The following is a 288,358-nucleotide window of genomic DNA, read 5'->3' on the forward strand; positions in this document are numbered from 1 at the left end:
ACATGGGTAATTTATTTCATCTTCACAGCATGACTATGAGGAAGGCACTATTACAATGATTACCCCTACATTACAGATGAGGAAACTGAGGCTCAGCGAGGGGAGTGGCCTGCCCAAGGCCACATGGCTTGCCCATGGCTGCGCCAGCTAGGATCCCATCTTAGATCGGTCAAGTTCACTTCCTCTGCTTTTCCCCGCCTTCCTCCCACGAGGAAACTGATTACGCAGAGGGCACTGGACGGGTGTCCAGCTCATAGTCACAGACTGAGCCTTCCCGGTGCTGGGTTCTGTGTCTCATCACCTGGGCAGGTGATGAGGTAGTCATAGTTTCCCAGTTTCCCAAGAAACTGCCTTGACCTTGGCAGGTCCCTCTGTCCATGCATTCCCTCTCTGCCTTGGAAGGCTTGCTCGTTCTATGATTTTTCAGCTGCCTGCTATGACTTTGCTGTATGACCTTGGGCAAGCCACTTCACCCTTGGAGCCCCTTTCCTCAGTCGTGGATGACAACACAAGAAGTTGTGAAGATTTACAAAAAGGCCTGTCTGTTTCAGTCACACGAATGTTGCCTGTAACCGGCACATAGCATTCTCCTGAGTGGATGAATGAAGCATCTGATGCAGAGTAAATGCTCAAACAGTGGAGCTTTTAATGTGATCTAACATTTTAGGTTATACCTGCTCTGACCCACATTTCTTAATGCTGTAGGTGGGTCAGGAGCAAAGGACTTTCTCTTTTAACCGTCTCCTCGAGTTTTAGGAGATGGGACAGCATGCATTGGAGAGACAGTTTTCAAGAGGACGTCTTCTCCCCAAGTGCTTTATACATGGCTGTCCCCTTTTGTCTTCAGCAAGACTGCCCTCTCCGGCACCTAAGAGGGAGGCACAGTCTGGGAGGAATGAAAGATCCCTAGGTGGCACCGGCCTGGGCCTTCTGGCCAGAACATTTGAGTCATGGGGATGGAGCCCCTTGGCAGGTATCCATGCAGGTGACATCCACCTGATGGGGCTCATCTTCCAGGATCTCCTCTTGGAATAAGTCCCAAGCCAGGAGACAGGGAACGTGGGTTTGACTCTGCCCACTTCCTGCTATGTATATTTGGGCAGGCCTCTGTCCCTCTCTGGGCCTACAATGGAGGGACAGAGGTAGGACTTGATGGGTTCTGAGGGCTCTGACATGCTGGGAGAGAACAGAGACCTTTCCCTTCTGTTCCTTGATGCCAGAAACAGACATCTGCTGGCAAAAACCACTGGGCGTTTGTCCAAGGCAGAGGAAAGGATGCCTGGGGGTCTGGTGTTTGTAGTTGGAGCTGCCCTGCTTTGGGGATGAGGGAGGCAGGCATGTCAAAATGAAGCTTGACTCATACACCTGGCTTTTTGCCTATCCCAGGTCCTATCATGGTACCAAGGACCAACCTTCTGTTTTCCCAATAAAGAAAAGCACTATTCTCGGTGTCCACATCTCTGGCTGTTTCTTTGCTGACCTTCTGTGGTCCCCTCATGGGGGGGGGGGGGCGGCTAGCATGGGGAGGTGGTGTGTGTGTGTGTGTGTATGTGTGTGTGTGTGACACAGACCTGGTTGCTCACAATGAGTGAATAGTCCTATGCTCAGGACTATCTCAGAGGGAGCTGCAATACTGTCCCTAAGAACCCCATCTGGGGGCCTGGCTGGCTGTTGGTAGAGCATGCAACTCTTGTTCTCAGGCTGTAAGTTCAAGCCTCGCGTTGGGTATAGAGGTTGCTTAAAAATAAAATCTAAAAAACAAAACAAAACAAAACCATCTGATGGGAGAGAGACATACACAAGGTAGCTGTAGCTACTTCCTAGAGCATGCCCCAAACCAAAGCAGGCTTCCAGGAGCCCCCTCTCCCCCAACCCTCCAGATTGGCTCCTCCTTCTTCTCTGTGGCCCACCCCCTAATCTAAGTCCCTTGTCCTCCAGAGTCCTGCCCACCTCACGTGCCTCTTGGGGTTCCCACTGACTCCCCCTCCTTTTCTCTCCACCCTACTCCCACCTCCGTTCCATTCTCTTGTCCTGTTGGCCCTCCTTTTGGCCATAGAAGCCCCAAACCTCCTCTGGGTGCATTCAGGGCAGCCCTGGGCATGGGGCTTGATGTCCCAGGAGACCTCTACCTCCTCAATGTTCCTCGCCTCAAATGGTTGCTGATGGTTAATAAGTAATTCTCTGGAAGGGAAATTCCTGCTCCGATCCGTCTCCCCACCAGGTGTGATCAGGTCCTCAAGAGGGCGCCAGAACCCGGACTCCCCCCTTCCCCTGCTGAGGCAACCTCCCTTCAGAGAACCATAGCCTCAGCCGGGGCTGCCCACCCCGGAGCCTGCTGTGTCAAGGTGATGAGCACCAATGCAGGTGGGCGGCCTTGACCCAGACTGGGATCTCACCCCCGCACAGCTGCAGGCCGTTTGGGCAGGGGCACGGGCAGGGCTGCGGACTGCCCAGCATGGGGAAGGGGCTCACAGAGAGGGACTCAGGTGAGGAAGACTTCACAGAGGTCTGGCACCTCTGCCCAGAGCTAACTCCCACTGAGGCCAGGAAGAACTGCTCTGAAGGGTGTGTGTGTGTGTGTGAGAGAGAGAGAGAGAGGGAGATTGCACAGCATGTGTGAGAGCACCTTAGTGTTTAAGTGCACGGTGGAGATTTTTTAAAAAACTGTTTATTTTTGAGAGAGACAGAGTGCAAGCAGGGGAGGGGCAGAGAGGGAGACACAGAATCCAAAGCAGGCTCCAGGCTCCGAGCTGTCAGCACAGAGCCCAATGCGGGGCTCGAACTCATGAACCTCTAGCTCATGACCTGAGCCGAAGTCAGACACTTAACCGACTGAGCCACCCAGGTGCCCCAGTACGTGGTGTGGAGGTTTTTATACACCTTTGTGTATGGCCTGAGGAGAAGCACATCTGCATGACCACTCTGAGCATCACTTTCTCTTTTGTAAAATAGCATAATTATTATAGCTAATGTACCAGGACTCTCCGGAAGACCCAGTGACCCAACAGCTGTACGTGGTAAGCGGGGCACAGAATTATTGATGGGGGGGGGGGGGCACAGTCTGCCTTTAACCTTCAATAGCTCCCAGTTGCCTGAAAAACCCAGATGACCTCTCATGCCCCTTCCCAATGGGGGATTCTAGGAATCTAACTTCAGTCTTGCCTGCCTGCAACCTCAAACTCCCTCAGAGGGAGATGAGGACGCACTTCGGGAAGAGAACGGCCGAGGCCCAGCCCAAGGGCAGGCAGTTCTGAGAAAGTGCAGCAGGCAGGGCAGACTACTGTCATGTGCCAGCTTCATCACCCTTCCAGATCCGCTCCACTTCCCTCTGCTTCCAGGAAGCCTTCTCTGATTGCTCTGTACCGATCCTTTGCCCTGGTTAGATCCCCCACAGCTGCTATCAGGGCCCCCTCGTGCAAGCCGCTGGCCTGCATTGCCAGACATATGCGAACCTGCCACCCCCTAAGGGGAAAGGAAAGACCCATGAAAAGGTACACAGGTGGGTTTTCTCCCCCCCCAGTGTTTATGGTTATTACAGGATGCTCGTTAGAAAAACTGAGAAACCTGATAAGAAAAAGAAGAGGTAAAAAACATCACTCATGGTTCCGCATCCTATTAATTAACATATGAGTGTTCTTCCTTCCCCAGGGGAAACCCCAGCGGCTCCCAGGTGATCCCAGAGCCCTCTGCAAGGGGGTGTGCGGTGTGAGCCAAACAGCTGGTCTTCGAAGAAATTGAGGAAAGGAGGCAGGACAAGCTCATTTCACAGACGCTGCTGCCACCTACTGGCCATGTCTGGCATCGGCACCCTTATTTAGTTTACCCCTTTCTTTGCTTTCTTTCCTTTTCCTTTCTCTATTTTTTAATGTTTATTTATTTTTGAGGAAAAGAGACACAGAGCGTGAGCGAGGGGGAGGGGCAGAGAGAGAGAGACACACACACGGAATCCGAAACAGGCTCCAGGCTCTGAGCTGTCAGCACAGAGCCGGACGTGGGGCTCAAACCCACGAACCACGAGATCATGAATGACCTGAGCTGAAGTCAGAGGCTTAACGACTGAGCCACCCAGGCGCCCCAATGTAAGTTTTTTTTTTAATGTTTTACTTATTTTTGAGCGAGAAAGTGTGAGAGTGGGGGAGGGGCAGAGAGAGACAGGGGACAGAAGATTTGAAGCAGGCTCTGCACTGAGAGCAGCGAGCCCGATGAGGGGCTTGAACTCACAAACTGTGAGATCATGACCTGAGCCGACGTCAGATGCTCAACCGACTGAGCCACCCAGGTGCCCCTAATGCAGGGTATTTTTAACAAATGAGGAGATGGGGGTTCAGACAGGGCAAATGCCCAAAGTCACACAACAGCTCCCTCTGACAGTCAAGGTGTTGCTCTGAAGAGAAAGAAAAGGAAGATGCAGCAAAGCTGAAAATCTTTACTAAGCTGTGGAGACCCAGCTCAGATCCCACCCGCAGAGGAGAAGTGCCCAGAGGTGGATGAGGCACTGGCGGGATAGTTTCTCCTCCCAGCAATGTTCCCCTGCCCTGAGTTATGGCTTCAAATTCATTCATTCAAGTGATATTTATGTACAGTGTAGCAGGCTCTGTGCTCAGACTGAGGATGAGCAGTGAACAAGCAGAGGGAAGTCTAGTCTCTGCCCTCATTCCAGCACAGCAGCTCCCCTCTGTTTCCCTCTGTTTCCCACGTTGGGCTTCTGTGGCTAAATGAGTTAGACAATCACTTGGGTTAGTTGATCTCTAAGTTATTCTCAGGTCTAAAAGTTTTAAGACTCAGTCCATGCCTTACTTGGTCACCAGACTATGAGCTGGAGGAGGGCTGGCACTGGGTCTGAGTCCTCTCTCTGTCTCTCAACCCCAATCCTGTAGGCGTGGCTACAAGAGGAGGGGCTCAGGATGTGTCCATGCAGACTGCCCACATGTGGGTGACATTAGACTGATAGCCCTGCAGGAACTCAGCCAACAGCTCTGTACTGACCACAGACCTCCATGCCACACACGGTGCTGGCCCTACCAGAGGAGGCAAGGGCGGGCAGAGAAGGCTTCCCGGGGCTTATGCGGTTGGACCTCCATGCCTAGAAAGCAAAGGAGGGTTCAACCGGATGGAACAGAGGATCCCTGAGCAGTCCTGGCTGGAGAAATCCGACTGTTAGGATGTGGCCACACAGAAGGTGGGGTGAGAGTGGACTCACTTCCAGGTAAAAGCTCTGGAAAATCTAGGTGAAAGCCTGCCTGGAGGGGGTAGGAGGTGGGAGACATGAATCTGGATCCTGCTCTGGCTTCAGAATCCCCAAATCTCCCATGGGGGACCTCATGCTTGGCTCACTGTGAGGCTTATGTATCAGTCAAGACTTCATACTAGCATCGGCCCTAAAGGAACCCTGGTCTTGTGTTCACAAAGTCATATATTTCTGTAAAATTTGCAAAAGTAAAATATATTAATTTGAATTGGCTAAGGTCTTTCCACTCTGACTTCCCTTCTCTCCAATTTGTGTTCTATAGTCTTGAGTGCCTACAGGTATTTTGTATTCTTTTCTTTAAAAATGTTTATTTATTTATTTTGAGAGAGAGAGAGAGAAAGAGAGAGAAGGAGGGAGAGAGAGAGAGAGAGATCAAGGGCACGTGCATGAGGGGGAGGGGCAGAAGGAGAAGGAGAAAGAATTCCAAGCAGGCTCTATGCTCAGTCCTTGGGATGACAGCGAGATCATAACCTGAGCTGATATCATCAATCGAGAGTCAGAAGCTTAGCCCTTAACCGGCTGAGCCACCCAGGTGCCCCAGGCATTTCTAGCTTTGTCTTTTTCCTTTTAAATAGGTTTTGTGCTCGACCTGGGGCTTGAATTCACAACACTGAGATCAAGAGTTGCTTGCTCTAATGGGGGCACCTGGGTGGCTCAATTGGTTAAGCATCCGACTTCGGCTCAGGTCATGATCTTGCGGTTCGTGAGTTCGAGCCCCACGTCCGGCTCTGTGCTGGCAGCTCAGGACCTGGAGCCTGCTTCAGATTCTGTGACTTCCTCTCTCTCTCTGCCTCTCCCCGCTCACACTCTGTCTCTCACAAATTAAAAACGTTATAAAAAATTAAAAAAAAAAAAAGGAGCTGCTTGATCTACTGAGTCAGCCAGGCATCCCTTCATTCTTTTTTAATGGGGGCCCCCCAGGTAAGCTTTAGGTCCCACAATCCTGGATCCACCGGGTCCCCAGTTTTCCCAGCTGCAAAGACAGAGCAAAGGCTGTGAAAGATCTTCCCAGGGGTAAAGATGATCTCTTTGAGTCCTCTTGAAGGAACTGAGACCTGAGGAGCAAGGAAAAGAGGCCTGCCTGGGGTCTCACAATCCAGGACGCAGTCCCACCTGCGTGCCCTCCCTTTCACTACCCTTGCTGACACCTTGCACCCAAAGCAGCCACCCTCTTAGAAGCCTGGTGAGCTCAGCTCTGCGCCTCTGCCCCAAGTGGCTCTGTGACCACGAGGTGGCAGCAGACACCATGTTTCCTTCTCCCGGCGAGGGTTCCTCCGGTTTCCCGCCCCACAGAATCTCAGCCGTTCACAAACACCCCCATCAGCTCTTTCCTGTCATCTCAGGAAACGGGGAGTCCTGGCCTCGCCACTTATTGGCTGTGTGATGGAGAACAGAACAGTTCGCCTCTCTCAGCCCCCTTTTACTCATCCGTATACCAGGGGTACCTCATGGGAACAGGTTAGCGAAGTACCTGGCAGATACATAGTAGGCTAATCAATCATTACCAACCATTGCTGTTTCAACAGGGGCTTCTGGAGAGGCTGCCTTCCCTGGGAAGGAGTGCTCCCGGTGGGAATGACTCCCTCCCCACACTGGAGCAAACCCAGAGGAACTCCTTGGCAGCGGGGCCTTCCAGACCCCTTAAATGTTCATTCGTGGGCACCCTCTGTGCCCATGTCTGGATCGTTCCCTGGACCAGGGCATCTGACTTGTCTTTTTCTCCATCCTTCTTTTGGAGGGAGCTCCGCAGCCTTGTGCCCACCTCGATGTCATCCTGGGGATCTGCCCCAGGCTGCAAATGGATTGTTCTGGGGAGGGGGGGGTCCTTGAACCGATGCCTGCCCATTCTCCCTCTCCTCTCTGCCCTCCCCAAAGGACTGCCACACCCCAGCCAGACAGGACCAAAGACCTCCTGGCTGTCCCCACATCTGCTTCCCTCCGGCCCCTCACCTGCTCCAGTCTAAACCTGGCATTCACTCTGTGCCAAATATACCAAACCAGTTTTTGTTCCCAACATACAACTTCACTGTTCTACTTCCAGGCCTTTATGTAGGCTGAAACACCCTCTTCTATTTCTTTATGTACTGGGACACCCTCTTCTATTTCCATATACTAAATTCATCCTTAAAAATCTAGCTAGTAGGTCACCTCCTCCAGGCAGCCTTCCCTAGTCCCTCCATTGGGACCCTTTCCCCTCTCTGGGCTCTGGGTATACAGTTTCCTTAAGGCCTTTCTCATAGGAGGCCATGAGTCACAACAGGACCGCCCATTATGTTTGGAGAACAACTGTTTATAAATGTATTTCCCTCCTAGCATCTTGGAGCGCGGGAAGGCAGGCAGGGTTAGCGCCATTACCTCATTTGACTGACAGGGAGACAGGCTAACAGAGAAATATGACTGGCCAGGTCTCAGGGCCTCCCTTAAATGGTGGAGTCAGGACTGAAACCAGCAACAGATCCCAGCCACACCCCCTGCCTCAGGCCTGAGCTTGCCTGCTCCACCGTTCCTTGTGGCTTGGTCTTGTGACTCTCTTCCCTTCCTAGACAGAGCAGGGTATTGGCCAGTTTTTAATAACGTGCTCAATAAAGTCTTTTTGAAGTAACAGATGCTTCTACATTGGCCCTGGCCCCTCTCCCTAGCCCCCAGCTTGTGCCCTGTTTTTTTTTTTTTTTTTTTTTTTTTTTTTTTTTTTTTTATCACTCAGCTCAAGACCCAATCACCCAATCCAAGTTGGTGGCAGTGCTCAGGCTCTGGCAGGATAAGGAGTTGGCTGGAGGCCCAGGAAACTCAGAGGAGGAGGGGGGACACAAACAGGTTCTTTCCCTTGCCTCACAAGCTTATCAGCGCCCCACAGGCTCCAGGCAAACTGGGTGCTCAGCTTAGGAGGAGATCTGCCCTCTGTTACCTTGACGGCCTCCATTGCTCTTAAACTGCACGACCTTGGGTTGTCATTTCCACTCTCTCAAGTCTCAGACCCTCTTTAGAACACTTTTGGCTGTAAGGACTCAGACAGATCAAATGAGAAAATGCATGTAAAATAACAGAGATCACTAAATGTGAGCTATCTCCTCTGGAGGTCTCCCCAAATTGCTCTCTACAGTCTGGGAAGGGAGGTGGAGGCTTTATAGGCAGAGGTACTGGGGCAGGAGGGCCTGAAGTCCAGGCAGTGACAGCACCCCAACCCTCCTCCCCCTCCCAGTGATCGACAAGCCCACGTTCACCCACACAAGTTCATAAATCATCTCAACAAAAAACGCACAGAGGCTGCCTAGGTAGAGAGACCCCCACCCGGCAGTGGCTCTCTAGGTCCCCAGGGCCTGGGAGCGGAGTAAGGGGGGCACACACGTTTATAAGACACAGGGAGGGAAACACAAACAGAGTCACACCCTTTATGCAAACTCACAACAGGGACACACCGTCACACAGATGCACCCCTCCACACACACCTAAGTGCACAGAGAGCCACACACAAGATCAAGATCACAAACACAGCCCCACATGTACTCTCCACGCACAAACTCGTTAACACAGAGCCCTCCCCGGCCACCCCAACACACACATTCACCGCACACACACTTATCAGGCCGGGGCAGGCGCGGGCGCTGCTGAGTCACCCACGCACAGCTCGGCCCCAGAAGCCGGAGCCGCGAGCCCGCCCCAATCGGGGAGGAGCGGGGGGGCGGGGCCTGCGGCAGATCCTCGGAATAGCTCCTGCGGCCCTGAGGGGATCCTCCTCGCCCCGCCCCCTCGACTGAGGCGGAGCGTCAGAATGCGGGGAGGGAGAGAGGAAACCCCTTTTGCAGTGGCTGAACCTAGGCGTTCACAGCCTGCTCTCTCCTGGGTCGTCTGAATACATGTGGGATCAATTAAAAAACAATACTGGATGCATTATTGGGTATTTGCATATGTACTTTCACATTCTCTTTTTTAATTTTCGCAACAGCTCTATACAAAGTTTGGGCTATTATTTATCTCATTTTATCCCTGAGGGAAAGTGACTTGCCCAAAGGCACAAAAGTGGTGAATCGCTGAGCCCAGACTCAAATGCTTCCAAAGCCCGAGCTCTTAACCGTTGGGCATTACTACTACCTAGTGGGCAGGTGAAAATGTGGGCAAGTGAAAGGTTTGTCAACACGCTTGGGAGCCTGCATGTGCATGTCACCTTTCCCCATGCAGTCTACAGGGCCAGGGACTGAAAAGGTCTCAAGTGTCCAGATTTCTGGTTAAAGTAACTAAAGCTTCTCTGGTGCTTTGGAGCCTACCCACCGATTTCAGAAAGCATCCCCTAGATCTAGGGGCTCAGTCAGACCCCCTGCTAGACTGTGAGCTTCTTGAAGGCAGGGACCAGGGCCCTGATGCCTAAAACAAGACCGGACTCGGAAGCTGCAGTGAATTTGGCCAGGGCAATACATTAATTTATGACCTTGATATAATATTAACATCAGTAATCATAATAAATGCTAACACTTTTTGGATGCTAATGAGACTGGCAATACTTTACATGGATCATTTCATTTAATTCTCACAACAACCCTTGAGGAAAATACTTTTATTTTACAGAGGAGGAAACTGGCGTGGAGAGGGTTAGTAGCTTGCCCAAAGTAAGGGCAGCGCTGTGGGTTGAGACAAGGCAGTTTGCTTCCAGCGCTCATCTAATACGAGGACTACTTAACTCCCAGGAAGCCACTTAGCCTCAGTGGGCCTCAGTTTTGCCCATTTGCCCAAAAATGAGGTAGCGAGGGGACAGGGGACGTGGACCAGTGACCACGTAAGCCCCTCCCAGTGCTGATGGGATGGACCATAAGGAGGGCGAAAGTCTCTGACAAGAGTGGAAAGATGAAAGGATGAAAGGAACAGGAAACCCCATATATATATGGCACCTATTCTGTGCCAAACGTGTGCTTGGCACTTAACGTATACCGCCAATACTCAGAAAAGTATTGTATGATTTATAGTTGAGGAAACTCAGATTCAGAGAAGTGACTTGCTCAAGGTTACACAGGGCTAAATGGTGAGACAGGTGATCCAGGTGAGACTCCCCAGGGTCACTTCCCTAGGTTTCCTACCACCAACTCCCTTCCTACCACCCTTCCAGCCCTTAGGTTAGGAGCAGCATCACGTGACAAATTGCATCATACTTCTGCCGTATGACATCAGACACCACACCACCCAATCCAGGAGCTCCCTACTCAGTCCTCCCCTGAGCCTTCGGATCAACCCGGGGCCGCTCAAGAGCTCGGCGTCCGGGTCAGGCCGCACCTGCAGCCCCAGCCCTTTCCCGGTTGCGACGACGCTCCTACTTCTCGGCACCGTCCTCTCCGCCGCCCCGCCGATTGGCAGTTGCTTGAGCCAATCAGAAGGTCTCCCGGGTCGGGGGCGGGGCCTCACTCCAGAGTTGCCCTGTCAGTGCAGGTGGAGGCCCCCGGCGGGGCAAAGTGGCAGGAACCTCTTAAAGGGCGAGAGCGGCGGAGAGCGAGAACGCGGCCCGGCCTGGCCCGGCCAGGTCCCCGCCCCGTCCGGCCCAGGTGAGCCTGGACCGTCTGGGGACGATCCTGGGTCCCGGGAGGGACGGGGTGACGGACAGATGAACCCACTCCCAAGGGCCCGAGACGCCCCGGTAGGGGCGAGACTAGGGTCTAAGGGTCAGGGGAGAGGGTCTCTAGGAGTCCTGGCTTACAAGGTCCGAACTGGGGGTCCACAGGGGTCTGGAAGTCTCCAAGTTCAGGGTGCGGGGAGGGGCGCGGGCGAGAGGAGAGGGGGGTCCGGGGGTGGACGCTTGCCGCTGGCGGTCCCAGGCAGTGCCGGCCTCTCTGGCGCGGGGGTCCCGGCTTAGGTCCGCGCGGGCGGGTGTCTGCAGACTGCTGAGGCCCCAGGTGCCCCCCCCAGCCCCGCCCTGTCCGGCCCGCATGCTCCTGCCGGGCCCGCCGCAGCGCTGGCCGGAGCGGGAGGGCGGGCGGCGCGCAGCGGGAGGGGGCCCCCAGGGCCTGGAACCCCGCGCCCGGCCCCTTACGTAACTGACTTCGGGTTTCCGGACTGAGGGACCCGAGAGCTGGGGCGCCAGCTCTGCCTACCAGGGTGGCCCTCCCGTCACCGCCCCGGCCCACACGCTCCCTTCCAGGCTTGGTCTCGGGGACTTTCCTCTGTCTCTGGTCTCCCCAGTCTCTCTATCGCTCTCAGATTCCTGCTTGGTCTCATCCCCCGATTCATTGTGTCCCTCATCTCTCCTCTGTCTGTGTTCCTGTCCCTGTTCTCAAGTCTTTCCCCGGGAGTTTTCTCGTCCTAACCTATACTTTCCGGCAGACCCCACTTCTTTGGGGGTAAAACAAGAGTTCTCCCCTCTGGCAAATTGGAGGCGGGGACTTGTCCAGACCGACCTCAGCCCTAGCTTGCCCCAGAAGGGGGGAAGGGTAGGACTATTCCGGTAGGGTTGGGGGGGGGGGTTATTTCAAGGCCCACAGTGTCCCCTGACGTGGGAGTGGCTGAATGTGACCCCTCAAGTTCCCGGACTAGGGCTGAAGGCAGCCCTTTCTCTGCTTCTAGAGCCTTTTTCTCCAGAAGGAGAAGGTTTGGGGAATGTCTGGCCGGGTTTGGTGCTGAGGGCAGCTGGGAGTCCCTGTGAGAACCGGCTGGTGTCAGGTCTGGGTCACACCTTCAGCTACTGAAGGGGAGAGGGAGGGGCCAGAGCACTGGCACAGAGACCCTGAGGTTTTAGCAAGCTCCCTACCTTCACCCCAGTTACAGACTTGGGCAGGAGGCTAGGGGTGGGGAGGGGATCAACAGGAGGAGGTCAGAGGACTTTTGCATGGGGGTAGGGAGAGGGTGGAGTTTGGGGTGACAGACTCTCAGGTGTGAGGAGCATGTACTGGGTTCACCCCCTGCCTTCAAGGCCCTTCTGAGTGCCAGTGAGGCAGACACCTCAGAAATAACTCCTGTACCCTGCTGCTGTTGTGTAAACAAGGTGCTAGAGCAGCCATGAGGTGGGAAATGATTAATTCTGACTAGCACTGTGGAGGGAGAGACTTTGCAGAGAGAGGTGGAAGGTTTGGGAAGACGGGGATCCAGAAGCTTTAGGGAGCAGAGAGGTGGAAGGAAAGGTGACATCTGGTGCCCTGTAGGCTTTGCATGCAGCAGAACTGCGTTTAAATCTTGGCCCTGCCACGTTGCTGTGTGACTTTGCATGAATCACTTCACTTCTCTGAGTCCCAGGTTCTTCCTTCTCCAATAATCCAGACCTTACAGGCATTAGCAGCAGAATCAACTGAGGTAATAAGTGTGCAGTGACCAGAACGATAGCTGGTCTGGGAGTCGGCCAGTGGGGTGTTTTAAGAGTGGAGTGGGGAGGTCCTGAGGTTTCCTCTGTGTATTAGGAGGCAGGGCCTGCCCAGGCCCAGCAATGTGAGGTGCAGGTGGAACACCTGCTTGTGGGGTGAAGAGGCACCACACCCATCTGTCTCTTGATCAGCCCATCCTTGCACTGCCGAGACTAGGCTGGCCTCCCTCTTGTAGGTTGCAGGTGCCAAGAGAAGCTCCCAGGGCTCCCAGGCTGCCCCACCTGCTAGGCCAGTGGGGGTGGGGCCCCTGGCAGGCCAGGGCCAGCACCCCCTCTGCAGAGTGGACCCTGGCCAGGAGGAGCCTGGCTGGCTGTGCTGGGCAGGAACATCCCAGTCTGGCTGGGAAGATGCTGACGCTGTACAGGCCTCTGGAGGCCGAGAGCTCTGCTGGCTGGGGTTGCACCCAGCTGATGGGACCCCAGCTGCAGGGTGAGACAGAGGCCAGGGTGGGAGTGAGGAAGGGAGATGCAAGGAGACACCTCTGGAGGGGGAGCCTGAGCAGAATTTCTCTGTGGAACCGAAGAGGAACTGCGTGGGTTTGTCCCTAAGCCCTTCCTGAGCACCACATATGGGTCTGCTAGCCACAGAGCTAAACAGGATACCCACAAAGGGCTCGCCACAAAGGTCATGGTGGCCTGAGATTTGTTGGGGGCTTGCAGAATGGGTCTTTATGATTGTTCCCTGGTGAGGGTGGGGCTTTCAGATTTTTCTTGGGTCCCGGGATTCTGATGTTTATTAGAGGGGGCAGGATTCTATTCCTGTATAGTCTGTGGGCCCATTTTTTCTCCCTGGGTCTCAGTTTCTCTTTGTGTGACATGAGAAGGGGAGATGAGCTTAGAGCCTCAAAGGGTCTTGCAGCACCCATTATTATAGCCTCCAGGACATGCTTTGGGGCTTAGTCCACCCCACAGGAGGGGGAGGCGAAAGAATGGGGCAAGGGCAAGGTAGAGTGTGATGGGCCTTCATGTCCTGTTCTTGGCCTGTGTTCTCTAATCATAATTAGAGCCACATTTACTATCCACAGCGCTCTGTGCTAAGCCTTTAATATGCAGCATTAGCTAATATCCTTACAACCCCATGAGGGAATAGGTATTATTCCTATTTCTTAGGAGTTTAAGGAGGTGAATCTACTTAACCAGAGTCACACAGCTGGGAAGTGGCTGGCCTGGGATTTAAATCTAGGTTTGTCTGACTCCAAAGCCCAGACTCAACTGAAAGGGGAGGCCACCACCTGGAAGGTACCAAGGCTCACATGATGCCTAGACTTTACCTCTGGAACCTGTCTGACTCTTTCTGGGTGTGCTCAGAGCTCTGGGATATTTAGGCTGGGGAACTGGGGGCCAGGCTGTGCAGGTGCCCACCAGGCCCAGTGTGGGGGGGAGAAGAGCGGAGGGTGCAACCTGCAGGTCAGGACCCTACCCAAGGTTTCCTCAGAGGGCCAGCCGCACCCGACTACTGCCAAGGTATAAGAGCTGGGCACCAAAAGGCTACCTTGGATATGTGGCCCACCTTTGGACTTCCGTTTCTCCATCTGTAAAACATGGATTTTAGTAGTTGCGTGCAGACATTCCTTGGCCCATGGGTTTGTGGCTGGAGTTGGTGATGGGGTAAAAGGTTAGAGGCAGGGTCAGAGTAGCAGCGGCTGAGCCTGTGGAAGAAGAGTTGGGGTCAGGAACAGCTTGGATCCTGGGCTATTTGTAAGTATTTCAGATGAAGGGACTGATGCAGGAGAGGTTCCAAGTCTTGTGTGGGGCTGTGCACTGGGGGGGAAACACAAGGGGAGACCTGGAGAACAAAATCCAGGCAGATGCCTGTTGGGATCCTGGCTTGACCACTTACCTAGGTTTGGAGATATGAAGTGACACACCCAAGAGAGAGGAGTACCTTCCCTTCATTGTCCTCATCTGTAAAATGGGAATAGGAATAATTTTGCCTTGGTCCACTTCCTGGGTCATTGTGAAGGTCAAGGGAGATGAGGTATTTGTAGCATCAGGTGAGAATGCTGGTTATTTTTCAGTCCAGAGTTGCAGTTCTGGGTTGCGTTTGTGGGGAGAGGGCACTTCTGACAGCCTCTGCTGAGATGCTGTACCCTGGGGATGTGCTAGAGAACAGCCCTAAGAATACCACCACCATTTATCGTCTGGTTACCATGTGCCAGGCACTGGGCCCAGAGCTTCACCTCTATTGTCTCTTTTAATCTGTATGTTGTCAGGTAGGTGGTGGTCTGGCCCACACTAGGTCCCTCCAAAACCCATGCCTCCAGCTCCCTGTAATGACAGTAGCTAACAGTTATGAACAGTGTACTGTGTGCCAAGCATTGTGCAAAGTGTTTTTTATATATTAAGTCATTTAATCCTTACAACTGCCCTGGAGGTGGGCACTAATGCAATCCCCATTTTACAGAGAAAAAATTGAGGCACAGAGAAGCTGAACCCTCATGTCACAAAGTTAGTGAGTGAGGGCCAGGGTTTGAACCCGCGGTTCTTTTTTAAGTTTATTTATTTACTGTGAGGGAGACAGAGCAAGTGGGGAAGGGGTAGAGAGAGAGAGGGAGAGAAAGGGAGACAGAGGATCCAGAGAGCCTGGTGTGGGGCTTGAACTCACAAACCGTGAGATCATGACCTGAAATCAGATGCTTAACTGACTGAGCCACCCAGGTGCCCCCCGGCCTGGGTTCTTAAATTTCCTCCTTGAAGCACTCACACAGTTGTAATCCATTCGTAAATTACATGATCTCCTTCTCACTGCACCATAGGCTCCATGAGGGCAGCGGCCATGTCTGTTTTCATCCTGTATCCCCAACACCTAGGTGCTGAGTTAATATTTGTCTAGAGGGATCTTGCTGCCTCCAGTGGGCTGGGTCCTAGGAGGAGCTCTGGGTGCAATATCAGATTATCAGATTGCTGACTAACAGGGTACCTGCCCTAGCAGAACCCCAGAGGCAGATACAGAGGCAGAGGCAGGATCTCCCCCTGCTCAGGATGAAGAGGGGCCCCAAAGAGCTTATTGGGTGGTTGTGCCTGTGTCTCATTTCTGTCCTTTGCTTCCATGTGCCCCTGCGGTGATGGCTCCACGACTTCTCCCTGACGGGCTGTATGACCCCGACCGGCTGCTGCTGGGTGAGTACTAGTTTGGCTAAATGACTGCCTCTGGGGCTTGATTCTAATGCATGTCCTGTAGCTCAGAGGCCACTGGGAGGTGTAAAGGGAGCCCAGCAGTAGGGGTAGAGGAACTGAGGGAGGGCATTCTGTGAAGTTTGGGTCCTACCACAACCAGCTGACTTCTCTCCAGATGCTTAACACACCAGCTGATTTTTGAGACACGTAACACAATGCAAAGGTCTTAGGGGCCAGACTGGTCAGGAATAGAATCCTCATTCTGCACCTGGTAGCTGGGTGGCTCTTTGCATGTCAGTTTCATGTCTGTAAAATGGGAATCTCAGTGTCTACCTGACACAGTATGTTTGTTCTTTTCTTTATGTAAGACCCCTGAGAGCAGGGATTTTTGTTTATCTATTCACTGTTATATCTCCAGCATCCAGGGTATAATGGTATGTAGTATGTACTCAATGAGTATTTCTGAACGAATGAGCATATTTATTCAATCACTGTCACTCTGCCCCATCAATGTGCTTTGTATTGGGTTAAATGGCTAATGGATATAAAGTGACCAACATCAAAGGGGCTCAGTGAAATGTGTTGTCTTTGCTCACTAGACTGTGAGTTCCTTCAGGGCCAGGGCTCGGTTAAGTGAGCTCTGGGTCCTCTGAATTGAGGGTGGGGCCTTCAATCAGCAGAGAGAGGGCCTTCGCAGGGCCTCTGCTTAGAACTGGGGAGAGAGGGACAGAACCTCTAGGTGTCATCAGAAGACAGGGGCAGCTGGGAAGGTCTGGGGCTGAAGGAGGGAGGGGTGAGGAGGGACTCTGCCCCCCAGTACTGCCACTAACCTTGCTGTGTGACAGTGGACAAGCCATTGACTTCTTTGTCTTGGAGACCTCGTCTGCAACATGCATATCATAACACTTCCCCCACATGGGTGTGGGAAGGAGCCAGTGAGAAGTGCCCAGTACAGGGCCCTGTTTGGTAATTATTGGTTTCCACCCAGTCCTGAGCTCTTTCTGGGAGGGGGCTAAGTAAAGTATACCTTTATTTACCTCCATTCTACTATTTTAACTTCCCACCCAGCCGGGACTAGAATCTAGGAGTCAGGAGCCCCAGACTCTCAAGCAGTCTGGCCAGGGCCTGGGCTAAGGGCTGGGCTCTACCCACTGTGAAAGTAGGTCCCATTCTTTTGCTGTGTGACTTGATTCAGTAACCTACCTTCTCTGGGCCTTGGTTGCCTCACCTACAAAAGAGGGTTAATAAAGAACACTTCCCTGGAAGAATTATTTAATGAGCGAATGGGTGGACCAGGCATTATTATCACTATTACTTTTGGGTCGGGCTGAGGAGGCTCCAAGGGAGGGCCCTGGAGAATTACATCCCATCTTGGCCTTGGGATCCTGGGAGTCTCTAGTCATCATATGTATTATTGCCTTCAGATGTTTCTCATATGCTAGGTGGGTTGTTATATGCTATTTCAGATGCATTATCTCATCTGGTCCTCCTGGCAATCCAGGCATTATGGTCCCTGCTTTGCAGATGTGGGAACTGGTACTGAGTAAATCAAGTGAGTTACCCAGACTCACATAGTTATTTAGGGGTAAACCTGGAGCTCAGACCCAAGTCTGCTCAACCCAAGACCCAAATTCTTAAGGGGGCAGGGACTATGCCTGATTCTTCTCTATCTCCAGTGCTCAGCACAGGGCTGGTGAGGGCTATAGGACTGTTTGCTGAACACACAAGCACATGCACACACAGTGTACCCCACCCAGGCCGGTGCTGTAAGAGTTTTGAAGAGAGGAGACACCAGAAAGCAGGAGAAGGCCAGATAGCATAGTGGTTGAGAGTCAAACAGATCTGGCTTTGCATTCCACATCTATTGCTTACCAGTGTGACCTTGAGCAAGACATTTAACCTCTTGGAATCTCAGTTTCCTTATCTATAAAATGGGGATAATAAAAGAACCTGTGTACCTCCTAGAGTCCTTGTGAGGATTAAATAATGCAATGAGGTACATGCTGAGCAATGTAATTATTATTATAGTTATAGCTTTGGGTGTTATTTTAGGATTACAAAGATATCCCTCTTGGGATAGTGGAGATGAGGTCTGGGAGGGGCCTGCTGGGGACAGGCAGGTAGCAACCTAGTCTGACAGGTTCTGAAAGACACCAGTGGGTGAAGGGAGGGAAGAGGCCTCTTGGAAGTAAGGACACACCTCTCTTTCCTACCCATCTGCTTTCATTCTTCCGCACTTTGTGCCAGGCCCTGTGCCGGGCATGGGGCACAGAGATCAATCTGTGTGGTCTCTGCCTCCTCGCCCTGTCCTAGCTCAGAGTCTAGCTGGGGAGAAAGACACAGAACTACCAACTCCACCTTTGACTGATGCACCGAAATGTGAACCGTGAATATCTTTTCAGGCAAAGACCAGGAGAAAGGGCATTCCTAGTGGAAGGAACTGTTTTGCCAAGGTACAGAGTCATGACCTGCCCTTGTGGGAATGCAGCTAGATGGACAGGCTCAGGAGAGTTAGGGGGATTTGTCCCAGAGGCAGTGGGGAGCCATCAGATATGAAGCCGGGGAAGAACATGATCAGGCTCATATTTGGGGAGGGTCGCTTGATTCGGAGGACTAGTGGGAGAGGAGAGGCAGGGGCAACTCTCCAGATGAGGGACGCTGAAATGGGGCCTGGGACTGAGCTATGGGATGGGGAGCACGTCTGTTTAGGAGGCCGAGCCAGCAGGATGTGATAACGGACTGCAGTGGGCAGGCAGGAGAGGAAGGAGGTGGGGTCTGTGGGGCGGATGGGGCCTGCTGGGGTCTCTGGCTAAGGGACATACCCAGGAAGATGAGTCCAAGAGGGGTTGGGGGATAAAGCCACTTGTCTGCTTTTTGTCACCCTCTGCGTCGGTTCCTGCAGGCAGCAGTTATGTCTTAGCTGGACACTCGGGCAAGACTTCTGGCCACCAGGGCCCATGTCCCCCACTCCTGCCTTGGGGCCCCTTGTGGTGACCCTGGCTGGTCTGGCAGGGATGAGGGAGCTCTTTGGGGTGGGGACCAGGCAGGGACCTGTGTGGTGCAGAGAAGGCCTGGCTTCCGGCTCTACCAGTGTCAAGTCACTGAATGTCTGCGTGACCTCTGGAAGTCACTCCCTCTCTCTTGCCCTCCTTTTCTGAGCCTTGAGAGAGAGGACAAGAAAACCTGTTTTGCCTGCCTCAAAGATTCAGTGATAAAACGCACTTAGAGACAACAAACACTTACTGAGCACTGACTGTGTGCAGGGTTCTTAGGGGCACAAAGATGACTCAGGTGGGGTTCCTGCCACTCTGGGTGCTTGAAGCACTTCTGCGTGAGCTCAGGTGAGTGGGTGGTTAACTCCTTCTAGGCATTGGGTAGTTGAGCTGGGATTTGAAGGGTAAGCAAGAGCTCTCTAGGCGGGCAGTGGAGAGAACAATTTTGTAAGCATAGGGAACATCATGTGTGAGGGCTTAAAGCCATGTAATGTGCTCAGGGCACATTTGTACAGTAGTTTGGTATGGCCGGAACAGAAAGGGAGAGGCGTTGCTGTGACAGGAGTTGAGGCTGGGCAGGGGAGCAGGGCCCAGATCATACAGGGCTTTGGGGACAGTCACTTTGGAGGTGATCACCCTCATAACTTCCGGCTCTCCTGAGACTGCTAGGGCCCTTTCCACCCTGCTCCCCCTATTCCCCCACCTCACCCCCACCCCATTCAATCCCAGTGGCTGCCTCTCATGGGAGTCAACAACCTGGGTTCCCTGCCAGCTCTGCCGCTTATGAGCTGTATGGCCGACCTTCAGTCACCTGCCCTCTCTGCACCTCAGTTTTCACCTCAGTAAAAGGGACAGCAGGCCCTCCTCACGTGGAGGGGCAGTGGTTTCAATGAGATAATCCTCACCAATGGCCTTGCACAATGTCTCCCTGTACTGGGCACCCATGAAAAGGAGCTCCAGTTCAGCCATCATTATTTGGATTCCTCAATCTCCTTGGTCCTGCCCACTTGCTTCCCTCCCCACCCCCCCACCCCACCCCCCCACTTTCCTGGCAGCTGGCTGTGGCCAACAAAGGGAGGAAAGGATTAAGAAACAAGCCCAAATCTCTTGAGGGGTCCTGGCCCACTGCCGAGCTCGCCCCCTCCTGCCCCTCGCCCCCCTTGGCCCCAGGCCCAAGGACTCTCAGTCTTGAGGCCTGGGCTCCCCCCAACTCCCCATCTCAGGGGCCCCTTCCTGGCTGGAGGCCAAAGCCAGCAGTAGCCTTGAAACAGGGACAAATATTTTGAAAATCTGTGGCTTTATTTTTTCCCCCTGGAAGATGATCCCCAGGCCATTTTTTTTGGGGTGATGGGAAGGAGAGTAAGTATGATGTCCTGTATCTGTGGGAGGCCCCATAGTCTGGGCAGAACTGGATCCCTGAGCCTCCTGCATTTTATAATAAAGGCTTCTGAGCAAGTCCTTTTTGGTATACATGCAAGAGCCTCAAATCAGAGAGGGTGGTAGATGGTGCAGGGTCACACAGCAGGAACCCAGGTCTCCGGGCCCTTGTGGCACTACCCTATGAATGAGTGTGATGAGGTGACCTTGGCTGTCACTTCCCCTTTCTGAGCCTCAGTTTCCTCTGCTGTAAAATGGGGCTGATTTTACTGTGAGGATTAACAACAATGTAGATAAAGCACTCAGTTCAGTCCTGAGCACTAGGAGGCTTCAGTGGTCGGTACGAAGTATTAATGCTGTTATAAATGCTGTCCAGAACCTTCTTCTGTCCTGTTTCTTCCCAGTCTAGGGACTTGAAGTATTTGATACAGTTTCTGGTTGAACAAATGACACCCAGTAAATTGGTTTCAAAGCCAGAGGCTCAGGATCTTTTACCCTCCTCCCCCGTTCCCCCCTCTTCGGGTTGGCTGGAACACTCTAGCCTCACCCTCGGCCTGGTTTTGGCCCCTGCCCCCAGCCCACCTCTGCCCTCTTGGCGCCAAGCCTGCACTGTCTCTCTTCCAGGAGCCGCACGGGGACAGTTTCCTTTCTGCAGCCGCCACTGGTTAATGCCACTGCAAGCACTTTGGGAAGGCAGAGTAGGAAGGGTCCTGCATTACCCAGGCCAAGGCTGAGGGGGCAGAGGTGGAGTGTAAGCTCCCTGCAACCGTCCTCAAGGAGCTAGGACAACAAGACTTCTGCAGAGGCAGGGAAACAGGCAGGCACAGGAAAGAAAACCTGGTCCACAGACCCCATGTGGTGGAGTAGGAGGGAGGCCAGACTGGGGGTGGGGGGGTGGGGGGGGCGGAGGGGGGGCTGGAGGGCTGCCCCCCTCCCTAGCTCTTCACCTGCCCTTGCTGAGCCTCTGTTTTCTGGTTTATAAAAGGAAGGGGATGGATTGATGTCAGAGGTTTCTACTAATATTATAGGATTAAAAGAAGGGATTTGGGAGCAGACAGACCTCGGTTTAAATCCCAGCTTCACCACTTACCAGCTGTGGGACCTCTAGTGAGTTCTACCTCACTGAGCTTTAGTTTTCTTACTAATAAAATGAGAAAAATATTAGCACCTTCTCTTAAGATTACCTAAGGGGGGCTGAATTAGGTAATTCAGGTAAAATACTCAGTCCACAGCTAGCACATTGGAATTATTGTTGTTGTTATTCTATGATTAGTAGAGACAAGAAGGCCAGTCAGCAAGCAGTTCATTGGAAGGGCATGACTTCAGAAATTAATTTGTTCATTCTTTAATTAACTCAACAAATACTTAGGATTTGCATGGGCAAGACATAGAGAAGAGAAGCAGGGAGGCGCCAACAGGCTGGGGCCAAACAAACCTGCCTATTCTAGCTGTGGGATGTGGATCAGTTACTTCTCTTCTTTGGGTCTCACTCCCTCATCTGTGAGATGGTGATCTTTACCTCCAGAGTTTCCTAAGGCTTAAGAGAGTTCAGGTACACAGTGGGTGATTAGTCTGTGTATGGTTCCTTTCTTCTCCCAGCCCTGTTAATGACTGGATCTATGATCTCAGGCAAGTCCTTGAATATATCAGGCACACTTCCACCCCAGGGCCTTTGCACTTGCTATTCACTCAGTCTGGAACTCTCTACCTCCAAATACTTTCATGACTTGCTCTCTCATGTCCTTAATTTTTTTGTTTATTTTTATCTTTTTAAATGTTTATTTATTTTTGAGAAAGCATGAGTGGGAGAGGGGCAAAGAGAGAGGGAAGAGAGGATCCGAAGTGGGCTCCATGCTGTCAGCAGCAAGCTGGATGTGGGGCTTGACCTCAACGAACTGTGAGATCATGATCTGAGCTGAAGTTGGCGCTCAACCGACTGAGCCACCCAGGTGCCCCTTTAATTTTTTTGCCCCTTTAAGAAGGTTTAAATGTCACCTTCTTAGAAAGGACCTTCCTATCGTATTTAAAATGGTAACACCCTTTCCTACCACAACACGAACATTCTCTATCTTCCCTCCAGGCCTACTTTTTTCTCTCCATAGCACTTATCATCCTTTGACATACTATATTTTATGGAATATTTGTTTATTGTTTGTCCCCCACCCCCACCCCCCGTCCCCTGCATTGGAATGGTAAGCTCAGTGATGACAGTGATTTTTGTCTGTCTTGTTCAGTGTTATTCCCGTGTACCTAGAAAAGTGTTTGGCTCATAGTAGGTGCTAAATAAATATTTGTGGAGTGAATTAATGAAAACATGAAGCCTCTTCTCTCTGGGTCTGGCACCATGCTGTGCAGATAAATAATTCCCAGTAAATAATTGTATTCAGTGGCCATCATCCTCTCCATTGGCCAGATAATACTTTGTCTGGGTCAACCCTAAAGCCCTTTGCTTCTGACATTTTCTGCCAGGGCATCAGTTTCATTTGGAGTACCCAAATCTTTTGTTCAGGAGCCTGAGCTATGCAGAATTTCTAGTTGGGGCTGTTTGGCTGTTGGGCCCACAATGGTTATTATGTCATTATTGGTAATTAGCACATAGGCCCAGAGGATTGAGCTTTTTGTTTTTCAGCAGAAATCACAGCAGAAAGCTATGCCAGTCAGGGAAGCCCAGGCCTCAGGCAGCTTCCTCTGTAACTCCCCCCTTCCCAGCTGTGGGTCCATCCCTTAGGCAGACCAAGACTGAGGTGTCCAAAGCTAGGGGCATCTGGGCTACCAGCTCAACCGCTGTCTTCGGCAGGTAGTATCCTGAAAGTTTCTCCTCCACACCCTTAGCTCTCTATGCCTGGCCTGGTATAGCAGGGGTTCCCTGTTGCCCCTGGGGAAGCTGGGTATAAGCTTTCTAAATATCCAGTGGACAGGGGCATTTTCTGATGGTCAGGATACAGTATTATGGGTGGAGGAAATAATCCTGGGTTTAACACTCCGGAGCCTGCGTTCAAGTCCCTGCTTAGCTGCTTGATTGTTGGGTCACTACAGTCACGTCACTACCTCTTGCTAGGCCTCAGCTTTCTCATCTGTCAGAGATAAAGACATCTACCTGGCCTCACTGGAAAGAGAGGCAGGATAGTATGGTGGGCAAAGGATAGGGTTCTGGAGTCAGACAAACTTGGCTTCCCAACTATAGCCCTCCCTAACTACATGACATTGGGCAAAGTGCCTCATCGCTCTGACTTCAGTTTCCAAAGCTGGAAATTCTCAACTAAGAGAATGCGGGTAAGGTACATAGGCACCTGGTGAGTGAGCCGTATATCTTTGCTGGCATTACTACAATGACCACTGTGGAAATGCAGGCAATCTGTAAACTGTAAGAAGCGTACTAGCAGTAAAGCCAGGCAGAGGTGGATCTGAATCTCAACTTGGACACTTATTAGCTGGGTAATCATGGGTAAGTTTTTTGCTTTCTCACCTGTAAAATGGGAATTACAGTCATGCTTTCTTCAAGGAACTGTTGTGACAGTTCAGTGACATATTGCAATAAAAAGTACTTAGTACACAGCGTTTGGCACACGTTTCCCCCATATTATAGATGAGGAAGAGGGCAGAAGTGACTTGCTTAGACTCATGTAGCATCTCAGTGGTGGAACTCTGCTTTGAACGCAGGTCTGCCTGCCTTCTAACTTCTTACCATCACCCATTTATGGGATGATGATAATGACGATTGTTCTTATTGTCAGGGGACCCATCTCATTTATTCCGTGATCCCCAGTGACTACACGAAGGGGGTGCTCAGTCCTGCCTGCTTCCCTGTAACTCCTCCTTTGCCCTCTCCTAGGTGAGGGTTGCACCAGGCTGACTTTAACAGGTTTAGAAGGGGCCAGGCTAGCTGGTGGCACGGAGTCTTTCCCCATGTTTCTTGGGAAACCCTCTAGACCTAGAAGATACCTGGTCCCGGGGAGAGAGAATTAGTGTGTTAAACTTGAGTGAGCTGGAGGCTTTGCTGGATCAGGGCCATTAGACTCATTCCAGCTGGCAAGAGAAGGGGTTTGGGGAGGGTCACTGGAGGCCAGATCCTTGAGTCCCTCCTTGAATGTCCCAGGGCTGTAGTCAGAAGTAGTCACAACAGCCTTTTCTTGGAGTCCTGGGACAGATGTTGGTATTGCTCGTTCATATCATTTCCAAACTGCTCTTCTGAGAGTGATATGAAAGCAGCGCACAGCAGAGGACAGTGGCATCAGACGGGCCTAGTTTAAGCTGTGTGAGGTTGTGAAAATCACCTCACATTTCTAGGCTGTAGTTTTTTTCAACTGCAATTGAGGGTAATATTACTTTGTAGGATTGCGGTGAGTCTTAATGCAATAAATGCATATAAAGTACTTACTATGTGCCTGGCGCATGGTAAATACCTAATAAATGCTGTTATTATTAGTTCTATTAATAAATGATTTCTAGGGGCGCCTGGGTGGCTCAGTTGGTTAAGCGTCCAACTTCAGCTCAGGTCGTGATCTCACGGTTCCTGGGTTCCAGCCCTGCATTGGGCTCTGTGCTGACATTTCAGAGCCTGGAGCCTGCTTCAGATTCTGTGTCTCCCTCTCTCTCTGACCCTCCCTGGCTCGCTCCATCTCTCTCTCTCTCAAAAATAAATAAACATTTAAAAAAATTTATTTTTAATAAAAAAATAAATGATCTCTAAGGGCCCTTCCAGCTTAGACATTCCTAGGTTTTTATGGCTGTAGAATTGAGCCTGGATTGCAGCTTTGGAAGGGAAAAGTAGGCGGGCTCAGAAGAAGGCAGGGAACCACAGAATCCAGGGTCAGAAGCCTTGCATTCAAGTTTGGGCTCTGCCACTCTTTGCTTTGTGACCTTGGACAAGTGCTTCCCAGTTTCTGTACCCATTTCCCAATCTGTTTAAAAGTTAGCAGCTTGGGCTTGATGGTCTCTAAGGGCCTATCCAGTTCTAAGATTCTGTGAATCTAGAGGCCTAGAGGAGTATCTTAGCTGCCGTCTACTGAGTCCTCTTTTACCTTTTCAACTTCCTTTCCTTCTGCTCGTGTCTTGGAGTGTCTCCACAGCAAAAAGGACATAACTTGCCAACTCCAATGTAGGTCTTTAAATCACATTTTTTGTTCTTATTGTGTTAGGACTGAGCTTAATGCAATTATTGTAAGCAAAGTGGTTGTGTCAAAGAGGTCAAAGCCTGCTCAAATACAAAAGATAAGATATTGTATAAAATTACTGCATATGCTGATTTCCTTTGCCTTTATCTCAAAAAATGACCAGAACAGGCAGACCTGTGTGCTACAGTTAAAAAAAAAAAAAAAAATGTTGCAGTCAATGTATCCTAAAAAAAAATAGTCATGAGTATGGTTAGATAAAAGGATGTTTATTGAGTATAAAAGATTAAAATGGGAAATAACCTAAATGCCCAACATTTAGATTTAACTAAATTATGGTATATCCACTTGAGAGCACTGTTAAATGTCACAATACAGTATATTATGAGGTGAAAAAGTCAGTTCCAAAACAGTATGATCTAAAACAAACAAACAAAAAACCAAAAAAAAAAACCAAAAAAAAAAAAACAACCCCACAAAAAACCACATTAGGTTGAACTATACGCTATGGCTGCTATTTGATCATTTTTAACTTATAAAATCAGCAATTTCATATGATTTAATTTAATACACATAAAAAAGTATATGTATAACAAAAGGTACTAGAAGGGAAGTCCCCCACCAAAATATTGATGGTGTTCTTTCTTTTTTTTTTTAAGTAAAAAAATTTTTTTAAATGTTTATTTTTGAGAGAGCGAGAGAGTGTGTGCTCACGAGTATGCTAATGGGGGAGGGGCAGAGAGAGAGGGAGACACAGAACCCAAAGCAGGCTCCAGGCTCTGAGCTGCCAGCACGGAGCCTGACACAGGGCTCAAACTCACAGACGTGAGATCATGATCTGAGCTGAAGTCAGATGTTAACCAACTGAGCCACCCAGGTGCCCTTCTTCTTTTTTTTTTTTTTTCTTCTTTTTTTTTTTTAATGTTTATTTATTTATATTTGAGAGAGAGTGTGTGTGCGCAGAAGTGGAGGTAGGTGCAGAGAGAGAGGAGAGAATCCCGAGCAGTCTCCAGGCTTCAGTGTAGAGCCTGCGGTAGGGCTCAAATCCACAAACTGTGAGATCCTGACCTGAACTGAAATCAAGATTCAGATGCTTAACCAGCTGGGCCACCCAGGCATCCCGATGGTGGTTATTTCTGATTGATGGTTTATGATGATTTGATTTTTTCTTTTTATTGAACTATATTTTTTTCCTTTTTTTTTTTTTGAAGATTTTATTTTTACTAAATCTCTACATCCACCATGGGACTCGAACTCACAACCCTAAGATTGAGAGTCTCACACTCCACTGACTGAGCCAGCCAGGTGCCCCTTATTTAACTATATTTTCTACGACTAATTCATATACTACTACTAAAAATAATTGCCTACAAAGTCATACCATTGTATGAATAGTAATTTTCCTGCCTTATCATAGCTTGTTTACCATTTGTATTTAAAAGGTCTAAATAACTGCAATGTTATGACCATGGGCAGAATGGAAAGACAACTATTCTTCATGTACTTTTGTTACAAGGATTGGTTTTTATTCAATAGTGACTGATGAGAACACTTTCCTGGTGGGCCCAGCTTTTCAAAAAGCCCTCTTCATCTTAAGCCACCCCCCACAACAGACACATATTTTCCATGAGCCCTATCACTGGGGCGTAAGGCCAGCTGTGTCCCTAATCCGCCCACGTCCCAGATTTGGGAATGGTTCGGACTCCAACTGTTCCCCCACGCTACCCCCACTCTCTCCCAATCTCATCTCTTCCAGGTCATCGGAGGCCCCATATAACCCTCCCTGGCCTTCCCCGCTGGTCACCACCTAATTTCACCATCTAATTTCACCCTTTCCCGTGCAGCTGGTGTTTGAGCCCAGTTTGCAGTGGGAAAGGATTAAGACCCTTTCATGCCGTCTTTTTTCTCTTTTTTCTTAGTGCCCTTGACCGCTCCAGGGGCTGACAGGCAGCTAGCAGGGCCTGTATTCCCTAGGAAGGAACAGGAGGGGTGGTGGAGGAGGCAGTGGCGGGCTCAGCTGGCAGGCGGGATAGAGATGGCCCCTGGAGACCCCAACCTGGGGCTTGGAGCATGGCACAGCCGCCATCCAGATGTGAGCATGGAGCGGGCAGGGAGGGAGGTGAGTTTCTGCCTAGAAAATTAGACTCAGGGATGGTGCTTGGGACCTTTACCCTTGGAACCCAGGGGTTGCCTCTGCAGGGTGAACTAGAACTAGATGTCTGGTTTGTGGAGGAGTCTTTTTAGAGGGCAGATGGGCATATGGGTATGGGTAGTTTCTCTGCCTTCAGATTGGGCATTACTTAGCCCCCCACTACCTACTATGTGGGGGGCCCAGCTACACTCAGGGATTGAGCACCTTGCCTAATAGGTGATGGTGTATAACCTAATTAATAACAAAACCAGTCATGCATGCATAGTACTTTACAAAGTCCTTTCATGTCCAGGCTGAGAATTAAAAAGGAAGACTGGAATTCAGGTCTCTGATACTCTTTTTTTTTTTTTTTTTCCAGACATTTATTTTTGAGATGGCGGGGGTGGGGGGGGTTGGGGGGGTGGGGGAGTGTGGGTGGGGGAGGGAGAGGGAAGGAGAAGGGAAAGGGCAGAGAGAGAGGGAGACAGAGAATCCCAAGCAGGCTCAGCCATGTGGGGCTCGAATTCATGAACTGTGAGATCGTGACCTGAGCTGAAATTAACCCACTGAGCCACTCAGGCGCTCCTGGTCTTTGATATTCTAAAGCCTGTGCCAACACTCTTTTTGGGGTTTTGCACAGCACTCTGAATATAAGAGTGGTTTACACCTGCCTTAGTGTAGCTGTTTTTTCCTAGCCTGAAACTCCTACTTTTTTTTTTCAGGGTGACGATTACTAAATACTACACACTCCATTCACCCAAACAAGCTTCCTTAAATATGATGTTATCATTGGCTAGCACTTCATGGCATAGAGAATATTGGTTTTGATGAATCTGAATTTGCTGGATAACATAGTGGTCATGGCGAGCCATCTGGTGATTGATCTTCAGGTACCAGATTTCCAGGTCCATATGAAGGAAGCCTCTGAGGCACAGACATGGTAGGGCTAGAGCTCCTTGAATCAAAAGTATGGCTTAACCTGAGAACCTGAGGCAGGGGACCAGAATATTCAAAAATAGGTGCTTCACCTCTTGTCCACAGAATGAACTTGGCCAATTCACTTGACCTTACTAAGCTTCAGCTTCCTTATATATAAAACGGGGATAATCTGTTCACTTGTTCATCAAATATTGAGTATGCACTGTTCTGGGAGATGAATAAGAGGGACAAAATCCCTGTCCTCTTGGAGCTTGCCGTTTAGTGGATCTAAACTGCAACCATTTATTGAGAGGAGCAATAAATAATTAAATATATAGAAAGTCAGGAAGAAGTAAAGGCTATGAAGCAAATTAAAGCAGGGCAAGGTGAAAAATAAAATCTTAAAAAAAAAGCGGGGGGCGCCTGGCTGGCTCCGTTGGTGGAGCATGTGACTCTTGATCTTGGGGTTGTGAGTTTGAACCCCATGTTGGGTGTAGAGATTACTTAAAAAGAAACTCTTTTTAAAAATCAGGGCAAGGGTGTGTGGGTGGAGGCTGGTTTAGATAGGGTAGTCAGGTAGTCCTCAAGTGGTTCACTTAGGATGTTTAAGACAGATAATTCATGTAATGTGCTCAGCTCAGTCTTGACAACAATTGAGAGCTTAACAAACATAGTATTATGTCAGCCCGCTCTACACCTCTCAGTCCATATTTTGGTCTCCAAATAGCAGCAATAATTAACGCTTATGTAGATCTTACAATGAGCTGGGCATTATTCTAAGCCCTTTACATATTTTAACTGATTTAATTCTTATAATAACTCTTATGAGGTAGGAACTATGATTATCCCCTTTTATGGGGTTAGAAACTGACACATAGAAGTCCAAACAATGAGGGAGGGCTGGAGGCTGAGAATTGAACCCAGCAGGTGTCTGTTTCTAGAGGCTGAGCTGGGATGGGAGGGGCCTGTGATCAGATACCAGGAGACAGTGAAGCTGGCATAGGAAGGTTCTGATGTCGGATTGCCCAGCTTCTTATCCTGGCAGGTCTAAGCCTCTCTACATCAGTTTCTTCATCTCTAAAATGGGAATACCAAAACCTATCTTACCATCTAGGGACTGTGCTTAAAACATGAGCCTTCATTCTACTCTGTGGGGTCCCAGCCTGTTCAGAGACCAGCCTGGCAGGGAGTGTGAAGGGTCAAGCGGCCTCTGAAACTTCCGAAGGGAAATAAAGGCACATCAGGCAATTGTCAGAGCAACCCTAAGTTCAGCTGGAGCCCAGATCTCGGAAGCTAGGTTTTTATGATTTTGAGGGTGCCAGGGTGGAGTTAGGAGACCCTTAAATGCAAAAGACAGGTGAAATCTTGGCATGGCCACAACATTCGGCGTCCGTTTCAGGCCTTTCACAGCTGTCAGGAGAGGTGAAGCTTCCACGAATGTCAGGTTTGGAATGGCGCCTAGAGATCATCGAATTAGTAGATGGGTAAACTGAGCCCCAGAAAAGCTGAGTGACTTACCCAAGGTCATGAGGTGCGTTAGTAGGCAGTTAGCTGCTGCAGCCTGACGGCAGCCTCGGCTTTTCCTTGAGGCTTTCAAATCTCGGACTCTTACCTGTGCCTCCTCCGGGCGGAAAGGTCCTCACCTCGGTCCCGTTCACTACCTACCTCATTCCCCACGTGGGTGCTGCAGGAGCCAGGAACACCGGGACTCCAGAGCGAGTTCGATTTGCGCTTGCGCACACGCGGCCAGCTCCTTGCCTTTCCCCCCCTCTTTTTCTTCCCCTCCCCTGCCCTTACCGGCCTTGAGGAGGGGGGAAACTAGAGGAGCCAAGAACTTGGCCTCAGCCAATGGGCTGACGGGCCGCGGGCCCGGCCCCCTCCCTCCCTTAGTTGCCGACCAATAGAAATTTACTACAATGTTGTGGCGAACAGAGGGGGAGGGGCGCGCGCGGGCTGGCTGGCTGCGGGCCGGGCGGCCTCGCCTCACGGAGGGAAGGCGGGAGGGCGCGCGCCGGGGCCGCCTGCTCGTTCACTCGCTCGCTCGCTCCCTCCCTCCGCCGGTGGGTTAGTCAGTCAGTCAGTCCGCCAGCAGCCGGCGGGCCCGCGAGCCGCAGAGGGCCCGAGTCTCGGCGCCGGCGCCTTCTCCTGCTATTGTTCGTCGGGCGGCTGCAGCGGCGGGCTCGGGAGCCCGGGCCCCCGGGCCACCGGTGAGGCGAGGCGGCGGCGGCGCGAGAGCGGGGTTGGGGGGCGCGGAGCCGTCCCCGAGGGGACGGTCCGGGCGGCCGCGGCAGCGCCGCAGCCTCTTTGTCTGCAGCCCCCCGCAGGCCCCGGGCCGGGGGCGCGGGCTCCGGGGCCTCCGCGCGCCAGAGGCTGAGGGGCTGGAGCCCAGACGCGGCCGGCCTGAGGAGAAGGAGGCGGGGGCTGCGCGGAGGGAGCGTTGCAAAGTTGGGCTTGGGGTCCGTTTTTGACGAGGTCTGCCAATCACTGTCCGCGGGCAGGAGCCTTGGAAGGAAACCAAATGGGGGAGGATTGCGGGTTCCGGGTGGTGAAGGTGTTGGGTGCAGCCGCAGAGCAGTTTCTTCGTGACGGGGTGGCTGGCCTGTCTGGAGAAGTCTGGCACGATCTGAGGGCTGGAGGGAGCCCTGCGAGGACTGGGAGACCTTCCCGCCGGAGACACCCGCCTCGTTCAAAGAATCCCCCGACCCCGGGGGGCTCTGCCGCGCTCGCTCCCCGTGGTCTTCGCGGTTCCCAGGGAACCAAAGGGTTAAATCTATTCTCTCAGCATCGTGACCTCCTTTTTCAGTTCCTGCATCTGTCGACTTGGAAATATTTCCTCCCGCTTGCTGGGCTGCTTCTACCTGTGGGGAGGCTGGATGTAGGCTCGCCCTCCGAGCTGCACCACCCGGCGATTGTTCCGGGCGGGGGGCCTGCCCGACCGGGTTCCTCGTCCCCAGGAACCGGCGTTCTCTGGAGAGAAAGTGATCTCACGTGCAGCAAATTGCTGACGGATTCGTTTCTGGCCACATGATAGCCACTGTCATCCTGTTGTTCCCCTAACTGTGCCCTACCAGAAATGTCTAGTCTGTGGGGACTTGTCGTTTTTGGCATGTACTGCTGATTAGGAGATAGGGGTGTGTGTGTGTGTGTGTGTGTGTGTGTGTGTGCGTGTCTGTGTGTGTTTTAAGAGATGCTGAGCCTTTTTTTAGTAGTCCGGGTGATTTCACAGCTGCTATTTTGTTCTTGCTGTTTTTAGGGAAAATTGCAAGAAATGGTTATGTCTTGTGTCTTGGATTTTATTATAGAGAGATTTATGCTCCTCTTGAGGATATACTATACATGCTGTTACTCACTACTGTTTTCTGTATTCTCAATCCTGGCAAAAAATTCAGTTTGCTTATGCTTTTAATCAAGCAGATTATTATAGTCCCCCTTACTTTTCATGGAAACTTGATGTACTCTTCATTTCCCTTTTCTGTAAATTGGAAACATCGTAAGTTCTTTGCCAGCTGTACAATTTTTGGCTTTGTAAAATAGTTTCTTGGGGTGTTATAATCCACGTAGAGTACATAGCGGTGCTGGCAGTCAGCACTCAATAAATGACAGATAAAAAAGTGGATACAACTGAACATCTGATTGCTTGGCATCAAGGTACAAATTCAGAGTGCTTTCTACAAGAAAGTTATAATTAAAGTAAAGAACAGGAGTTATTCATATCTCTGGGGAAGCCAAAGGAGGGTGTATCTTTGCCACTGTTAAAAGTGAACTCACCGACAGACCCAAGCTCAGTGTGCTAACCTTCTGATTTCTCTCTCTTCTGCACTTTCTTCCCTTATATAATTGAATTCAGGCTTAGAAATAATGTTTTTAAGTTTTAGGCCTTGCCAAAATTCTCCCAACATTTATACCAGTGTTTTATAGCAAATATCTCATCGGTAAGTCCCCAGTCTACCTTTCCACCTTTATTCTCCTTATTACTTGTATTTTTCAACCAAGAAGAACTGTTCAGTAATAACTCGTGCTTTCCCTTTGGCCATGCGGTTCCATCTATGCTTGTCATATATATTCTTCCTGACTGTTTTCAAAGTCTTTTACCTTAAAAATGCTCCATATCTTAGTAATTTGAAGTATGGGGGGAAAGTTCCATATATGGAAGGAACTTGATGGAGTTTTCTTTAACTGGTGTTTGTTAAAAGGATTTAGGTCCTAAGTGTCCCATTGATATGTGCGGCCCTTACTAGTAAATAGATGATGGCCGATGATGGATTGGGAAAACTACTTAGGCTTCCATAAGTTTAAGTTTAATGCTTGGAAATTCTGGCTGTCAGCAAATAGACTAAGCTACTATAAATAGACTAAGCTAATCTAAGCTAATAGACCCATCTTTTAGGTAGGTCTCTGCTTGCTTTATGCATCTCTCTCTTCTCTTTCTTGGTGGTCTAAGGGTCAGCATTTCCTTAATGTTTGTTAAGCACTTAAATCATAATTGTGGTGGTCAAGTAGCAGATACGTTGAACAAACCTATTTTTTAAAGTAGGCTTATCCTCAAGATAAAATATGAAATAACATAACAATTTATATGATATTAGGAAAATAATACACAAATTTTCTTCTTTGCATATTTAAAAGTGCTTTCATCTTATCCCTTTTTTTCCTTATGAAACACTTCTAAGCTAATATCTAAATTAACAAATGATTTTAAATGATTCCTGTCTCCTCTGAAAAAAATGGTTGTGGTATTTCTTGAGGTATGACCTATATATTTTTTCCTGTTATTCTCTTTTGTCAGGTGTGTGCCCTACACTTAAAGTTCACCAGTGTGATGTTTTCTCGTGTGCAGCTTGAATTTAACATTTTTGGAAATTACAGAGCTAGCCTTCTATCCCATTATTCAGTTTTTATGCTCTTAATTTTAAACAAATTCATAATAATATGGGACATGGTGTGCTTATAGTGGTTACTGCCTACTTTTGCTAAGAAAGCTTCACAGTTAAGTCCGTCAGAAGTGTTGCCTAAAAGTCACAAGATTCTTGAATTCTCTGCAGGTACTTTGATATGTGTACTCATAGATTGTAATTTAAAATATATGGTCTAGGGGCACCTGGGTGGCTCAGTTGGTTAGGCTCAGGTCACGATCTCATGGTTCATGGGTTTGAGCCCCGCGTCGGGCTCTGTGTTGACAGCTCAGAGCCTGGAGCCTGCTTCAGATTCTGTGTCTCCCTCTCTCTCTCTGGCCCTCCCCTGCTGGTGCACGTACTTTGTCTCTCTGCTCAAAAATAAATGAATAAACATTAAAAAATGTATCTAAATAAGACATAGGTCTATAATTTGTGATGTGAGTGATAGGGCTTGCATATATTGTTTTCTGAATGTCCAAATCCAATTTAATATTGGTGATCTGATTTTATAACTTTGGTGTATCAGTGGCCATGGCCGTCGAATTTTGTTCTGAAATCAAGAGGAGCATACGGTTAGGCCACAATCTGTTTCCCTGTTATCTAAGAAGCTGTCCAGCCCAAGTGCTGCCAGTGTATTTTTCCAAGAGCCTTATCAAATTTGTGATTGGTCACATGGCAGATTCAGATTCAGATTCATCTCTACTTCTAAAGAACTTATTTTTTCCTCTATTGCTTGAGAATGGAATCACCTTATTTTGTGAGCTAAGCAATAATTTTAAGAGCTTTTTTCTAATGACATCTTTGCTTTTTTCTCAAGCACTCCCAATGATGAAACTTAAAAACATTTAAAAGAGGCCTCTGAATTTATCAGGTTTGGGCCTTATTTATGTGGAGAATCCAGAATTATTAGAAGGTAATTGATTCATAATATTTAAAATAGCATGTAGTTGGTGAAAAGCCAGATTCCAAATATATTTGTTAATTTTTGCTTTTTATTTAAGTTTGTTGAAAGTCTGTCATTATGTCCTTTTTATGAGTGGATTTATGGTATGTTCAGTAAAATGCAGTATAACAAATAATCTGTTGTACACACTGGGTTAAATTAGTATTTTGATTTACTCTGCGGCCAAAAAATGAATACACAGTGAGAAAGATTAAAGAAGCTATAGCAATGAACAGTATTTAGAAACTGGAGGCGTTAGAAAGGAGAACTTTGATATTTTATTTTGAGTGCTGATCTTATTTAGAATTAGCTGCCTCACTGATGCTACTTCACATGTTGGTTTTAGGAAAGTTTAATGAGAGAATCTGACTATGATGAAAGTCTGTTTGTACTTATTTTTGTTAATTATTTTTGTTAAATGGGATTGTATTCACCTTGAAGTATTTGAAAATAAACTGGGTAGCTCTTTGGACTTTAAAGAAAAGCAAAATCCCAATATAGTGTGTGGCCAGTACAATTCAATGAATGACTTGGAGACACTTTAATATACCCTACCCCCTAATCTTTATCAGCATCCTTCAAAGTTGCCCTAAGTAAATATGCTATCCCTAAAAGTCCCCTATATATGAAAATTCCAGAGCCATTCTGGCATCATGTTTATTTTATTATTTATTATTTTGTTATTGCACTTATTAAGACCAGTTCTCATATTGCAGTTATCTCTTAATTATCTCCAGAATAAATCCATATGGATTAAACTGTGATTGTTTATGACTCTCTCCCTTTCATGGCCGAGGGTTCTTTGGGTCACTGCCACCAAATTAATCTAGGCCCTCTTCTATCATTCTCAACTCTTGGGGAAATCTCTGTAGAAATTAAAATTGTTTCTGAGCTATGTGGAGTGGAGCCTTGGGTAGGGTTAAAGTAATCTTGGCAGAGTGGGTAGGAAAAGGCAAGATTATCTGATGGAATAGATAGGAACAGTGACTATTTATATTGGTAAATAAGATTGGAAGAAGCAGTAGAAGCAGCAGCTCTATTAATATTATCTAATTCTATTCTATATCTGTAAAATTCTATTATCTAATAATACTACCTATTAATAGGGACAGGAACACCTGTTTCTTTTTGGAAGTAGTTGGAAATACTAGGATAAAATAGCGTATAATGTATACTCTTGAAGTTGAAGTTAATTTTGATTTATAAATGCAGACTGCCTGTTTCTTGCACCTTCCATCGTCTACAAAAAGTGTCCTTATCCAGGGGTGCCTGGGTGGCTCAGTCAGTTGGGCGTCCAACTTCAGCTCAAGTCATGATCTCATAGTTGGTGAGTTTGAGCCCCGTGTCGGGCTCTGTGCTGACAGCTCAGACACTGGAGCCTGCTTCGGATTCTGTGTCTCCCTCTCTGCCCCTCTCCTGCTCACAATCTGTCTATCTCTAAAAAATAAATACACATTAAAAAAAAAATTAAAATATAAAAAGTGTCCTTATCTAAACCGACTTTTGGTAGGCTCTCTATACATCTGAATTGTGGACTGGATACAACATAGAGGTTGAGATACTTTCTACATTAATATTCATACAGAAAACGTTTATATTCTATTTTATAATATCTGCATTAAGTCATAAAATTATAAAAGTTTTGAATAATTCTCAGTGATTTAACAGCATTAAAACATAGAGTTATTTTGGGGTGCCCAGGTGGCTCATTTGGTTGAATGTTGGACTCTTGGTTTCCGCTAGGGTCGTTATCTCATAGTTTTGTGGGTTCGAGCCCCACGTCAGACTCTGGGCTGCTGGTGCAGAGTCTGCTTGGGATTCTCTTTCTCTGTGCCCCTCTCCCGCTAGTGCTCTCTCCATCTCTCTTAAAATAAATAAATAAAAGAAAGAAAGCATAGGGTTATTTTGAATTGGTTAAATTTAAGCCTGTGACCCACAAGTGAAATAGAAATGCATACTTTGGGTAATTTATGAATATATATAGTACTATGTCAAGGTTGAGTTGTGATTGCTATTCAGCTATTACTTAATGCTGATATAAATTAAAAAACTCTATTAGAATCATTTTATTTTTTTATTTTTTATTTTTCTAAAAAAATTTAAAGTTTATTTATTATTCTTGAGAGATAGAGACAGAGCATGAGCAGGGGAGGGGCAGAGAGAGGAGGAGACACAGAATCTGAAGCAAGCTCCAGGCTCTGAGCTGTCAGCACAGAGCCAGATGCGGGGCTTGAACTCACCAACCGCGAGATCATGACCTGAGACAAAGCCGGATGCTTAACTGAGCCACCCAGGCGCCCCTATTAGAATCATTTTAACTCAATGAGAGCTTAACAGTAATCTTTGAGTATATTATCTTATAAAGAATTGCCATTAAATTTTTTTTTTAATGTTGATTTACTTTTGAGGGAGAGAGAGAGAGAGACAGAGTGTGAGTAGCGGAGGGGCAGAGAGAGAGGGAGGCGCAAAATCTGAAGCAGGCTCCAGGCTCTGAGCTGTCAGCCTAGAGCCCCACGTGGAGCTCAGATTCCGATGGCCAGATCATGACCTGAGCCAAAGTGGGACACTAAACCATCTGAGCTACCCAGGTGCCCCAAGAATTGCCATTTTAATTTGTATGTCGAGTTTTGTTTTTTTTTTAATTTTTTTTAAATTAACGTTTATTTATCTTTGAGACAGAGAGAGACAGAGCATGAACAGGGGAGGGGTAGAGAGAGAGGGAGACACAGAATCTGAAACGGGCTCCAGGCTCTGAGCTGTCAGCACAGAGCCTGACGCGGGGCTCGAACTCACGGACTGTGAGATCATGACCTGAGCCGAAGTCGGACGCTTAACCGACTGAGCCACCCAGGCGCCCCTGTCGAGTATTTTTTTTTAATGTTTGTTTATTTATTTTGAGAGAGAGAGAATCCTAAGCAGGCTCTAAACGCAGCGTTAGAACTTGACAGGGGCTGGACTTGATCGGAAGACGGAGAGATCCTGACCTGAGCCAATATCGAGTTGGATGCTTAACTGGCTGAGCCACCCAGGTGCCCTTATCAAGTATTTTAATTTACCAATTTGAACTTCTATGTATATTCAAGTGAGAAGTTTTTTACTTTAATAATACACTTGGCACAGGTTGTTGAATTTCATGTTTCCCTCTAATTTTGACCATATAGACACAGGCAGAACTGTCAAGAGCTCCAACAATTTAAGCCCTCAAATTTTACCTGCCAACTATTTCAGTATGCAATAGGGACTCATGGAAGGGATCTTAAAAGTGAAGGCACTTCCCCCCCCCCCCCACCACTTGCCATTTCTTGCCCTTTTATCAATTTTTTTAATGATTCAGAGAATTGACAGTGTTGCTAACTTACTACCTGTGAGTCCTGATAATCTTGATGGTATTATGTAATTATATAAACCTTTTGCATGGTGTCATATGATGTTGTATATATGCCCTCCCACATGTGTGTCTTTAGAGTAATTTCTTTCCATCTGCTGTTGGAAATGAGCTCTTTGTGAGGTTATTTTTAAATCTTCAAGCTTTCTGGCATCCTCAACTCTTGAAATAACATAGTTGCTTTTGAAGGCAAGAAAATCCACATAGTGTAGTTAGTGTTTTTTTCCAGTGAAAATGTAAATAGCATTTTATTTTAAAAATCATGTCCTGTGTTCTAAACAGGCAAACATGTATTTTATTTTTAGATGGTCTCCAGATAATTTTGTTAAAATGTAGGAAATAATCAGTTGGTTGTTGCCAAGTAGATAAAATAAAGGAGAAGTACTTAACGGAAGGGATGCCAAGAATAAGAAACCTGTTAGAAGAAAGAGGTTTCAAAGATATCTTATTCTCTGAAGGCTTATTGGTATCCTTTTCTAAACTTGTGCAGCGTTTATTTGTTATGTATCAGATTTGTTGTGTTTTGTTTTATACTGTGTATAGAACTGCTATTCCCCAATGAGATTGCCAGCTTCTGAGGGACAGAGTGTCAGTATCCTGTCATTTCATCCTCATCACCTCAAACACAGATATTGCATAGTACAGTAGCTAGAGACATAACATAGGGGACACACTAGACGTATAGAGGTGTAGTGAGAATGTGAATTCCCAGGGTAATTAAGATTTAAGACTTGGGTTGTAATTCTGACTGCTTCTGATTGCCTTTCTGTGTGTGTGTGTGTGTGTGTGTGTGTGTGTGTGTGTGTGTGTGTGTGTGATATTTTCTTGGAAAGTAAGTTACAGATATCATGACCCTTTACTCCTAAACACTTTGGTATGCATAGCCTAGGAATAAAGATATTATCCTACATAATTATAATGCTATTATTATACCTAAGAAAATTAACAATCTTTCTATAATATCAACCAATATCAAATCCAATGTCATCTTCTTAGCAAGATTCATCCAATGATTCCTTTTTTCCAGGTGCTATTTTTGTTGACTTATTCTTGCTAGTTGTATTGTCTCTAATATGACCATAATGAACACTGCTTAACAAGAAATATTCAGTAATTAAGTACTCCCTTTGATGTTTTATGTAATTGAAAAGACTAGCATTGGGGTGAATGATTGCAATAATCATAACATCATCTATAAATAAATATACTATAGAATATATCAGGTGGCCAAAGGGCAAGGTGTTTCTGTTTTGTTTGGTTTTTAGACTTTTCTTATGCCTACGGTGGTAGGCAGGCTCGAAGATGGTGTCCAGTGATTTCTGCCTCCTGGTATTCATGCCCTTGTGTAATCTCTTCCTCTTGAATGTGGCCTGGACCTGGTGACTTAACTTCTAATGAATAGAATATAGCACAAGTGGTGGGATGTCACCTCCAAAATTAGGTTGAGAAAGGCTTTGGCTTTTGTCTTGGGACCTCTCATCTTGGGCACTTTCTGGCTCTCTTCCTGTCATTTGGATCACCAGCTGCCATATCCTAAGATGTACAGGCAGCCTGTAGAGAAGCCCACATGGTAAGAAACCAAGTCTGTCAGCAACAATGTAAGTGAGCTTGGAAGCAGATCTTCCTTTTTTTTTTTTTTTTTTTAAAGGGAACTTTAAAAAAAAAATGTTTATTTATTTATTTTGAGAGACTGAGAGTAAGAGAGCCAGGGAGGGGCAGAAAAAAGGAGAGAGAATCCAAGCAGGCTCCTGAGCTGAAATCAAGAGTCGGATGCTTAACAGGATGGTTAACTGATTGAGCCACCCAGGCGCCCCTGGAGGCAGATCTTCTGAGGCCTGATAACAGCCATGTGAGTGAGCTTGGAAGCAGATTCTTCAGGCGGGAGTTGAGCCTTGAGAGGAATGCAAACATGGTTGACACTTGACTGCAGTGTCGTGAGAGACCCTGAGCCAAAGGCACCTAGCTAAGCCGTGCTTGGATTCTTGATCCATATAAACTAAAATAATAAATGTTTGTTGTTTTGGGGCAACTGGATGGCTCTCTCTCTCTCTCTCTCTCTCTCTGTTAAGTGTCCACCTTCAGCTCAGGCCATGATCTCATGGTTCATGAGTTCGAGCCCTGAGTCAGTTTCTTCTGCTGTCAGCACAGAGCACCCTTCAGATCCTCTGTTCCCCTCTCTCTCTGCCCCTCCCCCACTTTTGTGTGTGTGCTCGCGCTTTCTTAAAAATACACATTTAAAAATAAACAAACAAAAGTTTGTTGTTTTAAGCCACCAAGTTTTGGGGGTAATTTTTTTTTAAGATTTTATTTTTAAGTAATCTTTACAACCAATGTGGAGCTTGAACTCATAATCCCAAGATCAAGAGCCACATGTTCCATTGATGGAGCCTGCCAGGTGCCCGGTTTTGGGGGTAATTTGTTGTACAATAGATACTAATACATCTACCATTTATTAATTTAATACGTTTTTATTGGTCATCTGCTATTTACCAGGCACTGTCCTAATTGCACTGGGACATGCAGTGAATAAAGTAGAAATGTCTTTTCTTTTGGAGCTTACCTTTTAGTGGGAGAGAACAAATAATAAGTATACAAATCAGGGGTAAAGTATAAGACTTTCGTGAGGATCAGGGAAAGCAGGATAAAGGGTTAAAGAGTGAGGGAGATGGGGTGGATATTTTATTTTATTTTATATTTTTAAGTAGGCTCCACGCTGGGTGTGGGGTCACAAGTTCAACGTGGGGTTCGAACTCACGACCCTGAGATCAAGAGTCAGATGCTTAACTGACCGAGCCACCTAGGCATCCCTGGGGTGGCTATTTTAGATAGTAGAGAGAGTGGTCAGAGGTGACCTGTCTGGTAAGGTGACTTTTAAGCAGTAGAATGATATCTAGAGAAGAGCATTCCAGGCAGAAGAACAATAGGTACAAAGGTTAAGCATGTTTGGTGTGTTTGAGAAATGTTAAGTAAGCCAGTGGGGCAGGATCAAAATGATCTAGGAGAAAATAGTAGGAATTTAGTTCAGAAAGGTTGTAGGTAAGAGAAGGGATGTGCATGTAGTACCTTGTTGGCTATGCTATAGGCTTTGCGTTTTTTTCTGAGATGGGAATTCGTGGGAGGATTTTGAGCAGAGAAATGGCATGATCATTTAATGCATATTAATTGATTATGCACAATGAGCAGGACCCTGTGGGTGTAATGTAATCACAAAAATGTAGAAGACGTGACTCTTGTCTTAAGGAAGTTTAATGATCTAGTGTTAGTAGAAATGACTGGACATGTACAAAAAACTTAAGAATAGAGGCACTGTGTCATGGAAAGACATGTAGTTATGGGAAAAGCACAGAGGAAAACCTGGATTAAAATTCTCGCTCTTCTACTTGATTTCATACATTTCAAGCAACTATTTACTAAGTGGTATTATATGTGAGATAAAATAATGCTAGTGTTTGTTGATGACCTATATGAACTGAGTGAGCTCTGTGTTGTGTGCTTTATAGATATGACATAGGTGTTGAAGAGTGAGCTCCAGCACTTGGATGCCTGGGTTTTAAATTCTAGTTGTGTCACTCTTTGCTTGGTGACCGTGGGCAAGTTACTTAATTTTGGTACCTCAATACTCATTAAATTTTTTTTTTAATGTTTATTTATTTTTGAGAGAGACCCAGACAGAATGCCAGTGGGTTAGGGGTAGAGAGGGAGACAGAATTGGAAGCAGGCTCCAGGCTCTGAGCTATCAGCACAGAGCCCGACGCAGGGCTTGAACTCATGAGCCATGAGATCATGACCTGAGTGAAGTCGGACACTCAACCGACTGAGCCACCCAGGCACCCCACCTCAATACTCATTATATAACATGGGGATGATAAAAATCTCTGTACCTTTTACAGATTATGATTAAATGAGTTAATATATGTAGTTAGAACATTGGCACCAGATAAATGCTAGCCATTATTTTTTCATTTAAATCTCACCACATCCCCTATGCAGCAGGTATGATTATAATCCCATTTTACATTTCAAGGAGCAGGTTAAAAAGTTAAGTAGCTTGTACAAAGTTAGACGATTAGCAAGTGAAAATGGTCTTCAAAGCCACATTCTTTACTGCTGCACCTTTGCTTACTCAGTATATGCATGAGCAAGCAGGGAAAGAGATCTGGATACAGGCCTTCTATCAAAGGTAATGATTTAATGATTATGCTCTTGTGAAAGTACTTTTCCATGCCTTAGATTCCTCTTCTGTAAAGTGAGGATGATACCCACATTACATAGTAATAACAAAGAAAAACAAACATTATTGTGTGCCTACAGATACTCAGTGTTAGTTCCTTTTCCCCTCGATAAAATATGGCCTCATAGAGATGGGAAATGATCTATAGTTAAGGAGAATAATTTTTGCTTCTTGATCCATATCTTTTTTCTACTTAAATTGGGTATCTACATGTATCTATGATTATTATATAAAAATAAATGTAATTTAGCTCTACAGGATTTTATGTGTGTCTAGTGGTGATCTTTGCATTTGATTCAGACTTCTATAAAATTTTTAAGCCTAAGTGTGAGTTTTCTAAAGACCCATTTCACAGCAACCCTGGCTTCATAGCTTCATTTCCGGGTTGGTAGGACGTGATCATGTGGTTGATGTCCCCATTGTTGCTTTTATCTTTTGCAGCAGATGTGAAAGTAAACATACAAGGTTGAAAAACAGGAAGGGGTTTGGCTGATTTTCGTTGAGAGGGTATTTTTGCAGGGGAGCTTGCACACAAGCCACCTGAAATCTGAACTGCCTTGAATCTTTGCGACTTTTAGCAGATACAATAAGATATACATTAATGGGTTAAAGTAAATAAAAAAGCAAATGATTGTGAAGTTTAACCAACTCATTAATTTGCATATATTTTTGCATTTAAACATATTGGAGAAGTGAGAGAGTGTGTTCCTCTTTTCGTTTGAACAGCAAACTGATGTCTAACTTTATAGTCACTCCAATTCAATTCTGGGTTCTTTTTACCTGGAATAATTTTTCAGTGAGAAAGTACAGACTTCTTTGTTATTGTTATTGTTATTGATATCTGTTCTAATATCATTATACTTGAACTTATTCAAAAGTCAAAACTTAAGACAGTACTTTTCTAGTTGGCTCTTGTCTTTGTTCCTAAGGAAGGGAATTAACACATATCAAACGCTAGCTATATATCAGGTAATACTCTCCATATATGCTAACTCGGTGCATATATTAATTATAAATCCATCTTTGACATTCAATTCATAATGAGTTTTTATTGCTTTGGTGAAATCCCTTCCTCTTTCCCGTTTTCTTCTTCCTTATTATACCCTCCCTTTCTTCCTTCCTCTTCCTTTCTTAAATGATTCTCTCTCATACTCTTGCTGAACAGTTTTGTATTAATAGCGTTTCAGAGGCAGTGTGATGTAGCAGTCAATAAAGAGAGGGGTTTTGGAATCAGATAGACCTGAGTTTACAGTAAGATTGTTTCTGATAGGAAAAAACCTTTCTTTTATAATGAATAAAAGCCCAGAACCTCCAGAGTTGGCTTTAGAAGGACATTCTGCACATGTGGTGGAATAATTGGAGCTCACAGTAGGGACTTTTGTTCCCAAAGATTCAAGATTTATCTTGAGAAATGCCTTGCTGACCTCAGGGACTGTTCCTTTCTCTTTAATTTTCTGTCCCAAAGGTGAAGTCTTCTCTTAATACTCCTGTAGTACACAGCTGAGACCAGGCTGGAACATTTAGTACTTTACTAGAGGCGAGGAGATACCAAAAGGAAATAAACACAGAGGTACACTTTGATATAATCTGGTTCACAAGATAAAACTCCTTTTCAATTTGTGCTCTTCTATCGGAATACCTCCCTTCTTGACCCTAACACATATACCTGCCTTTCAGTGGCAGAAGCCGTCTCTAACTCTTCTACCTGGAGTGCCTCCAGCAGCATATCCAGATTGCTCTCAACCCATGGGAGGAGGCTCAGAGGACATAGGGATTCTTTATCTTGCCAGCATATGGCTATATATGAGAGAAGACCTATTCCTTGCTGGTGATCAATACCACGTCTCTACAACTCTTAGGGGAGACCACGGTTACTCATAGACTATCAAATTACTATTCACTGAAGAGAAACACAAACAGTAGAGGGGATTTGGGGTAGAGGTGGGAGGGGAGTTTCATTTTAACCATTTACCCCAGATCATAATATCTCTGATCATAGTTTAGTAATTTGGCACAAAATACATCTGAATAAATATTCCCTTCCCATTCTTTGATTCTTAACACCATGTGATACCTGAGGAGCTACCTTTTAGTTTATTGTAATTTTGATCTCAGAGTTTTGGTTGAGGAGATTCTAGTACTTAATTAGGTCCAAAGTTTGGCTGAGAACAGTGGTGATGAACATAGCTGGTGTGATCAGAATGGAACACCTGGTGCCCTGAGCAGGCTTGAGTTTAAATGTTAAAGGAGGTGTCCTTTGTATCACAGACTATTAATTGTGCAAGAGGATATGGAACTAGGTTATTGATACAAGGTTCATGGGCTTATTTCTAAGATAGCCAAAGAGTATTAGGGTCAAAGACCTTTGGAGTCACAGGCCTGGTTTGGTATCCTGGCTCTGGTACTGATTAGCTGTGTGTAATTGGGCATGTTATCCTTCCTGTTTCTCAGTTCCTTCGTCTGTTTAATTTATACAACATTTAACATTATAAGTTACCTTTTAGAACTACTGAAAAGATTAGAAATAATTGACTCTTAAACAAACTTCGGGGTTAGGGACACTGACCCCTGCGCAGTAAAAAATCCATATGTAACTTTTGACTCCCCCAAACTTAACTGCTACTAACCTACTGTTGACCAAAAAAGCCTTACTGATAAATAGTCGATTAACATATATTTTGTATGGCATATATATTACAGATGAATTCTTATAATAAAGTAAGCTAGAGAAAAGAAAATGTTATCAAGAAAATCATAAGGAAGGGAAAATACTTATAGTACTGTGTTTATACAAAAAAAATCCACATATAAGTGGATCTGTGCAGTTCAAACTCGTGTTGCTCAAGAGTCAATGGTAAAATGTAATATGCTTAACATAGTGCCTCACACGTAGTGGACAATTAACAAGTAGAAACTAATTATTATTATTATTATTTTAAGTGACATTCCCTTAAAATCTAGCTTGTACTTTGACTTATATATGTTCTGACCTTGGCTTTTTTTTTTTTTTTTTGACAGCTTTATTGAGATATAATGAACATACCATACAATTTACCCATTTACACTATACAATTCAGTGTTTTCTAGTATGTTCACAAGGTTTTGTAGCCATCATCTCAATCTAATTTTAGAACGCTTTTGTCAGCCCATAAAGAAACTCCAAACCCATTAGCAGTCAATTCCCATTCCCTACTCTGCAACTCCAGTGCTAGGCAACCACTGACTGCTTTATGTTTCTATTGATTGACTTATTCTGGACATTTCAAATAAATACAGTCATACAATATACGGTCTTTTGTGACTGGCTTCTTTCACTTAGTCTAGAATATTCAGGATTTATCCACATGGTAGTGTGTATGAATAGCTCATTCCTCTTTATTGCTGAATAATATTCCATTGTATGAATATGAATATACTACATTCTATTATTTATTTTTATTGATTTATCCAATTTAAAACAGTTTAAGTATAATTAACATAGTTATATTAATTTCAGGCATGCAATGTATTTATTCAACAGTTCTATACAGTATTGCTCACGATGATGAGTGTAATCATCATTTGTCATCATACATCATTATTACAGTATTATTGCTTCCTTGTACTGTACTTTTTGTGACTATTTTATAACTGAAAGTTTATATCTCTTAATCTTTATCTGTTGCACCTCCCCACCACCCCCCCCACACCTTTTATTTATCCATTCATCAACTGATAGACATTTGGGTGGCTTTCATTTTTTGACAATTACGAATAATGCTATGTGAACATGTGTCTTCATTTTTCCTGGATATATACCTAGGGGTGAAATTGCTGGTTATATGGTACTTACTTCTATGTTAACATTTTGAAGAATTGCTTTTGGCTGTTTTTTAACCATTTCTCTCTCTCTCTTTTAATGTTTATTTATTTATTTTTGAGAGAGAGTGAGAGAGCATGTATGTGGTGGAAGGGCAGAGAGGAGGGAGAGAGAGAATCCCAAGCAGGCTCCACACTATCAGTGCAGAGCCCGACGCGGGGCTCGAACTCACAAAATGTGAGTTCATGACCTGAGCCGAAATCAAGCGTCAGATGCTTAATCGACTGAGCCACCTAGGTGCCCTATTTTCTTCTCTTTGATTTCATGTTCTCCTGTTTTCTATCAACCATCTTCACCAGTAGTTCTTGGGGAACTATTTTTGATTACATTCTTACTGTTTACCTGTACCCCATCTTGCTTAAACAGATAATGTCATTGCAAATGAATCTCTATTTTTCTATATATGTAACACCTATCCATGCAACGTTCTTTTCCATTTCATCAGTTTTTTTTACCGTTTTTTTTCCCTCTGGGTAAAAAAGGTTTTAAGAAATAAATGTTCTAAGTAAAATTCCACTGAAATTTGACCCATGCCTTGTTATGGTATACCTGGTGGTGAAAACTCAAAATCTGTGATGAGAGGAGAGTTATTTATTTATTTATTTGTTTGTTTACTGATTTATTTAGAGAGAATGAGTGGAGGAGGGGCAGAAAGAGAGGGAGAGAGAGAATTCCAAGCAGGCTTTGCACTGTCAGATGGGGCTCCATCCCACAAACTGTGAGATCATGACCTGAGCCAAAATCGAGTTGGAACCTCAACTGACTGAGCCACCGAGGTGCCCTGAGAAGAGAGATCTTTAAATAGATCTTTAGTACAGTGATACTAAAAGTATGAGGCAGGCTAAATTATTCCATCAGTACTTGAGATGCTTAACAACAGCGGCTTTTTAAAGAAAAAGAATATAGGGGCACCTGGGTGGCTCAGTCGGTTAAGCAGCCGACTTTGGCTCAGGTCATGATCTCACGGTCCGTGAGTTCGAGCCCCGCGTCGGGCTTTGTGCTGACAGCTCAGAGCCTGGAGCCTGTTTCAGATTCTGTGTCTCCCTCTCTCTGACCCTCCCCTGTTCATGCTCTGCCTCTCTCTGTCTCAAGAATAAATAAACATTAAAAAAAATTAAAAAAATAGAAGTACAGAAAGTTCCACAAGGTTGAACTAAGTCAGGCTTACTTAAAAAAAAAAAAAGATAAAGAATATAAGATTATGGGTACATAATTAGAGGTGAAAATAAATATTTGGAATGAGAAGATAAATCCACTAATTATGTTTGTTAAAAATTTTATTCTATATATATATAGAGAGAGTAGGGGAGAGAGGCAGAGGAGGGGAGGGAGAGAGAGAGAATCTTAAGCAGGTTCCATGTTCAGGCAGAGCTGGATGGGGGGCTTGATTCCACAACCCTGGGATCATGACCTGAGCTGAAATCGAGTTGGTTGCTCAAACAACTGAGCTACCCAGGTGCCCCAACAAATTACTTTTTTTTTTTTTTTTTTTTTTAGAGAGAGAGAGAGAGAGGGCACAAGGCAAGTGAGTGAGGGACAGAGAGAGAGAGAGAGTGTGTGTCCTGTGAGGGGCAGAAAGAGAGAGGCAGAGAGAGAAGCAGGGCTCATGTGAAGTGAGGCTCCTGTTTTTGCCCAAAGCGGGGCTCGAGCTCACCTGATGTGGGACTCATGAATCATGAGATCAGGACCTGAGCCAAAGTCAGATGCTTAATGACTGAGCCACCCAGGTGCCTCAAATAACATATTTTTAAAAGCTGAAAAATAGCACAACCATCATGAAATTCAGAAAATAGCATAAAAATTTTAAATTAAATTTTTTCCTATAATTTCTGGGTTTATATTCTTCTAGAGATTTTCATATTATGGCTTTGTAGTATCACTTGGTCTTGGTAGGGACCAGTTTAAATGAGGGCCCTGAAACTTAAGCTTCTTTAGTTTTATAGTAAATGTCTCTCTGTGTACTAAGTAATCTTAAGATATTAACCAAAAGGTTGAAATATGCCTTTTTCTGTGTTCTAGTCAGTGATTGCAATTGTTTAGTATAAATTACTTCCTGTGAATAATTATTTTTTGGACTTAATATTCAATTATACATTTATTTGTATACATTTCTTTATCTTTCTATCAGGAATGTGCAGTATTAATTACCCTTAATTGCAAAAGCCTTTTTTTTTTTTTTTTAACACCTTCCCCTTACTTCAACTGCAGGTATCTTTCTTTCCCAAATAGTTTGTAGTATTAGTGTGGGGATAAAAAACAGTCCAAGCCAGAGTTTGATATAGCCATATAATTTTCAGCCTGAGATGTCTCTTCTGTTTAGTTTCAGACTAAATAGTCTATTTGTTCAGGCTCTCAGTACATTTATTCTTTCATGTCAGTTTTAATCCTGTTTATCTCTTTTTTTGCTATTAGTGTAGATCAAGTACAGTATTAAAAGACTATATACTCTGCAAGTCATTTAGAAGTAAACTTGCTTCATGATAGTATGACTTTCTGGAGGTCAGTGGTTTATAAATAGGACAGAAGAAAAATATGAGAAGCTAGTACAGTAGAAGAACTAACGCTTTTTTTCCAAGGCACATACTTTGTTTTGTACATAAAAGTCTAAACATTTTGTTAGATTTTTAAATATCTCAGTTGACAATTTAAATAGGGAGAGCACATAGTCAATATTATTGTAATAACTTTGTATGGTGATAGATGGTAACTAGGCTTATTGTGGAGATCATTTTATAATGTATAAAGATATCAAATCATTGTGTTGCACACCTGAAACTAATAAGATATTGTATGTCAATTATAATTCAATAAAAAATAAATATTAAGAGCACAGGGGCGCCTGGGTGGCTCAGTCGGTTAAGCATCTGATTTCGGCTCAGGTCATGATCTCACAGTTTGTGAGTTTGAGCCCTGTGTCAGGATCTGTGCTGACTGTTCAGAGTCTTGAGCCTGCTTCGGATACTGTGTCTCCATCTCTCTCTCCTTCCCTCCCCAGCTTGTCTCGCTCTCTCAGAAATAAATAAACATTTAAAAATAAATAAATACATATTGAGAGACCAATACAGTTAGATTTTGAGCTCAGTATATTTTGTATAGTTTGTATATAGTTGTGTATTTATTTTAGTTTTGAAGCGCCATTACATTTTTTTTTAAGTTTATTGATTTTGAGAGAGAGAGGTGGAGAGTAAGAGAGCACAAGCTGGAGGGGCAGAGAAAGAGGGAGAGAGAATCCCCACGCAGGCTCTGTACTGTCAGCATAGAGCCCAGTGCAGGGCTCACTCTTGTGAACTGTGAGATCATGACTTGAGGTGAAGTCAGGAGTTGGACACTTAACCAACTGAGCCGCCCTGCACCATTACGTATTCTAATCCAAATTTAATTTTACGTCAGGTAATTTACTTCTTAGTGCATTATTTTACATAATATATCGTATTTAAAACATTCACTTAAATATTTCAAAGAAGAAAATGATTTCCAAATCCCATTGAAAAGTGTCTGATAGGGAAATACAAATCAAAACCACACTCAGATATCACCTCACGCCAGTCAGAGTGGCCAAAATGAACAAATCAGGAGACTATGGAGAAACGGGAACCCTCTTGCACTGTTGGTGGGAATGCAAATTGGTGCAGCCGCTCTGGAAAGCAGTGTGGAGGTTCCTCAGAAAATTAAAAATAGACCTACCCTATGACCCAGCAATAGCACTGCTAGGAATTTACCCAAGGGATACAGGAGTACTGATGCATAGGGGCACTTGTACCCCAATGTTTATAGCAGCACTCTCAACAATAGCCAAATTATGGAAAGAGCCTAAATGTCCATCAACTGATGAATGGATAAAGAAATTGTGGTTTATATACACAATGGAATACTACGTGGCAATGAGAAAGAATGAAACATGGCCCTTTGTAGCAACGTGGATGGAACTGGAGAGTGTGATGCTAAGTGAAATAAGCCATACAGAGAAAGACAAATACCATATAGTTTCACTCTTACGTGGATCCTGAGAAACTTAACCCATGGGGGAGGGGAAGGGAAAAAAAAAAAAGAGGTTAGAGTGGGAGAGAGCCAAAGCATAAGAGACCGTTAAAAACTGAGAACAAACTGAGGGTTGATGGGGGGTGGGAGGGTGGGTGATGGGTATTGAGGAGGGCACCTTTTGGGATGAGCACTGGGTGTTGTATGGAAACCAATTTGACAATAAACTTCATATATTGAAAAGATAAATAAATAAATAGAATCCTACAGTAAAAAAAAAAAAAAAAGAAAAGTGTCTGATAATGTGTCCCCGTGAATATTTGAATTTTTGTCTTTCATTGATATATTTTTTATATTTGAACTTGAATTAATAAAAAGCAACATCAGAAAAGCATTTGGGATCAAAACATATTTGCTATATTCATTGTATTTTGATGTTGAATAGATGGTAACATTTGTCTTTGAGTCTATCTTACTCTGCTCAAAAAAACAGGAAAGGGGGGAAGAAGGAAAGAAGTAAGATTTATTGGGTATCCTTGTGCTGAGTACTTCACTTAGTATTCTTACAGCAGTCTCATGAGTCAGGTAGTGGTATTTTCCTTTTATAAGTAAGTAAACTGAGGCTAGGGGAGGTGAAGAAACTTGTCTGAAGTTCATGCAACTAATAACCAAATGCTAAAACAAATCCAGGTTTAGCTGATCCAAAAGTGTTCTATAACGTGGTGATTAGATTTGGTAGTTCCTTCTACTATGGATGGGCAGTGGCCAACTTTCATTTCATTCTATTCAGATTTTCAGAAATCATAATTTATTGTAATCTATATTGAAATTTTACAATGGTGTTCTTAGGCAAAATATTTTGGGTGAAATCATACTAAATTAATTATGCCCTATTTCAATATTTCTTAAAGCTTAATGTGCATGTAAATCACCTGAGGATCTTGTTAAAATGTAGATTTTGATGCAGTAGATACCTGGGATTGGTCCTGGGATTCTGCCATCTAATGTGTTCTAGAAGATGCCTATTCTGCTGGTCTGGGCCATACTTTGAGTCTTAAGGCCCTGCTAAATGAGAGAACAGTTGTCTCCATTTTAAGATGATAGAGAGGGAAGGGTGAGAGTCCAGGTGTAGAACAGACAGATAAGACATCTCTTTTTTTCATAATGTTTGGTAAGGATGACACAGAAAGTCTGTTGATAACTTTGCTCTGATATTGCCAGGCATTGGTACTTTGTGTTATGTACACTAGAGAAGTAGATGCAATCTTACAGTTAAGGAAGAGCCAAGAGCCGAAGTAATATCTACTATGTGCCAGACTGTGCTTTGAATACTTTTCATTGAGCTTTTCATTATTGGTTTACTTTTGAGGATGAATAGAATTTTCATAGTCAATCTTATCCTAATTATGAAATACTTAATATAGAGCTGCCTCCTACATGAATTAGTATGTTTTGCTTAGTAAAATACTTGACTCATTTAAGTGTCTATGTGCATTCCTTTGCCTGTTTTGCATTCTTTTACCTGTTTTGATTATTATGTAGCAGTTTGGTTCTCAAAATTGTGTGTTGGGGCAGGGAAGGGAAACACTTGTGATTGGATTTTTACAGTTACCTAATTTTGAGGTATAAATTACATATGGTGAAATACAGAAATCTCAACATGAACAGTGAGTTTTGACAAGTGCATATACTTGTAACCCATATCCTTATCAAGATCTAGGTGGGGCATGGGGGCACCAGGATGGCCCAGTCAGTGGAGCATGCAACTCTTTGATCTTGAGATCATGAGTTTGAGGCCCACATTGGGTGTCGAGATTACTTTAAAAAAAAAAAAAAGATATAGGACACAGTCGTTCTCAAACTTGAGTTTACATTAGAATCATTGCTACAGAAGCCTTGCAGACGTAGTACAAAGAGTTTTCATTCCTATTACCCAGCTTCCTATAATGTTAACATCCTTCATAACCTTGGCACGTTTATCAAAAGTAAGAAATCAACATTGGTACGATACTATTAACAACTATAGTCTTTATTTCAGTTTCACCAGTTTTTCCACTGTTGTCTTTTCTTCCAGGAGTCAGTCTATGGATACCACATTGCATTTAGTGGTCATGTCTTCCTTATGTGACAGTTTTTCAGTCTCCACCTTTCATGGCCTTGAGAGATATATATATATATATATATATATATATATACATATATATATATATATATGTATATATATATATATTTTTTTTTTTTTAAAGGTTTTAGTTATTTTTTAAGTAAACTCTGCACCCAACATAGGGCTCGAACTCATAACCCCAAGATCAAGAGTTGCATGCTCTACCTACTGGGGCAGTCAGGCACCCTTTGGCCTTGATACTTTTAAAAAGTACTGGCCAAGTATTTTGTAGAATGTCTTGCAGTTTGAGTTTGTCTGATTGTTTTCTTGCCTTTTTTTTTTTTCCTTAAGATATAAGAGCAGTTTATTTAAAAGGGTAAATTCAGTACATCTACTGAGATCATAAACAAGGGGCGCCTGGGTGGCTCAGTCGGTTAAGTGTCCCACTTCAGCTCAGGTCATAATATCACCGTTCAGGAGTTCAAGCCCTGTGTTGGGCTCTCTGCTGACAGCTCGGAGCCTGGGAGCCTGCTTCAGATTCTGTGTTTCCCTCTCTCTCTGCCCTTCCCCCACTCGTGCTCTGTCTCTTTCTCTCTCTCAAAAATAAATAAACATTAAAAAAATTAAAAAAGATAATAAAATATTACATAAGCAAAATACCATATTAGTAAAATAAATGACTCTTTTTGGGGAAAAGAACATTTAATAATTGATATTCACTTTATTGTAACAAATCTTTCATTAACTTCAATTCAGGATGAGTTACCAGTAGAGTATAATTCAAAAATTACTGTCATAAAAAAATGGTCCAAATTAGAGGATATTCAGTGTCCCTTCTAGAATTCTGTTACTCCTGAAGATGAATAACTATTTTCTAAATACCTTAAAAATCGTGAAAAATGAAAGGAAATTCTAATTTAAAGTGTCAGTCTTGTTATTCAAATGAAATAGTTTATTTCTTTTTTTTTTAAATATTTATTTATTTATTTTGAGAGAGAGAGCAAGCGAGCAGGGGAGGGCAGAGAGACAGGGAAAGAATCCCAAGTAGGCTCCACGCTGACAGCACAGAGCCCAGTGTGGGGGTGAAACCACAAACCATGAGATCATGACCTCAGCCAGAGTCAGGAGTCAGTTGTTTAACTGATTGAGCCACCCAGGCACCTGAAACGGGTTATTTCTTTTTCTTTTTTTGAAAAAAGTTTATTTATTTATTTAAAAACATTTTTTAAAATGTTTATTTATTTTTGAGAGAGAGACAGAGTGCAAGCAGGGAGGGACAGAGAGAGAGGGAGACACAGAATCTGAAGGAGGCTCCAGGCTCTGAGCTGTCAGCACAGAGCCCGATGCGGGTCTTGAACCCATGAACCGTGAGCGATCGTGACCTGAAGTCAGATGCCCAACCGACTGAGCCACCCAGGCGCCCTGAAAAAATGTTTATTTATTTTTGAGAGAGAGAGAGAGAGAACACAAGTGGGGAAGGGGCAGAGAGAAAGGGAGACACAGATTCCGAAGCAGGTTCCAGGCTCTGAGCTTTGAGCATAGAGCCTGAGCTGGGGCTTGAACTCACGGATGGGGAGATCAGGACCTGAGCTAAAGAGCAACGCCCAACCAACTGAATCACTCAGGTGCCCCTGAAATAGGTTACTTCTAAAGAAATGATTGGGGAGAATAAAACTAGTAAGTTGGTTTTATGGTTATTTCTAATATTTATTTTTCCTGTGACACCAATATATCGCTCTTTGCTTGGTTTAAAAACTACAGATGGTTAGCTTCAGGTGAACATAAGTGCTACACTTTTGTTTCTTTATAGTACTAAAATGCAATCTATAACTTAGGAATGTACTTTAAATTCGTAATGCATGCACATTGATTAAAATGAGAAATCCTTCAAACTTTGATATTGTCATTAATACTTGTTGCCTTGAGATCATAATGAACTCTTTAAAAGTTGCAGATACTGCCATTAGGCATTTATGGGGTGAGGGTAGGGCAAACTTGTCTAAGACAAATGCACAGCAGACTGGAAATAACAGGTTATAAAAACTGGAAAGCTTCCATATGTGGTAGGCATTTAATAAAGTTTGGCTGGATCACCATCTCTCTCTCTCTCTCTCTCTCTCTCTCTCAATGTATATTTATTTTTGACAGACAGAGAGAGCATGAGTGGGGAGTGGCAGAGAAAAAGGGAGACTCAGAATTGAAGCAGGTTCCAGGCTCTGAGCTGTCAGCACAGAGGGCTCAAACTCACAAACTGTCAGATCATGACCTGAGCCAAAGTCAAATTCTTAACCAACTCAGCCACCCAGTGACCCTGAATCACTGTTTCTTAAGAAATGGGTGACTTGTTCCCAAACCTTAATCTCAACTCCAGTTGAGTGATCAGGGCATGCTACTCGTACAAAGGAAAAATGAGTTATAAGAAACAAGCTTAAAAAAAAAAAAGTTGGGCTGTTCCTGTTTTGGGGGGGTCAAGGCAGAAAAACAAGCCACAAGTCCAGGGATTGGATGCTGAGCCAGGTGGGCAGGGGTGGGACCCCCAAGGAGAGTGGGACAAGAGCAGGAGGCTGGACACAGGGCTCTGGTGGCCTTAAGTTCACTTACCAGGCCAAGCCCAGGCATGTCCCCAGCGATAACAGACTCACCATGTTTGATTTTTCTCATGATTAGGTAGGTAGGTTGTGCATTTTGGGAAGAATACTACAGAGGCGATATGTCCTTATCACATATTGGGGGATATATGATATCAATAATTATTATTACTGGTTATATAAATTATTACTGGTTAAGGTAGTATCTGCTAGGTTGCTCCACTGTAAAGTTACAATTTTTTTGCTTTCCATATTCTAAGAAGCAAGTTATTAAGTCTAGTCTACATTCATTGTGGAGGGAATCAAACCGTATCTCCTGGAGGGAGAGTATGCAAGAATTTATGGATATATGTTAAAACCACCACAATAACTAATAAATATTTTGGGGGAGATACTTTGAAGCTATGCAAATATCATGTTTCTTAAAGTGTCATGGGTTGATTTTTATCTTTGCCAGGGATCTTGCCTGCAGTAGTTATTACTGTGGAGTTCTAATGGTGATTTTCTATTTTTGGAGGCCTTTTTTAAAACCAATTACTGGCCCTTATCCCCAGAGTCTCTAATTTAGTAGATCTTAAGTGGGGCCTGAGAATTTGCATTTCTAACAAGTCCCCAATGATGCCAGTGATGCCAATGATGCTAGTCTGGGGATTTGAGAATCACTGATTAGAACATTATCTTAATCTCAGTGAGTTTCCTCACATCCTTTCCCAGTTAATTCCTGCCTACTCAACCCTTTCAGGAGCAACCACTATTCTGATTTTTATGTAAATTGCATTATAAACATACTGAATCTATTTAGGAAAGCTCAACTTATGAAAATCCAAAAATTTAAAAAGATGAATACAGGGAGAATTGATTCTAATTGAAAAAGTATTCCTTTTTGGAAAACAAGGAGGGGAGGCTTAAGGGGAGATGTTCAGTAGGCATTTCTAAGGCCAGCCTCACTTTTCCTGTTTCACTGGTTTTTATTTTTATTTTTAAATGTTTATTTATTTTAGAGAAAGAAAGGGACAGAGTGCAAGCAGGGGAGGGGCAGAGAGAGAGAGAGAGGGAGACACAGAATCCCAAGCAGGCTCCAGGCTCTGAGCTGTCAGCACAGAGCCGGATGCGGGGCTCAAACTGACGAACTGTGAGATCATGACCTGAGCCAAATTTGGACGCTTAACCAACTAAGCCACCCAGGTGCCTCTCCTGCCCCAGTTGTAGAATCAGTCATTTTTCCAAGGAGCCCTGGTTCCTTTTATTGGAGAGTAGTATTAGAACCAGTATGTGTATATTAACTGTTTAGTTGATCTTCTTGCCTTTAGTCTTTTTCCTTCCAGTGTATCCTGCCATATTCATCTTCCTTTATTTTTTCTTAAAGTTTGTTTGTTTGTTTGTTTGTTTGTTTGTTTATTTAGCGAATGAATGAGCAGGGGAGGGGCAGAGACAGAGAAAGAGAGGGAGAATCCCAAGCAGGCTCCGCACTGCCAGTGCAGAGCCTGATGCAGGCCTCAAACTCGCGAACTGTGAGATCATGACCTGAGCTAAGATCAAGAGTCAGACGCTTGGGGCGCCTGGGTGGCTCAGTCGGTTAAGCGTCCAACTTCAGCTCAGGTCACGATCTCGCGGTCTGTGGGTTCGAGCCCCGCATCAGGCTTTGGGCTGATGGCTCAGAGCCTGGAGCCTGCTTCCGATTCTGTGTCTCCCTCTCTCGCTGCCCCTCCCCCGTTCATTCTCTGTCTCTCTCTGTCTCAAAAATAAATAAACGTTAAAAAAAAAAAATTTAAAAAAAAAGAGACGCTTAACCAAGTGAGCCACCCAGGTGCCCTTTATCTTCCTTTAATAGAGCTTCCAGGGCATAGGTAGTTTCTCTCCTTAAGAGTTACTGTAGCAAAGTACTGCTTCTCTGATCAGATATCCTTAGTTTATCTTTCATGGCCTTATCTAACTTACTTCTCTCATTATTAAATGATTCATCTCTCATTTCCTTCTTATGCTGTTCCAATCTTGGCACAATTTGCTTTTTTTTCTCTAACATTGCAAAGCTAATTCCCACTTTCTGTATTCTTATCTTTGGGTTTTTTAGTTTTTTGAATGGTTAGACTTACATGTTTATCATATTATTTGATACTTCATAGTCAAAATTAGAAGTCAAATCTACAGAAGAAACTCCAGACATCATTTGGCTCATTTCCTCATTTAGAGATAAGGAAAGTGTGGCCCCTAAACCTGGAGCACATGGAGTATGTCATGGCTGAGGCAGAACTTGATCCTTGGCTTTCTCTCACTTTGTACAGTATTCTTTTCACCATGTGCAACTGCCCCCCCCACCCCTGTAGCCTGTTGTAAAAAATTGAGGTATAATTTACATACCATAAAATTTACCATTTTAAAATGTATAATTCAAAAAATATATAATTTAGTGGATTTTAGTATTCATGTCATTATTTTTCAATCCCAGAACATTTTCATTACCCTAACAAGAAAAACCCTTACACGTTAGTAGTCACTCCCATTTCCCCCTCCCCCCAGCCTTTGACAACCATTATTCTACTTCCTATCTCTATGGATTTGTATATTCTGGATGCTTCATATGAGTGGAATCCTATAATATGTGGCTTTTGTGTTTGGCTTCTTTTACTTAGCATAATGCTTTCAGGGTTCATCCACGTGGTAGCATGTATCAGTACTCCATTCCTTTTTACTGCTGTGTAATATTTCACTGTATGGGTGTACCACATTTTGTTTATCCATTCATTAGTTGATGGATATTGTCTTGTTTTTACTTTGTGACTATTGTGAATGCTATGAACATTGATGTACAAGTTTTTGTTTGAATACCTGTTTTCAGTTCTCTTGAGTATATACCTAGGAATGGAATTGCTGGTTCATATGGTAATTCTATGTTTAACTTTTTGAGGAATTGCTACACTGTTTTCCACAGTGACTGCACCATTTTCCATTTCTACCACCAATTGAGGGTAGCAATTTCTTTACATATTCACAAACAGTTGTGATTTTCCTTAAAAAAAAAAATTAAAGCCATCCTAGTGGGTGTGAAATGGTACATCATTATATCATTGTGGCTTTGATTTGCATTTTCCTAATGACTACTGATGTCGAACATCTTCTAGTATACTTATTAGCTATTTGTATACCTTCTCTGTTGAAATTTCTATTCAAGTCCTTTGCCTATTTTAAAATTGGACTGTGTTTTTATCATTGAGTTGTAAGAGTTCCTTATATGTTCTGTAGACCAGATCCTTATCACATATATGATTTGCAAATATTTTCTCCCATTCTGTGAGTTGTCTTTTTACTTACTTGATGGTGTCTAGGAAGCACAAAAGTTTTTAATTTTGGTGAAGTTCGATTTATCAAAAATTTTTGAGTTGCTTATGCTTTTGGTGTCATATCTAAGAACTGTTGCCTAATCCAAGATCATGAATATTTATACTTATGATTTCTTCTAAGAGTTTTATAGTTTTAGCTCTTATATTCATATCTTTGATCCATTTTGAGTTAATTTTTTATATGGTATGAGGCAGGAGTCCAAATTCATTCTTTTGTATGTGGCTATCTGATTGTCTCAGCATCATTTGTTGAAAAGATTTTTCTTTCCTTCACTGTATTGTCTTGGCACCCTTGTTGAAAACCAATTAGATGTGTGGGTTTATTTATGGACTCTACATTCTATTACACTCACCTACAAATCTGTCTTTATGCCAGTACCACAGTGTCTTGATTACTGTATCTTTGTAGTAAGCTGTGAAATCAGTTAAGTGTGAGTCCTCCAATTGTGGTCTTACTTTTCAAGATTGTTTTGGTTATCCCTTGCATTTCCATATGAATTTCAGGATCAGCTTGTCCATTTCTGCATAAAGGCAGTTAGGATTTTGATAGCACCTGCATTGAATCTGTAGATCATTTTATTTTATTTTATTTTAAATTTTTTTTAACGTTTATTTATTTTTGAGACAGAGAGAGACAGAGCATGAATGGGGGAGGCTCAGAGAGAGGGAGACACAGAATCTGAAACAGGCTCCAGGCTCTGAGCTGTCAGCACAGAACCTGACGCAGGGCTCGAACTCACGGACCGCGAGATCATGACCCGAGCCGAAGTCAGACGCTTAACCGACTGAGCCACCCAGGCGCCCCCAAATCTGTAGATCATTTTAGAGAATATTGCCATATTAACACTATTAAGTCTTGCAATCCATGGACATGGGATGCCTTTCCATTTATTTAGGTCTCTAATTTCTTTCATTGATGTGTTGTAGTTTTTAGTATAAGTCTTATACTTTTTTTGTGAAATTTATTCCTAAGTATTTTATTCTTTTTTTTTTTTTAAGCTTATTTATTTTGAGAGAGTGTGAACAGGGGAAGGGAGTTGGGCAGAGAGAGAGAGAGAGAGAGAGAGGAGAGAGAGAGAATCCCAAGCAAGCTCCATGCTGTCAGTGCAGAGCCTGATGCATGGCTAGATCTCACAAACTGTGAAATCATGACCTGAGTGGAAATCAAGAGTCAGACACTTAACTGACTGAGTCACACAGGTGCCCCCTAAGTATTTTATTCTTTTTGATGCTATTATAAATGGAATTGTTTTCCTAATTTAATTTTCAGATTTTTTATTACTGCATTATAGAAATACAATTGAATTTTTTTTAAGTAAGCTCTATGCCCAGTGTGGGGCTTGAACTCACAACCCTGAGATCCATAGTCGCATGCTTTATCGACTGAGCCAGCCAGGTGCCCCAATACAATTGAATTTTGAATGTTGAACTTACATCCTGTAACCTTGCTAACTTGCTTATTAGTTGTAGTAGGTTTTTTTTGTGGATTGCTTACAATTTTCTATATACAAGATCATGTCATCTGAAAATTGAGATAATTTTACTTCTTCCCTTCTAATCTGGATGCTTTTTATTTCTGTTTCTTGCTTAATTGTGCTAGTTATAACCTCCTCTACAGTATTGAATAGAAGTGGTAAGAGCAGACATCCTAGTTTTTCCCCCCTGATTTTAGAGGGAAAACTTTCAGGGGCGCCTGGGTGGCTCAGTCGGTTGGGTGGCTGACTTTGGCTCAGGTCATGATCTCGCAGTCTGTGAGTTCGAGCCCCGTGTCGGGCTCTGTGCTGACAGCTCAGAGCCTGGAGCCTGTTTCAGATTCTGTGTCTCCCTCTCTCTGACCCTCCCCTGTTTGTGCTCTGTCTCTCCCTGTCTCAAAAATAAATAAAACGTTAAAAAAAAAAACTTGCAATTTTTTTCTCTATTTCATGGGACATATTGATGTTAGCTCTAGGGTCTTCATAGGTTCTGTTTATCAGGTGGAGGAAATTTCCTCCTGTTCCTCATTTGTTGAGTTTTTATCATGAAAGCATGTTGGATTTTGTCAAAAGCTTTTTCTACATCATGAAGAGTTTGTCTTTATAGATGGTGTATTACATTGGCTTTTCTATGTTGATCCAACCTTGCATTCCTGGGATAAATCCCCCTTTGTCATGGTTAATAGTCCTTTTTATATACTAAAGTTGGCTTGCTGGTATTTTGTTGAGGAGTTTTCTGTCTATATTTATAAGGGATATTGTTTTTGTCTGGTTTTGGTATCAGAGTAATACTGGCCTTATAGAATGAGTTAGGAAATGTTGCCTTCTCATACTTATTTGTTTATTTGCAAAGAGTTTATGAAGGATTGGTGTTAATTTTTTAAGCATTTGGAAGAATTCACTAGTAAAACCATGTGATCCTGGACTTTTCTTTGTGGGAGGGATTTTTAATACTAACTTAATGTCTTTACTTGTTACAGGTCTACTCAGATTCTCTGTTTTACTCTTGAGCCAGTTTTGGTAGTTAGTATCTAGGAATTTTCTATTTTGTCTTGATTATCTCATTTGTTGGTATACAGTTGTTTATAGTATTCTCTTATAATTCTTTTTTTTTTCTGTAAAGTTGGTCGTAATGTCTCTTTTTTTTCATTCCTTATTTCTGTAATTTCAATTTTCTCTCTCTTTTTTTTAATCTTGGTTAGTCTAGCCAAAGGCTTGTCAATCTTGTTGATATTTTTTTAAAAATTATTATTATTTTTAATGTTTATTTATTATTTTTGAGAGAGAGAGAGAGAGAGAGAGATAGAGTGTGAGCACGGAGGGGCAGAGAGATAAGGAGACACAATCCAAAGCAGGCTCCAGGCTTTGAGTTGTCAGCACAGAGCCTGACACAGGGCTCAAACCCACAAACCTCGAGATCATGACCTGAGCCAAAGTCGGATGCTTAACTGACTGAGCCACCCAGGAACCCCAATTGTTGATCTTTATGAAGAACCAATTTAAAATTTTTTTCTATTTAAATGTTTTTTTCTATCTTATTTCCACTGTTACCAATTTTTTTCTTTCTCTTCTTTCTTTGGGTTTAATTTACTCTTTTTCTAATTTTTTTTAAGAGTCTTTTTTTTAAGTTTACTTATTTTTGAGAGAGAAAACACAAGTTGGGGAGGGGCAGAGAGAGAGAGGGAGAGAGAATCTCAAGCAGGCTCTGAAAATTAGTGTGGAGCCTGGTGCAGGGCTTGAACCCATGAACTGTGAGATCGTGACCTGAGCTGAAGTTGGAAGCTTAACTGATTGAGTCACCCAGGTGCCCCTCTTTCTGAAAATTTCTTGAAGTGGAAGTTTAGCTTGTTGATTTGATATCTTTCTTCTTCAGTGTAGATGTTTATGTCTATAAATTTCCCTCTGTGCTTTGCTTTCTCTGCATTCCATAAGTATGTTTTGTTTTTATTTCCATTCATCTGAAAGTATTTTTTTTAAGTTTATTTGAGAGAGAGAGAGCGCATGTGAGTGCATGAGCAGGAGAGGGACAGAGAGAATCCCAAGTGGGCTCCATGCTGCCAGCACAGAACCCCATGTGGGGCTGGAATTCACGAAACCGTGATATCACGACGTGAGCCAAAAAAACAAGAGTTGGGTGCTTCACTGACTGAACCACCCAGGCTCTCCAACCACCCAGGCTCTCCGAAGACTTTAACATTTTATAGGAGTTGTTAGTGGCTGTCTTTGTAGCCCAATTACCACAGCTGTTAACAAATGTTAAATTGGGTAGAGAACGTTAGTCTTGAATTTAAACTGCTCTTTTCTGCTTTGGGTGTAACTGTCAGGGTAATTATTGGAAGCACCTGATGAAACTTAGGTAACAGACAGTGAAATATATCACCTGAGGGGCGCCTAGTGGCTCAGTCTGTTAAGCATCTGATTTCAGCTCAGGTCATGATCTCATGGTTTGTGAATTCAAGCCCTGCAGCAGGCTCTCTGCTGTCAACACAGAGCCTGCTTTGGATCCTCGGTCCCCATCTCCTTCTGCCCCTCCCCCACTCATTCTCTCTCTCAAAACAAATAAACTTCAAAAAATATATGTCACCTGAAATCAGATAGTAAAATGTTTCTTGGGAAATGATTGAAATAACCGGTTTTGATGTTATGTTTGGTTCAAAGATTAGTATTTTTTGGAAAATCAAGTCTACTGGGGAAATTTCTAACCTAAACAATTATGTTTAATTTTGAGATGAGTTATTCTAGTCTTAAGTAGGGAAACCAAAATATCCAGAGATTGGCTGCATGTTGTGTAACCAAACGAAAATGTTTACAACTGTCTGACATGTGTTATGCCAAGAAGTATGTGTTAGGATATTCAGTGTGTTGCTTGATAAGAAAATGAAAGCATGACTTTTACTTTTCTTACTCTGGACTTTTCATGTCTGCAAGTCTTAATCAATTACCTACTACCCTGAGGTATGGGATATGAAGAGCACATAGAAAATCACTAGATGCGTATTTTGGCTTTCAGAATGTGTTTTTGCAGTTTTTGACCAGATTATCATATCATTTAGTGTGGAGTCCAATGATGAGGAAGAATGCGTTGTAGGTGATTATAGCCAGATTTTATTAGGTGAGTGTTCTTTGAGGAACTGTTTTTAATGAGCCTATACTGAGTTATAAGAAGTAGTTGTCAAAAATTACCTAAGTTGTGGTATTAATTTATCAGTAGTTTTTCTGCAAAGAAGAGTCATAGAAATAAATTTTTTTTAACATTTTATTTTTTGAAAGAGAGATCGAGTATGAGCAGGGGAGGGTCAGGAAGACAGAATCCGAAGCAGACTCCAGGCTCGGAGCCGTCAGCACAGAGCCTGATGCGGGCTGTGAGATCATGTGAGATCATGACCTGAGCTGAAGTTGGACACACAACTGACGGAGCCACCCAGGCACCCCTAGAAATAAATGATTTAAAATGCCTTTCTTCCTGATTTTAGAAGTAATAATTGCGGAGTTTTAGAAAATTTGGAAAAGTATAAAGACAAAATTAATAATTACCCATAATCTTATTAAAAAATGATAATACCATAAACATTTTGCTGGTATTTCTCTCTGACCTTTTATATTTTTCATTTGATTAGGTAATATGGAGCTTTATGGATTTTATAGCTCCAAACCCTCCCTGTGATTTTATTGGGATATTTTACTTTGTTTTCTAGTTCTAATAGGAACTAGATAATAGGAAATTAACTCAGTTTATTGGAAGAAAAGAGAAAAGAAAAAGTTCCTGTCCTACTTAAATACTAGGAGTATAGGTTTTAACCTTCATCATTGGGATAAAAAAGCAAATGAAATCTGACATTAGTTTGGTAAAAGCTTTTGATAATAAAATTTCTTTGCGTCTAAGAAAATCAGGATTTCAAAACTAATTTGAAAAACCAGGATACAACTTTATTTATAAATCTATAAATTTGTTGGTAATAAAAAATAGTTCTTGCTAGTGATGATATGAATTAAATTGGGTCTGATTACACTGTAATTGACTTAATGACTACACTGTCCCTCTAGTTACTTGGTGAATTATATTGTGATGATCACATTGAGACAATTCTTGGATAATAATGTGTTCCTGAAGAGAACTGCACCTGGGACATAAGTCCCCTTTTTAAAATTTAAAATTTAATTTTAAAATCATATTGATCAAGTTGGAGTACATGTCTCTTTATGGATGTGCGTGTCACATGATAGGCATTCAGTTAATGTTTGTGTATGATAATGATTACTTGGTGTTTGACATTTAGAATTTTTAAACTGATGATTTTTAAAGGGGCTATATCTCCAACCCAAAATATTGTTAATAAGAGTAGATCTAAGAAGGTATCTTTTATACTGTAACATACCATAACTTTAAAGGAAAAAAAGGACTTTCATAACTCTGAAAGAAGAAGGGTATTGTGGACCAGTAGAATGTATATTTAATGTTATTTTTTTCCTTTATTTTCTTTAAGTTAGAAAATGGGCTAAAAGTATTGGATTGATGTGCATTGTGAGGTTATCATTAGAATACTATGTGTTAACAGGGGAGTATCACCCATTTTAATAATTGTCTCTCTTAGTGGGGTTCTTTAAATAGATTTGGCAATGCAATTAGAAAATAAATTTACTTTCAAAGATACAAATCTTGTTGGGCTGGCTGAATTAGATTGACAACTAAAATTAGTCAAGACTTGCCAGAGATATTATTGTACTTAATGTAACCTAATTTTGAAAGGTGGCCTCAGGCTGCTGTTATACTTGTGAATCAGTTAGAATGTCCTGACTGTGACAGGAGAATGGACATCATATGGTGTATGGAAAATCTATCTTTGAAGATGAGTTTATGTCTTTCAGATAAGTATTATGAATTAAATGTCAGAATAAATATGTTGCTGACACAGATTTGGGTTGTTGGTAATGTGTAAGATTTTATTCCTTAAGTAAATGTTTGTTGTTTTTTTTTTTATCAATAGATGTAATACTTTTATGATTGAAAAGAACCTTAAAATTTATCTTAACTTCTTATTCAAAGCAGCAATTTCGTCTGCTTATCCGTAGCCAGTTGGAGTGGAACTTGGCAAAATAGGGACATAAACAATTCAGGATAACTAGGCATGGTGTGAAAATTTTAGATATTTGATATTTTAGAGCCCACTTTTTATTTTGGCTTGTTGATTTCCACTACATGAAAATTTGGGATTTGTGTAATGTGTAAATAATTGCAACTTGACAAATAAATACTTGATTAGAATTTTACTTGCAGTAGTGAGTCTTAAGGTAGCAGCTACATTTTGTTTCATGCCCATACTTTCTTCTCTCTCCAATTATCATAACTTTGACCAATAAAAGTCAAGTAATGAGGAAGATGGCTAGCTGATTTAAATCTCAAAGGGCTCTCCTAGGGTTCGCTGGCCTACTTCATGCTCTTTGATGTGTTAAAAGCATTTACAAGGCCAGAGTGTAGTGACTCCTTCAAGCGCTTTATGTTTTTAGTGTGGAATGATTAGTAAACCCGTACAAAAGGAGAGGTGGAGAAGTCTACATCACTGTTGAAAGGAAAGGAAAGATCCTGTATATGGAGAGACTATGCAGAGTGTGGTAGGACAAAATGTGAGACAAGGGAGAGTACATAATTATTCAGGAATGGGAATGGAGCAGCTGTGGGCGTGTGCAAATGGGAAGGCCAGATTAATGGGTAAGTGTAACTTTAAATTCTTTGCTTAATTATGAATCTTAAATAGGCCTCTTAATCCCTCAAGGGTGAATGGATTTCTTTTTGTTAGATACAGCTAGGGACTCTTCCAGTGTTTGGATGCCATTAAAAATATAGGTATTTTAGATATGCCACAGAATAGGTTGGACACCTTAATATTTAATGCTACAATATTTCATATTAATTTTAACTAGCTAAATTATTTCAGTTATTTTAGTACACTGATTAGAATGCAGTTTGATTTGCTACAGTTGAAGTTATTTAGTAATTACATGTGTGGTTTTTCATAAAACATTCCTTTGATTTGTTATAAAAATACTTGTGGAAATAATCACATCTTAGTCTTTATACTATTCATACTGTAGAAATTTTATTTTATATATCTCAAATCATGTGGAAATTTTGTTTCTTCAAGAGAAATTTGACACACACTCTGAGAGAAAACAAATCAGCAGTTCTTGGAAAAGTGCTAAGGACAGTACTTTATTTATTTGTGCTCAGTGGTGAGATTGGTTATTGCAACTCTGAAGCTGCAACTATTTAAGTGCAACAAGAATGGAATGTCTTTTAATGATTTAAATCAACACTTCATAACCCTTCATGCTATTTTTATATACATATCATGTGGCATTTGATATATTAAAAGAATAAGTGAAACATAAAATGTAATGTATGTAATAATAACAAGAATAGCTATAAACCTACTATCCAACTTAAAAACTGGAACACTGGGGAACCTGGGTGGCTTAGTTGGTTAAGTGCCTGACTCTTGATCTCAGCCCAGGCCTTGATCTCAGGGTTGTGAGTTCAAGCCCTGTGATGGGTTCCAAGCTGGGTGTGGAGCCTACAGAAAACAAACAAACAACCAACCAACAAAACAACTAGAACATTACCAGTAGTGTTAAATCTACCAGTGTTCCCCTCTCCTTTCTCCTGCCTTCCCCTCAGAGATAACTGCTGCTATGCATTTTGTAGTTTACATTTATTTAAAAGATACATCTGTGTGTGTGTATATATATATATATATATATATATATCCTTAAAAATATAATATTTACTTTTGTTTTTGAGCTTTATGAAAGTGGAATATTTTGAATTCTTCTGCTATTTGCTCTTTCTGTTCTATATTTTTAAGAAATTCATTTGTTACTTTATGTAGTTGTAGTTGATTTACTGGGGTATACTATTCCACTGAGTGACTATGCCACAATTAATCTGTGCATTTCTCTGGTTACAGACTTCGGAATGCTGCAGTGAACATTCTTGTATATGTCTACTTGTATGTATGTGTGTGTTAGTTGTGTAGACATGTAAAACCACCTCAAAGTTTTTCTAGAGTAGATACTTAGGAGTAGAATTGCTAGGTCATAGAATGTACATGTTCAGCCTTCCAAGATAATACCAGGCATGGTACTAAGCATTCATATTTAATTTAATAATTAGAACAACCCACAGTTATTGACAATTTAATAAAGAAATTGGTTTAGAGGTGTCTAAGAAGCTGCACAGGTAGCAAGTAGCTGAACAAGTTCAGACCCATGTTTGTCTAACTTGAACCAGACTCCTAATCAGTAAAGTGTTTTACCACTCTCTGGTAAGCGTCCCTAACTAGGTTTCAGATATAGTATAACTAAGATGCTTTTTAGTGTGAATGTTTAAGTTAAGATCTATTTCAGAGAGTAAGATCTATGTTTATATCAATAAAAACTTTCTTGGTCCCATGATGCTGGGACCTAGTCTCCTAAATTTATGCTCAGCCAACCTTAGCATATGGCTTTTCTTCTGAAGGTCGTAAGATGCCTGCTTATACCCCATTCAGCCATCTGTGATCTAGGCAGGAAGGCAGAGTAGGGGGAAGGGTAGAAGGCCAAAGGGCAATGACTTCCATTTATATCTTCTTAGTGGTTGCCTCTATCTCTAAGGGGAGCTGGGAAATGTAGCGTTTTAGTTGGGTTCATTCTGCTCTTAATTATATGTGGATTTTTTTTAGGTTTATTTATTTTGAGAGAGAGAGAGAGAGAGGCAGGGAGAGACAGAGGAGAGAGAGAGAATCTCAAGCGGGCTCTTGACTGTGGGTGCAGAGCCTGACATGGGGCTGGGATTCATGAACCATAAGACCATGACCTTAGGTGAAATCAAGAGGCTGTATGGGGATTTTGTTAATAAGAAAAAGAGATCTTGGATAGGCACCTAGCAGTTTCTGCACATATATATCAAGGCCAAGTAAATAAATACAACCCTCTTCAATTTACTAAGCGTAGTATTATAGTTGTTCGTTTCAATTATTGAGAAAATGTGTTTATGAAAACCTATCTTGACATGTGATTAATAATCAGGTTGAACATTAGGTTGGACCATATGTAATTTTACTTTATTCTTACATTATCTCAATGTATTGGTGCTTGGAAGTAGGGCAGGAATTGAATAAAAAAGATATCAAAAAAGGAAGTCATTTGGTTTATGTTGGAGGAAATGAAGCAGGAGACTGAAAGGAGTTTAATACTAGAGCAAAACCAAATCATTTAGAAAAGACTTGAAATAAGGGGATTGCTACTAAGGGAATTTGGCCTAAGATGACAGAAGTCATCTAGGAAGAAGATACTAGTTTATGAATATTTCTTGAAATCAGGAGATCTAGAGGGTATTATACTTAAGAAACTAGAAAGTGGCTTGATCAGTGTTATCTACCTGTGAAGTCAACTTATGGAGAAACAAACAGAGGGGATTATCTCCTCACTCAGTAAGAGGACTGGGAAAAAGATGTTTATTTCATATGGGGGGTGCGAGCAAGGGTAGTGCTAGAAGAAAAAAAATATAGCCTGTGTTAAATTGGGCCAAATTGAATTGTGTAATGGGATTTATAATTTACTACATAATGGGGTACAATAAATTTTCTTCTGTCCCTGCAGTGGAGGGACACTTTTTCCACCCCCTGGTTATCCAAGTGATACATACTCATTGTAGTAAATCTGGAAAATACAGGAAAGGGGAAAGGAAAACATCCCTCCAGAGGAAGAAACTTCTATTATCTTTGGCGTATTTCTTCAGTAGTATATTTTTAAACATACCGTATCCATAATGATGGTGTTAGATTGTCAATTATGTATATTATATAAATTTTGGAAGATAAATATTTCCAGACAAGGGCTGCTCTGTGGAAGTTTTTCTCTTCTTCTGCCCATTTTCTTTTTTTTTGATTAAAATTTTTGTTGTTGTTGTAAACTCCTTGTGTACATTAGGATGAAGGTAAAAATTTTAACTTGTCTTTTCTGGAAACAGTGTGACAGATTTCATGCAGGACCTCAGCTGTGGTTTCTCCATTACCCCATTTAGGAAGAAGTTGATATTGGCCCAAGGGAAGAATGAGCATATGTATACACTCTATAACCATTTAATAATGCCTTGGGCAGCCAAGGTCATCAACATAATTATCTGGGATGGTAAAACATAGCCACTGGGATGGTAAAATACTGGTCAGATAGTTGTTTTCCTAGAGAATTAAAAAAAATTTTTTTTTATATTTATTTAGTCTTTGAGAGACATAGAGAGACAGAGCACAAGTTGGGGAGGGGCAGAGAGAGAAGGAGACACAGAATCCAAAGCAGGCTCCAGGCTCTGAGCTGTCAGCACAGAGCCCAACATGGGGCTTGAACTCACAAACTGTGAGATCATGACCTGAACCGAAGTCGGACGCTTAATTGACTGAGCCACCGGCTCCCCCGTTTTCCAAGAGAGTTTAAAAAATGTAGGAAAACTGAGCAGCTCACAAGAATGTACTTTAGGCGTCTTGTTTCTTAAATTGCAAAGTACAGTGTTTAGATTTGTGTATGTAAGCTCTAAAAGTCCTAAGTAGACTTATTTTGAATCTTTTCTTGATTTCAGTACTTCAAGTAATGCATGGGACAAATGTTACTGTCACAGCTTTGTCAATCTCTCTTCTCTTTTTTAATGTTTATTTATTTTGAGAGAGAGATGTACATGTGCATGTGAGTGGGGAAGGCACAAAGAGGGAAAGAGAGAATCCCAAGTAGGCTCTGAGCTGTCAGTGCTGAGCCTGACATGGGGCTTGATCTTACAAACCATAAGATCATGACCTGAGCCAAGATCAAGAGTCAGATGCCCAACCGACTGAGCCACCTATGTGCCCTGCCAATCTCTTTTAACTCTGTTTAGTTTAAAACTAAGAAAATTAGGATAATTTTAGACATATATAATAAAATAGTTGACAGTATACTATAACGAACCCCGGGTACCCATCACCCATCTTCAGCAATTATCAGCACATGGCCAACTCTTGTTTCATCTCTATCATCTATCTTCTTTTCTTCCTCCTGTGTTATTTAGAAGCAAATCATTAAGACATATCATTTTACCTGTGAAAATTGCTATTTTTTTAAAGATAAGTACACTTAAAAAAAAGGGTGCCTGGGTGGCTCAGTTGGTTGAGCTTCCACCTTTGGCTCAGGTCATGATCTCACGGTGTGTGGGTTCGAGCCCCGCTTTGGTCTTTATGCTGACAGCCTGGAGCCTGCCTTGGATTCTCTCCCTCTCTCTCTGTCCCTGCCCCCAGTCATGCTCTCTCTCAAAAATAAAAAAAACAAAACAAAAAAAACTTTAAAAAATAACCATGCCTAAAAATGAGGAATATATTATTTAACATAAAATACCCACCTAGTGTTCTAGTGTTCAAATTTCCCATTGTCTGAAATACAATTTTTTTGTAATTTGTTTGAGTTAGAATGCATTGCAGGGGATTGGTATGTCTCTTAAATTTCTTTAATCTGTAGTTCCTGTGTATTTCTTTCTCCTAGTGTGTGTGTGTGTGTGTGTGTGTGTGTGTGTGTGTGTTTAAAGAAATTGGGTGATTTATCCTGTAGAATTTCCTTTTTTTTTAATCCTGTAGAATTTCTACTCAGTCTGGATTTTGCCAACTCCAATTCCATGGTAGGGCTTAACAGGTTTCTTTGTTATTTGTATTTCTCGTAAATTGATAGTTACATCTAGACATCAATTACTCTTAAAATCAAGAAGGAAAAACCATGTGGGTTTTTTTCCCATCTCAAGTGTTGCAATTAATCAAATGACTTGAGAAACTCCTGCTGCCCAGGGACCAGATTAATAGACCAAATGGCATGCTAACTTTGGATCTCTTGTCTAATGCTGGGCACATATGTGTTTAAAAAGGAAGCCTGATCCAAGAACTTGATTAATTGAACCTTTTTCAATATAGGTCACATTAATGTTAATTTTGTTAATTTAATGATTTGGTAAGACAGAACAAAAAAAATCAGTTGGAAAAAAATGCCTTTAAGTATATTTATATTATTTAGATCTCATTTTCATCTTAAACAGTTAGTGAAGAATGGATGGACACCATGGTCTAAAGCAGAGGTTCTCAAACTTTAGCATGATCAGAATCACTTGGAGGTATTGTGAAAACAAATTGCTGTGCATCATCCCCAGAGTTTCTGATTCAGTTTGTCAGGGTGGAGTGTGAGAATTTGCATTTCTAACAAGTTACCAGGTGACATTGATAATACTGGTCAGGGGACCACACTTTGAGAACCTCTTAGGTGCTCAAGTTCAACCAAGGGCTGCATTAGAACCACCTTTAGAGCTTAAAAACAACAACCACTCTTGACGATGCCAGGCTTAGACCTGGGCATCTGTATTTTTTTAACATTTCGCAACAATTTGGACGTGCACCCCAGATTGAGAACCACTGCTGTAATTATTTATAGTTTGTACCTCCATATTTTCTATTGTTTTCCAAGAAATGTGCATTCAATTTACATTTTAAAATGTTACAAACTTTTTATATTATAAAAGAGGCAAATGATTACGGAGATTTGTTGTTTATACTGTGCTATTTATTATCATTGTAGAAGGCAAAGTAAAGTGCTAACCAGCAAAGAGCTGTTGGCACCTGTTTTCAATAAATCAGTATTAATGCTCTTGCTGCAAAAACATATCTGCTATTTTAAGATTATTAATATTTCCCAAAGGGAGATTAAAAATAGTTTGGTCCAAAGGACCTCGAAGCAGAGAGAAACCCCTTGATTAACATTAGATCTTTGAACTTTTCATTAAACAATGTGTTGTGTGAGCCAGTGATGAATGATGACATTTCAATTACATTTACAGTAGATTCTTACAGGTTAGACATGCTAGTTAGTGTGGTAAGAAATTTTTAGCTCTTGAGTAACATTTTCTAAGGAAAGGTTCTTCATGCAATATATAAATATTTCTACTTTGTACCTAATAGATCTTCCAGTTTTAGGGTTTAAAAATCTTTTACTGGGGCACCTGGGTGGCTCAGTCGGTTAAGCATTTGACTCTTGATTTTGGCTCAGGTCATGATCTTATGGTTTGTGAGATCGAGCCCTGCATCAGGCTCTGTGCTGACAGTACTGAGCCTGCTCGGGATTCTTTCTCTCTCTCTCTGCCTCTTCTCTGCTTGTGCTCTCTCTCTCTCTCAAAGTAAATAAAATAAACTTAAAAAAGTCTTTTATCAACTTGACAAAAACATGCAAAAGGGTGATTCAGAGTCTGTGTGTTAAGCGCATTTATTAAAGAACTCCTATGTGGCACTGGCAACAAAAATACACAGTCCCAATTCAAGGGGTCCAGCCTCATGAAGTGATTTTCAACCTTCATTGTCAACATCAATTAATAACCATTAATTATATAGACTTCTTTTTTTAAAAAAATTTTTTTTCAACATTTATTTATTTTTGGGACAGAGAGAGACAGAGCATGAACGGGGGAGGGACAGAGAGAGAGGGAGACACAGAATCGGAAACAGGCTCCAGGCTCTGAGCCATCAGCCCAGAGCCTGACGCGGGGCTCGAACTCCCACACCGCGAGATCATGACCTGGCTGAAGCCGGACGCTTAACCGACTGCGCCACCCAGGCGCCCCTAGACTTCTTCTTAGGTAAAACATTTTAGTAGATTTTCATGTAAGAGTAACTATAATTTTAGTAATTCTTGATTAACAAAATACATGACAAAACTTATAAATCAATACATCTTTTAAATGCATTTTGATTTTATTAATCACAACAGCATTTATATACTTTTCAAAAATAGTAGTATATATGAGAGCTATTATTTACTCTATAGACGATATTGGTGCACGTAGCTTTTTGAACCCCGTGTTTTAAATTCCAAAATTTTCAAGGGTTCATGGCCTTAACTTTCAGTGAGGTAAGTTGGTTATTTTTGTTACTAGTAATAACATTTGCTAATGCAAGTGTTTCAATAAATCAGTATTAATGCTCTTGCTGCAAAAACATATGGACCAGTTACAGTTTCCAGTGTATATTTGTACAAGGATGAAGTAAAGGGGCAAATCTTTTCTTTGTGTTTGAATTATACTTGTAAATTAAACGTTTAAGGAGTGAGTTGTTGGTTTTATCTTTATTCATTTATTTTTTAATTGTTTATTTTTGAGAGAGATCGAGAGCAGGAGAGGGGCAGAGAGGTCACAGAACCTGATATCATGACCTGAGCCAAAGTTGGACACTTAACCGACTGAGCCACCCAGGTGCCCCGGTTTTATTTTTACAGTATGATGATTTATTCTTCTACTTGACTCTTCTCCTTTTACTGAATGGATGTGGGTGGGAACTTGACAAGGTTAATGACGAGCAGTGGAGAAGATTGAGTGAAAGGTGATGCTGGATGGGAGACTGGATGGTGAAGGAACGTAGAACAGGCTCCAGAGCCTGCATATATATATGTTATCCATTTTAACTGTCTTAAACACTAATTAATCAGTTTGACTGAAAAACTGACTTTACAGAAAAATCACAGTAAACTGTTACCTAACAAACACTACAACTTTTGTGTCATTTGAGAAAAATAACTCCTTAACAATTGTGGTTTACTTGTTAAAGTTTGCTTTAGGACTTTTATTAATAATTTTACTCAGTCTTGGATTGTTTCCCTCCTTGAAATTAGGTCTGTGTGCAGTAAGAGAAAGGGATGAATCAATCTGCAGTCACTGTTGTGAATCAGCTTCAGCTGCTATGTAAAGTGCTTTCATTTAGCTGTTGAAGGCTTGCATGTGTAAAATATTCCTAATTTGTTAGGAACACACATGGCTGTGTGTGTATACATGTCATTGTGCTGTAGGCTGTTCTTTATTAGAAAAGTATAGATCCCCGTGGGGTACTAATTACAGCTTTGGCTAGCAAGCTGCAGAAAGGCAAATAACAAAGGCAAGAGAAAATATAAAGAGGAGAGAGGGAGAGATCTGGGCTTTGCTATTTTACACCTCTTGCATAAATGAGACATGGTGTGAGTAAACACAGCTGTATGGAAAAATTAGTTTTGAAGAATTGAAAGTAAATAACTGCTGGCTCATTCAGCAGATCTGTCTACACTATAAGGTCTCTAAGAACAGGAACTTTTTCTTGAAACTGGAGAACAGTCACAGATTAAGCTATTTGTCTCTAGGAAGTTGGCTTGGCAAATTAGTCTTTGTGCTAGGTCGTGATCAGTATCACCAGTATTGCATTTAGATAACACATAACCACAAATAAACTTTAGGAATGCCAGCATTGGAGAATTATGTTCAAAGGTTTAACATTAACATGACTATAAGATATTTCACAGTAAGAATCATCTAAAAATATTATTTATTGAGCACCTACTATTCAGTTCCTCTAAATAGACATTGTAGGATATATAGACATTTAGGATATAAGCCCTGCCTTTAAGGACCTTGCACTCTAGTAGTACATGTGAAATAATAGAAGACGGGTGCCTGGGTGGCTCAGTTAAGCGTCCAACTTTTGATCTCAGCTCAGGTCTTGATCTCAGGATCATGAGTTCAAGTCCTGAGTTGAGTTCCATGCTGGGCGTGGAGCCTACTTAGAAAAGTAAAAAAGAAGAAATAGAAGACGAAGTAGAATTTAATGGATAATGTGTAAACAAGCTCTCTAAATTCCAAGGAGAGGAAGAGAGATTACTAAGGGCTAGAGTTAGGGAAGGCTTCCTGGAAGGGCTGCAACTTGAGCTTGGCCTTTAAAAAGCGGCAAGAATTCTATAGGCCAGACACAAAGAAAGCACTGTTTAAAAAGATGAGATTGTATGTAATGTGAAGAATGGATAGGAGTGTGGTTGAATCTGCGGTAAGCCAGCCCTGTTCAGAGGCTTTTGCATTACAGATTTGGTTGGTATAGGCAGTATATCCTATGGGTACAGCTTACATCTGCCATCTGGTTTTGACAGGGTGGAACCACACTATATAGTAAAAGCCTTTCCTATGAGGGAGACAATGCAGGGGAAGTTCAAACACATTTGAAATAGTTTTTAGACATCTTCATGGATATACACATTGATTTTGCTATTAACCCGTCAAAAAACAAAAAAATCACCTTCCACTTTAAACCTCTTTCTTCTTTTAAATTTGCACTTATCCATTTATCACTTCAGTAAAAACGTGCATCTCAATCCTGATTTCCTTTCTTCATGACTTATATTCAGTCACTAAGGCCTGGTCACTTTACCTTATGAATAATAATTGCTACCATAAAATGAATATTTATCAAGTGCCAATTAGCGACCTAAATGATTTACATTTTCTCGTTTAATTCTTCCCGAACCTTGGGAAATAGGGAAGATTTTACATATGGAGAAACTGAGGCTTGCAAAAGTAAAGGAACTTGCCAAAAGTCCTGTTGCCAGTAAGTGGTTTTTCTTACCCTGAAGCTGACGTTGTATAATCCACTCTGTTATACTGTCTTTCCTCAGTAGTTTTTGAATTCAATCCTTTTTTTGTATCTTAACAACTGTGGTTCAGGCTCCAATGGTCTTTATCAAGCCTATTATGAGAGCTTCCTACTAGTCTCTTTGTTTTCATATCCTACCATCTCTTACCCCACCCACCAAAGAAAATTCTCTTAAAACAGATTTTACTCTGTTAAAAATTCCATATTTAAAATCTCTTAATGGCTCCTTATTTTACAGAGGCTAAGGTATAAATTTTTGAATGTTGCAAAGGTAGGTCTTCCTTAATCTACCTTTACCTAGGCCCAAGCCTGTCTTCTTTATATATTCTCTGTCCTCCTGTATTTTATACTCTAGCTGTGGGGAACTGCTTGTCCTTTCCCATTCAGGTGTTCAGACTCTTTCTTACTACTCATCCAGGTGATTATGCTCTTTCCTTTTTTTTATTCATCTAACTTCACTCCTACTTATCCTTTAAAACTTAGCTCAGGTTGTCTGCAAAAGCACTTTCCTGATGGCTGGTTTAAATGCTTTTTCTCTGTGCTTGGCTTACTTTCTGCATATATTACTACATTATTGCTTGCTCTTGCCTGTATTTTTAATGGAATGTGTACTTTTTGAGGGTAGAGGTCACATCTTGGCTATCAGCATGGTGCCTAGAATATTAGGATTTGTTCAGTAAGTGTTTATTGAATTAGTGCATAGGTTTATTTGAACTAGTGAATTTTTAAAATATTACTTGTAATTATGGTAAAGCTTTAATTTTATTTTTCCTCAAAGGAGAAAAAAGACAAATATGTAGTTGTTTAAACATGAAAAAAACCTTTTTTTGATATTGTAATTCCTATTGGCCTTTAATGAGAATTTTATTACATTGTTTAAAATTTTTCATAGAACCTAAACCGGGGAAGCATTTTATAATTATTTTCTAAGAATTTTTTTGAAAGTTATTTCCCGATAGGGTTTCTTGTAGGGTAATATTACTTAAAAGAATAAGTGTTAGTCAGTCGGAGCCTGTGTCAAAGAGAAGGAGGATGAATGAATCAGATGTGGATACAGAATGAGTTAAAGACATTTCCAGATATCTAGTTTGCTTCATGATCCTCTCAGTAGCACTGAAACAAAACCTCATGATTTCAGAGTGCATATAAATGAAGAATGACCTAGAGGTTAGGTAGTAATGACTCGGCCAGCTTCTCTCTGGACTCAGACTCCTGGGAGCTGACCCAGAACTGTGTACTCTTAGGGAATCTGAGGTCATTGCCACTTGCATTGATGCTCATTACTCTGATTTCCTTTCAGTGTTAACCTTTGTTAGAGACTATCTAGACTACACGAGAAAATATTTGCAATAAACAAGCATTTTCAAGGTCTTGGCATTTTAATTTCCTTTGCTGGTAGGCAACACAATAATTAGCTAATTGTTTTGTAATTAAATTGCAAAAGCATTCTTCTGTGAGTGAATGTTTTCTTTAGAATAGTATTTACTGTGTAGGTTAAAAAAAGTCTTTAGAATCATAATACAAAGTTTCTGATATTATTACCCATCATCAATTTATTCTAAAAGGAGTCAGGTTCTCCACACCTGACGTATTTGAGTACCTTGGATATGTAAATAAGCCTTTTGTATTCTTTAAAAACATTTTTTTGGGGGCACCTGGGTGGTTCAGTTGGTTAAGCATCTGACCATCTCAGGTCATGATCTCACGGTTCGTGGGTTCGAGCCCCGTGTCGGGCTCTGTGCTGACAGCTCGGAGCCTGGAGCCTGCCTTGGATTCTGTGTCTCCCTCTGTCTCTGCCCCTCTCCTGCTTGTGCTGTCTCTCTCTGTCTCTCAAAAATAAATAAATACATGTAAAAAAAAATATTTAAAAAAAATTTTTTAATGCTTTATTTTATTACTGAGAGACAGAGAGAGACTTAGAATGAGTATGGGAGGGGCAGAGAGAGGGGGAGACACAGAATCTGAAGCAGTCTCCAGGCCCTGAGCTGCCAGCACAGAGCCCGACCCGGGGCTCGAACTCACAAACCACAAGATCATGATCTGAGCTGAAGTCCGATGCCCAACCGACCGAGCCATCCAGGTGCCCCAGGCCTTTTGTATTCTTGAATATGTCTGGAGTCTGTTTGTTTCTTCGTCCATCAAATGACTTGCATACATCTTTTATCTTGAGGAAAATCATTTTTGGCCTTTGTGCATATCAAGATCAGTTTCTTTCATTTATTTGCTCATTTATTTGTTCAAATGATATTTACTGGTGCAGACTTGTAAGTACTAGGGATGTAGCAATGAACAAAACAAGTAAAATACTCCAATGGAATTTATATTCTAGTGGGGTAAAGAGATGATAAAACAAGTAAAAATTAGTCACTAAATAGTATGAAATAGTATGTCACCAAGGAGTAGTAAGTACAGAGAAAACTGAAGCAGGAAAAGAAGTGCAGTGGGATCTCCAATTTCAGGTAGGGGGGCTGAGTAAAGCGTCAGTAAAGACTCAAAGGGAGTAAGCCTTGTGGCTATCTGGGAAACCACTTTCCAGGCAGAGGAAACTGCAGATATGAAGGCCCAGATAAGAGTGTGCTTAGCATGTTTAAAGAACAATGAAGAGACTGATTTGGCTGGAGCAGGGGAGATGGTGGAAAAGACTTTGGCTTTTATTATCAATGAATGAACTGTCACTGGAGGGGTTTGGGCAGTGGATTTTTGCAGAATTGGGGTGCCTGGCTCGCTTAGTAGGGCATAGGACTCTTGATCTTGGGGTCATGAGTTTGAGCCCAACGTTGGGTGTAGAGTTTAATTTAAAAATAAAAACAGATTTTATTAGAAAAAAACAAAAAATAAATTTTAGCGGGATCATTCTAGCTCCTCTATTGAGAATTTGCTGTTCAGTTTTCAGTTCAGCATCAGGTTTTAAAATAAAAATCAGGGGCGCCTGGGTGGCTCAGTCGGTTGGGCGTCCGACTTTGGCTCAGGTCACAATCTCACGGTCCGTGAGTTTGAGCCCCGCGTCGGGCTCTGGGCTGATGGCTCAGAGCCTGGAGCCTACTTCCGATTCTGTGTCTCCCTCTCTCTCTGCCCCTCCCCCGTTCATGCTCTGTCTCTCTGTCTCAAAAATAAATAAACATTAAAAAAAAAATTAAAAAAAAATAAAAATCATATTAGAACTTTTCTGATTTCAATCATTTAGAAAAACCAGTTTAGTTTGAGTACCACATTTGAAAGAAAGATACTGATACTCTGGAAACTATTTGGAGGAAGTTGACTAGGACAATGAGGAACTAAATATCCCCATATATGGATATGAGGAACAGATTAAGGATCTGGGGATAATTAGCCTTAGAAAGAGAAGACCAAAACAGAGGAGAGCAGTGTGAAAGGTAAAAAACAGTAATATTAGGTTGACCCATATGAAATTGCTGTTTTTTTTTTTAAGGTAAAAAAAGTAGAATATTGACAATTTCATCTGGTTCAAATTAATACTGTCTTCAAAGATTTGAAAATCTGGAGGGGAAGCAGCAGTAGGCTTCTTTGGATAATCTAGTGGCTCAAATTAGGACTAGTGTATGCAAATTATAGACAGGCAGATTTGGGTTCAATGTAAGGGAAGATCTTTCTAGAGTTAGTACCTAACAATGGAGTATGTAAAGTCAGCATCCTTGCCATCAGAAGTGTTTAAATGAGAGCTAGATTGTTTACCTCTGGTTAGCAATAGGTCAGAAAGGATTCCTGTGCTAAATGAACAGTTAGATAACTTATTAAAGTCCTTTCCATGTTGAGTCTATTATCTTCACGTAATATGAGCAAAAATGAAGTTTTTTACTCATTGTCATGAGAAGGATTGAGAGGTTTGTTTTTTTTTAATGTTTTATTTTATTTTTGAGAGAGGGGGGACAGAGGATCTGAAGCGGGCTCTGTGCTGATAGCAGCTAGCCCAGTGTGGGGCTTGAACTCATGAATTGTGGGATCATGACCTGAGCCACAGTCAGACACTCAACTGACTGAGTCACCCAGGTGCCCCAGGACTGAGAGATTTTTAACTCAAAGGTATTCTTTTTTTGTTTTTTCACTGAAGGAGTAATTTTTTTGGAGAGTTGCTTCTCCCCTGTGTTGCTATAAATTGAAGGTATAATGGATATTTGATAAAAAAATTATTTAGCTATTTCTTCTTAATTCTGTAAAGAGCTGTTCCAATTATTGTAGGAAAATTGTTATTTTAAACACAAATGCTTTTGTTTCTGTTTGTAAACAATTTAGAAATGGTTTGAACCTGATTTTTACAGTATGTGATCTTTATCTGCACAATGAGCTCTTTTTCAGGTGGTTGAATTACATTGATAGACAATTTTAGGTCCTTGGTTTTCAAATATATCTTTCTCATACCACATTATCTATTGTTTCCCAGTGTTCCTATTTCTATACTTGAAAACTGTGTTTTCTTGTATTTTTAATATAAGCAGCATTATAACTTATATTCCTTCCTTATGATAGCTACTAGAGAAATACTAGGTCACTATGTTGGTCTGGAATTTCATGATGCTGTGCTAGAAAAACAGTATCTGCAGGAAGAATTGTATTTAAAGCACGTAGAGAAAAAAGGAATGGAAAGATTTTTTTGTTCCTCCCCTAAAAGGAATAGGATGTTTTTAGACATGCTGAAATGTGGGGTCATGTTTTATTTCTTAGCTGTGTTTCAGTGTTGGACTTGGTGGATAGATCTGCATCTTTAGAAATAAACTTGATAATTTCTATTTCACCCATATTCCATGATGTAGGAAATATGGACTTATTATGTATTTTTAGAATAAGGATTAAGTCATCTCTTTCTGTTTATACAAACTAATTTGGAGACATTGGTGTGGAAAATTGTGTCTGGGCAATATAATGAATACATTGGAAGTTGATAAATGGGGGATATAACCATGTCAAATGAAACTCCTCATGACTAAGGGATATAATTCAAAGAACTCAGAGTACATTTTTCCTTTTTTTTTAAAAATGTTTATTTATTTACTTTGAGAGAAAGAGAGAGCACAAGCAGGGGAGGGACAGAGAAAGAGGGAGACACATAATCTGAAGCAGACTCCAGGCTCTGAGCTGTCAGCACAGAACTGACGGGCTCAAACTCATGAATTGTGAGATCATCACCTGAGCTGAAGTCAGATGCTTAACTGACTGAGCCACCCAGGAGCCCCCAAAGTAGATTTTTCTAACATAAACTTGTATTTTAGAACTATGAAGATTCTGTGGAAGTCATTTACATACTTCCTAAAGTTCTATGGTGGGAAATCCTTATGAGTACTGTAAGTTGCTTGGCAGAAAGCAAATTCTAATAATTTTGAACACCCATTGTCGGAGTGAGTCTTTATATCTTCAGCCTTTTTGTGTTGCCAGGTTCCCATGTAGTGCCTTATTGGGAAGGGAGAAAGAAGACGTTTGGAGATCATGTTGAAATGTCAGTTGGTTGTTGTGTGTTTGTGCACATGCATATGCATGCATGCTTAATGGAAAATGGTTGTTTCCAGGATTCTAAGTTCTTGGGATTAGAACTGATTTATATGATGCCAACTGTCAGGATGTTAGACTAGAGTGTTATAAATATCTTATTATAGACACATACACCCACTCGCAATTTTCCTTTCAAATATAGACAATTATGTATTAAAAGCTTTCATTTCAGCAGAATAAGTTGCAGAGGACCATTGTTATATATAGGATACTTGACAGCCCAACTATGGCTGTAATAATTAACTGGATGGTGCTTGGAGAATTGTATTAGTGGGACATTTAAAAGGATGACATCTATGGCTGGAGTTTCCCATTTCATTTGGATGGACTGTGGCTTTTGAATCAGAGGCATGTTTTATGCCATTTGGTATTAGTTTGAGATCACTGTAGCTAAAAGGAAACTCATCTTCCTTAACTCTGTCTTATGCACTTACCTAGCTCCACTGGGATGCTGATTTGTTACATAAAGATAAGGATTTATGATGTTGTAATGGAAATAGCAATGGCCCAAGGGTCATAATGCCTATATTCCTACCATGCTGGCTTAGTTATTAGCTAAATTAATAGTTCTTAGGTTATTAGTTATTAAGGTCACCATTAGCTGAGTGATCTTAGGTAAATGACTTTACTTATCTTCTCTGAACCTTAGTGACCTCATATTTGAATGAATGAGATAGTTGATAGCTAAGGGCTTTTTCAGTTGTAGATTTACATGATTTTAACAGTGATACCAAACTAGAATGAAGGGATAGCCATTTTAACAGTGGGTTACCAATCAGAAAACAAAAAATTATTTCTATATAGAATTTTAAGCTCTTTGAAGGCATGACTTATGTTTTATTCATTTTTGTATCCCCTGCAGTATCTAGAAAATGTTTTTATTTATTGATCAAATACTTGAGTGTTAATCATTGTAGTAAATGCAAAGGATATAAAGACTGAGTTGTTGCCTTTGGAACATTTTAAGCAAGCAATTACAGTAAAGTACAATGTAACAAATATGAAAATACCATAACTAGAGGGGTACACAGGAGAGATACTTAGGATTTGGAATTTCAGAGAAAACTTACTTTTTCCTTTTTTAAAAAAACTTGTGGATGGGGCGCCTGGGTGTCTCGGTTGGGTTGGTTGGTTGGGTTGGTTGAGCATCCGACTTCGGCTCAGGTCATGATCTCGCGGTCTGTGAGTTCGAGCCCCGTGTTGGGCTCTGTGCTGACAGCTCAGAGCCTGGAGCATGCTTCTGATTCTGTGTCTCCCTCTCTCTCTGCCCCTCCCCCACTCATGCTCTGTCTCTCTCTGTCTCAGAAATAAATAAACATTAAAAAAATTAAAAAAACTTGTGGTAACATACATAACATAAAATATATTGTCTTCACCATGTTAAGTATATGGTTCAGTGGCATTAAGTATATCCACATTGTCATGCAACCATTCCAACTATGCATGTCTAGAACTTTCTTATCATCCCAAACTGAAACTTCCCCCATTAAACAATAACTCCCTATTCCCCCCTTCTCCCAGCCCCCCATACCACTGTGAACTACTTACTACCATTCTGTTTGCTGTCTCTATGAATTTGACTCTTCTAGGTATTGCATGTGAGCGGAATCACACAGTATTTGTCCTTTGGTGTCTGCCTTAGCATAATGCTTTCACTCAGCATAATGTTTTTAAGATTCATCTGTGTTAGGGGCGCCTGGGTGGCTCAGTCGGTTGAGTGTCTGACTTCGGCTCAGGTCATGATCGCACAGTTCATGGGTTTGAACCCCATGTCGGGCTCTGTGCTGACAGCTCAGAGCCTGGAGCCTGCTGCGGATTCTGTGTCTCCCTCTCTCTGCCCCTCCCCCACTCATGCTCTGTCTCTCTCTGTCAAAAATAAACTTAAAAAAAAAAAGATTCATCTATGTTATAGAATGTATCAGAATTTCAATATTTTTAAAGGCTGAATATATCCCATTGCATGTATATGCCACATTTAATCCCCTCATCTTACTCTTGCTTTTATATTTAGACAACTATATAGTTTCTCCCTTTAGTCTTATTATCTTTCTATCCTTATTATCCTCACTTCTTTTGATTGATTATCTGAGGTCATGGTCTCTAGATTCCTCATCATTCTGGTCATTGAATATACCCTGTTTTATTAATGTCCTGGTTAGAATGTGGTGCTCAGAATGAAACAATATTCTGTGGTTAACTAGAAAGAATACAGTGGCTCCTTTATTCCTATAATCTGGATACCACACTTCTATCAAGATTATGTTAATCTTTTTAGGAACCACATTGCATTTTTGGTTCACATGAATCTTTGAAAAATAATGTTACCGAGTTAAGTTTTCACAATATTATTATGTAATTCTTTTATTTTTTATTTTTTTTTTAACGTTTATTTATTTTTGAGACAGAGAGAGACAGAGCATGAATGGGGGAGGGTCAGAGAGAGGGAGACACAGAATTGAAACAGGCTCCGGGCTCTGAGCTGTCAGCACAGGGGCCCGATGCGGGGCTCGAACTCACGGACCGCGAGATCGTGACCTGAGCCGAAGTCGGCGCTCAACCGACTGAGCCACCCAGGCGCCCCTATTATTATGTAATTCTATAAAATTTATTGTAAAATATTTAAGGAACAGAAAAAGATAAACATTACCCAATTTACAAAATTGAACATTACTGAGAGTCCTTTTGGTACCTCTCCAATCTCATTTCCTTCCCTGTTTCTGGAGGTAACCACTATTCTAAATTTTGAGATTATACATTTCTTTATACTTTTGTTAAATATGTATTTCTAGGCCATATATATATGCACATATATGTGACATATAATTGTATTGCTTGTGGAGTGCCTGGGTGTCTCAGTCTATTAATCATTTGACTCTGTATTTCTGTTCGGGTATAATCTCACAGTTCGTGGGTTCGAGCCCCGCTTCAGGCTCTGTGCTGACAGCACATGAGATTCATCTATGTTGATATGTGTAGTTCTAGTTCATTTTCACTGCTGTAATTTCTGTCCTCTTAATTCATAGTTAATTTTTTCATCTGTTCTCTGATGAATATTTATTTCCACTTTTTTTCTTCGTAATTATTTTTCAAACTTCAATGCAGAAACCTTACTTTTCTTTTAAATGCCACCTTGATTATTTTTGTCTGTCTTTCCAGCTTGAGATATTTTTGAACTATGATCCAATCATACAGCTGCAAATTTGCTAAGGACGATGGTATATTAATGAATCAGAGATCAAATTTGCAAGTTACATTGAAATACAATTTTTCTGGAAGTGAAGAACAAAACACATTTTAATGTGTAAGATTACTTATACTAGCCTGAACTATCTTTGACTATAAATTCTTCTTGTATGTTGTTTTCTTCTTAATGTTTATTTATTTATTTTTGAGAGAGCAAAAGAGGGAGAGGGGGAGGGGCAGAGGGAGAGAAGAAAAAGGGAATCCCAACCAGGCTCCATGCTGTCAGTGCAGAGCCTAAAGTCGGGCTCAATTTCACAACTGTGAGATCATGACCTGAGGTGAGATCAAGAGTCAGACACTTGCAACTGAGTCACCCAGGCTCAGTTTCATTTATTGTTTCATTTTAAAGAACATAGGTGATTTAGTCTCTGACACTTGTTAACAGTGTTCTGTTTTTTTTTCAAGCTGTAGTCTGGCTTTGACCTTCTTTTCTTTCTCCTGCTTTCCCACTCTTTCTTGACATTTTTAGAAGGTTTTTTGTTTTTCTTTTCATTTTTTTTTTTTTGTTGTTTTTTTTGTTTTTGTTTTTAAAGCTCTATCCTTTAGTGGCCTTAGCCTTTTGGCCATTATTTTTATAAGTATTCCTTTGCAATGCTATTTTTAATCTTCCTGCTGTTCATGACTATGTCTTTAATAATTTCTTCATGTTTTTCTAAAAATTTCTGATTGTATAAAGACAATTTCACTGCCATATCCCCAGGGCCTAGAAAAGAACCTGGTATTTAATATCTAATCTGTGACCTGTAATGAATGAACTTTACTTTCCAGAATTACCTTGTCCTTACGAGTTCTGTATTTTTGTACAATCCTGGGCCATGTAATCATGCCTTTTCTTTCATGTGTTTTCAGAATTTGTTTATGGGTCACCTGGGTGACTAAGTTGGTTGAAAGTCTAACTCTTGATTTTGGCTCTGGTCATGATCCCAGGGTCATGGAATCTAGCACTGTGTTGGGCTCTGTGCTGAGTGTGGAGCCTGCTTAGGATTCTCTCCCCTCCCCCCTCTTTCTCTCTCTCTCTCTCTCCCCCTCTGCCTCCCCCCTAAAATTTAAAAAATTGTTTGTAATAAGCTTACAAATTTGACTGGCCTCTTTTCTCAGTATAAAAACTTTGTGAAATTGTTATTTTCTGCCAAGTTCCCTGATATGATCATGTTACCAACCAATTATTCTTTATTGCTTGGAATTAATAGGGCCCCTCTCCCTTTTTAATGTTTATTTATTTATGAGAGAGAAAGAGAGAGAGAGAGAGAGAGAGAGAGAGAGAGAGAGAGAGAGAGATGGAGTGAGAGTGGGGGAGGGGAAGAAAGAGGGAGACACAGAATCCGAAGCAGGCTCCAGGCTCTGAGCTGTCAGCACAGAGCCTGATGTGGGGCTCAAACCCGTGAACTCTGAGATCATGACCTGAGCGGAAGTCAGATGCTTAACTAACTGAGCCATCCAGGTGCCCCAGCCCCCTCCCTTTTGAGAGAGAAATGTCATCAAGCTTAGTCAATACTTCAATTCTTTTAGCAAATAGTGGGTTATCTGAAGTATACCATTATTCTTTTAAGAGTGAAGGAGTTTATTGGACTTTCATTTGTTATTATGAAAACTTTTACTTCTGTTGTGTTGCTGTTGTTTGGACAGAAGACATTTATTCTTCATTGGACAACAAATCATAACCTCCTCGGATTTACAGCTATAGAATCTATCTATCTATCTGTCTATGTATGTATGTATGTATGTATTTATTTATTTATAACTTAATGAAAAAAATTTTTAGGTTTTTATGTAAATTTCAGTTGGTTAACATTCAGTGTGATATTAGTTTCAGGTGTACAAAATAGTGATTCAGCACTTACATACATCACCCAGTGCTCATCACAACAAACGCACTACTTAATCCCCATCACCAATTTAACCCCTCCCCCCACTCACCTCCCTGAAATACTTACTGTTGGTAGATATTTTCTCTGTGTCAGTGTTAAAACTGTGTAAGGAAGATTTTATCTTCTGGCAGTCTGTAGTATATTTTTCACATTATCAGTGGTGGAAGGCAACCATAGCCTCCATTCCAGTCTTTAGAATCTTTAGAATGTTTCCTTAAACAAGTCACGGTCCAGTGCAAGTTTCTGATTCATACTTGTACTCTAGTCAGATGGTATTTGATGTTCAGTTTATTTACTGTAGTGAAATTTTACCCATATAATAAATCTGAGAGAACTTTTTGAGTTTAGAAATTAGTAGGTATTGCTAGATTGAATTGGCTCTAAGATAATAGAATGAAAATCAGATGTAAGAAAAATTTAGTAGTCTTGGGGAAAACTGCTTTGCGTTAGAAATTTTCAGGTTTTTGTATGTATTTGCCTTGAGATTTTTGAGCTTTTAAGAAGTACTTCCTTTCTGTTACACTTTCAGACTACACTATTACATTGTTCTTTGTTTTCCAGAAGAGTTTATATGAATACAACACCTTATATAAATAACAGCACTAAAGACTTTTGGTCTCTACTTATAAAGAAAGAGAATGTCTTTATATTGATGTAGCTTATTCACAGCCTCTAATTGCTAGTCATGATATAATGGGAACTTCATTGTAGGCTTATATGGTATTTGAAGGTCCAGAGTATGTTTCATAAGATACACGTGTTGAGGTTATTCCATTAATATGAAGCGTTAGTCTTATTCTTCTTATTTTAGACATAATACTCTTGGCTATTTAGTTTGTGAGTCAATGGTAGATTAGCAAATAGCAGATTAGAAGAAGAGATGTCGGAAGCTACTTATTGGCAGGCCACCTTGACATCTGCAAGCAATCTGAGTTAATTTCTGCAAATAAACAAATAGGAAAACTATTAAAGGCAGATACAAAAAATAAAAAACCCAATGCTCATGTATTCCTGTGGCAGAGCTCACCATCCCCACAGACCTTAATAGCCCTTGAGGACATTGGCACTACATAGTAATTGAGGTTCATGATGGTAACTAAATCAGTAAAAGTTTAATTATGTTCTGCAGGTTATTTAGATGAAACAGGAAGCATATCCATTCTATAAAAGATTTCCATTCCGAACGGCTAACCTGACACATTTTGACACCCAAAAGGAGTAAAACTCAATTCTTTGGAAAACGATTTTTTTTGGTTTCACCAATTCTTCAGTGATGCCTAGTATTCATGGGGGTTAGTGTGTCCTTTTGGGAGAGCCTAGGTGGTATAATTTTAGAATATGTCCAGACATTGTCTTAGTGCAAGCTTGAATTCTATAGAGAAGTGAAGAGCATTTTTTTATTTTTATTTTTTGGTCTTAGAAGGAGGTGAGTAAGTTTGTTTATTTGAAAATATCTTTGAATGAGTTGATTCAATGGTGTTAGTCACCCAGAAATGTCTTAAAAATCAAGTTGTTGAAAACAGCATGTTCATGCTGAGTGACATTTCTGATTTGCTCATTATGGCAAGTATTCTTTAAAAGTCTAGGAGTAGTTTGGGGCACTTGGGTGGCTCAGTTGGTTGAGCGTCCGACTTTGGCTCAGGTTGTGACCTCACGGTTTGTGGGTTCGAGCCTCACGTTGGGCTCTGTGTGGACAGCCTGGAGCCTGCTTCGGATTCTGTGTCTCCCTCTCTCTGCCCCTTCCCTGCTCATGCTCTTTCCCTTTCTCTGTCTCTCTCAAAAGGAAATAAATGTTAAAAAATTTTTTTAAAAAAAGTCTAGGAGTAGTTTAAGGTCAAAATAATTTTGGGAGGATGGAGAATCATGAAGGAATTTTTTGTGTATTTTAAATTACCATTTTTATCTGAAAACCCCATAGGTGGTTATCCTATTTTTCTAGAAGTGCTAATTGGTGTACTTAAATTGAGTTATCAAGGAAAGACACTTTCCTGTGGTTTTGAGGGATTGCTTTTATTTTTTTTTTTTTTTTAATTTTTTTTTCAACGTTTTTTATTTATTTTTGGGACAGAGAGAGACAGAGCATGAACGGGGGAGGGGCAGAGAGACAGGGAGACACAGAATCGGAAACAGGCTCCAGGCTCCGAGCCATCAGCCCAGAGCCCGATGCGGGGCTCGAACTCACGGACCGCGAGATCGTGACCTGGCTGAAGTCTGACGCTTAACCGACTGCGCCACCCAGGCGCCCCGAGGGATTGCTTTTATTGGGAAACTATTTTCTGCATATTTTTTGAAACTTCAATATTTGAACATTTTTTCTTTCCATCTAAAAGAATGCCCCTGAATTCTGTTGTCTGATTAGAGAAGCGAAAGGGCCTTTTCTCCTTTATTTTTCTGTTTTTTCCCCATTATTTTTCTTCTTAAAAATTTTTAAAAAATTTATTTTGAGAGAGAAAGAGAGAGAGAGCAAGCATGCACGAGCGCCCAAGCTGGGGAGGGGCAGAGAGAGAGGGAGAATCCCAAGCAGGCTCCACACCACTAGCACAGAGTGCGACTTGGGACTTGAGCCCATGAAACTGTGAGATCCTGCCCTGAGGCTGAAATCAAGAGCTGAACGCATAACTGAATGAGCCACCCAGGTGCTCCTTAATATCCTTTTCTTATGAACTGTTGTCAAATTGGCTAACCTCCATCTTGTATATGTATAATATATGGTTAAGCCTAAGTTATTCATTTATCCTTTTTTTATATTCATTTACTGAACAAATACTGAGTACCTACTGTGTTCTGTGCTAAACCTGGCACACAAGTTCTGTGTTAGGTACTAGGTATACTGTGGAAGGGAAAACAGCCCTTCTGTCATGGGTATTACAGTGTAGTTGGAAGTGGTGTAGCGGGGAGGACAGATATTAAACAGTAAATGTCCAGTATGTTCTGATATATTGAGAGAAGTGCTGTGAAGGAAATAAGTAGGCTCTGGGATAGAGAACTAGAGAAGGGACTTATGGGGGAGACTTTGTAAATATTAGCACAATCAAGGAAGCTTGTTTGGAGGAGGGATTATTCAAGCTGAAACTTGAAGTGTAAGAAGACACCAGACTTTTTGCAGGAGGTAGGGTGTATTCCAGTCTAAGGAAATGGCATGCACGGACGAATGTCTTAAGTGAGGAAAGCACTTGGCTAGTGTGATTAGAATGTAGAGGCCAAGAGGAAAGTGGAACAAAGCGAGGTTGTTGAGATCATTCAAGGAGCTATATAGTTCAGGTGAAATGAAGGAGGCTTGCACAAACATGGAGGCCATATAGAAGGAGAAAAATGGATCGATTCTAAATATAGACTCTGTAGGACCAACAGATGGATTTAATTGGGAAGGGAAATGGAGAAGACTGAGACAAGGCTGGAGCTTAAGTTTCTGCTTTGAGCTACGGAATGGTAGGACTGAGCTGTTTGCTGGGATAGGAAAAAGAAAGAATCAAGAGTTTAATTTTGGATGTGTTGTATTGAGATGCTCATGAGATAGCCACCTCTCTCTTCTGTTTTGGTTCTATTGCTATAGTTCTTTTATTAAGCCATTTATCAGTGGGTCAAGGAAGGTGTATTATAAAAAGACCTCAGACTCAGACACGAAACTGCCTGGGTTAATGAGAAGCATGCTAATGAAATAAGCTCGAGAAACTAAGGAGGACGGTAGTTCTTAAGCTTTGGTTGCAAGGCTTTTCAAGTTTCTCCCTCCTGTATTGGTTTCAGCTTCCCTAGGGATCCCTATTGTGAATTTTTTTCACTGATAACCTGAATTTACCCAATCATTTGTTGAGTTTCTCTCTGCCTCTAGCCTCTCCTGCCTCTACTTTGTTTACCTACTTCCCTGCTTAAAAACCTTCAGTGGTTCTCCACTGCCTTCAGGATAAAGTCTGAACTATTAAGCATGTTAGTCAAGTCCTTTCATAATCTGTCTTCTTTGCTTGTCTGTTTCCTTACACCGTATGGAAGAAGTATGTACATGAGCAGGGGATTTGAAACTGGTGGGAATGGAGGTGGTCTTGGCCAGATTGAATAGCTTGTCGGTAAATTCTTAACAGGGGCTTATTTGGCAGAGAACAGTGAGGTAGAAGCATGTGATGGACCAAGTTTTAGAAAGATACTATTCTGGGAATTTACAATAGAATCACAACCCTGTTTCAATAAAGCATGGTTTAGGTCTGTGATCTGAGGCAAATTTTTAAACCTCCTAGAACCGGTTTGTTTATCTGGGAAACAAAAACACCTACCGTATAGAGTACTTGTAAGAGAACATGGTATCTACTATTATTATTTTAGTTAGAATTAATCTTCAGTGCTAACTCTATTCTAACCTTACTTCCTTCTACTTCCCTTTTGTAGCCCTTTTCTAACAAGTATGGACTACTTACTAGTTCCTGAATAGCTACAATATTCTTAGTAATGCCTGTTCTCTTGTCTGCATTTCCATTTGCCCTTTGCACTTCAAATTTCTATTAACATCTTACACTCACTCTTCAAACTGTAACTTAAAAACCACCTTTTCCATATGGCCTTTTGTGATCACTCTAATTGAAAGTTCTTACTTTATACTTCTCTAATGCTTAATTGGTTCCGCTCTTGAGGCTTTGTCTGATTAAGCACCAGGTACTACCTGGTGTTTTAGTTATTTATGTATACTGGATGCCCCTGCTTTCTGAAAGTAGAGTATTCCTATGAAACCTTTTGTAAGCCAAAATGGAAAGCCAAAAAGAAGCAATTACCCATTCAATTATATGGAAAAATTTGGGGGCGTTCCCGGATCCAAAAAAATAACGTCTCTTAAAGCTTTTCTGATACCTTTGGACACATCTTGCTAATAGATGCACAAAGTAAGTCTAGATAAAGCAAAGATACTCATAGACACCGTTCAAAGCTATGGTGGCTTGATGCTGAGATGCTGACTGTAGTTCCGGGAAGGAGCTTGGTGGTGCTACCCTGTCGCTGCTCAGGGTGTACTCTGTCTCTATAATGGCTTGCTGCAGAACAAATGCTGAATGCTCTTTTCTTTTTCTTTTTTTGGAAAAGTTCAAATCCTCTTCAGATTTCTTTCAGTTAGTAAAAACGGGCATAGATGGTTCCCAATTTCTGATGGCTTAGCTTGCAATTTTCTGATTTTACATTAGTACAAAAGCTATTACACATTCAGGAGAAACTATGCTTTGAGTTTGGAATTTTGATATTTTCCTGGGATAGTGATATGCAACATCATACTCTCTTGTGATGCTGGGCAGTAGCAGTGGTGAGAGCAGCAGTGAGCCAGAGCTCACAGCCACGCAATTATGAGGGTAAACAACCAATACCCTTACAACCATACCGCAACCAGTTTTTCACTGTCAGTACAGTATTCAATAAATTACATGCATTACCCAACACTTTATAATTCAGTAGACTTTGTTAGATGATGTTGCCTAACTGTAGACTAATGTAAATTATAGTTAAGGTAGGCGAGGCTAAGCTCTGATGTTCTGTAAGTTAGGTGTATTAAATGTACTCACAACTTATAATATTTTCAATTTACTATGGTTTTATCAGGACATAACTGGATCATAAGTGGAGGAAGATCTGTGCTAATGTATGTTTTCTTGAAAGCAAAGTGGCATCACTCAAACTTTCAAAAAGTGGGGGATACCTGTATGTCTTGTCTCCCTAAGAACTGTGTATTATTCTTTTTGGGTCCCTTTCAGTTGCTAAGCCCAAACCTTACACATGATTAGCACTCAGAAAAACTTGATAGATTAGTACACAGAGCTAATTTGAAGAGTGTTACCAATACCTAAATCATTATACTTCATCCATAAATGGTGATCATAAGGAATTTTCTGAGTGGTGCCAAACTGTAGTGTTTTTACTAAGTTTTCCACCTAGGAAACATTAATGGAGTATGGACTATACTAATGTTAGAAAGAGATACAGAAAAGGTGAAAGATATTGTCCAGCCCTTGCAAATCTGCTCAGTATCAGTTATTTAAAAATCTGATTTGCCCGAAGTCAACAGATGCACCCTGTTAAAACAAGTGTATCTTGTTTTATACCAGATGGGGTATAATTCCAAGGGTTTGGAGGATTAAGTTTGAGATGGAATGGGAACTCACGGCTTTGTCTTCATTGCTGGTTGTTTTTTTTTTTTTTTTAATCGAAAGACCTCTTTCTGACATTAAGTAAATAGATACCTCCTTTTGGGTCTTGTATCAAGCATGAAAGGAGTATCATTTACTACAAACAGGAAGGGCCTGTTTGTAGAGCATTTATCCTCTCTTTGCTGCTTGATTTCTTTGTATCTTTTCCTCTGGTTACCCATCTTATCATTTGTAACCTGAAGAACTTGGCTGCATGTATAACAGATTTGTAAGGATGAGCTTATTTGAGCTTTTAGTAAATGGTCCATAGGATGTTTTCTTTCTGCTATTTAGTTTTTGTTTAATCCTGATCAGCCTCAGCTAACTGGAGATTCTTGCCTGGTTTATTGTTTTCATTTAATATTCTCTTCCTACTCCCAATCCCCTATGGTTTTGTGGCTCTTACTAATAGTGTTGCTACTCATTCATGTATGCATGGCTGGAAAGAACATGCATGAAAACTATCCTTAATTTATTTTTATTTTTCCTTGCATGCGCTGAATTATAGCATCTCTGCTGAATACTAACTACATTATCTGACTTCCTGGTTGTTTTCCTGCATTTAATGTATGATATTACCTGAAGTTGGTTTTAGTATGTCCAATAGAATTCTTTTGCCCTTCTGCTTGTATGCCTTTTCCCTATATTGGGCTCTTACCTGTTCTTTACTTACATTGCTTTTTACAATATGTCCAATTATATGGCAGATGTATCTGTTTTGCACTGATAGATGTTATTCTCTAATTCTTTATTCATATATCTTTTTTTATTTAAGGGTATTTATTGAGCACTTTCTATTTATCAGACATTTTGACATACTTGTGAGTTTCTGCCAAATAAGACAGAGACACTGCCCTCATGTGTTGTACATTCTGTTGGGGAGGGCAGACAATTCAAAAAAAAAAAAAAGGAAAAAAGGAAAGCAAATAAGCAAGGTAATTTTAGACAATAAGTGCCATGCAGGTAGTTAAAACAAGGTGAGTTGATAGTGTCTTGGTGGCTAATTTTTTTTAAATGTGAGTACAGTTGACACAGAATTTATATAATAATAATAATTCTGTGATTGTTTATCCAAAGGAAATAAAAACACTAATTTGAAAAGATACATGCACCCCTATGTTTAATGCAGCATTATATATAATAGCCATGATATGGAAGCGACTTAAGTGTCTATCAATAGAGAAATGGATAAAGAAGATGTGGTTAATGTGTGTGTGTGCGCACGCGCGCGCGCCTGCACATGTGTGGTGGAATATTACACAGCCATAAAAAAGATGAGATCATGCCATTTGAGACAACGTGGATGGACTTGGAGGGTATTATGCTATGTGAAATAAGACTGAGAAAGGCAAATATATTATTTCACTCATAAGTGGAATCTAAAACAATAACAAAAACAACAACAAATGAATAAACAAAGACAGAATCAGATCTCTAAATACAGAGAACAAACTAATGGTTGCCGGGGGAGGAGGGTAGAGGGTTGGGTAAAATGGGTGAAGGGGAGTAGGAGATACAGGCTTCCAGTTATGGAATAAAGTAAGGCACGGGATTAAAAGATACAGCATAAGGGGTATAGTCAATGATACCGTAATAGCGATGTATTGGGACAGATGGTGGCTACACTTGTGGTGAACACAGCATAATGTATAAAGTTGTTGAATCACTTTATACATATGTCTTGATCATTCATTCCTAAATGTATCAAAGAGATCATACCAGTGGAGATACCAAGAGCACTGATTTTGGGCAAGTATGACTTGCCGAGTATGACTACTTGGACAATTTGGAATTACCATAGCTCTATGGATAAAATTTTCAATTAACTTTTGATTAAGTAACAAAAAGAATTCTGAAAAACGTTAATCGTTCAGCTTCTACATTTAACAATATGTTGCATTCTTTGCTTCATTCATTATTTCAGCGAGCATTTGTTGAGCATTTATTGTGTCAAGTATTTTTCACTGTTCTACTTTCTAAATGTAGCTTTTTGCCATCTTTATTTCTTAGATATTTTGAGTATGTTCCAAAAGTAATAGTCTTTTTTTTAATGCCTTGCTACTCAAAGAGTGGCCATTGGGCCAGCAGCATTGGCAACATCTGGGAGCTTGTTAGAAATGCAGAATCTCAGGCTCCATTCCAGACTTGCTGAATCAGAATCTGTATTTTAACAAGATTTCTAGGTGATTCAGTGCACATTAAAATTTAACAAGTACATATATAGCATATGGATTGTTACCATCTGTGTGTTTTTTTTTTAAACAATTGAGTACTTTTACTCATTCAGTTACTTTCTTAAAGACTCCCTTTCATGTGAAAGCAATTACAAAAATATCCTTAGAAAATATTTTCTATTTTTAAAACTATATGAAAAAAATTATAAAACATGGGAATAAATACATACTCTTTATTTAGAGTAAGATGTAGGTAAAATACTGTTAGAAGTGGGGCTTAAGTGATTTTCACATCTGCTAAAACTTTCACAAAAGATTTGTAATTTTTTAAAATAGACCTTTATGAGAGACCTTGCTATAGTCTGTTGTATGGGAAAATTTTAATGTAGCAGTGGTTTTGGTACCTTTTTAGTAGGGTGAATGATGAAGTCATATATGAAACTCATGGGAAATAATCCTAAATTCTCATCCCATCCTCTATTTTTGCAAAGGAAGTATGAAATAAACTGGTGCCCTCAAATCAAATCATTAGTCTTTTAGAATAAATAGTAGTTTGATGTCCAGGTTTTCTTTTCGGTCGTTTGATTACTTAGAGATTAAAAAAAAAGAATTTTGGAAAAATCAATTGCCTACTCCTAATAGGAGAAATTGAAGACAATTTTATTTATTTTATTTAAGTACAAGTGTACCTCACTCAAAGGTAACAAATGAAGAATGTATATTGGTCAGTAAATGTTTTAAGTAGTTTATAAGACTGAATTGCATATTTTAGTAGCACAGAGTAAACTTTTATGACTTAGTAAATGAGAGTAGAAAATGTGCTTTGGTAAATTTTTTATCATTTAAAATATTTTTAATGCTTAAAATAATTGCCAGGAGAAATACATCATAGGTAGGAAGAACTGCAAGTGCAAAGGGCCTGAGGAGGGAATGAGCTAAATATAGTTTATTAATTTGGATTGTGAACATTCAAATAAAATTACTTCATTTAAACAGTGTGAAGCAGATGTGAAGACATGGTAAATGCCACTTTTTAAATGGAGTACTTAAAAAAAAATTTTTTTTTAATGTTTATTTATTTCTGAGACAGAGAGAGCATGAGTTGGGGAGGGGCAGAGAGAGAGGGAGACACAGCATCAGAAGCAGTCTCCAGGCTCTGAGCTGTCAGCACAGAGCCTGATGCGGGGCTCGAACTCACAAACCGTGAGATCATGACCTGAGCCGAAGTCAGTCGCTCAACCGACTGAGCCACCCAGACGCCCCTGAGTACTTCTTAGCAGTGAATCAACATGTAAGATCATCAATAGTCAACTTTATTTCCTGGTGTCACAAAAGTTCCCTTGTATGTTGGTTATTCTTTAGTAAAGTAGATGTGACGATGTTTTTTGGCTATTATTATGAGACCTGACTAATAATACTGGGATTTTTGAGATTAAGAGGCTAGAAAGCAACAAGTTTCAAATATGTGAGGTCTATAGCCTGCCTTCTTCTTTCCTTTGCCCTCAGCATTTGCTTTCCAAATCTGTCTTCTCTATTTTGCTCCTTTATTTTTCTGTTATTTTCTGTTTTTCTCTATTGTAATAGCTTCACTGTCTACTCTTATACACTAAGTATTCAGAATCATATTTTTCAGAAGAAAAAATATCTTAAAGAACTTACAGCAGGATACTTTTGTAAGAGGCTGTAATTTAGTAATGTAACATGAAAATTTAAGGATTTTTTTTTGGTGATTATTTTAATCAAATACTTGTCATTGCTGTTGTCAAGTCTAATAATTGGTCAGAATTCAGCATTTGCTCTTCTTATTAGAGAGGTGAATGCATTCTAAGAAATCCATAGAAAAAGAACAATAAAGAGTTGGGGACTTTTTAATCTCACCATTTATTGGGGTGTAGAGAATTTTGGAAAGGATAATTCCTGTAAACTTTGCACTTTTATTAGATTGATGGTATACAAATAAGCATAGTATACAAATAAGGTCCTTTTTTAGGAAGGATAAAATGGTATTTGCTATATACAGTTCTGAGCATTGAATTAAAAATATGCATTTCTCTGAGGTGGCCTCAGGGGCAAGGTAATTTCTCCATGTGCACATATTTAGCAAGTCACAGCATTAATAATTTATTCAGGATGTATAGGTAAGGTATTTTTTTGTACTTTAATGCAAAGTCTCATGCTTAATGGACTGGAGTACTGTCTGTGGGTGATTAAATATCTAAATATATTAATTTTGGCACACTTGACGTGATTTAGGGTTTTGCCTACAGTAATCTGTTTTGATTATAAGAGTTCCCCTTTTCTGTCTTTCTAATAGCAACATTATGACAACAGAGAAGAGTTTAGTGGCTGAGGCTGAAAATTCACAGCACCAACAACAGAAGGAAGAAGGTGAGGGAGCCACAAATTCCGGCCAACAAGAAACTCAGCTGGAGGAGCCTTCTCAAGAGGCAGCTGAAGGAGATAATCAGTGTGAACAGAAGCTGAAAACATCTAATGGAGATACTCCTACACATGAAGACTTAACCAAGAACAAGGAACGGACGTCAGAAAACAGGGGCTTATCACGGCTGTTCTCCTCGTTTCTCAAAAGGCCTAAGTCTCAGGTGTCTGAGGAAGAAGGCAAAGAAGTAGAGTCAGCTAAAGAGAAATGTGAAGGAGGTCAGAAAGAGATAGAATTTGGAACCGGCCTTGATGAAGAGATCATTTTAAAGGCCCCAATTGCAGCTCCTGAACCTGAACTCAAAACAGACCCATCCTTGGATCTTCATTCATTAAGCAGTGCAGAAACACAGGTAAGGATGTGCAAATGTGTGAGAGGTGTGTAATGAAGATCATTTACATACTTTGTTTTTCACTTAAAAACATTTGGTTTTATTTCTTACTGACCAGTTGACCTAGGCATTGATAGTAATGAGTTTAACATGAAACTTTGGAATTTCTGTTCTAAGGAAATTGTTGTAGTCAATGGAAACTTGTCTTTTTAAAATTTTTTTTGAAGTTTGTTTATTTTTGACAGAGAGAGCGAGAGAGAGAGAGAGCGAGCATGAGCTAGGGAGGGGCAGAGAGAGAGGGAGACACAGAATCTGAAGCAGGCTCCAGGCTCTGAGCTGTCAGCACAGAGCCTGACGCGGGGCCCCGAACTCACGAACCATGAGATCATGACCTGGGCCGAAGTCGGATGCTTAACTGACTGAGCCACCCAGGCGCCCCTGAAAACTTGTCTTTTTAAAAGATATACTCTGTACTTTTATATTTACATTTTATAAGTCAAAACAAAATGAAAGAAAAGTATTTATTAGATGAGTTTATTTAGCCTATATATCATTTGGCTGTAATAATAGAACAAGTCCAAGATTTTTTAATGAGAGGGGGGAAAAAGTGAGGTGGTTTAGAGTTCATTTTGTTGGAATTATTAGGAATGGGACAGTTTATTTACAAATATGGTCCTTCTATGAAAATCCTCCCTCAAAAAAGCAATGTAATAGATTCAAGCCATCCAGAGGTGTGTGCTAGGTTTGAGCCATGCCTGCCTTATTTTTATTGTTTTCTCCAACTAGATTATGTTACCAGTGTGTAAGTTATAGATAAGGAAGGCTAGCTGTTTATATCACCTTTGTAATATACAGTAGTTTGGGAACTTAATTGTGTCACAGTAACGCGTTGCTACTCAAAGAGTGGCTATTGGGCCAGCAGCATTGGCAACATCTGGGAGCTTGTTAGAAATGCACAATCTCAGACTCCATTCCAGACTTGCTGAATCAGAATCTGTATTTTAACAAGATTGCTAGGTGATTCGATGCACATTAAAATTTAACAAGTACATATATAGAATGTACTAAACATGAGTTGTGAATTTGTTTATGTGTTTATTTTTTTGTCTGGTATCCAAAAATATTAGAAAGTATTAGTACCATAATGCAAAGTATTGTGTAGGAATCCCATTTGCTTTTAGCCTTACTAACTACAAATTAAAAGCTATTTTAGGGGCACCTGGGTGGTTCAGTTGGTTGGGCGGCCGACTTCAGCTCAGGTTATGATCTCACGGTTTGTGGGTTTGAGCCCCTCGTCGGGCTCTGTGCTGACAGCTCAGAGCCTGGAGCATGCTTTGGATTCTGTGTCTCCCTCTCTCTCTGCCCCTCCCCATCTTGCACTCTGTCTCTCAAAAATGAATAAACATCAAAAAAACCACTACTTTTATTTCTGAAGTATGTGAGCACTATTTGCATTGTTACAAGTATGAATCCTGTGTTTTTATTATAGGACTCAGGTTTGGGATAAACAATTTTATTAGATTTTTAAAAAAATATATGTATTTCTAGGGGCGCCTGGGTGGCTCAGTCGGTTGAGCGTCCGACTTCGGCTCAGGTCATGATCTCGCGGTCTGTGAGTTCGAGCCCCGCGTCAGGCTCTGTGCTGACAGCTCAGAGCCTGGAGCCTGCTTTGGATTCTGTGTCTCCTTCTCTCTCTGCCCCTCCCCCGCTCGTGCTCTGTCTCTCTCTCTCTCAAAAATAAAATAAACATTAAAAAAATATATATGTATTTCTAAAAATGTTACTTGTATATTAAAAGTGCTAAGAGTAAAATTTAGGATAAAGTTGTAATTACGTACTTGCTGTTAGTGCAACAAGGTTGAAAAGAAGATTTACTATATAGTGTAAGTTAAGAATGCAGGCTATAGAATCAGTCTAAGAAATCATAGCTGAGTGGCACTTTTGCTCAATCAGTTTCCTCCTCTGTGCAATGGGGATAATACCACCTCTGGCTATTAGGATTAAACGAGATAAACACAGAAGGCTCTTAAGACATTGTCTGGCACCCATTAAATGTTTATTATTATCACTCAGTTAATAAATACGAACAGAAAATGCAAAGAAACCCTACATATCTTAATATTATTAATTTAATTTACTTTTAGAAATACCAAAGGAGTTAAATTACATTATCTTCCAGGAAGCCTTATACTTTGAAGAGGTTTTTAACTGCTTTTTTCTCCTCTGCTTTTTATGTGGGGAAAAATCCATATTTTGTTTTAGTTAGCATTTGAATGAAGGCTAGTCTATTTTATCTAAAGATCATAGCATTTGTACTGAAGTTAAAACAGATGACGGACAAAGTTAATTTTAGATTTAACTAAAGTCTCATTCATTGAAACTTTATTAAATCAGAATTGTGATAAATTGTATGCAGGTGTTTATATATAAAGAAAAAGAAAATATATTAGTACTGTTAATAAATTTCAGGGAGATATTGATTAAAGGAGAAAACTATTTTGGGCTTTTTAGAAGCTAGTATTTATAATCAAAACCTTCTAGATCAGAACCTTGTGGGCAAAAGTTTATTTGCTTAACCATATTTCTATATATGTGGTAGAGTTTCATTTGAGTGGTCCTTTTCTATCCAGGTTTTTTAAAAACCTAGTCTTCGTCTAGGATACCTTGGGTTTTTTTGGAAGCCATATGTAAGTTTTTAATGTTTATTTATTCACTAAACAAATTTTTATTTAGGGGTGCCTGAGCAGCTCAGTCTGTTCAGCATCCAACTCTTGATTTCAGCTCAGGTCATGATCTCATGGTTCGTGAGTTTGAGTCCTGCATCAGGCTCTGTGCTGACAGAGCTGACCCTGCTTGGGATTCTGTCTTCCTCTCTCTCTCTGCCCTTCCCATACTTGCTCTCTATTTTTCTCTCAAAATGAATAAAAATAAACTTTAAAAAAAAGTACTACAAACTCCCCAAATATTTATTGAAAACCTACTATATGTGCCAGGCATTAAGCTGGATATCATTGGTAAATGAAAACTACGATATGACATAGGTTTAAGATCATAAAATCTGGAGCCAGACTGGTCACTTATTAACTGAATGATCCTAAGCAAGTTACTTTAGCTTCTCGGGCTACAGTTTTTCTTTCTTTTCTTTTCTTTTCTTTTCTTTTCTTTTCTTTTCTTTTCTTTTCTTTTCTTTTCCTTTCCTTTCCTTTCCTTTCCTTTCCTTTCCTTTCCTTCCTTTTCTTTCTTTCTTTCTTTCTTTCTTTCTTTCTTTCTTTCTTTCTTTCTTTCTTTCTTTCTTTCCCTTTCTTTCTTTCTTTCTTTCTTTCTTTAATTTTAATCCCAGTATAGTTAAGTACAGTGTTATATCAGTTTTAGATGTACAATATAGTGAATTGACAATTCTGTACATTACTCAGTGCTCATTATGATAAGTGTTCTTGATCTCCTTCATCTAATTTTTTTTTCTTGCAGTTAGGTTATTTTCATTTTTATTTTTTTCATATCATAAACTTAATTTCTTTTTTAAAATTTTATTTTAATTCCAGTGTAGTTAACATGTAGTGTTATATTAGTTCCAGGTGTACAATATAGTGATTTAGAAATTCTGTATATTACTTAGTGCTCATCAAGATAAGTGTGCCCTTAATCCCCTTCACCTATTATTTTCCCCTTTCCTCCCTCAACCATCTCTTTGTTCTCTATAGTTAAGAGTCTGGTTTTTAGGTTTGTCTCTCTCTTTTTTTCCTCTTTGTTTATTTTGTTTCTTAAATTCTATGTATGAGTGAAATCATGGTATTTGTTTTGCTCTGACTGGCTTATTTTGTTTAGCATTGTATTCTCTAGATCTATCCATGTTGTTGCAAATAGCAGGGTTTCATTCTTTTTTATGGCTGAATAATATTATCTATTCATCTATTGATGGGTACTTGGGCTGCTTTCATAATTTGGCTATTTTAAATAATGCTGCAGTAAACATAGGGGTACATGTATCTTTTCAAATTAGTGTCTTTGTGTTCTTTGGGTAAATACCCAGTAGTGCAATTACTGGATTGTAGTGTAGTTCTATTTTTAACTTTTTGAGGAGTCTCCATACTGTTTTCCACAGTGGCTACACCAATTTGCTTTTCTACCAACACTGCACGAGGGTTCCTTTTTCTCCACATCCTCGTCAACACTTGTTTCTTGTGTTTTTGATTTTAAAGATTTTATTTGTAAGTAATCTCTACACCAATGTGGGGCTGGAGCTCATGACTCCAAGATTAAGAGTCACATGCTCCACTGACTGAGCCAGCCAGGCGCCTGTGTTTTTAGCCATTCTGATAGGTGTGGGGTGAAATTTCGTCGTGGTTTTGATTTGCATTTCCCTGATGATGAGTGATGTTGAGCATCTTTTCATGTGTCTGTTGGCCATCTGTATGTATTCTTTGGAGAAATGTCTGTTCATGTCTTCTGCTCATTTTTAAATTAGATTATATGTGGTTTTTTGTATTATGTAAGTTTTAAAATACATCTTGGATACTAACCTTTTATCGGATATATCATTTGCAAATATCTTCTCCCATTAAGTAGGTTATCTTTTAGTTTTGTTGGTTGCTTCCTTTGCTGTGAAGAAGTTTTTTATTTTGATGTATTCCTGTAGCAGGATTCTCACACAGAGAGTTGTGACACCGAGGTTTTTCTTTCCAGGAAACAACTTTATTCGTACCAGCATGGCTCAGTTGGGTTTGTACCCGAAGAACTGAGCCCTGAATGCCACGTGGCAGTTTTTTATGTATTATTTTACTTCTTTGTCTCCCATATATGGTAACACACAAGCATGCAGTCTAATTAAGTGGTCTCATGTTACAAGGTTGTGAGGGATGTTGTCACTTACAGCCAGGTTGCCTTGAGGTTTTTTTCTTTCCTTAAGGAGGGGATCCTACCATAGTCCCAGTAGTTTATTTTTGCTTTTGTTTCCTTTGCCTCAGGAGACATCTAGAAAAATGTTGCTATGGTTCTGGCCTTTGTTTCTTATCTGTCAAATAGTCCTCTCCCCACAGGGTTATTATGAGGATAAAGCAGGTTCATATAAGTATAGCTTTTAGAATAGTAACTGGTCCATTTAAAAAAAATTTTTTTAAATGTTTATTATTTATTTTTGAGAGAGAGAGAGAGTGTGAGCAGGGGAGGGGCAGAGAGAAAGGGAGACACAGAATCCGAAGCAGGCTCCAGGCTTAGAGCTGTCAGCATAGAGCCTGATGTGGGGCCCGAACCCACATACCATGAGATCATGACCTGAGCTGAAGTTGGACACCCAACCAACTGAGCCACCCAGGCACCCCGTAACTGGTCCATTTTAATTGTTATGTATGTAGCGTTGTTGTTGTTATAAAACGTAATCCTTATTCTTGATGACTTTCTAGTCTAATGGAAGAGACAAACAAATGAGTGAATATAAAACATTTATTATAATAAATGTTATAAAGGCAATATACGGGGTACTGACATGAATAGCAGAGTGGGGGATAGGATAGATATGATTGCTAATTGAAGGCCTCTCTGAAGAGGTCGCATTTAAAAGGGTCATGAAGGATGGGAAGGAGCCTTTTAGACCACCTCCAATATCTAATGCAGAAGCCAAATAATTAAATACTTTTTCCTAAATGTCAATCATGGATTCTTCTGAAAGAAAAGAATCAGCGAGATTTAGTTAAGAATATTAAGAACCTTTCAGCAGTTTTATTATGCTGGAATTAAGAAAGTATGTGCCAAAATGTTATTTCACTTACCTGTGTAACTTTGGGATGACCTCATGATAACCCTAGGTTTTCAATTTGTCCCTTGCTTCTTAGAGTCTGCTTCACAATTAGCATGATTGGTAAGTGGTAGAAAGAAGTTAACTGGTATTACAGTTGTTAGCCTAGTTTATAATGTTGCTTTATGCTCTAAAATTGGTCCCAGGAATCCCTGTTAGCTATTCATAAGATTTAGAATATGTGATAAATCACATCTCATTTTGCACTTCATAAGGCTACCTTGCTAAAATTGAGGAGCTTAGGGGCAACTGGGTGGCTCAGTTGGTTAAACATCCAAATTCGGCTCAGGTCACGATCTCACGGTGGTTCATGAGTTGAACCCCACATCAGGCTCTCTGCTAACAACTCAGAGCCTGGAGCCTGCTTCAGATTCTGTGTCTCCCTCTTTCTCTGCCCCTCCCCCACTCGTTCTCTATCTCTATCTTTCAAAAACAAACAAACGTTAAAAAATTAAAAAAAAAAAGTTGGGGTGCCTGGGTGGCTCAGTTGGTTAAGAGTCCAACTCTTGGTTTTGGCTCAGGTCATGATCTCACGATGTGTGAGTTCGAGCCCTGCATCGGGCTCTGTGCTGACAGCGCAGAGCCTGCTTGGGATTCTGTCTCTCTCCCTTTCTCTCTGGCCCTCCCCCACTCACTCTCTCTGTCTCTCTCTCAAAAATAAATAAATAAAACTTAAAAAATTTTTTTTAAAAATAAAGTAAAATTGAGGAGCCTATAGGGCATCTGGGTGGCTCAGTCAGTTGAGTATCTGACTCTTGATTTCGGTTCAGGTCATGATCTCATGGTTGGTGAGACTGAGCCCCGTGTCAGGCTCTGCACTGATAGTGCAGACAGACAGTGCAGAGCTTGCTTGGGATTCTCTCTCTGCCCCTCCCCCACTTGGGTGGTGCTCTTGCTCTCTCTCAAAATAAACAAAAGTAAACATTAAAAAAATAAATAAAATTGAGGAGCATGGGGCAGAGATGGTAAGGTTTTAATAAACTTTAATAATACATAATGGCATAGCCAGGAAGAATGTATATGCTGAGTGCAATAGACTGGTGTCCTCTAGTTTATCAGAAACCTTCATGTATTGATTTGAAAGATAGGATTCTACCTGAGAAGTTTTGAAGATAGCATAGTGTGTAGATCTTGTAGGAGATTATAATATCTTTTATAGATAAATAATTATTTAATCTTAATATCTCTTAAATTTGTCTTAACATTTTTTTCTTCTTCAGTGCATTTATTGGTAGCATCATTATAGGTAAAACTGTATAGAGCCTATTTTGTGAAATGTTTTTATTACTGACTTGATGTCACGGATATGTAGCCTGCCCAGGAAGAACACAGAGAAGACCCAGATTTTGAAACTAAAGAAGGAGGAGGACTTGAAGAGTGCTGTAAAATAGAAGTGAAAGAAGAAAGTCCTGAATCAAAAGCAGAAAGAGAATTAAAAACTTCCCAGAAATCAATCAGAAGACACAGAAACATGCATTGCAAGGTTTCTTTGTTGGATGACACAGTTTACGAATGTGTTGTGGAGGTGAGTGCATTTTAATATCCGTAGTCAGAACTCTTACAGGTTGTTTCCTGTAGGGTTGAGTGTCAGTGACTATTTCTATGGACTGAAATTTTAATAGTAATTTTCTGGAAGTGGAGGTGTGGAAGGATTATGAGTGAGTCTTATTTTCTTCTCCAGTTTTTTTCTGTATCTGTCAAATCTTGTGAATTAAGCATGTGTTACTTTTAGAATACAAAACAATTTTCTTTAAAAGCAATTGGTTTGTTATTTATAGAGTGACCTAGCATGATTATATTTTCCAGGTAACCTCAATTTCTGATATTAGGTCTAGTTATCCCCATAACTGTATTTGTCAAAAAATTGCTATGTGTTCATTTCTGCTGTCCCAGATCTAAACCTTAATAAGCTTTGGTTTATTCAATGTATTTCTTGAGCCCCATGAAATAGGATATAAAAAATTTAAATCAAGTAATGCCATTTCTTAAAATACTCTATTATTTTCTGAAAGAATAAGTAATTGAGTTGGGATTTAATGAAAATGTCAATTATGTGGTTACTCTTTTGCTCCTTCAAGACAAATTAAGGATTTTTAAAATCCTTAAAAATCTAGTAACTGTTTTTTTTTAACTAGAGCAGCAATTATCAGTTATATGCTTGATATAAAGCAGTTGTTATGAATATTACTAATAATAGCCTTTATTGATAAGACATATAATTCACATATACTTGTATCTTAGGTATGTAATAAATATGTCTGAATTGAATTATCTGTATGCAAACATATCAAAGCTCTAATAGTCTAAAATATTATACTCTATTAATAAACATTCCTTTTCCAGGTTTTAAAAAAGAAATCTAGAAAAATACACTACTGAACTTTGAAAATAGTCACTACACTTGGTAACTAGAGACCTATGGTCTGCTCTTTCTGCTTCTCATCATTAGCTAGTTGAGAGATGGGGAAAGCTATTCCACACTCATTCTTCCCATTCAGACTAAGGTCCAGATATGGGTCCTTTATATCTGAAACATTTGGGGGCAGATGTGTTTCAGAATTCAGAGTATTTTGGACTTTAGAAAGACAGTATTTACTTATGCTGCATATTTCATAACACACCCACTAGGGTGTGTGGCAGTACCAAGATTCATTCTAAGATGGGTAAATAAAGATCATAAATAGCCTCATAACAGTTCAGGGCAGAATTTGCCTTCAAATGAACTTTGGACACCCTCCCTCTGGGGAAAAATAAGGCCTAAAATTTTACTTTTTAGAGCTTTTGGATTTTGGAATTATAAATAAAGGAGTAGGGGCCTATACATGAAGAATTCCCTAATCATTTCTGTCATTTGGAATGAAAACATAAGAGGGAAAAAAATGAAGAAAATGATGTATCATAGATGGGTTAAGTCTGAAAATGAATGAACATCTACTAACAGTCATTAAAAGCAACTCTGCTCATTGAGAGAAGGACAGGTGTATGTGTGTCAAAAAATATTCTAATTTTTTTGAAGTATTTTTAAAAATACATTTCTCAGCAATTGTTAGCATGTTTGATTTTTTTCAACAATTCCAGTAAATAGACAGTATAGGTATAAATATTCTTACCATTTTACATATGAGAAAGCTAATGTTCAGAAATATTAATAGAATTAATCCAGGTTGTTTAGCTTGTAAATGGAGGAGCCAGGACTTTTTGACTGTACATCTTAGCCTCTAAGTTAGGCTAAGTAGGAGTATTAGTACCCAAATTTGGCAGTGGTAGGATTTCCTACGTAAAGAAACATTAAGAAAATGATTTGTAGCACACCTGAAAAAGCCACTGCAACAGGTAATGTCTGTAGGGTATCTAGAATTTTAGACTTTGTGTGTTTTTCAGCAACCTACTGTCTTGGGACATTTGGTCTGAGAATGGTAGAAAGCCTAATGATTTCCATAGCATAGCCATTATTAATTGTCAACGTTGACAGCAGATTCAGTGAATTTAGGTGGTCATGATGATAGCAGACCATAGCAAGCTTCAGGAAATACTACACCAAAAATAAAGAATGTGATGTTTGGGTTGGAGGTAGGGAATGGTTGATGAAAGGAAGGTAAAATATTGCTTTGAATTCTAGCACTAGTTCCAGGCCACTAAGTGTGTTGCATATTTAATCTGACAAATTAAGAAACAAGATTTTTATAACCCACCATTGTTCTACTTACGCTTTATAACCATCTGAAAGTAGTGGTAACCAAGGGTAAAAGAAGAAACGGTAAAGTGACATTTTATTTTATTTGGTGATAAATACAAGAATAAGAGGAAACCTCATAATATATATGTCTTTGCAGAAACATGCTAAGGGACAGGATTTGCTTAAACGAGTGTGTGAGCACCTCAATCTTTTGGAAGAGGACTACTTTGGACTAGCCGTCTGGGATAATGCAACCTCTAAGGTGAGGAGACTCCTTGTCAAAAAATTTGTTTTAATCTTATATTGTTGTTAAAGATGTATTTATGCCTGCCTCTCCAAGACACAGTGCACTTAAGAGTTATTCTTGCCTCTTCTTATTTCTCAGATTTTCCCTCTAGAACAAACATGTTAAAGAAAAGATCATTGCTGGGGCACCTGGGTGGCTCAGTCGGTTAAGCGTCCAACTCTTGATTTCAGCTCAGGTCATGATCTTGTGGTTCATGGGTTTGAGCCCCACATTGGTCTCTGTGCTGACAGCGTGGAACCTGCTTGGGATTCTCTCTCTCCCCCCTCTCTCTCTGCCCCTACCCTGCTTGCTCTCTCTCAAAAAGAAATGAACAAACTTAAACAAAAATTAAAAAAAAAAAGATCGTTGCTGGTGTGTTCTTTCATCATTGAGAGAAAGGATCTAATGTTCTCTATTTTTAATTTTTATTAATGTTTATTTATTTTTGAGAGAGAGACAGAGCACGAACAGGGGAGGGGCAGAGAGAGGGAGACAGATTCTGAAGCAGGCTCCAGGCTCTGAGCTGTCGGCGCAGAGCCCGACTTGGGGCTCCAAATGACAAACCACAAGATCGTGACATGAGCCAAAGTCAGATGCTTAACCAACTGAACCATCCAGGTGCCCCTGTACTATATTTTTAAAAAACAGGGGAGGTACAGAGCTATGATGTCCTGATTAGTAAGTAGATACCAATAACTTCATATATTATGCAGTTAGTATGTATTTAATAGGTTCGTAATAAATACTTACTGAATGGATGATCTACCAATATTATAATTATAGGATAATTATGACATATATTTATAATTTGAGAGTAGTTTTATAAAAGAGAATAAAGTCCCAATATTATCAAAATAGTCCTATAACGAATCTAACATTTTCTTCCAGACCAAATGAAACCAGTAGTTAACTTTTGAAAGAAGTAAAAGAAAGTGTGAGAACACAGAGAGGGGAGGAAAGTTAAAAGTCAGGTATTTACTTCAGAAAACTTGAATTATTTCCTAGCCCAATTTACTGAAAATTACAAATATTTAGCTTAAATTTAGTGATGAAAATTTTAGTACAGTTTAACAAGTCTTTGCAGGTGCTTTACAAGATGATGTGGATATGGCTGTGAATAAGATAGACATGGTCTCTTCCCTCTGGTGCTTGTGGTTTAGTGGATGAGTGTTACACAAAAGGAAAAACAAGATGTCATGAAAGGATATGGCCAGGGAAGTCTTCTCTGGGGAAGTGATGCCTGAGCCGAGAACTAAAGGCTGAAGCGGGCAAGTGAAGTGGGGAGAGAATGGCTTGTGTAAAGGCCTAGAATTGAGAGAGTGGCATTTGAGAAAGTAGGAGCCTGGCTAAACATAGGGAGTGAGGAATAGAGTAATAGGTGAATCTGGTGAGCTACACACCAGCCAGGCCATGGTGAGAGAGTTTTGTATACAATATGTTCAAAAAAAATTTTTTTTAATGTTTTATTTATTTTTAAGACAGAGAGAGACAGAGCATGAGTGGGGATGGGGCAGAGAGAGAGGGAGACACAGAATCTGAAGCAGGCTCCAGGCTCTGAGCTATGAGCACAGAGCCCAATGCGGGGCTTGAACTCACGAACTGTGAGATCATGACCTGAGCCGAAGTTGGATGCTTAACCAACTGTGCCACCCAGGTGCCCCTGTCTGTATACAATATATTTAAAGCCATTTCAAGGGCACCTGAGTGATTCAGTTGGTTGAGCATCCAACTCTTGGTTTCAGCTCGGGTCATGATCCCAGTTCCATGGGATCGAGCCCTGCCTCAGGCTCTGTGCTGAGTGTGAAACCTGCTTAGGATTCTCTCTTTCTCCCTCTGCCCTGCTCGTTCATTCTTTCTCTAAAACTAAAAAAACAAACAAAAAACAAAACAAAACCAAGAAAAAAACATTTTAGTTGATTCTTTATCCAAGATAATTTATATTTATTAAGAAAAGCTGAGGTGTGGCTGGGCGGCTTGGTCGGTTACGCGTCCAACTTTAGCTCAGGTCATGATCTTGTGGTTCACAGGTTCAAGCCCTGTGTCAGGCTCTGTGCTGACAGCTCGGAGCCTGGTGCCTGCTTCAGATTCTGTGCCTCCCTCTCTCTTCTTCTCCCCCACTCACGTTCTGTCTGTCTCTCTCTTTCTCAAAAATAAATAAACATTAAATTTTATAAGAAAAAAAGAAAAGTTGAGGGGCAGCAGCCTTTAACAGCTGCAGACTCTATAGTTCGATTATTTTGAGCTAGATAATGCAGACTAGAAGACATGGAATTGCCCTTTGCCTAAATAAAATCTATTTGTTGAATGTACTAGTAGTTAATTAGTAGATTGCAACAGTTTGTCTTTCTATGTGAGTGACTGTTTATTCAAACAGAAGAACTATGTCTGCCAGCACTAGGTTAATATTATTCTTTAAGGACTTAATCTTTGCCCTTAAAGGCTCAAACCAACTTGTACTGAAACCTCTAAGTTTGATTGATATGGGAAGATTGAAGGTAATTAAAAAAACAATACCCCAAAACTACAGTGAAAAACATTCAGCAGCTGTGGGCTAGAAAATTCTTCCATGAATCAAGGAAAATACTCAGAAAAGTATTCTATGTTATACAAGCTCAGTGAGGTAAAGTTCAATGTTTTTACATTGTGGGTACAAAAAGAAAGAAACCCAAGATTCATCTGAGAATAATTGAGAATGCTTGAATTTGGCATGTAAATAAAGTCACTGAGTACTTACTTGTTTAATATAACTGAAAATATTTTTTCTATGAACCATGCATAATTAAATTTTGAGAAGCTAGCTTATCTAAAGACATTCAGCAGAGGAAATTCTTTTCCACTTGCAGTTGAGTTTTTAGGGCCCACATTGGTACAAAAACTTTCAGTTGCAGTGAAAACTTTTCACCATTGTTGGTCCCATCCATATTTGTCCTGTCAGCAAGTTTTGTTTTCCTTATACTTTTCAAAATCTTAATAAGCAAATATTATATTGCTTTATTTATATTATTTATATTTGTGTGTGTGTGTGTGTGTGTGTGTGTAAAGTGATTTTAAAAATGGCTAATATAGGGGTACCTGGGTGGCTCTGTCAGTTGAGCATCTGACTCTTGATTTCGGCTCAGGTCATGATCTCATGATTCATAGGATCAAGCCCCATGTCAGGCTCTGCACTAGTAATGCAGAGCCTGCTTGGGATTCTCTCTCTCCTTCTCTCTCTGCCCCTCCCATGCTCTCGTTCTCTCATAAATAAACATTTTTTTAAAAAGTGGCTAATATAAAAGCTGAATAGCAAAGTATAAACCTGGCTGTGTAAAAAAAAGGGCATCGTTATCCCTTTTAGATAAAATATTTCTAGAAGAGAAAGGCTTTTGTCTCAGAATCATAATCTAGTTTCAACTTCCCTGATAGTTTATAAGAGCCGCTTAGAGGGAAGTCAGTGGGTAGTGAATCCTGAGAAACATAGGGCTTATCATATTCAGAGCATTTGACAGGTCTATAGCAGGGTCCAGGCTCTTACAGGATATCCAACAGGAACGTGGTCAGAGGCAATGAACTTTTCTATATTTTCTGCTTCTAAATTCATTGTGGTCAAACTTCAGCTCTCAGAAATGGGTCAAAGCAGAGGGTTTTTTTTGGGTTAAAATGCGAGTCTTTAGGCTGATCCAGGAAGTAGGGCATAGGAGGGAAAGCAGGAACTTGCCAAGCAAATCTTGTACAAAAATAAATTTTGGGAAGACTTACCTTAGCACTGTCAGGTGAAAGGGCCAGTACAGTAGCAAAAGCCACCTTGGTAATGACCATCCTTCTTCAATATACTATCTCTTGAGTCACACTTCTTTAGTGTGGATGAGTTGCTCTGTCTGTCTTAATACATAGTTGTCCCTGGTATTTACCATCACCATCATCCTGGGGATGTTTTTTTGAAATTTATTTTTATTTTGAGAGAGAGAGGGGGAGAGAGAGAGAGAGAGAGAGAGAGAGAGATAGTGTGAGTGGGGGAGAGAGAGAGAGCGAAAATCCCAGGCAGGCTCCACACTCAGCATGGAGCCCAACATGGGACTCCATCCCACGACCCTGGGATCATGACCTGAGCTGAAATCAAGGGTCGGATGCTCAACTGACTAAGCCACACAGGTGCCCCCATCCTGGGGATTTGATTTGCCTTTCTCCTGTAATGTTTCTCCTATTTCCTTTGTCTCAGCTTTTTCTTGTGTTTTGATAGAGTGCTTCTTCTGAGAAAGAAGGAGCACATGAGACATAATCTTGTTGAGACATTATATGTCTGAAAAAGGTCTACTCTACCTTCACATTTTGTTGTTAGTTTGGTTGGGTATATAATTTTATACTTGAACCATCATAATTTTGAAGGCATTGCTCCATTGTCTTCTAGCTTCCAGTGTTGCTATTAAGAAGGCCAAAGCCATTCTGATTCTTGATCTTCTGTATGACTTTCCCTTTGTAGAATTAAGCTAGTAGAATCTTATTTTCTTCCCTTTCCTTTCCTTTCCTTTCCTTTCCTCTCCTCCTCTCTCCCTCCTTCCCTTCCCCTTCCCCTTCCCCTTCCTTCCTCTTCCCCTTTCCCTTCCCCTTCCACCTCCCCTCCCCTCTCCTCTCCTTTCCTTTCCTTCCCTTTCCTTCCCTTTCTTCCTCTCTCCATCTCTCCCTCCTTCCCTCCCTCTCTCTCTCTATCTATCTATCTTGTGGTATGCATTCCATAAATGTTTAAGAGTGAGACGTATTATTAAGTTTTAGAGAACAGATTTGTCACTTAATACTTGTGAGATAGGTAAGTTACTTCTTTTTTTCTCATTGGTAAAATGGGAATGATAATGAAATAATTTACATAAAAACATGTGGAATGGTACATGGCATGTAGAGAGCAGTCAATAAAAAGTAGGTATTATCATTATTATTTTGATAGTATTATTTTAAAATAAAATTACCAACTAAACAATGTTTTTGCTTTAAAAAATTAGATTTGTATGTCATAATCTAGAGGTGTATTCTGGAGCATTGTTCAAGCTCAGTAATCTACCTGATCTTTCTTGGGTTAAATAATCTACCTGGAGAACAGCATACTCTTTACTTAATTGCTATATCTAGCCATATTATTTGATTTCATTTTATTTTTGCATTTAAAATTTTTTTATAGATACAGTCAAATGGCCAAAATGGAGGTACCGATTTAATTTACAACAATAGGGAGAGACCCTGTTTCCCCACACTCTCACCAACCCACGATGCTAGGAGATTTTTTACTTTTGCAATCTGAATAGAAGGGAAGACCAAATCCAGGGCTTGCTTTCGAACCACAGCTCCAAGTCCATGGTTTTGGCTCACACCTTCCCCTGCCCAAAACAGGTGAGGAAAGGGTTCCTCCGCCTTGTAAGTTTGAGCCCAGTGTGGAGCCAGTCTCCTTGCCAGCTATCTGGAAGAGAAAAGTCCATACAGACCAGCTTAGAAATGCCACCTCTTTATTGACCAGGTTGGTGGCAGAGGGTACCGCGAGCCAAGGGGAAAGAGCTCACTCTCACTCCACCTGGCTCTCAGTCTGGTGTTGGCTGCTTTGGAGACAGAGCAGGAAGTGTCTTTGGCCAAAGGCCTGCTCACAGCTGGAGTAGTGATGCCTGGGCCATGGGCTTGCTGCCTAGTGCCGTGGGGGGACGAGGTGGGGGGGGGTACGTGACACAAGCTTTGAGTGGCCAGTTTGGAGGGGAATGAAAAAGTCCATAGGGCACTGACAACGAGGATAGGGTTGGCCATCGGTGGCATGGTGTGTGTGGCGGAGGTGCAAGTTTGGAGGGGTAGCAGAAGGACTTGGAGCCCAGAAGTGGGCTGCCAGCTTGGAGCTATGGCCAAAGGCCTTTGGGCAGTGTAGGCACAGGTATTGGCAGGCACTCGCTGTGCGTGAGGTGGTGGGCTGCCAGGTTGAAGGTAAGAGAGGGCCTTGGGGCAATTGGGGCACGGATGGGGGTGGGCTGTGCTGTGTGCCAGCCGGTATGGGGCCAGCTTGGACTGGTAAGAGAAAGCCTTGTCATAGTCGCAGCAGCAGTGTGGGTGCTGGGGTGGGGCTGCCAGAGGGGCCTGGAAGGTGCCCCTGCGGAAGTGGCAGGCCCTGGAACCAACTGGCTGGACTTCTGCGGTGAGCCCTGGTGGGGAGCTCCTCCCTTGGTTCCTGGTTCCTGGTTCCTTGCCAGTGGGAAGGGACTCAGGGTCCCCGGGCTGACTCCTCATCTTTGTGTCTCATTCCAGCATCTTGTTGGCCCAGGAACCCAGAGGGAGGTAGGCGACACTGGTGATTATTAGGCTGATGGGGACAGAGCTATAGGGCCTGGAACTTGGTTTAGTTTTCGTCCACTGGTGCTATGTAACTGCTTCCTTCTTGTTGAGGAATTTCATCCCTGGCGTGGAGGGGACAGGGGAGACCTGCAGAAGGCCCGTCTGGTAGTGGCTGCTGCAGCTGCTGAGCTGCCCTCGGACACGGTGGAGCTGCACTGCCTGGCACGCTATTCAGTTTCATTTTAGTTACCATTACCTATGTGTATCTACTGTCAGTAAGCCAGATTTCCAGATACTGTCTTTAGAAATATATAGAGATTCATGAAATGATTACATCTGTAAAACCATTAATGTTTGTTAGTCATTTATCCACAGTTTCTGTCATTCTGAAAACACAAAGGATACCAGAGCTGTGGAAGCTCCTGGGGTTCAGTCCCCTCCTTTTAGAGATGAGAAAACTGAAGCATATGAAGAATGGTTTCCTCCCAGCTGTACAGCCTGTTTACTCCTGAAATTCCTTGCCTCCTGCTCCGTCCTAAATGATTTTCTTCTTCAAGAACTTTTAATTCCTCTGTCTTTGATTTTTACATTTTGTCTTTGTTTCTCTGCTTTTGTTTCCCATCTACAGAATTAGTTCCTGTTAAATTATAAAAATTCAACCAAGTAAATTTTAAAGATCTAATAATTGGCTTTAATAATCACTTCATGAATTGAGCAGTATCCCACCTAGGAGTGGAGGGGAGCCTTAAAGGGCTACATGAAAGGAAAGGTTTTTTAAGGTAGAGAGGGAATGGAAAAAAGGAAATTATTAGCAAAGAATCTACTGCTTTAGGCAAAGTCACCCTCCTAAGGGAAACAGAAAGGGTCTGTTAGTAAATTTCCTAGTGCTGACCAGGAAATTCCCATATTGACTAGTTAACATTTCTGCAGTATTAAGTCTTGGTTTACTGACTTGGGGCCTTAACCTAAGTGACTCCATTTTGGGCCCATGGTTTTCTTTTTAACGGTTCTTGAATTGTGGGAAGAAATGTGAACCATAATACAAACGGAGATGAATATCCTCTTTCCATTCCCAGCCTGTTGTCTTCTTTTTTGTGTGTAAAGATTTGTCCATTGTATATTAACTTCTCTCCTAAAGAGCTTCTGGATCTTTGTGTTTTGTTTGTAGACAGTTGGATACCTTTAGCAGGGAGGAAAGTTAATTGAATTGACTTTTCCTCATGTGGAATGGCTTGCTTGCTCTCTTTCTCTACTAACTGGATAATAACAGACCTATTGCCAGATTGAGTCTGGCTAGAGAAGAGTAAAAGCAGTCAGAAGCAAACTTCTATAGCCCTATGAGAGATTTATTACCACTATGAATCAAAATTACAGGAGTTAAGCAGTTGTTTCCTACATTTTATTCCTGCTTAGTTGTTTATGAATGAATCAAGGATTTTTTTTTCCCTTGGAGAAATATCATCCACATTAATTCCTACCCCCTACTCCAAATTCCTTCTCTAAGCAAAAATCGTGAGCTCTTTTGGTAAATAATGAGAATTTTATTTATTTATTTTTAATTAAAAAACATTTTTTTAATGTTTATTTTTGACAGAGAGAGAGAGAGAGAGAGAGAGAGAGAGCGAGCATGAGTGGGGGAGGGGCAGAGAGAGAGGGAGACACAGAATCCGAAGCAGGCTCCAGGCTCTGAGCTGTCAGCACAGAGCCCGACGTGGGGCTCGAACTCACAGACTGCGAGATCATGACCTGAGCCGAAGTCGGATGCTCAACCGACTGAGCCACCCAGGGGCCCCAATAATGAGAATTTTAAATGAGGAGTTCATTCAATTCAATAGTATATGGTCTTTCTCCTTTCTTCCATTTTCTGTGTGGATGAATTTTCTTACTTTAGGAGTCAGATTTTCAACTCTGAATAATCAGTTACAGCCAAGAGGGTCTTTCTTTCACCTTGCAAAGGCAAATAGTAAACACCACTGGAGTGAATATTAAATCAATAGTGTGAGGCATTTCATTTATAGTCATTTGAAAGGATGGATTGTTTTCCATTGATTATTGGCTAGCTTTGAAGGCAAATACCAGTAATGATTATATCTTTATTGTCTAGTAAATAAGAAAGACTAAAATGAATTTTGTAAACATACTTGTAGAGTAGGGAGGCTGTATTCAGGATCTTGGCTTTTGCTAGGAAGATTTGATTTGACATCTCTAGTGGATTTAAATGTGGCTTTTTTAACATGTGAAGAGTCAGATTTAGAATTACTATGTTAAAGAGTTTCTATAAACTTATTGGAGCAGTGATTTGAAGTAAACATACTAACAGTAGCATAAACAATCGTTATTCCTCAGATTAAGGAAGACAGATTGTGGAGTGTATAGATAAATCTTTTACCTCAAGAGACAAGGATTTGTATAGATCACTTACATGTATGTGTGGGGTTTTAGGACCTCCAGATAAGGGTAGATCATGACCAACTCAGGGCATGTTCTTTCTTAAAACTTTATGACTTAAGGTTATAATTGCTGCAAAAGATATGAAAAGTTCCTATTCATTTTACTTCATTAAATCCCATTGCCTTAGTTGAAACCTTATCACCTCTATCCTGGCTTATTTTGGTAGCATTTTTCATTCGTTTATTCATGAAACATTTATCTAGTAGACAACATTTGTGTTGTGCCGGGCAGAGCTATAAAACACATAGATAGTCTCATTGCTCAGGGAGCTCCCAGACTGATGGCGGGGGAGGGGGCAGTAGTAAGATGGGCACCCACATAGAAAGGGTTTCCTGCAGGAAGTAACATAAGATCTGACTTATAAGAGATGGTCAGGAATCTTCTAGATGAAGAAATTGGGATAGAGAATTCAAAGTGAAAGGGACAACACGTGAGAAGGTGTTTTGAAGTAGGAGAGCACAAGCGAGACCTGTAATTCTTCAGTTGAATGAATGAAGATCTGTATCAGGCTACTGCTGTTGTTCATCTCTGCTGTTTTGAAACTTTTTTTTTTAAGCACAAGAAGGAATGTGATTCTTTTTGAATCACAAACTTAAATTCTGTTTGAAATGTTAATTTATTTAACTCACACGATATGATTGGCAAAATGGACCCTTAAAAGGGAATTCTTTAAAAAAATTTTTTTTAGTGCTCGCTTCGGCAGCACATATACTAAAATTGGAACGATACAGAGAAGATTAGCATGGCCCCTGCACAAGGATGACACGCAAATTCGTGAAGCGTTCCATATTTTTAAACCCATGGGGGAGGGGAAGGGAAAAAAAAAAGGAGGTTACAGTGGGAGAGAGCCAAAGCATAAGAGACTCTTAAAAACTGAGAACAAACTGAGGGTTGATGGGGGGTGGGAGGGAGGGGAGGGTGGGTGATGGGTATTGAGGAGGGCACCTTTTGGGATGAGCACTGGGTGTTGTATGGAAACCAATTTGACAATAAACTTCATATATTGAAAAAAAATTTTTTTTTAATATTTTATTTATTTTTAAGACAGAGAGAGACAGAGCATGAGTGGGGATGGGGCAGAGAGAGAGGGAGACACAGAATCCCAAGTAGGCTCCAGGCTCTGAGCTGTCAGCACAGAACCCGATGCGGGGCTCGAACCCACGGACCATGAGATCATGAGCTGAGCTGAAGTCGGACGCTTAACCCACTGAGCCACCCAGGCGCCCCAAAAGGGAATTCTTAAAAAAAAAAAATAAAGGGAACCCTTGTAACTGAAAGTATTCAAGTAGAAACCAGAAGATCATCAGAAGTGCTGTTTGAGAGGGCATCTTAAGATCCCTAATAAGATACAGTTCTTTTGTCCTTTCAACATTTTGTTTTATCAGTTAATTTCTGTCTCTTTTCGCTAGTTATAATCCTTTTGCCTGTCCTGCACAACCATGCTCTTGAGAAATTAGTTTACGTATAACTATCTCTAGTTCCTCACTGCCTATTAGTCTAACGTAATACAGGGAGGTGCATAAATCACGCATGCATATCTCAAAGAATTTTTACAAAGGGAACACATTTGGATAAACACCCCTAGATTACCAGACTCCAGAATCCCTTTTCGTCTCCCTCTAAGTCACTACCTCCATCCCCTAACAATCATTACCCCTACCTTACCCCCCATTAAAAGTAACAGGTGTCTTCCTAACATCTATCACCATGAGTTAGTTTTGCCTGTTTTTAAACTGTGTTGCATAAATGAAATCATACATGTGTTCTCTTAGGTCTGATTTCTTTTATTTTGTTCGGTATTGTGTTTTTGAGATTCATCCATGTTGTGAGTAGCAGTAGCTCATTCATTCTCATTTCTGTATAAAAGTTCATCGTTTGTACCACACTTTGTATTCTACTGTTGATGGATGTTTGGCTTGTATATAGTTTGAGCTTTCAAGAATACTGCTGCTAGGAGCATTCTTGTACATGTGTGTTATAGTACACATCTTGTCACATATATTTCTGTTGGGTGTATTCCTAAAGTGGAATTGCTGGGTTATAAAGAACGCATATGGTCAGCTTTAGTGGATAGTATCAGACAGTTTTCCAAAGTGGTGTTACCAGTTGACACTGTACGAGCACTGAATGAGTTTCAGCTGTGCCACATCCTCACCTGCACTTAGTATGAGGTACTGCATTTGGATTTCTACTCTTATCACTCAGCTGAAACTACTCTTGCCAAGATAAATCTGAGTTTTTCATCCTTATGTTTCCTGTCCATTTTGTAGCATGGATGATCTTGTCCGCCCATCCTTGAAGCTTTCTATTCCTTTAGATTCTATGATACCAGTCTCTCCTGTTTTCCTCCTGCCACTTTTGCTCACCCCTTCTCAGTTTATTTCTCAGCTCTTTTCCCTTTCTCCATCCCTTAAATATAAGTGTTCCCCAAAGGTCTGTCCTTAGTGTCTTTCTTTTCACTCCTCTGTGATTTTTGTCTTCTTTCATGGTTTTATCTATCACCTATATGGGAAAAGTGCCCAGATTTATATTTCTGGCCCAAATCTCTCTGCTGAATGTCAGGACCTGTTTATCTAGCTGTCTATTGAAATATTTCATGTGGATTTCCAAAGATGCCTCAAAAATATATCTACAAAATATACCACAATTTATTTATTCCACTGTTGATGGACATTTGAGTTGTTTCCAGTTTTTTTTGCTATTTTTTTCTTCTTCTTCAAGAAAATCGATTTCTTTTTTATATCCTACATTTCCTATTTCAGTGAATAGTACTACTCCTCCCAGTTCCCTAAGGTGGCAACTTGGGAATTATCCTTTAACTTTATAACTTACCAACTCAAATCATTCCTCCCTGTACCCCACCTTCTCATACATTCAAGCTCCTAAACATCTTTTTTCTCTGACCCATAGTCATCCTATCAAACCCTTTTGATTGTCAATATCAGCACACTTTATTGAGTGCTGGTTATGTGCTTTTTAAATACATCAATAATTTAATCCATAATAACTCTGTCAGGAGGGTAGTTTTATCCCAATTTTGTGTATGAGAAAATTGAGATTTAGATGATCTTAGATAAGGTTACATAGCTAGTAAATACATGATAGGTTGCGACAGGATTAGAACTCAAGACTGTCTGACTTCAAAGCCAGTACCCATGATCATTATTCTCTTCTGTACCACAATTATCATTCTCAGAAACCACCTCTTATTTGGTCTCCCTGTCTACAGTCATGCTTCCTCTAATTTATGTCTCTCCTTTACTTTAAATCCTTCAATGGCTCCCCTTTGCCTGGCACTTGATAAAGTCCAAGTTTCTTACTGTGGAATACTGCGTCCCCCATGATCTGACCCTTAACCATTCTCTTGCATTGTGTATCTCCCCTCCTCACCTCTGTGTTCTAGCTATGCTCGACTGCATGTAGCAACTCAAATGTATCCTGTTCTCTTATACCCTGTGCCTTTTTATTTACTTCATCTTCTATTTTGCCTGGCTAATTCTTGTTTGTCCCTTAAGATACAGTTTAGTACTCCCAAATACTCCTTTGAGAAATGTTTCCTGCCTCTTACCCCCAGTTCATCTTGGTGCACCTCCTCTGTGCTCCTAGAACACTCTATGCTCTCTCATAGCACTCTCACACATTTCTGTCATAGTCATTTTCACACCTAGAACAAACAAATCAATTGTTTGCTATTCACCTCTTCCGTTAGACTAGCTCTGTGAGGACAAGTGCTATTTTTAAATCCTTTTTTTGAAACTACAGTGGCTAGCACATGGGGGCATTCCTCAGGTATTTGTTGGCTAAATAAAATGCTGTGAATGGAATCATTTAAATTGAACATAAAAGTGCCAATTCTTATATACATTGATTTTTATTATTTTGTACACATTGTTTTTGATTTTGATTTGGACGTCTAGATACTGAAGCGATGATTTATTCTATAAGGTCATTTACTTGGAGTCATATGTGATTGACACAAATCTGGGTTTGCCCTCTTTATGTCAAATTGGTGGGAATTCTAGCTCCAGAGTTCTAGAATGACTGTACAGTCTCTGTAAGAAACTTGGCATCTTCAGGTTACCTTGGGAGATTTCTCTGAAAAATAGTGCAAAATATAGAGTTGCCTCATAATGGTGGGAGATGTTCGTTCCAAAGTGGTAAAAAGTAGTCTTTGTTAAGAGTTCTGGATTGCATGGTATAAATGATGATTCTTGGGATAGCTCAGTTGGTTAAGCATCTGGCTTTTAACTTTGGCTCAGGTCATGATCTCATGGTTTGTGAGATCAAGCGCTGCATAGGGCTCTCTCCAAGTAGTGAGTAGCCTACTTGGGATTTTCTTTCTCCCTCACTCTCCGCTCCTTCTCTGTGATTGCTCCCCCTTTCTCTCTCTCTCAAAATAAATGAATAAACATTTAAAAAAATGATTCTCTGGGGTACCTGGGTGGCTCAGTTGGTTGGGAGTCCAACTTCAGCTCAGGTCATGATCTCACGGTTTGTGAGTTCGAGCCCCGCACCGGGCTCTGTGCTGACAGCTCAGAGCCTGGAGCCTGTTTCAGATTCTATGTTTCCCTCTCTCTCTGCCCCTCCCCTGCTTGTGCTCTGTTTCTCTCTGTCTCTCAAAAAGAAATAAATGTAAAAAAAAAAATTAAAAAAATGATTCTCAGAGGTTCCACAAAACTTCCTAAATGGTGCTTTTACAGTTTTCCTTTGCTTTTGGACCTACAACAACTTTAAAGTTCTTTAATCATAATGAGAGATGAGGGTTACTGCTTTTCTGACAGGGCTTAAACAAGTATGTATCTAGTTTTTATTCTAAGGAACAGTTTTATATTAAGTGGTATTTAAAAATTTTTTTTTCATGTTTATTTTTGAGAGAGAGAGAGAGAGCGCGTTTGCAGAGGAGGGGCAGAGAGAGACAGAGACACAGAATCCAAAGTAGGGTCTAGGCTCTGTGCTGCCAGCACAGAGCCCGATGTGGGGCTCAAACTCACGAGCCATGAGATCTGACCTGGGCCGAAGTCGGACGCTCAACCGACTGAGCCACCCAGGTGCCCGTTAAGTGGTATATTTTTAACACATATTTCTTAATTTTCTATGTTAATTGTGGGAGAAGGGGAAAGAAAAGGAAATTAATCCTCACTCTTGTGCTTATTGTCTGTTGTGATAACTATCTTTATTTAACAGTTAAAGTAATATATAGTCAAATATAAGACTGGTTTTCAAGTTCATTTCTTGGGTAGGGCCATTTCTTGTGCCTTTTGTCTTTGTGGATACAGGGTGAGGAGGGGACACTTTTACTCTTCTTTTCTAAATATCACTGAAATTCAGTTTTAAGTCTTTTGGAGGAGAGAATGGGGAGGGATTGGGAGGAGTCATTTGAGGGGCTCCTGGGTACTAATAATGTTGAGCTTATGTGTTCACTTTGAGAATTTATTGATTTATACACTTATGTTTTAGGTACTTTTTTGTATGTTTCATATCAATAAAAATATTTTAAACAATTTAATTTAGAAGTTTCTCTTTAAACATTTCCAAGGAGCCTATGGAAGATGGTAATGGTGAGGCTCTTTCCAAGTGCCATTATTTTGCATGGTCCACCACAAGTGGAAGAACCTTGCCCAAATGGTGTATAGACCGTAAGTGGACTTGGAGAACAGTAAAAGGAGAGATTAGTGTGGGCAAGAGTAGTCAGAGAAAACAACATAACCATTTATCCAGTAAATATTAACTGAGCATGAACCATGTACCAGAAGCTGTGCTGACATAGAAACCTTAAATGAGATGGGCGCCTGGGGTGGGTCAGTTGGTTAAGCATCTGAGTTCGGCTCAGGTCATGATCTCAGCTTATGAGTTCAAGCCCCAAATCAGGCTCTGTGCTGACAGCTCAGAACCTGGAGCCTGCTTCAAATTGTATGTTTCCCTCTCTCCCTACCCTTCCCCAGCTCATGCTCTGTCTCTGTCTCTCTCTCTCAAAAATAAACATTAAAAAAAAATTTTTTTAAAAGAAAACTTAAATGAGATTGGAGGTCAGAACTGGAGGGAAAAATAAGATGTGGGTGATGTTAACTAGTCTTGGTTATAGATCCCTACTACTTTTTATAGAATGATAAAATAACAAGTGCTCATTTAACATTTCTTGTTTACTTAAGGCTTTATATACATGAACTCATTTAATCTTCATCATATGTCTCTGAGATAGGCTCTACTTCTAGTATCTCATCTAAATTTCCTCTAGTAGGTGAGGAAACTGAGATGAATAGATGCCTCAAATCACTCAGCTAGCTAATAGTGGAGCTAGGATTCAGGCCTAACTGTCTGGCTCCCTATTTCTCTGCTCAGATATACTATCCTGTGTGAAGTTAATATCAGACATGTAGGTTGACCTGGAGACTCTGTTCGATGACAGTCAGTAACCCTGCTCTGGTACTCTGTGGTTTATGTGGTTTTGGAGCTCTTTGTGAATGACTTTTCTTCTTTTTACAGACATGGCTGGATTCTGCCAAAGAAATAAAAAAGCAGGTTCGTGGTAAGTGAATATAGCCCTTTTTATAGTTCTTTCTTTCTTTTAGTAGGTCAGAGGATTTTCAACCATTTTCTGGCTCTGAGTCACTTTAGAATCCTGACTATGGCAGATGGCTCTGGAATTGAGATAAAGCCTTCCCCTGGAAGGAGGAGATTCCATAATAGAAAGATACAGCAGAGGTGGACACTATTGAGATGTAGGTCAGATCTTGATTTTTTTTTTTTACAACTAGGCACAGTTGGGCAAGATTGGAACAGTTGAGAAAAACAAGTTAGAAAAGAACCAAGATAAGGAAAGAAAAAGGATATGGGAGTCCATTCTCAAAGGAGTTTGCTACCTTGTCCTGTTCGTTTTAAATTGTTCTGGACTGTTGCATTCTAACCTTTTTCATGTTTTCCTCTCTGTAGTTCTTTTTGTCTGTTTTCAACAATCTTCTTCCAAACAGTTCTTCTGTTAGTAGAAGAACAAGAATTCCTTGCCAGTGGCCTTCAGACATTGTGGCTTTCTCTTAGCTCCAAGCCCACTAGTATATATTACTGTTGCACCCTCTGCTCAGATGCTGTCCTGAGATAAATATGTCTAGGTCGAAGAAAGCATAGATTAGTAGTTTGTAGCTCCAGGCCCAATGGGCTAACGGGTAGAGACTTTTTTCTTACTGTTTATGACTTAAATGTACTTTTACTTTATTTTTTTTAATGTTTTTAATGTTTATTTTTGAGACAGAGAGAGACAGAGTGCGAGCGGAGGGAGGGGCAGAAAGAGAGGGAGACACAGAATCTGAAGCAGGCTCCAGGCTCTGAGCTGTCAGCCCAGAGCCTTACGTGGGGCTCTAACTCATGAACTGAGAGATCATGACCTGAGGTGAAGTCAAATGCCTAACCGACTGAGCCACCTGGGCGCCCCTAGTTTACTTTATTTTTAAGGAAACTTCTAGAAACTGCAGAGGTTTAGTAAGTTAGTAAGTTTTAACTCTGTCACCTGAAAACAAATTTTTTCATTTGTTTCTTAAAAGAAAAACTTTGCTATGGTGATATGTTTTCCTTTAGACCCTACTTATAATCTATATTTCTCAAGATAGAAAAACAAAATACGTCTTTGGACTGGCAACTCTCCCTATTTGTTCCTTGACTATAAAATGTTTTTTTTTTTTAATTTTTTTTAACGTTTATTTATTTTTGAGACAGAGAGAGACAGAGCATGAACGGGGGAGGGTCAGAGAGAGGGAGACACAGAATCCGAAACAGGCTCCAGGCTCCGATCTGTCAGCACAGAGCCCGACGCGGGGCTTGAACTCACGGACTGTGAGATCATGACCTGAGCCGAAGTCGGCCGTTCAACCGACTGAGCCACCCAGGCGCCCCGACTATAAAATGTTTTAAATGCAAGTCAGAGCAAAAAATTTTCAGAATATTTGAGATATGATGAGAAAAACATAACTCCAAGTCCCTTTCAGTGAAAATTCTTAAATTTTGTTTTTTAATTTTAGAGAGAGAGTGTGTGAGAGAGAGAGGGGGAGTGAGAGAGGGGGAGAGGATCTTAAGCAGGTTCCACGTTCAGTGAGGAGCCACACGCCAGGGTTGATTCCACAACTCTTGGATTATAACCTGAGCCAAAATCAAGAGTTGGATGCTCAACCGACTGAGCCACCCAGGCACCCCTCAATGAAAATTCTTTTAATATGCAGTATTACACAGGAACAAATGATTACATAAGAAGAGTAGTTAGGAAGAAAAGTTAAAACAGAATTTATGATGAGTAGAGAAGAATATCTAGTTGATTATCTTCCTGGCTATTGAAAAAAAATCTCTTGCTAAGAAAAAGAACCCGTGTTTGTCATTAAAACACACACACACACACACACACACACACACACACACACACACACACACGTACACACACAGACAACAGGGCACCTGGGTGGCTCAGTCGGTTAAGCATCCAACTTTGGCTCAGGTCATGATCTCACAGTTCAGGAGTTCGAGCCCTGAGTCAGGCTCTGTGCTGACAAAGAGGAGCCTGCTGTGGGTCCTCCATCTCCCTCTCTACCTTCCCTTCCCCCACTTGCACTCCCTCTCTCTCCTTCTCTCTTTCTCTCAAAAGTAAATAAACTTAAAAAAAACCCTGCAACATAACAAAAATCCTTCCTTTAACATTGGAAAGAAAAACCCTGTTTATAATAGAAACTTAAGTAGGGAATCAAAAGGTAAATATTTTATTAAGCCAAAGAGAAGGTTGGCATTTATCTATCGCAAAGATTTTTTTTTTATTTTTGAATATTTTGCATCACACAGGTAATATGTACTCATTGTGAAAAATTAAAACATTATGGAAATACATCATGGAGAAAGTAAAAGGCCCCTGAATTCTATCCTCCAGATGCAATCACTGTTAAGTTGGTATAAGCTACAAGATTTTTTCTAGGCATATGTAAGTTTTTGCCTTTCAAAAATACAGTTATGCTATACAGTATTCTTGTCCCCCGTGTCCACAGGAGATGCGTTCTAGGTCCCCCGGTGGATGGCTGAAATTGCAGATAGTACCAAACCCTATATATAATGTGTTTTTTCCTAAACATATGTGTCTATGATAAAGTTTAATTTATAAATTAGGCACAGTAAAAGATTAACAATAGGTAATAATAGAATAATTATAATAATATACTATAAAAAAAGTTACGTGAATGTGATCTCTTTCAAATAATCTTATTATCCTATACTCATCCTTTTTATGATAATGTAACATGATAAAATGCCTATGTGATAAGATGAAGCGAGGTGAATGATTTAGGCACTGTGACCTAGTCATAGGCTACTGTTGATCTTGTTACCACACATTAGGAGATCATCTGCTTCCAGGTTGTGGCTGTTCATGGAAAGGTGAAACCACAGATAAGGGGGGACTACTATACATTGTTATGTATTATGTATTGCATTATATTATGTATGCATTATGTATTAGGCTATATATAGTTTTAAAATTTGTTTAAATAGGTGGTAGAAATATGTGGAGTAAAATGAAAAGATATAAATGAATCTAATGCAAAGTAAATTGCCCTTCTACCCCTGTGCTTTAACTCTTTGTGTTCTTTGCAGAGATGTACATACAAATATTTTAATGTAAATAGATGCATATTTATATTAAGTTTTAATATAAGTATATTTATAAAAATATTTAATATAATTTTTATTTAATACATATGTGTTTTAAATAAATGTTATATTTAATATGCATATGTTACATAAATAGGTATTTGGTAGGTATGTCTCATATGTATTTAATATAAATATGCAACCAATATTTTTTATTTAACATAATTTGGAGTATTCTTTTAAAAATTTATTTTTTATTTTTATTCGAGAGAGAGAGCCTCCCTTTGGGGGAGAGGGGCAGAGTGAGAGAAAGAGAGAGAGAATCCTAAGCAGGTGCTACATTCAGCACAGAACCCAACATGGGGCTTGATCCCATGACCCTGGGATCATCACCTGAGTTGAAATCAAGAGTTGGATGCCTAACCAACTGAGCCACCCAAGTGCCCCATAATTTGGAATATTCTTCATATCAACATATATAAATTCACTTTGTTTAACATTTTTCTTTTTTAAATTTAAATTTGTTATTTTTTTTATAAATTCTTTCTCTCTCCTTTTTTTTTTTTTTTTTTTTTTTTAAAGTAAGCCCTATGCCCAATGTGGGGCTTGAACTCACAACCGTGAGATCAAGAGTCATATGTTCTACTGACTGATCCAGCCAGGCACCCTGTTTAAAAATTTTTTAATGATTATGTATTTGTAGCACCATACACACACACACACACACACACACACACACACACACACACATACACACACGTGTGTATGTGTGTGTGTGTATACAGGCAGTCCTGTTGATGGACATTTTGGTTTACTCTCAGTAGCTTGCTATTACAAGCAAGGTTGTAGTGAACGTTTTATATATATATATATATATATATATATATATATATATACACACACACACACACACACACACACACACACACACACACTTACATGTTTCTGTAGATAAGTTCCTAGAAGTAGAATAAAAATATGAATATCTAAAATTGAAATAGATACTCACCAGCAATATTTATTCCATATTAAAAAGATATAGAAAATAATGGAGGTTAACATAAGAAATATCCATGTACACATCACCCAGAATTAACATTTGTTAACATTTTAAATTTATAATAGAACAGAATAGTGCATGTAAGTTTTATCTTTTTTGTTTTCCTCTTAGTCCTATCCCCTTCTCTCCCTATCCATAGAAAATTATTTTCATAAGTTTGGGGTGTTTTAATCCATGTTTTTATATTTTATTTTATATATCCCATATCTATATAGTATGGATAATATTCCTTTGTCTGTGTTTGTTTGTTTTTTTTTAATTTCCCTCAGACAAACATGATCCATTTGAACCTTTTTCTGAGGTTTGTCAGTATCTCTCTTTCTCCTCCCAGCTTTATTCCCTTGGTTCTGAATAAGAGAGATTCCCCCTACTGAGTGTGGCTATCCACCTCCACCCCTTTCTGAAATAGTGCACAGCAAAAGCAAGAAATCCACATACCTTGTATATATACTGAAAAATACAGATCTATAACTTACCCAAATTATGTTTAAAAAATTCTGTAGTCCAGATGTGCCCTTGCAAATGAATCTTCCTCTCCTTTTCCTGCAGAGGCCACAACTGTCCTGAATTTTGTGTTAATGATTTCATTGTATTTTTTAATGGTTTTTATTACCTATGAATGTATACCTAAAAATATGGTTTACCTTTTCGAACATCACGTAAATTGAATTATATAATAGTTAATAATTTGTAACTTGCCTTTCTTATTCAGCATGAGTTTTGAAATTCATCTCAGGTGAAAACAAAATTTCACAAAACAATTCTTAATCTTTATTATGAGGGATATCCTGATTTTTTTTGTTTGTTTGCATTCTGTTTAATTTCTAAAACTGCTGATTTTGACCTACTAAACTGGTTTCACAATGGATCATGATCCACAGTTTTAAAAAAACACTTGATTTAGGATGTATGCCTGAAAGTGGAACTGCTAGATTATAGAGTACGTTTTAGTTTTACCAGATATTGCCAAATTGCTCTCCTTTACAATGGTTGTAACAGTTTACCTCCCCACCAGTAGTATGAGAATTTCTAGTTTCCTGTGTCCTCAGAAGGCAGGAATTTTTTTCAATCGTTAATTTAAAATATTTTTGATGTAACTTCAGGCCTAACAGAAAGTTGAAAGAAGCTGCAAGGAATTCCTGGATACCTTTTCCCCAGATTCCTCAAATGTTAATATTTTATTTTTTAAATTTTATTTATTTTTTTCCTGAGCCATTTTAAAGTTGCATCTTGACAGCACTTTTCACAATAGACAAAAGGGAGAAACAATCCAGTGTCCGTCAATAGATAATGGTTAAACAGAATGTGATATGTGTGTGTGTGTGTGTGTGTGTGTGTGTGTGTGTGTGTGTGTATACAAATATTAATGGCCACATATTGTGGCCACAATAGATCCATAGAAACAAAACAGATTAGTGGTCGTCAGGGGTGGAGGTGGGGGTCAGTGAGTGACTGCTTAATGGATAGAGTCTCCTTTGGGAGTCGTGAAAGATTTTGAAACTAGATGGTGATAATGGTTGTGTAACGTTGTGAATGTACTAAATGCCACTGAATTGTACACGAAATGTACTGAATTGTATACTTAAAAATGGTTAACATTATGTGAATTTCACCTCAGTAAAAAAGAGAATAAGTTGCAGTTATGATATCTCTCTACCCCTAAAATATCCTAAAACCTAGGAATTTTCTTATGTAACTATAATAGTTATTAAAAGCAGGAAATTAATATTGAAGCAATACTGCAACCCACAGACCTTATTTATCAGTTGTCCCAATAATATTCTTTATAGCAAAATAAAGTCTATGGTGACATTTTGCTTTAGTTGGCACATCTCTTTAGATTTTTTGAGCTGGAGCGGTTCCTGAGTCTTTGAAGTATTTTATAACATTGATATTTTGAAGAGTCTAGGCTAGTTATTTCAATAATTGGTCACTTTGAGTGTGTTTGATATTTCTTCATAGTACATGAATCTTCAGTTTATGCACTTTGGTGAGAATGTTGTTGAAGTGTTGTTGAGTTAGAAGGCATGAATTTTAATGTTAAAATTTTTTAGAGCTGTTCCAGCCACGTTTTTTTCCCCCACTAAATATTCTCCATAAGATATTACTAATTTTATGAATCATATTCCAGAAACAGTCACTAACTAAAGCTTAAGCTTAATATATATTTTTTTAATTCCAAGTGACTTTTTTAGTCTCTTTACTGCATTTAACCCTGAGCTAGCTCACAGTGAACCTGAATATCTTCATTAGCAATATCCCAAACTTGCATCTCTTACATAGAGAAGAATGGGAACTGAAAATTTGAGTTTCTCTTCTTACGATTGCTGTTAAGAAAAGTAAAAGAGTTAGTACTTGAGACATTTATGTTTAGATATGGTTATTTCTAATACAGTTAAACTTTCTTGTTTGGGGTTGAATGGAGAGAAAAATGCAACCGGAATACAGGTGTTTGCTTTTGTTTTCATTTGATTACATCTAACAACATAAAGTCATTGGTGGATCTGGATTACTGGATAATTTTAATATATTAGTACCTCTTTTTTTTTCTGAAGCTGTAGCATCCTCATATGACCTTCACAACAATGCTGTGAGATTAGTTCCTTTATTTCCTTCATTCACTCAACAAATATTTCTTGATCATCAATGTTCTACCAAGCACTGTTTTGAATCCTAGGGATATGCACCAAATAAAATAGGAAAAGTTCTTAGCCCCAGTAATTTGCATTTAAAGATTATCCTTTAAAGAAGGTAAATGTTTATATTTAATAAGTAGTACATGTATAAAATTCAAATGGTATAAAAGAGTACACAGTGAAAATAGGTCTTCCTCCTATATATTTCCCCTATCTTACCAGTTTTCGTCTCCTGGAGTTCCCCTTCCTAGTTTACCAACTACTATAACTGGTTTATTATATATCCTTATAGGGATTGCCTGTGCATGTGTAATCATACCTGTAACATAGACTTCTTTCTACCCTCCAACATTCATGGTTGCTTTCTATATGTATGCTATTCTTGACCTTAGTATGTTCTCACCTAACGCTGTATCTTGGAGATATATCTTCTCTTGCTAAATGAATATATATTTAGGTTGTTTTCAGACATTTTCTATTACAAACAATATCTTACACATATACCATTCTGACCTCATTTAAGCATATGTATAAATGCATTTATGGAAATAGAATTGCAAGGTGAAAGGATATATGCATTTTATGTTTAGAAAGATCTTGTCAAATTGTCCTCCATAGTGTACCAATTTATACTCATATCAGCAATAGATAATTGTGTTTATTTTCCACACCAACGATAGGTGTTATCAAGTATTTTATATCAATTAACCTAATACAGAGCTCAAAGAGAAAAAAAAATCACACTTTCAAACTCTTAAGTGGTTCTAAACAACTTTTTCTTTCTTAAATAAATATCAAATCTTTCCACAAAGCATGAGAATATTTAAAAAAACTCAGGAAAAGAAAACTTTGAATATTTTTGGTGCTCTAACAATCAGAAACTTAGGCATAAGCATACAATTCTTTTGTGTTTACCTTTACAGGTGTCCCCTGGAATTTCACCTTTAATGTCAAGTTTTATCCACCTGACCCAGCACAGTTAACAGAAGATATAACAAGGTAAATAATTTATTAATAGTTAAATATAGAATTAGTAATTCTCATTTTCATAAGCTGTGGGAATTTCCCTATTCAGAACTGAAGAAAAATTCTGTGCTATTAAAATGGGAAGTTTCTGGTCACTTCAAGACAGGTTTGCAAATAAGTGAGCCTTAAAGCCTCATTTATCTGTGATGTGCCTAGAGGAAATTGGCAGGGAAATTAACCTTGCTTCTCATGGGTATTATGACAAGTTGTGTACAGGACGCCTATAAACCACATGCCCTCCACAGGGCAAGATGCAAATATAGTGGTAAAATAGCTCTTCTACTTTTTCCCTTTGATACTCCTTCCCCACTGTGTTTTCTTTACAGGGATCAAAAAAGCTGAAGCCTGTGTTACTATTGTTTTTTCTTATCTCCCTTTTAAAGTATGTGATTAGGCAGTTTGTGAGTTCAAGCCCCGCATCAGGCTCTGTGCTGACAGCTCAGAGCCTGGAGCCTGCTTCGGATTCTCTGTCTCATTCTCTCTCTGCCCCTCCTCCCTCACGTGTGGTCTGTCTCTCTGTCTCTCAAAAATAAATGAAAATGTAAAAAAAAAATTTTTTTTTTAAAGTGTGTGATTAGGTACATAATCCTCATGAGCTGAATCTTTTTCAGTAATTTTTGAGCCCACTTGATTTATGAAATAAATGTTGTACTCTTTGAAAACAACTTACTGATTTCTTTTAGGAAAGTGACCTCTATTGGATTCTATATAAATATTAATAATAAAAAAGAAAATTGAAAACCAGCATATTGTAAAGAATACTGTTATACATATTTATTTATATCCATAACATCCTTATACATATTAGGTGCTTGGCAAATGTTTGTTAAATTGAACTGTTGGTTACTGAGAAATGACTTTCTAATCTGATATTGTTGTCAACTATCTGACAAATATACAGTTTCTATACTCCAGTTTTCATATCGCTCAAATAAGGGAATAGCCTAAGTAAACTCCAAATCTGATTGTTAAGTACAGTAAAACCTTGGTTTGTGAGCATAATTCATTCTGGAAACATACTTGTAATTCAAAGCACTTGTATATCAAAGAGAATTTCCCCATAAGAAATAATGGAAACTCAGATGATTCGTTCCATATAATAATGACTACAATACTGTAATATAATACAAAATAATAAAGAAAATACAAAATATAAAGAAAAATTAACAAATTAACTTGCACTTAACTTTGAAAACCTTTGTGGCTGGTGTGAGGGAGATGAGAGAGGAGGGTTATTGTGTAGGATGACTTTCACTATCAGTAACGGAATCACTTCTATTGGCTCAATGAAATCTTTTTCTTTTCGTGCAACTTTAACAAGGACACTATCCAATGACACTTGCTTTTGCCTCCTTTTGAGGATTTCGTGGAAATTGACAATGCGTTGTCATTAAACAGATTTATTGCTCAGACTGCCTCAGTCTTATTTGGGTGGTGCTTTTCTACAAAATTTTGCACTGTTTCCCCCATTTTATACATCTCCCTAATCTCAGTTGAAGTGAGGGATTCTTCTGCTTTTTTTCTCCTCTTCCTCTTCTCCAGACGAGATGCAGACATAGACTTCTTATAAAAGCTTGCAATTTCGGCCACTTGCATAACTTGTTCATACTTCTTGATGATTTCCTTTTTAACTTCCACTGTAATCATCTCCTTCTTCTTACCACCTTCTTTTCAACCTTTTTCTGCACGGGGCTATTGTATACGCTTGCACAGATGTTGACTACAGTATTAATAAACTCTTGTTATATACTCTATTTAATATAACTGGCAATAAGGCAGCAGAGGAAAGGGTCTATATCTGCAGGCAGCCGTGACCTAGAATGAAGCAAAGCATTCCTAAGCTTACTTTTGTACGGAAAAGCAATGTACTGTCCTTCGGTGCTTTGAAGTTAAAAAAATGCACTAGTGCCAGTTGTGGGTGCCTTCCAACATTCTGAAAAATCACTGATTCCTACCAGATACCATCGGCTGAGACCGAGCATCAGAGCATGGGAGATGATCACCCACAATCCCACAGCAAGAGAAAGAACCATTCATTGACTCAGTTGTGATCATGTGACTTTTGACGTCATGTACTATTCATATTGCAAGACCTCGCTCGTTTATCAAGTTAAAATTTATTAGAATGTTTGCTCACTCACAGAACAAGTTACTCACAATCCAAGGTTTTATTGTACTATGAAAGTTTAAAAAAATTATTCTTTGTCTAGATAATCCTTAGTACATTCTTGAAGTTGAGATGTCATCTCTGGCCTGAAAAAATTGTTTTGGTTATTTCATTTTCACATGTAATATTTGTCTCTTAAAGTTGCTTCTTATTCATCTTCCTTGAGGTTATGTATAAAACAATACAAATCCCTGAAATTTTTTGCTAATTACCCACATCTTAGAGGAGATTAAGATTCTTGTGATTTGGTTGGCGTTCCTCTTTTTTTAAAAACGTATGTAGGGGCGCCTGGGTGGCTCAGTCGGTTGAGTGACCGACTTCCGCTCAGGTCATGATCTCGTGGTCTGTGAGTTTGAGCCCTGCGTCGGGCTCTGTTTTGACAGCTCAGAGCCTGGAGCCTGCTTCTGATTCTGTATCTCCTTCTCTCTCTGCCCCTCCTCCACTCATGCTCTGTCTCTCTCTGTCTCATAAATAAATAAACATTAAAAAAATCAAAATAAAATCAAAATAAAAACGTGTGTAGTGACTAATTATAGATAGCAAAACGATTGTTGATATCTACATTATTCAACACCTTATTATGGTCAAAGCAAGGATATAATTCTAATTAATACGGGAATTTTCAATTTAATCATATCTCCCAGCTTTCCTGTTTGGTCAAACAGTCTGTATTGGTCAACTCAGAAAAAGTGCTAAGCAGGTCAGGATCACAGGTGTAAACATTATACTGATGGAGATGAATGCCTAACATGTAGGGGCACATGGTTGGTTTGTTCTACTTAACAGTTTTAACCCCAGTATGAATTTCCAACAATGTAGCACACTGGTGGCATCAGTCCTATAAGACGAGAGTGAATGGAAGGCTTAGCCCATCTTGAAGAGAAAACAGCTGAAAATGTTCATATCCTACTAAAAATGTGTCCATAATGTCATCTTTTTATGTGAAGGACAGTATCTACACATTTGGCAAAGCAGTTTGATAGAAGGAATCCAGTTTTGTAGCCAAACAGCCTTTATTACTATATGACATTGAGCAAGCTTAGTCTTTGAAACTGCCTCTCTATCTGTAATTTGGTGATGATACCCACCAAACATTTTTTTTTGTGAAGATTAGATGAGATAATTTATGTGTATATGGTACTTAATGTACTCAATAAAATATTAATTTCTTTACCTCCTTCAGACTTTTCCCAGTTTCTCCTCTTTTCTTTCTTTTTTGTTATTGAGATATAATTGACATACAGTGTTATATTAGTTTCTGGTGTGCAACATAATGATTCAATATTTGCATATATTATGAAATGATCACAATAGGTCTAGTTCACATCCATCACCACACATAATTACAAAAATGTTTTTTTCTGGTGATGAGAACTTTTAAGATCTACTCTCTTAGCAACTTCTTTTCTTTTTAAATTGCCTTCCAGACATGAGCCCAACATAGTTAAAGGGTTTTTTTTTTTTTTTTTGAGTTTTTATGTGGAAAAATTTTAAACATGCAGAAAGGAAAAAATAATAGTATGATGAACAACCATGTACCCACTACCTAGGTTAAACAATTATTAGCATTATCTCATACTTACTTAATCTCTCTTGTTTTTCTCCCTCCATATCTCTGTCTCATTCCCCCTTTCTTCCTCTTTCTCTATATTTTGTTTTTGTTGTTACTGACATAGTAACATTTTTTCTCTTTTGGCTGTAGGTATTATTTATGCCTCCAGCTTCGACAGGACATAGTTGCAGGACGTCTGCCCTGTTCCTTTGCAACCTTAGCGTTATTAGGTTCTTATACCATCCAGTCTGAGCTGGGAGACTATGACCCAGAACTTCATGGTGCGGATTATGTTAGTGATTTTAAACTGGCCCCAAATCAGACCAAGGAACTTGAAGAGAAGGTCATGGAACTGCATAAGTCATACAGGTAAGTATGTTTCCAGGGTTTTTTCTGTGTTTGCTTTGGCAATAAGTTTAAACTCTTGACCTGGTTTGATTTGGTGTTTGTCTTGGAGGGAATGTGGTGCTGTAGAAAGAGTCAGCTCGATCCCCTCCACTGTTTGACTTTGAGCAGGTCATTTAAGTCCTTGGAACCTCCTGTTTTCTCATCAGGGTGATAGGTGTTGCATTGTAGGATGAAAACTAAATGAGGCAATATATGGAAAGCACTAAGCACTGTGTCTGGCACATAGTAGGTACTCAATAAATGTTAGCTATTGTTATCTTACCTTTTTTCAGATTTTAAAATTATTATGCTATATATTAGATACTTTAAGATCATTAAAGCAGGGTTCTTAGGCTATCTGTACATGGATAAACTTCAGAGGACCCATGAACCCCCTGAAGGTATTTTTAAAAGTCTTGATTGAATTCAGTGCTTTTTTTCATGGAGATTGTTGGTAATGTTGGGAGGTATCATCACACAGTGATCAAAAGCAAGGACTTATAGTCAGACTGAGCTGGGTTGAAATCTTGGCTCTGCTTGGTCCTGGCCTTGTGACCCCAAGTTATTCACTTAACCTCTCTGAGTCTCAGGTTCCTTTTTTAAAAAAAATTTTTTTTTAATGTTTATATATTTTTGAGAGAGAGAGACAGAGAGACAGAGAGAATGAGCAAGCAGGGGAGGGATAGGAAGAGGGAGACAGAGAATCCTAAACAGGCTCCACACTGTGAGAGCAGAGCCTGATGTGGGGCTCCAAGTCACGAACTGTGACATCATGACCTGAGTTGAAATCAAGAGTTGGCAGCTTAATCGACTGAACCACCCAGGCACCCTGAGCCTCAGGTTCCTTTAACGTCTGATGGAGATTATTACCTCAGAGTAAATAGGGCAATGGCTAGGATTAGAAAAGATACTGTGTGGAAAAACTTAATATAGTGTCTTACGCATTGTCAAAATTCAGTAAATGTTAGTTAATATTTTTAAAAATTAATTTATTTATTTTGAGAGAGACAGAGAGAGTGAGCAAGGTAAGGGCAGAGAGAGAGGGAGAGAGAGAATCCCAGGCAGGCTCCACACTGTCAGCACAGAACCCGTTGCAGGGCTCGAACTCATGAACCATGAGGTCATGACCTGAGCCAAAGCTGAGAGTCAGAAGCACCCCGATGCCACCCAAGCACCCCAATGTTAGCTAATATTAAAGTGCCGGAATAATTTGTGTTTCTTTCTCTGTATGTCCCATTGTTATTTAAGTGACTTGCTGTAGCTAAATTTTACAGCCTGCCTTAGCTTATTAACATGAATGTCTGATCTTGGCCTTGAGTCAGTACCCTGAGTTATGTTAGTGTGAGTTAGGAGAATCCAGCTATCTTTTAAGCCAGACATTTAAAAAATTTGTAAATATGTGAAATAATGTCACTTTTTTATGTTACTACATTTTGGGAAAATACTGTTATTTTTCACACACAAAAAAGTTATGAATGTTAAAATATGAGTTTATTCTTTAAAGATTTAATAAAAATTTAACATTTTTCTTAGTTTTAATTTCTAATGTAGTAAATATTGATAGATATAACCCACATAAAGAAAAGCTCTTTGGAGCCCTCAGTAAGTGTTGAGAGTGAAGGGATCCTAAGGTCAAAGTTTAAGAACCACTGAGCTAGGTGATGAGATGGAAGCATGGGCTCTGGAATCAGCCTGTCTCGCTTTGAGTGAGACTCTGTTCCTTATTAGCTTTATGACTCTTGTAAATTACATAAGCCCTCTGAGGTTCAGTTTTCTCATCTGAAAAATAAGGATAGTGATAGGAATTTTGTGATTGTTAAAAATATGAAGTGGTTAGCATAGTGACTAGTATATAGTGAGAGTATTTTTTAGCCTAATAATTCCTAACCCCATTTTACAAGTGATGGCTGTGAATCTAGGTTTAGGGAACTACTTTTTATAACTTAACTGAATTTAAGCCCAAATAAGCGAAATGATCTCAAGAGATAGGTGGATATGGTCCAGTTTGATATTCTGTGAGGTATATGGATAGAAATTAAGCAGTAATAGATCTCCATGACTAGAAAATTTAGAGGTGAGTCATCTTGGAATTGCTCCTTTTTGGAAAGATTGGCACTCTTTACAAACAGAAAGCCAAATGGAAATTTTAATTATGTCCAACAACATGGCACTTTAAATAATCCAGAGAAACTTCTGCTGAAGCAGAAACATTTTACTATGCATTGAAAAGTACAAGCAAATACCACCCTGTTCTCAGATAAACAGAAGACTGCCTACGTACATGGAACCCTTAGTTAGTGGCCCTTTGCCCAGACGGAGACTTTGAAGCTATAATTAACTTTAAATTTATACTAGCAAATCAAGCTTTAAAATGAATTGCCGTCCATGTATGGGTACTAGGAAAGTATGTAAACTTGTCAGTTGCCCCCCACTTAATTATTTGAAATCTCAGTCCTTAATTAGGAGATGCAACAAACATTATTAAAAGGCTGTCACATAACATTGGAATTCACTGAATGGCTTTATATCCGGACCACACTTGCTCAAAATAAATACAGAGAAACTTTGTTTTAGTTTCTCTTTTTAATGAGCAGGACTTAACCAGTGCCAAAGCTCTCTGGTTAGATGCTTTTGTAAGTTTGCAGTCCGTTCAAGTAGTAAATTATGAGGTGGTACTGAATAAATTCACAATGGTTTAGAGGTATCTAACCTCTTCCCAGCTAGTTTATTATACTTCAAGAGTCTGTGAATCTGGGTTTAGAGAACTACAGAACTAAATTTTCCGAGAAAAATTTAGGAGAAACCATGATCTTTAAATTTTTAAGGTGAAAATAATTTAAATTTAATTTGTGATATTAAATTTGTAAAGTAAATGTGTTGTATTTACATGTACAGTTCTGTGAGTAGTGGGATTATGAGAGATTTTATTTCCCCCCATGTTCTTATACAATGAATGTGTATGATTTTTATAATCATAAATAGCTTCCTGAAACAATTTTGTTTTGCCATTAGGTAGCATAGAGGAAGATAGTCATCCATGCAGAGAGGCCATCTGGCTGGGGATATTGGGGTCTAAGCAGGGTGGAGAGAGTTATTCATGGATAGGGGGCCAGCCTGGCATGAAGAACCAGAGCTCAAACAGTATGAAGTGGGCACGTGGTGGTAGTTATGAGAGGCAGAGCAGATTGAGAAGGGCATCCATGTGGGGGTAAGGCCTGCATTGGGTGGAGGCCATCCACATGGGGTGGTACCTGATACAAGGTGTTGAAGCCTGGGCAGGGTGAAGAAGATGTCCATGGAAGGGATAGCCTACCACTAGAAGTCAGAACCTGAGTGAGGTAATGAGGGCATCCCTGTGTGGGGAATAACCCAGCATGAGGGGTTTAGAGTCCAGTCAAGGTGAAAAGGGCATTCATGTAGGGGAGGAGTCAGTGGTAGCAATGAGAGATTGGTTATGTACAAGGAGTTGATCAAATTAGTATATTAATGATAATGGGAGTCAGATTTCTCACTGTCAGTAAAGGGTGATACACAGTATGGAGAGGGAGAAACCCTGTGGTATTGCATTAAAACTGAAGGTGTCAGTGCTAATTCATGATTTCTGATAGATAGATGTGTAAATAGGCGCGCGCACACACACACACACACACACACACACACACACACACACTTACTCTAAGTCTACATTGTTCTAGAAGGAGGTACTTTAAAAATGCCAGAAATGATCAGAAGGGTACAGAATCCAGCTTGGGGAGGCTCCCACTGGCCAAATCTGGTCCAATTTAAGCACTAAAATAAATAAGGAAAATAATTGATTATATTGCATTGAATAAAATGAGAATCTCTGAGTCCATACTGATATAAAGGAATAAGTTGAAAGTTTAATAAGGAATAGGATATTCAAAGGTTTCAAACTATATTCCCACAAAATGGTTATTAATTGCAAAGAGATAAATAGGAATTTCACAGCGGGGAAGCCTGGCAACATCAGTGATGAAAAAGAACATCATCCATGAGGGGACAAGTTGAAATTGTGTACTTACCACCTGATAGGATGCAGTGAGAACGCAGAGCCATTTCTGTGCTATTCTTGTCAAAGATGCAAAACCTGAATCAACTCATGGAGAAACATCAGGCCCAAATTGAGGGTCATTCTGTAGAATAACTGGCCTGTGATCCTCACAAGGTCAAGATTATGAAAGTCAGGGAGAGATTAAGGAACTGTCCCAGACTGAAGAAGACCAGAGACATGAACTCAGTGACACTCCTGATACTCACTAAGCTGGGCCTTTCTGCTGTACAGAACATAATTTTTTTTAAGCTTATTTATTTTGAGACAGAGAGGGAGAGTGCGAGCAGGGGAGGGGCAGAGAGAGGGAGAGAGAGAGAGAATCCCAAGCAGACTCCACACTGTCAGTGCACAGCCCAATGCAGGGCTCGAACTCACAAACCCTGAGATCATGACCTGAGCCAAAACCAAGAGTCAGATGCTTAACCAACTGAGCCACTCAGGCGTCCCTGTACAGACCATTTTTTAAACAAATGACTAAACTTGAGTGGGGTCTGAGGATTAGATAGCAGTAATGTATTAAAATTTATTTCGGGGCACCTGGGTGGCTCAGTCAGTTAAGCATTCGACTTTGGCTCAGGTCATGATCTCACGGGCTGTGAGTTCGAGCCCCACGTCGGACTCTGTGCTGACAGCTCAGAGCCTGGAGCCTGCTTCAGATTCTGTGTCTTCCTCTCGCTCTGCCCCTCCCCTGCTCATGCTCTGTCTCTCTCTGTCTCAAAAATAAATAAAAACATTAAAAAAAAGAGTTATTCCTGCTTTTGATGGTTCTATTGAGGTTACGTAGAAAAATGTCCTTGTTTGTAGGAATTACACATTAAAGTGTTGGGAGAGATGGGTGATCAGGTTGACAGTTTGCTCTCAGATAGTTCAGGAAAATATTATTTGCACTGTAGGTAACTTTTAAGTTTAAGTGTGTTTCAAAAATGTTTAAATTATATTAAAAATTTTTCATGCAAACATCAGCCAAATTTCAAATATAAGTATTATTTTCAACTAACAAGGAAATTCATAGCTTTAAATATCTCTTCTTACTACTTGTCCTTAATATAATTTATTTATTTATATTTTAAAAAATATATTATTATTTAAGTAATCTCTACACCCAACAGGGGGCTGGAACTCACGACCCCAAGATCAAGAGTCACATTCTCTTTTCCAACTGAGCCAGCCAGGTGCCTCTGCCCTTAATATAATTTTAAAGCATGCTTACTTAGAAAAGCCTTTAACCACATAGTCTGAAACTTAAATCTGTATTTAAATTGACCCTATTAATGTCCCTTAGAGTTGGAGGAATAAAGATAGAGATTTTATCATGATTGCCTCATTTAATGTTTTAAAATTTGCCTTCAAGTTCAAGTAAGTGATCAGTTATTTCTCTTTTATGAATTATGTATAAATGTTCCACTGTACCATCATCAGAAACCTAAAGTTGCAATAATAATAAACATTAATATTTTGCAGAGCAGTTTCACAACCATTATCTCATTTTATCCTACTAATCACATTCATTCATTCAGTAAAATAAAAAATTCATTGCCTATCCTAGTCTCTGGAATTAGGTATTATTATGAATCTTCCTTTATAGTTAGAAGATTGAGGGAGACGCCAGGTCACCACTCTCAAGTGCCGGACGCATGATTCCAGCTTGAGTAATGCGACTTGAATCCTGCCTAAAGCCTTCTGCCTTAAAGTCACAACTTGCCTGTGGCTATGTTATCCCTCAGGGCCTATTTCTTCATCACAAAATCAAACTGTTGGACTCTATAATCTTCAAGCTCCAATCCAGCTTCAAAACCCAGAAATTCAAGCCATCGATAATAACAACAATAACAAAAACTATAAAATGATTAGGAGTAACCTTAACTAGAAAAGTATATAACTTATATGGGGGAGGGGGGGGTGGGCGGGAGGAACAACCCTGTAAAATTTTCCTGAGCTGTTTTTAGTGACGTGAATATACAGACTTGCACATGTGTTAATTTTCCCACTCTCCTTTTTGTGTGTGTGTTCAAGTTTTAGATCTGTTAGTAAATAGAATTCAGGTGTGATGATTTAGTGCTTGTGAAAAAAAGTTTATTTGGGGAGGCTGAGTCATTAACAGAGCTGCATCCTCTCTGCTGAGATTTTGGTGGTTGTTCCAAGGAACCCTTTGTTCTTTTTAATGAGACTAAGGACAGATGGATTTAGAAGAGACTTTTTTCCATTAAATGAATAGGCTACTGCTGCTTTGTATAGTTTAAGGCAGTCCTCCTGGAAGCAGGCATTTACTCAGTTTTTCTTTGGAGGTGTGGCGGCATTGTTGTCAGTGTGAAGTCATATTTGATTGGCCTCAATTGTTCAGCACTAGGAGTGATGTCTTTTTCTTCAAAGCTCAACATAACAGCTCATGAGCACTTTTCAAAAGAGGGGAAGGTTACAAAGGAGAAGGAAAGACCATCACAGTGACCATTTAGACAGTGAGACTGATTGTTTTCAAACAGATCTAATTCATTATATGCCTAGTAATGAAGACATCTTAATAACAGGGAAAGCAGCCCCATTATCTACTGCTTCTATTAACCAATTTATTTTGTTTAGATCAGTGGGCAGGACACCATCTGTTACCAGAAATTTTCTTTTCATCAAGCCTGTCCCCATTAAGAGTCGCCAGTTAAGTAACTTCAGCTGCCCTCCTGTTTAATTTCCATAATAATTCAGGAGTACACAGAGAAAAAGGCAGCTAAGAGGATATTGTAAATTGTACCATGCCCTCAGAGGATTTAGTTTGGTCGCCTCCTTGGCAAGAAAAATTAGTGGGAGGAGCTTATGTGTGTTAGAGAAAAAGGCTGAGGAGAGGGAGGGTAGAATGGATGGTGGAAGCTTTAAGGAAACTGTTAAGCAAGATTTGTTTTAAAACCTTTTTTTTCTAATAGCTTTTTGGTGACTTTGTTTTTCTCTGAGATCTCTTTTACTAAGGTATATGTCAATGATTTAGACACAGGTAGTGATAAGAATCCTTTTCCCTAATATTCTACTTTCAGGACTATGAAATATATCCATGTACATCTGTGTGTGTATATATATATGTATATATATATATATATATATACATATATATATACACATATATATATATGTATGTATGTATGTTTGTGTGTTTATATGACGTACAACTAATATATGAGTGTTATTATTGTAAATGTTGGCACTGTGATGCTCTATTTTCAATTTTTATTCTACCAAAGGTCCATGACTCCAGCTCAAGCTGACCTGGAATTTCTTGAGAATGCCAAAAAGTTGTCTATGTATGGTGTTGACCTTCATAAAGCAAAGGTAATGATAATTTTGGCCTTTGTTACTGAGCGTGTATCAGACCTGGGTCATATAATACTTGTTACCAACTTGCATCTGGGGTACTATAAAACATTGAAAAAAGATAGTTCTTGTTAGAACTTTAAGTGTATAATTTGAATTGCCCCTTTGCAATTCCACCGTCAGAATGCCGCTGCACATCTAAGCCCCTCTAAGGATCAAAGATACAGCACAGAACAGAAGTGATATTTTCCTAAATATTTGAAAATATAGAGATAGCAGCCAACATCACCTACATCAGAATCACCTGGAACATGTATTAAGTATGCAGATTCTCAAGCTCCTCCCACATTTACTGAATTGCTTTGAACAAGACGCTAGATCTCCAAGTTTACTAAACATCTCAAATTACGCTCATTCACACCTGAATCACACCTGAGAACCATTGGCTTAAGGTAGTGGTTCTCAAAGGATGGCCTCATAACCAACATTTAGCATCATCTGGGAACTTGTGAGGCACATTTCAGGCCCCATCCCAGACTTACTGAATCAGAAATGCTGCACGTGGAGCCCAGCAATCTCTGTCTATAAGCTATTTCTATAAGCTCTCCAGGTGATTCTAGTGCACGTGGGATGAACCACAGGGTTCATTTGGAAACTACTGGGTTAAGAATTGTAAACTTGGGCTTTAATGGTTGTTCTGCCTCATATAACCTAACAGAATAAATACTTAAGGGAAGTTCCTTGACTTCTTTCGTCTTTCACTACTGAAATGGCTGAGAGTGGTGAGGGTGTGTGTGTGAGGAGTTTGTGAGGGAATGGGCTCAAGAGATAATATGAAGCTCATTTTTTAATTTTTATTTTTACCATTAAACTTTTTTTTAATTTTTTTTTTTTTGAGAGAGAGAGAGAGAGAGAGAGAGCACGAGTGGGGGAAGGGAGAGAAAGATGGAGACATACAGAATCCGAAGCAGGCTGCAGGCTCTAAGCTGTCAGCACAGAGCCCTATGTGAGGTTTGAACTCACAAGATGTGAGATCATGACCTGAGCTGAAGTTGGATGCTTAACCAGCTGAGCCACCCATGTGCCCCAATATGAAGTTCATTTAGAGGAACTTAATAACTAAGATGCATCATGAGGGGACTCAAAACCATGTCCATTGAGAAAGTAAAGGAATACAGATACTTAGCCCACAGAAGAGAAAATTTAGGGAAGATTTAACACCTGTCTTTGTGTGTTTGAAGGATAACTGTGTGAAGTAGACATTTCACTATGCCTCCAAATATAAAGCTAGAGCCGGTAAAATGGAAATTACAGGGAAATACTATTCAGCTTGGTTTGACAAATTGCTTAACAGAGCTATTCTAAGATGGAATGGGTTACCTCATTCCATAGCGAGTGTTCTGTCGCTGGAGATATTCCAGAATCGGTACAATAATCTCTTGGTAGGAATTTAGAAAAGGACATTCAAATATCTGGTGTGTGATTGGACTAACATGACCTTTCATGCTTCTCCCACCCTGAAAATCTGATATGTGAAGATTTTTCCTTCTTTATTAGAGTCCATTAATTCTAATAAAATTTCATTACATGTTAGTGGTGGTTCTTAAAATGTTGCTCTGGATTGTTTGGGGCTGGGTACTTCTGTGAATCTGTAAAGTAGATGGCAGAAAAATCAGAATTGGAATTGTTTGGTTTTGCTTCTCAATTCTTGCTGCAGGCTGATATCGTTGCTGTAATTATCAGGAATAGATGAAGAAGTCAGGCAGCATGTTCCTTTCCCAAATGTTGTAAAGCAAATTGTTTCCCCAAAACATAATTAAGAGAGAGATGTAGTTGTACCCACAGGCTTTAAGAATTTAAGAGGGCATCTTCTGGGAAATTCTCAGTTATATAGTCATTGAGTTTATAATTTTTACTTCTCGGTTTTTTTTGTACATAACACATATGCCATTAACATGTTTCTCTATACTCATTTTGGGGAAAGGAGTAGTCAAGAAACATTTGATTCTGGGTTTTGATTACCTATATAAATAGTTGTCTGTAGAGATTTATTCAGGTGAAATTTATTCCTTATTAGACAGGGATGATTAATATATATTTAATTTTAAAAAATTACTAAAGAGGCATATAAATATGTCTTTATCTTATCTCGCTGTTCCTTCTTGACTTTGGGATGATATTTATAATTTAATATACTTAACATCAGTAATTACAAAAGTCTGAGATTCTCCATACTGAGTTTATATAGGAAGAGAACTCCTTTACTTACCATGATTTTTGGACGAGTGGCCACATTATCATAAAAAGAACAAGAATTATAATTGTGCATGCATATTTGGTAGTAGACATAGCCCTCAGCCCTAGCCTCTAGAAGTCATGTGGTCTACTGACTTAAACATGCACGTATAGGACATAGGTAGCTACCGTAGCTACCATAGTTATTATTTACTGATTATGATAGTGGCAAGTTTGAGTATTTTAGAACTGGGAGACCAAAATGAATGTTTACCCTAGAATTCTCATATGCAGGCAGGCATGGTAAAAGTAGATTAATGTCTCTTTTTGGATTATTAAGGAACACCTTTTTGGAAGATACAGAGGCTCAGTTTTATGGGAGAAGTGTTATAAAGTTAGATGAGGTGCAAGCCCAATGACATTTCACAATGGCTTTGGGGAGTGGCGGTGGTGGTTATATTGCTCCTTAGAGTAGTTAGTTGCTTCAGTGTGTAAGATGTGTGCATGTCAGTATTTCTTGGACCTGAGAAGAGCGGATGTTCACTCATGGTGGTATAGTAACATTTTTAGTAACATACAGTAACATTTTTATATGGACTGAACAGTCCTGTAGATTATGATTGTTAGGTTGAGCTTTACTTTTTAATGTATGCTTTGTGTTTTTGGTTATTGATATATCAAATAAGAGTCAGCAATGTGTTGAGTACTTTGCTGAACGCTGAGCTGCTATCACTTTTGTTTTTCAGGACTTGGAGGGAGTGGATATCATCCTAGGTGTCTGCTCTAGTGGCCTTCTGGTTTATAAAGATAAGCTGAGAATTAACCGCTTTCCTTGGCCCAAAGTGCTGAAGATTTCTTACAAACGTAGCAGCTTTTTCATCAAGATTCGACCTGGAGAGGTACATAATCCATGCTTCTTTCCTCCTGAATCAAATATAGACCATGTTGAAAATACCTTTTCATTCCTGTTTTCCTTGTTATGTCATCAAAGAGATCTCTTGGGATACTTGGGTGGCTCAGTAGGTTGAGTGTCTGTCTCTTGATATTGGCTCAGGTCATGAGCCCAGGGATGTGGGATTGAGCCTGGCATTGGGCTCCATGCTAAGCGTGGATCCTGCTTAAGATTCTCCCTCTCTGTCTCTCTCTCCCTCTCTCTCTCTCTTTCTCTCCCCCACTCTCTCTCTAAATAAAATAAGTAAATAAGCAGTCTCTCTGTAGCTAACTATTCAGGAGCTGATAATTCTGTTTTCTAAATTAATCAGCCCCATGATGCTTCTTGTCTTCCTCACTACTGATCTTCTGGTTTCTTCTGGATCTTCTGGTTTCTCTTTATGGAAGTAAATATACCATGGCCAAAAGTTAATCTTGGATTGATAAACTTGTTTCTTGTTTACTCCGGGTAAAATCTTGATGGAAAAATATTTATAAATATTTATAAATTAAGTAGCAGGAGATTTTTAAATGGTGGGGTTAAGATACTCATGTTTTGCACCACCACCACCTTACCTGATGTAATTAAGATTTATTTGTATGTGTAGCTTCTAGTGGTTACTGAGAATGTATTCTACGTCAAGTTATAGATTAAAAAAAATTTTTTTAATGTTTATTTACTTTTGAGAGAGAGAGAGAGAGAGAGAGAGAGAGACCGAGTGAACGCAGGGGAGGGGCAGAGAGAGACAGAGACACAGAATCTGAAGTAGGCTCCAGGCTCTGAGCTGTCAGCACAGAGCCAGACGCAGTGCTTGAACCCACGAACCTTGAGATCATGCCCTGAGCCGAAGTCAGATGCTTAACGGACTGAGCAACTCAGGCACCTCTCAAGTTCTAGATTTTTAATAGAGTTGGATGTTCAACTTTATACCAGACAACTCAGTTATTAGTTGGTGTTCAAGATTCAGGATATACTAATGCTGGCCAAACTTAACTTTTACATTAAAGAGCTATCATGGCACAGTAGAAAATTGTTTAAGTAGGAATTAAATTTTATAAAGTTCTAGCTCCTACTCTGCCTCTACCACCTACTAAACAAAATAACCAGGACAAGTCTATGGCTCAGCTTCCTTATCATTCGAGCGGGATAATACCTTCTCTCTCTTGACTTGAAGATCACATGAGATGACAGCTATAAAAGCTCAAAGTAAGAAAGCAGTGCACCAATGTAATGTGGCGTGTTTTTGTGTGTGTATCACCATCTGCTGGTGAAAAATGGCTCATTATTTTAGCTTGGGAATACTGGATGTACAGCCTTAAAAATCTTGGATAAGCTCAATGAAGCATTTATTTAATACCGTAATTATTTACCTGTACCTAACAAAGAACAATCAGTGTCTTCCCTCAAAAATTTCAAATCTAAGAGTCATTCAGTCACCAAATATTTATTGAGGGCTTTCATTAGGCCAGGCACTATTCTAGGGTCTAGGAATATAATAGTGAATAAAAGAGTTCATCCCTAACCGATCTTACATTTTAATCTCTTTTTTGTAACGTTTATTCATTTTTTTGAGAGACAGAGACAGAACACAAACGGGGGGAGGGCCAGAGAGAGAGGGAGACATAGAATCTGAAGCAGGCTCCAGGCTCTGAGCTGTGAGCACAGAGCCCGATGCGGGGCTGGAACCCACCAACTGTGAGATCATGACCTGACCCGAAGTTGGACGCTTAACTGACTGAGCTACCCAGGCACCCCACCTGTCTTACATTTAATGTGGGAGGGCAAAAACTTTACACACACACACACACACACACACACACACACACACACACACACACAAATATGATAAAGGAAATACTTGGGGTTTTTTTTAATAACACCTGTATAATACATACTAAAACACAGGATTCTTTTTTTTTTATTAATGTTTTTATTTTATTTTTGAGACAGAGAGAGACAGAACATGAGCAGGGGAGGGGCAGAGAGAGAGGGAGACACAGAATCCGAAGCAGGCTCCAGGCTCTGAGCTGTCAACACAGAGCCCGACGGGGGGCTTGAACTCAGACCGTGAGATCATGACCTGAGCCGAAGTCGGACGCTTAACTGACTGAGACACCCAGGCGCCCCATAAAACACAGGATTCTTAAGAAAGCATTTAGGAACAAGAGTAGGATTTTGAGAAGTATAGTATTATGTCTACAGTAGATGACCTAGCAGTTACATGGTATAGTAGAAACCGGGAAAATCTCGTTCTGCTACTTATAGCTATGAGACTGAACAAATAACTTCTCTGATCTTAGTTTCTTCATGTGTAAAAATATAGATGACACTATTTAATCATAGTGTTATTGGCAATAATAGGCACTAAAAATGTCAGTTTCTTTTCCATCTTGTAAAGTATGCTTAAGGTAGAAACAAAGAGGCAAAAGACTAGCAGGACAGTGTTTCTAGTATCCTTGGCAGGCTATGGTTTGCTTCAAAGAAGTATTCAGATAAACTAGTGGTCAATCAAAGGAAAAAGAAGACATTTAATAATTCAGGAATCTGGTTTGAGCCAAAATCTTAAGCTTCTATTACTAATAATAATTGCATAATAATATTGGTTGATTGGAGAAATCATCTGCTATCCCATTCCCTGGTCATATAGTAGTAGAAGTATCCCAAATGCAGACAGTGACTAAGGAAGAACAAGTAGTCTGGACAATCAAAAGGTGACTTAATTATGTCTCAGAAAAATGTACAGTGTGTGTGTGTGTGTGTGTCTGTGTGTCTGTGTGTGTCTGTGTGTGTGTGTCTGTGTCTGTGGGGGGAATGGGTGCTGAATAAAATAAGATGCATTCCCTGGCTTCCCTGCTGTTGAAAAAGCCCTGAGTACATTTCTGTTGGTAAGTAGAAAAAATTTTGAAATGATACTTTATGTTTTGAAACCAGTAACATTCTTTTATTCACAATGTCCTCTTCTGTAACACCGTATTTCTGATATTGTATCACTTTAGTAAAATAATCATGTTTCATGTTTATTCATGTTTTTATAGCAAGAGCAATATGAAAGTACCATTGGATTCAAGCTTCCCAGTTACCGAGCAGCTAAGAAATTATGGAAAGTCTGTGTAGAGCATCACACATTTTTCAGGTATTGTTCTCACTTAAGTATTTTTCAAGGATAAGTTATGCATGTTTCTATTTTAAACCTGCTATTGAAATTCCCTTCTTTGTATGGCTGGCATTCTTTTATTTAGCTCAGGTGAGATCATCTTAAGCGAGACAAAATAAATCCACTTCTCTTCCCTTGGGTTGAAAAACATGCCTCAACATTCCCAAAGCACCTTTCTGTGTATGATGGAAGGAGAAAAGAAGTGAGAAAAAGGAATCTGTATTTATTAGGGGCTCTGTGATCATCTTAACTGGAGCTAAACTAAATTCAGTCTGTCAGGAAGAAGTACCCTGACCTACCTCCACATGGAATTTCTTTAAGCAATGCTTAACTACTTTCTGTGGGGCTGTTCTATTAGAAGGTGAAAGGTAGGAAGCTGATCATTATCTTGGCTCTAATCAACCCCAGAAAAGAAGTACAGAGAACCATCTTTAAAGCCCAGTTGTATCAGATAATCAGAAGATGGGAGAAAGTTTAATCTGCTCTACTCTTCAAGAGGCTACATCATTAACCCCTTGTAGTCATTTACCAAACATTTTCTGTGTGCTTACCCTTTGTATAGGCACTGTAGTAGACATTGAGAATATACCACAAGATAGTTCTAGTCCCTGTCCTGAGGGAACAGTCTAGCAGAGAAGACAGACCTTAGACAAGTATTTACCTGCATTGAAAGGAGAGTCAGCTAGGGGTGCCTGGGTGGCTCAGTCGGTTAAACATCTGACTCTGGATTTTGGCTCCGGTCATGATCCCACAATTTGTGAGACTGAGCCCCGAGTCAGGCTCTGTGTGCTATCAGCATGGGATTCTTTCACTCACTCTCTCTCTCTGCCCTTCCCCCGCTCCCCTTCTCCCCCTCTCACCCTGTGTGTCTCAAAAATAAATAAATAAACTTACAAAAAGAAAGAAAGAAAGGAGAGCCAGCTAGTTTTGTCCCTTTGCCTTTTAAAGAAAATGTTATTATGTGAAACTGCATACATAGTAAAGAAAGTGGTATAATGAATTGCCCTTGTACCTACCTTTGGATCTATCACCCAGCCTAAATATTATCACCTCAAGGCCATTCTTGTTTCATCTATATCCCCCCTACCCATTCCTTCCCACTCCCTTCCAGAGATTTTGAAGCAAATCCCAGATTTTATGTCAGTTGGCTGTTTATGAATGGCTTTTAAGAGAGATGACCATGATATCTTCTACTTCTATTTGTATGTTCATATCATACTTAGCACCATAGCACACTGGACAGGAAGAAAAATCAGGGAAAAGAACATTTTAATTCTCAGTGCAGGATAAACATAAAGATTCACTTCATAACCAATTAAGGAACTTTAATTATTGGCATTGAAATATTTCCCTATGTTCTTATCATCCTCTTCTTTAAAATCAAACCAAGAAAATAGTTTTTAAAAAGGGTAAGGGTGAAAAGGAGTTTTTTGAATGTTTCATATTTATGGTATAGACTTCAGCTAGAGCCAAAGTGTTTACTTGTAGGACAGCATATTTAGATCTGTTTTATCAAAATAAGAGAATATATTAATATGTGATGCCTCAGCAAACAAAAGGAAGTAAATATTTGCTGAATTAAAATAAACTATCCCAAAGGGAAGAAGTACTATCTTTTTGGTAGTATTTGATATAGCAATTTATGTATTTATTCAGCAAACATTTATTGAGTGGCAAATTCATGCCAGGCACTATGCCAGGAGTGAAAACACAAAGGTAAATAAATCATAGTCTTTATCCTTTACCCATAGAGACCCCAGAGCCTTGTAGTGGAGACCAGCACATAAATAGATTGTTTCAGTTCAGTGTAGTAAATGTCCTGGCAAAAGAGATTATAGGGGTATAACGTAGAAAGAAGATGGGGTTCCTAACTGTGTTAAATGCACCAAATAACATATTTAATGGGTTCATAGGCACTAACTGAGTTCGGAGTGCATTTGACAAAATTATTATTGTGTATTTTTCAACAGTTTTTAAAGTGTATTTATTTATTGAGGAGGGGAGGGGCAGAGAAGCGGAGAGAGAGCATCCCAAGCAGGCTTTGCACTGATGCGGGGCTCAAACCCATGAACCATGAGATCATGAACTGAGCCCAAGTCAAGAGTCAGATGCTTAACCAACTGAGCCACCCAGGTACCCTGACAAAATTATTATTTTAATAGAATGGAAAAAGTACTCTGGGCTTGGACCCCGTTGCTGCCCAACCTCTTAATAGCTATGTGATCTTAAAACAGTAACTTCTTTTTGAAAGTTCAGTTTCTTGTATCTGTAAAGTGGTGAAAATATTACAGTGCTATAAAAGCATTTTGAAAACCATAAAGCCCTATCTATAGGGATATATGATGATATTATTAATATAGGCCTCAATTAAATTATACGTGTTGCTTTGAGAAATGATGTAGAATTAAAATAATGATTGCTTGATTAGAACTCCGTCTTAGTAACTGTAAGGAAACTATGAGATTAATTCATGATTTCTTTAATCTCACAGTCTCATTAGAGAGAAATAATATGTATAATTATGTTTTTCTCCCTCTCTAGACTGACATCTACAGACACCATTCCTAAAAGCAAATTTCTTGCCCTGGGATCCAAATTTCGATACAGTGGCCGGACTCAGGCTCAGACCAGGCAAGCTAGTGCTCTGATTGACAGGCCTGCTCCACACTTTGAGCGTACAGCAAGCAAACGGGCATCCCGGAGCCTTGATGGAGGTTGGTATTGAATATTAATGATTTCCTGTGATCCTAACTCATTAGGGAGAGATAAAAGAAGTACAGTTGTCTGTAAGGGAGCCAAATGAAAGAATCTCAGTGGTAAGTGAAATGGATCTTACTAATTGTCTGTTTCAGTGGGCTCATCTTAAGAAAAGTAGAACCATAGTTCAGAGAGAGTAGTAACTAGATCAAGGTTCCACTGCTAGGTAGTAGTGGATAAACACCATTAGAATTAGGATTCAGAATATTTACCACAGAGTGAACACCTAATATAGTATACTGAACTAAAACCCTCTTGAATGTTTTGAAATAGTTATTTTTTCAAGTAGGAAAGAGGAAAAGCATCTCACTCACTAGAGCGGTCATGTAAAAAGTTTAGATCATTTGTCATGTGGCAGTTAGAGATAGAAAAAGCAGTTGTGTTATTGGAGTCTCTAAATTTTGTTTAAACAGGAAATAGATAAGTTTCATGATTGTATATAAAACAGAAGATCTTTCTGAATTTTTCTTAGTCTCAAGGATTGAGAGTATTACTGAAATAACGTAATAAGTCATATTCAGTATGTGGCTAATAAAAATTTCAGAAGGCAATAACCAAAGTAGAGTATTATTGATCATATTTATTAAGGACTCACCAAGACCCAGCTCTATGATATCTGCTGTAAAAGCAAGGTGCATGTTACAGAAGTTAAAGGTTTGGGTTCTGGAATCAGATAGCCCTGGTTCCAAGCTCAACCCCTGCATTTATGATCTATCTTCTGGGTCAAGTTACTTAATCTCCATGCCTTGGGTTTCCCATTTATAAAATGGGCATGACGATAATATAATTGTACCTCAAAGAGTTTTCATGAAGAATAAATCAGATGATGTATATATGGTGCTTAGCACAATGGCTGGCACTTAATAAGTGACCACAAAATATTAGGTATCATTAAGATATTGTTAATTTTCTGGCCACAGCATTATTACTTTGTTTTATATCATCCAAAATTATGCTGCCATATTTTGATTTATTGCACGATGGGAACATATATCAGAGACACCTTGCTCAGTTTAAGAGTGTCACACTTGGAAAAGAGATGACCCAAGCAGAACTTTTATGCTTCCACAGTGCAAGCCATACTTCTTTCTTTCTGATGTTTCTCTACTGTCCTGAGTTTGAAGGGGCCGTTTTAATAGTAACAGAACAAGGCAGATTGCAGGCTTTGTCTTCTTCAGTCATCATGGCAACATTTGGAATCTGGCTCAAAAATTAAATAACTTTTCTTAGGATAGCTAATAAGTGGATTGGGGTACATACTGGTTTGACTCCAAAACCCATGTTCTTTCAGATACTTACTCACTTATTCCTTTGTTCAGTAACTTATTTTACATTTCCTATGTGTCAGGTATTGTTCTAGTCAATGGAGATAAAGCTGTGAACATACAAACGTGGTCTCTGTCCTCACACGGCTTACATTCTCTGGGTAGAAACAAAGATAAAACAGTATCAGATAGTGATAAGTGCTATGAAGAAAATAAAAGAGAGTGATGGGATAAAGAGTACCTGGGGATGGGAGACACTGGATGGCTGTTTGAGATTGAGTGGTTTGTATCTAAATGTAAATTTAGAAGGTTACTCTGAGGAGCTTCATTTGAACTGAGACCTGAATTATGAGAAGGAGCCCGCCATCCCAAAACCCAGGGGAAGAACATTCTCAAAGAGGGAGTAACAAGTACAAAGATCTGCAGGTAGGAATGAGCTTGGCATGGGTCTAGATCAGTGCTGTCCCATAGAACTTTGTGTACCGATGGAAATCTGTTTGGTGATGTCCAGTTTAGTGACCTATGGCCACATATGGCCAATTGTGAACTTGAAATGTGGCTAAGTTACTAAGGAACTGAATTTTAATTCAGTTTACATTTAAATAGCCATATGTGGCTAGTGGCTCCCATATTAGACAGCACAGGTCTAGATCCTAGTAAATGGAAGGGAAAGGAGTAAAAACAGTAAGTAAGGTCAGGGGTGCCTGGGTGGCTCAGTCAGTTAAGCGTCCAACTCTTGATCTCAGCTCAGGTCTCATCTCAGGGATCAAGGTTTTGATCTCAGGGTCAAGTCTTTTTTTTTTTTTTTTTTTTTTTAATTTATTTTGTGAGAGAGAGAGTGAGCATGCTCATATGCACGTGGCGGGAGGGTCAGAGAGAGAGGGAGATAGAGAATCCCAAGCAGGCTCCACACTGTCAGCGCAGAGCCCCACATGGGGCTCGAAGCCACAAACTGTGAGAGTTGATGCTTAACTGACTGAGCCACCCAGGTGTCCCTCGGGGTCAGGTCTTGATCTCAGGGTTATGAGTTGGGCTCAGCGCTGGGTGTGGACCCTACTTTAGAAAAAAAATAATGAGGTCAGAGAAGTAAGTGGAAGGGGCCAGATTGTCTAAGGCCTTATAGGCCATTAAAGAGTTTAGATTTTATTTTAGTTACAATAGAAAGCTATTAGAGGGCATGATGTGATCTGATTTTCCATTTTTAAAAGACCATTTTGACTGCTGGGTGAATGCTCCATCGAAGGGGCAGTAAAGCAGAAGCATGAAGTCTGTTGCAGGATCTGGGTGAGAGATGATGACAGCTGGGGCTTAAGTATTGGCAATGAAGAAGGGGAAAAGTGGCCAGAGATACATTTTGGAGGTAGGCCTGACAGAATTACTGATAAATTAAGTGTTGGAAATGGCAAGGAAAAGAAAATCAAGATTTATTCCTAGGTTTGATCGTTTAGTACAATGGGAAAGTCTGAGAGAGAAGCACAGTTGGGGATATGGAAAATCAAAACTTCTGTTTTAGGCATGTTAAGTTTTAAATATGATCACTCAATCCTTATGTCTGCCATATTTATATAACACCATCAGGCATCTCCTTCTTTGTCGAGTAAAGTATCCTACCTCCAGTTTACCTTGAATTTGGGGAGCTATTATTTTTGTTTGTTTGTTTTTATCCCTAATTTTCAGTGAAAACACTGAGGTTGGAAAGTTTAAGTGACTCGTTCAGTGTCTCACAGATAGTAAGTTGCAAAGCTAGGACAAAAACCTATGTTTGTCTGATGCCGTATCCCATGGCTTTTTCCACCAAATAGAAATTCTTCGTTGTTTAGATACTATGTCTGATGTATCCTCTCTTTGTAATAGCAAAAATAACCAAAGATTCACGTATTCATGAGTTTTGGTATCTTGAACAATTTAGAAAGCTTTACTTATAGAGAGATTTATGTTACTTTTAGAAATCACATCCTGTCTGTTTTTTTTCTAGCTATAGAGACGTCACAGTTCAAGACTTTAAAAAATCTTGATGTCTCTATTGACTAACATTAGCTAGTTCTTATTAAATTATACTCTATGTTTTTAGGGGGGTAACTCTCAAAAACTATGTCTTCAAAATGCTGTAGTAATGGTTGAGATTCCAAAACTAAAGCATGTAAGACAATTCTAAAGGAAGATAGCTTTGGTGGCCTGACCATTAGTATCACAGAGTTTTGGGACTGGGACACAATTTTTGGAAATAATTTATTCCAGCCACCTAATTTTATAGAAGCGAGCCTAAAAAGTAATTTCTCCAAAGTACGTGTATCCTAAGTACAAACTTAGAATAGAATCCTGTACATTTTCTGGTCAGTCCCTTTTTACCTTCATATATCCCATGATGCTTTCTTTGTATCTTTACATCCTGAGAATTTTTTTTTAAGATGCACAACTACATCTTAAATCATCAAGATGACTGGTCTTGATAATTACCACAATTCTTGTTACATTGTAAGTGCTTAATAAATGAATGTTGAAAATAAGATTGTTAATTTTTCCTGTTGAGTTGAATGTGAGCAGAATTTTATGCTCTACTTTCTATTTGATGTTTTAAGTGCATTAGAATATCCTATTACAACTGTTGTCCCTCTCTTTAATTTTTTCCACTTGGGAGAAAAGTATTGTTGTTGTTTTATTTTTCAAACCTTCACTCAAATCCTGATGACTAATGAAGTTAAATACCTTTTCATAGTTTATAGGTCATTTGTATATCATTGTTTCTGGAGTGCCTGTTCAAATTTTTTGCTCATATTTTTATTGTGCTGTCTTACTAGTTTATAGGAGTTCTTAATCCATGTCTCACTCCCAATCTCAGGGAGAAAGCATCAGTATTTCATAATTAAGTATGATGTTTGTTCTAGGGTTTGTTAGCTACCCGTTATCTGATAAGGAAGTTTTCTTTTATTCCTAGTTTCCTGAGAGTTTTTATCATAAACGAATGGTGACTTTTAATTCATTAGTTAATGTACATTTGACCTTTGAAAAACTTGATTTTCGCAGTCAGTTAAGCGTCCGACTTCAGCCAGGTCACGATCTCGCGGTCCGTGAGTTCGAGCCCCGCGTCAGGCTCTGGGCTGATGGCTCGGAGCCTGGAGCCTGCTTCCGATTCTGTGTCTCCCTCTCTCTCTGCCCCTCCCCCGTTCATGCTCTGTCTCTCTCTGTCCCAAAAATAAATAAAAAACGTTGAAAAAAATTAAAAAAAAAAAAAAAAAGAAAAACTTGATTTTGAACTGCATGGGTCTACCTACAGGCAGATTTTTTTGATAAATATAACATAGTGCTATCAATGTATTTTCTCATCCTCACGATTATCTTAATAATATTCTTTTCTCTAGCTTACTTTATTGTAAGAATACAATATATAATATTTGTAACATATAAAATATGTGTTAATCAACTGTTTGTGTTATCAGTAAGGCTTCCAGTCAACAGTAGACTATAGTAACTAAGTTTGGGGGGAATTAAAAGTTATATACAGATTTTTAACTGCATGGAGGGGTTGGTGTCTCTAACACCTGTGTTGTTCAAGGGTCAGCTGTAATAATAGGATTTTTCTCCCTCTCTGTATTAAGTGGTAGATTACACTGATTAATTTTCAGTCATTAAACCAACTTTACATTCTTGGAGTAAATGCAATTTGATTATGTTTTTCTTACTATATTATTTTAGAATTTTTTGTAACTATTTTTGTAAGAGAGAGAAGCCTGTCATTTTCTTTTTTCGTGATGTTGTCAGGTTTTAGTATCAAGTTTATGCTGGCCTCCTAAATCTCTTCAAAAAACTAACTTTTGGGTTTTTTTTTATACTATAAATATTCTAATTTAATTTATGCCAGTTAATATCTTCATTATTTTCTTTCTATCTTATTGAACTGTTGTTTTTCATTTCTTGAAATGGATACCTTTTGCTGTTCATTATTTCTTACAACCTAACCTTAGAATTTAAGTGACTTGTGTAAGGTCACATAGCAACAAAATTAGTAGAGTCTAGGACTGTTCTCCCAGACCCATGTTTTTACTCTTCGCCATGACAGCTTTTTTTTTTTTTTTAGAAGAAAGAGAATAAAAGATAGTAATAATCATTGAGTGCTTAGTATGTTCCAGGCAATGTTCTAAATATTTTACATATGGTAGTATCTTTTAAGCCTCTGAATTACATATAAACCAAATAAGACAATTTTTTTTTAGTTTTGTTTCCAAATGTCTTTTTTTTTTTCTCTGTGTGCTGTCTTCTCAGTACAAGAATTAGAAACAGGTCTATGGAAACTAATTTTCCCTCTTTTTCCTAGATCCTTCTAGGAATCTTGAGAGAGAGATTTTCCCTGTTAGACCCCTCCATATATATGTATATATATGCCTCTAAGCTGGAGATGGAAACTTTTACAAGAATTGTTTTATAAGGGACCTCACTTTAATGATATGAATGAACGCTCCCTTTTCTGTTATATCTGGTGTTCAGAGCATCTGCTTCACCAGCTGAAGAGCTAAAATTGGTTCAGATCCCAGTTTATACGTTAGAATAGTAAGTCATAAGGAAACTAATAATGATAACAAGGCATTCAGCTTATATTTTTGTTCCACCTTTTGCTTTTCAAACCATTTCCATATATCCTAATTAGTACCAACAACCTAATGAACAAGAAGCATTTAGGAATTCTTGGTTTAATCATGAGGAAACTGGGCACAGAAAAGGTCATAACTTGCTAGGGTTGTTTAACTAGGTAGTTCATCCATTCAGTGGGTCGTGGTTGCAGTGATTCTTGCCAGGGGTACACCGGTATCATCTTTAGAGCTTTGAAGCAAAACAAGTGCCCAGGCCTTACTTTGAGATCCCTCATCTGTCTGTGGTGGACTTGAGCATCAACTGTTTGTTTGGGTTTTTTTAATGTTTATCTATTTTGAGATAGAGAAACTGTGTGTGTGTGTGTGTACGCGCGCGTGCGTGCAGGGGGAGAGGCAGACAGAGGGGGAGAGAGAGAATCCCAAGCAGGCTCCACGTTGATCGCACAGCGCTCAGTCCCACAGACCGCAAGATCATGACTTGAGCCAAAATCAAGAGTCTGACGCTTAAGCAACTGAGCCACCCATGTGCCCCCAGCTGCATTTTTTTTTGTTTTTCAAGATCTGCAGCTGATTTATGTGGGCCCTCTGATAATGAAACCACTGATCCACTCCATACCTACTGTGCCTATACCATACTAACAGAAATTGTGCTAGTAAGTAACAGAGCTAGATCTAAAATTTAAGTTTCCTTTTATTCGGTATGTTAGTTTTGAGTTTTACTTTTCACTATTCTAATATATAACTGTCCCTAAGTTTCTGTTGTTTTTAAACAAGAACAATATAATACTAGAATTAATGGGTCCATAAGATTATCACAACATTCAGAAATGGGAAGTAATTGAATTTTTAAAGTTAAGGGTTCTCTGTATATGCACCTATATCTTAAAATAGCTAACAAATGAATTCACAAAACTGAAGAGCCAAAACATCTTAAAAAGTAATCACTACCCCCAATAATGTAGATATAGTAAAAAGTATTGGATTGTACAACTGAATGGATGAATTATATGGTATGTGAAGTGTATCTCAATAAAGATACTTTAAAAAAACAACAACCAGAGTCACTACCATGATTCTCAGTTGCAATCCATACTTTGTAGCCTTTTTAAAAATGTTTGTTTATTTATTTATTTATTTATTTATTTATTTATTTATTTATTTATTTATTTTTTGAGAGACAGCATGAGCGGGGGAGGGGCAGAGAGAGAGGCAGACACAGAATCTGAAGCGGCCAACAGGCCCTGAGCTGTCAGCACAGAGCCCGATGCGGGGCTCAAACTCATGAACCATGAGCTTGTGACCCGAGCCAAAGTCAGACACTTTAGCCGACTGAGCCACCCAGGTGCCCCTGTAGCCTTCTTATTGAGAAAAGGAAAGAAATTTGCCTCTCTCCAGGGCTCCCAGGTGATATCTTCCACTTGAATTTCCTATCAGTGTGTGCATAATTAATTTTTGCCCTACATACTGTTGAAATATTAACCCATGACAAAGAAATATAAGGACTTAGAGATATGACATTAAAAGTTATTGATATTTAGCATTTTTAAAGTATTTTTTATGTCCATTGAGTATGCCTTCCCTAACTGTCCTATAGAGTTAATATCTTCCACATTTTACAAATGATGAAACTTTATGCCTGTGTTTCTAACTGCCAGTTTCCACACTTATACCTACTTTTCCATAGACGGTACAGATTGCCAGGGCTAGGAATACTGAAGACATAAATCATTTGGCTCTGCAGTATTAGTATTGGATTAAAACCAAATGCAAGTGGCAAAATAACACATGGTGAAAGCATGGGCTATGTTTCTATGATGCCAGGCAGAGTTGAATTAATTCTTTGAGAGGAGGTGTGAATACACATGTATAATGATAGTTTAACACAACTGTGAGCAAAATATTTTGTCACATTCCCCTGTGTTGTTAGATTTGGTCTGCCATCTGCCATTCTTGCATTGAATAGTTTAGAGCACCCATGAGTAGCAAGGACTTGAAAGAGGCCACAGAGTTTTCACTGGAAGGAAGATAGATGATTCTTACATTTCTACTGTTTTTCCTACGTATTATCTGAGGAATGATTTCTTTCACCGGAGATCATTACAGGGTAACAAGCATTTTTTTTTCTTGGTGTTGTATGTGTAAGGTAGTTGTGAATTCCAATTTTTTATCTGTTCTGATTCATGGAATTCCTTTGTTTTGCCTAATATATACTGCCTATCAGTCTAAGTTTATAATGAGAAATTCAGTATATTCAGTTTAAGAAAGCAGAAGAAAGTGTACAATAAAAATTGTAAGTATTTCTGGGGCACCTTGGTAGCTCAGTCAGGTGTTTGACTCTGGCTCAGGTCATGATCTCACGGTTCAAGAGTTTGAGTCCCATTTCAGGCTCTCTGCTGTCAGCGCAGTCTGCTTCACATCCCCTGTCTCCCTCTCTCTCTGCCCCTCCCCCACTTGTGTGGGGTGTGTGTGTGTGTGTGTGTGTGTGTGTGTGTGTACACGTGCGCATGCATGCACGCACTCTTTCCCTCAAGGGTGAATGAACATTAAAAAAATTTTTTTAATTGTAAAGATTCCATGCAAAATAATTAAAATTCAAAAGTCTCAGTACATAAAGGATAATGATCTGTCATCAGAAATATTAAATCCTGTGGAAACACACTTCATTCCTAGACACTGCCAAATAAATGAGGTTTACTACAAAGTATGTATAGGTTTTCTTTTAGTCCCTGAAAGAATGAAGATAAAAAAATCATGAAAAGAGTATGAGTAGTTGTTTTTGAAGTGATCGAAACTTAGATACTAATAGTCCAAACCAGAACAACTATTAACTCTGGAAAGCTCAAGCTTTTGTCATAAGCCTGTATTGCATATACTCTCTAAAAGAGTCTATATATAGCCTTTTTCCTAAGTCAAGGTTTCTTACCCTCAGCAACCTTGGCCTGTACACACTACCAGGGACCCCCTACTACCTCTCTCCCCAGTTGTGACAATCAAAAATGTCCCTAGATGTTCCCAAATATTCTCTGGGGGACAAAATCACCCCTGGTTGAGAACCACTGCCCTGGATATATTAGAGAAGAGAAACTATAATACAAATTGATAAGATTCTGAGAGAGGGTAGGACAGAACTCAAAAGGTTGATTTTTATTTTTTTAAGGACTAAAGGCCAAAGGTTTTGAATTCATACTATTTTAATCAAGTGACTTATTAAAAAGGAAAGTGTCTGGTTCAAAGATTTGCCCTTAAACAAGCATCAAAAAGTGTGCATGTCTTACCAGAAGATCAATTTATCAAGTTATTTTGTATGCATTCCAAGCAGGATTTACAGAAGAAATCAGACTTGATCCTTCTTTCTTGGAATACGTATTTTAGGTTTCTAAAATCACTTGTAAATAAATGTATCTTTTAAAAGACATTTCTTTTTTCTTTTTTTTTTTTTTTTGAATGTGTATTTATTTTTGAGAGAGAGTGAGACAGAACGTGAGTTGGGGAGGGGCAGAGAGAGAGACACACACAGAATCCGAAGTAGGTTCCAGCTTTGGAGCTGTCAGCACAGAGCCCAGCGCAGGGCTTGAACTCACAAGCCTTGAGATCATGACCTGAGCTGAAGTTGGACACTTAACCAACTGAGACACCCAGTCACCCCTAAATAAATGGATCTTTATTTCAAAAAGTCTTCATGAAAGGAATCAGACTTAATTAACCCTTTGCTTAACAAGGTTAAACAATCTTGCTAACTTTTTAACAAAGAGAGTTTTTAATTTTCTTATTTTGATACCCCCTTATGGGCCACGATAGCACAGTTTAGCTTTTCTGTTTTTGCTTTTTTATTGCCATCAGCTACCCGGCAGAGCACTGATGATTTATTTTATACCTTCTGTATGATAGCCCACTGGACACTGTGTCCTCGATTCACAATTATTTTACCTGGTGACTTTGAAGTAGTACAGTGACTCTTGCCTTCACTGATTCTGTCCTTTTTCCTTTCTCACATAGCAGCGGCTGTTGATTCAGACAGAAGTCCTCGGCCCACTTCTGCACCAGCCATTGCTCAGAGTCAGGTCACAGAAGGCAGTGTTCCAGATGCATCTGTCAAAAAAACAGTGGTCCCTAAAGCACAGAAGGAAACAGTGAAGTTCGAAGTGAAAAAGGAAGAAGAGCCACCGGAGCAAGCTGAGCCAGAGCCCACAGAAGTGTGGAAGGTATGTCATAAGTCCCAAATATCCAGTTCATTCACTTTCTGATTCAGACGGATTAACTCCTTGACCAGGAAGGTTTCCAAAGCACCGATTCTTGTACAATTCTAACAAAGTGATTTCTCCTTTACTCTTTCTGGAAAAAAGTATTCCCCATGAACCTGTAAAATATTTTCATAGAATGATGTCATGAAAACTAAGCCATCCAAGAAGTTTTCAGGTGACCTACCTACACCTAACTTATATCTAAAACAAAACAAAACAAAACAACAACAAAACGCATCTGGAAAGCACATCAGCACTGTGATCATCTGCTTTTAAAAATAATTTTTACTCATCCAGAAAGAATCTTCACATTCTTTTTTAAGAGTAAGTTCTGCTAGGACAAATTGAGGTTTGCTAGAGGGGTGGGGAGGGGGGAGGCTAAAAGGGGAAGGGAGGACACTTGTTGGGATGAACACTGGGTGTTATACATAGGGGATGAATCACTGGAATCTACTCCTGAAATCATTATTGGACTATATTCTAACTAAATTGGATGTAAATTAAAAAAAAAAAAAAAAAGAGTATGCTCTAATAGGATTAAAATATAACTTGATTCCCTAAGAGGAATATGTGTGCAACATACCCAGAGAATATCCTAGTATTGCCTAAAGCATATCTATATGGTTGTTCAAGTCAAATTGCTTACAAAAAGGGGAAGATTCTTATGTAGGAGAGGTTATGCCACTGAGTTGCTTACAGTTCTGAGTTGATTGTACTCACAGTCACTGATCTTGTTTAAAAATCACCAATTAGCAGATTTCCCAGTACTAACCGTAAATGGACTGATCTTTTATGTGTTGGTAAGCTTTTTCAACACACTTAAGCAGGGATGGAGTTGAGGTGTTCAGATTTATTGACATAAATACAAGTATCACTATTGACAACAGGAGTTAGTAAAGGCAGTTTTTTAAATTTATATCCAAGTTAGTTAGCATATAGTGCAACAATGATTTCAGGGATAGATTTCCTTAATGCTCCTTACCCATTTTGCCCATCCCCCCTTCCACAACCCCTCCGAGAGGCAGTTTTTGTAAGAAAAATTACATTTTATATTTACTAAGAAATTTAAGCACTTACCTTAGTTAAGTGCTCTCACCTTGGCAGATGGATTAACCCTGTTCTTTTGGAGTCAGTTCAATATCTAGTTTATCTGTAGAGCATTGGACAATCTGGCTCTGTTTTGACTGTATTAAAAAAAAAACAAAACAACTGTTCAACATGACATGCCATTTTTACTGTCCTCTGAGACTCACTTGAGTCCAGAGAGAGAAAAAAATTGGATGAATGGTGGATATTTGCATTTTTTTACCTAGCCAAATGTGCATGACATTGGCCATCAGGTTCAGTATCAACAGTGCCATTTTAACATTAGACTACCTCAGGGTTTTTTTTTAAGTTTATTTATTTATTTTGAGAGAGAGAGAGAGAGCAGAAGTAGGGGGAGGAACAGAGAGAGAGAGGGAGAGAGAGAATCCAAAGCAGGCTCCACACTGTCAGAGGACCCCATGTGGGGCTTGAACTCACAAACTGAGATCATGACCTGAGCTGAAACCAAGAATTGGATGCTTAACCAATGGAGCCACCCAGGCACCCCTAGACTACCTCAGTTTTTACTGTTAGGATATCTCATCTGGCGCTTTTGACTATCCCTCCATTTGTTATACCAACTGGGAAGTGTTGGATTACTGGAGTTGGCAAAGGAATCCTTTTGAGTGGTTAAGATTCCTTTGGTGTTCTGCTAACTTACTTGTTCTTTAGCCTATAAATTAGACACATGTATCTTCAAAAATAGGTTCCCTTTGCTCTTGGGACCTTGGCAGAGTGGCAACATCACTTCCTGGTATATGCTTCCCATTTTAAGTGCCACTAGGTGATTTTCTTGCCAATTAATTCTGTATACATATATGTTTTGAGATAGTTGTGTAGAGATCAGACTGAAAACCATCTCTAATAAACTTCCATTACTGTAATAGTGGTGACAGAATTAAGGGTGGCTCTAAGTTGATTTTATCATAGTAATAGAAAATAATTATGAAATTTACCTGAAGCCATAGTTATTATATAAAGCAATCGTAGTAATAAAATAACCTTGTGACTCTATAAATTTCTTTATCTAACATAAATTTGGTGCCAGATGGAAGTAGCTTTTTGGCATCTTGAGTCATTTGACAAGACCTATTGGTGTGGAATAGTACTTCTCCCTATGTACACTTTTATCTCATTTAATATTCTCCCAAGGGGTATAGGTACCTTTGTTATTTGGCCTCCACTCTTAGACTGAAGTAGAGGTTCTCAGTTTCTTGCTGTTGGATTGCTAAGGACCCAAAGCAAAAAATCATTATTCATTGAAACAAGTAATTTAAGCTTTACAAAATAACTTAAAATTATCATTTGCTAAACATTTACAACTCTATGGAGATATTATTTCCACTTTATCAATAAAAAACAAACTCAGAGAGGTTTAATAACTTGCTAATGACCACACAACAAATATGAGGGGACTCATAGTAGAAATGACCCAAATTGTCAGTTATCCTGGTAGTTAGGAGTACTGTAGCTGGATGTGCTTACGACTTGACAGTGTCACAAAGGTTGGTGTTCTCTGGTCTACCCTCTGTCCTAGGGAAAATATCACAATGACATTGTACTCCAAGGTAATGCTGCCAAGTGTGATCAAAAAGCGTGTGTCAAAACCACAGATTGGTGAGGTTCTGTAAAGAAGTTAATGATACAAAGTGATTGATTTGACCCTTAATAAAAAGTTTTCTAATTTTGAAATATCTACTGCTTTAGGCATTGCCCACTCTAAAATACTTCCTCTTAATAGTCTGGGTTTTTTAAATTTATACTTACTCCATTTGGGGTATATAAAATGACTATTACTAAAGGTATTTCAAAGGTAGACAGGAGGACTTATTCTCTTCCTATTACGAAGGATGAATCTTGTCCATCCAGCAAACACATGGGCTCTGGCTCCCTGGAGAGGAGATTACAGAGCACTGAATGTTGCAGCTGAGCCCTCCGTGTGCTTATTTATAAATCAGCCTTGGAAGTAATTGCATGCATCAGTAACAATTTGGATTGAGTTTATTTTGATGTTTTGTTGTCTAATAAACTCAAGGGTGAAACTGCCTCCTTAAATATATTGATCAACTAACAAATTTTTTTGTATTTACCTGCTTTGTGTCATATGTGGTTTATTATATGTGTGCTTTAACTGTAAAGATTTTCTTTTTGTTTCTGTCATGTATGTCAGACCTTGATATCTTCGTTTGTAAATTTGTTTTTAAATGTGAAAATACTTCTAGATCATAAAAAGAAGCAAAAAAAAAAAAAGCCACATGCCTTATTTAAGCACAAATTATTCTTTGTATAAATACTTTTTTGTAAATAAGTATAAAAATGTTTTCTTCATCAACAGAATAATTATCTTAATTTTCTTTTATGATCATTTGGCTGTCCATATTACTTTTTCAGCCTTGAAAATATGATGGTGAACTAATAGACTACTATTGAGAGTAATGTCCTTCCCTGTAACACCCCCAGAAGACTGCATCATGTTGATTACATATCAGCTTATTTTGCAACCAGCTTAAAGATGCGGCTTATTTGTAAATAATGCGATTCATAGACACCTACTAACCTAAAATGTTTTTACCACTTTATTTCTTAAATGTAGGTGGAAAAAACCCACATCGAGGTCACAGTACCTACCTCAAATGGTGACCAAACACAGGTTTGTGCCAACAGGCCACTTGTTCCTTTTCTCCTCCCTCCTCAATTTTTTCTTCCCCCCAACTCCCTTTCCTTAAAAAAAATACTATGAAATAAAGGTTCAAACAAACTTCAGTGGGCCAATATTTTATCATTTTTCTTTTTTTTTTTTTTTAATAATGGCAAAACAGAAGCTTGCAGAAAAAACGGAAGATCTGATAAGAATGAGGAAGGTCAGCCATTTTTCACTTTCACCAAACTGCATTACCATCACCCATGCTAACTTCTACAGTGCATTAAAAAGACAGTGATCCATTCTTTTCATTGATTTCTCTTAATCAGAATTTACTTACAAATAGTAGATATATATTTGTGTATGTATATGTATTTGCATATATTCACCTACATATGTATACCAAATTATTACCCTATACTATTTGTTGAAATTTTTCATTAAAATAAACTTTCCAGTAGGAAAATATCTTTTTAAACACAATGAGACAATTACTAAAGACCAAACCCGTCCTTTACGTTATAAGAAGTATTTCACAGTGGCACCATATTCTTAGAATCATTGACAATATTTGATGCATATTTACTATGGAAATCATCATAGCAGCACCTCCTGGTATTGTTATTAGCTATGTGTTTTGCTGCTCTGTGTCTTTTCTTCCCAACTATAGAGTTGGATATATCAGTTCGTACGGAATGGAATATTGACTAATCATGTATAAAGTGCCCTTAGAATTTCTTATGAGAGGTATTAGAGGAATACATACTGTGGTATTACTAAGTATGAAATATGTCCAAAAAAGGTAAATAATGTTTTAAAGTATTTCTCTGTGCCATGGAACTTCAAAGCTTCTTAAAGTCATGTATTTTAAGATACCCCTCAAACAGCTCAATTTCAAAAATGAACATAAAACAGCTTATTATGTATGAAGCCAATGAAGCTAGGAGCACTGTCTATTTAAATAACACCATCATATTCTTCCATCATTCATGGACAGGGTCATCCGTTTTCTAGTGGTAATGTGTTCTGTGTGTGTCCTTGTAGTTTTGTGACCATTTCATGTTGGCATATGCTTCGCTGTGGACATTTAATTTTAAATATTTTTTTGGTTTGCCAGTTTGCAGTTTTTTCCCGCAAGAACAACATTTTAATTTTTTATGCTTTTCTGTTTTTCCCTCTTTCATTTTCACAGAAAAAGAGAGAGAGACTAGATGGTGAAAACATTTATATCAGACATAGCAATTTAATGTTGGAGGTTTGTATGAACTTGAAGCTTATTTCAGTTGGTTGCCTGTAGCCTTCTGCATTCTTCGCTGATTTCCTTTCTTTATGCTGTGTTTGGTTTTGCATGCCATTGCATGAAAGAATTTTAGGTTTAAATGCTTTTGCATGTTGGTAAACATGAAGATATGCAACCATCTCTCCTTCTGACTCTTTTTAGTTTCCATCTGTCATACTTCTCTAAAAAATATATGATTGGGACTACCTCTGCCTCTTGCGGTTCCATTGTTTTACCCACTTGTAGAAAAGTCTACATCACTGTTAGAAGTTCCTTGAATTTTCCAAGAGTATAAACTCCCATATGTCCCAAGCATCAAATTTTTAACATTTTTTTTCATCTTCTGAACTGAGAGAATGTGGAAAAATAGGAAAATGATCACAATTCAAAATGGACTTAAAATATTGGGGATACCAGAAAATGACAGGAAAGTCAGGGAAAAGAAAAAGATATAGGAAGGAAGGAGGGGACCTGGTATTTAATAAGTAGTTAGTATGATATATGGTAGTTTAATTACAAAAACAGGTCTGTGGGCATAAGATTATTATTTTAAAGATAAGAAAACTAAGGCTTAGAGAAATTAATTTCCCTGTGGTCACAAAGCTAATAAATTGGTAAAGCTAGGATTTGAGTTAAGGGTCTATCTATTTCTATTAAACTATACTTTTTCCATATAGAGATAGGAACATGCTGTGTACTATAGGAATTGTAAGGTCATTTTCTCATTACATTCAACAGTGATGAGATTTTTACCAGACTTATGTTAGTAAACTTACCTAGTTTGGGCCTCCACATTAGATAGGGAAATATAAAACTAATTAGAAGATCACAGGAACTCTGAGGAACATGGATAATGTGTAGAAAAAACTGAGGTTACATTAGTTTACATATCACAAAGACTCTTATAGTTGACCAGATTATCTTACAATTTTGCTCAAGACAGAGCCAAAAGAAATGAGTATAACTCTGACGTTGGGGATTTAACCTCAATTTGAAGGAAATATAAATATATTGGAAGATGATAAAGGAAGTTGGTCCCTGCCTTCAAGAAGCTTAACAATGTGTGGAAGTAGGGAGGAGAGAAACAATACACAAGTAAACAAATAGAGATAAAATGACTTCAAGTTGTTACAGAAGCTGTGAAGAAAATAAATTGTATGCTGTGCTGAGAAAGGAGATCTACTCTGAATAAGATAGATGGGGAGGTTCTCTCTGAAAAGAAAACATATTAGCTGAGACCTGAAAGATGAAATATATGAAATGTGGTAAATATTATTAAACTGGAAATTTGGAGAAGTTCTTTTAGATAGATCTCTGGTTTAATGGCTTCTAATAGTTACTTAACCTTGTCTTATTTTTTGTCAAAACATGTATTTTTGAGTGCTAGCTATGTATGTATAAGGTACTTTAATATAAATAATAAAAATTATGGCCAGCCTTCAGTAATCACGTACCGCGTGATGGGCACAATACCAAGTGTTTTACATACATTTACCTCACGTAACATGAGATTTTTAAATCTCATGGATATTTGGCAACTAGGTCTCTTTGCTTTAGCCCATCACTGAAACTGGACCTAAATGGTTCTGCTTCTGAGATTAGGAAGAATGACATATGTCAGTTGATGTCCTTGTTCTTGGCAAGGTAACCTCTCCCAATCTCAAACATGCCTTTTCCTTCACGGGTCCATCTTTAGTGCTTCCTCTTGACTGGAACCTGCAGTACCAATCATATATTTGTCATTTGTTCAATGAGGTGTGTTATGGCTTCTGAGACTCACAGAATCCCTGTGTGTGGTGTGTTTTTTCCCCCAGCATTTCACTGACAGCCACAAGAGGGGATTTCTAAATAAGTGTGTGTTTGAAAATTAAAACTACTAACTACTTTTTGAGAACATTTTATATTTAATGGTTTGGTTTGGCTGCTGCTAAAATTATAAGATGATAAGCATCAAAAAGTGTCTAGCCTAAAAACAGCCCAAGTAATTTGGCTAACCATTATTCTCTAGTTATGGTAAAAAGTTTTTTCGTCTCCCCCACCCCGCCAAGGAGGTTCTCCCAAGTTATCTGTCACTCTAGCAGGGTTTTGTTTTTTTTTTTTTTCCTAAAGCATCTCTCTTCCCCCTACTCCTCCCCCACCCCCACTAATGCTTTGTTCTGGCCAAATAAGGTCGAGTTCATTTTTAGATCTACCGCCTCCTCCTCCATCTCCCAGAGAGAACCTGTAGCAAGTGTCTATGACAAATTCTATTTGGAACAGGTCCCTTTGAGATCTTAATTTTACTCTGTGCCCCCACAGGTTTCTAACAGAGCCAGCTAAGAAGGATGGAGAAAGCTCCTTCAGAAACTGCTGATTTTATTGCAACATTTATTTTCTCAGGTTCCAAGCCAATCCAAAGCTAGGCAAGAACAACAAATCCCCACTCTCATATTAAGAGGCTAGCCTCGAGAGTTACAGTTTTACCATAGCATCTCTCACTCATTTTTGTTTTCCTCCATTCATACTTGTAACTCTCCCAGATGTGTTCAATTGTTCTTCAACCAAGCAGATGTAATTTCCAGTTAGGAGCTGGGTCACAGGGCCTTACATGCCTTGTGGGTCTCAGTTGCTCAGCCTATTACTGAGTCTTTGACCAAGCTTGTTCATGCTTTTCTTTAGCTAGTAAACATGCTTTTCTTGCTGTCAGCTAGAATAAAAGTGCACACTGTTGTTTCCCCATGGTAAAGCCCATATTCGTGGGCTATACTCTCATTTCATCCCAACAAGCAAGAGGTACTTTTATGGGGAAGCTACAGGATTGCCCTTTTTGGGTTAGTTTTCTCTTTGATCTCAAAGCAAATATAGATGGTTTAGTGTTGCAAAAATTAAAAGTATAGACTTAAAGGAATTTTCTGAATATATATCTCCAGAATCAAAATTATGTCATGTGCCTCACCAGTTCTTTCTCCTATGCTATTTTTCCTTGGACGTTGCCTTTGAAAAAATTTTATTTAGGTGAAACATACATTGCTCCAGAAAAATTATTCAAACAAATTTTTATTTAAATGAGTTCCAGGTTTTTTTTCCCAAAAAAGGAACAACTAGTCCCCAAATTCACAGAGCATATTAAAAGATATATTTAATATTATGCTTTTCTTGGATACAGAGCTGCTGTGATATATAATAAACACAGAATTTTTAGCAGTCATCAAGTGACAGGCTCCCACATATTTTGATCTCAAGCATAGATCTCCTGACTTTTTTTGGAGAAGTATGTTGGACAAAAAACATTTGAGTTTTTGTCTTCCAAGTAGTATTTCTCATTTTTTTTTTTTCTTGCCAAATCTACCTTTTGGAAATTTTATATGCCTCCTGTTACATAAACCTGAATATTATTTCTAGCTTTATTAACCTTAGTTTTGATCTTTTGTCTCTGGAATATCCCATTTAAGAGCTTGAACCTAGTTGTCCAGTATTCAATTCTGTTGGAACAGTTGAGATATTCTAAATTGTCAAGGAGATATATAAGGTATTTGATGAATTCTTGTTAAATCACTTCCAATCTGTTGAAAATTACTGGAAGAAGGTCCCTACTTTGAATTATACTAAGAGATGAAGTAAAGCTCTCAGAAGCTGGAAGGCATAAAACTTTTAGTTTGTGTGAATAGTATTGGTAAAGAAAAAAAGTCATTATATTACATACCCAAGTGATTTTTCAGAGGCAGTAACAATTTGCTCTCGAGGCTTGAGCCAGGAATTCAAGTAATAAATTCTTACAACAAGAAAGGGCTTTTCTTGTTTATGAAAACCAGCAATAGCCACCTAGTAAAAGGGAAGCAAAACGATCTCCAGGTAGAAATAGAGGGATGCTATATGTTTGCAACTCACCAAAGCAAAGCAGCCAATGGTGGCAGTTGCGTCTTTTATTATGTCCTTTGTTTAACTAGTTGCTCCTCATTTATTGCCATCTCCATCCTGCCTAAGCTGAGCCTCAATCAGTTCCTATCAAGCTGAGACTAATTGAGCTGTGAGATTGCCTTCTTGGGATGAGGAGTTGGAGATCAAACACTGTGTCATAATGGGAAGAAAAATTGTAAAATTAAGGAGTGAGGTCCATGGGTTACATAACTGCTAAAAGCTGTGGGTTATGATGCTTTACTGCTTCCAAGAAAAGCACGTCATTAAAAAAAAAAAAAAAAAAAAAAAAAAAAGGCAAGCCAATATACCATGTTGCATATTTAAAATTTGAATGCAATTTATGGATTCATAACATCTGCCCTGGATGTGGTGTGTTTTCTACCAGTGCCCGCAGTCTGATGGGCTTCCTTTGATGTGTTCTTTTTCTCTTGAGTATTTATTGTTTTGCATCTTTGTCCTTTCAACTATAGGATTTAGACAAAAGTCAAGAAGAGATAAAAAAACATCATGCCAGCATCAGTGAGCTGAAAAAGAACTTTATGGAATCTGTACCAGAACCACGGCCTAGTGAATGGGATAAACGCTTATCCACTCACTCCCCATTCCGAACACTTAACATCAATGGGCAGCTTCCCACAGGAGAAGGAGTGAGTACTTTGTCCATGTGACCATTTGTGAGAATGAATGAAATAAATGTTTTTGTGTATTAATGTTCTGTATCTGAAAGTAAGTTTAGAGCCGAAATTTGGTTTTGATTCTTCACCAGTTCATTGCAGCTTTAAGGCATGCATAATCAAACACTTGTTTTTTAAGTCCTGTGGGCTACCCAGTGGAATTATAGGAGCCATTAGAACTACCATTAGATGATCAGACTCTTGAGAACTCCCTCCTTCTGGCTAGTGTGTGTTTACAAATTGACCATAAGCCAGTGGAACTTTATGTTCAAACTGTGCCTCCAAGGACCAGAGAGTTTACTAAATTTAGTAAGGTCAAAATTGGAACAGGATAAACATTTTTTTAAAACTTTATTTGAACATTTGCACAACTTAAAAATGTCTGGAATGGTTGACCACAATTATATAATAAACCAAGGAGGCCCCTAAGCCAGAGAATGCAGAATACCACATATTAGTGATTGTATTTCAATTTTAGAAAAACCGTTGATGATTTATTTTATCTTTATGAGTCACATCAAACTTTTAACACATTGTTTTATAAGATAATCACAAGTAGAAGAAGTCAGAGACACCTTTGGGAAGCTGTTCTTTTTGTGTTATTGTTGTCATTACCTGTCTTAGAAATCCTACACTTGACTAAATAAATCTGTGAAATGGAGTATCTTAAAAGTTACCTTAAGCATGTAGTTAAAAATTCTCTACTTAATCTTTAGCCTATTCAGGTTAATATTTATATAAATAGTCACAATGACCTAATGAGTGGTTATGATGATTTTTAAAATTATATGCTTGCTTTTTGCCAAAAGCAGTAGCAATTCTAGTTAAAGGTAGTGATGTCTTAATACCTTTAAAAAAAAAAAACACCTTGTTTTTATATTCAGAATTCATGGTAAACTATCCATGTTTGTCTAGTTTCTGGAACTGGAGAAGATGATAAAAATTGTCTCACGAAGGGTACTTTTTATATTTTTCAAAATGCGATTGGAATTGGCTAACAATTCACCAAGACTGGAGAATTCCCGAATATGGGTAGCTGGTTACTGGGGGTGACAGGATGCCGTTGTCCTTATTCATTGTCCTCTCTGCCTCCATTCCCTGATATAAATGGACATCCGTTTTGTATCCTAAATCTAGATAATGTACCCTGAACTAAGACAGTGACTCTGCTTTCTACAAACCTAGACACCAGGAGAAATGTCTTGTTGCTATCATGCCTGGTTAACCCTCTCTGTAAACCATAACTGCATATTTTCTAGAAGTTTTCTTTTTGACTCTGTGGAAATAATAAAAGATGCTCAATTACTTCAAAAAAGTAACTTAATACTCTCCTGGATTAAGTTTGGTAAATTTGAATCAGTCTCCATTTCCAGAAAACATCTTATATCTTAATAAAACCCTCCAGAAATCACCTCAGGGCTGGTTGGAAATGGGTATGTCATTCTGTGGATTTAAAGAAAGGACTTTTTATAAGTTAGATTAGTGGGGAGTATTTGAGCCACTTTAGCTCTTATGTATATTACTCCTCTAAATGAATAACAGAATAAATAAGAACTGTACTATGATAACCTTTTATATAGGATAACTCCACTTTCTGGCATATCTTACTTTTTCTTTAACAATTAGGGCGATATTTCTGTTCTCTGGGGATACCTCTTCCGTCTTTGGCAGCATTGTTGTTGCATTGCAAGGCTACTGAATTTTATGTAATTTGTGTATGACCAGGTGAAGAAAATCTCTGTCCTTCCCTCGGAAAGAAAGGTTGGTGGGCCAGAGGTAAAGCTGCTGTTATGACTTGTGCTTCTTAATCCGAATTTGCTCTTGTCATGGCACTAAGCAGATAATCCCCAGAACTGAACAGCAGTTGCTGAGTAATTTTTTTTCTTTTGGCTCTACTAGTAAATTCACACCCCCACTGCCGTTTGACCTAACACATAACATTTCCACGGCTGCAGCTTTTGCAGCTTTCAATTTGCTTATTTCGGCGCATGGCTGGTTGAAAAGCTGCATGAAGATGTAAATATGTATTCGGAGAGAAAATGAATTTAATTGTACCCTATTCTTTTTATGTTGTCTTTCTTCTCCCTCTTTATTTTCTTTGGAAAATCATTATAATTTTGCATCCTTTCTTTTCCTTTTTTCTTTTTTGCTGACCAGTCCCCCAGCTACTTTCTCCCTGATACATATCACTTAGGGGTGTGCAAAGAACCTGTGTCGAAATTCCAAACTGACCAGAGAAGGCTGGCCCAACTGAGAGAGCTTAGAGCCAAGTTTTTTCTTTCATAGATAACATCTGTCTTGAGTAGATGGCAGAGCACAGAAATTGTGTGTGTGTGTGGGGGGGGGGGTAGAAAACTTCTTAATTGGACAGTTGGAAAAGACAACTTACCTTAAAAGTGTCAAAAGTACTTGCTTAATGTGATATATAAACCTTCACGATGATTGTAATCACTGTTATTTTTAATCATGATTCTGCAAGACGGGGAGGGAGTTTACAGTTGTTGAGATTTGTGGGGGGGGGGTTATTTGTTTTTGGTAGACCTTGGAGGCACATATAAACTTTTATACTTTTGTTTTTCTTTTGCAATCTTTAAAATGTATGGGATTAAGATTTTTATTGGTTTGAGCAAAAGCTAATCGCCATGCTGAATGAACTGTTAGAGCTTTTTAAGTCTGTGTGAAGACGTATGAGGATAACTTTTTATATTCTGCCATTCTATTTGTAATAAAAGTAACTTTTCTGATGTCGAAAAGAATGCTTCATTACTGGCTTTGCCCAATTGATCTAAGAAAAACTGGCAGCACTAAAACAATGCAAAATGACCCAAAATTCCTATGAGTATCCTTGAAGCCTCAAGGAACAAATACTATAACTAAATAAGTCAAGTAATTCCTTGAACTTTCAGGACTTCTAATGTGCATTCATTCAAAAAATTATCTATGGAGTACTCTCCTGTGTTATGGAAACTTTGCTGGGATAAATTGCCCAAGTAAAGTGAAATAAAGAGTGTCCATAAGATTTTCCCAAATCCTTTGCACATCCCCAAGTATCATTTTTGAGCATTTTTCCATCTGTCATTTTGTTCATCTTTCTCTGTCTTTCTTGATCTTCTACCGTGAAAGCAGACACAGGAACGTGCTCTGTTAGTGCAGGATGAAGAGAAAATTAAAAGGCAAGAGAGATCTACTGAGAGAGCCTTGCCCCAGCAAGAAAATGAAGAAATTCTTCCCAAGGTTTCTATTCCAATCCCTGAGGATCACAAGCCTCTCAAAAAGTGCCGCCTCTACTCTAGTGCTTTCCCATCACCTCGTATTCCTTTCATGATGTCTTTTCTCGTGATTCTTGCGTTGGCTGTTTGGTGGTTGGTCTTTCTGTGATCGGAAGACAGGGTGCTCATCTGAAATGTCAAGACTAAAACCATTGAACTTTTGTTGTTTGCTTCTACTGTGTTGTCTCCTGTATCATGCCCTCTGATCTTGATAGTTCACTGTCCTAGGGGAGCTCTTTGTGATCATTTTTCTGTCAATAAAATGTTACTCTTTATAGAATATGTATTGTGGGGCACAAAGGAGTAGCGATGGATTGCCCAAGCCAGCTTTCCTCACTGATATTTAACAAGTTTAGACAAATCAGATTTAAGCATATGACAGTTGGTACTTTCCCCCAAAGCTTTAACTCTTATCCTGCATGTTCTTATTGTTTACTGTTGCTGTCCTCCTCTTCAGTGTTTCACGCAAAGCAGGATACTCTGTAGAAACATTGGATGGACTATTTCCTAATCTTCTATAGTCATTTATGTGGCATGGCCTCTGTAGTTTAAGGAAAAAATTCAACTTGCTAATTTTTCAAAAGCCTTAAAATGATACATTTTAACCTATGAATCCATAACCACTCCTTTTCTTGAGATATCAAACCAGTATATACAAAGGCCCTTTTTGGAAAAGGGCTTTTGACTTCTGTGGCCTTCTTATGTGTATTTCTGAGATGTACAGAGAAAAACAACTCTATCCTGCCTGGTGTATAGAAGGTATCTGCAAAGGTTAAACGCCAGCTTTTCACAAGTAGAATGTTGATGGTTTAAGGAAAATGGTGCTGGTGCCCCTTAGCCTCCAGCCAGGGCTGAATTTCCAGACCACTCTACCCATCTTTAAAAGTCCTGGGATACAGATTTATTCAAGATCTGTACATAAATATACCTTTCTCTGAATTAAAATGTTGTGTGACTTCTTTACAACTTAAGTAATTATATTGCTAGAAGCAATACTTAGCCATTATAGTAAGTTTAAAATATATATTGATATATTCCGTTTTCCTGATAGACCTCAGACCTGTTTATTCCTACATTTGTGTTGAAATCAACTGTTTTTAATTGATGGCCTTGTGAGCTAAAATTCTATCGTGACAAGTATGTGTCCTCTGTTTGCATGTTGATCTTCAAGGCTTCCCTGAAGTAAATATGAGTGTGCTCTGTCTTCACAACATAGCTCGGATACCTAACCTGTTATTTTTTGCCTCCGTATTAATGATATCTTCTTGCATGTAGCTTACTTTTTATGGCACTTGAATGTACCAATATGGATAATTTGATTCATGTTGTCACAAATCTTTGTTTTGAAATCTGAGTTCATGAGGTTATCAAACTGAGATTTTTGCACTTTGTTTATACTTCTCAACACTTTTTAATTGATGAAACTTCTAAACAAGACTTTCTGTTTTTAAGATGATGGCTTCTTAGAGCAAAAAAAGAGAGAACACTAATGCCAAGAATCTTTTGTCCTTCAACACCCACCACTATTCTATTTTCTCTGGAGACATGTAGAAATAATTCTCTGGTATTTTCCTAAAAACTGCCACTCTGTCGTTACAGGCTTTCCCCCAAAAATGGGAAAAGAAGTAAGGAGCAGGTTAAATTTTAAAATGTGTTATGGGTGTGTATCTTTCATGTCACAGGCTATGTCTGTTTATAACAAATATTTTGGAACTAAGCATATTTCTTGATTCACTCCTAAGAAAAGAGAGACTTCAAATCAGCCTGACACATTGCACAACTATCCTCGAACACAGAAAGTGATAATCATAAGTACTCCCCTTTATCTGTGAAATAGAAATATAAGAGCTTTCCTAATGAAATAACAAAACTATAACATTGGGTAGAGTCTTTTAAAATTTTTTCGAGGAACTAAAAAGGAAATAATCAGGATTTTATTGATACTTTTATAACTGTTTAAGATTATATTTCCAGTTTTCATCCTGGTACACAGTTTTTTATTAATTATTATTGTAAACTTCACCTTGGATTTTCTTTCCCTTTGTTTTAGAGCTGTTCCAAATCCATTCAAAGTCTAGTGTAAGCCAATAGTATTTTTCAGTTTTCTGAAGTGCAGCGGGAATCCTCAGAGATTCTTACTGATAGATAAAAGAGAGGCCCTTTCTTTTATTAATAGGATAAGAATGGTTGGGAGGAGAAGGGCCAAGCCTTTGTATTAGAGGAGAAGGGCCAAGCCTTTGTATTAGATTAAGCTGGTCAGTGCAGGTTCAAAAGATGTATCGATCACAGTTATCAAAGGAAAAATAGTAGACATTACAGCTTTGTGTTAACTTACATTAATACTGTTGAAATTTGTAACAAAGCTGTGTAAGACTAGTCTTTCTTTCCTTCTCACATCTCATTCCATTCTCAATACCAGAGACAGATACAAATAACTGTGTATTGGTTTTATCCTGGGTCAGCTTCTTAATGGCTGGTTGATAAATGAAAAACAATTCTGGGCGGGGGGGCGGGGGGGGGACGCCTGGGTGGCTGAGTCAGTTAAGCCTCCAACTCTTGATTTCGGCTCAGGTCATAATCTCACAGTTCGTGAGATCAAGCCCTGTGTCGGGCTCTGCACTGACAGTGCGGAGTCTGCTTGAGATTCTCTCTCCCTCTCTCTCTGCCCCTTCCCTGCTCACTCATGCATGCTCTCTTTCTTCCTCAAAAATAAATAAATAAACTTAAAAAAAAAAACCCCAACAAACAATTTGGACTAAAGGCATCAATGCAGACCAGTAAAAAAATCTTCATTGTTTTTTGTTTTGTTGTTTTTGTTTTTGTTTTTTGCCTTGGTTTTGCTTTTAATCATTTCTCGGGTGACTCTGAGAAGTTCACTTAACTACTTGGTGCCCAGATTTCCACCTTGTAACATAGAGACAAACCTACCTCATGAGAATGAATCTGTAATATGTTCCAGGAACCAAAAGCTCTGGTTATTGTTCATTTCTTGATCTTTTGTGGATTGGCAAGATAGAAACTTAAAAACAAACAGACATTAACTTTTTGGAATTTTTCATATGAAAGCAAGCAGCTAAATAGCTGTGTTGATTTCCATCTACTTTCTACTGATATTTGACCAAGCATTAAAACTATTAAGGGTAAAAATGTCTTTTCAAATTCATCATACTCTTAAGCAATTCATCTTATTATGGTATTCTTACAGTGGACCAAACTGGAAAATAAACCCTGCATCAATCTTTTGGACCTATCTTTTAGCCATTTTCTTGTGCTAACACTTAGAATACAAAGGAGATTCAGTTTGCATGGGTCAATTTTAACAGCATGTTTACATCTTTGGTAAAAGTTTTGAAGGGAGAAGATATTGACTCTGTTGGCTAATATTAGACTAGGGATCTTCTGTGGATTAGATTTCCATTTGTCATCCTAGATCCTAGTATATTTCTTTGTAGGCGTTTGAGGTCTGGTTATTTTTTAGATGGCATTACTGAGCAAAATTTATATGTGGGCTTTACCTAGTGATCACGTATTTACAAAAGGAAGACAGAAAATTCAAAAATAATTAGACACTTTCTCATTGTTGCTGTGTTTTTGTTTTGTTTTTTGGCCAAGAGTATTGAGTATTGTAAAGATATATAGAGGGGCGCCTGGGTGGCTCAGTCAGTTAAGCGTCTGACTTCAGCTCAGGTCATGATCTCACAGTTCGTGAGTTCGAGCCCCGCGTCAGGCTCTGTGCTGACAGCTCAGAGCCTGGAGCCTGCTTTGGATTCTGTGTCTCCCTTTCTCTGCCCCACCCCTGCTTGTGCTCTGTCTCTGTCTCTCAAAAATGAATAAACATTAAAAACTTTTTTTGAAAAAAGATACGTAGGACTTCTCTACAGTTTCCCTGTATTCTTCATAGAAATTATAAAATCCAAACTTCTTTACAGCATTCTCTACCACACTGAGGAAGAAATCTTGCTTGTTTTCATTGCACTCAAACTAACCTTGTTGTTTGTAACTTTGGTACTAGAAATGGAAACGAGTTCTTATTCTCTATTATGCATGGCACATGGGATAACCGTATCTGCCTCCTGTACATTGTAGTGGATAGTGGATCAGTGAGTCTGCTCTCGTTTCTTGTTTCTGTTACCCCTCATGCCTTAGGATATCCTTCTTTACTGCAGCAGAGCATGATACAAACAAACATTGGTGTGGACCTGGGATGGGGCACTGGAAACGGTTAAGAAGGTATGGCTGTTAGAGCAAGGAAGCCACGTAAGGTTAGTCCAAAAGGGGAGCAGGGGTGGCTGTGATCAACAATTACAAATTCATGGAGGATTTCACTTCATAAATGAAATTCTTATCATACTAGAACTTGAAAGACAAAAAGAAGAGAAAGTCATTTATTACTCCCACAGATCAGAAATACAAGCTAAAAGCTAAATAACTTTAAACATAGCCTAACTAAATGTATGGGTGACAGATCGTTGAGGAAGTGTATGCTTTAGGAACGCTTTTCTAATCTTTTGTGATTGATATCCTAGAGCATAGCCTTCCCCTTTATCATAGTCAGAATCCTATTTGCAGTAATTAGAATAAATCTAACATGCCAAAGATTAAAGGGCAGGAGAAAAACATGAGTCCCAACCATCTCTCAGGTCCCCCCCCACCCACACAAGTTATTAAAGGGTGCAGTTGAGTCTCTCATTTTCTCCTCTACTGTCTCTTAAAGAAGTCTCCATATGTACAGGATCCTATCTCAGTAAAACACAGAGAATAAGAATTAAGGGGAAAACATGGTTACTGCTATTCATTTATTCCTTGCACACTAGGACAATGTATGGCACAGATGCAAAGAGGCAGAGTTATCAGAATTTTGGGGTTGGATAAGCCCCTAATGCAACTCCTCTCCACCCCAATGCTTGACTCTTCTGTACAATATCACTTAGGGATTTATAGGCCAAGTGGTCACTAGCCTGTCATTCAGTGTCTCCTAAGACATAGCATACTACATCTTTGGACCTAATCTGATTTTTGCATATAAGTCATTCTTTTATTAACTCAAAATCCATTTCCCTATAGCTTTCATTTCTTGGCCCTGAATGGAGGCATCCTGAAGAATTTTCCATCTTCCACATTATAAGCTCTTCACATAGTTAAGACTCTCATGTAGGAGATTAATCATAGTTCTTGCCCTCAGATAACTTACCATCTGATATCCAGGTCTGCCCCAATATCCCTCCTAACATTTATCCTCCTTTATCCTTTCTTGTTCTAGCTGCCCTTGTTTTATCAGCTCTTTTTGCTTTCTGGTCCGTTGCCCATAGGTTACTCCCCTGTGGTTTATTCATCTTAGGTTCTTACCCGTTGACTTGCCATCTCTCTTAAAAAGAACATTTTGAAATTTCCTAGAAATCCCAGCTTCACAGATGATACAGGCACGTGGGATTTAAAAATTTTTTTTTAGATAAAAGAGTGAGGGTATGATAGTTTTGTAGCTTTGGAAACGTCTTGTAGCCCAGTCTCTACTGACAAGACAGAATCACTATTCTGTTTCGAAGAAGCATACCGCCTACATCGTAAGTTTGTTTGCCTTCTCTGACAGCCTGACTAATCTTTACATACTTCAGCACCCCCATGTGTTTTGATTTATACCAGTGTGACATAATAAACTTATGGAAACTTACTTTCTGTTTAGCATTCTGATCATGGCTTAGATCCCCACCAGAAAAAGTGGTATGAAAAATTTGAAATTTTGTTAATCCATCTCTTTTAGCTTGTCCCTGTCCCCTTAAAACTGTGAGATTCTCAAAGGTGAGAGGCCTTGTTTTATTCATCTTTGCTTGCCAATCTACCACCTTTGTATCTCAAGATATATAGCAAATAATTAAAATTTATTAAATCGAATTAAATGATTAGTCACAAATGGTAATGGATAAGCTTTAACTTTTTATTTAGAATTTCTTATATTGGGACACAAATTTGTGCCAAATTAATCAATCACCGTATTCCTAATTAGTATATGCAGGTAGCCCCCCCAAAAACCATATTTGGTCCAAAATCCACTCTCTCTCTTATTAATCCTATAGTGTGGTCTGTGGTTTATGCAAAGAATCTACATTTACCTCTATCGTAGGTATCAGTCTCTCTTGTTAATGTCTTGTAACTTGGTTCAATTAAAAGCTCTTATCCATTTACCAAAGGTAATAAATTTTCCCTATAGAAGGTATCATTGAGACTGGGTGCTTGTTTGTATGTATAAATTCATCTTGGAGTGTGATACCATAAAGGGAACCTGTTGACAATTTGTGTTTATCTAAAATGCCTTGCAGAGAACAATTTGACACATTTTTCTTGTGTTTTCCATGGTATAAAAACACCGAATGTATCAAACTCTTGTGATCTCAAGGGTTTTTTATATCAGGTAGACCAGGAGTTGACAAACTTTTTCTATAAAGGTCAGATAATAAATATTTTAGGCTTTGTAGGCCATATCGTCACTGTCATAACTACTCACCTTTGCCATTGTACAGTGAAAGCAGCATAAACAATAAACAAATGAACGTAGATGTGTTCCAATCAGACTTTACGTATGGACACTGAAATTTGAATTTCATACGATTTTTATGTGTCACTAAGTATCATTCTATGTTTTCCAAGCCATTTAAAAATATAAAACCATTCTTTGCTCATAGCAATATAAAAACAAGGAGAGGGCTGGATTTGGACTGTTGGGTGTAGTTTGCTGACCCCTGATATTGGTCTAGAGAACCAGAGAACTGATTAATTTATTCTTTCTGCCTTTGTACTGTTTGAAGAGCTGTAGATGCGATCTTAGTGTCTTCATTCAGTATTGAAATACTTTTGGTCTTTTTTGTGACTGGAAATGGAAAACAAAAGGCAAGGCATCTGTTCCTATTTATTGGGTAGTCGGGATGCACCAGAACTATAATCAAACATACCTGTAACCCCCACAACACCTCTGCCTTTCTCAGTTTTCCAGATTGTTCAATGTTAACTGTGCTCCTAATATATTTAGTGATGAATCCAGCTAACCCTTTTGTTTGGTTTGGTTTTTAAGGGTCTGCCTTCATTTTCCCCTAAGAGATAAAGAAACAATTCCCAAATTCATCCTCTCTTTAGACAGGTTTTAGAGATATCTAACAAACATGGTAAAGAAAGTGAAATGATTTTTCAGTCTGGAGTTTTGGTACGCCTTAGTGTTTCAAGCGGTGGTATAAATTTAACGTTGGGAATTTAAGGAAAACGTTTTAGAAGGGTTCCTCTTTCTAAATAAAGAGATTTCTCTAAGAGGAATCCCCCAATTCAGGATCTATTTGGGCAGTATTTACCAGTAAATGAGAATAAAATTAATTTATATTCTTTCGGAAGTGTCTTTGCTTCCTAGTTGACATGGACATGCTTGTGTCAAAGATTCCTTGATCTGTGGTTAGCTTTGGGAGGTGCTTTCTAATAAATCGGTGCACTTATGTTCCCTTCAGTTCCCTGGTCCAGGATGCATTAGCTGTGATACTAGGCTAAATAGTCTATCCATTAGCAGTTCAGCAGGATATTTAAGCCTAAATAAATCTGCTAAGAACTTCTCTTTTGGAACGTTTTCTTTGATATTTTTCTCACATTATTTGCTCTTAGTATGTAAATTTATCATGAATAAATCTTATTGAAAATCTGATTCTGGTTGATAGTAGTCATTAAGGAAATAGGAGCCAGCAAGGCAGTACATAGTCCCACTACCAAAAAAAAAAAAAAAAAAAGAAAAAAAAAAAAAAAGAAAAGGAAAAGGAACCTCTGTTTTAGGGGATCTGCAAGAAATACTGTCAGCCAGTCTTTCTAGAGAAGTTCCCTTGTTTTTCTGTATTTTCACTCTTCTCTGTGTCCCAGGAATTGTATTTTGCTCAGTCCTAAAGCAGAGATAACCTTGGCATGTGTTCAGTTCTCAGAATATTAATGTTTTAAACCAGCTTGGAACTCATTTGACTTATTTATACCAAGTTTTAAAAATAACTTTTTTTAACCGTCTTAATCAGTCACTACAACACATGTAATTGTCGCATCTGTTAGAAGCATTTTTAATATGCTGAGTTTGTCTTTTGTTTTTTCAAAAAGCACTCTACAAATTAGTGGTTATTAACCATCCAGTACTGCCACTGTGATCCTAGTGAAGGGCGGAGAATGGAGTGGGAATGGATATGTGGGTGTGCGGAGAGCTTGCTCCTGTGATGTGGAATTAACAGAAGGTATACAGCTTTGTCTTTCACTTCACCTTGGGTAAACCTTATCTCTTATGTTACTCTCAGTCCTAGATTCTACTGTATTATCCAGGTAATTACTGAAAACCAACACTCCACATTTTGAAGTGGTCTGTTTACCAGCTTGAAGTATGTGCTTGTGGCCATGTTTGAGTAGTCTAAAAATTTCGAAGTGTTTCTTCAAAGCCATGTTCTTTTTAGGAATTTGTTGAAAATGTTAACATGGAAAGTCATTTTCATTGTTATAGGATTTTTCAGGGAGAGAAAGCACAGCTAGTTAATATCTAATTAGAGTTTTCTGTTGTACTTAGTTCTGTGGAATCGAGATGCTGTTTTCTAGATGTTAAATTGGAGCATAATGTGTTTAAGTGTTTATCATGCCTTTAATAATTTTTGGAATTGGGACTTCTGAGAAATCCTGCCAAATATATTTAATTGTGTTCCATACTAAATGATCAGAGTCTTTGTACTGGTTATAACTTCTTCCTCTTCATCTCCATTTCTCTATCTCAGCCCTTCTTAGTATAATGAAATAAAATTGACCAACCAAAGGCTTCTGGTCTCCTAGACATGTTTAGTATAATTTTTAATACTTGCTGAAAACTTTGACTTCTATAGCTCTATTCAGGTTTGAGAACACTCATTTGATCTGTGGAGTCCTTGCTGGTGAGTGCAGTGTTAAGGCAAAATTTTCTATTACCTAATAGTTAAAATTTTGCATCAGGCATTGATTTTGAAGCTGTTTGCTTTTACAGTCACCTTTTCTGGGGATAATCTAATAACAGCACTATTAAGGAAATAATAAAAACTATGTTTGAAGGATCATTGTTATTGGCAATTTCATTTGCTGGCATTTGTGAGAGGCTGCGTTACGGAGTGATTTTCTCATAATAAGCAGTTTTACCAACTGTAATTTAATAAAGGCCAACTTCTCCTAAGTAAGCTCCTTTATCCAGATATAATCTTTATATGCCAGAGAATAGCAATGGACCATGAAAATGACTCAAATTTTGTGGAGAAGCTAGTGAGCACTACAAGGATGTATTTCTAGCTAGGGACCAATAGCATACAAACCTTATTTAAAAAAAAAAAAAAAGTGGGGGTGGATATAGCCAAGAGAGAAAATTTAGAATGAAGAGAAGTGTATTGCAAGATAAAGAATGGCACACTAGGGAGGAAAGATAGAATTTTTAAATCATCTTTTGCTAGCCACATGGTTACTCTGTTGTTAGTTTATCCCCATCCTGAGTGTTTGTGATTCTAATGTCCTTTTTCAAACTATCAGTTGGCCTGAATTTTCCACTGAAAATGTACCAAAACTATTATTTATGAGGCTTTTTGGGGGTTGGGGAGGCAGCAGATGATTTTCTTTTTGGTGAATTTTGTTCTTCCTTCATTTGTTTCCTTTTTTGGCTGAAGAATGGGCTATTGCTGCTTGACTTGTCATCTTTATGTGCTGTTTACACATGGCTTTTACAAAAGAAGCTATTACCACATCTGATTTATCTCTTATTGCAAGTGCCCATATAAAAGCATTTGTTTTAACAAATTTTTTTAATCACCAGGTTGATGTTCCAACTGATTATTATACAACCATAGGAAAGACTGATATTATTAATTTTCAAAAAAGGAATAAGATTACAAATATTGATACAAAATTAATGTATAAAGATACATGTTTTGTTTTTTAGTGCTTTTCCCCAAGGCATTTAAAGCATTCTTTGCTGAAACATAAACTTGCCATGTTTTGTTAAAGAGAAGAATGTAGAAACAAAGCACTCGCAATTAACTGATCTTATCAGGGTTGGATTCTACATTTTTTAGTTTGCATGTTGCAGACCATTTGGGGGTATTATTTAAATAGACTGTTGATACGTTAAGTGACTGTAATATTTATTGTTTACTTTAGTAAAGAACCAGGAGCTGGACTCTACTGCTGGGTATCTTCCTTCTGTGCTTAGCAAGATAACCTCGATTCCTGCTGGTTCTGTGGGCATTTGCAGTGCAAAGCATTTCTTACTGGGTTTGCAAAGCAAGGGTAATGTGCTGTGTGGGTGTATGTGTGTCTGTGCACAACTCTCTCCCTCATTCCTACTGCCACCTTCTGCTCACTCCCTTTTTCTTAACAAATTTATTTTTTTAATTATATAAATCTTATTAAAAAGTCTAACAAATATCCAAATCCCCTTTTTCTGTACAGAAACACTAATAAAAGTTTAATGTATTAACTTTCCCCGAGGTATTTGCATTTGAACAGGCCACAAAGTCACTGCAAAGATGGTAACATTACAGAACTGGTCATATCATTAAGTAGTATATACAGGGCCAGTCCCATAACTCTGTTTACTTGATGGAATGGTAAAATAGAGGGGCCCCTGGCTGGCTCAGTCTGTGGCGCATGCAACTCTTGATCTCGGGGTTGTGAGTTGGATCCCCACCTTAGGTGTAGAGATTACTTAAAAAATTAAAAAACAAAAAACAAAAAACAAAAACACAAACCAATGAAGAGAATGTGAAAACCAAAAGTAAGTTAATAGATGTGGTGGTTTTAGGATTCCATTGTGTAAAATGACTATGGAGATAGTATGCTAAATCTTAGACTCTTTATACAAAAAATTTAATGATTTCAGGAAGCAAAATATGTGGGTGGTAACATAGATACGATTTCGCCTTAGAAACAAAGTAAATCTGTGAAGCTTTAAAATGGTTATAAATTTTGTGACTACTCAGAAATGTTTTTCCTAATTTTCTTTCTTAACAGTGTATATGTCAAAACTATTAAAAGTGGCCTATCTAGTGTTCTTCATGAGGACCTTGGCTCAGGAATATTTATTAAGTATTCTCATTTTAATTCTTATATTCTATCACAATTTCTTTCTGCAAAATTCTATCTGGTGATGTTCTTTAAAGTATTAGGAGAACCTGGCTGAGAACTTGGTAAGCGGAAAGAAGACCAGCCTTAGTTAAATCTATAGGGTTGGCCCACTCGGGTGCTCAAGAAACACTTCCATATAGGCACTAGGTGTCTTTATTGCTCTGGTTCATGTTTCTTTGCAAAAAGTAATGTTTTAAGAAATAAAGTACAAAGACAAATAGTATCTAGTATTTGCCTATCACTTCATTTTGAACACCTGTACGGTGAACCTTCATAGTAACCATAACAGTGATGTTCTTGCTTCACAAGATGAAACTGAGTCTCAGAGGTTGAGAGATCTGCCCAAGAACAAGCAGTTTGTGAGTGAAAGAAAGAGCTAGAACCCAGGTCTTCGCTGTTATAGTCCAGTGACATTCTTTCGTGCCACAGCTGTCTCCTAAGTCACTCAGTCCCCAAATGAAAATGTGGTAAAAGTTACAGAGAGTGAATTAAGGAGAAGATTGGGATTTGTGAGACCTTGATGATTTATAAAACTGAGTGTTAAAAATTGTTCTTGGGGTATGTGGGTGGCTCAGTTGGCTAGGCATTCAGTTCTTGATTTCTGCTCTCACGTTGGGCTCTGCACTGTGAGCTGCTTGGGATTCTGTCTCTCCTTCGCTCTCTGCCCTTCTTCTGCTCTTTCTCTCTCTCAAAATAAAAAAAAATTAACTTAAAAAAATGGTTCGCAAAAAAGGAAATGGTTCTCTAAGATCCTTAAGCCACTAGTGAATTTATTTATACTGCTGGATTCCATTTATCTTAAGTTAAATCCCCTGGGTTGAGTCCTGCAGAATATCCCAGAACCTGAAACAGGATCTCTCTCAGTCTATATGAAACAAAAGATAAGGATGAGAAGTGAGGCCTTGCCTATTGTTGAGACCAGGATCTCAGGGCTTTATTTGGCCCTGGGGATAATCTGATTTCTGATATTAAAATCATTCAATAAAAAGAATTAAACTTTTAAAGTTTGTTTATTTTTGAGAGAGAGAGAGAGAGAGAGAGCAAGCAGGCACAAGGGAGAGGGAGAGAGAGAATCCCAAAAAGGCTCTGTACTGTCAGTGCAGAGCCCAACATGGAGTTTGATCCCAAGAACTGTGAGATCACAACCTGAGCCGAGATAGAATCGGATGCTTAACCGACTGAGCCACCCAAGCACCCCCAAGAATTAAACTTTTTAGAAGAAAATAATTAGTAGCTTCCTTTACATATATACTGGGAATGTTTAGATAGATCAATAGCTTAAAGTCCCATTAATTAAATCAAAACTTTTGTGGAAGATCAGAAGAAAACTAGATTGGTATCCAGAAGCAAACAAATGAAAAACACTTCATTGTCAAACCAAATGACATTTTGTGACTCTAGTAATTATTTGTTCTTCATCAAAAAAAAAAAAGTACCAATATTTTTGGTACTCTGTACTCAAGTCCCTAAGTATATTTATGTCAGTGTGAAACTCTTACTGATTTGGAGTAGTGTTTGAGATTGTTTAAGATGGTGTTGGTAAAGTGTATTAACCAGGGTATTTATGGAATTTAGTGGCAGAATTTGTATTTTGGTGTGGCTGGACTATGAAGAATTTTTTGCAGTTATTATTTGTGTTTCCTACTTACAATTTAGTCGATTCAATAAAGTAAAATGTCACCTCGGCATGTTAATGGCCCTCTCTTAAAATCTGTATTGTATAATTTTAGTAAGTAAGAACACCCATATTTATTAGTCTATGCTGTCTATTTGAACATGCATATATATGAAGATAAAATTTTCACAGGTATTCTAAGGATAAATCTTTGGAAACATTGAATAGAATATTACGGAAAAGCATTTTTTTGTAGACTTAAAATTAAACATGTATTGATTCCAAGGCTCTCATTAGAAGTTAGCTTTATAACTGACATGACTATTTTCTTCTTTCTTTCAAAAATTTTCTGCCAACTATCTAATTCTGTTTATGTGGGCTCAATAACATTACTGACTGGCTTATTTTGGTGCTTAGTGTAATATTATAATATCTAAGAATGCACCAAAAAATTAAAGCACTGTAATTAAGCTTGAGACTAGCTCTGATAAAAGTTTGCCTTCTCCCCAGGGTTCCACCATTGCTACCACCATAAGACATATTATCTTATATAAATATATTTGACTGCCATCCATACGTATCATTGTCAGTATCTTCATTCAACTAAATCTAAATACCCTAGAGATTGGATCACTTCTTTCTTTCATTTATCCTCAAATCACCTAAAAGTGTTTTCTCTTCTGAGATGGCAGTTAAACAACTGCTTATTGAATTTGTTCAGTCATTCTGATGTCTTCTACTTGATTTCAGTAAAACAAGATTTAAGCCTCAAGTGCAGAGCCCTTAGACAAAAAAAGAAAAATATAGATCATTCTGATATGAAGAATCATAGTGTTGATTTGTAGTATATGTCACTAATCTAGAGTTACTGTTCAGATCAAGTTTTAGGATTCTTTGATTTTTAACATTTTATATTCCCAGTTGCTATCATGACTGGCAAGAGAATGATAATTTTTTTGCATGTCTTTACTTGTTTCAGAGGCAGGTTATCTAATAAGAAAATTTACTAAGGAATTAAATCACAGACATGACCATATTTTCATTCACATTCCTGAGAATATCCCTGTCATCCTTAATTCAGAAAACATTAAACAAAATATAATGAAGCTACACCTTAAATTTGAACTATTTCTTTTCCACCCAGATACATTAAGTCCACAGTCATTGACTTTGACTTTCAAAATCCACTTGCTAAATTACTAAGGTTTTATTTTATATTCTCCTTATAAAAGAAAAGGTTTATATTAGTTACCAGTTGCTTACATTATCATTCTTTCCATTAACGACTTTTTCTTTTGGGAAACTGTTACGGTTTATTTTTAATTGTTTTTAAAGGGTTGGAGGACATTAAGGATTTATCAGCACTTCATAAATTGATTACCAGACTCCACGTTTTGCAGATCATTTCATTATGGAGCCAAATGTAAAAGGTTGCATAAGAAAATAATTTAGTAACATTTTTTTATAATAAAAGTAATGCATATCATTTTAGAAAGGTTAGGAAGTATGAAAAAACACAAAGAGAGAAATTAAGTTATTTGCAATTCTTGGGGCACCTGGCTGGCTTAGTCGGTAGAGCATTCAACTCGATCTCGAGGTTGTTAGTTCAACCTCCACATTGGGCACAGAGCTTACTTTAAAAAAAAATTGGGGGGGCGCCTGGGTGGCTTGGTCGGTTAAGTGTCCGACTTCAGCTCAGGTCATGATCTCACGGTCCGTGAGTTCGAGCCCCGCGTCGGGCTCTGTGCTGACAGCTCAGAGCCTGGAGCCTGTTTCAGATTCTGTCTCCCTCTCTCTCTGCCCCTCCCCTGTTCATGCTCTCTCTGTCTCAAAAATAAATAAACGTTAAAAAAAAAATTGGGGCGCCTGTGTGGCTCAGTCTGTTAAGCGTCCTACTTCAGCTCAGTTTATGATCTCGTGGCTTGTGAGTTCGAGCCCCGCGTTGGGCTCTGTGCTGACAGCTCAGAGCCTGGAGCCTGCTTCGGATTCTGTCTCCCTCTCTCTCTGCTCCTCCCCTGTTCTTTCTTTCTCTCTCTCTCTCTCAAAAATTAATAAACATTTAAAAAATTTAAAAAAAAATTATTTGCAGTTCTACTGCTACTGATATTTAATATCCCTTGAAGTCTTTTTCGTATGTTTAGTTATACACATAGGAAAATATAATTTTTATTTTTTATTTAAGGGGAGAGTTTCATCTTCATTCCAATATCCAATCATGGTCCTGACGTGAAAGTAGTCCCCTGAAATCACATGGCAAGGTTGGCAGTGATGGTCCTTATCTGTGTACCCAGAATTTTAATATATAGAAAGATAAAATGAGACAACAGCAGGTTCTTTTAATACAGAAATGAAGTGTTTTTCCTTTGCCCGCCCAAAGGTAAAATTGGTCTTCACTGAGACAGGAAACAAATGTGTGTGGGGAAAGCCTGGACCCTCCAGAGAAAACTTAATATGCTTTTTTTTTTCTTATGTGGCCAAGTTTTAGGAAGATTTTTAGGATTTATTTTCCTTGTGAGGCTTATAGGATAAGATGCTTTTATAAGCATAACTGTGGTTCTTTCATTGGTCTAATATACAAATACCTTGCTTCAAAAATAACTGAAAAGTTGGGGCGCCTGGATGGTTCAGTCGGTTAAGTGTCCGACTTCGGCTTAGGTCATGATCTCATGGTTTGTGAGTTTGAGCCCCGTGTTGGGCTCTGTGCTGACAGCTCAGAGCCTGGAGCCTGCTTTGGATTCTGTGTCTCCCTCTTTCTCTGCCTCTCCCCGACTTGTGCTCTGTCCCTCTCTCTCTCTCAAAAATAAGTAAAATGTAAAAAAAAAAAAATAACTGAAAAGAAAAAGACTGGGTTGCATTTAATGGGGTGGCAGCAAAACACCTGGGGCACCCATATCTTGCTCTTAACGATGTCTGGGATTTTTAAGTCAAGGGAGACGTCATTTAGAACTCACAAGGGCACATGCCTGCAAAGGTTCGATGATCCTGAGACATAATCCTTCTGAAAAAAAAACTTTTCAAGAGAAACCCTTTTGGAAAAAAACCCTTTTCTTCCCCCCAAATAAAATAGTGAATTCTCATACTTAGCAGGAACCATTCACTTTTCAAATAAAATTGAAAATTTTCAAATAGTGTTCTCAATTAAATATTTCTCTAACATTCTTCCTTCTCATATTCCTGAAACCAGTTAGTACTTTGTACAGGCAACTGGTCTTCCTATTGTAGCGTCTCTCTCCTTCTAGATCCCCCAGCAGTCCAGATAAACAGCATCTGCATGAACACCTTTGGATCACAATTAAGTCTCAATTTTGTCAGTTACTGTGGGATGTTCACACAAAGTCCTATATTTGTTCATACCCTGAGAAGATTCCTTTAAAGTTTCCAGGCCCATTTACTGCTTCAGATTCTGTGTCCCGCCCCCCCCCTCCACCCCACCCCTGCTTGTTCTGTATCTCTCTCTGTCTTCAAAAATGAATAAACATTAAAAAAAATTTCTTTTTAAGTTTCCAGGCCCATTTGGTATATGCAGTTATGTAGTCTTATATAATCCAGTGGCCTTTGCTGATGGTCATAGCTAAAGGCACAACACTATCAGTTAAAATTCCTCACTTAGATTATATGTCAAAGTTTGGGAATCTTATGTCATGGAGATTTTATGTCTTCTTTTTGCCTCAATCTATTCTTCTGGCTTTTCAGACTTATCCTTATTTTTAAAAGTATTAGAGGTGCCTGGGTGGCTCAGTTGGTTAAGCGTCTGACTCTTGATTTTGGCTCAGATCATGATCTCATGGTTCATGGGTTCGAGCCTGGCATGGGGCTCCGTGCTGACAGTGTGGAGCCTACTTGGGATTCTCTCTCTCCCTCACTCTCTTCCCCTCCCCTGCTTTCTTGCTCTTGCTCTGTTTCTCTCTCAAATAAGTAAACTTAAAAAAAAAATTAAAATAAAATAAAAGTGTAGTGTTGGCCACTAAAATCAGGCCCTGCTAAGGGGACTTTGGACAGTCTTTGTACTTCTTAAGAGTATAGTCAGGTTTGGTGTATATTCTTTTGAACATAATAGGACATGTCCTCTGGTCCTACTTCAAGTAAATACTTTGTTGCCAGGGGAAGAAATGGGCTTTAGAACCAGAAACCAACTTGAGTTTAAACCCTAGCTCTGTCACTTAACTAGCTCTGAGTTGTTTAACCTCTCCGTTTCTTCATCTATAAAATAGAGATAGTGACTACTTCATAGTGAGGTTGTCGAAAATTAAGTGAGAAAACATGTTAAAGTGACTAGCTCAGGGGTGCCTGGTGGTTCAGTCAGTTAGGCATCTGACTCTTGATTTCTGCTCAGGTCATGATCTCAGGGTTCATAAATTTGAGCCCTGCGTCGGGCTCTGCGCTGACAGTGAGGAACCTACTTGGGATTCTTTCTCTCCCTCTGTCTCTGCCGTTCTCCTGCTCTCTCGCTCTCTCTCAAAATAAATAAACTTTAAAGTGACCAGTGCAATACCTGGCATGTGGTGAACATGAATAACACTTTCCTCTTATTTTACTGGTATAGGAGATAAAATGCTGGACTAGACAGTGGGTCTGGTCAAGTTAGCCACTTTTTATGTTCTTTCTGAACACACTTTTTCAGTTTTTGAATAGCACGAGACCAGACAGAAGTTCTCAAGTCACCTGGATTTATTGAATATACTTTTGACAAGTTTTACTGAATATCTATTATGTGACAAAAACTGAACAAAAGAGATACAGAACTAAGTAACATAGGAAGTCCTTATCTCCCTCAACGCACCCAAGGAACTCACAGTCTAATGGGAAAAATAGATTACTAAACCAGTAATAACAAGGTGCAATAGGAACAAAAGAGGAATAATATCTAACCATACTTTAAGCAGCCAGTGGGGAGACTTCCAGAAGAACTGATACTTAAGCTGAGCATGGACTTCCAGGCAAAAGGAAAAATATTGACAATATTTGCAAGGGCAGGGAGGCAAAAGCAATCATGCCCTGTACTAGGAACTGCAAATAGTTTTGAATTAATGGAAAGAAGGATGTCTGTGAAGGTGCAGCACAGTGAAGCTGGAAAGAGAGGCAGGAGTCATATTTTAAAGTATTTTCTATGTTGGGGCACCTGGGTGGCTCAGTTGGTTAAGCATCTGACTCTTGGTTAAATAAAGTATTTTCTATGTCTTACTAAAGGGTCTGAGCTTTAACCAGAAGGCAGTGAAGAACCACTGAAGGATTTTTGTTTGTTGTTTTATTTTATTTTATTTGAAGGGGTTTAAGCTGCAGAATAGAGTTTGCAATGTTTCATTTTAGAAATAAACACTTTAGCATCAGAATAGAGGATGTGTTCAAGGAAGGTTTGAGATGAGAAAGAAGGAAGGAAAAAAGCAAAGAAGAAAAACTGTTCACGGCATTAGTAGTAAGGTAGGTGTGGCATTACAAGAGCCTGAATGACGGTAGTAAAGGAGGGAATAGAAACAAGCACGTAGATAAGGGCGATATTAAAATGGAATGGAAATGACTTGATTGAGTAATCTCTGGGGGTTGGTGGATGTGTGTATGAAAGGCATTGAAGATGATTTCAGGATTCTGGCATGGAAGACTGGATGGATGGTGGTGCCGTTTACCAATATAATAGAAATGATGAAAGAAGTGGGGGTGGCAGGTCCAGGCAGCAGCAGAGATGAGTTTAGATTGGGGCATATTGCATTCCATATGGCTGGGAGCATGTCCAGTAAGTAGTTGGCTGTGTCCAAGAGATCTGGACAACAGAGCCAACTGGGAGGTTGATCTGACCATATGTAAAAATGCTCTAATTAGTGATATAACCTGTTATCAATTTTCCTTTTATTTCCAGTGACTAACACTTATTAAGTGATCAGTGAATATTTGTTGTTATTACTATGGCTGCAGCTTTTAGCTGTGGTCCACTGTATATATGCTTTGAAACAACTGATTGCTCAAATTTTACTCAACAGTAGGCAGCTTTGGACCAGGTGTTGCTGGCCTAAGCAATGTTTATTCACAAATGGCTTCTTGATGACAGACCACCACGTGTCACTTATACCTATTGGTATAAAATAGGCTCTTACTTGTTTATCTTAGGTATTTTCCTGGTTATAAGTCATCCTCAGTTGTGACAAATTTGTTCGGAAAAGCCATGAAGTTTTTCTCCATGTGAGTGGGTTTGGATATGCTCTTCACAGTGCTAGAAGTAGCATATAGCAATTTGAGAAAGCCTATTTGTTTATTACCAGCTGATCTATTTTTGGACGGCTCTAACAGCTTGTCTGACTCCAAAGAAATGGTGAGATAAATGCCCTAGAAAGTAATACAGTGTGTAAATAATAACAACAAATTTATTTTAGTGTCCCCAGACCTTACTATTATAGGAGCTTAGAATGTTGGTTGAATTAAGTGAATCTATCTGGTACTTTAGAATTTACCAAGTGCTAGGGGCACCTGGGTGGCTCAGTCGGTTAAGCTTCTGACTTCAGCTCAGGTCATGATCTTGTGGTTCGTGAGTTCGAGCCCTGCATTGCGTTCTGTGCTGACAGCTCGGAGCCTGGAGCCTGCTTCAGATTCTGTGTCCCTCTCCCTCTGCCCCTCCCCTGCTCACAAACTGTCTGTCCGTCTGTCTCTCTCTCTCAAAAATAAATAAACATTAAAAATTGAAGAAAAAGAAAAGAATTTACCAAGGGCTTTCACATTTATTATCGTATTTGATCTTCAGACCCCATGAGTCAAACCAGGTGTTATTCTCATTTTAAATAGGAGGATATTCAAATACTCTTAGCAAGATTTTGTGTATCTCTGATTCATCTGCAGACAGAGGCAGTTTCTGTTGTCATCTCTCAGTCCTGTTTTTCATGCCCTAAGTAATATTCAAATCAGTCCACAAAAGACCTGCCTAATTGAAATTCAACTTGTACCACTCTGAGATGCTCTTGAGTTGACTGTTTCAAGATGGCTTAGAAGTGAAGTTGGACTGAGGTTTCTCGAGCAGTGCATCCTTTCTTGCCTTAATAGGGCACTGGTTTGTATTCATCACAATGTAGGTTGGTTTACAAGTTAAGGACTAGCAGTGTTTTTTTAAAAAATATATAATATATGTAACTAACATGATTTGAGTACGAAAATGTGTAAGCTGAACCAGGAATGTGTCATTTACTCCAGGAATACCTTTTTAAAAGAGTCCTTTTCAGTTATTAAGTTGCTAGGTGGTATGGAATATGGTAAGTTGATCTGAACCAAAATTTCAGGCCTAAGTGGCTTTCTGGTGAGCACACGCAGATGTTTACTTTTATGACATTTGGCTTCTGTCAGACTATTCGTTTTTCAAATGACTCATATTCGTTTTTTACTGATGTGAATTCCTTCCCTTCTACCCACAGCAACTTTCTTTAAACTTTAGGATTATGTGCATCCACGGTGATGTTATCTTGTCATCCACATTCTCTTGGAAGTACTTATTTTAGATCTTTTTCCTGTGGTGTGAGGCATTTAGCCCAGGAGGGAACTGTTTCCAGGACTTACTTCTCTTAGGGGTTGGAGATATGTCATTCATCTATGAAGAAATATATCTCAGCTGCTGGGTCACTGTTTACAGTGAAGAAACACTTCACTATTTTTGATATTTACTGTCATGACAGTGGTTACATTAAGTTCGTTCTGGATGTATTGAACCTTTTAGTTTAAAGTCAAGATGTTAGCTTCTCCCTCAGGGGCTAATGTGATGGTATTTACGGCTTGGAGATATGAGACATTTTTCAACCTGATCAGGCTACTGGAGAGTATCTTTTGCTTGGCTCACAAATTGCACAGTTCCCTGTGCATAGTAATGAGTTAGGTATTTAGGAATAGCGAAGTAACTCTTTTAAGTATGAAGAGTATGTGTTATACAGGGACGATCACAGTAATACAAAGTGCTCGGTACTCTGTGAGGCACATCGCAATTATTTCACGGGTTACCAGTGTTCTAGAAATACGACCAAAATGAGGTTGGAACTGCTTAAGCCATGGATATGTTTAGTGAACAGCAGTTTTTCCTTTTGGCTACCTCAGGAGCTAAGATTCTTGGTTTGTATTAGTAGTAATATTTTTTAGACCTCTTAAAAATCATTGTTGATTCTCAGAGTTCACAATATTCCCCACTTATTCCTAATCTTCTTGCTTTTGTATGTGTTCATTCATTTGTAGAATATAAATGGCATTCGCACAGAGGAGGTGGCTGCCGTGACAAAGGGGCCATCTACCAGCCCTGACTCTGAATGGGATGGTCCCAAGCATTCACTAATTCCTAGTAAGAGCCAAATGACCACCCCGTCGGAGTCTCCACAAAGCTTTGAGTTTGGCTCCCTCTCCATAAGCAGCAAGGAGACAGAAGAGAAGGAGCAGGGAGCAGCTGGCTATCTTGATATTAAGGAAATGCCGGGAGGCTCAAGTGGGGAATGTATAGGAGTGGAGGAACAGGCCGGTGTCTTACAGTTCTCAGTATCACCAGCTTCCTCTCAGCTGCAACTTGGTGAAAAAAAGGCAGAGAGTAGTGAAGAACATGTTACACCAGGAGAGCCACTTGGAAAGCACAATGGATCATTTCTTGACTCTCGTGTGGGTAACCAGTTCCCCACCCTCATTCGAAGTTTCCAGGTAGTAACCATTTCAATGATGCAGGTCTAATGACTCACTTTGGGAGAGGGCCAGAATCTGCTGTGTGGAGGAGGTGGTGGTGGTGGTGATGATGAGGGCAGTGGCCTCTCTGCTTTCTTCAGAATCACAGAATAAAATTAAAGCCCTCGATTACTACAGATAAATGTATTCAGAGGGATTAACTCCGTGGCTAGAAATGCTTTCTCCCCTGATGACGTAACAAAATTCTTGGGGGTGAATTCCAGCTGTTTATCTTTATGAAGCTGGTGTAAGTGGCTTCCTCTTTCCCTTGTTCAAGTATGGGCTACATAAAGAGGTGAATTTCTGAGACTTCCATGATGAAGAGCCATTAAGTGTTCGGAGGCCATGCTCAAAAGATTCAAATACTCTTAATTAAAAGAAGCAACTGATTTTTGTTTATGTGCTTTCAGACCCCAAATAATGATTTATGCATCGCAGCCGCATAGTATAGCCCACCACTCCCACTGACCCCACTCACAAGGACTTCCGTGCTCATAGGCACTAATCTCCTATGCTAAGGTGGATGGCCACTTACCTTTATCACAATCAAGTGGTAGTTTTAGGGTGATTCATAGACTTTGGAAGGGGAGCTGATGGACAAGAAGCCTTTGATATTCTACTAATGTTCGTTCTTCTGAAATTCTGAGATTAATCACCAGGTGGTGGTAGAAGTGATTATTTTCTTTCCAGTTTTCCAAATACTGTTTTTCTTCTCAAGAACTCCAAAGTGAATGTCTGACATTGATTTGAAAGAAGTTGATGAATTCCAGGATAATGCACTCCAATGCCACTGCTGTTTCATGTACCATTTGTAGTTAGTGGAGGAAATGCGACCGATTTTCTTAATTATAATGGCACAGTCACAAGGACAAACAAAAGTGACTGCTGTTTGGCAAACAGTTTTATATTCAAATTCTGAAGGTCAGTCTAAAGTGTTTCATATCACCGATCATAACTGTCTGATCTTACAGCTTTCCATTAAGCATATGAAAATGATTACAGTAATGCTGTTTTTTAATATCCCTCATGATTGGACACCTTGTCAAGGCTACTTTGGAATAGTGTCCAAGTCTCGGGCAGAGACTGAGCTAGCCCTTTGCTTGATTACAGCTACCACTTTGATCAGATCAATGTCAGAAGATTAGTTCTCTGTAGCCTTCAGAAGACTCTGGTAACTCTGTTTCTTTACTGCTTCACAGCCTCCCCTGGTGAAGACTCAGACTGTCACCATCTCAGATACTGCCAGTGCTTTGAAAAGCGAAATCCCAACCAAAGATGTCCCTATTGTTCACACTGAGACCAAGACCATCACTTATGAGGCTGCCCAGGTAGGACATGGTGTGATGTTTCAGAAGCCAAGACTGAAGTAAACATAATAAATAACCTTCTTTCTTTACAGAGTCTCTAATTATTTGCTGCAAATAATGCTGGGCTTTTCTGGGGTAATTCTTTTTAGAAGAGATTACTGATCTAAGGATATCCCAAAGTACTTCATTAAAAGCGAAGTTGTCTTGCGTCTGTTTGCTGATATCCACCCAATTCAATTAGGGAAGGCAGTCTGTGTAATGGTTAAGAACATGGGCTTTGGATCAAACAAAGTGGAGCTTCTCCACTTCAGTTACTGCAAGTGATTGAATGTCTCTGAGCCTTGATTGGCCCCTCCCCTTCTTCCTCCACCCCGCCCATGATGTTAATATCTGCCTCATGATTTTATTATGAAGATTATATAAGATACATACTGTATGAACTTGACTTGAGCATCATGCCTGCAAGTGTAAATAAGTAACAGCTATGATGATTATCATTTATTCCAATTAAATTTAAAACCACACAAGAATTGGGGTACCTGAGTGACTCAGTCAGTTAAGTGCCTAAATCTTGATCTCAGCTCAGGTCTTGATCTCAGGGTCTCGCACAAGAATTTAAGTATTCACAATTTTTATTTAAATAGAAATTTTGTATACTTTTAGCAAAATTTCTCCTTCATTGTTGGTAATTTGAATGAGCTAAGAGTTGCTTTATGTTGAATCAGGTTTTTTCCCTTTTTTTTTTTTTTTAATTCACAGAAGCCAAAAGTTAGAAAAAGTTTTCCCTCTATAAACTGATAAGCAAATATAAGCAGATATTTGTTGAGTGCATTTATGTATTAGGTCAAAGCAGTCTACAAGGTAGACAGAGGATCTGTCTGGAACTTTGGTTATAGTTGTCAGAAACAGACAACAAAACACATAAACAAGTGTATAAATTTCAGACATGGTAAATGCTATAAAGAAACTAAAATAGGATAAAGAGACAATACGAGGGGCACCTGGGTGGCTCAGTCAGTTAAGCATCCGACTTGTGATCTTGCTCAGGTCATGATCTCACGGTTGGTTTTTTGTTTTTGTTTTTTTTTTTAATTTTTGTGTCTTTATTTTGAGAGAGAGACAGAGTGCGAACAGAGGGAAGGGCAGAGAGAGAGAGGGAGACACAGAATCTGAAGCAGGCTCCAGGCTCTGAGCGGTCAGCACAGAGCCCGACATGGGGTTCAAACTCACGGACTGTGAGATCATGACCTGAGCCAAAGTCGGGCGCTCAACTGACTGAGCCACTCAGGTGCCCCTAAAATTTTTTTTTTAACGTTTATTTATTTTTGACAGAGAGAGAGGGAGACAGAGCATGAGCAGGGAGGGGCAAACAGAGAGGGAGACACAGAATCCGAAGCAGGCTCCAGGCTCTGAGCTGTCAGCACAGAGCCCGACGCGGGGCTTGAACTCACAGACCACGAGATCATGACCTGAGCCAAAGTCAGAAGCTCAACCAACTGAGCCACCCAGGTGCCCCATGATCTCACGGTTTTTAAGATCAAGCCTCAAATAATGCTCTCCACTGACAGCGGGGAGCCTGCTTGGGATTCTCTTTCTCTCTCTCTGCTCCTCCCTTACTTGCACACACTCTCTTTCTGAAAATAAAATAAATAAACTTAAAAAAAAAAGAACTAGACAATATGAGATTGTATGAAAGGTTGTTCCTGTGGGGCTGGCATAGTCAGGAAAATCCTGTCTGAGGAGGCCACATTTTGGTTGAAGCCTGCATGACAGGAACGAGGCAGCTGTGCGCAGCTCTGGCTGAGTGATTTCCCCTAAATCCTTATGGTTAATTCTCACACTATGAACTGGATGAAGATATCCCTTTTAGCAAACAGTGTCACTTGCCGATTAAAAGCATGTGCTTTGCAATTAGACAAACAGAAATTGTATCCTAGCTCAACCACATACTAGCTGGATAACTTTAAACAAGTCGCTAATCTCTCTAACCCTCTGTTTTCTTGGCTGTAAAATGGGGCTAATATCACATTCCATTGCAAGATTTGAGGGAGGATTAAGTGAAATGATGTCTGCACAGTGTTTGGCACATTCGTGGATGTTCAGTTAATGTTTGTATGCTTCCCTCTTCTCTCTTGTGGTCTAGAGTGTGGAATTCGAGTTTGATAAATAATGAAAGGCTGCTTAAAGTGTTTGAGCAGTGGTGGTAAAGCAACATCATTGAAGAATGATTTCTGGAAGATGATTCCTAAAGCTGTGTGCTGAATATTTTAAAGTCGGGGGATGCCTGGAGACAGGAATATGACTAGAGCTAGTCTGGGGAGATGCTTATAAAGAACTGAAGTGTAGCTGGAGGAAATGAGAAGAAAGAACTGTGTCAAGAGAGACAGAAATGAATGAATAGGACTTGGCAGTGCAGGGGGTTGAAAAAGGAAGGAATAGGAAATTACTTTAAGATTGTGCATGTTATTAACCAGAGGATGTAAGAATTACTTTCATATGGTAGGAAACTCTTTAAATTGTCATTGCCATGGAAACAACCTAACTAGCCACCAGTAGGGAACAGGTTAAATAAATTATGATATATACAATTAATATAATTCGGCACAGCTATTAAAAAAAGCTTCTGATGGAAATAATCTGTGTAATAAGTTAATAGATTAAAAAGCATAGTGGAATGTGGTATAAATAATATGCTGTTTATAGGAGGGAAAGAGGAGGCTCATATATGAATATATTATCTCTGAATGAATGAGTACTCAAAAAAAAAAAAAACCCAAAAAGCAGTGGTGGCCTCGATGAAGGATCTGGGACTACAGGACTGTGGTCAGGAGTGGGAGGAGACTGACATTTCATCCTGTTCCATTTTGAAGTGAATTTTGTAGCATATGCATGAAAGTTGTTAGGGCCAACCTGCACACACAAGCCCACGTGGTTTGAGTGTAGCCCCTGTAAAAAAAGGAAAAGGAAGCAGTCGTTTTAGGTTTTTGTTTTTTGCTTTTGTTTTTGTTTTTGAGAGAGTGTATGTGTGTGCATGCAAGTGGGAGAGGGGCAAGGAGAGTGGGAAAGAGAATCTCAAGCTGTCAGGGTAAAGCTTGATGCAGGGCTCAATCCCATGACCTGATCATGACCTGAGCTGAAATCAAGAGTTGGGACACTTAACCAACGGAGCTACCCAGGTGCCCCAGGAAGCAGTCATTTTAAAATATATTCACATGTAGGAGAAATACAGAGGCAGCATCATGTGCTAGAGAAAGCGTGTGGGCTTTGGAGTTAGACTTGGATCTTAATTCCAGCACTTGCTGGTTTTGTGACCTTTGGTAAGTCACTTAAACTTTTTGAGTCTTAGCTTTCTCGTCTGAAAAATATATTTATAAGGTTATTAAGGTAAAGATAATATTTGCCTGGCGTATAGTAGGTATTAAAAAATGGTAGCTATTGCTATATTATATTGTTATATATCTACCTTTATTTCATTTTAATTAGGCTTAAGACAGTCGGCCAAAATACAAATCACTTCTCATTACTCATGCTAGACAGCAGAGTAGAGTGGGGAAAGTACTGACTTTACAATCAAATTTCCTGGGTTTAAACCTGCTCCATCACTTACTAGTGTGCAATCAAGTTAATCACTCTGTGCCTCAGTTTCCTCATTTGTAAAATGGAGCTAATAATAGTTCCACCTCCTAGGGTTGTTGCAAGGAACGAGTTAATGTGCACTTCAAATTAAGTTGTCACTGGGGTGCCTGGTTGGCTCAGTTGGTTAAGTATCTGACTTTGGCTCAGGTCATGATCTCACGGTTTGTGGGTTTGAGCCCTGTGTCAGGCTCTCTCTGCCCCTTCCCTGCTCCTGCACACACTGTCTTACTGTCTCTCTCTCTCAAAATAAATAGATAAACATTAAAAAAAAAAAAAACTTAGGTACAGGGAAATGCACAGATTTTAAGTGTTCAATTTGATTGATTTCCACAGATGTGTATTCCTGTGTGACCAGACACATTTGGGATACAGAACATTTCCATTACTCCTGAAACCCTCTTCAACTCTTCTAGTTGCTTCCTACCCCTCTAGGCAGCTACTGCTTTGATTTCTATCACCTTAGCTTAATTTTACCTGTTCTTGGATTCCATATAAATGGAAGTATACAGTAGTACACTTTTGTGTCCGAACATGGGTTTTGTTTGTTTGTTTGTTTGGTTCATCAAAGTTATATGAGTCTGTAGTTTGCTGTTTTTTATTGTTGAATAGTATCCCATTGTTTGAGTGTGCCACAATTTGTTTATCCTTTCCTTTGTTGATGGACATGTGAGTTGATGCCAGTTTGGAGCAAATGTGAATAAAGATACTGTAAACACTCATGTGCAGGTCTTTGTGTAGACATATGTCTTCACTTATCTTGGGTAAACACCTAAGAGTGGAATTGCTAGGTCATAGGATAAATGGATGTTTAACTTTATAAACGGCTGTCAAAGCCACCATACCATTTTAAGGAAACATTGGTTAAAGGGTCAAAGGAAAGAGACCACTTGTGGGAAGAGTATAAGTCAGAAATCATAACAAAGTCTCCTCCATCTTCCACTTCTTCAGAGACAGAAAGCAGGGAGGCAGTCGGTGGGAAGTAGAAAAATACGATAGAGTCACAGATTTAGTAGAGGTGGAGCTCTCAAAAAGGTTTAGCCCTCCTGACACACAAATTTATATTCTTTTTAAAAAAATGTATTTATTTGGAGAGAGAGAGAGAGAGAGAGAGAGAGAGAGAGGGAGAGAGAATCCCAAAGAAGGCTCTCTGCTCTCAGTGAGGAATCTGATGTGGGGCTTGATCTCCCAGACCGTGAGATCATGACCTGAGCCGAAATCAAGGGTCAGAGGCTTAACCTTAAGACTGAGGCATCAACAAGCACACCCAAATTTATATTCTTATAATCATGTATAAAGTACTTCTATGATCTCTTTAGATCTGCACAATAATGCCATGGTGGGGGCAGAGCCCATCTTACAGTATTGCCTGTTATAGACGAGAAAACTAAAGCTCAGAGAAGAGAGAAGGACTTGCCCAAGATCCCATAGCTAGTTAGGTCTGAGCTGGGACCCAAACCTCAGTCTTCAGACCAAAAGTTTTCTGGCCCTAACTTCTAGTGCAAACGTTTATTGCCTATAGAACCTTGACAAATTATTGAACTCTGGCCCAACTAACTAAGTTAACAGTTGCATTGTGTGCTTGGCACATAGTAGAAGTACAATAAATAATAGTTTAGTTCGAATCTAAGGTAGATAAGTGGGTCTGGGCTGAAGAAAGTGTTAGCGAACGAGCCAGCAATATACCTAGCATGGTGCTGGCATGTATGTGCATGATTTATGATTATGTGAGATGTAGGTGTCACAGGCATGTCCCCTCTCTTTGTTTTGTCTAGATTCTTACCTGCAAGGCAACTCCAGCCAGAAACTCTTCTTCCTAATTCTTATCTGCTCCTCCGGCCTCCCCACCCCCCATATCTCAAAGTTTTGCCTCAATGAAATGTGGTCCTGTTCATAAAAAGGCTGGAGGCCTCTGCTTATAATACAAATGACTTACATAAATAAAGAGGCAGAAAAACATAGTAATGTAACACTTTTTTTTTTTTTTACCGCAGGTTCTTTATGAGAATGATTGCAATTCTCTAAATCTCCTCTGAGCCCGTGTACGATACCAGAACCTACTGGTCATTGTTTTCTGGACAGCGTGTTGGCTCTGAGCAGCCTCCACCCTTCCAGTCTCCTCTGTTTCCATCCCAGTCACAGGGCTGTCAGCAGTTCTGAGTCCTGCTACCAGCCCACGGCCACTGATAACCACCTCTCTTCCTTTTTGCTAGTGTCATTTCCCAACCTGATCATAATACATTGGTTTTGGTCATAATGTGGTGAGCTCTAGAGAAACAAGAAGTAGCCGCAGCCCTTGTTCTCTGTGTAGATTAGTTTCATAGCCTGGCATTCTAAATACTTTTAAACCCTTCCTAATAAGGATGGTCCATTTCAATACTAGTTTTGTTGTCAGAAGGATCATTAAGATATTTTGTAGGTTTCTTCCCGTGGTGTCTTAAAGGGATATTTCCTACCTTATTTGCTCCAGTCTCCCATCTCAGTTTTCAAAGAAGATAGCCTGAGATTCCTTGGCTCCTTAAGCCCTGGCAAGGACCTTTCCCAGTCCTTTCTGAAAAGTTCTGCACTATGATTCAGAACCCACCCATGCCTTAGCACCCAAGAGTTTACACTTCTCCTGCCTTAGATGGTGTGTAAAGAGCTTCAGGTTTGTAGAGAGGACAGCTGCCACATACAAGTTTTGAGTACTTGAGCAAATCATTCGCCTTCTCTGGGCCTGCATTTTCTTACCTGGGAATGCTAATGAGTCTCTCTGCCCTTTCTGTTGATTTCACAGGGCTTGTGTGGGCATCAAAAAAGACAAAGGTTTTTTAAGGTTTATTTATTTTTGAGAGAGAGTGTGAGCGAGTAGGGGAGAGGCGGAGAGGGGGACAGAGAATCCAAAGCAGGCTCTGTGCTGACAGCAGCGAGCCTGATAGGGGGCTTGAACTCAACAAATCATGAGATCATGACCTGAGCTGAAGTTGGACGCAAAACCGACCGAGCCACCCAGGCTCCCCTAAAAGACAATGTTTTGAAAGCCATTTGTGAACTCTAAAATGCTGTATACACATGTGTGGTCATTGTCACTCTCATTGGCTGTTTTCCTGCCTTCTCTCTGATCCACTCCTGTCACTGACCCAGTGCTAAGGAAACTGACCATCCAACGTTTTTAGAAGGAGCCTTGTTGCCAGGGGATTGTTTTCTTTATTAAGAGATCGCTGTAAGGGAATTAGGTTTTTGCTTTAGAATGTACAGCCAAAGAGCAAAACTGCTTCCTGCCACATTTGCCCACAAGGCTTCCTGAGAGGCATGTTGATGAGCTGTGTTTTTTTTTCCTGCAGACTGATGATAGCAATGGAGACTTGGACCCAGGAGTCTTGCTAACAGCTCAGACCATCACATCTGAGACCACAAGCAGTACAACCACAACTCAGATTACCAAGGTAACAGACCAGTTAGAACTTCCTTCTGGAAGTCAGTGGCATGCCAAGCGTGGTGCCTCTGTAGGAAGGACCCTGGTCCGTAAGCAAGGGTTTCCAGCTCCATCCCTACTGAGCCAAATTGTTCCAACTGTCACAGATGGAAAGGCCGTGCTGCTTTCCCCAGTGGTAAACCTAGGGAGACCCTGAGGGTGTCCTAGTCTAGTGAGTAGTCTCGTAAAGTCATATGTGCTTGTTGTCTTTACACGTGCGTCTCTCTGATCACTACCCTGTCTGGATGTAAGTTGAAAAAGTCAGTTTAAGGACAGGCGTCATTGGTATTATTATGCAGCTATGTTTTCCAAGTAAAAAATCAGAACTCAGGGCCCAACAGAGAGTTTTTATATCATGTCCAGCGTCAAGGCCATGGGAACTATAGTTTGCCCACTGAAATATTGGAATTATTAGAACATTGTTTACAGGGACAAACAGCACAAATTATCTAAAATCAGAACTATTCCCTGAAAATCAAACAGTCCGTGTTTGCTATAGCACTAGAGGAAAATGTATTTTCTTGTAAGTAAGAAATCTAGATTTATGACCAAGCTCTAGTATCAATACACAGATGACTAGAAGTTAGTTACTTACTGTGTCTAGACCTTAGTTTTCCTCATCTGTTATTTAAGGAAACCTACCCACTCTGAGGGGGTTATTTGAGGATCTTTTGATATTAATAATACGAAAATGCTTGAGAATAAAGAGCCTAATTTCAAGCTCCATGACATTTTTGTTCACAGTCTTCTGATTTTTCCCCTTGAAAATAATCAAAATATACAGAAAAGAGCAAAAAGAAAAACCTACCTGTTTTTTATTTACTCACTGAATATCTATGGTATTTAGAAGGAAGAAAAAGGGAAAAGTAAATAGCAAATTGTGATTTTCTGTTTTGCTTATTAAAGATCTTAGCAATCCAAGGGAATAGAGATGTGCTCATTTTAGTAGGTGCAGCCAAGGGTTTGGGCAAGTGGGTAAGAAAGCTATTCTAGACAGTACCCAGCAGCAGATTAAAATTTGAAGTAGAGCTTTCAGATTAATCTTTTACTATTGCTGGGTTTTTTTCCCTTTTCTCCTTTCCTTTCTTTCTCATATGACTACCTCCCTTTGGTTTCAGACTGTAAAAGGTGGGATCTCAGAGACGCGGATTGAGAAGAGAATTGTGATCACAGGAGATGCCGATATTGACCATGATCAGGTGGGAACACGGAAGAGATTATGGGCATGGAGGAGGTCTCTGGGAGGGAAGATTGATGGATATAGGAGTTGGCTTTCAAAAGACGCCTCTGCCAGCTTCATCCTGAGGAACCCCCTGGGCCACTCTAGTGCTTAAATGGGAAGGGCAAAGGGAATCAGACCACGGAGGCCTGTGGGATGGGGGCTGCAGGTGGGGGGAGCATGAAGTGGAATAGAAGGAATAGAAAGCTTTTTAGACTCAAAAAGCTGTGTTCAAATCCTGGATCTCTCCATATTGTAGCTCTTAGTTTCCTAGGCCTGCATTTCCTCATCTTTAGGATGGGCATTATGGCATCTTCCTCTCGAAGTGGTTGTGAGAATCAGGTGAGATGGGGGATGTCCACCATGAGGTACATGGTGGACTCCGGGTGAACAGAGCTGTTGCTGTTCAGACGACAGCGTGTCCCTAAACGTGTACTGGAGACAGAAGAAGATAGTAAGACAAAAGGAAAGTGTGATCCCTGCCCTCAGAGGGCTTAATGGCAGAGGAGATGAGGGGAAGCAGGAGGAGGTAGACTGAGAATCAGGAGCCTTGACTTCGATTCTGTCCTAGATCTGTCACTGACTTACTGTTTGACCTTGGGCAAACCATACTACCTCTGATTCTTTTTTGTCTCCTAAAAGAGAATAGGTTGATCTAGATCATTTCTGGGCTCTTCTGAGTGCTAAAAATCTATGTTTCTATATTAATTAGATGCTAATTGTGCTGCAAGCAATTAACAAATAATAAGGTCAGGATTGATGCTCCTAGCTCTCTGCTGAGTGAGGTGAGAACAGTAAAGCTGCAGAGAAGAGGGGGTGGAAGGGACTGCATGCAAATGCTTCTGGAATCATTGACAGCAGTGCTGGAGCAATCATTCTGTGGCCTTTATGCTGATATCTTGAGTGCCTTAAAAAAAAAGAAAGAAAAAGAAAAAGAAAACCTGAGCTGCACCACGGGCAGCTCCCTTGGTAGCAGGGCTGAGACTCCCAGCTGAGAATGGCTGCCGAGTCCAAGTGGGAGGCCCTGCAGCCTGTTCGCCTCTGCTTGGTGGATCCCGCTGTTACCTGCCTGCATCCACCTACTTGGTCCGGTTGATTTGAGCCCCTGCGATGTGCTCAGTCTGTGCTAGACAGCAAGAGCAGGAGGACAGGAAGGTGTTTTGGGTTTGGAGTGAGACAGCATTGAGTTGACTCTTGATTCTGCAACTTACTAGTTGTGTGTCCTTGAGCAAGTTATTTTACTTCTCTGAGCTGTAATTTTGGCATCTGTAAAAGAAAGACGATCCTAGATTTCTTTCAGGATTGTTAGAAACATACTTGAGAGCTCAGAGAGATGCTCCTTTGTCCCTCAGTTCTGCTAGGTATGAGGGATGCACGCAAGGGATGAGATATGGTGTATTCTGGATGGGTGGGGAGGCAATTAAAGCAAGAAGTAGTGTGATGCAGGCTTTCCTGGAGAGAGAGGTGTCAGCCAGAGTAACCGAAGAGATGGTTTGGGCTGGGCCTTGACACATGAGCAGGTGGGTTGGGGAAAAAAAAGATCAGGGAAAATGAGCAGGGGCCTATAGAGGTGCCAGTTTCATGGAGTCAGAAGACCAAAAGAGGAACTTCCCCTCTTCCCTCATCCCTCCTAGAGATAGTTCTTAAGAGCCAGGTTCAATAGTCAAGTGTTCAGATCTAGCTAGAATCCTTTTTTTTTTATTATTTATTAAAATTTTTTTTTAACGTTTATTTATTTTTGAGAGAGAACGATAGAGTGCGAGCAGGAGAGGGGCAAGAGGAGACAGAGAATCCGAAGCAGGCTCCAGACTCTGAGCTGTCAGCACAGAGCCCAGCATAGGCCTCAAACCCACCGACCGTGAGATCATGACCTGAGCCAAAGTTGGACGCTTAACCAACTGAGCCACCCAGGCACCCCTTTTTAAAAAAATTTTTTTAAGTTGATTTATTTATTTATTTTGAGAGAGAGAGAGAGAAAGCAGGGTAGGGGCAGAAGGAGAGAGAGAATCCCAAGCAGGCTCCATGCTGTCAGCAGAGTCTGATGTAGCGCTCGAACTCACGAACCGTGAGATCATGACCTGAGCTGAAACCAAGATTCAGATGCTTAACTGACTGAGCCACCCAGGCTCCCCTAGTGTCCTTTTTAATAGGGAGGGCCTGTCTCTTGAGAATCCCCAGATCACCGTTCCCCAAAGCACCTTGGGTGCTGTGAGCTTGAGGCTCAGAGACTTGCTACCCAGGAAGAGTAGTGGTATCATTTCCCTGACTTTCCCTCTGTTTTCATTTAGTTTTTCTAAAATGATCAGAATTCCTTCAGATGCTAACACAGGGTCTCCCTGAAACTAAATGACAGTGTAGTGAAGAAGAAAGCATTATAGATTTAAGTTAAAATCCCTGCTGCATTACTTACTAGCTGGGAAACATTAACCACTTTATTTAACCACTGAACCTCGGTTTCTTTGTCTGTAAAATAGAAACAATGAGGGGCGCCTGGCTGACTCAGCTGGAAGAGCAGGCAACTGTTGATCTTGGGGTTGTGAGTTTGAGCCCCACGTTGGGCACAGAGCTTACTTCAAAACAAAGTGGAAACATGGGGTGCCTGGGTGGCTCAGTTAGTTAAGTGTTCAACTTCAGCTCAGGTCATGATCTCACGGTTCGTGGGTTCAAGCCCGTCGGGCTCTGTGCTGACAGCTCAGAGTCTGGAGCCTGCTTCGGATTCTGTGTCTCCCTCTCTCTCTGCCCCTCCCCCAATTCATGCTTTGTCTCTCTCTCTCTCTCAAAATAAACATTAAAAAGTAAAAATTTTAAAATGAAGTGGAAACAATGACGTTACCCTAATTTCATTGAGCCATCCTGAAGATTAAGTACATAATAATAATAATGTGCTTAAGCCAATGCATGGCATCTAATAGGCCCTCCCACTCTTCCTTTCTTTCCTCTCCGTTAGCCGAAGATACCTCTTCCTTTTTGCAGCATGCTTCTATATGTTCCTCTTCTGTTCTGAACTTCCCAGCTACCCTATAGTGAATACAGATTTTTCACTCACTTCTTGAGTGAATCCTCCCAGACCCACCCAGCAGGTACAGCTGTCACCCCTAAAGTCCCTTTATGATTCCTTGACGACAGCTCTAGCCTTCCCTGTCTCTGTGTTTTCAGTCCAGGAGCCTCCCTATGCAGGATAGGGGAGGTAAGGTTATTATCAGCTTGGCTTAGCCTAAATGCTGCCCCGGTACTACAGACGGAAAGATTGAATTTGCCAGAGAAACGATGTCCTGAGACCCCTGCCTTCCTTCACCAGCCAGCCTGCTTTCTGCCTGACGAACATTGTTTCTGTCTTTCTCAGGTCCTCGTACAGGCCATCAAGGAGGCAAAGGAGCAGCACCCAGACATGTCAGTGACCAAGGTGGTCGTCCATCAGGAGACCGAAATCTCTGAGGAATGAGCTCAGGTATGGGCTGTTCTTGGTGGGGTGGAGGGGGTCCACTGTCCCCCCCTCAGAGAACACTGAGCAGGAACATCCCCCAGAGGTGTCCACACTGGGACTTAATAAAGCAAAGGCAAAGGAGAGGCTGATGAGGGAGACAGAGAAGTGACTAAGGATTTGGCTCCAATGAGAGCAGCTGGCCTCCTTGGGTCCTCCTGCCTTTATCAGGCCAGCAGTGATAGGCTGGAGGACACACCCTAGGCCTGGATGGAAACCCCCACTCACTGCCTGAATCTTCCCGTTTCCTCCTGCTTCTTCACTTAGCCTTCCCTCTCTCTTCTGTCTGCGATCTGCTCTCTGCCGTCACCGGGATCTCTGAGTCTAAACCTCAGAGACCCAGAGGAGAACAAAACCAAGAAAAGCAGGACCTGCCTGTCTGGAAATGTGGGCTTGGGGGCTAGGGGACTAGGGGGCCAGGCCAGACAAGAAAATTGAAAGCAGCATAGCAGCTTTCAGAGAGCCCAGGGATCCAGATAAATTTATGCCTAAAAGTAGTTTACAAACAACTCGAAGAAGCCATCGATCACAGGTAGGACTGGGCTCTGTAAAACTGCCCAGGCCCTGCTTGTGACTTGGGGCCACAGAACTGGCAGTGGGGCTGGGTGGCTGTTTTCCTTTGCTGGATTTAAAAAGTGTGCTTTCTCTCCTCTAGGAACTATCCTACCCCAACTCCCCGCCTGTCTCCCATCCAAAAGAAAACCAGCAAAATGATAAAGAAGCTTTCCTGCAATAGTCAGACATCAGACTTTGAAAATTACTCTAAACCACCAGAAAATTTCACTTTCTATTTGGAATTTATACCAAGAGAGTCTTCTAGACATCACTGGTTCTTTTAATACTTTTTCTACATTGTGATACCAGAAATTGTTCAACTTTTCACTCTATGGACTGTTTTTAAAGAGCTTTTTGGTTTTTTTTATGAGGTGGTTTGTAACCCCTTTAACCTAGCCTCTCTCCATTTATTTCCAACCCAGATCCTGACAGGTCCACAGAATTCTTGGGGAAATCCTCCAAAGATTCTGTCAGCTGTGTTGGGGGCCAAAGCCAGCTTAATGGGGCTTTCCTGCTCGTCCCCTAGTTTTATACCCTTTGGATGTCAGCAGAAACTTCATTAACCAGCCCTTTCTCAGAGCCAATGATGTGACTTTACCATGTGAGGCAGGGCAGCTGTCCTGATCCACAGGCCCCAGGAAAACATCCCTGTCCCTTTGTTGAGGGTGGTTTCAGTGAGGCAGAGATCTCTGCTAAGAATGTAGTATTGTTTTTCCTTCTTTTTTCCTATTCTTTCTTTTTGGAGCTTCTTTAGATCAAAGACATAAGAAGTTGTTTCATATCTATCTGATACTGTGAATGTTTGAACATATCCGTGGCCTTCACCTTCCTGCCCTCCCTCCCCTTTTACCTCATCAGAAGCAGTGGCTCTGCTAAGTGCTCCCCCCACTTCCCATCTCAGGAGACCAAAACTCACAGAAAAATAGGCACTTTTGGCCAGAAGCTCCAATGGCACATTTTTAGTGGTGATTTAGGCAAGGAGAAAGTTAATGAGGTTTTAAAAAAGGTTTTCTAGTTCTGGGAATGTGCACTTCACACAGGGGAATGGTGGGGTTTACCTCAGTCAGATCTTGCTGAGAAGTATTTCCAGGTGACCAACCCTGGGCCTTTTTCTTTAATCCTGGGATGACAGGGAATGTGACTCAGAGAGGAGGTCTTGTTCCTTGTCCTTTCTTCTCCTGACTGGTACCTGCCTGCAGACACCCTTCTGGAGCAAGGGAATTGACGTTTAGGGGCCATCCTTCCCACAAAACCCTGCACGACAAGGGGTACAAACACCAGCCCTGCTTGTTCCCACTCGCCATCTGAGGTCTGTCAGGTTTTATAGGCTTGATTTTTGTGGTGGGTTGTGGGTTTATTTTACTTTCATTTTTTTGTTGTTGTTGCTGTTTGTTTGGTTTTGAAAATGGGACTGACTGATATGCCCAGTTCCACCATTCCTGGTAGGTCTGGGGGCATTTTTATTTAATAGCACTTCTCGAATCTTCCAGCTTGCTCCCACAAACACATCTGCCCGGAAGTTCTTGGAATCTTATTCTGGGACAGAAGTGAACCTCATGAGATAGACAGCGGATCACAGCAGTCTCGGGGGGCTCCAGAGCAGTGAGAGACATCGAAAACCCCTGCTCCCCACAGTGGGAGCCAGCCACCTGTGTCCAAAGCCTCTTCTGGCCGAGTCTTGTCTCAGACAAACTCAGCTGGTTTGAACTGATTGCAGACGTGTGCATTTTCCTTTAGTACTTATGTGAGAATATTACTAGCCGAGAGGCAGCTCTCTCTGGAGAGGGATGAAGAGCTCAGGTAGGGTATATGACAGGCCTGCGGAGCCAGGACTGTCCTGTCTCAGGAGCAGACTTCCAGCCCGTGGGCACAGGGTCTGAAACGATGGGGCTCTCTTGGTGGTACCCACGCCCAGGCTGCGTCGCCAGGAGTGGTGGTGAGGTTAGGAATCCAGCTCACATCAGAAGGCGTGTAACGTGAGCTCCCTTGCCCGTGGCCAGCTGTCCTGTTGAAAGAGCTGCCAGCTTCCCAGGCTGCCAGCTGTGGAATGAAGAGGGTCGGGGTAAGGAAGAGGGCACAGGGTGAGCATCAGCGGCCCGGCATGCCGGGTTCTCCACTGCCTGCACTGATGCGGCAGCTTTCACCGCACAGGACCTATGACAGGGGCCCACGCTTCCCCTCGGCTCTGTCACCCGCTCACAGTGCTTCTCCTCCCGCTTCCTTAACTATAAATTGGACCAGAAGATCTCGAATGCTCTTCCAGCACTGAGAAGCCACGATTTGGACAAGCTAGGCAGAAGGTGTCCTTCCAAGCCTCTCTCCCTATCCTGCCTCTCTGGTAACAGATCTGAGGGTTCGACAGTTGTTTGGATTTTATTTCTTCCTGCAGTTGTGTGTGCATTTGTGTGTGTGAGTGTGAAGAAAAACAGATTCTGTCCAGGTGGAAATGGTGAAGAGGGGAGGGGAGAGTTTCATTTCCAGGGTCAGAGACTTGGCAGCAATTTCCCTAAAGTGACTCAGACACACCACAGTAACAATTCTCGCTGCAGTTTTATTTTTATTTCACTTGAGAAGTAAAGACTTCCTCCAAGCCACACGAGGTCTCTGCCACCCACCCACCACCCACCCACCCACCAAGCAGGACCTAAATTTCCAAGCCGAGGGCCCGAAGAACCTGGCCACAGGGAGCTTTCAGGGCCTCGTCGCCCTCCGGCCCAGGCCTCCCCATCGCATGTTCTGCAGGGCGGTGGAGGGGGGGAGGGGACAACCGTCTGCCCTGGGAAGTGGAGCCAGAGCTATGGCCTGACCAACACCACAGAATGCCCACTGCTCGTGGAAATACCTGCCCAGGATCTCAGCCCCCGGCTGGCTGTTTTTACAGATCTCTCTCAAATGTATTATTTTGGTGACAAAAATGAAGGAGCTTTGTAAATTTTTTTAAAATTATGAATCATATCAAGTAGTTGTTTACATTTCTTGACAAATAGGAACTATGGCAGCAGAATCAAATTGGCAAAATCCCTAGATTAAAAAGGCAATAATTAGGTCTGCTGTTTTGGCCTTTTGTAGTAAGAGAAGTGGTGTAGTGCTTAGATACGTGTTTGGTCTTGCTTCTTGTATTGCATTTTTCAATAAACTTACAAAAAAAAAAAAAGACTGAATCTGTGAGAATTGATCAACTTTTAAAGTTCTCTTTTCCTACCAGCAATCTGGGAAAAATTAAACACGAGTAAGTAAGTAAGACCCAAATTCAAGCCATTTTCTAAAGTAAGCTACCCACATTGGCCAAAATGCGGCTTCAACGTTGTATAAAAGGAGATCTGACAAATGCTCTTTGCCTGCTGGAGGGAGATGTTGCAGCACAGGCCATGACAGAGGAGAGAAGGGGGCTTCTCAGACCTGTTTAGGGAGGGGCCAGACCCTCGGTAGGAAGACTTTGGCAGTAGTGTAGCCCTAGTGGGGTGTACCCCGCATGGCTGAGGGGAGACAGGGGCTGAGGTGGTGGGAGATAAAGCCTCAGGCCCCATCCCAGATGGCAGTGGAGGGTCTCTGCTCTACCCCATTGCCCGTCTTCCCCGACCCCGCAACTGGCACCACCTTGGAGGGAGCCCATCCCAGCCTGTAACATCCCAACCTACCTTCTGGGTCTTAGGGGTCCTTGCTCACCACTTGGGGTTTGCCAAGACACCAGGTTTCTCCCAGTCACCCTGACCTGGACCTCCAGCCCCCTCAGGTACCTGTCCGAGGCTAAGTAAGGCCACTTTTGGAGGCTTAAAAGAGATCCCAAGGCCGAGTCATGCTGGTCTCCAGACTCCACATTAAAGCACGTTGTCTCCAGCTTATTGAACCCTGTGCAGTTGGCATTTGTCTGCCGACATGCAAGTCAGGATGCCTTAGCAGCTGATGGGGCCAGAGCATCCACCTCCAGTCTGGGATGTGACTGATGCTTCTACTAGATATTGGGACTTCTGGTCCTGTTACCAATGTCCATGCTGCAGCCGCCTAGAAGGCTGTCCCCTGCTCCTCAAACCCGGCTCCCAAGTCCCCTCCTCCTCCCAACTTGGCATAACCCCCCAGACTGAGGCGGTCCAGCCGTGGCCAGCTCCGGTGAGCACAGTCTCGAGCTGCCGGGGCCCCAAGTAGGAGCTCCCCAAGGCCCAGATCCAGAGACTTGGAATGTTCGATGCAGGAACCAGAGGGCTGCACGGTGATAATCACATGGCCAGTCTGGGTCCGTGGACCCCAGGGTGGGGGCAGCCCTGGGCCCTTCAGAGGGTAACTGTTGAGCAGGGCAGGTAACCCCAAGCGAGGATTAGCAGGCTCTGAACGCAGACTCCGCACTGACGGGACGGGTGAGGTACCCCGACGCGGGGACAGGTCCCAACTTTCTGGCTCTGCGCGGCCTATGGCTCGGGGAGTCCTGGGTCCGGGGCTGGGGAGGAGGGCGCAGTCCCAGCCGGCGCCGTCAGGAGGGCGGAGCGCCTGAGCCCGCAGCACCCCCTGGCGAAGCCGTCGCGTCTCCAAGTCGCGGTTCTCGTAGAGTAGCGTGTTGGCGCAGATGAACACGAACAGGCCGACGCCCATGACCACCGGCCCGAGGAGCCGCAGCCGCTCGTGCGGGCCGTGGGCCCGGCCGGCGCCGCGACCCTCGCGTCGCAGCTCGCTCAGGGGGGGCGCGCTGGCATTGGCAGCGCGCGGCCCTGGGGCGCCGGCGCGGTGCGGCCAGTAGCCGGCCACGGCGATGCCCATGCCCACCAGTACCACGAGCGCCCCCAGCGCCGCGAACGCCCCCGACGGCGAGCGCAGCCGCAGCCGTGCCCGCACCCGCAGAGGTTCGGGCGGGGAGCGCGGGCGCCGGCGGCGGCCCAGGCGGCGGCCCAGGCGAGAGACGCGGCCCTCGGGGCTCCTGCGCACCTCCCCGCAGTCTCCAGGGCTCCCAGCCGTCATCTCGCCGTCGTCTAGGCGCTCTGCAGAGAGATGGGAGGCAGGGACTGAACCGACGGGCCTAGGGTCGGAGCGCCAGGTGGGGGGCCCAAATCCGGGAGGCAAGCTCAGGCTGCCTCGCCCAGGCCGCTTGGAGATCCCTGGCGGCCACCCCCGGATTTTCCCGGGCCGCGAGGCGGGGAGCCGCCCCCGCTCGGGTTTTCCGCAGCGGAGCTCGGAGCCAGGGACGCGCGGCAGAAGCCGGAGTTGGCCGGGCCCGCGGGCGGAGAGGAGGGAGGGGGGGCGCGGGCTGCTACCTGGCGCATCCTCGGCTGCGGGGCTCCGGCCTCCAGAGCCCTCTTCGCCAGCCCGCCGGCTCCGGGCCTCAGGAGGTGTGCGGGCCCCCCGGCAGTGGCGTCTCCAGGGTAAGTCCCGCCCGGGATCGACCTCACCCCCGCACGTGGGTGCACCGTAAAGGAGGGAGGGGGCGCTCAGACCGCCCGGGTCCGCTGGGGTCGCTCGCGGGCCCCACCTCCCCCCTACTGCGCTTTACATACCGCAGCGTAGGAAGGAGGGGGTGTCACTGACTCCAGCCTCTTCCTGCCCGCCCCCTCCTTTCAGACCTCCTCAGTCTGCACTGAAGCTGCAGCAGGAGAGACTTGAGCTAGACTCCAGGAAGACCGTTCCGATCAAGACCAGCGGCAGACTTTGCCCGGGATTGCTTTAAACTCCGCGTAGACGAGGCCTCTCCTCCCCCAGCGGCCGGGCAGTGGCCAGGGCAGGGCGCAGGGGGCTGCAGGTGCTGGGCGCGGGGCCCTGCCGGTAGAGCTCCCCTCCGGCTCTCCCGTCGGCCTGGGCAAGGCTGTTCCCAGGTTGCAGCGTTTCCAATTCGAGCTCCTCGGGATGAATCATCCCCCTTTCCCGCCGCCTGTCCTCCTTTCCGGCCTCCTCCACCCGAGGCCTCTGTGGCCCGCGTCCCGGACGGAGCAGCACCGCCCCAGCACCTCAGGCCGCCCCAGCCTGGGCCGCCCGGCTTAAGCCCTTCCCGGCCTGTGGCCTGAGGACTGGAGCCGGGGCCGGGTAAGGAGTAGCTGGGTTGTGTGTGGTGTGGCCCCCATGGGAGGGAGGGTGTGGGAGGAAACCGGGCCCCCGCCCAGGAGCCCTGGGCCGCAGGGGGAGAGTTAGGACCTCGCTGTCCGGTGGTGCGTCTTCACTCCCCCGGTATGGTTTCTAAACAGCTTCAGTGCTGGAACCCGTAGCCGAAGCCCCAGGAAGGAGGCCTTGCTACCCCACTCACTCCCCATCCGCACCCCCGAAGCTCAAGACACGACACCCCATCCCTGCCTCCAACAGGAGTGCCAAAGGCCCGGGGCCTAGCACTGAGCCGCAGTCTGCCGCGTCCAAAGCCTAATTTTCACAGATGGAAACTGCGGCCCAGAGAGGCGGAGGAGACTGCCGGGGTCACACGAGGAGGGGGCTCTACCGGGACCCGACGCCGGGCCTCCCGACCCCGGCCAATGCTGTGCACAGCCACGGGAGCGTCGTGGGAGGAGGCAAGGGCCGTTCCCCGTCGTCTCTGAGTGTGGAGCCTTTTCCCCAGCCCGAAACCTCAGAAGTGACCACCCCGCCCCAGGCCAGAGCTGGTGCCCCGGGCCCAACCCCGAAAAGGTCGCCCGGAGACCCCGCGCGTCTCTGCGTGGAGGAGGGCGAAGGCGTGCGGAGAGATGGCCACATGCCTTGAGACCCCGAGACTCTGGAGAGCGTGAGTCCACGCTGGGGACCCCAGGGGGACAGAAACTTGGAGCCACAGTCGGAAGGTCTCAGGCCGCGGGAAGTTGCTCCGGGCCGGGTCCCTTGCACTCAGCCAGCGTCCACACTCTGCCCGGGGTAAAGGGATGACCGGACTCCCGCCGCCCAGGGCCTTTCCGGAGGGAGGGGAAACAAAAAGTTGAGGAAAGTGGGAGGCGAACCCCGGACCCTAGTTCTGCTCACCTGGTGCCGCCGCGCCCAGGCGGGTCCCGGTCCGAGTCAGCGCGCCACGGGTCGCGCGGCACTGCCGCGGTCTCCACCGACTCTTGGCCCCCCCCGGCCCCGCCCCCTACTCGGGCTCCGCCCAGCGCCGCCCAGGCCCCGCCCCCCAGGAGCCCGGGGGACTGGCTGGCTAGCACCCCGCCAGGCCCCACCGCGGGAAGAAGGCAGCCGCTCAGGTCTGAGGGTCGCAGGTAAGCGCTGTGTGCTGGCCTGGTGGCTCGGAGGACCCGGGGGTCCGAGTCCCCGGCTTCTGTCGTTCGCAGAGCCCTGGGAGGGCCCCCTCATCCCACGTGGGGAAACCTGGAGAACCCTGCGGGGCTCCGTAGCGAGCGCGCAGACTGAGGACTCGAAGCCCGCACGCCCCCATCCCGCGCCTCTCAGCCCTTCATTCTAAGCGCCGGGGAGAGGACCCCCGGAGGCGTGTGAGAGCCCGCTGCCGCCGCGCGCCGTCCGGGGAGCTCCCCGGAGGAGGCGGTCCGGTTCCTGCCCCGCCCGCGCCCCCAGCCCTTCGCGTCCGTGAACCTCACTGCCTTCACCTGAAAAATGGGCTTCAAGGTGTCCGCCTCGCAAGATGCGGAGAGGCGAAAATCCAGCGTCGGGGGTGGGCACTCGACACGGGGCGCAGCCCCGGGTAACCCCGCGAGCGCTCAGTGAATAGCAGCCCAGGGCAGGGGTGGGGGCGGTGGGGCTGAGCCCTCTCCCAGAGCTGAGGGAGTCTGACGGAGTGTCACGGGTCCCGCCGGCCTCCCTAACACTGAGAGGACGCGCCCCATTTGGAGTGGGGAGGCGGCGCTGGTCCCCGCTCCGTAGGCACTGGGAGCGCCCCCAGCCGCTGGCCCGACGGGGCCGCGCAGCTCTCGCCCAGCCCGCCCCCCGAGGCTGGAATGCGGAGCGGAGCGAGGGGGTCGGCTGGCGGCCCAGTTTCCATGATGCGGGGGGCGGGCTCAGAGGAGAAGGTTCGGGGGGAGGCGCGGGCGGCCGGCCAGGCTCCGAGCCGGGCCCCCCCTGGCCCCCGCTGCCCGGCCGGGCCCCTCGGGAGGAATTTCCGGCCTGGGATTGATTATAACCCTCCCATCCCCCGGCCGCCGAGACCCCCCGGCCCGCGGGGCGCGGGGGAGGGGGAGGGGCGGTAATGAGCCCCGGCTGTGCGCCCGGGGCGGGGAGGGGGAGCTCGAGGAAGTCGCCGGCCTGGGCCATCCCCGCCCCCTCGCAGGGCGCCACTCTACACAGCTAGGCCTCGAACCCAGGCCCCGGCCCTCTGGTCCGACTGAGGAGACTGGGGGTGGCATCAGCGCCCCGGGAGTTTCTCTCCCAGCGTTCGTGGACAGGCATCCCTGGGAGCGACCAAAGCCTCCTCGGGGGAACGGGGATGCCGGCCTCCTGCGGAGCGGGTAGGGCCAAGCTGGGGTCAAATGGGGTCGGAGAGCCAGCCGGGGTCGCCTTCCCGCCGCCGCGTGAGACTGAAGGCTCCTGCGGCCAGAGCTCCGAAGAGAATTCCCTGCGCCCTGCGCCGGGCTGTTGTTGGCGCTCCACTGAGGCAGTGGCCTCCTTCCTGCCTCCTCCGGCCACCCCCTTTGCTCGAGACCCCCGTGGACCCTGCACTCAGTCCATTCCCGCACACCGACTGCTCCTCGCCGCCGCCCCGGCCCTCCGGCAACCCCTCCTGCGGCTCAGGTCCCCACCCCACCCTACACTGTCCCCGCCATTCCCCCCGCCCGCCTCGCGGCTCTTCCTGGGGACACCAACTCCAGGCTAAAGCTCAGTGTCCTGTTCTTGTCCTTGCTGCTCCACCTGCCCTGGCGGTTACACGTGCTCTTCCTGCCTGCCCCTCCTGGCTCTTCTTCCTCGGGGCCCCTCTGTCCTCCCCCCGCCCCCCCTCCCATGTTGGGGCTCCTCCAGCCTGAGCCCACAAGTCCATCCTCACTTTCGGCAACCAGACACCTCCCCAGAAATGTCCCTGCTCCCGGTGATCATGGCCCATTCCTACTCCTCCTGTTCCCCCTTCTGTAAAGGGCCCCCCTGCTCACCCCAAGGCCATCTCCACCAGCAGTCACCTTAGGCTCACTCCTCTCTGCCTTCTCCCCAATCCTTCCAGTCCTGTGGACCCTCCGCTTGGGATCCCCAATTAGCTGCCTTCTCCCTGCCCCAGGGCCACTGTTCTGTGCAGGGTCACCAGCCATCTTTCTACCCTGGATCTAAACCAATCACTCACTCTTGCTTAAAACCCTCAGTGGCTCCCCAGTGATGTCTAAATGGAGTTCAAAATCCCTTCTCATCTCCACAAACTGGGTCCTGCCCCCTCACACCCTCCCTCCCCCATAGCTGAACTTTCTCCCATCCCCACATCTGTGCTCTGGCCTTGGGGTGTGACCCGGGCCTTGCCTCCTGCCATGAAATCCCACTGCTCTGATCATCCCCTTGGCTCCTTCTCCTTCAGACCTTCTTTGCACCTCTGTGACCCCAGAGTAGGTCAGCCCCGCCCCTCCCAGACCCCTGCCTTCTACACCCTCACCCGGCCTCCCCTTAGCAGCACTGCACGGGAGAACTGAGATCGGTGTTTGGGATTTGAGCCTATGTCTTATGTCCCCCTGGTGGTGAGCTCCGAGGGGAGACCTGGGTCTGTCTTGGCCCTCCACTGGCTTGTTTCTCCCCCACCCGGGGGTCCCTCCTAATCCACACTGCCCAGACAGCAGGAAAGGACTCTGCTCTCTGAGTCCCAGTTTCCTCATCTACACAAAAAGGGGGGAACACTACTTCCTAGTGTTGTTTTGAAGACTAAATAGGAGCACACATGTTCAGCATCTGGCACAAAGTGGATGCCACCGAACAGCTGATCCCTCCTCTGACCCTGGGGTTTGGGGCACAGAAGACAGTGTTTGGGAATTGTAGGAACCTTCCGTGGCATCATTTGGGGCGGTGGTGAAAAAGCGGTCCTCTTTTCCTAGATATTATTTTTTTAATGCTTATTTATTTATTTGCTAGTTTATTTATTTTTGAGAGAGAAAGGCAGAGCTTGCGCAGGGGAGGAGCGGAGAGAGAAAGGGAGACACAGAATCCGAAGCAGGATCCGGACTCTGAGCTGTCAGCACAGAGCCCGATACGGGGCTTGAACTCACGCACTGTGAGATCATGACCTGAGCTGAAGTCGGACGCTTAACCAACTGAGCCATCCAGGCGCCCCCTCTTTTCCTAGATATAACCCCATTCGATTCCCTTGAGAGTTCAGCGAGGTCAGTGATATGCCCAGTTCGCAGAAGAGGAAACTGGCTCAGAGAGGCCAAGACCTGCTGGCAGACACACAGCCGGGCTGGTAAGTGCTCTTCCCCTCCACAGAGGGATGTCCATGGGCCCTGCTTGGCCGGATGGATGTTCAGATGTGTGGGCAGCCAGTGGCCTTATTATTGGGACATCAGTCCCCTCCTGGATCTGCCCTGGCTCCTGTGTGACCAGGACTCCTTTCCTTCTGAACCAGACACAGGGACCCTGAGGCCCCTGCCTACTTGAGACTCCATGTTCTCTCCGAAAGCCACTGTGGGGAGGGAACAGCTGTCATCGCCTGCATGTCACAGCCCCACCCGGGGCCACAGAACAGCAGGGCCTGGGAATTAATCTCCCTCATCTCCAGTTTAGGAACAGCCAGGCTGGCTGGGTCCAGGACGCCCCGGATTTCCTGCCTGAGCCCCAGGGGTTTCTAAATCCATCTTTGTCTCTGAGCTGCCCCAGGAGCACTTAGAGGACACAGCTGAGTGACTGTGTGGCTCCCAGCAAGACCACAGCCTCAGCTAAGAATCCCGAACCCGGTGCAGAGGAGAGAGCAGACTCTGGGACCCAGTTTTGATTCTACTGGTCTTTCACTGTGTGACTTTGGGCACATGCCAGGACTCCCTCCCTCTGCCTCTGTAACCGGTCCTTCCCAGGAAGAACTGGTGGGAGATTGAATAAGAAATGTTTGGCAAATAGAATCCAGAACCCCACTCCCAATGCCCCATTTTACCGGGGCAGAAACCAATGCCCAGAGAGGCACAGTGACTTGACCAGGGCAACCCAGCCAGTGAATGGCAGGGCTGGGCTTCAGGCCCCACAGTTACAGGGTCCCACTCAGGGCTCTTCAGGGCGTGCTGGGTTGTAAAAACTCAGTCCATCTCCCCACCCAAAGCTCTGAGCTGGGCGGTGGGTTTCTCCCCTGGTGTCTCTGTGCTGCTGGCAAAGCTCTTAGGAAGAATGAGCTCCCCGTCTCCATTGCTCTCCAAAGCCCAGGGAAGAGAAGGAGCAGAGAACCTGGGTGACACTGGGAAGGCCAAGGAGATGAGACCTGGGAGACAGGGCAAAGCCAGCCTCCTGCCAGAGTCCATAGGCTGAGGGATGACAGTAGGAAGTCACCATCTTGTCACGCTCCCCCTGGCTACCAGCTCCTTCATAGCTGTTACCTTCTTAAGTGTGCAAGACAAGCCTGAGAGGGAGGTGACACTCTCACCCCTTGTCACACATGCAGTGCTACACTACCTCCCACCAGCCCTGTGACCGTGGCCAAGTCAGCTTGGCCTTATGTCTCCTCTGCAAAACAGGGACAATGGTAGCAACGACTGCAGGGGCCTGTGATGAGGACGCCACTCCACAGGAGACTGTATATGGTGGCCCTAGAGTTCTGACCTTCAGCGGGTTCTTTCCCATCAGTTTCCTCTCCTATAAAATGTGAAAGTCAGACTATTGATTGTATCTCTACAGCCACCTCCTCTGGGGACCAGAGAGGAGCCAGCCCTGGGCCCCATCCAGATGCTTCAGGGGGTGGAGTGAATAGACCATCCACCAAAAGCTGAGGAAGCAACAGCCGACTCCATGTGGGGGCCAGGCAACACGGAGGACTTCATGGAGGAGGAAGAGGGTATTCCCACTGGGTTTCAGAAGAGCCCTGCGGGCTGCAGAGGGGGAGGATATTCCAGGCTGCAGAAACAGCATGCACACAGCCTGGAAGCATGGGCAAGGGTCAGGTGCTGGAGAAGGAGCAGGGGATGGGATGAAGGGGGTCGGGGCCTGATTGTAGAGCACCTCAAACATCAGGCTCAAGATCCAGGGCTCAGCCCTCTGGCACTGGGAGCCATGGGAGGTTTTAAAGCAGGGGAGTAGCCTGATCCATACACACCTGGGGACGGACTTTACAAACTCTTAATGTGGCATCTGGAATAGTTTCTCCAAGGGCAACAAGAGATGCGTGATGTGGAGCCCCAGGCCGACACAGGAGCAGGTATGGGGCCAGGGAAGGTTAACGCCCGCAGAAGGAGAGAAGGCACCTGGTGGTCATGGGAAAAAGCGGCAGCCCACTGCCTCCCAGGTCCTCTGGTTCTGTCCCTGAAGGCAGCCAGCTCCCTCCCACCCCTGACCCTTCCCAGCTCCCTTGCTTTACTCCATTCCCATCCTCTGGGACCCCTGTGGCGGGAATGAAAGGCAGTGATTTCGAGAAGAGCCCCTACTTAGGAGTCCGTGACTGACTGATGCTTGACTTGTGGCCTGGCCACTTATTGGCTGTGCGACCCAGTGAAGATCACTCTGTCTTCCTGAGCCTTCCTTTTCATGCTCTGTAGAATGGGGAGCTGCTGTAAGAGCCCCACTCCAAGAAGTTTTGGGAATGTGAAGTGAGCTAGCATGTGAGAAGGCCCAGCATAGACTCCGGGGTTCCCACCTGAAGCTGGTCGTACCCTAGTGAGGCCGATCCCCACGGAAGAGGGGAAACCACATGTGGTCTCTGGAATGTGTCCACGTGCTGGGGGTCCAGGGCACCCGTGGAGGAGGAATAGTGAAGCTTCCTGGAAGAGGGGCTATTTGAGTGAGGGCTTGGGAGGAATATCAGGCAGAAGTTGCTGCATGGGCAGATGCAGGAGGGGTGAAGAGAAGGAATTATGAGTCATTTGCAGGAAGGTCAGTGGGGAGGGGAGGGGAGGGGGCAGGAGAGGACTGAATGCCTCATTCAAGGGGTTAATTTCTTTTTTTTTTAATTTTGTTTTATTTATTTTGAGAGAGAGTGCGAGCAGGGGAGGAGCAGAGAAAGAGGGAGAGAGAGAATCCCAAGCAGGCTCCACGCCATCAGTGCAGAGCCAGATGGGGGGCTTGAACTCACGAACTGGGAGATCATGACCTGAGCGGAAACCAAGAGTTGGACACTTAACCAACTGAGCCACCCAGTCACCCCTCAAGGGGTTAATTTCTAAAGACACATGCCCACATAACCTCAGGGTAGTCACTTCACCTCTCTGAGCCTCAGTTTCTTCATCTGACTACATGCCAATTGCCTGTCTCACAGGCTGTGAGGGTTTCGTTCTTGCCAAGAGCTCCCAGAACCGGCCCAGAAGTGCCCGGTGAACCATTTGTTGTCATTGTTTTTTATACTGCTGTTAACTTAGCTCTGATGTTTTGCTTCATCTCTGTGTTCTTTTTCGATTTCTTGAATATTCTGATTGGCTCAGCTGGGGTCAGGTGGCTCTCCCTGATCCAAACAGCTGGAGTTGGAGGGAGAAGCCAGGGTCAGGCGGTCCAGAGGGGCAGGGGCCAGAAATGTAGATTCTCTCAGATACCCTGCAGAGGGTGACAGGTCCCTACAAATGCCTGCCAGACTTAGGGGGTGGGACTAGGACCTTGGGAGCTGGGTGATCTACCAGGAGCTTAGAGTACCGCTGCTGGCCAGAAATGTGACTGGGGCACATGCCTGCCACCCATAGACTTAGCCACGACATGGGTGTCCAGCGAGAAACACTGAAGCTGGGCATTACCTGTGAAAATCTGCTTCCCCCTCATTCTTCTGGAAGTGCTCACAGCAGACAGGTCACAGCAGGAAACAGAATATTTTCACAACTGAGAAAATTACATCCCATGTTTCCCCCTCCCCCGTAAGTTAGGCTAACAGCCCCACGTGGAGAGAGACGTGCCTTGGAGTACAGTAGGGCAGCAGCCGGCCACTACCGCCAACAAGAAGTCTGTGCATGGGGCTCCTGCGTGACTCGGTTGAGCAACCGACTTCGGCTCAGGTCATGATCTCGCAGTTTGGGAGTTCGAGCCCCGCGTCGGGCTCTGTGCTGACAGCTCGGAGCCTGGAGCCTGCTTCGAGTTCTGTGTCTCCCCCTCTCTCTGCCCCTCCCCTGCTCATGCTCTGTGTGTGTCTCTCTCAATAATAAGTAAATGTTAAAAAAAAATTAAAAAAAAAAAGTCTGTGTGTGCGGTAAGCTGCAGAGATCGGAGTGGCCGGTCACAGCAGCAGAGACAGCGGGGTAGAGACTAACACGCCTGGCTTATAGGAAGCACCAGCTCAGTAGTAGCGAGTCCTGGGACTGTTTGCTCGGCGACAGAACAGTGGACCTAGCTGATGTTGCCACAGGAGAATTAAAGAACTTCAGGTGACTGTAAGCAAGATAGAAATGTATTTCTCCTTCGCTTTCTCGCTGGAACATGAGCTGTGTAGCATCAACAGGAAGACCCCAGAGTTAAGGACCCAGGCTCCTTCCATCTTGTTGCTCTGCCATCCAGGAGGTGCGGCAGCCATCTGGTCTCCGTGGTTGAAGATGCTCACTAGTCCCCCTCCCTGAGTCTGGGGACCAGCCAGGGAGAATGGGGCTGGGAAAGGGGGCTGTGCTCCCCCTTTAAAGGCACAACACCGGCTGTGCACATCCAGAATGTTCCTTTCCCATTCCTCAGAAGGAGGTTGTGGGCCACACCCAGCCCCAAGGGAGGCTGGGAAATGGTATTGGGAGACAACTAGCAGTCCTTGCTAAGATACTAAGATACCACGGGGATGTGGCGCCTCCATTTGGTAACAAATCGCACTGCTGATGCAGTAAGCCGCACACCACCAGCCGTGGGGGTGGGGAGGCAGAGGCTGCCCCCCTCCCCCCTCCCCCCTTCCCCCTCCCCCCGGAGCCCGGGATTCAAGGTGAGAATCCTCCTGGGCAGGTCCCTTGCTTGGACCAAGGAGTTGGCAGCATGCTGGCCAGCTACCTCCCGCCCCTTGATTGTGCCCAGAGCAGCCCACAGGGGCCCTCTCTCCGTCTCCCAGTCCGTCCCCGGGCCTGCAGAGAGCGACTCTCAGGCTCTCAGACCATATGGTCTTTTCTCTCACCCCCACACTGCAACCCTGGGCTGGACCCGGTTCTGTCGGTACCATGAAGTCCAATGCCAGCTTCCAGATCTTGAATAAAGGGCTTTGTAAACTGTAAAGACGAAGGAAGAAGGCCCGCGGGGGTGAGTGACATGGCCATGGTCACCCGGCTTGATGATGTGTCAAGTCACCCCAGTTCGCCCTCCCCCATCTCGGGGAGCCAGGACTGCAGTTCTAGGGCTTGGTACCCAGACCCAGGGCAGGAGCGCGGCGGCAAGTTAGCCAGACACTCAGCAAAGGAGCCGGGGCGCTAGTGGACAGGAGCGCACTCGGAGATGCCCGGGCGCCGCGGGCAGGAGGAGGGCCGTGGCCGGCGATGGTGCCACCTGGTGGCGAAGTTCCGCACCTGCGCCCGCCCGCCTCGCCGGTGCAGGGAGAGCCGCCGAGTTTGCGGCGGAGAAGCGGGGCAGGTCCCGGCGGAGAGCTGACTCCCCGCCGGGAGATCCTGGGGGCGCACGTGTCCTCCCGGGGCCTCATCCGGAACCCGGGTCACCGGCCTCCGGCCTCAAGCACGAGCTTCCTTGCAAACCGTAGGTTGCCTCCGATAGAAAGGACTCGGCCTTGGGTGGCTAAACTGGTGAAGCGTCAGCTTCGGCTCAGATCCTGATCTCACGGTTAGTGGGTTTGAGCCCCAGGTCCGGTTCTGCGCTGTGCGGAGCCTGCTAGGGATTCTCTCTGCCCCTCCCCTGCTTGTGTTTCCTCTCTCTCTCTCTCAAAAAAAAAAAAAAAAAAAAAGGACTCGGCCCTGGGGAAGCCGCGCTGGTAGGAAGGGACGACACAAAACTGTGGCAGAGCTGTAGGGACAAAACCCGGTGAGGGGTGGGGGTGGAAGGTGGAGTCACATTTATCCGGCGGCGTGGGAGTCCCTTCCAGGCGCTGCTGAAACGCGGGCTCCTGTATCCGCAGCACAGGAAACTGAGGCACAGAGACCCAAAATGGTAAGTGACAGAGCTGAGCTGGACCCCAGGACTGCCTGATCTAAACCCAAACTCTGGCCCTGGATTACTTGCCCGGGCTCTGCTGTGCCCTCCGCACCCCAAGCTTGCCTAGCCCAGCCCCTAGCTTGGGCATCCAGCCCAGGCCTGGAGAAGTTTGCCTTTATATCACCGGCCACAAACCTGGGATGTTGTGTGATGACCATTTCACCACTGCAAGGGGACCAGAGGCCCAGGGAGCTCCCTCACAAGTGCCCTCTCCGCCCTCCACTTGGGATGCTGGAGATGTAGAGGGCAGCCAGACCAGTGGTGTCTGTATCAGCTCGTGTTAGGGACTGACCAAGGAGGTAGCCGGCCGCAGGGGGACCTCCAGGGCAGGTGCCTCCCTCCCTGTGTCATTGGCCCACAGGTTCCATATTGGATGCCAGGTGTAATGCAAAAGCTTAGTGGGGGTTGGGGGGAGTTCCTCATTTGCATTTCTTTAGCAGTGTCCCTGAGTTTCTGGACAGACTCTCAGAAACACCAGGGGTTCCTGGAAAGTGTGAATTAAGGATAAGTGTTCTATCACAGGAAGAAAGGAATTTTGGTTCTGATACAATCTGATTAAATCTCCACTTGCCTTTTGGTGAAACTCTCACTGAGAATCTAATACACCTCTGGGAAGGGGCAGGAAACCAATGTCCAGCTCAGTAAACTTGCAGGAAATGGACTCCCATTTAATCTCCACCAGTCAAGAAACAGAACACTGCCAGCAGGCCCAGAAGGCCCATGGCCCTTTCTCTTTGGCCAAAAGCACACACAACCTAGAATAGGTTTAGTTTCTTTCTTTCTTTTAATGTTTATTTATTTATTTTTGAGAGAGAGAGCGAGTGAGCACGAGCAGGGAAGGGTCAGACAGAGGAAGACAGAATCCAAAGCAGGCTCCAGGCTCTGAGCTGTCAGCACAGAGCCCCACACGGGGCCTGAACCCACAAACCCTGAGATCATGATCTGAGCCGAAGTCAGGACGCTTAACCAACTGAGCCACCGAGGCCCCTAGTTTCGTTTTTTAAAACAGCTACAGTTGAGGGGCACCTGGGTAGCTTAGTTGGTCTTGATCTCAGTTGAGGTCATGATCTTATAGCTCATGAGTTGGAGCCCCACATCGGGCTCTGTGCTGATGGCGTGGAGCCTGCTTTGGATTCTGTCTGTCCTTCTCTGCCCCTTCCCTGCTTGTGCTCTCTCTCTCAAAAATAAATAAATAATGATAACAGTAATAAAAGTTAACTAAAAAAACTTTAAGAAAGTGAATTTTTTCTACTACTGGAAAATAAGCACCTTTGGTGGGAAGGGGAACAGCTTTGAATGATTTTTAAATTTGATTACATCGGGGCACCTGGGTGGCTCAGTCGGTTAAGCATCCGACTTTGGCTCAGGTCATGATCTTGCTGTTCGTGGGTTCTAGCCTCTTGAAGACTCTTCCCTGTCTGGTTCATCTCTGGTTCACCTTCGAATCCTCCTCAAGACGTGAGGAGGATTTTGCAAATGTGTGGGAGGAGTTTGTCAGTGTTTGGCCGCCTTCCTCCCTGCCTCTCTAGTCTACTTGGGGCCCGGGATGGGGGTGCTCCTCAGTTGGGCCGCAGGGCGTCTCGGAGGGGAGGCAGCGCCGTGCTCCCTTCACTGAAGCTGAGGGAGCGAAGTCCTCCCTCTACCGCCCTGGGAGTTTGCTGCCCCGCCCTCTTGAGCGGCCTGGACTCTGGCCCGCTGTCCGGGCAGGTCCTCCAGCTCCCACAGAGACTGAAAGGACACCCCACGCACAAGTGAAACCAGTAATCGCTGGGTTCATGGGCCAAGTAAGCGCAGCTGCAACTTTTTGTCCTGATCTTTCCCACCTGCCCTCAGACGCCCCTGCCTTGGCCTTCAGGGAGGCCGCTGGGAGGAGAACCAAGGGGAGTGCAGTGACAGTCCAAGCAGCCACCTACGCTCTGTCCTGGGACTGTCCCCAGGGCTCTGCCCCGATATGGGGGCCACCACCCTGCAGCGCCTAGGGACACAGTTTGTGGTTTCGGTGTGGACAGACATCCCTTGGTGAGCACTTCTTGTGTGACGGCCCCTGAGCTTATTTCTTTCTCCCCTTTGGTTGCCTGTAATTAGGGGGTTTTCGGTCCCTTAACCTCCTTCGCTTGAGAAAATACTGACTAGAAGGCCGTTCGGTTCAGTTGGTGAGGTCCCGACTTCTGGGGAGGAACCAACGTTCGCAGAGGCACCCTGGGCTTCATGTGGTTTGTCCGTTGCCGCGGCTGTTGGTATCTTTGGATAAAACCGGCTGTGTTCTCGTTGGGAAGTGGGAAATGAAGTTTGATTCCCGAATGCAGCCCTTTCGGGCTGTGTTCTCCAACACTGGGGAGTCTCCTTTTGCCGCACTGCTTGGCCACAGTGTTCGTTAGACTCTGGAGAAAAATGACCAATGAGTGGATCCATAGACTATGATATTTGAAAATTTGGCCTTTAGGGGTGCCTGGGTGGCTCAGTCGGTTGAGCGTCCGACTTCGGCTCAGGTCATGATCTCGAAGTTTGTGAGTTTGAGCCCCTCATCGGGCCCTGTGCTGACAGCTCAGAGCCTGGGGCCTGTTTCGGATTCTGTGTCTCCCTAGCTTTCTGCCCTGCCCTGGCTTGTGCGCGCTCGTGCTCTCTCTCGCTCTCTCAGAAATAATAAGTGAATAAACTTTAAAAAAGAAAAGAAAATTTGGCGTTTAAATTTTTATTTGGATCTTGTGTATTTGTATCCATGTATGCTGTAAATGTGAGCTGTCTTCTCTTCCTCTGGGTGGTGTTGTTAAAATTAATTTGTAAAAGAGCTCTATTTAGTTGATTTAAAGGCAAGTGCTTGTTAGGGGCCCCTGGGTGGCTCAGTCAGTTAAGCATCCGACTCCTGATTTGGGCTCAGGTCACGATTTCACCGTGCGTGGTTTCGAGCCCTGCGTTGGGCTCTGTGCTGACAGTGCGGATCCTGCTTGGGATTCTCTCTCCCTCTCTCTCTGCCCCTTCCTGTGCACTCTCTCTCTCTCAAAGTAAGTAAACAAACTTAAAAAAAAAAAAAATAAAGGCAAGTGCTTGTAAGAACTGGGTATTCTAAGACTCAAGTTCACATGATTTGGGGAAATATTTGACATTAGAGCTAATTTAGGATTGTTGGTTTAATGAAAACATCTTTTTAGAGTTAGCACTAGATGCGAACTTCTGTTCTACTGTGTTTACTGCAAGTCAGGCAGGTTCAGGTTATCTCTATTGCCAAATTTGTTAGAAAAAGGGGAAAAGAACCTTACAACTTTGATGCCTCCTTAAAGTCTTAGGGGTAATCCAAACATGATTACTGAGAACAAATAAACAGATGTAAATAATTACTAAACAGGTTTATCTGCTTCATGCTCCTGTTACAGAAAACCTACTAGAACAACAAACAGTTCACAATGACTACTTTTCACTAGAAACTAAGGTTTTTAAGAGTTAAGAATAGATATAATCATGATTACAGAAATAATAAGGGAAACAACTCGGGGTGCCTGGGTGGCTCAGTCGGTTAAGCGTCCATCTTCAGCTCAGGTTATGATCTCATGGTTCATGAGTTCAAGCCCAGCATTGGGCTCTGTGCTGATGGCTCAGAGCCTGGAGCCTGCTTCGGATTCTGTGTCTCCCTCTCTCTCTGCCCCTCCCCTGCTTGCATTCTGTATCTCTCTCTCTCTCTCTCTCTCTCAAAAATAACATTAAAACAAGAAGAAAAAGGAAGGTGAGATCGGTTATTTCAAGAGGGAAGACTTAGGACAAAATCTGAATGTCAAAAGCACAGTTGTAAAAGGTTTGTGAGAAGGGCGTCTCTGAAGAATGTTGTTGCGGTTGGGACTGAGAAAGGTTATGGAGTCTATAAAGCTTATTAAGGAGTGATCAGCCCCCAGGGAAGGGAAAGGTGAGGAAGAAAGCAGCACCAGGTAGACGTTGAGAGGTGATACACCAGCAGAAGCTTCAGCTGATTCCCTGAAATTGGATCCAAAAGTTGGATTCTCCTTCAGAACCATCTTAAATGGGGGCAAAGAGCTGGAATTTTATACTCTCCTATTGGATAGTCATTGGATGTGACCACCGAAGAAGAGGACATGACCTTGGCAGGGCAGCTTTCTTCAGTCAAGTCCATCCCTGATGGTGCCTGACTGCTGAGATTGCTGGCCGCATTCCCACAGCTGAAAGCCCTTCGTTCCTGGTGGAGATTCTGGTCAGCACGTCCCAACATGCACAACTCAGATCCACACAGCGCCCTGTGTATCCTAGTCCCAGTAAGCATATATCAACATGGGGGGTGACAGGGAAGGAAAAAGGAGGGACTGCATACATTTTTTAAAGCTTCATCTTATTGTTGGAGGTGCCTGGCTGGCTCAGTTGGTGGAGCATGAGATTCTCGATCTGAGGGTCATGAGTTTGAGCCCCACGTTTACTTAAAGTAGAGTTTACTTTAAAACAAACATATTTTTAAAAAATTCATCTTGTTGGAAGGGATGAGGTTTAATATCAGAAATACACCAAGATAAGACTGGAATTTTTTTTCTCTCTCTCTGTTAAAATGATAGTTTTTGGGGCACCTGGCTGGCTCAGTCAGTGGGACATGAGACTCTTGATCTCAGGGTCATGAGTTCAAGGCTCACATTGGGTGTAGAGATTACTTAAAAATAAAATCTTTAAAAAAATAATATTTTTCTTAGCTATTGGTGTACTCGTAATAAATTGTAAACAAAGGTTTCTCTTTACTTTTAATGTAATCTTCCTAGAAAAAGTTTTCTGTGTTTTGCCCTAGGGTCTTTGATTACTTAAAGTTGAATCTTCTCAATATTAAAAGAGCTAAGTTTGCTAACAACTGTATAACTCTCTGTGTTTGCCTTTGAATCTCTTAATGCCACTTTAGCTAAATAGATAATTGAGATTATTAAGTTTTGTAATGATCCGTAATCCTATTCAGTCCTGTGCTTTAAAACATTCTGAGATTTCTGACAGATTTCCTAAAATTTAACTTCTAAATGAAGTGTCTCATTTTCTTCACTAATTAGGCTTATTTGGTATGTCAAATTATATGGGCAGCATCGTCAAATAAGTGATGATCGACCTTCAGAGGTGATATTGCATGGGTGAATGCTCTAACTGTTCCAGAAATTCCTAAGGTTTTGATATGCCCTGGTTTAACATCATCACTTGTAATTCTAATGATTAAAGTGTTGTGTGTCACAGAAGTACCCAAATTTCCTTATCATTCGCATCATAATGAACTCTAACCAGATCTTTAGCCACCGTCGGTGTTGAGTCCTTTGTCATTTGTGGTCGTTGTTTGGCTCTGATGCTCTTGCAAAAGTGTTTCAGCTTTAAGGAGATTCATAGAGAGGACTCTTGACAAATACAGCTCTCTGACAATTTCTGGAACTAATGGGAAGACTGCATTCGAACAGAATAATAAGAGGGGACTGGGTGAACTGAGGAAGGTGAGTTGTTTGATCAAAGTCTCAAATGCTAAGAAGGTTCTTGAAATAATGACAAATGCATGTTCCTTTTGTACATTGGAGGAGATTTTGTTAGCGAGAGCGAAAGACAGAAAACAAAGGCTTCCAAGGATGGGTGTCAGCATGGAGCATTTGCCATCCAAGAGACTGAAGCTAAAAACCTGTTTAAACTCATTGTCAGCTCGCTTTTTGCTCCTTTTTGCTCATGAACTTGTTAAACAGGTTTGGCATTAGCACCCTTTGGGGGCAGCCAAAAATATGCAGATGACAAAAACAGAATGCCCATTTGAAGAGACCCATGTGTCCTTGTTGTTGGAGATCCAGGCTTGGGAGAGTGCCCAGTGCTACAGGCAGTACTCGGCATTACTCCATGCGGTGTGTTTGACTGTAACTCTTTGAACAGCTAGTTATTCTGGAGATGTTGCTTCGGAAGCTGGTGCCCTGGTGTTTGGCGATCAACGTATTTGTGGAATAGATGAATTTGACAAGATAGGTAATCAGCATGAAACCTTGTTAGATCATGGAGCAGCAAAGTGTGGAGGCAGGTGTGGTTTGTAGCCTCCCTGCCAGAACTTCCAGGATTCTGCTGCAAGTCTGGCTGGAGGGTGCCTGGCTGGCTCGGTCGGAAAAGCATGCGACTCTGGATCTCAGGGTTGTGAGTTCAAGCCCCACGTTGGTGTAGAGTTTCCTCAAAAATAAATACAGACAAACAGCCTCTGAGAATTTTTAAAATTAAGTTTATTTTCTCGAGAGAGATCGCGAGTGAGGGTGGGGCAGAGAGAAAGAGGGAGCAGAGAATCCCAAGCAGGCTCCGCACTTGTCAGCGCAGAGGCTGATGTGGGCCTTGATCTCACGAACTGTGAGATCATGACCTAAGCTGAAACCAAGAGTTGGATGCTTACCCGACTCAGTCACCCAGGTGCCCCAGCTTCTGAGGATTTAAAAAGGGAGAGAGCCTTGCAGTCCAGATTTGACTTGGTCTTTCTGTTGTTACACTATAAGTGAGAGACATGCCCATTTACTGTCTGAACGTGTGATTTACTGCGCTAAGAGCTGGAAAGCAGAGAACCATGGTCATTTGAATGGTCCAGATTCAAATACTTCTGTACTTGAAGGGGTTTCTTTCTTTCTTTCTTTCTTTCTTTCTTTCTTTCTTTCTTTCTTTCTTTCTTTTCTTTCTTTTCTTTCTTTTCTTTCTTTTCTTTCTTTCTTATGTTTATTTATTCTTGAGAGAGAATGTGAGCGAGCAGGGAAGGGGCGCAGAGAGAGGGAGGCAAAATCAGAAGCAGGTTCCTCGCTATCAGCGTGGAGCATGACCCAGGGCTTGAACCCAACCAAGATCATGACCTGAGTGGAAGTCAGATGCTCAAGAGGCTGAGCCACGCGGGCGCGCCCCTTGAGGTGGCTTCTGATACAACATTATCAGGAAGATTAAAGGTGGTTCCTGGAGGAACACTGGATACAATCCCCCACCAGCTGTGGAGAAGGTACACTGGCTATGCTCTGCGGTATGTCCGTCTGAGGCGATCCCCAGATGCTGCTCGAACTCCTCAAGACTTTTACCTTGAGCTCTGGAAACAGAGCCAGTGGTTAGATGGCTCACCAGTCACTACGAGGCAGCTGGAGTCTCTGATTTGTCTACATCAGGTTCTATGCCAGCAGTGCAGAGCCTGCTTGGGGTTCTCTCTCTGCCCTCCCCTCACTCTCCTTCCCTCTCTCTCTCAAAATAAATAAATTTAAAAAAAAAACTTAAAAAAAAAAAGGCCCAAAGGTTTACCACCTTCAAACTGGTACACTGTGTAAAAGGACTACCAAGCTAGGACCTCCTGGGAGGTCCTAAAAAGAATTAATTATTGAAGAATTGGAAAAAAACAAATAAACGCCCCCCCCAACTTCTGGAAGATGATACCCCAAAAGTAATGTAATAGGGAAAGGTGTTGATTTATATTTTTTTATGATTCTTGTTTGAAACATTGCTGGTTCTCTAATGTTTGCTCTTCCAGATTTAAGAAAAAAATTTTGTTTTAAGCTATCTATGACTTACAGAAACTGGTAAAATATTCCTTTGTAAGCAAATATAAAATATAAATATTTTCCTCCCTACTCCATCCCTCTAAAATTCAGAAACTCTCAGTGCATATTCTTATATTCTCATGGCAACATAAGTATTTACATAAGTTCAATAAGGCCCTGTTCTCCCTCTGACAAGACAGTTGGAAACGTTAGATTACCAAGACTTTGGCTGGAATGTCCTATTTGAGACAGACATGTGGAGACTCACATATGACAGGCAGCTCTCAGGAACTAAGGGTGACTTGATAGCACCAATGAACCCTTTGGAAAAATTGGCCGGGTAGCTTTTGCTTACAGGGTTGCTGGTAGCCTTATCAGGCGAGTAAAGAAGGTCACTTCTTAGCGGGTACGGGGATCTCAGGATACTTTGGGAACCTTCAGAAGAGAGGACTTCATCCGAAACTATAGGCATTGCAGGCAGACTCTGAGGGCAAGTATTTGGCTTGGCTGTTTGGCCTTGAGGGGCTGTTAAGTTCCAGCAAAGCTGGAAAGAGGCTGAAAAGTTCCAGCCAAGCAGAGGAAAACAAAATAAAAGACAAAAACCCCCTATATGGCCAGTCACATTCTCGCCACCCTTATGTAAATAATTAGGCCGACTTTGTCAAAGCTGGACAAAATAAATTCGTCTTAATTTGCCTATCTTTGGAAATGAGGGTGATTTTAGAGAAATTGTGCGTCAGTAACATACCTTTGTAGATGTTCGATCAACTGAGTGTTGTTTGCCTATAAAGCTGGGCTGGACTCTGAATTCTGGTTTCCTCGAGTATCTGGCTATGACTCTCCAAACTGAGGTGTCCAGTCTTCTTCCATTCTCTTGACTTGGCATCACTGGGAACTAAAACTGCCCTTTTTCCTGAAGCCCTGCAGACTGAAGCTGGACAACTTGAGGTAAACTCCAGAGAAACTGTCACAACGGCCCGTGTTGAGACCTATTTGCTAATTCCTATAGACACCTTTACAGGTTGGGTTGAAGCTTCTCTATGCATTCAGAGGAGGCCTCGGAAGCTGTCAAAACACTTTTAAATGAAATAATTCCTACATTTGGATTGCCACTAACAATTCAGAGTGACAAGGGAGTGGCATGTATGGTGAAAGTCACACTAAGTGTCAATGCCTTGGCCATTCAGTGGAAATCACACGCTCCCTGGAAAAAATGAACCCTGTACTTAAAAGAACTTTGGCAAGGGGAGCCTGGATGGCTCAGTCGGTTAAGCATCCAACTCTTGATTTCAGCTCAGGTCATGATCTCGTAATTTGGGGAGTTCAAGGCCCACGTCGGGCTCCAGGCTGACAGCATGGAGCCTGCTTGGGATTCTCTGTCTCCCTCCCCCGCTCGTGCTATTCTGTCTCTCTCAAATAAGTAAACTTAAAAAAAAATTTAAAAAACCCCACAACTTTGGCAAAAATTTGCCAAGAAACCACTAGGGAAAGAGCTTTGCTGGTTGCCCTGCTTTGGGTAAGAATAACGAATAACCTCTAGAAGTAAGTATGGTGTAAGCCTGTTATAAAATATTATATGGAAGACACTTTCTATACTCTTTTCATGACTTAGGAGTTCCTGATGGGGCTCACATTAGGAAATCGGATCCTATCAGGTACATTCAACCATTGGGAAATTCTCTAAGTTTGCTTCTGGCAGGTTGATGTACCCCCCTGTCCCAGGTGTGCCCTTACACTGCCTGAACATGCTGGAGACTGGTGTCACTGAACACCTGGGAGAGCGGGCACCTGCAGCACCAATCCAACCTCACTGGACGGGACCTCTTGTGAGGTGCTGTTGACCCCCCCATTCTTCAGCGAGCTTAAGGAGAATTAAGTGGATTCACCACTACATTGAGCTGGTTCCGCAAGAATCCACAGTTTCCGGGCACCCTGTCAAGGAGAACATCAAAAAGGATCCTGCTTGGACTAGTGATGGAAAACTGAAACTACTATTTTGGAGAGCTGGTCCCAAGAAATCAAGGGATATTTCTAAATACATAAAGTTTCTGTTCCTCTAACCCTGATCTAACCCCATTTCAGCTGGAAGTAACTAGAGGGGTCATTGTCCCAATTCCCGCACGAGTGAGGGATGATCAAAAGTCAGCGGGGATTGAAACCCGTAACCAACAGCATTAATAAGCATAGGTGCAACCCTTTACCAAGACCTTTCTGTTTGCCCTTATATACTCCTCCCTCCTCCTCCAGGGAGGCAGGGTGGAACCTTGCCCTCTGGTCTCTTCATTGGGCTGCCTCTCGCTTAAACCCTTTCCTTGCTGCACACTCCCTGTCTCAGTGATTGGCTTTGCTGTTATCAGGCAAATGAACTTCGGTTTGGTTACACTTGGGACGTGATGGTTGTCCTGTAGCTTAATGATAGGTGGCCTGCGGAGCCATCTTTTAAAATATCAGCTTCAATGAGGTATTATTTAGGTCATTAAAATTCACCCGTGAAGGAGGGAAGGAACGGTAAGGTCAGCCAAGACCTTCTGACTGGTTATAATAAGACTATACCAATATTTATATCTGTATTGTTAGATACATCATGTATCCATTTATATATTTTAAATAGTTTTCTTTCCCTTTTCCTTATTATCGTAGATAGGCTCTGGTTAAATTTACCATTTAGTATGGGGGTCAGCAAATTTTCTATAAGGAGACCACAAAATTATAAACACCCTGTCCCCCCCACCCCCAAATGAGCCATGAGTCAGTTTTTTAGAATCTGAGAGCTATTAAATGTTTGTTACAATGATTTGCCTCTGCTGCCCACAGACTGTTCACATACGAACATGGCTCGGCACCAACGGTGGCCAGCATGGCTCAAATTTGTAGAACTTCTGTGCATCATGAAATATTTTATTTTTTTCACTCATTTAAAAATGTAAAATTTAGGGGCACCTGGGTGGCTCAGTTGGTTAAATGTCTGAGACTTTGGCTCTGGTCATGATCTCACAGTTTGTGAGTTCAAGCCCCCTATAGAGCTCTGTGCTGACAGCACAGAGCCTGCTTTGGATCCTCTGGCCCCCTCTCTCTCCGCTCCTCCCCCTACCTCAAAAATAAACATTAAAAAAATGTAAAATTCATTCTTAGCTCAAGGGCCCTATTAAAAATAGGCAGTAGGCTGGATTTAGGCATATCCTGTGTTTCACTGACCTTACTTTAGTCCATAGGCTGCAGGATACAAACAAGGGGTAACTAACAGAACTAGAAATGTGTAAATTACCTGAGGGGTTTTGTAGATACTGGGGAGATAGTAGGTTGACTCCCTGGACTTAAAATAAAAATTAGCAGACTTTTTAGGTTTGAGAAAAAGTAGAATTCCCATATACGCCTCCCCTCTTCCCCCCTTCTTGTTAACATCTTTCATCGGTGTGGTACATTTGTTATGGTTGGTGAACCAATAATGATGCAGTATTATTAACCAAAATCCATACTTTACATTAGGGTTTGTTGTACATCCGACGGGTTTTGATAAATGCGTCATGTCACATATTCATCGCTACAGTATCCTACAGAATAGTTTCACTGCCCTAGAAATGCCCCGGGCCCCTCTGAACCCCTCCTTCCCTTATCCCTGAACCCCTGGCAACCACTAATCTTTTTACTGCCTCTACAGTGTTGCCTTCTCCGAATGTCATATAGTTGGAATCTCTCAGTCTATGGGCTTTCAGATCAGCTTCTTTCACTTAGTGATAATAACACTTAAGGCTCTTGCATGTCTTTCAGTGGCTTGATGGCTCATTTCCTGGCATTGAGTGACACCCCATTGTAGGTGGTACCACCATTTATCTGTTTTTCCACCCATTGAAGGATATCTTGGTTTCTTCCAGTTTTGACAATTACGCATAGAGCTGCTATAAACATTCACGTGCAGGTTTTTGTGTGGACATATGTTTTCAACTCATTTGGGTAAGTAGGAGCATGATTGCTGGCTGGTAATTATGAGTACATTTAGGTTTGTGGGAAACTGCCAAAGTGGTGGTACCATTTTGCATTCCCTTCAGCAGTGAGTTCCTGTTGTTCTACATCCTTGTCAGCGTTTGGTGTTGTCAGTGTTTTGGATCTTGGCCATTCTGATAGGCATGTATTGGTTTATCTCAGTTTTGCTTTGCTTTGCATTTCCTTGGTGACATATGAGGTTGAACATCCTGTCATTGGTTCCTTTGCCATCTGTATGTCTTCTTTGGTGAAATGTCTGTTCAGATCTTTTGCTTCCTTTTTAATTGGGTGTTTGTTTTCTTACTGTTTTAAGAGTTGTGTGTGTTGGATACAAGTCCTGTGTTGGATACGTGTGTAGTTTGCAAATATTTTCTTCTAGTTTGTCACTTGTCTTTCTACTCTTTCAGCAGTGCCTTTCACAGAGCAGAAGTTTTTTTAAGTTACTATTAATAAGGCCTAGTTTGCCAGTTTTTTTCGTGAGTTGTGCTATTAGTGTTGTATCTAAAAAGTTATTGTCAAGGGGCGCCTGACTGGATAAGCGGGTGGAGCATGTGACTCAATGTCAGGGTTGTGTTTGAGCACCATGTTGGGTGTAGAGATTACTTAAATGAAAATAAACAAAAAGTCATTGCCAAATGCAAGGTCACCTAGATTTTTTTTCCCTATCTTGTAGCAGCTTTGTGTTCCATATTCAGGTCTATAATCCATTTTGAGTTAATTTTTTTTGTGAAAAGTGTAAGATCTGTGTTCGGGTTCATTTTTGTCCATGTAGATATGCATTTGTTCCAGCACCATCTGTTGAAAAGGGCATCCTTTCTGTATTGAATTGCCTTTGCTCCTTTGCCTAATATCAGTTGACGATATTTGTGTGGGTCTGTTTCTAGGCTCTCTATTCCACTGATGTATTTTATGTTTTTTTTGTTTTATTTTGTTAGTTTCTTTAGCCAGTACAACTCTGTCTTGATCACTAAAACTTATAGTCAGCCTTGAAGTTAGTTAGAATCAGTCCTCTGACTTTGTTCTTCTCCCTCAATATTGTGTTGACTATTCTTGCTCTCCCCTTGCTTCTTTCCACATAAATTTTAAAATCAGTTTGTTGATATCCTCAAAATAACTTGCTAGGATTTTGATTTGGTTGAACTGACACTTTAATAATATTGAGTCCTTCTATCCATGAACATGGAATATCTCTCCATTTATTTAGATCTTTGACTTCCTCCACTGGAGATCTTGTACATGTTCAGTTAGATTTATATACATAAGTATTCCATTGGGGGGGGTCCTAATGTAATTTTTTTTTTGATTTCAAATTGTTCATTGCAATTGACTTTTGTATATTAATCTTGTATCCTAAAAACAGCTTGATTTAGTGGCAGGAGTTTTTCTGTGAATTCTTTAGGACTTTTTACAAAGATCATATCATTTGTGAATAAATACAGTTTTATTTCTTCCTTCTCAATCTGTACCTTTTATTGTTTTATTGTATTACTTAGGACTTCCAGTATCATATTGACTAGGAGTGGTGAGAGGGGATATCCTTGCCTTGTTGCTGATCTTGGGGGAAAGCATCTAGTTTCTCACCATTAAGTATGAGGTTAGCTGTAGGTCTATTCGTAGATTTATCAAGTTGAGGAGGTACTCTTCCATTCTTTTTTTTTTTTTTTTTTTAAGTTTATGTATTTTGAGAGAAAGAGAGGGAGAGAGCACAAGCAGGGGAGGGGCAGAGAGAGAGGGAGAAAGAGAGAATCCCAAGCAGGTTCTGCACTGTCAGCATGGAGCTGGATGCGGGGCTCAAACTTACGAAATGTGAGATCATGACCTGAGCAGAAACCAAGAGTCGGATGCTTAACTGACTGAGCCACCCAGGTGCCCCGGGAATCTTCTATTCCTAGTTGACTGTGAGTTTTTGTCATGAATGAATATTAGATTTCTTAAATGCCTTTTCTGCACCTATTGGTATGCTCATGTCATTTTTCTTCTTTAGCCTGTCATGTGATGGATTATTTTAATTGAATTTTGAATATTAAATTAGTCTTGCATACATGGAATAGCTGTTTGTGGTATATAATTCTTTTAATGCGATATTGGATTCTATTTGCTCCAATTTTGTTGAGGATTTTATCTATGTTCATAAATATTGGTCTGTAGTTTCCCTATCTTGCAATGTCTTTGTCTGGTTTTGGTATTGGGGTAATTTTGGTCTCATAAAATGAGTTAGGAAGCATTTCCTGAGCATCTATTTTCTGGAAGAGATTGAGAACTGGTATTTCTTTTCTTAAATGTTTAATAGAATCCCCCAGCGAACCATCCGGGTCTGGTGCTTTCTGTTTTGGAAGCCTATTAATAATTGATTTGATTTCTTTAATAGATATAGGCCTATTCAGATTATTTCTATGTCAGTTTTGGTAGATTGTTTTTCAAGGAATTGTTCCGTCTCCTCTAGATTATCAGATTTGTGGAGATAGTTGTTCATAATATTCTTTTATTATCCTTTTAATGTCCCAGGATTGTAGTGATGGCCTCTTTCATTTCTGATAGTAATAATTTGTGTCTTTTATTGGTTAGCCTGGCTAGAAGTTTATTAATTTAAAAAAATCATTCTTTGATTTTTTTCTTTCTCTACTGATTTTGTTTTCAATTTCATGGATTTCTGCTCTAATCCTTCTGCTTACTTTGGATTTAATTTGTTCTTTTTCTAGTTTCCTAAGGCAGAAGCTTGGATTATTGATTTTAGGCCTTTTCTTTTCTTCCCCTCCCCTCCCCTCCCCTCCCCTCCCCTCCCCTCCCCTCCCCTCCCCTCCCCTCCCCTCCCCTCCCCTCCCCTCCCTTCCCCTCCCCTCCCCTCCCCTCCCCTCCCTTCCCCTCCCCTCCCCTCCCTTCCCCTCCCTTCCCCTCCCTTCCCCTCCCTTCCCCTCCCTTCCCCTCCCCTCTCCTCTCCTCTCCTTTCCTTTCCTGTAGGCTCCATGCCCAATATGGGGCTCGAACCCATGACTCTGAGATCAAGAGTTATATGCTTCACCAACTGAGCCAGCCAGGGACCCCTCTTCTTTTCTAATAGGTACATTTAATGCCCTAAGTTTTCCTCTAAGGAGTGCTTTTGCTGCATCCCACAAATCTTAGGTTTTATTTTCATTTCGTTCAAAATCTTTCTCTTGAGACTTCTTTGACTCATGTGTTATTCAGAACTGTGTTGTTTAGTCTCCAGGTATTTGGGGGACTTCCCAGCTATCTTTCTGTTATTGATTTCCAATTTAATTCCATTGTGGTCTGAGAACATATTTAGCATGATATCATTCTTTTCATTAAAAAAAAAAAAAAAAAAAAAAAAAAAAAAAAAAAAGCATTTTGTAGGGGAGGCAGAGAGAGGATCCCAAGCAGGCTCTGTGCTATCAGTGCAGGGCCTGACATGGGGCCCAAACTCATGAACTATGAGATCATGACCTGAGCTGAAATCAAGAGTTGGACACTTAACTTACTGAGCCACCCAGGTGCCCCTCTTTTAAATTTGTTAAGGTTTGTTTTATGGCCCAGAATGTGGTCTATTATGGTGAATGTTGCATGTAAGCTTGAGAAGAATGTGTATTCTGTATTTTGAGTTGAAGTATTTTGTCAATTAGATTGAGTTCATTGATGACACTGTTTAGTTCAACTATGTCCCTACTGATTTTCTGCCTGCTGGGTCTGTCACTTATTGAGAGGGATGTCGAAGTCTTCAGCTGTGATAGTTGGATTTGTCTCTTTCTCCTTGCAGTTCTAGGGGCTTTTTACCCCATGTATTTGATGCTTTGTTAGGTGCATATACATGAAGGATTTTTACATCTTCTTAGAGAAGTGACTTCATTATTGTCTTTTATTTAATCATTGATATCTGATTATTTTTTATTTTTTTCCAGTAAGGGGGGGTTGTTTTGTTTAAAAATCATTTTATTTTTGGGGCATCTGGGTGGCTCAGTTGGTTAAGCGTCCAACTTTGGCTCAGGTCACGATCTTGCCGTTTCTGAGTTCGAGTCCCATATCGGGCTCTGTGCTGACAGCTCAGAGCCTGGAGCCTGTTTCGGACTCTGTGTCTCCCGCTCTGCCTCTCCCCCACTCGCACTCTGTCTCTCTCTCAAAAATAAACGTTAAAAAAAGTTTAAAAAAATCATTTTATTTTTCATCGTAAGTGTACTCCTTAATCCCCATCCCCTACTTCTCCCATCTCTTCCCCACCCACCTCCCCTCTGATAAACATCAGTTTATTTTCTATAGTTAAGAGTCTATTTCTTGGTTTGTCTCTCTCTCCGTTTTCCTTTGTTTTTAAAATTCCACCTATGTGTGAGATCATATGTTTGTCTTTCTCTGACTTTCTTTGCTTAGCATTACACTCTAGCTCCATCCACATCGTGGCAAATGGCAAGATTTCATTCTTTTTTTTATGGCTGAATATTCAAGTGTGTGTGTGCGCGCGCGCTCACGCGCATGTCACATCTGTATCCATTCATACATCAATGGATACTTGAACTGCTTCCATAGTTTGGCTATTGTAAATAATACTGCAATAAACATCGGGTGCATGTATCCCTAGTGTTTTTGTATTTTTTGGGTAAATACCCAGTAGTGTGATTATTGGATCATAGGGCAGTTCTATTTTTAACTTTTTGAGGAACTTCCACACTGTTTTCCACAGTGGCTGCACCAGTTTGTATCCTCAGCAATAGTGCACAAGGGTTCCTTTTTCTCCACATCCTTGCCAACACTTGTTTCTTGTGTTTTTGATTTTAGCCATTTTGACAGGTTTGAGGTGATATGTCATTGTAGTTTTGATTTGCATTTTCCTGATGAGTGATGAAACATCCTTTCATGTGTCTGTTGACCATATGGAGGTCTTCATTTGGAGATATGTCTGTTCATGTTTACTGTTCATTTTTAATTGGATTATTTGGTTTTGGGGTAGTGAGTTGTACCAGTTCTTTATGTATTTTGGATACTAACCCTTTATTGAATAGGTTGTTTGCAAATATATTCTTGCATTCAGTAGGTTACCTTTTGTCAATGGTTTCCTTTGCTGTACAGAAACTTTATTTTACATGTAGCCTCAATAGTTTTTGCTTTTATTTCCCATGCCTGAGGAGACATTTAGAAAGATGTTACTACAGTTGATGTCAGATTACTACTGCCTGTGCTCTCTTCAAGGATTTTTATGGTTTCAGATCTCACATTTAGGCCTTTCGTCCATTTTGAGTTTGTATTTGTGTATAGTGTAGGAAAGTGGTCTAGTTTCAGACTTTTACCTGTGGCTGTTCAGTTTTCCCAATACTATTTGCTTTAAAGACTTCTTCCCATTGTATATCCATTTATTCCTTTGTTGAAGATTAACTGACCATACAATTGTGGGTTTATTTCTGGGTTTTACATTCTATTCGATTGAGCAGTTGGTCTATTTTTTGGTGTAATTGTAAATGGGATTGTTTTCTTAATTTCACTTTCTGCTGCTTCATTATTAGCATATAGAAATCCAATAGATTTCTGTAATCAACTTTGGATCCTGTGACTTTACTGAATTCATCTGTCAGCTCTTGTAGTTCTTTGGTGGAGTCTTTAGGGCTTTCTCTATATTGTTATCATGTCATCTGTAAATATTTTACTCCTTCCTTACCAATTTGGATGCCTTTTATTTCTTTAAAAATTTTTTTCTTAGTGTTTATTTTTGACACACACACACACACACAGAATCCGAAGCATCTGAAGCAGGCACCAGGCTCTGAGCTGTCAGTATAGAGCCTGATGCCGGGCTTGAATCCACGAACTGTTGAGATCATGACCTGAGCCGAAGTTGGACACTCAACCGACTGAGCCACCCAGGCACCCTGCCTTTGATTTGTGTTGTCTAATTGCTGTGGCTAGGATTTCCAATACTATGTTGATAAAAGTGGCGAGAATGGGTATCATTCTCTTGTTACTGACCTTAGAGGAAAGCTGTTTTTTCGTCAATGAGTATGATGTTGGTTATGGGTTTTTCATATAAGGCTTTTTATGTTGAGGTATATTCCCTCCACACCTACTGTGCAGAGGTTTTTTTTTTTTTTTTTTTTTATCATGAATAGATGCTGTACTTTGTAAATGCTTTCTCTACATCTATTGAAATCAACATATGGTTTTTATCCTCTTGATAAGCAATCACAACTGATTTGCAAATATCGAACCACTTGCATCCTGGGAATAAATGCCACTGGTTGGTTGTATGTAACTCTTAATATTGTTGGATTTAGTTTGCTAAAATTTTGTTGAGGATTTTTGCTTCAATATTCATGAGACACTGGCCTGTAGTTCCTTTTTGCAGTGTCTATCTGGTTTTGGTGCCAGGATGATAACTGGTCTTATAAAATGAATTTGGAAGTTTTCCTTCCTCTTGTATTTTTTGCAATAGCTTGAGAAAATCTAAATGTTTGGTAGAATTCACCTGGGATGAACGAATTATTGATAGAATTTATAATCTACCACATTTGTTGCTACTTTCTACTTATCCTTGTTTTGTTACATTTTTGTCTTCCCTTCTTTTTTGGGGTGGGGGAGGGACAAGAGGAGATTAAGTATGGAAAAAAGGTATGTGTGGACTCTGAGCATCCAAAGAGGTTATAGAGGAGCTTTGTATTTCTTTGGCTGCTTCCTACTTTGGGGAAATTTCTTACTGACTGCATTTATTGCGGGCATCAATGCACATTTCCCACTGTAGAAGCTAAAATGAGCCATCCTTCTCTTCACTCCTTGGCATCTAGAATGTGGGATGATGACCTGGGCTTAGACAAATGGGTGCCCCCAGGCAGGCCTTGATCAAATGATGGGACAGTTAAAATTCACAGAAGCGGGCCAGTGGCATTGTCCTGCAGCAACTTAGAAACTGTTCCAGGAAAGCAGATGGTCTTGTAGAAATCCTGCGTGACTTAACCTAAATTCAAATCCTAGCTGTTGTTAACTTCAAATCTTCCTGTAATTATACCACAAGTGATGAAATTTTACAAGGAAGGAGAACCTGAGAAATCGAAAAATTAAGCCTAGCTTTGTCACTAGCTATACATTGGGCAAATCACTGCACGTTTCTTGAGTTTTTGTCTTCACCTTTTAAAATGGGATTACGTACGAACGTACATAAAAGCGCCTAGCTCACAGCAGGTGCGGGTCGACAAATGAATCAAATTCAGGGCCTTCCTCTTTCAGCTTCCCAAGATCATTCTTCCCTTGGGCCATGGTAGATGAGGTCAGGGAGAAAGGGCAAACACTACGCAACTTTACCCTCAAATGTTATTGTGGTCTCCGGTTAACCTTTTCTAAGGGGTGGCAAGGGTGCTTTGCCAGTGAACGCTGGCCCAGTATCTGGTCCACAGAAGGCACTTGGTACTGATACCATCATGAGGCAAGCCCTGGGATCCTAGCCTATAAACATGTTCTGTAAGAGGGGCCTTCTCAGTCTTTTCATACGCTATTCCCAGTGCCTGGCATACAGAAGGCACACACTCTGATATTCTCCAAATACTGCCGGGGGCAGGACAAGTTCACCTGCAACTGAACCTCCCAATACTGACCCCAGGGTGGTGTGAGAACAAGATGAAACAGGTTTGTGAAAGTATCCATCTCTGGGGCATGCCTGGAACCCAACAGATGAGTTTCCATCTGTCTCTTGATTTTTAACTTTTTAATATAAATGAATTTAAAATTGCTGGGGGAAAAACGAATGCCAATCCCTTCTATGTGCAAACGGAATTTCCATCCTTTACACTCTTTCCATGTGCTAATAAATTCATTTGGTTAGAACTAATGTGCCCGCGACATTTGAGTGCTTCCCAATGCTCGTGTAAACGACAGGATGAAATTATGCAAACGTGACGGAACTATGTTCAGAATATGGATGAACAGGAAAAAGCCTGGAAGGGAATTTGGAAAGAGCTGCTGTTAGGGATAGTAAAATTCAGTTGACTTTTTAAAAATTGGGCTTAAGGGGCGCCTGGGTGGCTCAGTCGGTTAAGCATCTGACTTCAGCTCAGGTCACGATCTCGCGGTTCGTGAGTTCGAGCCCCGCGTCGGGCTCTGGGCTGATGGCTCAGAGCCTGGAGCCTGTTTCAGATTCTGTGTCTCCCCCTCTGTCTCTGACCCTCCCCGGTTCATGCTCTGTCTCTCCCTGTCTCAAAAATAAATAAAATGTTAAAAAAAAAACACAAATTTTAAAAATTGGGCTTAAAAATTTTTTCACTTGTGAAAGAAAAAAAGCCCAAAGAAACGTCCCCGTCTTTATGTCAGGGAATGAATGTTGGATTCTCCTCACCTACTGGAGACCAGCACGAGGTGTGAGGCCGTGGGGATTCTGATTGGGAGCTACCATCTTGTCACGATGATGCAAGAATGGAGCGAAAGCTCCAGGGGGTTTGAGGTTCCAGTCCCTGAAGTTCCACACGTTTCCCAAACTGAACTCGCTCAACTTCGTCTTTCCCGTTTCTCAGGCTTCACGAACACCTCTGACACTCCTTTCCCCAGGTCACCTACTGAACCCTTCTCTGTCGCCTCCTGCCTTGTTCAGGCCCCACATCACCTGCAATTACGTTGACCCTTAATGCAGGGATTGGGGCAGTGTCCCCTTTACAGTAAAAAATCTGCATATAACTTGACTCTCCCCTAACTAATAGTCTACTGTTGACGGGAAGTCAGTGAACCCATATCTTGCATATGTGTTATATACTGAATTCACACAGTAAAGCAAGCCACAGAAATGTTAAGAAAATCACAAGGAAAACACAGAGTACTGTATCAAAACCCAGGTATGCGTGGGCCTGCACAGTTCTCAGCCATGCTGCTCAAGGGTCAACTGTATTGCCTCTCGGATTGCTGGTGTCCATGCATTTGGGCTCCCAGAATGCACGTCAGACCAACCTTGCGGCGCCTAGCTGTACAACCCTTACCCTCCTGTTTAAATATTTCCTTTGTTCCCAATGTTTATAGGACAAAGGCCAAATTCCTCCTCCTGGTATCGAAAGCACCGTGACCCAATCCATCTGCCAAACTTGCTTCTTATTCCCGATCATCACACCCCACGTTCCCTGGGCACCTTGCCCTGTGCTTTCCCAACTCCGTGGCTTGGTGCACAGATGTTTTGTTTTTTGTTTTTTGTTTTTTTTTACAGGAATGCCTTCCACCCCCGCCTCTCTAGAGGTTCAGCCTAAGTGCTCGCTCAAGAGCTCTCTGAACCGAGATGAAGTTACAACTCCCTCCTCCGAGTGCCCGCTTTGCTCGGATGCCTCTGTAGTCCTTTAGGGGCCGAGACCAGACTGGAAAGCACCGTGCCTCTGGTCCTTTCTTCAGAGCCAGGCCAGACAAGTAATGCAGAGAACGAGGGGAACAAAGGTAATCCAGTATCGTTTTTCTTCCTGGCTTTTGGTCAGTCCAAATCCTAAGGCGATGAGGTATCGCTTCACATTCACGGTGAGAAGTGCAACGAACAGTCTAGAGGAGAGCGCTGTTTGTGAAGAAACCATCTGGTGATGCTCTGAGTTCCCTACCTGACCCGTCTCTCATCAGCCTGGCCATAAATTAAGCTTCTTGAGAGGAAGGACTGTAAATTCCTAAGAAATCTGCCTTTATTCTGTTGGGTGAGAAAAATCCTTTTAGGAACAAAGGGCGGCTCCCTACCCACACATGGGTGACCTCCAGGAACAAAACAGCCATGACACGAACTTTTTATGCTGAGAAAAGAAATTAGCAAGGTAACTCAGGAAATGCAACTCGGATTCAAACACCATGAAATCTTGTCAAGCAAAAATAGTCTTTATTCAAATTTAATGGAAACAGGGGTCACTATACTTTGCAAGACGGGGAAAAATAAAATTAAAAAAAATTCTTTTCTTTTCTTTTTTAATATAAAACAATATAATCACAATACCAGAATATGGAACTCTACAGTTTATTTCCTATGGGTTACTGCAGGTATCAATTTTCCTCGACTGTGCTATTCACAACTTTGTTAAGTCCAAAAGTATGAAACCAAAGTGGTAGGAAACTTAAGACTTAGCACTTTCACTAAATGGCAAACATCAAAGGGCATCAATTCGAGGGCAAAAATGGCCGAACTCACCGTACCTACCTATGTCACCGTTCCAGCCTGAAAGCCATCCAGGTACTGAGCTCCCTGTGGGAAAGGCCAGGCCTGAGAGCCGAGGCGTTTTGGATATTCTACTGTGGGCCAGGAGTAAAGGGGGTTTTCAAAGAGAAGATTGTTTTCAGTCGAGCAGGAAGGCCTGGCGCCAGGAGGCTTTACGGAGAGGAAGCACTTAGATTTAACAATTGTAGACACACCATTAGGGGAGTTAAAAATGTACAGCAGTGACGTATGTTCTACTTCGATCACTTGTGCTACGGCTACCAAACATGTACAAAAGACTTCTCGGGGAGTTCCAGCTGTGGTCGTAGCCAGTTAGGACCGCGAGTGGGACCTGGATCTAGACCGAGAGGGCGATCTGGACGCAGACCTGGATCTGGACTTGGACCGAGACCGGGTTTTTGAAGCGGACTTTGATCTGGAGCGTGATTCTGACGGAGGGTTCGGTTTGGACTTGGAATTGGACCTCGACCGGGACCGGGTCTCCTGATGGGCGCCGGCATCCGCACTCTCCCCTCGGCCCTCCCTCGGGCCGGACTCGGCCTTCGCGTGCTCGCGCTCCTTGGAGGCGGAGCGGGAGCGCGACCTGGACTGGGAGCGCTCGGCGTCCTCCTTCTTCTTCTTCTTGCCGCTGCCCGACTTGCTGTCTCGCTTGCCGCCCCGCTTTCTGCTCCTCTCGCTCTTGCTGTGGCTGCGGCTCCGGCTGCGGCTCTCCTCCCTGCTCCTCTTCCTCCCCTTCCTCTTGTCCTTGCTTTTGCTGCGGCTGCGGCTGCGGCTGCCTCCTTTGCTGCGGCTGCGGCTGCGGCTGCGGCTGCGGCTCTTGTGCAGGCCCTTCTCCTGGCTCCGGCTCTTCTCCTTGCTTCTGCTTCTGCTCACGCTCGCCCGCTTCTCCTCCGCTCGCCTCTCCTGACTCCTGCTTCGACTTTTACTCTTGCTTTTGTGCCGACTGGGACTCCGGCTCTTGGACTTGCCGGCGTTGTCGCTGTTCTGGATCTTCTCTTCGGCCTGGTCTTTACTCTTGCTGCGGCGCTTGTCCGCGCTGCGGCTGCGGCTGCGGCTCTTGTCCTTGCTGGGGCTCCGGCTTTTCTCCTTCTTGCTGCGGCTGCGGCTCTGGCTGCGGCTGCGGCTCTTGCTCCGGGAACGGGAGCCCGACCTGAGGAGACACGGGGATCGGGGTCACGGGCGACCTCATGCCTCACGCCGCTTGTGACGACAGGAGACTAACGCGAAGCGTACGGCTTGCGGTGGCCAAGGACCGCTTTCTGAACCCCGATTCCCATCCTGAGCTGGAAAACCCGGGCTGAGGGAAGACTGGTAACGTGGTTAAAACCCAAGTGGGGAGCGGGACGGGCGTGCCCCGCGGACCTCCTCTGCTCACGCCAAGGAAGACCCACCTGGACCGAGATCTGCTCTTCGAATGACTGCTTTTGCTGCTGCCGCTTCGGCTTCTGCTCTTACGAGAATGTCTGCTCCGGGAACGAGACCTAGCAGGAGAGAATATGACGGAAGGCTAGCTGAACACCGAGACCTTTTCCGATTGAAAAATACGTACGGCACTGGCTGTGTCCAGGCTCGGTGTTGGAAAAGAACCCTCTCCGGAGTTCTCGGCTCACAGATCTGGTACCTGCACGGCTCACCTGAACCTCAGAACCTCTGATTCAGACCCCACGTCTCCCCCAGACCCGCTCTTTCTGCTGGGTTCCTTCCTTATTTCCACGGGTGCCACGGTTCTTTAGCCAGTTCCTTGTACCACGAACCGTAGCCACACCGGCCTCTTCTCTCCCCCCTCATCCACACATAGTCCTGATTCTGCCTCTTTGCCTCCAGTCTACCCACCTCTGCTGCTGCCCCCCCACCAAGCCACTACCGTCTTTCTTGGTCCCTCAACAGCCTCCTCATTAGCCTTCCTGCAAACACTTTTGCCCTTTGGCTATCAATTCACTCACTGGGACCAGAGAGCGTTTTAAAAAACACACTCCAAGCTTTAAAAAAAATCGTTAATAAGCCAAGACTGTGAACTCTGCTTATTTTCTACCACAGTAAGCAGGGCTCCTCAGGGGAATCGACTATTCCAAGTGTAGGGCAGAGAATGCACGAGATGGGCCTAGAACATCTCATCATGGCAGAAAGAGGAAATGTTCAAAGACCGCTGGGCTCCACCATCTGTGAAAGGACTTTTGCCAAAAACACTGAACCTGTTCCCCAGTCACACCTCTCAAGACATAACTTCCAGTTTACTGGGAAGTGGGGATAAAGTACAACAATATCACGAGGAAACAGATGAATGCAAACGTAAAAACAACGAAAAGTCAGTGTCAGGATGGGGGGGGGGGAGGGGCCTGCTTCAGACTGAAGAGACCTAACAAGCTCTTGCAATACAGGACTGGACTGGGTCCCGGTCAGCAGAGAAATGCAGGTATAAAGACACCCATGCAACCACTGGAGAAATCTGAAAATGGCCTGGATAGAAGATGACTTTACGGAATCACTGTTAAGGTTCTCAGGTAAGAGAATATAAACGTGGTCATCCTCGCTTTGGGAGACACACGCTGAAGTATTTAGGGGCGAAGCGTCCTGTCTTCAACTTCCCTTAAAATGCAAACGTACGGGGTGTGTGCATAAATATATACACAGAGAAAGAGACAGAAGAACACGAACTACTAACGACTGTTGAAGCCAGGAGGAGAGTATGCGGGTGTTCGTGAACTATTCTTTCAACTTTTATGTTTGAAAATGACTGCAATAAACAATTTGAGAAAATATTTAGGAAAGCACATCCACATGAAAACCAAACAAAACCAAGACAACCGAAGACACAGAAGCCAACCTGAAGGGCTCCCAAGGGTCAAAAATTTGAGCATAAAACATTAGGACTGCAGTAAATGAAATGTTATTAAATATATACATTATCATCCAAGAATTCATTCAAAATGATATTAAATCACCGACCGCATCATTACCTTGGGGAATCCTAGAGCACCTTTAAAATTCTAAAAGGTGGTAAATAAAGGTGTCAAACTTTTATTTTGCATTTCCTATAAAAATTATACCTGAGAGTAACAAAGAGTGGAAATCATCCATGATAGAATTACAGCCTTTAAATGCAGAAAGAATAAGGAAACTGGAAAGTTATCCCTTGGCAATGACAACTGATGGCTCTAGGGAATGATGGATCAGTAGATGCTAAAACTATCAGGTGGACTGTTGACGTGGAACTTTAAAACAGATGGCTCAGGCTCACGACTTTGGACGCAATGATGCATGCTATCCCTCGTCATTTGAAGTGGGACATCCATGCACCGTACAAGTGATGCAACAAGAAGCATAAGGTACTACTTACAAAGTACATCTGCTAATAAAATACTGACTTTCCTCTAAAAGCCTCGAGGCCTAACTATGAGTTCATAGGAAACATGGGAAATAGGATGAATATGGTAAATATCACCACAAGGACGCAAAGAGAAATCTCAGCTATGAGAACATATCCAAACAGGCCAACTGTTTCTTCAGCTAAATGCACGGAGAATAAAAACAGGACCAAGGAGGACATACCTGTGATTAAGAGAATTAAGAGACACGCCATCTAATGGCAGCATGCAGATCCAGTTGGGATCCTAATATGAACTAACCAACTGCCAAAATACATATCTGAGACAACTGGGAAAATGTGGATACATATTTGCTGGCTGTGATATGGCCCCATGATTTTAGATTTTAGTTAGACGTACATAGTGAAATAATTGCATTATAGGTGAAATGACAGGATGCCCAGACTTGTCCACAATGAGGCAGGGAGAGGAGTAGTGAAACAAGACTGGAAAAATAAAAAGTAACACAGCTGGATGGGTGACAGGAATAAGGGAATTCAGGGCTCCTTAAGCTATTTTCTCTAATGCTTTATGTATTTGAAATTTTCCGTAAGAAAAAATTAAAAAACAGAACCAAACCTGGAAAGCTTCGAAGTCTCTGGTGACTTCCTACTGCTCTTAAATCCTTACCCTGGTCCGTGGCTCGGCAGGATCTGGCCCTTTTCTGCCTCATCTCCGGTCGCTCTGCTCTTGCTGCCCTCCGCTAGAAGGGCCCTCACCCCTTTCTCTGCCCGCCCCTCCAGCTTCTCCTCTAGGGCCCAGCGTTTATGCCGTGCCCGCCCTTAGAGAAGCCTCTGCCAGTTCTCCAAACTCGTGCCGTGTACGTTTCCTTTTGACGCACACTTATCACGCTGGTCATTATTGGCTCAATGCCCGTTTCCTCCGCTAGGCTGAGCTTCAGGAGGGCACGGACCACGTCTGTTTTATTCACAAGTGCCTGGCCTAGTGCCGAGCGGCTGCTGAATAAAAAGTCTCCACTCGTGAGTAGCTGGAGTTCCCGAGAAAGTAACAAAGAACCCTTGGCCACGTTTGCTCCCAATACGGGTATGAAGCGGGGCACCCAAGAAGAAATGCGAAAACAGGTCACGGACACCTGCCTCAGGAAAAGCACTTCGATCTCTACCCAGGATGTAAGAGTTCAAGAGCCTCACAGATAAATGCTTGGTGTGAAGTGGCGTCACTGAACCAGACAGAACCATGTTCCTGAGGAGGACAGGAGACGGGAAAGGGACTGTCCGTCTGTGTGCTCACGAATGAATGAACAGCAAAAGCTCCGACGCACACACATCAATGATCAACCACGGTACCTGGAGTGACTCCGGCTCCTGGAATAGGACCTGCGGCGTCTGGAACCGGGCTTGTCTTCGACTAATCTGATTTTTCTGCCATTGACTTCAGTTCCATCTAACTTTTCCAAAGCTCTTTTCATGTCGGAGTAAGACACAAATTCAATCACCCCTTCATTTTTACGGCCCTTGTGAGCATCTGCATAGGTCACTTCTCCCGCCTGACGCATATAATCCTAAAGAAACAAAACACCCCAAACAGGGTCATGATACATTTTGTGAAGATATCTAATGCGATTATAATTAAAGTTTTTCCCTTTCCTTTGGGAAGAAAAGCTCGTTTTCTTTTTGAATGAAGTTTACTCTTAAAAAAAACAAAAGTTTACTCTTAAAATATTTCCACCTACATACCAACCCATTTACTAAGGTTCTTTTCTTTCTCAAAAGAGAACGAGCGAGCGTGTGCACACGCAAGCAAGTGGGGGGGGGGGCAGAGGGAGAGAGAGAATTTTAAGCAGGAGGGGAGCTCGATCCCACAACCCTGGGATCATGACCAGAGCCCAAATCAAGAATTGGGACGCTCAATTGACTGAGCCACCCAGGCGCCCCTAACTAAGGTTCGTTCTTTTTCTTTCTTGCTTTTTCTTTCTCTTTCCCTATTTTTATTTTAGACAGTGAGAAAGAGCACGAGCCGGGGTGGGGGGGGGGGGTGGGAGGCGGGGAGGAGGGAGAGAGAGAGAGACAGACAGACTGAAGCAGGCTCCACACTCAGTGCAGAGTCTGACGCGGGGCTCAATCCCATGACCCTGGGATCGCGACCAAATTAAGAGTCGGACGCTCAGGTGACTAAACCACCCAGGTGCCCCTGAGGTTCTTTAAAGTATCAGGTGAGAGGCAGACACAATAAATATTTAACGGTTTCTTTCGTGATGTGTGAATATGAAAGTGTTTAACTATAATTTTCTGAATTTTATACTGGCAAGCTTTTTGTTTATAGCACCTTTGGAGGCTCATGTCACCACATGAGTAAATGTGAAAGTTAGGTCTTTTACATTTCATTGTAAATCCTTGTTTGAAAACGTACAAATGCTGAAAAATATCCAGGCTAACATATAAATACAATCCATAAAGGGATTACGAGATTAGCATCTCAGTTTTATTTAAAATTGCTGGTAGGGGTGCTTGGCTGGCTCAGTAGGAAGAGCATGTGACTCCTGATCTCAGGGTGGGGAGTTCAAGCCCCACGCTGGGTGTAGAGATCTCTTAAATAAAACTTAAAAAAAATAAAAAAAAAAATGAAATTGCTATATACTATCTCTTCAAAACAAAGGCAACAAAATAGTTCTGTCAAGCTCGGGCTTCAAAGGTTCAATGATCAATGACTACTCATGTTCCTTCACTACAAGCCTCTTTCCTCATTCTTTTTGAGGACTTAACCTAATCCAGTGGGAGAATACGACATGCTAGATAAACACTAAAGGGAAGTATAAACAAGATGAGATCGGATTAGTGTTTGAAAAGACTAGGAGATTTAGAGAAATTTAACACTTAAGGATTTTTGGCTAATTTTCCTCTATTTCTTGGCATGTAGTATACACATAACATTTGTGGACTGCAGACATATCCCGCAGAAATTTATTTTTGTTATTGCTTTCCTCTCTGTATTTTACAAACACTGAACACATGCCATCAGGTACCTTCTTTGCTCACTGCATAAACCAGTTACGTGTCTTAACCTATGTATATAACTAGGGTGGCTCGTTACTATTTGAGGATTTCCCAATCGTTGGGACCTTTAGGTTATATATAATCACTTGCTATTATTCATAGCCCAGGAATGACTTTATAGAAAATTTCTTCAACTGAATTATTTGCAGGAATGGGGGCTCTGGGTAGAAAACAGGGATTCCATATAATATCATCCAAATTTGGACACATTTGAGACTGAGTGAGGACGCTACTAAGTTATACCAAGGCTGGGACTGTCTTGAACAGGTCAAGACCTAGGAGAACTCTAGTAAAAGGGCGTTTTACTAGTAGTTTAAAAAACTACTTTTGTTTTATACCGCCATACTTCCAGATTACTAATAATAACAGCTAACTGTTAAACGTCTATTGTATGGACAGGGATGATTTAACTAAAGCCCTAACTATAACCACATGAAGAAGATACAATTATTCCCCCCATTTTGCAGAACAGAGAAGTAGAAGAATATACAGACTAAGTAAACTGTTTGCCATCATTCAGGCAGTAAGTGAATGAGCTGAGGCCTGAACACAAGCAGCCAGACTTGAGAACCCGAATTAACACTACCTGCCCCAACCGATGGGTGAAACTACCACATCTCCAGGTCCCTGGAGGTAGACTACTAGAGGAATTTCATCTCAACACCGTCACCACAGGGTGTTATGAACTTACACATTTAAGAGACAACAGCCCTTCAATTTATTTTTGCATTTTCTTGATTAACTGCTAGCACTTACTGCGCCAGGAACTATTCTTGGACTTTTTATGCTGAGTGGCATTCAATTCTCACAATAACTTTCGAGTTAAAAATGAGTATTAATCTCATTTTTATAGTTGAAAACCATGAGGCACAAGAGGAAAGTAACTTGCTGAACTAAAATAACGGACAAGCGGCAGAGCTGGGATGCACCCCAGACAGGTGGGCTCCAGAACCCTGTTCTTCAGTCTGCTTTGACTTACAAGGAAGTCTGCTCCAGTGCTCTCCGTATAAAATCAACTGAAGACACTGGCTAGGCTCCATCTTAACCAAAAGTCTGAAAGCCTTTCCGGTTTCTACCCAAACACTCAACCTTCACTCTCAGAACACTGGGGGGTGCTCCTCCTGTGAGCACAGTCCTGCTGGGAGACACTCAGTGAGGGCCTCGTCCACAACCAGCACCATGCACTAGAAGAAACACCGGCTCAGGTACTGGTCCAGGCTCTTCTGCTAAGACCAAATGTGTGAATTAACCTTTTCTGGATCTCATCCTTTCTTATCTAAAGACTGTTGGGAACAAATTAAAAAAAGAGGGGTGGGGGGAGGATATAAAACTGCTTTGATGAGGGGCACCTGGGTGGCTCAGTTAGTTTCAGCTCAGGTCACGGTCTCACGGTCCGCTGAGTTCGAGCCCCACATCAGGTTCTGTGCTGACAGTGTGCAGCCTGCTTGGGATTCTCTCAATCTCTCTCAAAAAATAAAGTCAAAAAAATTTTTTTAATTGCTCTGATGAGCTAAAACTGTGAATGTAAGATTCCTAACTACATTTTGCTGACCCTAAATATACTCACTGATTTCACTAGACAGGACTTGTTTAATGATGGGACTAAAAGTGAGAAGCAAGAGACAGAAGTGTGAATGAGTATCTTTCACGTCTGTCCTTCTAAAACTATCCAGGTTAAGATACTAATTTCTTCCCTATTGAGCTTAAAAGCACTGTTCTCAAAAAACAAGCTGGGATCAGTATGCTGGATCAACACAGCACTGGACCTTAATCTTTAAGACTCTTTCAGGACGAATATTCCATGAAAAATTAAAAACACTTAGGAGAGAACACAAAATTTGACAGTCGTTCTCACCAATGAAGAGCTACACTGGAAGCTGACACAAAGCTGCATGATCGCAGCTAATGTTACAGGAAACGCTTGCGACTTTTTCTTCTGCTGAGGAACTACAACGGCGTCGGTCTACAACAAGCTCTGTACAGTGGACAACAATCTCCAACACAGGTTGTCTTTACAGCCATGGTCCCCTAACATACAGTAGTGAGATTCTGATGTCTTTTGTACTACTACAGAACTTGTAAAAAATATTTTTATTTTTACGTTTTTAGAAGATTTTATTTTTAATAAGCAATCTCTGTACCCAACATGGGGCCTGAACCTAGAACCCCGAGATCAAGAGTCGTGCGGCTCCACCGACTGAGCCGGCCAGGTGCCTGGGACCCTTTCAAGAATTCCCAAATGCTCCGGGAAAACTTTCAAACATGTAATCCCGTTACATTCTGTTTGCCTAGGCCTGCATACAAACACCTCTTTCCCAACCACAACTCCGCCCAGCCTTATCCCAGAAGGTTAATGAGGCCCAAACCTTTAGGTCTTGCCAGCTGCACCGACTTGACAAATTCTCCACGATAAGTCTGTACTCTGTGCGGGTAGGAGGGCCGTACTTATCTCGGCCACTTCTTCTGTAACCATATCCACCTTTGGAAGGTTCAAATAGATAACATGACTTCAGTGGAGGAAAAGGAAAAAGTGACCCAGCACATATTCCCCTGAAGTGTACCATTTACCCCCACCCCACAACACAGCACATATATTTTAGTTCTATCCCCACCCCTTAATTCTAAACTAGATTTTTTTTAAAAAAGCAATCAACTAAACATGAAATTTAATTTAATTTACAAAGTGGTAAGTATATATATTCATTAATATTATATTTAAAATTAACATGCATAAATTAAAACTATTAACAATTTAACAATTTAGAAATAAGTAACCAAATTACTAAATCAGTTACTGGTGTTACTCACAGTGATTAAAGTTTTTGTGAATATTTTATACGAAAAAAAGATTTTCAGGCACCTATTTCAGTTTAATCTCATCTGTGTCTAACCCTTGGGATCCTCACCACCCAGGTCTAATGGGGAAAGGTTGCGGTCGTCACATGGCTTCCTGTTTTGGTCAGCCAAGGGCCACAATGGTTCAAAGAGCCACGCATGGAAAGGTAACCCAAGGTCAGCAAATGGAACAGGCAGTCATCTTAGCCTCAAAGGATTCTTTTAATTAAAACATTGAGGTCTTTGTTAAATCTATGTTAAACAATTGCATTACAGAGAAAAAAAACAACAACACAAACACACATCATTAAACATATTTTAAAAAGTATTAAAACAAGAACTTTATGTCATTAATTAAATTAAAATTAAACAGTATCAAAGATGTTTATTTGCAATTTTACATTTAAAAAGATACATAATTTATAAAACAAATGGCTTAAATATCAATACATTTCAGTGTAACATTAATTAATCAATTACTTTAAAAAATTCACATTGAACAACAAAGGCATGTATGTCATCGATACAAATGCCCTTTTAAATGCTTACTGCGTCCAGAACCGTAACTGCCGTCTCGACGTGGGCCGCGGGCATGCTCAACAATTACTCGCTCACCACAAAGGTCTTTGCCGTTTAGTTCATAAACAGCATCATCTGCATCACGCAGATCATCAAACTCCACAAACCCATATCTAGAAGAGAGCAAACGAAGTCCCGGTTGGCACCGCTCTGACGCCCAGCTTCGCTACCGTTAAAGAGAAAGCAACGAGGGTCATGCTTAGCAAAGGTTAGGTGGGTTCTGCAAACTAAGGATCGGCTTTCTGTTCCCTGCGGCTGAAACCGCTTTGCTTTGTGCCAACAGGCCCCGCCAGAGGATGGGGAGGCTGCTCAAGGTAGACTCCTGTCTTTCTAGTAGGAGGCGGGCTAAAACACACAGACACCACTTCTTTCGTTCCCCAAGCAGTTCTGGTGACAACTGCACAGACCCCCACAGGGGACGCCTGGTATCAGGTATCAAGATACGGAACCCTACAACGCTGAGTGTCGGCTCTTTCAAGTCACATAAAAACTCCTCTTTGGTAGCTTTCGCCCCCAAGTGAGAGCTTGGAGAACAGCTAGACCCGCGTGCAGGCGCTGTGCCCTAGCCGTCAGGTCGTGCTTGGAATAAGGTTCCGAGTAAACAATCCACAGCACCTCAAATCTCAGTGAAAGAAAAAAGTTTTCAAGTTCCTGTTCTTCTACCTAAACAAATGAGTCACAAGTGAATTAACTTGTTCCAGAAATTATCAGTGAAAATCCACTCACTTCCTCATGATTTGCAAATTCATTTCCATGAGGTTTTAGGTAGGCTGGAATTCTCTAAAATCTATGTATGACTACAAACTTCTTTACATAGTACTGCTAGGAATGTTCCGACAAAGAGGTTTGGTAGTTTAACACATTTCCCGAAGAAGACACCCTCCCCCCCTGAATCCTACTAACGCCTGGTCAAGAACACAACTTACAATACTCAACAGCAAATGTGTCACATATTTCTAAGTAAGGTTAAACAAACACCCTATAAACTACATTATCAGTACACTTTCAGTGTGGTCTAACACCACGGCTGTGAAGTCTAGCTTTGTGACCACTACCTATATTTAAAAACCAAAACCATGTTAATGATTATACTTAGTCACCAAGGAAAGTTACAAGCAATGCCTTTAACAAAGCTGTGTCCGCAGGCAAACACTGACTAGTGTTCTGCTGTGTCTAAACACACTGGAACAAAGAACAGGTTACAAGGCTTGCCACAAGTTCATCCAGCCTGACCAAAATTATTCCAGTTTCCTTAGCATGTAATGCTGTACTCAGCAACATGCTAAGTGAAGTGAGAGAAGTTCCTTTCAAACAAGAGTCTCCCAAGGTGACAACATACAGCTGACAACTTTGGTGGGTTCTTTATGCTGAAATGTCTATGAGTGGCATTCAAACTTCAAGTCACAGACACATCCAGTTGTTCAATGGGAAATGTTTTGGAAATGTTTCGCACTAACACAATTCAGAAGCCACCTGACTCAGTTTATGGGCTGTGAAATCTAAAACATGGTTTTATGCTTCTGCAAGGCTGGAACTGCCGTGCAGCTTAGTTGAGAGTCATTCTACACAAGGTCATTATTTGACAAAAGCAAAGCCTCTCTCAATCACTGACTTAACTACGTTAAGTGCCTTACAGTCACTGAAAATCTGTAATCGATAATATAATTGTAGCTGCTTCTTCCCTTCCTAAAAGTGGAAACAATAGGAAAGCTGCACTGTCATTTTTAGGGACAAAAAAATTAAACAAAAAAACAAATTAAAAAATCAAATGGACTTTCTACTTAGGTTTATTTCTCAATGAATCATAAAACATTCCCCTGCCCCCAAAAGTACCTTCCTCCATTTAGCCGTCAAGACTGGTCATAGGTCTATTTTGCCCACAGCATCACTGATCTTGGCATCGTATGGGCAAGAGCCTGATGCTAAGTAACGAGCGATGCGAGAAAACCTTCAGCCCCGGGCGTGATGAAGTGCCCCCCGGTGCCCCTCCAGGAGTGGCCTGCTGGCTCAGCACCATTCACTGACCCTGACTCATCTAATGTGATGTCAGAAGGACAACATCAACTCCCAAAGACTGAACAAATCACAGATACATCCAAACAGTATTCTTCAAGATAATTAGGATTTACAGCGACTCGAGGGTCAGAGAATATGCAAGCCCCTAAGCTCTGCCAATCATCTGAAACAGCAAGCCCAACTTCTGTTAACAACAAGTGATGCTTCTGTCAGACCTCTGGGGAAATGCACTCTCCCAGACTTAAAGGCCATCCTGTGAATGCTCACTCTATCCCACGGCTGACATGCAGAACCCATTCTGACCTGGACGGGGAAGTAACGGCAATCTGTTAAACGGAGGCACAATTATCTAAAAACAACAATCAATGCTCAGACAGGCCAATCTTTCTTTGCAGCCAAGGCTGAAGCAAGGCATACCTTGCCAATAAAATTCTTCCCTGAGTTGGAGGGACAAATTTGTGTTATGAGAGGAAAACAGCCCTTACAAATCAGTCCTTCCTTAATATTTGCTTCTTAAGTGGGTCACTTCGTAGACACATTTCTGGGTTATCCAAATCACTTAAAATAGCTACCTTGAAATCAAATTTATTTTGCACAAAAAGTTTAGCTACTACTCCACAAAACTGATTTGGGAAATTCTTAATTTTCATTATTATTTTTTAGTAAACTCTATGCCTGACACGGGCTCAAACTCATGACCCCGAGATCAAGAGTTGCACACTCTACTGCCCGAGCCAGCCGATCACCCTCATTTGGGAAATTTTAAATGTCAAAGTCCAGTCCAAGGATTATATTGGGCATGTGACTGTCACTGCTCTTGGCCAAGGGCATGCTGGGTGGGTTTGGAAGATTAAATCAAATATCCTCTTGCATCACAAGCCACACCTGACAGGACTCCTGTTTTGAGAGCAAAGTAAAGACCAGATCAGTGTGGTTGCTTTACCACATTATTGTTTATTTAGGTCTGCTTTACTGAAAGAATGACTGTTTCATTCAATATGCAGTGAATGGGTTCCTCAGATAAGGCAGGACGACTAAATAGTAACAACAAAATGTTACTTAACATTTATTAAGTAATCTCTATAGACTAGACAATGTTATCTTATATTCACAGTACCCAAGAGCCAGGTACTACTATCCCCATTTTACAGATGAGGAAACAGAGACACACAGTGTTGAAGAACTTGCATAATAAAACAGCAGAGCTGGCGTTCAAAGCCTGTGGTAGGACTCCAAAGGGCAAACTCCTAACTAGGAAGACTGGAGTGGCAAGAACTGGCCTGGGTTCTAATCTTGGTTCTGCTACCACCCAGCTCTAAATCATTTTATTCTCCTGGATCTTAGTTCACCTGTGAAACGAGGGAGCTATACTACATTTCCCTAAGACCTCTCCTAACATCAAAGGTGTGAGAGGTAAATGTTATAATGGCATAATTTTAGCCAATATGGTAGCATTAGAGGAATACAACAGCGGCAGATGGACAGGGATAAATTTAATTTTTATCATCTAGAGTACCTTTTAAAACTATTTGTGTGGGTCCCAATTTTAGTTTTAGATTTTAATATCTCTGAACTAAATTTTAGTGCCTTCAAGATAATAAAGCTCTCCCCGATCAATGACATCAGAGGATCTTTCTAAACTGATGGTAACATCCCTTTGTGCTTTGTAGCAAATAACAGGAAACTGATCTCCCCAAAAGCACTCTGCTTGTGAACCCTTTTGTCAAAATAAGGAGGGACACAAAATGCGCACATGCATGTAAATGCACAGTACGCCATCGGCATGCGTGTATAGATGCACACCACCTCCGGTGTGACCTGTAAGCTCACGGACAAAACCGACAGATTTCTCTCTAGCTGTGGACACCCTTCCCCTTCTACTCGGTTAAAACCTACCATTTTTCAATAATGCAGTATGAGAATAAAGAAAATGAAGGAATTCAGGAGAATGAATCTAAGAACAAACTTAAAAATCCCTCCACGGCAGGGCTTGCTAAAAATAAAAACAAACAAAGCCCTTCCAATGTGCCTCTTCTTGCTTTACTCCTGGATGTCTCGTCTCTCACCGCACGCCACCCCCCCCCCACCCCGCCCCATGTCTGTATGAAAGAAAAAGTATGGCCTATTAAATGCACACTATTTTTCAATTAGGAGAAAACCTTTCTTCAACATTTCTCTGCTCCTGCCTTTTCCCTCTTTTCCTCTGGGTCGTGTTTTGTGCTGACAAATTTAGCCAAAACAAACAAACAAACAAACAAAAAACGATGGGAGTGCCTGTCATTTTCTCCCTAAAAACTGGGGACCCTGACTGTTACCCAGTATGGACAGGTATCTGGACGCCACAAGAAAAGCCACCCCGAGTTATGTGGGCTGCTGTCCACTTCAGTCCAGGCTTCTACCACTGCCAGTGCTCTGGTCCCCAACAGCAGGTGTCCTGCCCAGGCTATCAGAGCTCTGCAACGCTGGAACTGGAATCGCACGGCTTTCAAACGAAAGCACTCCAAGACTTCGCTTTTCAGAAATGTTAATCACACTTTTCCACCCGAGAATGATCATGCGAGCCTGTGCTACTGCTAAATAGGCTTCCCCTGGTCCTAACAATCTACACCAACGGCCCCCGACACCAGTCTGCATGCTCCCCTGGAGAGCATGTGCCCTTCTATCCCCCCTCTTTCAGAACGGGTAGGGTCCTCTCTGTCTTCCAGACGTCTTCACTGAATAGGGAGGCCGGGGAAGAGTCCTGTCTGAAAAACGAGGAGCAGGACTTCTCTGGAGGCATGCCGTCAAGCTAACGGGCAGGGCGTGACTAACGGGGTGCCCGCTATCGGCCAGCTGGCGGGGAGTGGACGAGAGGAGCGAGGGAAAGCGAGCCTCCATGCGTGTGCCTGCGATCACCCACCAATGCTGCTTACCGAGGGGCACGCCTTGGTTGTTCTCTCTATAAGAAACATTTGCCCCTTTCCACAGTAGATCTCTGCTCACCTTTGTCCTACAACTGTGCCACATGCTTTTCTTTGTATGTGGACATGACAGTCCTCAGCCAACCATCAGCAGGATGTGAGTTTTGTTTTCCCAATGTGGTGAGCCATTCCCACATTCACTCATTTTCCTTGTAAGAACCGAACCTCTCCATGGCTGGTCGGGATTAGGGATGTTGCTGTAGCCAAGGAAAAATTTTCATCTGTTGAAGTTAACCCATGGGGTGGCTTGAACCCTCAAACTAGGGTCAATGGCACTGTTCTTTAAGGGCAAGGCCCTTAAATCTACCCTGAAAGAAATGGCATTCAGTGAACAGGAATCAAACAGCTTTCTTTCAAAGTACTCAGTGTTGGTCCTACGCTTCAGTCAACTTGGTGCTTACGAGGTGAAAAAAGTCAGGACACACTGACAGGACAGTAATTAAAACAGTAATCCTTGCTGCCTGCGTTAAGCGCTCGGGAAATGGCAGACAGACTCTTCTGCGGCCCTTCTCTAGCGCTCAGCTGAGGCCAACTCAGAGAGAAGTTTGTGCGTGAGAACCGTAACTGCCCCCACTCCAAAGGTCTGCAACATTCCAGGGAAGCAGTGGTCAGGCCCTCAGAGTAGAGCTAACCAGTGTCACCTTCACTGCTCTGGGTCACTGATTATGGTTGCAATCTGACTTTCCTGGTAACGGTGGGTTGTTTATGACCCACCAACCAGGAGCTCCTACCACATCAAGTAGGTTCCTGAGATCCTTTCCTATCCTGAGACGGGAAGGAGGCTGCTCTGGGCATTCTGGCCTCCCCTTTCTTTAGCCTCAGAGGAGGGAGGGCCATCGAGGCCGCCCGGAGAAGGTGGATGACTTACCCGTGCTCACTGAGTGGCAGAGCTGGGGTGCGACTTCAGGGCTCACCAGTACCCAGTCTGGGGCTCTTTTCACGTCGGCAAACTGGCAGTTCCCGCACACCAAGAGCTCTCTGATTAGAGCTAGTGTGGATTCCTGGTCTGCAAACGCTGGCCACAGCTCAGTCTGCACTTGGTCTTTCCCCACCTTCAAAGAAGAAAACCTACCTCATGACTTCTCTCTGCTGGAGCCCCTGACCATCTAATTCACTCCCGGGACTCATAATCACCTCTAACCATTCCTCTCCGGTTGCCCATTCAGTCTGCTGCCTAATTCTACAGGTTTCTCATCTGCTGGGCCCCTGAGGGCATCTTCTTCATGTCTCATCAGCTTACTTAATTCCACATGGATGTGGCTATTCTTAGCCAACCTGTCTCTTGGTGTAGCAGGGAAAGCCAGCTCCTACAGCATCCCTTTGCTCAGAGGCCTACCATGACTCCTAAATATCTTTGTTTAGACAGGTCTCCAAACCTGAATGCCTCGATTACACAGGGGGAAGCAAACCGATCTTCTTCCACAGACTCGGGTCTCACACCCTTGCCTGACTAATCATCTGAGCACCTTCTTTGGCTCTATTCTATTTTATGTTTTACATGCTGTTTCTGTGGCCTTTCAAGGACTTGTTCTTTTTTCTTCGTGCTGATCCTCTCATTTGATTCCGTGCTCTTTAATGACAAAGACTAATATTTAGTGTAGTACCTGGCACAGGGTAAATAATTCATCTCTTATATTCTATTCATTCTTCATCTGTGAAGAATGTACTATGATCATTATAATTATTCCCACTTTACACCTGAGAAGACTGAGGCTTGGAGAGGCTAAGCTACTGTTCATTGTCAAGGAGCTCATCAACGGTGTGGCTGGATCAGAACCCAGATCCATCCGACTCCAGACTCAAGCTCTTAACTACAAGGTTACCCTGCCTTTGTAAAAGCAAATGCTTCTTCTCTCCCCCAGTCCTGAGTACAACCCTTTTCATTTAATAAATGCTGCTGCTTGACCTGATAATCTAACCTCAGATAAGCCAGGCTGTATTCAAGTTTTTTGATAAGTGGGGTAAAATCTCCAGAGAAAAGAGAAATTGATCTTGGGGCAGGGTGAGGCACCTCTAAACTTGGGGTATGTGACAACCGGGTTACTTTCACTCTTGTCTTTTGGTTCCCATTAGCCAGTGTCAGCCATCTGGTCCTTCGGAAAACATGTGTGGGTTCAGAACATAACAGACTAGAAGAATAGAGGAAAAATAAGATTATTCTGTGCAATCCCCATTCTGGAGGTCCCACAACAACCCCCGGAATCTGTCTTTGGTTTTAAGGCTCGGCAAAAATTAGACCAGCATAGAGATGACAGAGGGTCAGGCCCAGAGGTGGTAGATGTGAATGGATACTGACAAGATTATGTATTTAAGAAGGATGCATTTAATTAGTTTTGTAAGAAATGGTGACTGGGACCAAAAAATATAAATATAAGCATGAATGGTATGGAAAAAAATGGACCAGAAATCAAAGAATACTGTATGGTTTACAGACTTCCAACTACATCAGGATTATAGCAGCAACCAGGAAAGTACTTTGCAGATGACAGGCAGCTAAGATTGGATTTACTTTTGTTTAACTCCAAACTACCATTAACAGGACTACTCCAGCCCACCAGAATCTTCCTTCTTCAAATTCCTTTGTAATAATTTTTACAACTCTAAGGTTTACTGTCCGCTCACAGAGGACACTAAGACTCCACGCAGGTAAGTACCCTGCCGAGGCTACCCAACACCTGGAGTCTTTCCTACCCTAAAGTCAACATTCATAACATGTGTTACTGCCTCCCATACACCAACGGAAAGATGCGGTCCAAAGAGCAGACACAGTTTGACAAATGCCCACATGAATATCAGCATCTTATGACAAATATTAAACGGTAAGAAATAGCATTTCTGCATCTGATAGGTACTGATAGCAGTAAGTTGTGAACATTTATAATCTAAGTTACTAGTGGAACAACACCTAGCAAAATTACCAAATTTTATAGTCTATCAAAGTTTAGGAAAACAGAGAAAGGTAACATCATTAAGGCCAGGCCATCTCTAAAGAAATATTTATGTATTGGGGTGAAGAAAATATAATAGGAACATTCAATATCCTAAATACCAAGCATAAAACAAAATTCCTCCAGAAGAGAAGGTAGAGAGGAATCTGTATCAAGTTCAAATTTAGTCTTACTTCGTAACTACTCTATGGGCCTTTCGAAAGCCAATTCCTTTCAACTATCCAAAAACTGTTTCAAAATGAATCAAAGGTTGTTAAGCGATTTCACTTTTATGAGGCCACCACTGTATTTCTACCCTATAAAACGGGAGTACTCCTAGAAAGTAACACACTTGTGAACAGTTTGTGGGTCAAACTATTACAACCATAACCCTTGTCATAACAAAATGTATTTAACTCAACATGGCTACTTTCTTCAAAGGGGATGGGGCAATCACACCCGTGTCCTTTTCAATTTTCTGACACTCACTACTAAGAGTAAATGAAATGAAAAGATCCCACAAGAAAAGGGGTCAAATATTCCCTGATGACACACTGACGTTCATGAAGACAATCACAGATTAAAAAAAAACATAAAAAAAAAAAAAAAAAACCAACAAAAAAACCCCCCAAAACCTTCAAGAGATGAACGTCGTATTACCAATTTAGAAAAAAACTGTTGGGACTTAAAAGATTACTGTATGTTACTCATTCCTAAATGAAACAGAGATTTACAACCAGCAGACAGTGCTACTTGATTCCACACAAAAGCTACAAAAAAACCCAGTTCATACTTACCTCTAAATGGCACTATGAGTGGGTAACAGGTGTTAAAGCCTCTTAGAGGTTATACCTCTGGGGCCATCTTGGCTGTCCCCATATCCCTCATAACCACTCCACAGTCCCTGGGTTGCTGCCAGTTTCTTTTCCTTTTTGGTTAAAGATGCCACTTCCTATGCTATTTTTCAGGGATGCCCTTTCCTTGAAACCAGGCATTTAATTCATTTAGTATTTTAACAAAATTCTCAAGTTCTTTTAACATTAATGGATCAACAACTTCTTTTCATCCACATGAAATAACTTTTCTCAAAGTCAGTGCTTCTGCTCTGTGGTACCTGACTCTTGTGCCCGAGCTTCCTGGTCACCTCTCCCATTCCTGAAGGCCGGATTCACACCTCCCTCCTTTGGTCTCCCGGCTTCGTCTGGGTTTGTGAGGTCTGTTTACGAATGCCCCCCCATTCTGGCATCCAGGCCTACAGACGTGGCTGGGGGACTTGATGGAGGGATAACAAGTGTCGTTTGGGTGCTTCTTCAGGTATCATTTGTGGTTCCCGAGACCTCCAAACTTTGATCTCAACACGCAGGAAGGGTCACGTAGGGCATTTCTCAAAATATGGGCATACAAATCCAGAGCACAGCCCGATCCTTCGCCTTCAGGTGCCTCCAAGATCAGACAGCCCTAATGATACTGTGACAGAGATCATTTAACTGCGTCTCCTTGCACAAATCCTACCCCGGTCAGCCATGACAGAGCTGACATCACCTTACAGCTCTTCAAAGAGCAGCCTATCACTAGCAGTTTCTGTCCAGGGCCAATGTCAAAAAACAGTACTATCTGTCTCATTTTTGGCAGTAACTTTTTAGCTTGTTGAAGACTCTGATGAAAGACTAAAGACTGAACAGGCTGTGGAACCTAAACTACCTTCTCAACCTTGAACGCAAGCAAGTGCCAGAACAATAGGATTGAACCATCTGGAAGGAAACAGCACAAGAAGCTTTGGCTGACACTGCTCATGCTGTATCTGGCATGGGAATAAGAAAGAGCTTCAGTTTCCACAGTTGTCAATAACTCATTCTGTAACCTTGAGCCAGTCACTTAGTTGCCCCATGCCTCCATTTCCCCATCAATACAAACTAGAGACAACACTTGTTTGTAAGGTGCTTTGATACATGCAGTTGAAAAATAAATCACACAAGCGCATGCTGCTGCTGTTTTTTAAAGTTTTGAAATTTTACTGTTAGCTTACAAATTTATAAATACCACCTCCAATAGTCTCCTCTCAGATACTAGGAGGACGTTTCTTAGAGAAGCTCAAAGTACAATTTTGTTTAAGTTACTTGGAAACATCTAGAAATATTGGGAACCCAAAACACATTTTATCTAGTCTACATCCTATGCTTATTTTAAATTTTATTATTATTTTTAAACATTTATTTTTTATTAAAAAACATTTTTAACATTTATTTTTGAGAGACAGAGAGCGAACAGGGGAGGGGAAGAGAGAGAGGGAGACAAAGAATCCCAAGCAGGCTCCAGGCTCTGAGCTGTCAGCACAGAGACTGATGCAGGGCTCGAACCTACAAACTGCGAGATCATGACCTGAGCCAAAGCCAGACGCTCAATCGACTGAGCCACACAGGCGCCCCAAACGTTTATTTATTTTTGAGAGAGAGACGGAGACAAAGCGCGAGTGGGGGGAAGGGCAGAGAGAGAGGGAGACACAGAATCTGAAACAGGCTCCAGGCTCTGAGCTGTCGGCACAAAGCCCGTCGCGGGGCTTGAACTCACGTGAACTGTGAGATCATGACCTGAGCCAAAGTCGGACGCTTAACTGACTGAGCCACCCAGACGTCCCTCCTATGCTTATTTTTAAAAAAGGGACAAATACTTCACATGGCCCTTTTATTCCTATGATACCTCAATGAGGAAGGGAGGACCAAGACATTAAAGTGAGGAACAGGGGCTTAAAATGACTTGACCAAATAATAAAAGTAATGTTTATTCTTATCACAAACTGGGAAACCAGGACCATAGAGTGGAAGTCTCAAGCCAGAGAAATGAGGCCAGCAGCATTTGGTCAATATTGCAGTATGGTATTATCCTTTGGCACTGATTTTTCAAAATGACAGAACTTAAAAAATTACCCAAGCCTTAGGAGAAATAAAAGACAGCATACTTAAGTTCTGGATGTAGGCAGACTTCCCCAAGAGACCTCAGTATAAAAACAACGTGGTCACATTTGCAATGGTTATAACTACTAATAAAGAACGCTGCTTAATCCATAGTCCCATTTCTCATGATTTCTGGCTTAAGGAAAAAAGTTCTCGGTTAAGACACGAGACCACTCGTACCTGTTAAATTCGCAAGGATTTTACACAACACGTGTGCCCAATGCTGGTGAGGCTGCCGTGACAGGCGCCATACACTGCTGGTTCTAGGGTAACTGGTACACAGCTCTTCTGAAAGTTATTTGGCATCATAAGCATTGACAGCCCTGAAAACATTCTTTCCTGTTGTGAATTTTATCTCATAGAATCTGTCCCAAGGAACGATAAAAATACAAGGTTTTATGCACATGATACCCATCACAGCGTTATTTTTAACAACCAGAATTTAGAGATGACCTAAGATGAATGGTTGGGTAAATCATGATTCAGCCATACAATGAATTTTCTGCAGCCATTAAAATGATGTAAGATTTTTATGTAACAGAAAAAATACATGAGATAAATTAGGCAGAAAAAGTGGAACATAAAAGTGCACATATGACCTTATGTTAAAAGGATTTTGTATTTAATTTCTAACCAGTCAAAAAAATTTTTTAAAAAAGTTCTTGAATCTGTTATGCTTGGTAGGCTAAATGGATGAGGCTTAAAGGCTGCAAGATAACTTCCTCATATACAATTTTAAACATTCTAATTAAAAAATCATAATACTAAAAAGTTTATAATGAAGGGTAGCTGAGAAATCAGAAAAACAGGAACTCCTAAACACAGCAGGTGAAAATACAAACACTCTTTGTCTAGAGTAATAGAACCCAATAGGTAGCAAAAATCTTAAAGATGTGTAAACACTCAGACTCCCAAAGTCCACTCAGGAATCTACCCCAAAATTTATATAAAGGATATTCAGCACAGTGCTATAACGCAAAAAATTAGCAAAAAACTGAAGACAACCTAAATGTCTTGCAACATGGTTTTAATTATGTACATTAAATAACATGTGGGAACACTATGAACCCCTTAATAATGCAGCTGTAGGAGAACACTTAATGACAAAGGTAAAGGATCAGGCTATTTTTTTTTTTAATTTTTTTTTTAAACATTTATTTATTTTTGAGACAGAGAGAGAGCATGAACGGGGGAGGGGCAGAGAGAGAGGGAGACACAGAATCGGAAGCAGGCTCCAGGCTCTGAGCCATCAGCCCAGAGCCTGACGCGGGGCTCGAACTCATGGACCGCGAGATCGTGACCTGAGCTGAAGTCGGACACTCAACTGACCGAGCCACCCAGGCGCCCCAAAGGATCAGGCTATTAAGTAGAAACAGAAAAGTTATAAAATAGGATATATAGTATGACCCCGACTTTGTAACAAAGATGGGGAAGCAAAAGAAATGCATGTGTGGGTCAGAAAAGGCAAAGTCTCAAAATGGAGACAGTGTCATCTTTGGATGATTATTTTTGTCCTCTGTATTTAAAAAAAATTACAATAAATACATAAACATTTTATAATCAGAAATAAATACATGCTATTTTGAAATGTTTTAAGAATTAAGAATGGGTCTTTAATTTTAACTAAGTATAAACAAAGTTTTCAAGCACTCCTTTAAACAAAACTGTTTTAATCTCTTCTTAGTCATAAAATTAATTTAGAACCAAATGCCTTACTTTTCTTTCTTTCTTTTTTTCTTGGGGGGGGAGGGGGAGAGGGAGGGGGGAGGGGAGGGAGAGGGGGACAGGGGGAGAGGGGGAGAGGGGGAGAGGGGGAGAGAGGGAGAGGGGGAGAGAGGGAGAGGGGGAGAGGGGGAGAGAGAGAGGGGGGAGAGAGAGAGAGGGGGAGGGGGGGAGGGGGGGAGAGAGAGGGGGGGGAAAGAGAGGGGGGGAGAGAGGGGGGGAGAGAGGGGGGGAGAGGGGGGAGAGAGAGGGGGGGAGGGGGGGAGGGGGGAGAGAGGGGGGGAGGGGGAGAGAGGGGGGGGGAGAGAGGGGGAGAGAGAGAGGGGGGGAGAGAGGGGGGGAGAGAGAGGGGGGGGAGAGAGAGAGGGGGGGAGAGAGAGGGGGGGAGAGAGAGGGGGGGAGAGAGAGGGGGGGGAGAGAGAGGGGGGAGAGAGAGGGGGGGAGAGAGGGGGGAGAGAGAGGGGGGAGAGAGAGAGGGGGGGAGAGAGAGAGGGGGAGAGAGGGGGGAAGAGGGGGGGGGAGAGGGGGGGGGGGGGGGGGGGGGGAGGGGGGGGGAGAGAGGGGGGGGAGAGAGAGAGAATCCGAAGCAGGCTCTGTGATGTCAGCACAGGACCCAATGCAGGGCTTGATCCCACGAACCCTGAAATCATGCATGACCCGAACTGGAATCAAGAGCCAGACACTTAACCAACTGAGCCACCCAGGCGTCCCAAATGCCTTATTTTTCTTAACAGAAAGGTTCAAAGCCTTGGACCATAAGAGTTCAAATGTGCCATTATTATTATTATTATTTACACTTTAACCATGTGCTTTTAGGGTATGTCACCCATAGAATTATTTAAAATGGATGCAAAAATCCTGAATAAAAGATTAATTGATTAAATTACTATCATAAAAAAATTATAGATCATAATCAGTTGGGTTTATCTCAAGAATTCCAGGATGGTTCAGCATCAAAAAATTCTGGAAATGTAATATACCATTATTAACAGGTTAAAAGGAAAACATAAAACAATTATCTTAGATGCAGAATCTGACAAAATCCAACACTCATTTATAAGTAATAAGAAACTTCTGGTACAACTGAAACAAGATAATGATCTTAACCTGATAGAGGTTGTCTCAAATGTGCCATTATTTATTAAAAATTTTTTTTAATGTTATTTATTTTGAGAGAGAGAGAGAACAAGCGGGGGAAGGTCAGAAAGAGAGGGAGAGAGAGAATCCCAAGCAGGCTCCACACTGTCAGATCCGTGAACCATGAGATCGTGACCTGAGTGGAAATCAAGAGTCAGCCACTTAACCGACTGCGCCACCCAGGTGCCCCTCAAATGTGCCATCATTTTTGAGGGCAGAACTGCCTGAGGACAAAAAGGTGGTGGGTCCTTAAAGGGAGAGTGCCTGCTTTTTCTTTGTCACTCCCGGCACCTACAAGTTGTACTGTTATCACAAAAATGATAAAGCATTTATCTGCTATTTGATGACAGGTGAAGATAATCTCCCACAGTTCAATTAACCAGAAACCATACCTGGAACATTAACCTAATATATTTCTGCTATTGCCCTTTTAAAAGAAAAGACAAGAAACCAAACAAAACGAGCTCCCATCAAGGGCTGGGAGAAAATCCCTGTGTACATTCTGGGGTTGGCAGGGATTCATTTCCATATCTAAAATCTAACAATGCTCTACAGTGATCAGGGACAAACACAAGGATTTGACTCACTGAAAGAGTCTTAACATATTACAAAAATTAAGCAAGGTACCTTCTACTTAAAGGAATTTTCAAGGAGGAAGAAAAGAAAAACTTCCTGGTAATATTTAATATACTGTGAAATTTCTATTAAACGGACCAAGACACCCCCTAAAAATTCCAGCTATTCACAATTTCACCGTAATATGAAGCATAGGTGTGAAATTTATTATAGCCAAGTTTTTCTGGAGGGTTTTAATTCATTCCTTTAGCCACCTAAAAATAAAACAAACAAAATGAAAACCCTCAATGATTTGGAGGTTTACCTGTCCAGTTATTAGGCAAGTAAAATAATCTTAGGGTGTGACAAGTTAAATTTATTAACTAAGATATGGAAAAATTAAGATCTAAAAATCTATGACTGAAACCACAAGATTTTGTAGCAAGAGAAACGACTGTATTAAAAAATCTTCTACACTTTACATGAAGCGATTAATAAAAAAGAAAGCCCACAGAATTCACAAATAATCAGAGGCAGCAAAAGTTACCAGAGGTGGAAGGCTATAGACAGGTAGTGCTAACATTGTTGCTTTCTTGACCCTTGGTCCCACAGTGGCTCTTGCTGGAGTTGGTGTGGCAGGTACGAACGTAGGAGACCCCTAGGGGATCTGGAGTGGTCTATATGGTCCTGGAGATCTACATCACGTTTGTGGTTGGCAAACTGAACCACTTTTCTAGGAGTTCTCTAAAATAAAGGCAATCTAGATTACAGTTGCCTGGAATAATAAAAAGGTGGGCCATGAACTATTGTATATATACCTTTTTTAAAAATGTTTTTTTAAATTTTTGAGAGAGAGAAAGAGAGAGAGAGAGAGAGAGAGAGAGAGAGAGAGAGAGAACGAACAAGCGCGAGAGCAAGAGCATGAGCAGGGGAGGGGCAGAGAAAGAGGGAGACACGGAATCGGAAACAGGCTCCGGGCTCTGAGCTGTCAGCACAGAGCCCAACTCGGGGCTCAAACTCACTAATGGTGAGATCATGACCTGAGCTGAAGTCAGACGCTCAACCGACTGAACCACCCAGGCCCCCCTTGCATACATACTTCTTAAAATTCCATGAGGATCCATAAAATCCTCTCCTGGTCACTGAGTTTCCTTTGGAGAGCTCATGTGGTTCCTCATATACCAGTACTTTATGCCTGTTTAATTCTGAACTTATCTGTCTATTGATATATCTCACTTCTACAAATTTGAACTCCTCAGCAATTTATCAAAATCCTATCCTGCCAAAATCTGCTTTAGCATTTCAATTACTAATAATTACAATCCATGTATGTTAACAACTGCTACTCAGGGAGACCTGCTACCTTAGCGTCCAGAACCATAGACTTACGCACGTTGCTAAATTATGCCATCTTTCTTTTTGTTCCTTCTAGACTCCCGTGTGCTTTTGCAATCTAGTCCAGTCAGTTCTTGCTTGAAATACATCCACACCATTGGTCCTTTGCTCAGCAGTCGCTTTCCTCTGAAGGGAGTCCCCGAATGCTCCCGGGTGAGCCCGTTTGTCATACCTGCCTTTGAATCCCTGAAATGATTTCCCATTCCTCAACCTTCACTTTCCATCACAGGTTTCACACAGATCATGGTTTAGCAGAACCGTAAAAAGGGAACAGTTCCCCAAAAGAAATCCAGGTAGAGTTCTGCAAGGATCTGTCCTTTCTTGTATCTTACCATTTCACAGATTGCTCAATTACTCCCTCCAGAGCTGTTCAATTCCTATCCAGGATTTTGGATGCTCAGTGTAAAATTTTGTGGTTGATGTTTCTGGTTTATGTCGTTAAATTTCTAGATCCTTCATGAGACTCAATCCAAGCTTGGTTACTCATTATTTCTCAAGTGTTCCTAATAGGACAACCTCCTCATCACTGGTTATGACATACATTATTCCCCACTTTATTTGAAGCCCCACTCAATCCATTCTTCAAAGACTATTTCAAACAAATCTCTTCAAGCACACCATCGCAAGTTTTACTTGAGTTTAAAGTGAGAGCAAGCATTTCTTAACTCAAAGTGTACACGCCATAACCATCAACAATTTACTCGGGAGCAGTAAATTTCGGGAGAAAGCAATTTCTGCTTTCTCTCCAATCCATTTAGCACAGCAGCAGGTATCTTGTTGGTGGGTTATCAACGGATTTGTTCCATTAACCACTTTACCATTAACATCAACATAATTTCCTGCTATCACTTGAGTGCCTTTAGAAAACAGATCTCACCAAATGCGCTTCATATTATCAAACACTTAACCTGTCTCCAAATGCTCACAGTCAAATTCATTTGATTACAGTTACCGTTTACAGCTACAAGCCAAACGCATTACAATTATCTCTAATGTTCCTTTTCTGTGTGGATGGGAAAATTTAGAGTCATGGAAGTAACCTGCCCACAGATAGTTAAGTGGTGAAGCTAGGATTTGACCCAAGTCTGTCTGGCTTCAAAAACCATGCTTTCCCCACAAAATTTGGTTCCTCTGTCAACTTAGTTGGTCTCTGAAGAAAACTGGGCATTTTAACTTGATCTTTCATATATGTATCATAGTAACAACAAAAACTCACTTTACTTAGTAAATTTCTTAAGAAACAAATTTCTCTAGGTCCCGAATGAGTAATTTCCTAAGCCTTTTATTTACAGTCGTATACTCCAGGGGCTGAGCCAGCCAGGCCAGGACATTGTCTTTAGTAAGATGATGATTCTTCCAAAGCATCATTCTGAAATTACTTTTAAAACCTAATCAACAATATGAGTATATGGAAGCTACCAATTTGTCTCAAATGTGCAACTCATACTTAGGTATTTTTCATAACTTAAGTGTGAGCTGCTCGTATTACAATGGGGAGTAACCTGTAGCCATACCAGACCTGTTGCAAAGGTCTTTTATTTTTTAACAAGCCAAAAGTTCCTTCAAAACTCAAGGTTTAGCCCTAAAATGCTCCCCTACTCCTTTTAATTTTTATATCCAAGGCTTTCAAGTCCTACCTAACGTTCCCTGATCCTCATAGTTTTCCTCTTTCAACATCTTCTCCAAGCAGGACTCATCTGTTTTCCCTGAAACGTGTAGCCCCTGCTGGCCCTGCTTTGCAGAAGTAGAACGGGAAAAGAACAGACCATACCCGGGGAGGCAGTCAGTTAGCAATTTCGAGCTGTGAATCTGTCTCATTAACTAGTTGACGCAGATACTAGCCAGGGTGGCCACGATTCTCTATCAAATTCTACAACGACAAAGTATTTTTTTTTTTTTTTTGGCAAGTTGTGGAACGGAAACCACACCATGGAAACTCTGTAAGGAGTTTTAAAGATAACGAATTACGACTTTAATTTACTCTTGTAGAGAGATCGCCAAGGCTTTCAGTAAGGCAAGACGATACTTTCGAAACTGTCACTAGACTACTCACTCAAACCCGAGTCTCCCGCCCAAAAAAGTGTGACACATGCAAGTCAAAAAAGGGGCCTCCCTCCAGAGCTCCTGTCCCCGGGAAAGACGCGTGGTGACCGTCTGATCCACTACACTGGGCAAGAGGTGAAAAGGGAGCAGGAAATCCTGTTTGTTTATTTCCAGCAGCTCTGAGAGCGGGAAAGGTCGGTCTCTAAACGGAGACGAACCAGGCCCCGCTGGCGGGGCCCGGGAAGGAAAAACCCAGGCTTCCTCAGGGCCTTGGAGCCGTACCCTCCCTCCTGGAGTCCCAGTCCCACTCGGGTTTTCCTTCTCCCCGTCCCACTCAGATCCTCACCATCATTCCCATTATCCCTCCACCACCCCCACCCGCGCAGGCGCAGTGGGAACCAGGGCCTACCCGCGCCCCCGAGGCGCCGCGACTATGGCGGAGCCGGAGCAGGCCGGTAGTAGCTCCGCGCCGGGCAGGCGTCGCTCTCCCGTCCCCGCCGCCTCCCCGCCACCGCCGGGGCCCTGTGCCCACCCGGCCGATCCCTCTTCTGCCCTCCTCACCCGTTCTTCAGATCCACCTCCAGAATCTTCCCGTAGCCCTTAAAGAAGCGCTCCACATCGCGCTCCCGGGCCTGGTAGCTCAGGCGGCCGATGTACACCCGCGGCATTCCGGCAACAGTGGCGGCAGCTTGGCCCGGCCCCAGCCCCCCTTAGGCGGCGGCCGGCGAAGCGAGAGCGCGGCGACGGCGACGGCGGCGGCGGCGGCAACGGGCGAGCGGCGGGACGGACGCAGCCGAACCCTAGCGACGTACGCGAGCACGCAGCACGCGAGCGCGCGCCTCCCGCCTTCCCCGCCCTCCCCGCAGGCGGAGGGTAACGGGAGGGAGCACGCGTTCGCTTCCCGCCCGGCCAGGAGTGGGGGCGGGGCTTGTCCATGGGCGCTCCAGCGTGAGGCAGGGCCAGATGATCGACAGGCGGCGCAGGCGGGGCGGACGGTGCCCGCCTCCCGGCACGTCCTCTCGCGAGCTCGCTGTGGCTGGGCCTGCGCCGCCTTCCGCAGCCGGGTGGCTTCGCTTCTCCCCCGGAAGTGCCTGAGGCTCCTCCCGCCCTGCAAGCGTTCCTGCTTTTGTCCTTTGAACCGGGAGTGGTTTCGACTTCTGAGCAGGAGCTTTGGAGTTAAGTCCGGCTTCTAACCGTCTTTGTATCCGTGACCTTGGGCCGGTTACGCGCCACTTCTCTGAGTCTCGTTGGTCTTCTCCCTGCAAAGGGAATAGCAATTCCAACCTTCCAGAGCTGACTAGAGAGTTATACATGAGAATACGTCAAGCACTTCGTACTGTTCCCAGCACATCGCAAGTGCCCAATAAATAATACCACTATTATTTTTTTAAAAATAGGACAATTTAAAGAGCAGTGTGGAAAATGGAGAAGGCTGGAGTTTTGGAGCTAAATTAGGCTTGACACTGACTAAATTACTTGGCCAATAACTTATTTTCTATTGTAAAATCAATTTATCCCATTTCAATCGGACGACCTGGGTAACTAAATCCGGCAGTATATAGGGAAGAGTGTACTGCTTGGGACAGTATCTGGAACGTGGTAGGAACCAATAAATACTGGTTCCCTTCTCACGAACCCAATTTACCTAGAACCACAAAGAAGTTTTGTTTGCTGTTTTTATTTATTTGTAAAATTGTGTTTTGAAAGGATAATTCATTAACTGGTTCAAGTAATACGGCGAAAAGTCTTATCATCTCCGTCCTCTGGCCGCCTAGTTTCCCACCCCCGAAGCAAACAATGTAATCAGTTTCCTAAACGTTCTTTGGGAGGTACTTCACGCAAATAAAGCAATAGTAGTGTACTATATGTACAGTTTTGCACTTAACTATATTTTGAAAATCATTCCATCAGTACAAAAGGAGCTTCCTCAGGACTGTTTTTATGGCTTATAAAATACCATTATACACAGTAATTGACTGAATAGGTGCAGCAATGAAGGATTTTGAGATAGGTTCAAACCATTTGCTATTTACACCTGACGTAATGAGTAACTTTGTATATACATATAGGTAGGATGTATTCCTAGAAGTATGACAGTTGGGTCAAAGGGTGTGGGCAAGTGTAGTTTTGATAGATATTGCTCAATTCTCTTCCATAAGTACCTGTTTCTCCATCTCATCATCAACACCATGTTATCAAATTTTATGATCTTTGTCAATCTGATAGCTGAAAAACACTATGTCGGGGTAGTGTAATTTGCAGTTATCTTGAGTGGAGTGAGCCTCATTTCATATCTTTAAGAGACACTTAGACTTTCCTTTCTGTGTCTGCTTACGTTTTTCCCCCCTTTTATTTATGGATTCATAAGAGCTCACTATATATTAGGGAAATCAGCTCTTTGTTAGATGAATTGGAAATATTTTTTCCTAGTTTGACTTTGCCCAGAGTGTTTTCTGCTATGCAGAAACAGAAGATATTTATGGAGGCAATTTATCCATCCTTTATTTTTCTTTGATTCTGGATTTTGTGTTGTGGTTTTTCTCACTCAGGTTTAAAACAAAAACAAAAACAACCTCTCATGGTTTATTATGCTATTTTTAGGACTTATATTGCAATCTTTGATCCATTTGGAATCTAGTTGTGTAAGGATCATAATATTCTTAAGAACTGGTACTAACCTTGGTTGTCTTATAGTCTGATCAGCCTATAGTCTGATCAGACCACACCTAGTCTGTCCTGTTGATTCTTCCTTCTAAATGTTGCCAGATGCATCTACTTCACTCCCACTGGCTAGTTCAGGCCCTGTCATACTGTTCACGCATCAGGGTTTTTAACTGGGCTGTTACTTCTGTCTGCAATATGGTTGACTCCTTATTCAGGTCTCAGACCTTCCCAGCCCACCTTATCTCAAGTATCCCATCACTAGGATACCACTGTATTTTATTTGATTTTTTCACAGCACCTACCATACTCTGCAATTACCTTGTTTATTCACTTGTTCATGGTCTTTCTCCACTAGGATGTAAGCTCCCTGGTATCCAGGGCCAAGTTCTTTGTCTCTCTCCTACTGTATCCCTAGCACCCATGACAGTGCTTTTTCACATATGGGCATTCAAAATAGTTACTAAATGAACAAATGAATGATCTCTTACCTGAACTACTTAAACAGCCTCCTGATTCCCCTTTTTTCCTGCCTCTCCATGAGATACAGACTCAGGGAAATTTGAACTCTCTTCTGATTGACATGTTAATGATCACTGGAGCCAAAAAAATCAGGACTGGTATAGGGACCAGACAGGATCAGGGGACCTGGCCCCTAGTGTCAGATCTGCTGCCTGCTGTGTGACCTTGAGCAATTCACTTCACCTCGCTTGGCGTCTTCCTCTTCTGTAAAGTTATGATATTAAAATCTCAATGATAGAGGGAAGTTGCAAAAATCAAATGGAGACGTGGGTGAAAGGGTTTATACATTGCAAAGGGTTAAGGGCACAGGGAAAGCTTTCTTTTCTTTCAGGGAGTGCGAACATCTCCTTACCTCTGCCATGTTCCTGGGTTTTCCTGCCTGCAAATGCAGGCAGATATTGTGCCAGGCCTAAGTCTCTCTTCTCTACCATTTCCAGCTGCTCTGGATGGGCCCAGTGTCTTACCCAGGGCATGGTGCCTACCAAGAAGCATGAGGCTGGCAGATGCAGGCAGGAGCTTTCAGGGGCAAGGACATGCGTGCCTGCGACACTCAGATGAATGCAAGAACCTTTTTCTTCTGGGCCTCACGTCTTTCCCTGAGGAAAGCAGGCTTATCTATCTCGGCTTATCTATCTCATCTCCCAAGACACAAAGCAGTCAATATTATGTCCGTGGCTGTAGGTGGTGGCAGGGTGGATGCTCCCAGAAGACAACAAACAGGGAGCACCACAGTCATGAAGCCTCAGGGCGTCAGGTGTGCCCAAGCTTTTTGGTTTAGGAGGTAATGCCTGTTCGTCTTCTTTCAGTCTCCTGGAGCCAAAGGTTCCTCCCCCAGCCATTTAGAAAGGATTTTGTTTATTTAGTGGGCCAACAGAGCTGTCCCAACTCCACAGCATGAAAATGAAAAACAGCCTCCTATACTTGTAAAATATGGAAGAGATGATCCAGTTGAAGTCAGACCCTCTTTTGCCACGGTCTTGTCACCGTCTCCTTTCTCTGCTGGCCTCCTAGATGTTGGTAATCCTCATGCCGGCCTTTGAAATTTCTGCGGATTTTACTTGTCTGAAATTCAGAAGCCTGGGAATTTCTGACTTTATCTCTTCGTTTAGTGCCTCCCTTCTCCCAACTGTCCCCCAAACTGCTGCCAGAGGAATTGTTTTCCCAAAGCACAGTTCTCATCTTCTGGCTCAGAAATCTTTTGTTCCCTATTGCCCACAGGCTAAAGTTCAAATTCCTTAGTGGGGAATCACAGACAGCCGCAATTCAGTTTTTCAGCTTCAGCTTGATTGATTCCAATATAAATTGAATCACAGAATATGTATCACTTATGGTTAGCTTCAGAGACAGCCCAAATTCTACAAAATTAAATAACACAGAGGCTTGTTTCTCATGTAAAACAAATCCTGAGGTGGGCAGCTGGGGCTTCCAGGTGCCAGGAACCCAGGCTTCTTGGATCCTGTCACTGACCCATTCTTAACATGATCAAAGATGGCTGTACAAATTCCAGGAATCAGGTCTGTGTGCCAGCCAGGAGGAAGATGGAAGGGGAAGAAACAGGTACAGGCTGGATGCTGGCTATATGTTAAAGAGGTTCTTAAGAAATCAACACCTACCACTTCCGCTTGCATCACAAGGGACGGACCTTGTCTGCTGCAAGGAAGGCAGGAAAACTATTCCAGGCTACCACGTGCCTATGGAAAAATCATGTGTTCTTAGGAAGAGAATGGATATTTGGGGGGAAATGACAAGATTCTAACATAAATGCCCTGCCTCCATAATATATTTTGCTTAATCTGGTCCCTTAGTCTAGAAGGCATGTCTCCCTTCTCTGAGAAAACTATAATCATCCTTTAAAGCACAGCCCAGGGGTGCTGGGTGGCTCAGTCGGTTAAGTGTCTGACTTCGGCTCAGGTCATGATCTTGCAGTTCGTGAGTTCGAGCCCCGTGTCAGGCTCTGTGCTGACAGCTTAGAGCCTGGGGCCTGCTTCAGATTCTGTGTGTGTGTCTCTCTCTCTGCCCTTCCCCTGCTTGTGCTCTTTCTCTTAAAAAAGAAACATTTAAAAAAATAAAAATAAAGAAAATAAAGCACAACCAAATGTCACCTCCAGACCCCTAGAGATATTGTTCTCAGGATGTTTTGCACGGCCCTCCACGGGGTCTCTAACCATAGTGTTAGGAACCTTCCTCCATCGTGTCTATCTCCTCTGAGTCTGTACCAGGGGCTGCCCCCTCTCCATGGCTGCAGGCTCATCATTCCCCTAACCCAACACTGTGGACTCCTCCTGAAGAACCTAATTCTAACCGTTCATTCCTGTAGCCTTTGGGCAGCCTCCTCCACCCTCTCAGGCATTTTTTTCAAGGACAGAAGACAGGGGACGGGAGGGACTTGGGCAAGCTGGGGCCGATCCTGAGCCTACGTGCACAAGGTAGCAACTCTTATCAAGAGGACACGTGCAGACCTTCCCCAGCTCTGGGCTGAAGCCAAGTCCTTTTCTCCAGAGGACCCACAAGATGCTCCCAAAGGCAAGAGCATTAGGTCAGGGGCCTACGTACGTGTCTGTGATAAGCCTGGGTGGCCTCTGGTCTTCTGAGCCAGTTTTCCCACATCACCCTGCTGCTGAAAACCCCTCTGTGCCTCGCCAGTTCTGAAGGGTAAGTCCTGACTTCTCGAACCTTCCTGCTCTGACCTGTACCCACAGCTCCCACCTCAGCCCTCACACTCTCCAACCTCAGGCAGCAGAAGCAGGCTTGCGCATGTGCTGCTGGTTCTGCTGGATGCACGTTTTCTTGCTTGGCCTTCACCATATGCTGTGGATGACACTTCTTCCACAAAGCCTTCCTTCAACCCTCAGGCAGAGTTGCCGTGTCTCCAGGGCCCTCTGGACACCTCTGTCAGAGGCCTCATTAGTATGCCGGGAAGATTGGTCCCCTGCACTAGGCTAAGCAGCCAGAGGGCCAGCCCCCGCCTCCGCCCCCTCACAGGCATCCCTAGCCTCAGGCACACACTGGGTATCTAGTAAATACTCCTTGAAAGAGGCTCTTGAGCTAAGGGAAAGTAGGCCCGGTGACCAGGGAACATTCCCGAGTCTCTAGTTTTTTTCCATCAGGGTGAGTGGATCATAAGGGAAACACAAAAAGTCACATGATGTCAAACTCTTCTCTTTCTCTGAATAAAGCTACCCATTTTCAGAACCCACTTTCATGTCAGGAAGGCTCCCTTGACTCCAGGCCTAGGACAAGACCTCAGTTATGCCATCATAGCACTTCGCATGCATCTTCTTTAGAAGCACTTGAATCACCAGGGCAGTGATTGTGGGACTGTTAGCTTAATTCAGGGTTTCTCAACAGTGGCACTATGGACATCTTGGGCTGGATCATTCTGTTGAGGAAGGCTGTTCTGTGCACCAGATGCTATCTGAGCAGCATCACTGACCTCTACCCACTAGATGCCGATCGCACCCTGTCAATTATGACTGAAAACGTCTCCAGACACTGTCAAACGTCCTTGGGGGTAAAATGACTTCAGGTTGAGAAGCACTGGTGTAACAACTATTTCCCCAGTTAGGACAGACATTCCAGGAGGGTGGTCCAGCCACCTGAGACCCCGACTCCTTGGCTCCTTAGCCTGGCATTCACCCTCTCAGGTAGCTGATCCTCCTCCCGTCCCACACGGAGCCCCGCACCACCCAGAATGAGTCAAACCTTCCTTTCTGCTCCTCTGGGACAGCCTGGGGGTGGAGACTGCATCCTACTGGCTTTTGTACCTGCCGGTCCCCACCCTCACTTTGCTTTCAGGGTGGTCAGGAAATCATCGCTGGAGGACAAGTTGGAGGATGGGCAAGGGGGCTTCTTAATGCTGGAATGGCAGGTGCACAATTGAGGGTTCCTCTCGACAGAGATGACTTCTGTTGGTTTTGTGTGTGTCTGTTCTTAGGAAGTTCAGACTTTATTAGATACCCAGGGGCTGGCCCTGGATGGCTTCACAACCCCCCTAGTCAGAGGGCAGCCTGGGGAAAGCTGAGGGCCCTGACCGAGGGGCCCGAAACCAGTCCTGCCGATCCGTCTTCCCTCCCACCTCACTCTGGCTCCTATGCGATTAGCACATGGTCAGAATCTGCTTTGAAGACACGAAGGGCTGCATTGAGGCTTCCAAGGCACGCTGGTAGTCCTGCAGTGGGACCTCGGAGCAGGCAGGGGCCGTGAGCTGGCCTCGGCCGATGAGACTGCACAGTGTGAGGATCAGCTCCTTGAACTGGGCTGTGGGAGGTTGGAGGAAGTCAGACGTGGGAACAGCGGCAAGACAGACCGTGGGCCACCCCCAGTGGCAGGAGCTGGCGAAGAACTCCAGGGAAGCCCGAGAGCCCAGGCTTGGCCATGGATAGGGAGGCTGTGGAGGCAAACCGGTCCCCGGCGGGGTAGGACAGAGGAGACGGGGAGCGGCCCCAGGAGCTGACGGGCAGGCAGAGTGGTGGCTACGAGGGCGCAGACCCACAGAACCTGACTGGGATGTGACTGGGAGTCGTGAATGGCGGGAGGGGCAGGATTACTTTGAGTCAGCTAGAAGAGGCAGCTGGAAGAGGCACAGGGAGGGGTGGCTGTGCCTGGCGGGCCAGCTGGAGTGGAACAGACGGGCTTTGCTCAGGGAAAGGAGCTTTCCCTGAGAGCCCAGGGCTCCCTTAGAACCCTAGGAGGTGAGAGGTCCCGAACATCCCCTCTTAGGGCCTGCCCCCAATATGGTCCAGGAAGATGGGAAGTGGCAATATGGTCTTGGCTTAGGCTGACAAATGTTTTTTCATAGACATCAAATCATGCAACATTCAACTCTAATCACGCCCCCTGTTGAAAGCGCTTCGGTGGCTCTTCACTTGCCTTTCAGGTAGAGTCTGAGCTCCTTAAGGTTTGCAAGGCCTGTCATAATCTGGTCGCAACCTATCTGGCCAGGCTCCCACCCTCCGCAATGGGCTTTTGCACGGGCTACTTTTCCGGCCTGAAATACGCCACTGACGCCACCACTCTCCTCCCCTTCATCGGGGTGACTCCATGTGATTCTTCAGTCTCAGCTCGAGGGGTAACCTTCTGGGCAGCCAGCCCTCCAGAAGAGGAAGAGTCGTGTACTGGCTCAGGTTCTGGACTCGAAGAGACTAGTTCACACCGTGGCTGCACCACTCCCTAGGTGGGGCGACTGGACAAGCTACCTAACCACTCTGAACCTCAGTTTCCTCCCCTACCACACAGGGCTAACGACGTCTAGGCAACTATGATATCCAAACTGAGAAGGAAATAACTTGTGCAGACCCCAGGGTTAGGCCAGGCAGAACCTATCACTAGTAATGGTGGGAGCAGGATTTGAACCCAGGTGGGCCGGCTCCAGAATTTACTCCCTTTACGTGGCTGTCTTCCATAGCAGTTTTCCCCACTGGCAGCTGCTCAGGACGGGGACAGTGTCTGCCTTGCTCAGTGCCGCCACCCTCCAGGACTAGCCCACTTTACCCCAATACCTAGTTGCTGGCTGTGGCTGTGGCTAGAGAATATTTTCCTTTAAACTGTCGTGGTGCTGGGGAGCCAATCACCTCTCCAGAGCTCAGAACGGCTGGTCACTTCTGCAGTAGGCACTGCCCTCTCATGTGACCGTTCGCAATGGGGCCATCATCCACTCACCTGGACTGTGGTCCTTCTTCCACTGGGATAACCAAAAGCCTCGAAGTTTGAGATCCTTAAAAATGAGCTGGCTCTGTGGACACAACAAGGGCGTACTGGGCTCTGAGGGCAAGCACTTCGGGTGATGCCTAAGGTACAGACCCGCCCACCCCCACCCTGCTGCCCAAGGACAAGGGCACCATGTGGGTTTGGACAACTGTGGTGTCCAGGTCTGCCTCCCTCACCAGCTTACCACAGAGGCTATGACAGGCTGCTTGGCCATTCCCCCGTAGGTCACCATGGTTCCCCCAGGCCTGAAGAGACCAGAGAGAACAGAGTGGGTAGAGACAGAGATAGAGCTCTTCTCAAACCTGCCGGAACACTTCTATTCCCACCCTGGTTTTGTTAAAAAAAAAATTTTTTTTAAATATTTATTTTTGAGAGAGAACAAAAGAGAAAGAGAGGGTGGGAAGAGAGAGAGGGAGGGAGGGGCAGGGAAAGAGGGAGACACAGAATTCAAAGCAGGTTCCAGGTTGTGAGCCATCAGCACACAGCCCGATGCGGGGCCTGAACTCACGAACCGTGAGATCATGACCTGAGCCAAAGTCAGATGCTTAACTGACTGAGCCACCCAGGAGCCCCTCCAAGCCTGGTTTCTGAACCTTGATCTCAGAATCCTTGGGAATGTTTCAAAAACTACAGATTCCTAGGCTCGACCCAGACCTAATGTATCAGGAAGCAAGAACCTGTATTAAAGTCAACCAACAGGGGCGCCTGGGTGGCGCAGTCGGTTAAGCGTCCGACTTCAGCCAGGTCACGATCTCGCGGTCCGTGAGTTCGAGCCCCGCGTCAGGCTCTGGGCTGATGGCTCGGAGCCTGGAGCCTGTTTCCGATTCTGTGTCTCCCTCTCTCTCTGCCCCTCCCCCGTTCATGCTCTGTCTCTCTCTGTCCCAAAAATAAATAAAAAAAAAAGTTGAAGAAAAAAAAATTAAAAAAAAAAATAAAGTCAACCAACAAACACGTCGCCAGATGACATGATGTTTAGCCAGGGTTGGGAGCCCAGCGATCTAACCACCCAGCCGGGCTTGGATGAAGTGTTACAAAGAAGCACGCTCTATTGAGAAGAGCTCAAGACCTGGCTCCCCTCCACTCCTAGATGTGTGGCTTTGGGCAGTGCACAGACACTGGCGCAGTGCAGACCTCTGCCCTCCGTCTGTCCGGACTCACCTGAGGATCCGTGAGGTGAGATGGCTATACAGATAAGGAACAGTGTGGGCGGGGAGAGGGAGGGCAGTGGGCAATTGCCGTCGCTGCAGGAGGGGTCTTGCCAGGACCTGCTGTCTGACACCCATACCCGCCCCAGCAGTCCAACAGGGGAGAGGCTCAAATGATTTTTAAAAACTAGTAAGCTCGGACTTCTGTGCTCCATTTAACCTGTGTTCCCTTCCCCACTCCCTGGCTTTTAGGAGTCTGCTGGTCAACGATGATGGTGGGTGTGTACGTGGTGCTTTATGAACTACAAAGTGGAAGCTGTTGCCGTGTGAGGCGCGTAACTCTTTGTCCATGAGGTTTGTGGGCAGTTTGGTCTTAAGTTCCTTTCGCCTGACACTTGTTCCAGAAAGTAGCTCCTTTCTGGGATCAAGCCCTCCCCCCCCAACTCCCCACAGCCTCTGAACTTGTTCTAATCTGAATAGCTGACGTTTACTGGGCGTTTTTTAGGTGCTGGGGCCAGGTCTGAGCATTTCCATGTGCGCTGATGTGGTGAGTCGTCCCTGGGACCCCCAGGGAGCACTTTCATTGCTCTCATTTTACAGCGGGGAAAATGAAGCCCACCTCTGTCTGTATGGCGATTTGTGCATCACCTCAGTGTCTTTAGACGACCCTTCTGAGGCAGAAAGGGTTTCTATCCCCCACTGTACACACGAGGAGACTGAGGCCTGGATCTTTTATGTATTGCCTAACTTTTCACAGGCCCACAGCTAGTAAGTAGCAGAGCTGGGACTTTCTGACTCCAGTGCCTACATCTGTAACTACTGCTCAAGGCTTCCTCCTACAGCGAGTGCCGCGGGGGTCACAGGCTGCCCTTGAGGCTGCCGAAGTAGGGCGGGAGGGGTGGACGCAGGAGTCACGAGAACTTGGGGTTAAGCCTGGCTCTTCCACTTCCTAGACTTTGGGCAAGGTAATTACCCTCGCTGGGCCTTGTATCAATGGGGATGGGCAGAGCATCCCCTCCTTTGGTGGTTGTGGAGGGGGGCGGGGTAAGTCAAGCACTCTGCACAGAGTCTGGTGCACAGGCGAATACTCAGCGATCACTATCACAGCTCTCTGACCACATGACCCATCTCCCCATCTAGCCTAGGAGTTCTAGAGAGTTCCTCCAGTGTCTGAGCCATCTCTGTGTCCCTTAGCTAGTGAGTGCTAGCAAGAATGTGTCAACCAATGTTGCTGAGGGGATTCCTGCTTTAGTTGGAAAGTTCCTCAGCTCAGGAACTTTATATATGTATTTTAAATGTTTATTTATTTTTGAGAGAGAGAGAGAGAGACAGGCAGAGCACGAGTGGTAGAGGGGCAGAGAGAGAGGGAGACACAGAATCCGAAGCAGGCTCCAGGCTCTGAGCTGTCAGCACGGAGCCTGACGCGGGGCTCGAACTCACAGACCTTGAGATTGTGACCTGAGCTAAAGTCAGACACTTAACCGACTGAGCCACCCGGGCGCCCCAGGAACTTTATATTAATGGCAAAAAGAATGGAAGGACACCCAGTGTTAATATTGTCAACAATGCTTATCCCCCTTGGTGGTGGGATGATAGCTAACTTTCCTGCTTAATTTTTCCTTTGTCCTTTTTGGGGGAAGATTTTATTTTTTAAGTAATCTCCACACCCCACATGGGGCTCAAACTCACAACCTTGAGATCAAGAACTGCACCCTCCACCGACTGAGCCAGCCAGGTGTGCCCCATCCTTTGTACTTTTACATGCTTTCAAAATGCTTTGTAATAGCAATAACGTTACCTCTAAAATTAGAATCTATTTTTAAAAGCTAATAAAAAATTTAAAAGCTAACAAGCTAGGACTAAGTGACTTTTGAAGAGGCCCCTAGGTTATGAATCCTTAACTGTTCCCCTATCACAGAAAGCTTAGCCATCTACTTCTGGGGTCCCTTGGAAAAACAAAGCGGCTGGGTCTGTCGGTCACCTATAAAGGAACAGGCTGAGAAAGGAAGTGCCTGGATAACCAGGAAATGATGGCGATCCATTTCCTACCCAGGGTTATGATGACCTGGCTTGGCTTGCGTTGCCCACTGGAATTGGGTCACTTGCCAGTCCTCCCAGCTATAAGCCCAGAGAGCTTGGGCCAACAAGACTTGCAGGGCCAAGGGACTTACGCTAAGTGTCGCAGCAGCTCTGTGGAGCTTTTTCCGCCAACACAGTTGAGAGCAAGTCGGGGCTGGGGCATGTCCTGGAAAATAAGGAAGCTGTAGTGAGGGAGATACCACTGTATGTGTGGGATTTCTTTCTTAAAAAAAAAAAAAAAATTTTTTATGTTTATTTATTTCTGAGACAGAGAGAGACAGAGCATGAGTGGGGGAGGGGCAGAGAGAGTGGGAGACACAGAATCGGAAGCAGGCTCCAGGCTCCGAGCTGTCAGCACAGAGCCCAACGCGGGGCTCGAACTCACAAACCGCGAGATCATGACCTGAGCCGAAGTCGGTCACTCAGCTGACTGAGCCACCCAGGCGCCCCTCTTTCTTTCTTTTTTTTAAGTAGAATCCATGCCTAGTGTGGGGCTTGAGCTCACGACCCTGAGACTGAGAGTTGCATGCTCTACCGACAGAGCCCGCCAGGTGCCCCCTTACTCGTGGGGTCTAAAGCTTGCCACAAACAGCACTTCCTTTCCACAGGTGCTGTGTCAGAGGGTGGGGGGTAGTGAAGGAAAATGGGATAGTGTTGCCTTCACACTCTGCTCTGCAAGGACCTTTGCTTTATCAGCTTAATCCTGTTACGTTTTGGAATTTTGTTCAAAACTCCTCTCTAGGAAAGGACAGACAGAGGGCATGTACATTCCTTTTCGAAGGACTCTAGGTCCCCCAAGTGTACTTTTTCTCTGTGCTCACAGCTCAGTTTGAGTTAGAGGTGCTGATCTGCTGCTCCGGAAATGTTCTTAAGAGGCAGGTGTTCTCGAGGGGGGGTGTGTGTGTTTGGTCACTCCTGGGTTCAGGAGAAAGAGGCTGAAGTTTGGTCACCTGTTAGGTATGCTGGGGGTGGAGGTTCTAGAAGGTTAAGAGGCTGTGAGTTCAGAGAGACCTGGGGCCAGCCCTGACTCCACTTATAACTGTGTGGCTTTGGTGAAATCCTTTATCTCTTTGGAGACTTGGTTTTCTCATCTAGAAAAGAGAGAGCACCTGCTTTGTTGAGCTTTTGTGGGGATTATCAGATACAATACAAAGAAAGGGCTTCAGAGACGGTACTTCTGTCCTTTCTCTTCCTTCTCTGTGGCTCAGTTTCCTCAGGTCCTCTCCCAGCTCTGAGACTCATACTAACTGTATGGGCTGATGTGGCCTGCTAAAAATATTCACAAGTACAAGTAATCCAGGGTTTCTTGGACTTCGTCTGTCTCTTCCGCCTCCCTCACAGCATCTGGGCACTTGAAGCATGCCGTCCCCTGGCTGAGGGAATGGGTTTTGTCCTTCCACAGAGAGATGAAGGGAGGATTTGGAGAGAAGTGACGGGGCCAGTCCCAGCTTTTCTATCAGGTCACCTTTTTCCAGGGAGATGAGCATGGAATGAAGGCACAATGCCCCTCAGCCTACATACCTTAAAGAAATTTTTCATTTCATGCTTCCTTAGCTCCTCTTCTGTGAGAACATGCTCGGCCCCTAGACTCTTCAGTCTGTCAGTCAGCTTCTGGATGTCAGGCCTAGAAACCAAGCACAATCCACAGCCCTTAGTCACTCCTGCTGCCTTTCTCTCCCAGAGGCTCCTAGGACTCCTCTGCTATGGCTGTGAGAACATGAGTTTCTCTTTGTGGGAAGCTGGGATTGAGGGTAAGCCAGGCCCTACGCAGGGGCTGGCTACCGGATTTCATCACACTCCAACACCTCTTGGCCTTGGTTTCCTCACTGGCAACACAGGGTGATTTCCACAGTCCTTGCCAGCTCAAAGGTGCTAAAAACCATCTGGCCCAGGGAGAAGTCACTTCACTTCCTGATTTTGTCTACTGAAATGACAAACTTCATTTCCTTTCTCCTCCTCTTTTCAAGGGGCTCTTCAGGGTGTTGTGCAAACATACTCCAGCGCAGGGGTGGCTCTGGGCCTCTTTGGCCAGGGCAAACAGACTGATTTTTGTTAACACAACTGAGGGACTAGGGAAGGGAAGCGAGTGTCAATTCTCCCCCAAAGACTGGACTTCCACCACAGATAGAGCCACGTTTGTTGACAGTGAGGCTTAAGGAAACTGGATGGCACGATGGGAAGAGAACAAGGCAGGGAACTAAGTCTATTACTGACTTGCTGTGTCTTCCTGAGCAAATGGCTTCCTTTCTCTGAACCTTGTTTCCTCACTGTAACACAGATGACAAGCCTGCCCCATCTCCTTCACATCCATATTTAGTACAGCTCAAGGGCCACACAGATGCCAGGGGAGAAAGGGCCCCGGGTTAGACAGGTTACAGAAGGAATAACAAACACAGCTTAACAGATTCCCAAATATGAAGCGTGGCCTTGAAATCACGAGGTTATCACAGACACAAAAACTCTCAGCTGCTCAGCAAGGGCCGGCTTCAGCTCCTTCCTGCTCTCCTTTTACATTTGGGATATTCACTCATCCTATAGCCAGAGGCCAAGTGGGCCTCCTTTCCGGCGGCTGAAGGATCTGTGGGCTGCTTATGCACGGGCGCCATCTGGTGGAGACAGGGGCGCTTGCAGGGATGCTGGGTGGAAAGGCCTAAGTGTCGCACACTGGGATCAGGCCCCCCCCACGCACCTGTCTCGGACCACATTGACGGTCCTCAGGCCCAGGGCTGTGGCGATCTGAATGACTGCTTGCCCCACTCCACTGTTGGACGCATTCTGGATGACACTGTCTCCTGTAGAGCCAGGAAGAGACCCAAGTCAAGTCCCGAAGACCTGTAAACAGGTCAAGCGCTTCCTGTCTGGGATACTATTGTAGGGCAAGAGATAGGAGTGCTCAGGAATGACCCAGGACCTGGCTGCTGAGTCTTCTCAGATCTTGGAGTGTTGCTTACTCTTTTCCCAGTGACCCCCCCCCCCTCCACCTCCAAATTCCATGACACCCATGGTGCCTCCCAGGGCTTGGCAATTAAGAGTCCATACTATATGTAATTTAGATCCCACTGTGTAAACGATTTTATATTGTTCATCATCCTCTCGATTTTTATGCCCTCAAATCTCTTAGATTATTTCCATGGTTTGCAATGTTTCCCTCCTTCTCTCTTCCTTCGTTTTGAAATCCCATATAGTCCTTGAAGCACAGCTCAAGCGCGGCCCCCTTCCCATCTTCCTTCTGTGTGCTCCTCTGGCTCTCTCTGCACATGGCGTGCCCCGTCTTATACTTGGTTGTGGACATGCCCATTTCTAGCAAGAGCCTGCAGCTTCCTGAGGACATGGCCATGCCTTATTCCCCCTTTGTGCTGCTCAGTAAGGGCACACTGCCTTGAAATGGGATCAATGCTGGAGAAACCCAGAGCTCCAGAAACAGCATCCTACAGATAGTCTGTGGTCAAAGCCCAGGCTTTGGAACTAGCCAATGGGGGAGGCAGCGTGGCATGCTGGGGAAAACGTGGGCTCTGAAATCAGATCGATCTGGTGTG

At 42.1% G+C, this 288,358-nt stretch overlaps 4 protein-coding genes and 1 non-coding gene across 30 annotated transcripts in view; 2 read left to right on the top strand and 3 right to left on the bottom strand.

Moving 5' to 3' along the window:
• Positions 1-10,484: 10,484 nt before the first annotated feature.
• On the top strand, positions 10,485-210,702 carry EPB41 (erythrocyte membrane protein band 4.1). Of its 20 annotated transcripts, none has more exons than XM_015544635.2 (22): positions 10,485-10,773; positions 95,753-96,213; positions 103,296-103,508; positions 105,817-105,921; positions 121,156-121,198; positions 128,904-128,979; positions 132,876-133,094; positions 140,409-140,496; positions 143,460-143,612; positions 146,680-146,777; positions 149,340-149,512; positions 159,403-159,608; positions 163,327-163,383; positions 163,553-163,594; positions 164,567-164,629; positions 169,021-169,197; positions 193,429-193,878; positions 195,099-195,227; positions 202,163-202,264; positions 203,412-203,492; positions 206,856-206,960; positions 207,649-210,702. In XM_015544635.2, exons 3-21 carry the CDS (start codon positions 103,455-103,457, stop codon positions 206,952-206,954), a joined length of 2,415 nt encoding a protein of 804 aa, XP_015400121.1. In that variant the 5' UTR covers positions 10,485-10,773; positions 95,753-96,213; positions 103,296-103,454; the 3' UTR covers positions 206,955-206,960; positions 207,649-210,702. The 20 variants fall into 20 exon arrangements, with proteins under 20 accessions (XP_015400121.1, XP_015400118.1, XP_042851962.1 ...); XM_015544632.2 differs by lacking the exon at positions 10,485-10,773 and adding an exon at positions 15,638-15,698 and having other exon boundaries at positions 95,736-96,213; XM_042996028.1 differs by lacking the exon at positions 10,485-10,773 and adding an exon at positions 30,249-30,432 and having other exon boundaries at positions 95,736-96,213.
• Positions 115,360-115,466, top strand: LOC122241608. Its single transcript, XR_006221848.1, has one exon. It is a non-coding gene; the product is annotated as a U6 spliceosomal RNA (small nuclear RNA).
• TMEM200B (transmembrane protein 200B) lies at positions 210,610-215,338 on the bottom strand. Of its 3 annotated transcripts, none has more exons than XM_042996050.1 (2): positions 215,039-215,338; positions 210,610-212,515 (listed from the first exon to the last, which is right to left on the bottom strand). In XM_042996050.1, the coding sequence occupies exon 2, from the start codon at positions 212,493-212,495 to the stop codon at positions 211,551-211,553; it is 945 nt and encodes a 314-aa protein (XP_042851984.1). In that variant the 5' UTR covers positions 212,496-212,515; positions 215,039-215,338; the 3' UTR covers positions 210,610-211,550. The 3 variants fall into 3 exon arrangements, with proteins under 3 accessions (XP_042851984.1, XP_042851982.1, XP_042851985.1); XM_042996048.1 differs by lacking the exon at positions 215,039-215,338 and adding an exon at positions 214,464-214,529; XM_042996051.1 differs by lacking the exon at positions 215,039-215,338 and adding an exon at positions 213,029-213,059.
• Positions 215,339-244,855: 29,517 nt separating this feature from the next.
• On the bottom strand, positions 244,856-273,469 carry SRSF4 (serine and arginine rich splicing factor 4). The gene is made up of 6 exons (XM_042996043.1): positions 273,271-273,469; positions 254,974-255,116; positions 253,956-254,068; positions 249,883-250,097; positions 246,602-246,691; positions 244,856-246,360 (listed from the first exon to the last, which is right to left on the bottom strand). Exons 1-6 carry the CDS (start codon positions 273,375-273,377, stop codon positions 245,523-245,525), a joined length of 1,506 nt encoding a protein of 501 aa, XP_042851977.1. The 5' UTR covers positions 273,378-273,469; the 3' UTR covers positions 244,856-245,522.
• A 242-nt stretch (positions 273,470-273,711) lies between these two features.
• MECR (mitochondrial trans-2-enoyl-CoA reductase) overlaps positions 273,712-288,358 on the bottom strand; it is a 37,791-nt gene continuing 23,144 nt past the window's right edge. For 3 of the 5 annotated variants that reach the window (XM_042996044.1, XM_042996047.1, XM_042996046.1), the window contains 6 exons: positions 287,512-287,614; positions 286,344-286,446; positions 284,915-284,988; positions 281,783-281,843; positions 281,551-281,623; positions 277,927-280,149 (listed from right to left, as the gene is read on the bottom strand). In XM_042996044.1, coding sequence (XP_042851978.1) covers positions 279,989-280,149; positions 281,551-281,623; positions 281,783-281,843; positions 284,915-284,988; positions 286,344-286,446; positions 287,512-287,614 — 575 coding nt within the window. In that variant the 3' untranslated portion in view covers positions 277,927-279,988. Of the gene's footprint in view, positions 273,969-277,926; positions 280,150-281,550; positions 281,624-281,782; positions 281,844-284,914; positions 284,989-286,343; positions 286,447-287,511; positions 287,615-288,358 lie in introns of those variants that run through there. The other 2 variants (XM_042996045.1, XM_007097888.3) reach the window with 2 other exon arrangements.

Source organism: Panthera tigris, chromosome C1 (genome assembly GCF_018350195.1).
Source record: "Panthera tigris isolate Pti1 chromosome C1, P.tigris_Pti1_mat1.1, whole genome shotgun sequence".
Classification (NCBI taxonomy): domain Eukaryota; kingdom Metazoa; phylum Chordata; class Mammalia; order Carnivora; family Felidae; genus Panthera; species Panthera tigris.

Bases quoted from the DNA above. Each gene is read 5' to 3' on its own strand.
- TMEM200B (XM_042996050.1), bottom strand. From the start codon at position 212,495: ATGACGGCTGGGAGCCCTGGAGACTGCGGGGAGGTGCGCAGGAGCCCC.
- EPB41 (XM_015544632.2), top strand. From the start codon at position 95,743: ATGACAACAGAGAAGAGTTTAGTGGCTGAGGCTGAAAATTCACAGCAC. The intron at 159,609-163,326 runs GTATGTCATAAG...TCTTAAATGTAG, and splicing joins AGCCCACAGAAGTGTGGAAG to GTGGAAAAAACCCACATCGA. The intron at 203,493-206,855 runs GTGGGAACACGG...TGTCTTTCTCAG, and splicing joins CCGATATTGACCATGATCAG to GTCCTCGTACAGGCCATCAA.
- SRSF4 (XM_042996043.1), bottom strand. From the start codon at position 273,377: ATGCCGCGGGTGTACATCGGCCGCCTGAGCTACCAGGCCCGGGAGCGC. The intron at 255,117-273,270 runs GTGAGGAGGGCA...GCTCTCTTCTAG, and splicing joins GAGGTGGATCTGAAGAACGG to ATATGGGTTTGTGGAGTTTG. The intron at 246,361-246,601 runs GTGGGTCTTCCT...GTGTCTCCTCAG, and splicing joins AAGAGCAGATCTCGGTCCAG to GTCGGGCTCCCGTTCCCGGA.